Source organism: Bos grunniens, chromosome 19, assembly GCF_055505025.1.
Source record: "Bos grunniens cultivar Pamir isolate PY7600 chromosome 19, Bosgru_T2T1.0, whole genome shotgun sequence".
NCBI lineage: Eukaryota > Metazoa > Chordata > Mammalia > Artiodactyla > Bovidae > Bos > Bos grunniens.
In genome coordinates this window covers 11,760,946-12,036,505 of record NC_141183.1, presented here as the reverse complement: position 1 = coordinate 12,036,505, position 275,560 = coordinate 11,760,946, and the positions used below count along the sequence as shown (strand labels likewise).

The 275,560-nt window shown below is 57.4% G+C and overlaps 6 protein-coding genes and 3 long non-coding RNA genes across 36 annotated transcripts; 6 read left to right on the top strand and 3 right to left on the bottom strand.

Moving 5' to 3' along the window:
* Positions 1–30,543: 30,543 nt before the first annotated feature.
* On the bottom strand, positions 30,544–36,590 carry LOC147351227 (uncharacterized). The gene is made up of 2 exons (XR_015146858.1): positions 36,339–36,590; positions 30,544–30,791 (listed from the first exon to the last, which is right to left on the bottom strand). It is a non-coding gene; the product is annotated as an uncharacterized LOC147351227 (long non-coding RNA).
* Positions 36,591–49,634: 13,044 nt separating this feature from the next.
* On the top strand, positions 49,635–90,698 carry SLC38A10 (solute carrier family 38 member 10). 11 transcript variants are annotated; one of them, XM_086355316.1, is made up of 16 exons: positions 49,635–50,055; positions 52,796–52,913; positions 57,700–57,745; positions 58,548–58,641; positions 58,859–59,002; positions 59,871–59,995; positions 62,575–62,677; positions 63,496–63,678; positions 65,924–66,035; positions 66,885–66,991; positions 78,072–78,228; positions 83,443–83,610; positions 83,792–84,244; positions 84,778–84,897; positions 87,765–87,923; positions 88,569–90,698. In XM_086355316.1, the coding sequence occupies exons 1-16, from the start codon at positions 49,957–49,959 to the stop codon at positions 89,609–89,611; spliced, it is 3,231 nt and encodes a 1,076-aa protein (XP_086211442.1). In that variant the 5' UTR covers positions 49,635–49,956; the 3' UTR covers positions 89,612–90,698. The 11 variants fall into 11 exon arrangements, with proteins under 11 accessions (XP_086211442.1, XP_086211440.1, XP_086211441.1 ...); XM_086355314.1 differs by having other exon boundaries at positions 87,765–87,932; XM_086355315.1 differs by having other exon boundaries at positions 87,762–87,923.
* Positions 90,699–92,861: 2,163 nt separating this feature from the next.
* NDUFAF8 (NADH:ubiquinone oxidoreductase complex assembly factor 8) lies at positions 92,862–94,767 on the bottom strand. The gene is made up of 3 exons (XM_086355323.1): positions 94,640–94,767; positions 94,366–94,476; positions 92,862–93,111 (listed from the first exon to the last, which is right to left on the bottom strand). The coding sequence occupies exons 1-3, from the start codon at positions 94,721–94,723 to the stop codon at positions 93,082–93,084; spliced, it is 225 nt and encodes a 74-aa protein (XP_086211449.1). The 5' UTR covers positions 94,724–94,767; the 3' UTR covers positions 92,862–93,081.
* Positions 94,768–95,055: 288 nt separating this feature from the next.
* Positions 95,056–106,154, top strand: TEPSIN (TEPSIN adaptor related protein complex 4 accessory protein). 3 transcript variants are annotated; one of them, XM_086355321.1, is made up of 13 exons: positions 95,056–95,131; positions 96,820–96,892; positions 97,219–97,310; positions 97,482–97,575; positions 99,944–100,011; positions 100,164–100,242; positions 100,365–100,436; positions 101,250–101,453; positions 102,410–102,584; positions 102,710–102,823; positions 102,949–103,027; positions 103,216–103,350; positions 104,303–106,154. In XM_086355321.1, the coding sequence occupies exons 1-13, from the start codon at positions 95,084–95,086 to the stop codon at positions 104,861–104,863; spliced, it is 1,794 nt and encodes a 597-aa protein (XP_086211447.1). In that variant the 5' UTR covers positions 95,056–95,083; the 3' UTR covers positions 104,864–106,154. The 3 variants fall into 3 exon arrangements, with proteins under 3 accessions (XP_086211447.1, XP_086211446.1, XP_086211448.1); XM_086355320.1 differs by having other exon boundaries at positions 102,407–102,584; XM_086355322.1 differs by lacking the exon at positions 97,482–97,575 and having other exon boundaries at positions 97,221–97,310; positions 102,407–102,584.
* Positions 106,155–112,620: 6,466 nt separating this feature from the next.
* On the top strand, positions 112,621–128,873 carry CEP131 (centrosomal protein 131). Of its 4 annotated transcripts, none has more exons than XM_086355305.1 (26): positions 112,621–112,849; positions 115,289–115,477; positions 116,230–116,339; positions 116,790–116,904; positions 117,203–117,330; positions 117,551–117,667; positions 118,142–118,297; positions 119,545–119,662; positions 120,017–120,133; positions 120,334–120,484; positions 121,004–121,098; positions 121,546–121,728; positions 122,095–122,271; positions 122,350–122,475; positions 122,585–122,710; positions 123,766–123,882; positions 124,310–124,412; positions 125,113–125,314; positions 125,658–125,765; positions 125,852–125,969; positions 126,270–126,344; positions 127,198–127,340; positions 127,420–127,597; positions 127,685–127,881; positions 128,582–128,642; positions 128,721–128,873. In XM_086355305.1, the coding sequence occupies exons 2-26, from the start codon at positions 115,304–115,306 to the stop codon at positions 128,793–128,795; spliced, it is 3,270 nt and encodes a 1,089-aa protein (XP_086211431.1). In that variant the 5' UTR covers positions 112,621–112,849; positions 115,289–115,303; the 3' UTR covers positions 128,796–128,873. The 4 variants fall into 4 exon arrangements, with proteins under 4 accessions (XP_086211431.1, XP_086211430.1, XP_086211434.1 ...); XM_086355304.1 differs by having other exon boundaries at positions 112,621–112,979; XM_086355308.1 differs by lacking the exon at positions 120,017–120,133.
* A 21,229-nt stretch (positions 128,874–150,102) lies between these two features.
* On the top strand, positions 150,103–189,684 carry LMTK1 (lemur tail kinase 1). Of its 8 annotated transcripts, none has more exons than XM_086355294.1 (15): positions 155,858–155,967; positions 172,001–172,092; positions 173,237–173,370; positions 176,352–176,499; positions 178,760–178,839; positions 179,478–179,596; positions 179,792–179,879; positions 180,814–180,947; positions 182,223–182,307; positions 182,380–182,501; positions 183,876–184,025; positions 184,486–187,147; positions 187,239–187,386; positions 187,572–187,757; positions 188,595–189,684. In XM_086355294.1, the coding sequence occupies exons 2-15, from the start codon at positions 172,086–172,088 to the stop codon at positions 188,633–188,635; spliced, it is 4,104 nt and encodes a 1,367-aa protein (XP_086211420.1). In that variant the 5' UTR covers positions 155,858–155,967; positions 172,001–172,085; the 3' UTR covers positions 188,636–189,684. The 8 variants fall into 8 exon arrangements, with proteins under 8 accessions (XP_086211418.1, XP_086211421.1, XP_086211420.1 ...); XM_086355293.1 differs by lacking the exon at positions 155,858–155,967 and adding an exon at positions 164,816–164,950; XM_086355292.1 differs by lacking the exons at positions 155,858–155,967; positions 172,001–172,092 and adding an exon at positions 150,103–150,297.
* Positions 189,685–190,369: 685 nt separating this feature from the next.
* BAIAP2 (BAR/IMD domain containing adaptor protein 2) lies at positions 190,370–253,958 on the bottom strand. Of its 6 annotated transcripts, none has more exons than XR_015146853.1 (16): positions 253,799–253,958; positions 239,291–239,366; positions 237,683–237,769; positions 216,172–216,233; positions 215,609–215,680; positions 214,889–215,026; positions 206,223–206,375; positions 203,330–203,554; positions 202,981–203,182; positions 202,125–202,326; positions 201,202–201,270; positions 200,767–200,929; positions 198,940–198,974; positions 196,410–196,457; positions 191,963–194,766; positions 190,370–191,145 (listed from the first exon to the last, which is right to left on the bottom strand). XR_015146853.1 is itself a non-coding variant. In XM_086355302.1 (15 exons), exons 1-14 carry the CDS (start codon positions 253,850–253,852, stop codon positions 196,430–196,432), a joined length of 1,566 nt encoding a protein of 521 aa, XP_086211428.1. In that variant the 5' UTR covers positions 253,853–253,958; the 3' UTR covers positions 190,370–191,145; positions 196,410–196,429. The 6 variants fall into 6 exon arrangements, 4 of the variants coding, with proteins under 4 accessions (XP_086211428.1, XP_086211429.1, XP_086211426.1 ...); XR_015146854.1 differs by having other exon boundaries at positions 191,512–194,766; positions 196,414–196,457; XM_086355302.1 differs by lacking the exon at positions 191,963–194,766.
* A 204-nt stretch (positions 253,959–254,162) lies between these two features.
* Positions 254,163–255,594, top strand: LOC147351220 (uncharacterized). The gene is made up of 2 exons (XR_015146851.1): positions 254,163–254,609; positions 255,328–255,594. It is a non-coding gene; the product is annotated as an uncharacterized LOC147351220 (long non-coding RNA).
* Positions 255,595–259,537: 3,943 nt separating this feature from the next.
* Positions 259,538–264,939, top strand: LOC147351219 (uncharacterized). Its single transcript, XR_015146852.1, has 2 exons — positions 259,538–259,751; positions 263,195–264,939. It is a non-coding gene; the product is annotated as an uncharacterized LOC147351219 (long non-coding RNA).
* Positions 264,940–275,560: the final 10,621 nt, after the last annotated feature.

The following is a 275,560-nucleotide window of genomic DNA, read 5'->3' as shown; positions in this document are numbered from 1 at the left end:
TTAATATAGGCATGCTGTAATTTTTTTGCTCTTTATGTTCTGAGGGTATATGTTGGTTGGTCCATAGCAGTTCACAAGTGGTGTGACAGACTACAGAAAGATGTTCACCACCTACTCCAAGCCTTTCTCTTTTGTCTGCTTCTCCTCTATCGAGAGGAAATGTTCAAGTGGTCCAGGGGTTAAGAATCGGCCTGCCAATGCAGGAGACATGGGTCGATAACCAATCCAGGAGGATTCCACATGCCATGGAGCAAATAAGCCTGTGTGCCACAACCACCGAGCCTGTGCGCCAGAGCCCGGGAGCCGCAGCTCTTGCAGCCTGCGTGCTGCAGCTACTGAAACCCAAGAGCCTAGAGCCTGTGCTTCACAAGAGAAGCCACCGTACTGTGAAGTCTGCGCACCACAACTAGAGTGTACCCCTCCCCGCAACTTGAGAAAAGCCCATGCACAGCAAAAGGACCCAGGGCACCCAAAACTAAAAATAATTTTTTTTAAAAGAAAGGAAATGCCCAGATCCCTGGTCTCCCTGGAAGACACAGGGTGACCTTATGACCTAGTCCTGGCCAAGGAGATGCAGACTGAAATCTCTGAGGGCTTTTCTTCCTAAAAATGAAGGAGAAGATTTGTGGAGATAAGGTTTAGGCTTTATCCCTTGGCCCTTCCCCCTTCTTCATTTTTTGGAAACAGTACATAACCAGAGATACAGCAGCCATCTTGCAACCATGAGGACAAATCCAGATGCCACCAAAAACCAGTCGAGGTCTCTCTGATGAGTTCCTCCAACAACTGTGTTTTAATTGTGGACTCCACCTTCTGCACTTCTTCCACCAACAAACTTTGCTTGTGCTGCTCATTATATGTTGTCTGGTCTCTACAAGTGAAACTACAGAAACAGCTACTGCAGACGGACACAAATCTCTGCGATGGGGCTAAAAATGAGAAACAGTGGCGTGTTTTGGGGGGAGTTGCCTCTTTAAATATTTTTTGCTTTGTTGTTCTTTTTGTCTCTTGTTAGCATTTGTCTGATATAGCATGCTTTTTGTAATCTTACAAATTTTGTTTGCTTTTTTGGTTTTTTTTTTTTTAACAACTTCTACCTGAATTCTATATGAGTTCCATATGGATTCCTTTATATAAAAGAAGAATATATATTTTCCTTCCATATACATGCATACAATTCCTTATATATGTGTGTGTGTGTGTTAGTCGCTCAGTTATGTCCGACTGTTTGCGACCCTATGGACTGTAGCCCGCCAGGCTTCTCTGTCTATGGGATTCTCCAGGCAAGAATATTGGAGTGGATTGCGGTTCTCTTTGCCAGAGGATCTTTCCAATCCAGGGATTGAGCCCTGGTCTCCTGCACTGCAGACTATTCTTTACCGTTTGAGCCCCGGGTAAGCCCTATATATATGTACATTTTATTGGCTGTACCAGGTCTTAGTTGCAGCAAGTAGGATCTTCAGTTGTGGCATGCAGGATCTAGTTCTCTGACCAAGGATCAAACCTAGACCCACTGTACTGGGAGAGTGGAGTCTTAGCCACTGGACCACCACGGAAGTCCCTTTTATTTGCTTTTTGTTGTGGTAAAATAAATGTATGAAATTTATCATTGTAATCATTTTAAAGTATACAATGCAATGACATTCAGAACTGTCACACTGCTGCACTGATTGTGTTGAAGTACAACATACACATAAGTAAAAATGCACCCACGTTAAACGTGTAGCCCTTTGGAGTCTGGAATAATGAACACACTGGTGCAATCAACACCCAGGCAAAGAAACAGAAGGTTCCCCTGGTATCACCTTTCCCCCTTTCTCGGTGGTGTTTTCTTTCACATCGGTGTGCAGGTAGCAGAAACTCTGACTCAAACTGGAATCGACGATAATGGAGTTGAATGTTTCTGCAGGACAGAGGTGGGCAAGTGTGACTCAGAATCCAACACTGTCTCTCAGAACCAGGGCCTTGCCCCAGCTCAGGAAGGTTGGGAGGCATCGGTTCTGCTCTGAGCCTGGGTGAGGTGCCTGGAGTTGCAGGCTTCCTGCCCTGACAGACAGCATCCAGGAAAGCCCCAGGGCATCTCTTCCTGCAGTGTGTGCGAAAACCAGGAGCTTGTCCTAGAGTCCCAGCGAACGTCCCCTTGTATGCATTGTGCCCCCTGCCCACCCAACTTGGCTCTGGGTCAGCAGCCTGGGCCCCTTTTGGCACCTATTGAAGTCTGTGGATCCCTACTTAGAATAAGGGCTTTTTTTAATATTTATTTTTTTTGGTCTGAGCTGGGTCTTTGTTGCTGTGCATGGGCTTTCTCTAATTTTGGAGAACAGTGGTTACTCTCTAGTTGCAGTGCGTGGGCTTCTCATTGTGGTGAATTCGCCTGTGGCAGTGCACAGGCTCTAGGGGCTCAGGCTTCAGTAGGTGCTGCACGTGGGCTCAGTTCAGTTTAGTCGCTCAGTCGTCTCTGACTCTTTGCCACCCCATGGACTGCAGCATGCCAGGCTTCCCTGTCCAGCACCAGCTCTTGGAGCTTACTCAAACTCATGTCCATTGAGTCGGTGAAATCATCTAACCATCTCATCCTCTGTCGTCCCCTTTCTCCTTCTGCCTTCAATCTTTCCCAGCATCATGGTCTTTTCCAATGAATCAGTCCTTCGCATCAGGTGGCCAAAGTATTGGAGTTTCAGCTTCAGTATCAGTCCTTCCAATGAATATTCAGGACTGATTTCCTTTAAAATGGACTGGTTAGATCTCCTTACAGTCCAAGGGACTCTCAAGGGTCTTCTCCCAAAACCACAGTTCAAAAATATCAATTCTTTTGCATTCAGCTTTCTTTATGGTCCAACAATCACATTCATATATGACTACTGGAAAAAACATAGCTTTGACTAGACAGACCTTTGTTGGCAAAGTAATGTCTCTGCTTTTTAATATGCTGTCTAGATTGGTCATAGCTTTTCTTTCAAGGAGCAAGTGTCTTTTAATTTCATGGCTGCAGTAATCATCTGCAGTGATTTTGAAGCCCCCCAAAATAAAGTCTGTCTGTTTCCATTGTTTCACCATCTATTTGCAATGAAGTGATGGGACCAGATGCCATGATCTTGGTTTTCTGAATGTTGAGTTTTAAGCCAACTTTTTCACTCTCCTCTTTCACTTTCATCAAGAGGCTTTTTAGTTCCTCTTCACTTTCTGCCATAAGGGTGTCATCTGCATATCTGAGGTTATTGATACTTCTTCTGGCAATCTTGATTCCAGCTTGTGCTTCTTCCAGCCCAGCGTTTCTCATGATGTACTCTGCATAGAAGTTAAACAAGCAGGGTGACAATATACAGCCTTGACATACTCCTTTCCTGATGTGGAACCAGTCTGTTGTTCCATGTCCAGTTCTAACTGTTGCTTCCTGACCTGCATACAGATTTCTCAGGAGGTAGGTGAGGTGGTCTGGTATTCCCATCTCTTGAAGAATTTTCCACAGTTTATTGTGATCCACACAGTCAAAGGCTTCGGTGTAGTCAATAAAGCAGAAGTAGATGTTCTTCTGGAACTCTCTTGCTTTTTCGATGATCCATCGGATGTTGGCAATTTGATCTCTGGTTCCTCTGCCTTTTCTAAATCCAGCTTGAACATTTGGAAATTCATGGTTCACATACAGTTGAAGCCTGGCTTGGAGAATTTTGAGCATTACTTTGCTAGCATGTGAGATGAGTGCAAATGTGCGGTGGTTTGAGCATTCTTTGGCATTGTCTTTCTTTGGGATTGGAATGAAAACTGACCTTTTCCAGTCCTGCAGCCACTACTGAGTTTTCCAAATTTGCTGGCATATTGAGTGCAGTACTTTAACAGCATCATCTTTTAGGATTTGAAGTAGCTCAACTGGAATTCCATCACCTCCACTAGCTCTGTTCATAGTGATGCTTCCTAAGGCCCACTTGACTTCACATTCCAGGATGTCTGGCTCTAGGTGACTGATCACACCATCATGATTATCTGGGTCATGAAGAGCTTTTTTGTGTAGTTCTTCTGTATATTGTTGCCACCTCTTCTTAATATCTTCTGCTTCTGTTAGGTCCATACTATTTCTATCCTTTATTGTGCTGAACTTCACATGAAATGTTCCCTTGGTATCTCTAATTTTCTTGAAGAAATCTCTAGTCTTTCCCATTCTATTGTTTTCCTCTATTTCTTTGCCTTGATCACCGAGGAAGGCTTTCTTATCTCTCCTTGCTATTCTTTGGAACTCTGCATTCAGATGGGTGTATCTTTCCTTTTCTCCTTTGCCTTTAGCTTCTCTTCTTTTCTCAGCTATTTGTAACATACACAAGTAGTTGTAGTGCACGGGCTTTAGTGCCTCATGGCATGTAGGATCTTCCCGGAGCAGGGATCAACCCTGCACTGGAAGGTGGATTCTTAACCACTGGACCACCAGGGAAGCCCCCATAGAATAAGTTTTTTAAATACATAAAACGCATGGGGTTATAAAGGAAGCCATGTGATAAGACCGTAATCAAAGTTAATTTGACATGTCTTGTACACGTGTGCATGTGTGTGTGTTCAGTTGTGTCCGACTCTTTGCGACCCTGTGGACTGTATTCTGCCTGGCTCATCTGACCATGGGATTTTTCAGACAAGAATACTGGAGTAAGTTGCTATTTCCTCCTCCAGGGTATCTTCTGGAATCTCCTACATTGCAGGTGGATTCTATACCCACTGAGCCGTAGGTAAACCATGTGATAAAATAATCATCAAAGTCTTTATATGACTTGTGTATGTCTTGTGTATAATGTATTACTATATCACAAAAATTTGTGATATTTGTGCTTCCTCATAACAGATTAAATAACTACCCAAATTTTGATGTACTGATGATAGAAACAGTACTTCAAGATACCTGGAATCATTGCAGCATGATTTGAAAATAATTGTCATTTCGGTTGAGCCAGGATTCATGAAAGAAATGTCAAACTGTAGTTGGAGATCAAATAAAGGAAAGGTGTGATAATGTGGTTCCATCCAAGGCCGTGGACCCCAGGCCCCCTCATCTACCATCCATGAGTCAAGATGAGGCACCTCTGGCCCAGACCAGTCATTGTTGGGGGTCAGCTTCATTGATAGCACCCTCCAGATATCAAATTTTAATCTATCCCAAGTGTCTCTATCTTCATTTCTTTAACTTATTAGCACTTATTGTGATTATTGATATACTTAAACCTATTCCTGTGACCTGGTTTCAGGTTTTGCAAATTTCTCCCCATTTCCTACTCTTGTTAGGTAAGTCAAAATGTCTTCCTTCTAATTCTTTCTTCTTATGGTTTGGAAGTTTTATTTTATATTTCTATTTACCTAGTAGTTGAAAATTTTTAACATGCATATTTGAATTTAGCTCTCCCCACCCGTGTCTGTCCCCATGAACAAGATACACCACTTTTCAGTTTTATTTCACCCCATCCTCTCCCTTCCACTGCCCAGAATGAGATCATTTGGATTCTCCTCCCAGACTGCTGAGAGTATTTTCCAGGCTTCGTCCCCTGATAAAAATAGTTTCACTGGCTCCTGGAGCCCATGTCTTCCTCTCGGGTTCATTTTTCGTTTTGCTAGAGTATCTGAGCTAGTAATTATTTTGGATGGTATTTGTTGGAAATAAACTCTCCTAACACTTGGCACGACCCAAAAAAGTGTTTATTTTTCCTCCTAACTGAATGGCTGTTAGGCCTGGTCGAGAATTATAGGCTCAAATCACTTTCCCTCCAAAATGTGAAGGTACCCCTCCATTGTTTGGAACTCGCAGCTGTCTCATGTCAGGTTTATCCTTTTCTTTTTTTCCGGAGGTAATGTGTTTTTTTTTTTCCCCCACTGGGAGCTTTTCTTTGATCCCTCTCTCCTCTGTGTTCTAAAGTGTCCTCCTGTGTCCCCTTCAGCCCAAGGCTGCTCCCGCGTATTCTTTCCAGAAGCATTCCTTTCCTTCTTCTCTCTGTCCTTCGGAATTCCTTTACAATAACTGAATGCAGAGAACTGGGCTCATGTCCCATTTCTTAACGTTTCCTTCCTACATTATAACTTTTGGTCTCTGACTCTGTGTTCTGGAGAATTCCACAGTTTGACCTTCCAGCTCACTAGTTCATCACTTAGATATGTCCACTCTACTTCTCAGCCCACCTATCAAGTAGTTTTATTTTGGCATCCAAACTTTTTTATGTCCTAAGACATTGACTTGATTTTTGGAAATATCTTTAAAATACTTTTCCCCATTTACATTTCCCCTGGCTGTTTCCTATCACCTCCCCGGTTTTCCCAAATGTTTAGCCCTGTCATAACAAGGCAAGCACGTTATTATTTCCAGCTCACCATATTCATTTCCCTACCATCCACAAGCCAGCCACTCAGCTAACACCGCATATTTTAGAGTTTTGTCACACCAGCTCCCTGGGTGCCCATTTCTGCACTAGTTAGACTGGGCGTATTAGTCAGCTGTTGCCACAACAATGCTGCATAACAAACCACTCCAAAGCTTCTGTGTCTTAAACAACAGTCACTGATGCTCACACTCAGGGCTGTGAGAGTGGATGTGGGTGGGTTCAGGACTGCTCCAGGGCTCCCTCACCCTCCTTCGACCAGTGGTGTCCCATTAGCACATGGGAAGGAATTTGGGAGGAAGGGGGCCAGGGGTGGACAGCTGCAATCTCAGCCCCACCTCGTGGGAAGTCCTTCATTTGCGGCTTGCTCTTCGTTTCCTGTTTGTCCGTCAACAAGTGGCTACTGGCCTTGAAATTGTGTTTGTGGGTCTGACCAGCTTCTGGGGGCATCAGTGACTGTTCTGGGGACATGTGGTTACCTGCTCTTCTAGGCATTGTTCATTAATGTGATTTCCCCCGTCTACTGCCTGCTGCTTATCACAGCTGGGGTGGGGCTGGTCCCAGATACCCCTGTGCATCACCCTGACAGTACCTCAGGGCCATTCAGCTGCTGCCTGGAACCCACCCATCAACTGCCAGCAGTTTCTTCCCTGGAGGCAGAGCAACCACCCACCACCCCTAGGATTTCTTGGGATATTTGCGCTTCAAGGGAACCCTTCCTGTTCTCCTGGTTATAGTGAGTTTTTTCATTTTTCTGTCATTTCTAAGCATTGAGGGCAGAGTACAGACTGTTAGGAAGCATCTGGACCATCAACTTGATTTTTAATCTCTTTGAGGCATCTAAACCAGTCCAGTTCTCAAGCCTTGGATGCTTAGTCCCTGGGAGCAGAATTTCCAAGGATCTGCAATGGGTCTGCCGGTTACAGGACCTGGGTGTGGACCAGGGCAGACTGCTGGAAGGGGCTGCCTGCTTCCACCTGGCTGCTGCTGGCCTCCTGAGGCCTAGTTCAGGATCCCCATGACCCCTGGAGGGAGGAACCCCAAGGTGGTGCCTTAGGGGTCACTGGAAGAACCCCAAGGTGGTGCCTTGATGGTCACTGACTAATGGCTTTAGCAATAGGGAATTGGACCGTAACTTTGGTGGCAGCAGCCCAGTGATGTGGACACTGACAATTCTCAGGCCAAACCCAGCATGTCCCAGGACATCTGTGACAGGGCAGGTCCCTCTGTCATTGGCATCTTACCCACACACAAGGTTCAACTCACCCCTGGACCGACAAGATCCTGAAAAGAAGTCCCTTCCCCACCTCTATGTCCAGTGTTTTCAAGCAGAATCACTCCCAGCTCTTTTGCTCCAGTTTCTACTCTTATTTGTCATCAAAATTTGAACAGAGGTTTGGAATCCAAGGGCTTCTCTTGTAGCTCAGTTGGTAAACAATCTGCCTGCAGTGCAGGAGACCCGTGTTTGATCCCTGGGTTGGGAAGATGCCATGGAGAAGGAAATGGCAACCCACTCCAATATCCTTGCTTGGAAAATCTCATGGAGAGAGGAGCCTGGTGGGCTGCAGTCCATGGGATCGCAGAGTCACGCACGACTGAGCGACTAACACTTACTTACTTACTTTGAGACCAAGAAAAGTTTAGAAAGCACCCTTCCTGAGGCCTGGGACCACAGGTTGGGTTTCCTTCTCCTGTCTTTCTGGTGCTTTCAAAGAAGGTGCAGGACTGCACTGGGCTCAACTTCTCTAAAAGCAAGCCAACCTGCTTTTTACGAAAAGACGGGAACTAGTAATTTGGGATTACCTTCCTCCTTTCTGGGGCGGCAACAGGGAAGTAATTAAAGGGTCAGAACTATGCTCATCCCCATAGGGCTCAGGTGAGGACACAGGCAGAGGCCCTGGCTGTGACCCCCTCCTCCACCCGTAAGCTGGGAAGAACCCCACCTCTGAGCAGAGTGCAAAGAGCAGCAGATCTGCAGCCCCAGCCGTGGAGGGTCCATATCTCAGAGTCCCTGGGCGGCGTCTTTCCTCCCTTCAGTATGACCCAGCCCGGGAAGACAGGGGCCACCCCTCATTTCCGGTGACCCTGAGACAGACGCCAGGCAAAAATTGAGGCCAGGACTGGCTCCTGGGCCCCAACCCTATCCTAGTGGACAGTTCCGGGTGGCGAAGCCCCTGAGTAGCGCCCCACTCCTGGGCCCCGGGACCTCTCAGGGCATCCTCTCTTTCCCTTCCGGAGTGCTGCATTTCAAGTCCCCGGAGAGATATGCGGGCGGACCCCGGGGCAGAAAGCCATGGGCGGGTCTTAAGCAAATCCCCTTGGGACCCCTCGCTCCGGAGCCGCCAAGCGGTGTCACCCTCACCCCCTCCGCACTCCAGGACATTTTTCCGGAGAGCGGATTCGGAGGTAGAAAGCGCGGGGTCTTGGGCGGCGAGTCAGCCCTTTTCGAAGCTCCGCTTGGGCCCCGGCGCAGGCCTGCCCGACGCGGTCCTGCACCGCAGGACTCGGGGTCTGCGGCGCCTTCCTCCTCGACCCGCCCGGCCAGCCCATTGGCTCAGACGCGCGCCGCCCGCGTCTCCGCAAGATCCCATTGGCCGGCGGTCGCGGCTTAGACAAAGGGAGCGGCGGCGGCGGGCGGCGATTGGGCGGGGAACAGGATGGGGAAGGCGTGGAGGGGGCCAGAGGAGAGGAGAGAAAGAGAGCTGGGGCCGGAACCCGGGGAACACCCGCACAGGCGGGGGCGGAGGCGGGGGCGGGGGCGCGGACTGAGCAGGGGAGGGCGGGGCGGGAGGACAGCGAGTGGGGGAGGGGTGGAAGAACGAGGATGTGGGGGAAGCAGCGAGGGGCGGGGGCGCGGAGCCGAGCTGGGAGGGGAGGACAGGGGGGCTCGAGGTCGGGGGCGGGGGATAGAGGCGAGGGGTTTAAGGCGAGGAGAGGGAAAGCGGGGGTGTTCGAGGGGGAGGACTCCAAAGCCGGGTGGAGGCGGGGGCGGGGCCGAGCGCTCCTGGAGGGCGGCGGCCGCAGGGCGCGGGGCGGCGGGAACCCGCCCGCCCCTCCGCGCAGCACCCCTCCCGCCCCGGGGCTCCTGCGCGGACCGCGGCCGCCGCTGCCTCCTCGTCTTCCCCGAGGGTTCCGCGACCGTCTCCGGTAGCTCGGCCGCGAACGTGGGAAAGCGGGAACCTGGGTCGAGAAGGACGCGCCCGGACCCAGGTCTGGACGTGCAACCGGAGCCGCAGCCTAGCGGCGGGACGCGCCGCCCCTTGGCCTCGGAGCCCCTCTCCAGGACTGCCGGGCCGCGGGGTTCCTCTGCTCGTCCGCTCGCAGGGAGGAGATGCGGGGCCTGGCGCTGGAAGACGTGTCCGGCGCGCGGACCGGAAGCTTGTCGCGCTTCCTGGAGAGTTGGCTCGGCGGGGTGCGTCGCCTGGGAGGGAGGGATGGGCCGTGGGGCGACCGGCCGGGCGGGGAGTGGCTTCTGGGGGCCCCCTCGCCAGCGGCGGGCCCGCGAGGCCGCCCTCGGAGCGCCGCCAGGTACGTGCGTTTTCCTTTTTTCCCGCGCGCCCAGAGCGCACTCCGGGTAGGGAACGAATAAAAACCCGGCTGGTGTGTAAGAGCCTTTCGCTGCACACGTGTCTTTCTGCAGGGCTCGGGGAGGGCCGCTGAACTCGGGGTACACACTGGCCTAGTCTGTGCCTGTGGCCTCGGTCAGAGGACTGTCCTCTACTCCACCTCGGGGCTCGGAGTAAATGTCTTCTTTGCAAAAGCCTGTCCCTTTCCTCTAGGTTGCGTTTAATTTGCCGAGGAGACCATGCGCCCTACCTCGGCCCCGGGGCTGGGGCTATGGGGCTTTGTGCAGTCTCTCCCACCCCTACCCCCTGGAACCCCAGGAATTTTCAAGCAGGGCCGCTCAGTTCTGAGAGACGATCGCTGGAAACTGTGGATGTGGAAACCCGACCTTGGTCCCGCGCTGGGCGGACAGGTCCCCTTGTCCAGTAGTTAGCCACACGAGTCCCAGACTTGCCTGTTAGGGGAGGCCTTTGGGCTTTGCTTTTTGGTAGTTTGGGGAGGCCCTTTAGCTGGCCTGGGGCGGACTCGCTCCCCTCCCCCATGCCCACTTCAAACAAAAGAAGTCTTAGGAGAATCGTTTCCTGGGGAGAACTCTTCCGAATGTGAATCTTTAGTTTCCCCCGCCCCAGTTCTTAGGATGGGACAGCCTTTACAACAAAGGGGAAGGTTGGAGACAGTTGAAGGAAAGGGCGCGCTTTTATTTAGGGAGACTTTGAGAGAATGCACATTTCACTTTCTTCCCATTTTCTTACCTGATTAATGGAGTTTTAGGTGATGTTTGGATATGGGATATTTTTGTTTGGAGACTGTTTCAGGAAAAGAAGAGGGCTAGATCGATGAGAAATTGGCAATTTGGTCTCCACCCGGTGGGGAAAAATATCCCATGGAGTGAAACGTATTGCTTGCCCTTTAGGGGAACACTGAAAATTAGGGATTTGATGGTTAAAAGGGAGGGGTTTATTTTGTGTCATTTTCTACGGTGCCCCCCCACCCCCACCCCCGCCATAAGTCGGAACAAAGGGGCCAGGTGAAAGGGTTCAAATCGGGCCCGCTGTAAAAACCTCTCAGTTCCCGCGCACCAGCGAATATTCCCATCGGAGCTTGGGTTGGAAAGAAAAGGAATCAACGCCCCAGAGTCCGCATGTGTACCAATACCCAGCTCGCGAGCCTCCACCGGTCTGGGGAAGCCTGGTTACCGGGCTCGGGAGCGAGGGACCCGGTGGGCGGGAAAGGCCTCTCCTGGGGATAAAACGCAGTTTCAGTTTCCACCTTCCCCGGAAGAACCGAGAGGTTCGCGGTGTCCCGGCGGCGCCTGTCCCCGCTCGCCCGGCGTGGCGCTCCCGACATAGACCCGCATCCACCAAAGCCCGGGACCTAACTTCTCTCGAAATACTTAAAACTCAACAAGCCATAAAAGGCTCCCGATTCCAGTGGAAAAGGCATCGAAGATTTATGGTCCCCTGGATTCCCCACACTCTAATTATGCCTGTTTTTAGTTGACTTATGGGTGGTGACCACTAAAATCATTTTCCATTTGGATTTTTTTCTCTTAACATGAAAAATGCGAGCTTCAATTTTTCTTACCGGCTTGGGCAGGCATTTTTCCGTTCGGGAAGAAAAATCCGGCCTCCTGCCTTCTCTGTGGCCTCTGGCTGGGTGTACTGGCCCTGTGGAACCCCTCCATAGCACCCTTAATTGCAATTTAGGGGAAAGTATTTTTTTCTTCCTGCGATCGTTAACAGGTATTCTTCCCTTGAAGCACTTCCCTATAGTTTCCCTGCGGATTGCTTGGGGTTCAGAACCCTACTCCCACTAACTCTGGCCCAGCGACTAGGGGTGACCCTAGCCAGAAAGCAAGTCCCCCCATGGTCCCAACTCCAGTAGTCACCCTCATCTGCCCTCCTGGGAGCCTGGGGCATTGAGGGGTTCCCCCCACCCACGGTCCTGAGGGATCCGGAACCGACCCCACGCCACTGTCTGGCGGCCCCATCCCCCATCTTCTTCCCTTTGTTCACCACTCCGGACTCTGAGTTGAAAGTGGCAGGAAAAAAATAATTAGATGGAAATCAAAGATTAGACGGGGCACGCTGGCTGGCGGCCTCAGTGAGGCCTGGCCGACACTCTGATGGAGCCTCATAAATCTTCACAGGCCTGACAAAAGCTGTGTCCTCTGGTTCCCTGGGAATTTGGGAACTTACCGATCTCCTTCTCAGAGAGCCCTCAGGGGCCTTAATTTCTGCCTGGCTCAGAGTTCTCAGAAATGGATGAAGGTGTGGAAGGGGAAAGGGGTGGTCTGGCCAGCGAGTGACCAGGGCCCAAGACCCCCATCCGAGGAAGGGCAGCAAATAACCCTCACCCATTTTGCTAACAAATATTACAAGGGTGCTGTATTCCCCTACCTGAACTGCCTTAGGAGGGGTGTGATGGGGAGGACAAAATATGGCATGTGTTGGGGGGCCGTTAACCCCTCACTAGCGACTCCTTTGTCTGGCCGGTCCACTGCTGAGACAAGTGGCATCCTGGCCTGTGCACTAGGCACCGAAGTCGGGAGAGCAAGCCTGGCTTCTGAGGACCCCCTCCCTGGCTCAGGTGTGCCTGCTGTGAGTGGGGACCGCTGATGCGGGTTCAGCTGAGTCTGGAGGTCTCTGCACCCTTCTCCAGAGGTTCCAGCATCCGAGGTCTTGGGGCCCATGTGCGATCCACCCGGGAGCTGTGCCCCCAACCAGCCTGGGTGGGAGAGAATGTGAAAGAAGCCCGTTTAGATCGTTTTAAAAACTCGAATTAACTGGGAAAATAGTAACCGAGCTTTCCAATGCGGGGAAGAGGTTGGGGGCGGGTCTTTTTTTTTTTTTTAACTATACCCCCTTGTGCCAGTTTTTGACCTTTTCATAGTGTTATAAGAAATGTTGCAACGTTTAATTTCTATTGCCATGAGATATGGAGAGGGTAGCCCAACATTCTGAAGTAATTTGATAAGGCTTCGAGTAGCAAATCCGAAAGGAGGGCTGGCGGCCCAGGTATAGTTTCTTTATAACCTGAATTTACAATGAAAGCATTCTCCTTTATGGATATAATAGATTAGATTTCACAACTTAATTCACCAGAATGGCTCCGTTTAAGGGAGCTCCGGCTGATTTTATTACGCCAAGCCAAATTGGATGTTTGTGGTCTTAAGGAAAAGCGATTGTGACATAAAATATATAATTTTTAAAGTAAAAAAACAACGGGTTCGACCCTGTCCCCTTCGTTCTCCATCCTTCTTCATCACCCTCGGTTCCCCAGTTTGGGAAATCCCGAGAATTATTTGTTTGTTGATTTCTGCGGGTGAGACAGGAACTCACACTCGGGAGGGGGCGGTCAGGGGGAAGCCACTCGCGACCCGGCCGGGGGCTCCGCGAAGCAGCTGGCTTCATCGCCCCCGTGCTGGCCATCCAGCCGGCCGGCCTCGCTGGTGGCGCGCACGCGGTGCCATTTACCCGGAAAGGATTGGGGCCCCGCTCCTCGAAGTCCTTGGAAAAGTCGAAATGCCGGCCCAGGCACCACAGTCTTGGGGCCCTCGGAGCTCCCGCGGAGGGCCGAAGCCTCCGCTTGCCCCCGGCACCGGACAGCCTCCTCCGACAGCGCTGGTGAGATGGAGAAAGCGCCCCTTGGAAAGCCAGGTGCGCGTTCCCCTGGCAGAGCCCGCGGCGGGACACCGGGAATGGAACAGTCTCACGCTACTTTGTGCAAAACAACTGCACTCCCGCTGGGCCCGCTCCGCGCCCGCCTGGACCACAAGGGCTGGCCTAGGGCGACCGCAGGGGCTGGCTCCGGGACCCGCCTTGTCCCGTGGGGAGTGGGCATCACGCGCAGGACTGTCCAGGGCCCGCCAAACCCCCGCCTCCGTGCAGATCCCGGAGGCCGCCCCCTGCGCGCCCAGCAGTTGACAGTCGCTCCCTGCGGCGGAGACCGGCGCGGCCCGCCCGGCTGGCGGAGGACCGTGGGGGGATGGGGGACTCGGTGGCCCTGCCCGGGCCTGGCCCGCCAGCGCCCGCGGCCCATTCTGCTGTCACTTCTCATTACGATCGGGCTCTATTCTCCCGACCGCACCGTCCCCTTCTCCTCCTCTCTCTCCCCCCCTCCCCCATTTACTGGGTGGTTTTAGCCCAGATTTAGCCCCCACCCCTCCCCGAGGATCGGGGCGTAAGGCAACCCTGAGTGCGGTCCACCCTTTACCAGGTCGATCTCTGACCCGAGACCCAGCCTCAGACGGGGGAGCCAGGCGCGAGTCCGTGTTCCCGGGGCCTGAAGGGCCCCCGGGCGCTCCACGTGGCGTCCTCGCGGCCGGGAACCCCGCACCCTGCGTTCCGGTGCGTGGCTGGCGGGCTGTGGGTGCGCGCCTTAAATTAAATCTCCGCAGCGTCTGACCTTGTTTTTTCCTCGGCCTGATAGCGGCAGCAGCTGTTTTTTTTTTTTTTTTTAATTCCAGAATTCCTGCTGCTGGGGGAGGGGCGTTATTATTATTATTTTTGGTTGTCGCAACCTCCTGGAAAAATTCCCTGGTCTCAGAAAGCGTAACAATAGACTGGCGGATTTCTGGAGGAAGTGCCCCCTCCCCTGTTTTCTCCTGGGACGCTTCTGCCCTCAGGATGCTAAGGAGACTTCTGTGGGGAGTGGGAACCAATTCCCCTACTCTGGCCCCAGCCCCCTCCTCGGTCTTCAGAACCTCTCAAGTCTACCTCGAGTCTGACTCTCAAATCTACCTTGGGGTCCTGCCCTTGCCCCCATCACTCCTGGGAGAGGTCACAGCTCCTTGAACTGGGGAGTAGTCTCCAGCATCCGTGGGGGTAGAGACAAGAAGTAGAGCTTTCCAGCACCTCCCCCTTCAGTGGGGGCGGGGAGGAGGGGTGTCCTGTCCCCTGGAATCCTATCCCTGTTTGCTTTGGGGGTCAGCTTTAGACCAGAGGCAGTTAAAGATTAATGGGCCTGGGCCCTGGGGGATGGGATGAGGGGGCTGGGGAGGGAGTCTGGCCCCTCCCTGGGCCATCAGTCCCCTGCTGGCCTCTGCACTCTCTGTGCTGGGCATGAAGTCCTGTTCCCTGATGCTGCTCCCCCACCCTTAGGGGGCCCACCTGTCTGACCCGGGAGGAGGTGCGGGGGGCAACGTAACTCTGGCTGCTAACTATACACATGACCCCAATTCCAGCTTCATTCCTAGGGACTCCCTCTACCTGGATTGGAAAGCAGAGGGGAACTCTGACCCTCCTGGCCCCCTCCCCTGCTGGGGCAAGAAGCCCAGAAAAATGGCCGAGGTCGGGGCCGGGGAAAGCCAGGCTGGCCAGCAGGTGTTGCAGTGTGTGTGGCTGGTCTGGGTCTCCCTGTACCAGCCTCACCGGGCTTCTCTGGCACTGGAGGTGTGGGGGTAAAGGTAGAAGGGGCTGCTGGGGGCTCTTACACAGCCCAGCCTGGGCCTGCATCCGCCCCCACCCCCCCCCCACCCCCCCCCCCCGTCCTTGGATAGAAAGGGGAGGGGGTCCAGGGGAAGAGGCCTCTTCATGGCCAGTGGTCCCCAGGAACACCTGACCCCTCACTCAGGAGGGGCAGCACTGCAGAGCTCCCAGGACCTTTCTTGAAGCCCCTCATCCTGCCCGTAAATGTATTTACCCTTGTGTGACACCAGGTGCGTGGCTTCTGTGACGCAGGGTCCCCAGCCTGCACGAAGACAGGAATTGAACTTTAGTCTCCAGGCAATTAAGGTGGCAGGGACTATAGTTCATTAATGGTTGTTATGCAATAAAAACGATAAAATGGCCCTGATTTTGCAATTTAAAAATGCAATTTATTTTAATTTATGTTTCTAAGTATTTATGGGGTATCATGGTGGGGGCAGCTCGGGTATCACTGAGGGGGTTGGGGCCGAAGCCCATCCATTTGGAGGGACAGGGAGTGACTGAGATGAAATGGGACCTGGAGCAGCAGAAAATACAGAGGAGACTGAAGGAGCGGGCCCTGGCTTTAGGATGGCGAGAACTAGACATTCTGGGCTGACTTTTACGAAGCGGTGGAAACTGACTCCAAGGCCTCGCCCTTCTGTCCCTGGCTGCTGCAGAGTGGGCCGGGGAAGCACTCCTGAGCCAAACATCCAGAAGCGTGCTGGGCAGGACTGTCTCTGGGGACCCTGGGATCTTGGACACAGAGGCTTCCCCACCCCGGCCCACTTGCGGCTGGGCAGGTTCCTCAGGTCCTGAAGTAGCCTGCCTGTTGCCTTTGGAGGCTCCTTGTGTCAGGAGTGTAGCTATGGCTCTGTCCCCCTTTCCCTAGCCTTATAAGTGGGTCAGATGTCCATTTCCACAGCCTCTGGAGGGTCCGGCTGTCCTGTCCCAGCGCTGTGTGCCTAACCCAGACACCATATGCACTGCCAAGGCCTGAGGGCCCAGACACTCTCTGTAGGTGTGTCTCCCTGGTTTCCTTCTGCACCCCTTCACCCCCCACCCACAGACAGACCTCAGGCACTTAGAGAACCCAGGATTATGACAGCAACATTCCGAGCCCAGCCACAAACCGCAGCGGACACTTGAGAGGTGAGGACACCTGCGGGAGAGTTTGGAAGTCGGCCTCGAAGGTGGAGGGCCCTGGCTTCAGACGGAAAAAACAGGAAAGAAAGTATGGGAAGGACCATGACTGGGGACTGTTGTGCAGAACATCGGAAAGCCTGAAACCCACTCCATCCCTGGTGGTCATGGAATCCTGGGCCATGGGCCTCTGCCTTTCAGACCCAGTGTTAGACGAGTGACTTTGTCGCGAACATTGTCAAAGCCAGGGTTCCCAGCCCAGCTTGTCAACCTCCCCACCCCCAATATGCATGTGTGCGCACGCACGCACACACACACACCCCGATTTTAGCACACAGCCAGGAAGACCAGGAGAGAGGCAGCCTTGGCCCCTTTTGCTGCTCACTCCCACGGGTGGGTGCCCAGGGGCTGGGGAGCAGCCTCCTAATTCCTCCTCACCCTCCAGACTCCTAAGGCTCGTGGACTCCACCCCGCCCGGCAAGGATTGTCCCAGGCCTCTGCCTCCCTCTCCCTTTTATTCTGGGCACCTTGGCCTGCCGAGTTAATTGGCAAACTTTCCCAGAAGTAAACTTGATGGATGGAAATTAATAATTTTCCCAATGATACAGTCATTGCTAATCATGCCAGCTGGGAGGAGGGGGCCTGGGTGAAGGCTGGTGGAGTGCGGGGGGCACGGGCTGAAAACCACTAGCATGAATGATATCTGCTGGGGCTGGGGGGTCCCTTACGCAATTTAAGAGTTTTGAAGCCCCAGTGCTGGGTGCAGTGCTGGCAGCGGGGAGGGTGCTTGGGGAGGGTTTGAGCCTCCTCTACACTCCCACCCGAGTCTCTTGCCATGTAACCTGGGCCCCACGGGGGTGCTTCCAGCTGGGTTCTCTTACACAGCAGAGGTATGAGAAGGGGAATCCTGACTATACTTGGAGACCTGTGGGGGGAAGGGGCCCTGAAAGGAGAGAGAGGACAGAATGGCCATGGGGGCTGCAAGCAGCACCACAGCCGCCTCCCCCACTTTAGAGCTCTTCTTTTGAAGATGACCGAGGTCTTGCTGGTCCACCCAGGGCAGAGGGTGCCTCGTGCTTGGGAACCTTGCTCCCAGGACTCCTGTCCTGTAAAGAAGCACAGTCCCCATCGCTCTCATTGTAGAGCTCTGGGCTTCATCCTATTGGGGCTGGGTGGAGAATCAGTGCTTGGACAAAACAGCCCTCTGCTCAGGACTTTGCATCCCTGGGAGCAGCGAGGAAACAGTGCCCGACGGCTGGGTCCTCAACACCACTTCACCACAGTGAGGGCTTCTCGGGGCCCTCAGCGAAAGCCTGTGCTGGACAGTGGCCTGAGAAGTGTGGGCATGACCAGCATGTACCCCAGATGATTCTGGCTCAGGCAGCCCAGCTACTGCCCAGGAAGCCTGGACAGGCTGCAGTCAGTGATATGAGGCAGGCAGGACAGGGGGCTCTTCACACGAGAAATGTTTTGTTGGATGAATGAATGATGGATGGATGGATGGATGATAATGTTTCACCAGGCACAAAGATGATTTCCTTGGCCTTTTCAGCATCCACAGCCTGTTGGTGGCAGAGCTGACTTCACTGGCTCCACCCAGAAATTTGCTTTGGAGAATCAGAAAGAGCAAACCCCTAGGGAGAAAGATGAGGTGGGGAAGGTTGAGAGGGCCACTTGGCGTCTTCCCTGCAGTGACCAAGCTCACAAGGGACAAAAGAAAGACCCTCTCCTTGACAAGGGCAGGGGCACATAGAGGGGCCTGGGATGCAGTCTACCCCCATTTACGACCACACCACCCTAGCATCTCCAGGCTGGTGAAATGGGACCAAAATGAAGCTGGAGGAACTGGGATATGATTAAGGAGAGGATAGTGTAGATAAAGGGAGCGATGAGAGGAGGAGAAGGGGTAAGTCCCACTTGTCCAGGCTGACTGCCACAGCTGGTCAGGGCCTTTCTACCCATCTGGCAGGTGTAGACCTCTCCTTGGGGTTGGTGGGCTTGGGCTGGCCCCACACTGCCTGCCACAGGCACCCTATGGGGACTGCCAAATAACTTTGTCCCAAGGCAGCAGGGACATGGGGGAGGAAGAAGAGGAGAAGGAAGAGAAAGAAGCTGGCTCCGTTGTCACTGGACAGCCGTAGCACATTAAAGATGAAGAGGCCCAGAGAGGCTCACTATGTGCCTAAGGGCACACAGCAGGATTTGAACCAGGCCTGTCTGCCTGGGAAGCCTGCCTTTGTCCAAGACAGGACATATTGCAGGGTAATTAAAGTCGTCAGCCCAGCAGGGCACCTAATGGTGCCCCCCACCCACCCCCACCTGAGCCCGTGCCTGTGGCCCAGAGCCAGACAGCTGACCCAGCTTCCCAGGCTAAGCAGCTTCTGAGGGCAAGGCGCTCATGCCTCACCACACAGCTCTGGGGCCTGGAGCCAGCCGGGGCCATGGGGGAGGGGAAAGGGGGGACGGGGTGGGGAGGGGGAGGCTCCACTTTGAGGACATCCCTAGAAAAGGGGGTACCTCCCCTCTGGGACCTTATCTCCCGCTTCACACTGACCAGCTCTCCCTGTTCACACTGACCAGCCCCCATCCAGCGGAGCCTCGCTGGGTGCCTGGGTGACATCAGCATCGGACTCACTAGTCTGATGCTTCTTTGCACCCTTATGGGAATGCAGCCCTTTGAAGCACAGATACTCTCCAGCTCTGGCATTCCAGCTCTGGTGAAGTCACGTCAGACCTGTTGTTTGCTCTCTAAGTTTTGCAGAGACCCTTTGGTCATTCCCTGGTGGCTCAGATGGTGAATCTGTCTGCGGTGCAGGAGACCTGGGTTCGATCCCTGGGCTGGGAAGATCCCCTGGAATACTGGCTACCTACTCCAGTATTCTTCCCTGGAGAATTCCATGGACAGAGGAGCCTGGCGGGCTACAGTCCATGGGGCACAAAAGAGTCAGACGTGACTGAGCGACTGACAGCCCTTTGGCCATTCGGCTCTGATATGAGTGCCCTCCTCTCCTCTCCTCCCCACTGCCAGCATGACTGGAGGCTTCAGTGCATCTGGCCTGGTCCCTGCAGGTAATGGTGTCCTGGCCTCAAGAAAGCTGAGGAGAAGTTTCCACGGACTTAAGGATATGTTGCTGATGCAGCTGTCCTGGCGTGGTCCCTGGTCCTGAGAACATCACCAGGGTGCTGAGCAAAAGCATGAAAGTGGAGGGGTGCTGGCTGTCTCAAGTTGTGGTGGCCCAGACACTTGGACCACCTTAGAGACAGTGCCGGAGAAGGCAATGGCACCCCACTCCAGTACTCTTGCCTGGAAAATCCCATGGATGGAGGAGCCTGGTAGGCTGCAGTCCATGGGGTCGCTAAGAGTCAGACATGACTGAGCGACTTCACTTTCACTTTTCACTTTCATGCATTGGAGAAGGAAATGGCAACCCACTCCAGTATTCTTGCCTGGAGAATCCCAGGGACCGGGGAACCTGTTGGGCTGCCATCTATGGGGTTGCACAGAGTCGGACACGACTGAAGGGGCTTAGCAGCAGCAGTAGCAGCAGAGACAGTGCTGTGAAGGCGCCACAGAGGCCTCAGACCCCCTAGGCCAAGCTGACAGGGCTCCCTCCTCTTTTCAGCCACACAGGTCACCTTTGGGATTATGCCCTCATTAGAGAAGACCTTGGAAAACTGGTGAAACAATCCCTGCCCTCACCCCCTTTCTGGACACTGGGGGCTACAGGGGAGGAACACAGGCTGGTCCCAGCTAGGTGGCAGGCCCACCCTATATCCCAGGGGCCTCATCCTGGGCCCTTTGCATCCTTCTTGAGTCTCTTCTTAGGAAAAAGATGTGCTGATTCTAGTCTGGACTTTTCCTGGCTCTGCTCTGCCCACAGTCCTCCAAGATCTGGCTTGAGCCCCACACACGTCTTGGTCTGAGATTCAGGCACCCTGGGGACACTCTCGACAAGCTCCTTGGGGACCCTACCCCTTGCTGCCAGCCATCCTGCATCCTCTCTGCTCCCTGCTGGCTCCTGGCCAACTCAGAGGTGAAGCAAAAGGTAGGTGCCACCTCAAGGAGCCCCCAGTCCTCAAAAGAGAGAGATCCTTGAGCAGACGGCTGCTGCTGCAAGGGGAAGCCTTGCCATCTAGACCTGCAGGTGGCGGACAGCACCCACTGGAGCCCCCGCAGCAGCAGGTGAGCGGCCAGGCCTGGTAGTGATGATCCTGCCACTCCATCTCTGAGCCTCAGTTTCCTCCAGGTGGTTCACGGTGTCACCTATGAGATGCTTTTGTCCAGGATGCTTAACCTGAGTTGACTCACAAGGGAAGAATAAAGGAAACCCAAATTGGAAGACATTTAGCAGAACAACTGCTCTGGATGCTTCAAAATGGTCCATGTTAAAAAAAAAAAAAAAAAAAAGCCTGGTATAGGATTCACCTCTGAAGTGTTTCAGACAGAAGCGGGGAATTTTGCACACAGGCCGCATAGGATCTGAGAGATTGTGCTGGCTACGTTTCCAGGGCATGATGAAGTTAGAAAGCCCTTCTTGGAGTTGAGATGCTGAAGTATTTAGGGATGGAGTGTCACAGTGTCTGCAACTGGCTCCCAAATAGTTCAGCAGTTTTGTATAAAGGGAGAGAGAGTGAGCAAATGCAACAGTATTGCTTTAAATAGAGCTGTTAAAAAAAAAAAGAGTCAATATACACAAATATATTTTATTTATATACACTTAAAAAAAGATATCTTCTGAGGTTTGGAGAGGCCAGACCCCTGGTGCTTCCCTGAGACCCCACCCCACTGTTGCCTTGCCCTGGGGACCTTGGGAGGTGCCCAGAGAGGACAGGCGAGAGCTGAGCCCAGCCCAGCGCTGTGCTGGTGTTTACACTGTTTGTGTCCAGGCAGGGAGGGGATGGGGTCTGTTTGCTCAGACGCTCCTGGAAGGAGCTCTTGAATCTCCCTGGGCTCCTGTCCTTGCACCCTGAGACACAGAGACTCCTGGGGCTCACAGGAAGGTGTTGGAAGAAGAAACTGTCGCAAAGTCCCATCTCAAACACTGACATACTGGGGCCCAGTGGCCACTGGGAGTTTGCTGTTTTTAACCCGTTTTTAAATAAAGAACTGAGGCTAAGGGAGAGTAAAACTCGGGGGAAGGGACACAGCGGCTGCCACTGGTTTAACCTTCACTATGTACAGACCTCTAGAACGTGGCCTCGTCTCACCCTCACAATAATGCTGTGAGAAAGGTGTTGAAAATGATCCCATTTCTCAGATGAGAAAGTTGAGGTATAAGGCATAAACACCGAGACCAAAGCCCCAGCCAGGGAAAAGGGAGCTGGGTGTGGCCAGTCCAAGTCCCTGCTGCACACAGACTTGGGGACATTCCCACAGTGGAGACCTGCAGACCCATGCAGGCACACACACGCCTCCAGGAGGAGATGGAGGGAGCCCTGCCCAGAGGGCCTTGCTCTGGGTCCTGCGCTGGGCCATGTGTGTTACTGACTTGTGCGTGTGGCATCTCAAGATGGCAAAGTGCAAACCCCAGAAGAGGAAACAGGCTTGTTAAGCTGACTTGGATCCCCCAGAACCGCGGATGTCCCCTGTGCTCCGCAGCTCCAGGCCTGGGCCACTGGGGACAAGGGTTCGTCCCTGAGAGGCAGGTGCAGTGAGCCAGCTGTGGCTCGGGCAGCCTGGGCCTTCTGCACTGTCCTCAGGCCTACTGTGTGGCAGAGTCTCCTCGTCACCTTTGCTCGTTAGATCCTGGCCTTCCCTTCTCCTGCTCCTCGGGATTGTGATCAGCCTGCAGAATTCTGCTCAGCCTCCCCAGGGCTACGTGGAGGCCAGGGGCCTGCTTTTGACTTGCTTTCCTATGTGTGAATGAGATCTCTGCCCCCAGCAGGTAGCTGAGGGTCCTTGTGGAGAGGACCAGGGGGAGGACGAGGATGTGGACGAGGCTGGGGCTCTGAGTCCAGCTCACTCACCCTCTGCAGTCCCTGCTCAGCCTGAGGGTAAGCCGCTCAGAAAGCCTTCCCAGGGCAGGTGAGGGGGTGGGCCTTGGCCCCAGAGTTCACATTGCAGCCTCTGCCCAGCTCCAGGCTGGTGGCTGCCCCAGGCCCTGATTCTGCTGGGCCCACCTGTAGATGTGGCCGTGACTGCCCACACACGCCTCCCCCTCCTCGGCCTTCTTCCTGGTCGGGACCAACGTCCTCCCATCCCTCACTTGACATCCATTCCTGGGCACCCCAGTTCCTCAGCCCTGCCACCAGAGCAGGTGTTCCCCCCCCCCAGGACAGCGCTCCTGAGCTGAGCTTGCCCGGAAAACGGCCTGGATCTTGGGTTCCAGGCCTGGGGAGTGGCAGCTGCTGTGTCAGTGCGGGGACATTGCCAAACCAGGCTCAGACGCCCTGGCCCAAGGCCTGTGTGGGTGTGGGAGGGAGCCCAACGCCCAGCCACACCTGTCCCGCCGCGGGCCCTGGGGTGGGGTTTCCCATCTGTGCTGGAACCTGGTCAGGTTTCTCACTTCACCCTGAGGCAGGGTGCAGGGCACATGGGCCCCGGCCAGCCACGAGTCCCCGCCCAGACTGCGGCCTGCCTGCCAGGGCTCCTGCCAGACGGGAAAAACCTGCAGGAAGGGGCCGGGCTGGGAGCATTCTCACTGGGCCTGCGGCAGTGGTGGGCTGGGGGGGCGGGGGCCCCCTCCCACCCAGCCTAGCATCTCCCTCCCTTCTCTAGCTGGGCCAGGAGCCGAGGGCTGCCCAGGGCTCTGCGTGGTGGGAAGGGTGGACCTCCCAAACCTGAGTCAGTCTGGGCCTGACCATCCCCAGACCCCATCCCATTGCTTATTTAACCGAGTTCTGAAATTTCACGGCTCCTTTTTCACCTGATCTTGTCCCAGGCATCATTAAGATCTGTGAAATCGCAGGCTTGATCTGTTGATTTTGTTTCTTCTGACAGACGCTAAAAGACATCATGCGTTTCCAAAAGTTTCTTGGGACCATCTGTGGATCAAGTCAGGCACAACTGGCCTGGGGGAAGGCCGACCCTTCCTTTGGAAGCTGCAGAGCCAGAAGGGGTCCGGCTGCAGCTGAGATGATCTGGGAAGGGGGTCTCCCCAGGGCAGCCCCAGAGCATGGAGACTGTGGCTTTGAGTCCAGTCCAGAGCCCCCTCAACCCTGTCTTCAACGGGCCTGGACCCTAGAAGCAGCCTCTGCAGGCAGCCTAGAGTCCCCTCTCCATTGGAAACAGTGTGAAAGGCCAGGGACACCCCAAGGGAGACCCAGTCGGTCTCACACCTGACCATACCTCCCTTGGGCTCGTCTCTTTGGGCTGCATCTCCAAGCCCCTCCATTCCAGGGGCCTCCCCCCGGGCAGGCCTCAGCCCTTGAGAACCCTGCAGCTACGAGAGCCCCATGTGGCCAGGCCCCCCAGGGCCTGCCCCAGGCCACCACCAGCTGTCCATCACTGGACCAGGAAAGGGTCACTGCAACCCCTCAGGAAAAGCAAGGGAGAGGCAGAAATGCAGAGGACACCCCCTACTGGAGAGAACCTACATGGCATGCAGCTCCCCCAACCCCTGACCCCAGCCCTGATGCCAGGCAGGTAGCGGAGGACAGAGGAGGCCCCGTCTCCTCTGCTCATGACATTGCCCCTAAGGTCTCTCCTCCAGGCAGCTGGTAGGTCTTCCTTCCAGGGGGCTGTGAGCTCAGTCCCTGCCCTGGGGCCCTTGGGAACAGTTTGGAGGGAGGAGATGAGCTGATAGGGTCCTTGAGATATGGGCCAGGTGCAGGGTGGGCTAGGACAGCCCACCTTGGCCTATCTCCCCCAGAGTAAGGCTGTGGGCATTGAGGGCTGATATTCCTGAGTGCTTCCGACACACTAATGCTGGCCTGCACACTGTACCTGCCTCCTTGCTCAGAGCCTCTTAAGAGGTAGGTGTCGTTCTATCCATCTTTGACAGACAAGGAAAGCAAGGCACCGAGCGATGGAACCACCCACTCAGGCCCTGCAGCAGCCCCAGAGCTTCAGAGCTGAGACTCAGAGCTGCGACCTTCAGGGCCCAGGCTGCCGGGGTCCGTCTGTTGGTTTGGGTCCTGGCCATACAGCTTTCTAGGCCCCCTCACCCACTGCAGCATTTCTCACCCTCACACATTCCCCTCTGGCTCTGGGGAGGGAATGGAGACAAAACCTTTTCCTGTGAAAGATTAAAATCTGAGTTGAAAAAGGAAGGGGTATCTGTCAGTTCTCCAAACATAGAATCACCTGGTGGTCCAGTGGTTAGGGATCCGTGTGTTCACTGCAGGGGGCACAGCTTCGATCCTGGGTTGGGGAACTAAGATCCTGCAAGCTGTGCAGTGTGGTTGAAAGGAAAAGAATCACCACATGACGCAGTAGTGCCATTTGCACACTGGCTTTCAGAGCAGCTGAAAGGTGGAAGCAATCCAAGTGTCTACTGACTGATGAAGGGTAAACAAAATGTGCTCTGTCCATGCAGAGGAATAAAAAGGAAAGGAGTTCTGATACATGCTGCTGCTGCTGCTGCTGCTAAGTCGCTTCAGTCGTGTCCGACTCTGTGCAACCCCAGAGACGGCGGCCCACCAGGCTCCCCCGTCCCTGGGATTCTCCAGGCAAGAACACTGGAGTGGGTTGCCATTTCCTTCTCCAATGCATGAAAGTGAAAAGTGAAAGTGAAGTCGCTCAGTTGTGTCTGACTCTTCGCGACCCCATGGACTGCAGCCCACCAGTCTCCTCCATCCATGGGATTTTCCAGGCAAGAGTACTGGAGTGGGGTGCCATACATGCTACAACATGGGTAATTGAAGACATTATGCTAAGTATTCAGACAAAAAAGACAAATATTGTTTGACCCCACTTATATGGGTTCTTGGGCTTCCCAGGTGGCGTTAGTGGTATAGAACCCGCCAGCCAAAGCAGGAGACATGAGACGCAGTTTCGATCCCTGGGTCAGGAAGATCCCCTGGAGGAGAGCGTGGCAGCCCACTCCAGTATTCTTGCCTGGAGAATCCCCATAGACAGAGGAGCCTGGCGGGCCATAGTCCATAGGGTCGCAAAGAGTCGGACACAACTGAAGAGGCTTAGCATGCATGCACGCATATGAGGTTCTTAGAATGGGCGAGAAAGAATGGGCTACTTTCCTACAGAAAGTAGATTAGAGGTTACCAAGGGCTGCGGGAGGGAGGAAAGGGGAGTTATTGCTTAATGAGTAGATTTTCTGTTTGGGATGATGAAAGTTTTAGAATTTGATAGTGGCGATGGCTGCACAGCATGGTGAATGTAGCTAAAGGCACTGAATTGCGCACTTTAAAAGAATACTTAAAATAGCTACTTTTATGTTATAGGTATTTTTCCACAATAAAAATATTTTGTTAGGGGAGGGGCCCAGAGAGAGACATGTAGGGGGCCCCCTGGGGCCTCCCCGTCCCTCTGAGGGTCAGAGTCCACCTCCTTGGCTGCTCCCCTGGCAGATAGGCCCAGCTTCAGTTCAGTTCAGTCACTCAGTCGTGTCCAACTCTTTGCGACCCCATGAATTGCAGCATGCCAGGCCTCCCTGTCCATCACCAACTCCCAGAGTTTACCCAGACTCACGTCCATCGAGTCAGTGATGCCATCCAGCCATCTCATCCTCTGTCGTTCCCTTCTCCTCCTGCCCCCAATCCCTCCCAGCATCAGAGTCTTTTCCAATGAGTCAACTCTTCGTATGAGGTGGCCAAAGTACTGGAGTTTCAGCTTTAGCATCATTCCTTCCAAAGAAATCCCAGGGCTGATCTCCTTCAGAATGGACTGGTTGGATCTCCTTGCAGTCCAAGGGACTCTCAAGAGCCTTCTCCAACACCACAGTTCAAAAGCATCAATTCTTTGGTGCTCAGCCTTCTTCACAGTCCAACTCTCACATCCATACATGACCACAGGAAAAACCATAGCCTTGACTAGACGCCCAGCTTAACAGGAGATAAACAGCAATTCTGTCTACTTTGCTTCTTATCCAAAGATGGGTGGGGGAGAAGTTGATACCATCAGCACATATGTGGTGTGGGGATCTGTGGGGATCTTGTGTGGGGTTCTCACGTCCTGCACCCATTGCAGGAGGAGCTACCAGGAGCCGGGGTTGATGCTGCCATCCTCTATGCCTGGTTTCGAGGGGCAGTATCCTCTCTACCAGTGCTCCCCTCCCTGCCCCCTGCTGCCGGGAAAACCTGTCCTGGGCGGGGGGGGGGGGGGGTGGTCCCCTGCCTCCCTGCTGCTAGGCTCAGTGTGCACCTGAGTTAAGACTACTTCTGCAGCTGCCGGCTGTGTGGCATTGGGAATACCTGTGGCCTCTGTGGGCTGCTGATTCTACATGGAGTCACCCACGAGACGTGCAAGGAACAGTCAGTCATCTCCCCACATGAGCAGGAGCCGCCAGCTCATGGTGGTGTGTGGTAGTCCTCCCGGTGGTGGTGCTCCCTGTGGTGGTGCTCTGGTTGGTGCTCCTCCTTGAGGGGCATTTCGGTGAGTGTTTGGCTGTCACGAGGCCTTATTGCCATTTTTCAGGCTTTATTCTATAAGAGAGCACAGTGTCCTGTAGGAAGAGCCCAGGTGTTGTTAGAATGGGCTCCACTGTTTCCAAGCTGTGCCACTTCTGGGAGGCTGCTTAACATCTCTGAGCCTCATTTTTCTTACCTATAAAGTAGGATAATAACATCCGCATCCCAGAAATGTTGTGAAAATGAATGTGGGCAAATCCTTATTTACATGGTAACTAGTACAGACTGTGCTCTCAAGGGTAGATAGGGGTGAGGCTCTCACCGTGTCAGGGGTCAGATGGTAACAACCCCCGCCTCTGAGAAAAAAAGATACGCCTACCTGAAACCCATGACTGTGACCTTATTTGGAAAGAAAGTCTTTGCCAGCCTCCCCTGCAATACCCCACTGAGGGTGGATTCCTGGAGCTCACTCTTGCGCCATCTTTCCTGCCCTTGGACACACTGTTTGCCCTCAAGGCTGGGCTCAAGGGCTGCCCTGGGGGCCTTCCAGGCTCCGGAAGGGGTCAGAGCCGCCTGCTACTCCAGCACTCAGATTGTGCTCTGTCCCGTCCCGGGGTGCTCAGGGCCCAGGCCCATCCCAGAGGGCTTGTGTCCAGTCCAACTGGCTGGCGGTGTGCAAAGTGTCAGCTGGGAGCGAGGATCTCAGGAAGAACAAAGCGAGGGTGCCGGTGCCCCAGCCCTCCGGCTGTGGGCCCTGGCACATCAGGGGTCCTCTGTGAGCTTGGGTTTCCTGGCCAGCTAAATGGAGAGTGTCCTTCGCTCTCATGGGTACTGCAGAAATCTCTCAATCATATTTACCAAAAGGCCTCAGTGCCTTAGGAGGCAGTTGTGTCATTATCGCGATGGGCCTGACAGTATTTCCCAGAGGAGTGAAGTCCCCAAGGCCCCGGTCTCGAGATGGGATGGTCAGGGCGGAGAGAGGGAGTTGGGGACTTGCTGGGCCCTCCGACCCTGGTAAGACCTTGACTGACCTGGCTTTAGCCCCAGCTCCTTGTTGACATTCTGAGACCTGAACCGGCGTGATGGGAGGGCCTGGGCCTTCCAGCTTCGCCCTCCAGAGTGCCGTGGGGGTCACAGATAGAGGAGGAGGCCCTTGATGGTTCTCACCCGCCACAGGAAGCAGGTCCTGGCGGCGGTGGCCTTGGCCTGGGTGCCTGGGTTCACGCGCTGGGCTGCCTGGCCCCACGGGTGTGGAACCGATTTATTCGGTAGCTTTGCCGCTGATTAGTTGCAGGTGAGTGGATGGCACGTGGTTTGTGTTGTAACAATATTTTGGGACAATTAGATTGAAACCACATTGTCTTGGCCCTGCTGGCGGCTCGCCCCAGCGCTGCACTCTCCATGCCCTTTGCGGCTCCCGGGCTGGCCGGGCCACCCCAGCCTTCCTGGGGCCCTGGGGCGCAAGGCAAGGGGGAGGGGGCCCTCCTACAGGGGGCAGGGCCTCCCATTCTCAGCCCTACCAGGGCTCTCCCCACTGGCCTCCTGCTGACCGCAGCCTCTAGTTGTTCCAGAAAACAGTTGCTGGGAGATTCCCCGGGTCTGGTGGGGGCGGTGCCTGGGGGACCCGGAGTGGGACTTCTAGGCTGCAAGGCCACCCCCTTCCCCTCAACATTATCTCAGTGCATCCCTTTCCTACCCCGCAAAGAAGTGCTCTGAGCACCCCCATGCCCCCACAAACAGTTAGCACCCTCCAGACTGCATGATCCAGGAACAGAACCCAAGGCCAGGTCTGCCCAGCTGCTGGGTGGGGGAATCTCTTGTCCTGACCACCCCTCTTGCCCCACACCATGGGCAGAGGCCTGGATGCCAGGTTATATCTCTCATGTTGAGGGGAACATGTTCCTTACCCACCCTCCTGGGAAATGCTGAGGGCTCAGGGCCCATCATTTGAGGGGTGAGGGGCTTCAAGGGGGCCCCTGGGGCCAGGCTCAGGCTCAGGAAGTGGGTGGTTGACAAGGCCCAAGCACATGGGAGCAGAGTGGGACCCAAGAACCTGCCCACCTCCCAAACAGCCAGCAGCACCCCAGAGCAGGGGGCTTCCCCAGTGGCTCAGCATTAAAGAATCTGCCCACAATGCAGGAGCCACAGGAGACACAGGTTCTATCCCTGGGTTGGGAAGATCCCCTGGAGGAGGGCAGGGCAACCCACTCCAGTATTCTTGCCTGGAGAATCCCATGGACAGAAGAGCCTGGCGGGCTATACAGTCCCTGGGGTCACAAAGAGTTGGACACGACTGCAGTAACTTAGCAAGCGCGCATGCACCCCTGGACAGGGCCATATAGCAGGGCTGGTGTCTGCAGATGTTTCAACTCAGATGTTACCCCAAACCCTTGTGAGTCTGGGGACTTGTGCAGAGTGGGGGGTGGGGGGTGGAGTGGAGGTGTGATGTCTCCCCCTCTTCTGGGGAAGCTCAGGCCACACTTCAGGCAATAGTCCTGGCCCAAAGCATTCTGGGACAGCCTCTGGGGTGGGGGTGGAGCCAGGCTGGTGGCAGGGCCGCCCCAGGTGGATGGGCAAATGTCTCTGGGGCTCCACTTCTCAGTCTCCCCAGCCCTCAGACAGCCTGCTGGAGGTCTGACCACTTCCCCTTCCTGCCTGCATCTTTGTCTGGGACCTGTGTTGAGATGGGGGTGCGGTAGCCCCCACACCAGAGAACTGAATTAAGGGGAGGACTTGCTTTCTGCAATAGGATCACAGGGTCTGTGGGGTTTCCAGTTTAATTTGAATAAAGATCGTTAGCAGTTGCAATGAATCTAATGCTTTCTGAACACTTGAGGGAAATGTTTCCGAATGGGATTTTCCTGGAGTTCGGCTCACTTTCCCACTTCAGCCCGTGCTGTTCCTTCCCTGGACCTGAGGCTGCCTGCACGGCCTCTGCTCCAGCCTGGGGTGGCTTCATGCTTCCCAGTGACTCTTAACTTATGACACAAAACAGATGGGAATACAGGTCCAGGGGCTGAAACGTCAGGTGTGTCTGGCGTCTGTGAGGTGAACTGGCCAGCCCGGGAGCTGGTGAGTGGGCCCCAACCAGGGCACAGGGCGTGGAAAGCCAGGTTTCTCCTTCCCCGCATACCTGCTCCTTCACACGCACACACACATACCCACCACTGCAGCCTCCTCAATCCATCCTGGGAGGCCTGGCACAGGGACACTGGCCCTCTGCTCTCCCAGCCTCCGGTCCCATGCGGACCAGAGCCCTCCCTGGGACAGGATTGCGGAGGGGGCATGAGGGCTAGGGAGTGGCCTCTGACCCTGTCCTACTCAGCCCTTGTTCGCACCAGGCAGGGGCTTCTCAGAGTCTTCCTGCCTGAGGGTCTCTGCTCAGTACAGTAAGGACGACGGCCGTTGGTCGTGTGCCTGTGTCCCTGGTCAAACCCTGTTGTTCTAGATGAGGACCCAAGGCAGGCTTGGTTTTGGGGAGATGGGGAGTTTGTGAACCTGGGTATAGGTTCCATTGCTTTGGAAACCCCTAAAAATAAGGAGGGTCACCCTGAGGGAACCATTTCTGGGGGCTGAAGCCATCACGCTTGGGGTATAAAAGGAAACTGTGACAAAACTCCAAAACCACAAACAGAAAGAGAAATGTATTACACAAAATGTTTGAAATTTCTCCACAATAAAAAACATCGTTATTAACAAATGCCAAACACAGCAGAACTGACCCGGGAAATAGCAAGTTACAGCCACAAAGAGATGCCACTGCACACCTCCCCGTGGGACTGAACGCAACAGGCAGTCGTGTCGGACGCTGGAGAGGATGCGGAAGGCCTCTTGCTCTGCCTGGGGGAATGGAAAGCAGGGCAGCCTGGGGATAGGGGTCAGGAAATAGGAGACAGGTCAGCAAAGGTCTTGTCCACTTGCCCTGTGACCAAGTTCTGCACTCAGGTGTTTGCCCAGGAGTTGAAACACGTTCACACACTTGTACTTGAGTGTTCACAGCAGCCTGGCTCATTAATACACTAAACCGGACCGGCCCAAGTGTCTAGGCCACAGGTGAATGGTCCAGACGCGGCCCCCAGGCAGTGGGCCCTAGCTGGCAGCGCACAGGACACATGTGACAACGGTCTGGAGGAATCTCAAAGTGGTTTGCTGAGCAAAACGACAGGTGCGTTTCACATGGTTCCATTTATGCGAAATCCTAGAAAAGGCAAAACTATTCTACAGGGACAGAAAGAGCGGGTCATGGTGGCCCGAGGCTGGGCGGGAGATGAGGATTGATCAGGGGCCTGAAGGAACTTTCCCAGGGCTGCTAGGGATGTTCTGCATCTTGACTTTGGGGGTGGTTACACAACTGTACCGATTTGTCAAAGCTCATCAAACTGGACGCTTAGAATTAGCGCTTTTATTGTTATCTAAGTCTTATAGCCGATTTCTAAAAAAATCCTACCAGACACTATTTGTCACCTATCAAATGACAGAGGCCTAAACAATTGATTGTCTCCAGCTTTATCAAGGACAGAGGGAAGCATGAGCTTTCCCACTTACTGCAAGTGTGTCTATTGGCACACACTTGCCCAGTGGTTTGGCAATAGCAATCAAAATTTGAAATATGCATGCTTTTCACCTAGCAGTTTCTCTTCGAGGAATTTTATCTTCTAGACACATGTGCATAAGGGCACAAAGATATGTGAACAGAAATGTCCTTTGTCAGGTTGAGAAACTAGCAGCGACTGAAATATCTATCCAACAGTAGCCGCTGGCCGGATACATGGAAGCTGGCCCATCCTAACTGTCTCAGTTTCCCTGGGACCGTTCTGGCGTTAGCACTGACATTGCTGCATCCTGGGATCCCATGCCCCCTCAGACTGGGAAACACCACAGTATAGACAGGCAAGGGAGTACTAGGAAGTCAGGAAAAACGACCGGCGGGTTTACTAGGGCCAACAGGCAAGATGCCCAAGACATTGAGTGAGATCAAATAATTAAGTTGCAGGAGGCATAGGGCGGTCCACAGACGTTGCCTCTGGAGATTGAGGCTCTGGAAGATGCTACTTTCTCTTTGTGACCCTTTGCGCTTGGAACCCATTGGCCTCCTTTATTCTGTGTGTGTATGGGTTTTGTGCTGGAGAAGGCAATCCGCTCCAGTATTCTTGCCTGGAAAAGTCCATGGACAGGGGAACCTGACAGGCTGTAGTCTGTGGGGTTGCAAAGAGTCGGACACAACTGAGTGACTAACACTCGTGGGTTTTGTAATTTAAAAAACATATTCCAGAGGATATCCCTGGTGGTCCAGTGGTTAAGACTTGGCCTTCCAATGCAGGGGGTACAAGTTTGACCCCTGATCTGGGAGCTAAGATCCCACATGCCTTGCAGCCAAAAAACCAAAACATAAAACAATATTGTAACAAATTCAATAAAGACTTTAAATATATATATGTATATATACATATATATATGAATATATATATATGTATATATATTCTAAAGGACAGGTGACCTTGGTCTGTGTGTGTGACCTTGATCCAAAGTCAAAGGCAGGTAGGTGGGGCCTCTGAATTACAGTCACAAGAAGGCAGGTGCAGGTCAAGGGAGGGGACCAAGGCCCTGGGCAGCCAGGGAAGAAAACCAGAAGGGGAGAGGCGAAAGGGGCACCCTTAGATCAGGGCTTAGGAGATCCCTTCAGTCCTCCAGGCCCCTCACCCAAGACCCACCTTCCGGAAACTGACTCAGCCCCTCTTGCTGCCTTTGAATCCCTTGCTATTAGCAAGCAGCCCCTGGGCCCCAACCGAAACATGGCAGCTCAGGATTGTTACGCAAATTGACTGGTGGGGCCCTGAGCCTGGCTAATTCCTGTGTCTTAATGAGTGGGAAGATGAGGTTTTTATTCATCACTGGGGCTTTAAAAATTGCAGTAAAGTGGCCCACTTTATAAAGAAAAAAATCAATAGCTAAAAGAAAACAGGAGTATGTAAATGGACAGAGTGACAAAAAGCAGGCCAATTACCCCCCCAAAATGAGACACAGTTATGGCTCCATTAACTCAATTATATTTTCAAAAGGATTTCTTACGAGGCCCCCACCCCACCCCACCCTCACACGCCTGTAATTTTTACATCAACTTCAAGCCATTAAGTTGCATTAAATTATTTTGTGGGAGAGAGAGGTGTGTTCGGGAGAGGGGAGCCGCGGTCCTTCCTGGCTAGCCTGGGGGCCTGGGCTCAGGTGTGAACAGGCAGGGGGCCCCGGGTGGTCAAGTCGAGTCTCTCAGGGAGGGAGCCCTGAAAGATAATGAAGAGGAACCACAGAGCTCGACACATGCAGCGGGGCCAGCTGGGCTCCCCAGCCCCAAGGTCCCCAGTGCACGTCCCCCTCTTGAATTTTTATTCCCAAATGATTCACGGCTCTGTAAGCCCCACTCCGGACGGTGGGTGGCCCAGCGCATGCCAATCCAGATGTGAGCACCTAACCTCTCCTTGGCTTCGTGAATTTTCTCTTTATCTCATTAGAGTTAAGAAACTTAATTTTTTTCTTTTTTAAGAAACAATTTTTCGAAGACATGGAAAAATTAAGTATATTAAAAGGAACCATGCCAGCAAAATGGGGGCCTAAATGGGAATATATTTGATGCCTGCTCTTTCTGCAGCCCTTTGCAGGCCCAGAGCCCCCACATGCGAGGATCCTAAATGACATTGGCAATCGTTTACTTAGCCACCGCCTTCCAGCTGCCCCCGAGATGCAGGGGAGGCCCTGGAGGCCTGACAGTGCCCACTCGCGTTTCCTGATGCTTCTTAAGAACGTGCGGGCCCTGAGGCTCGCTGGCTGTAACCTGCTTTTCTGAATCTGTCACCCCCGGGGAGCCGGAGCCTGTCCTACATAAGCCTGTGTGTCTGGGCCGCCCGGGACCCAGCACTTAATATGGAGGATTTCAGGCGGGACGAGGAAGAGGAGGAGGAAGGGGTGGGACCCCAGGGGCAGTCAGACAGGCTGCTGCTGGGCAGGATGTCCAGAGTCACTGGGCCAGGTTACTGGCCAGAAAATATAAAACCAGTCAGTGGTGGACAGATAATAGGGTAGAGACTCAGGCTGAGCAAGGGATGGGGGGTGGGGAGGGCAACCCTAAGGCACAGCCAGGGCCCCCCACTTCCAGGGCTGGCACAGTGAAGAGTGAAACCACAATACAGATTAAAAAACAAACAAACAAAGAGAATTAACCCCTCTCTGCCCTGTGGCAGACCAACCTGGGTCCTAGCGGACCCAGAACAAGCTGAAGAGAGGGCCAACCTGGGCAGGCTGTACAGAGGGGTCCTCAGAGGTTCCCAAGGACTGTGGGAGGAACAGAGATGAGTCAGGGAGTTCCCCCCAGCCTGGAGAGGGGCCATCGCAGGGTGACCTAAGGGGAAGATGGCACCTTGGGGTGTGTGCACGAACTTTACCCTCTCATAACCTTCATTACCCCACCAGCACCCCAACCTTGCTGTGCCTGTTGCAGCTGGGAGACAAGCCCTCACTCCCTGGGACTATCATCCCCTTCAAGAGCCTGGAGCCAGAGACTGACAGGGTGGGTGGGAAAGGGCCACGTGCGTGGATACCAGTGTGTGCACACTGGTGTGAGTATGTGCGTGCACGTACTATCCACGGACAGGATCCATGCCAACTCCCACTGTCTGCCACCATGTCCTTGGGAGCCTGAGGCACGTGCTCCCAGACCCTGGAGTGTGTGTGTAAGTGATGGGTAAGGCTGCTTGGAAATGGATCACCACCTCCATTCAGGATATGATCTTTTGTGTTCAGTCTCTCAGTCGTGTCCGACTCTTTGCGACCCCATGCACTGCTGCCAGCCAGGCTTCTCTGTCCATAGGATTCTCCAGGCAAGAATACTGGAGTGGGTTGCCATTTCCTCCTCCAGATCTTCCTGACCTGGGGATCGAACCCTCATCTCCTGCGTCTCCTGCATTGGCAGGCAGATTCTTTACCACCGAGCCACCTGGGAAGCCCCAAGGGTGTGATCTTGGGTCTTCAGCAATAGCAGGAAGGAATCCCAGGGTGGGAGAGTAGGTGCAATGGCTGGGGCCACAGCAAGCCTGGAAGATCCCAGGAGAGGGACACACAAGGCTGGGAAGGTAGCTGAAAGTGCAGAGGCCAGCAAGAGGAGAGCTGGGCAGTGGCTGGGAGCCAGAGCCTCAGCCTGGGGAAGTGAGGAGAGGGCTGGCGGGCGATGGGCCGCCTGGGTGCCGGGGAGGGTCTTGCAAAGAGGGCACACCCCCTCCCACAGCTCTGCCCTGCACCAGTGCTCCCCAGCTTTTGCCTTTTTACCACTACACCAGGCCCCTCAGGCTCACCAACCCTCCTGACCTTCAGGGAGTCCCTTCCAGTCCCCCAAATCTTGAGAATGGAGTGCAGCTTAGAGGGAGCAGCTGAGTCCCGCCCCCCTTAGCTGCCTTCCAACCTCCAGGTGTCTGCCATCCCAGGGATCTAGGGGACCAGGGGACCCCACCTTCCTTGGGACTAGCCGGTATCTTCTTATTCTCTCTCCTGCCTTATCAGTCATCCGCCTGCTCACCGACAGGCCACAGGGCCAGCCCCCGGGACCCCAGCCAGGCCTGCCTCTGCCAGCCAGTGGCCTCTTGCCCACGCGCTAAAAGAGTCATTGTTCCAGAGGGGATGAAGGAGAAGGGCACGGGGACACAGGAGCCTTTGGCCAGTCGGTCAGGGTCAGACTTGGGTGCCTGGGCTGGGCCACACTCAGGATACTCCCCAGGGCCACCTGTGCCTGGGGGGCCAGCGGGGACCCTGGGGCAGTGCTTAGAGTGAGGCCTGAATTCAGGGGCCCCCTCCCCTGTTCTCTGCTGGAGGGAGAGTTGGCTGCTACAAGTCTCAAGTTGAGAGCCCAAGCCCCCTGGAGCCTCTGGCCCAGCTGAGACCCTGGAAAATGACATCAGATTATTGACTTCCCTGGCAGCCTGGGACCAGGATGGGGCTGGGATGGTTTCTGCCTTGCTCTGCTCAGCACACAGCCGTTCGCCTCTGCCCTCTGCCCTGGCTGGCCTTCGTCCTCCTGGTCTCTCCTTCCTGTCTGTCTGTCTCTGGGTATCTCTCCATCCTTGTACCCCCTTTCCACCCTGCCCCCAAAAGCACATCCCCCAGGGCAGTCAGTCTGCTGGAGGGACTGAAGGAACGCACTGTGTAGAGGTCTGTGCCCTAGGCGACAGTCTCCCACAGGAGGCCTGGCCCCTGATCCTCGGCCTGTGTTGCCACCTTGCTCAGGCATGCCCATCCCTGGCACCCTAACCTGCTTCCTGGCCTTCAGGTCTCTGTGCCCATCCCACCTCCCAACACCCCAGCGCCTTCCGGAGATCCTTGAAGGCTGGTGCTCACCTGGACCCTTAGCCCCAGAGGATGGGGATGTTTGTACCTTTTTCTGCACCTTGTTGCAGAAGGACGTGTGTGGTTCTCCCGCTGTCTTCTGCCCAGTCCTGTGGGCCAGAGGAGTGGCTCAGGACCAGCGAGAATGGGAGGCCCCAGGAGCCGTACAAGGACTGCCTGAGACCAGTGGCTACAGGCTGGTGTGTGGAGGAGGCCAGAGTGCCCCCCGCGTGAGCAGACGGCAGACGGGCTCCTGCCCTTCCCCTTGAGCTGGCAGCCGCAGGGGCCCACGTCCTGCATCAGCCCAGGGCTGCTGGAGTTGCAGGTGGCGGGGTGACCTTGGAGCCCAGCTTGCTCCCCCCACCCCCACCTGCTGGCTGGCCGGCGTGCTCTTGGCAGCACAGAAAGCTCCTCAAGGTGAAGAGGGCGTCCTTGAGGGCTCCAGCGGCCCCACACAAAGGTCCAGGCTCCAAGGTCACTGCCAGTCCGCAGGAAGGGAGAGGGGTGACCGGGAGGTTACGGGTATGGAGGGAGGAGGGGGCCGGGGGAAGGGAAATAAAAAGAGATTACATTTTTTAAAAGGTACTCTAGCTGTCTGCTGACACCATCTCTGGTCTCCATCCGTTTTATAGCCTGCCGGTTCAGGCAGCTGGGCTTAGCTGTCAGGCCGTGTGGGGGGTGTGTGTGTGTGTGTGTGTGTATGTTGGGGGTGGTGAGGAGCCCCCCAGGGGAGCCTTATAGACACACCTCCTCCCCCCTCCCTCCCCAGCTGACTTCTGCTCCAGGGCTGCTCAGGCCATGGACACCCAACCCTTGGCAGGGCTGGGTTGCGGGGGTTCGAGGGGGAACCCGGCGCAGGTGGGATCCTGAGGGTGGAGGGGGATCTGGCCCCCGGCTGGCGGCCACTATCACTGCCCATCTATCCCCCTGACAGGTCAATTTTCTCCCGTGTTTTACAGGACCTTTCAGAGCAGGAAATGTGATCCGGTGGCTGATTTATGTCCTTACCTGGTCTTTGCTCACAAGCCGGCTCAGTCCCGTGCTCTGCAGGGCTGAGCCTGTCCAAGTGTCCAGGCCCCCCGTGCTCCTCCCTGGGGGACCCCACAGTCGGCTCCTCCTGGGTACCGGGACTGACCCAGCCTGAGTTCACCTCTGACTCTGGCCAGAGGGTCCCAACCGGCGTTTCCTGAGAGGGGGATGGTCTCAGGGCACTTCAAATTGCCTGGCAGAGGGGCTGCCTCCCCATCAGCCTCCTACCACCTGCAGTGTGGGGAGTGGCGTCCTGGGGAGAAGGATGGGGACCCGCATCTGGACTTGGACAGGAGGGCTGTATCCCCTAGCAGCACTTCCAGGTTTGGAAGGGAGGGACGGTTTGGGTAACTGTGCTCTTTACATGTTAAGTTGACTTCTGTTTCTCAAACTGAGCTCTTCCCTGGTGTCTCAGCATGCATGGAGACAAGGGGAGATGGGGGCCTCTCCCCTGGTCTCCTGTGGGGGAGGCAGCAGTTGGAGGATTTTTTAGCAGCCAACTTCTGAAATAACAAAAATCTTTTGTGTACCATTGACGAGTTCTCAGTCTTTTATAAAATGACACGGGCTGTTTAGAAGAATGTTAATGGACATTCAGAGTGCAAACAGCTCTTGGCTCCTGCCTCGCCCCCTCCTCTGCCAGGTGCCACCCCCCCATCCCTCCCCAGGAGGAGTCTGGGAACCTGGATTGAGGCATCTTCCTCCATATGGCCCTCGGGTTCTATGTGATTTTGTCACGTGCTCCAGGTGCTAACCGAGGTGACCATGGCTAACATACAGGCTGGACGCTGCCCTCCTGTTCCCACTGATGCCCGGGGCTCACCCCCAACACACTGCCAGCTTGCCCCCAGGGGCCCACGACCACTTGACTGTGATCAAACAAGTAAGTGGGTCAAGAACCTTAAGCCCAGGTCTGTGTGGGCATCTTGAAGAAGAGAGGGGGTCCTGCCTTGCCCACCAGGGGTCCCCAAAGTGGGGAGATGCAAAGACGGCATACTGGGAGGCCAGCATGAGCAGACGGCCTCCCAGTGGACCCCGCTCCTGAGCAGTGGGCTCTCCCTGGAGACTAGCAGGGGCCACGCGTGATTCTTGCTGAGGAAGGACCCCCAGCCCGTGTGGTCTCTGCCCCCACAGGAAGCCCAGACACTGGGCACCCTTTCTCTGGTAGCCAGGACCTGTGTGTGACCCAGATCTTAACTAGCAGACTCTCCCTGGCTCTGGAGCTTGACCCCTGAACAAGTCACCTGCCCGCCCAAAGGTGGGTAACATTCTTCCCGCTTCTTGCCTCCCCAGGAGGCCCAGTTTCCCGGCTCCACTTTCCAGCCACCTGTTTCGGCTGTGGGATCCCATTATCCTTCCAACCTTATCCTGTTTAATGGTGAGACCAGTGCTGGTTTTTGTCTCCAAAAACTGACTGAAAGCATTTGGCTGATTTAAGACCCACCACGGTGAAACTAATAGGGTTGGGACTTGAGGCTCCTCCCGGAGAGGACTGTAGTCCAGACCGTGCCCACCAACCCATCCTTTTATCCACCCCTCACACGTACATTTACTCATTCATCTGTCACTCACTCACCAATTGACCAACTCCCCCGATTCATCCACCCATCTACCCATCATCCACTTATTCGTTTACTTGTTCAGCAACCCACCCATCCAAGTGTCCATTCATCCGCGCATCCATCCTTTATCTAACTATTCCCCCTCCAGCAAGCCACTTTCTTGTGAGGAGCACTCACAGTATTCCAGGCCTGGTACCAGGTACCAGGGCCACAGCAGTACATGAGAGCTTGCGTTAGTTCCCATCTGGTAGAAGAGACGGCATGTAAATCCAGGGGGGTCTGGGGACATGAGCCCACTTAGGGGAAGGAGAGGGCCTGGCAGGCTTCCAGGAGGAGGAGTCTATGGAGTTTCACAATGGGTAGTGAGGAAGGGCCTGCTGGGCAGAGGCCAGGAAAGGTGGGTGGCTCTAGGAGGCTGGAGACCAGGGTAGGGGGCTGGGAGCCAGGCAGGAAGTGAGCCACAGCTGCAGAGCTGAGGTGAAGGGCCTCATTCCCAGGCCATTTGGGAAGGGGGGAGGCGTGACCACCGACCAAGGAACCCGTCACGTCTTTTCTTCCTGGTGCTCCCTCCAGTATCAGCCCAAAGTCCCGCTGGAAATGATGATATGGAAGGAAGCGGGGGACAAGGCCCCTCTTCCCGCCCTTCCCCCATCAGGCACAGCAGGAAGTGAAATAAAAACAGTGGAGTTAGTTTTGTGGTCTGTCTGTACTGTGTTTGTGACAATAGAAAACGAGAGCAGGTACCAGCTATAAAATATGAGTTGCGTGATTTCAGGGATTCTGCCTATGTTTGTGTTTCAAACGGGCATCACCTGTTATAAAGATGAATGTAAAATGCGTGCTAACGATTTAAATTTTTCTTTACTGAGAGTGACATTAAATAACAAATAAAAAGAAACACCAGGACAAGTGGAGAGACCATGGAAGAAAGGGAAAAGGTTTATACTTTCCTACCGTTCGTGGAATTTCCCCTGACTTTTGAGCAGGCCCCACACTCTCTTTTAACCAGGCCTCACAGGTTATGTAGCAGGACCTGCAGATCATAGAGGGGGCTCACTCTTCCCTGGGCGTTGGGGGTACAGTGTTAGAAAGGTCTGGCCCTCTGGGGTAACTCCTCCCACCATAGCCTCGAACATGGGTGACTTCAGTTCCTGTCAGCTGGGAATTGAGGTGATCTTATGGCCCAGGCCCCAGAGAGGGGCTCACCACACAAAGGGGTCCTTTCAAGATCCCTGCTGGGGGCTAGGGGCCCTCAGGAAGGGTGGGGGAAGCATGCTGTGGGTCTGTCCTGTGACTGCCTTCCCAGGGGACTGGAGGATGGAATGGGGCCAGGGGCTTCTTGCCTGCTTGGACCTCACCCCTACTTGCCCCCTCCACTCTCCCCAGCTTGGCTGCCTCCACCACCAGAGATGTGGAGCACAAGAGGGTCGTCTGTGTGGAGCCTGGACGGGCTGGGAGCTGGGGCGACGTGTGACGGAAGGCTGTGCGCTCTGAACCCTCCAGGAGCTGTACTCGGCCAGTCTGACTGCCTGCCCTGCACTGAGGGAAGAGGTCACACCCCTCGGTAGTGTAGGGACAGCTGGAGGAGCCCGGCTGGAATCTGAGCCTGGTGGCCCTTGTCATCAGTGCCAGTCTCTGATGGGCCCTGGACTTGCAACAGGTGCCAAGCTTGGGGCTCAGCACCCTCTAGCCTGGGATTTCATTAGCTCCTCTTTTACCTGAAAACCCTGCCTGTGTTTGGGCACCTAAGCAGCAGTACCAACACCAGCTGGCGGTGACGGTGCCCACGTCCCACACGCACCTGCTGCTTCCCACACGCAGGACCCGCTCCTCCTCCATGGCACCTGACGCAGCAGGTGTGCTGACCGCCCTCCTGTCCCTGGGGCCGAGGTCCTGTGAGCTGCCAAGTGCCCACAAGCAGAGGCTGGCCTTTTTCCTGCAGAGACGGCAGCAGGGCCCGCCGTGGCTGCTTCCAGAGGAACGGACGGGCAGGGCTGGGGGAAGGGGACTGGAGCTCCTGTTGTGGACCAGGCCCTATGCGGACCTCCGTGATTTAACTGGGGCTTCCCTGGTGGCTCAGAGAGTAAAGAATCTGCCTGCAGTGCAGGGGATCTAGGTTTGATCCCTGGGTCAGGAAGATCCCCTGTAGAAGGGAATGGCAACCCACTCCAGTATTCTTGCCTGGAAAATCCAATGGACAGAGGAGACTTGTGGGCTACAGTCCGTGGGGTCGCAAAGAGTAAGATACGACTGAGCTGCTAATACATAATTAACTTACATGGCCGTGGAGAGGTGTGTGTGTGTGTTTGTGTGTGTAACAGTATATTTCAGGTGAGGAAACCGAGGCTGGGTGAAGATGCCCAGCCCACTGGCTGGAAGATGGGGAAGGGATTTGAACGTTGCCTGGTGCCTACAGCCCTTCCAGCAGCCGCAGCTCCTCTGAAGGAGAGTTGAAGACTGAGTCTACTCTGGCCGAGGGCCAGGTCGGGGTCCCCCAGCTCCTGTGGGAGCAGAAACTGCTCCTTATCACACGGGGGGTGCTGAGGATTAGACAAAGCCTGGGCTTGGATCCGGAGGGCCCAGACAGATCCACTGCTCTCTGCCCTTCCCGCCACTGCCCGGGACCCCTGTGTCCATAAAGGCTGCGCTCTGCACCCACCCCCAGCTCTGGCCCTCTGCCTGAGTGGAGGGGCCTGGCTTCCCAGCAGGGCCTATCCTAGAACCTCCACCTGCCTTGTCTTTATCAGCCCTCGGCTGTCACTGGCTCTGATTACCCAGGCTCCATCTGCCGGGCCTCTGCACAGCTGGGGAAGCTCTCAGAAGCCTAGCCCCATGCCTGGGCATGTCACATTCCTGCATCCCACCCCACAGCCCACTGTCCTGTTGACTGCAGGGCAGCCACGGGCGCAGGGAGCCTGGGGGGCTGCAGCTGTTCGATGAGGGAGCTGGATACAGCCCAACTGTGCCCCAGGACTCCCAGCTGTGTCTCTCTCACCTCCTACCATTCCAGTTCTGTCCCCCAACCCAGCAAAGAGAAGTCAGAAACGTATCCCTCCAGGTCCGCTGGGGCCACCTGGAGGAGCTCAGTGTTCTAATGACGAGGGCAAGGGACTTCCCCCACTTGAAGGGGGCCACTTGACTTTCCCTTGTCACCTCCCACCCCGTGGGTCACAGCCTTCCCTGGAGCCTGAGTGGGGACCCCAGGCTCTGTGGTGCCTGGGCAAGCCCTGTTTGGGGCACACCTTTTAGGGGAGAGAAGTGACATTTTTGATCCTAGGGCTGCTGTCCTGGAAGGGGTTTGATCCCTGGGAGATCTCCCTGCTTTTATGGCCTGGGAGGCCAGATGCAGAAGGGGCTGAAGACGAAGGCCGGCAGGTCTCCCAGGCCCTTCCCTGCCCCTGAAGGGTGCATTTGCCAGGCTTCGGCCACCACTACTGGCCTTCCCTTTTCTGGAGCATGAAATGGCAGTTTCCTACTGGCTCACAAAGCCTCTGAGGCCTCTCACCCTGGCAAGCCTGGGGCTCGTACATCTGCAACCAGAACATCCTACCCTTTGTCCCCACTCCTGAGATGCAGCCTGGGGAGCAGGGGTGAGGCCTCATGTGCCTCACTGGCCTGCCGCACAGAGGATCCATGGCGCAAGGAGGAGGGTGGGCTGAGTGCATGCTGGGGTCTCAGCCTGATTTTGTCCCCAGCCTGCCAGACTGAGGCTGAGCGAACAGTGGCCATGGGACAGCTTGGCATCCCCGCTTAGGGAGGATGGAGGCCCAGGGCAGGCAGGGGAGCACATGGTTTGCTGGTTAAGGCTCCAGAGCTACTGGAGTCAAGTGCCAGCTCTTAACCTGCTTGGTGCTTCAGGAGAATGAACTTAGACACGCCCTTGCCTTTCCTGCACCCCCAGATCTGCCTCCAACCCCAACAGAAGAGAAATCGCTTGCAAAGTTCCCAGGGACCAAGGTGGGGAACCCACTTGCCCTGAAGGGGCTGCGGGGAGGGGGCCTGGGGCCTGTGCACGCGGCTCCCTGTGTCTGGACGTGTGATGCTGCACCTGTGGGCCCAGGCAGCTCTCGCCTCGTGTCTGGAATTTTTAGAAAAGGGTAAAAAAAAAAAAAAAGTAGATGAAAGCAGGTTTTCCATCTTGTCAAATTCTCAACCACCCCCTCTAATTACAAGATGATAATGAGATTCAGGGGGAGTTTTCTCCTGGTGGCCAAGATGATAATCTGCAGCTTTTGTCTGAGACCAGGGACATCACAAAGGTCATACTGTCCTTCCAGCTCACCCTGGCTGCACAGAAGGCTTTCCCTATGGAGACACACTTCCCGTTCCTGGTTGCTGGATAGGACCCGGTCAAGGGCTCCCCCGTCAGACCAGGAACAGGGGAGGCCTTGGTGGGAAACAGGTCTGCAGAGGCCACATGAGGCCCTAAAGCTGGTGTGCAGGTGAGCTTGGGGGTGGGTCTGGAGTGGTGCAATTGTGTTCCTTGTGTCCTTTCTCCCCTAATGTGGCCAAAAGCGTCCCCAGGAGCCAGCCCCACAGCACGGTGCTGGATTTGACCACCAGCTAGAAGATGTGCCTCCCGCAGCTTGGCTCAGCGGGCAGAGGCCAGTGGCCCTGAGTACAAGGAGTTATGGACCCACTATGACCTGGGTCCAGGCCATGTAACTTAGGAGTTACATGGTCTTGAGCAAATCACCTCACCTCTCTGAGCCTCAGTTCTCCCTTCTGTAAAATGGGGAGGGCAATAGTTAGGGATTGCCATTGACTGCCTCTAGCAAGAAGTCCAGAATTTGCCCTGTGAGAAGGGTTGGAACAGATACAATCTGATGACCTGGGCCAAGGAGGATGTTCCATGGACCCTCTCTACCTGCAGGAATTAGGCAGGAATTTCACCTGGGCACACACTTTAATGGCTCCAAATCCTGTGGTTCTCTAGGGTGAGTGCTGCAAATTAGGTGGTGTGGTGAACTTGGCCCTAGAGGAGGTCATAGTCGGCTCATGCATCGAGGGGTGTCCAGATGCAAGAAGAGACAGGGCCAATGCTTGGGAGAAGCAGTGGCAAAGGGCACCAGGGGACCAGTGGCCAAGGAGGGGAAAGATGAGCATGTCAGATGGAGCAGGCGAGGCTGTGGCAGGGGCTGTGGTGTGTGGACACTGAGGGTCCTGAAACCTGAGAGTGTCTGGAAAGCGCAGTATGGTGACATTCATGTCCTGGAGCTGATGGAATAAAGTTCTTATAGATTTAACAGAAATGTATTCTCTCCCAATTCTGGGGCCAGAAGCCTGATATCAGGGTGTCAGCGTGGTCGGTTCTTTCTCAGAGAGAATCTGCTTCATGTCCCTCTCACAGCTCCTGGTGCTGACAGTGGCTCCCGGCATTCCTTGGCTTGTAGATGAGTCATACCAATCTCTGCCAGTGTTCACAGGTGTTCACTCCATGTGGGTGCTTGTGCCCAAATTTCCCGTTTTTATAAGGACACCAGTCATAATGGATCAGGGCCCCCCACATGCTGGGGGACAGGAGTTAGGAATGCACATGTGAATACTGGGGTGGCCTCACATTCACCTTAAACCTGCAAGGAGAGAAGGTGAGGGTGGTCTTGGCAGCAGTGGCCCTGAGCTTGGGCAGTGGCAGGCCCTCACTGGTGGGGCATTGAGAGGCAACTCTGTTGATGGCTGTTTCTCAGTTCCTTGTAGAAAACACCTCTTGGCCCTCTCCCTCCCCACCAGGCATCCTGGGATGGGTTGGCCCAGTGGGGTCCCCTGGGGAGGATGAAGGGAGGGCACCTGGGCCAGGCTGCCGGCTGGGAGAAAATGTAGGTGCCTCTTCCAGCACCCCATTCTGGCTTCCTACCTTCCAGGAAAGGCTGGAGGGTAGGCCTCCCTGGGAAGCCCCCACCTGGGTCCCAGAGCCACCTGGGGTGGGGGAGGCCTGGTCCACTCTTGGCCCAGCTGGCTTCTGGTCTCCCTCAGGGCTGGGTCAGCTGGTCTGGTCTCTGCTTGCCAGGCTTCTAGCTTTCCTAGTCTCTGGGAATTTGGGGCCTGGGTCAGGGGGCGGCCCTGGAGGATTGGATAGTTAGTCTGTGGTTTTTCCAACAGAGGGTCTTAGAGCTGTCCCTGCTCAAGAGAGAGGCCCCTGAAGCAGAGGGAAGTGGTGTTAAAACTCCTGAAAGACCCTGCTGGGCCCCCTAGGATCTTCCAGGCCCACCCAGCCTAGGTGCCCAATAGCAGCTACTCTCCTGCCTTCTTCTCCTGGGCACCTGGCCCCCAGCCCTCCTCCCAGAACCTGAGCCAACAGCCTAGGGGTCACCAGTGGCTTGAGCTGCTGGAAAAACCCTTGGTCCCTGGCTTTAGGGGCTGAGGCCAAGAACGGACTCTCAGAGCTGGGCCCATTCAGTGGGGGACTAAGGGTGGCCCAGCCAGCTCCCCCTTGTCAGCCCCAGGAAAGCTCCCTTGCACCTGGGCAGCTCCCCAGGCATCTCCAACTTGGGGGGGCCCTGACAGAGGACGAGGGGACATAATCTTCCTCCAGACCACAGTGGGGCTAGTCCCACCTCCCCCTCCTCATGTTCTCCCCTCCCCCACCACAAAGGGGAGTATAATGTGGATGGAGTAAGCGCACTTTGGAAAACACCAGGGCTGACCCTCTCTCCCCTCACATTTCATTAAGGCCTGACTGCCCGTACCCAGAAAACCAAGGTCAGGGCCGTGTGTGTGTGTGTGTGTGTGTGTGTGTGTGTAGGGGGTGGGTGCAGCCCTGAATCTCCCTGTGAAGCTGGTCCTTCTGCGTAGTTTTTGCATGACCCCTTCCTCTGAGGAGGCAGCCTGGCAGTGGGGGGCTGGTGGTGGGGTTTGGTGGATTCCTCCGTAGCACGTGATCCGATGGCACCCCGCCCAGCAGATGCTAAGTAAGATCCAGTCCTGTCTGCTGGAACTGTTGTCAGTTTTATGGCTCTGGGGTTATATAAACAGCGCGGGGAGCGTGCAGGGACTCAGGGCCACCAGGCCTGGGTTCCCTCTTCCTTCCCTTGGCCACCTCCCTGGGCTCAGGACAGCCCCCAGGCTCTGCTCCTACTCAAGACAGCCTGAAAGAGTGAGGATCCAACCAGAGAAGGGTATGGAAATGGCCTTCTGGACAGTTCAGCCACTGGGCTAGCGTCAACATTTAAGTTCTGCTTGCTGGGGTGATGAAGTCTCAGACTCCATACCAGGCAGGGTCCCTGATGCCCATCTCGTCCCAACTGCCCAGAGCCCCCCAGTGTTCATTTCTGAGGGACCATCCTGGCCCCCATCATGCCTCCAGTTTGGAAACTGGAGACTGATGGAAAAGCTGTGTGTATGCTCAGTCGCTTCAGTCCTGTCTGACTCTTTGGACCCCATGGACTGTAGCCTGCCAGACTCCTCTGTCTGTGGGAATATCCCAGCAAGAATACTGGAGTGGGTTGCCATTTCCTTCTCCAGGGGATCTTCCTGGCCCAGGGGTTGAACCCAGGTCTTCTGCATTGGCAGGCAGGTTCTTTACCACTAGCCACGCCTAGAAAGCCCCTTGGAAGAGGACATGGCAACCCACTCCAGTATTCTTGCCTGGAGAATCCCATGGACAGAAGAGCCTGGTGGGCCACAGTCCACAGGGTCACAAGGAGTTGGACACAACTGAGGTGACTTGGCACGCACGCACGCACCTGGGAAGCCCTGAAAAAGCAGAAGATCGCTAAAAAAAACAATGATGCTCTCCGGGAGAGAAGGGATTGCACCTGTGACCTCACAGAGACTCGCAGAGCAGGGTCATCAGCCCCATTTAACAACTGAAAACACTGAGGATTGACCCAGTGTTCTGGTAGCCAGGTCCCAGACAGTGCCACAGCTCTGGCTCTGCCCACAGCTGCCTCCCGGGCCCAGGCCACCTTCTCCAGGAGCCCTTCTCTAAAGCAGCCACAACTGCCAGGTAGATTTAACCCAGGCTGGGTCCCTGAATGTCTTTGGTGAGGGTTGAGGTGGGGGAGAGGGAGGGAAGGGGAAGGGGTGGTAGAGGGGTTCCCTCTTGGTAAAGCAGGCACCTATGTGGGAGAAGCAGGATCTGTCACCTTAATACAGGTGTGCCAGGTGGGGTCAACATCTCCCTCTGTCTGAAGTCTTGAGTTGCCAGCATCCAGAGGTGGGACCCTAGTCCAGCCCCATCTGCCTCCTTCCCCAGATGGTGCCTATGGCTGTCACCTCCAGCAACCAAATGGAAAGTTGCTGCCTCTTCAGTGATGGATGCCCCAATAATGGGTGCTCAGAGAGGTTCTTTAACATGCCCAGGGTCACACAGCCTTTGTGCTTCAGAAGGCTCCCATGGAACAGCGGTGTCACATTAGCTCTGCTGATTGAACTCACATGTGGGTAGCGAGAATGGAAGGGGTGCAGGTTCCGAAATGGCCATGCCCCTGACTCTCTCTGCTTTACACATCAGTCCTAAAACCTTTAGGTGGTGCAAGGTGAGGTGAGTGTCTGTACCAGTGGGAATTGCCGGTGGGGGAACACTCAGAACCAGAGTTGGGTGGAGAGGGAGTCTGGGATGGGGGTGGGGCAGCCCAGGGGAGGGTATGGGAGCCTAAGTGAGGTGGAGAGCATCAACTCAGGCATTACAAGTATCGAAGGGGAGAATATCAGGATGAAGACTGTGGCCCTGGACCGCCGGCAGTGTTTGGAGATACTGCTGTGAACATGTGACTTTCAATATGTACATGGACCTAGGAAGACATCTAGATGTGAGTGTGGTACACACACGTGTCTTCTAGTTCTGCCCATTGAGGAACAGTGGCCAGGATCAGTGCCCAGATCTGGGTCTCTATGACTAGTCTCCACTGAAAGGACTCCTTGGAGTTCTTGGAGAAAGGATTGATTCTTGAAAAGTACACGATGAGCTTGGAACACCTTATCATGCAAGAAAGCAAGGAAGTGCTCAGAGAATGACAGGGACCCAGCACAGGACAAAGGGGCCAGCTGAAGGGGCTCTCACTGTCCAAGTCTAGGAAATCGGCACATCAAAATAGCTTGTGATAATAATGGATGATAACCCTCTGAATACAACTGGAGTCCACAGTGCTGTCGATATAGTCATAGGTTGCAAGTTTGACAAGGACCAGGACATTTAGTTTCAAAGTACCTCCCCACAAACCACTCATTATTTACTAAGGAGAAAGACGTAACTATCTAATCAAGCAATCAGAGAGAATATAGCCAGTAATGGGACAAATCAAAATCGTAGGGCATCTGATAGGATTCAATGGAAACACAGGAGCACATCCACGATATTTGTGCCAAAGAAATGTAACTTGAATTTCACCATGAGTGTGGGTAGGCAGACTACTGGCTCCCCACAAAGACGTGCACCCCTTAATCCAGGGAACCTGTGAATATGTTACCTTACATGCCAAAAGGGATTTTGCAGCTGTGATTAAGGTTACAGACCTTGAGATGGGGAGATTATCCTGGATTATCCGGATGGACTCAATCTAATCACATGAATACTTAAAATTGGAAAACTTTTCCTGGCTGCGTCAGATATGTGAAGTGAGAGGGAGTTGACCCCTTCTCCGCTGTTGCTGACTTTGAAGTTGGAGGAAGGGGGCCATGAGCCAGGGAACATGGCCTCTAGAAACTGAGAAGAGGCCTCAGTTTTCAGTTTGCAAGACAATGGGGGCCTTGGCTCTACCACCCGAACGACTTGAATTCTGCCAGCTACCCAATGAGTGGGAAATGGAATCTCCCCGAGAACTTCCATAAAGGGGGTGACCTGCTCACATCTTGATTTCAGTCCAGTGAGATGCATTCTGGACTTCTGACCCACAGAACCATAAGAACAGGTTTCTGTTGGTTAAGCTGCTAAATTTGTGGTGATTTGTTACTCTAGCTATGAAAAACTAATACAACGAGGAGGCATCAGAAAAACCCAAATTGAGGGACACAGGGTTAGTTATCAAGCACATTGAAAGAATGCAAAATTTGTGAGATCAAATAGCTAATTAGAAAAATGGGCAAAAATGAATAAGCATTTTGAGAAGAAATATGAATGGACAATAAAAATAGGAGTAGATAATTTACCTCATTTGTAACTGGGGGAACAAATTAAAAACCACAGTGAGGAACTTCCCTGGTGGTCCAGAGGCTAAGACTCTTCACTCCCAATGCAGGGGACTTGGGCTCCATCCCTGGCCAGGGAGCTAGATCCCACACGCCAAAACTAAGAGTTGCTGCTGCCGCTGCTGCTGCTAAGTCGCTTCAGTCGTGTCCGACTCTGTGCGACCCCATAGACGGAGCCAGTCCATGGGATTTTCCAGGCAAGAGTACTGGAGTGGGGTGCCATTGCCTTCTCCGAAACTAAGAGTTAGCATGCCACAACCGAAGATTCTGCATCTAAGATCCCATGCAGCCAAATAAATAAATATTAAAGATAAAAAATAAAAACCACAATGTGATTCCATTGTATTCACCAGATTAGCCCAACTGATGATACCGTATGTATGTGACAATGTAGAGCTGTGGCGAGTTCCTTGTGCTCCAGGTCCTGAAAGAAAGGGCTCAGGATACCAGGTTCTCAGGAGGATTATTAGCTGGGTGCTGGAACAGGTGCTCTGACACCGGGCCCCGCCCACAGGTCCCGCCCCACACACCCAGCCCACCTCTCATTGGTTTGCTTCCCACCAAGCCCCGCCCCACTAGGTCCGCCTCTCTCCGTAAGAGCCCTGCCTGAGCACCGCCTATTCTCCGTCACTTCCGGGCAGAGGAGCCCGCGGAAGGAGGAAGTGTGTGTCAGGGTGGCTGCGAAGCCGGGCTGAGGTGTTCCTGGCTGGCACCCCGCAATTCTTCCGGGTCTATGCGTGGGGACACGGAGGTGGCCGGCGAGAACCAGCGGGGGAGGAAGACATGAGGCGGCCGTGGGGTCTGGCGGGGTCTGGAGGTTGACTGCCCCTACCGCCTTCCCAAGAGGCCGCCTCCTCCAGGCAGCCAGCCACCCGTCTCCCTCAGGGTCTCACGCCCCACCGTCGTCCCGGCGCCTTGAACTGGGGCTCCCGGGCCTCTAGACCCCGCGCTATGACTGCGGCCGCCGCCTCCAACTGGGGGCTGATCACGAACATAGTGAACAGCATAGTAGGGGTCAGTGTCCTCACCATGCCCTTCTGCTTCAAACAGGTGAGTCCAGCAGGCAGTGGTCACCCCCCTCGCCGCCCCGGGCTCACCCCCTCACGGGAACTAGGACTTGGGGAGGCGGCCCTGCAGCTCGCCCGCCCCGTGGCTGCAAGAGAAATTGAGGGAATAACCTCGACGAAAAGCTTCAGTCGCTCAGTCCTGTCCGACTCTTTGCGACCCCATGGACTGCAGCACACCAACTCCCGGAGCTTGCTCAAACTCATGTTCATCGAGTAGGTGATGCCATCCAACCATCTTATCCTCTTTTCTCAAGGAAAAGCTTAAGAACAATTAATAATTTCAGATCGAAGTGCACATATAGCAAAGTAATATGATCTTTCAAAAATGTAAAGTGACCAATAGATTTCAGTGTTATTTTTCTTTATTATTTCTGAAAACTCTGACCTGACTGCACTTGTATTCAGAAGCACATCAGTCAAACCCCCAGGCCTTGTAACTAGTTTGGGGTGTTGGTTACAAGGTGATTACTCCAGATTGTGTGCTTAAAATTTGTGCATTTCACCATATGCAAATGTTACCTTGATTGAAAAAATCCAAAATATTAAAAAATTGGTGTCATCCCAGCATTAAATACCTCATGAAAGAAACTCACCATTTTTGAGGTGTGGGTTCATTTGGCTTCTGTTTAATTCACAAATAAACAGGCATTTGGTATGGTAGAGAAGGGAGGTGATAGAATTATCAAATTGGGTAACTTCTTTCCTAAAAATGAACTTCTTAGCTTACTGTGTGCCATGCTGGAGATACTGTTACCTCTGCCTCTTGGGGCAGGAGCTGTCTACTAGCTAGGTTGCTTGAGGATGGAGGAGGAGAGGGACACCAGAGAAGGACAGGTGGCCAACAAGGCCTCGAAGACCAGTCTTACATGATGAAACCAAATAGGTGGAAAAATGAAAATAAGATGGATATTTTGGAACTGAAAATCGGCATCAGCATTTAATTTTAGAGTAACACTGCACTTTTCACATTTAGCATCTTTTGGATAAAAATAGCAAAAAGAAAATGCATTTAGTGTTCCCGTGTGAGTGGTTGTTCTGACTTGGTTGATGAGCATGTTGGTGGGAGGATGGAGACTGCAGGGCTATGTAGAAGGCCACGCTGGTGGCTTCAAGAAGCAACATCTGTGTCTTGGCTTGTGAATCCCAGCGTGGGCCAGCCACCTCTGGGTATTGGAAAGACTACGTGTCCCAGCGTGCATTGTGACTTGCCTGGCACAGAACTGCATCCTGGGATGTGTAGTTAGCTGATTCTGAGTCTGTAAATGCAGTGCTGCCTTCCTTGACTCCTCTCTGCCAAGTGCCACTGTGGCAGGGCTCTGGTGATTCAGATTTGAGTGTCTTACTATGTGCTGGGCATGAGTCCCCTGCCAGAGCATTTAAAAATGGGCCAGGCTGAGTTGTCTGAGGGGAGAGCTGATCGATGGGTGCCCTCTTGCAAGCAAAGACCTGGAAGTGGTTTGCCCTGCCCCGAGGGCCTGGCCAAGTTAGGACATGCTGTCACTCATCACTCAGACTCAGTGTTTCTCTGAGAAGCCCGTTGGCAAGAACACCATGTGAGGCCAAGAGGCAATTTGGAGATGTGTGTATTTATTGGTAGCCAGGTCACTTAAAAGTTTTTGTTTGCATTTTTTGTTTGTTTGGTTTTAATAATTTGGGGTACTTTTCCGAAAAAATTAGCAATTTATTAAAGTGTAACATGCATACAGAAAAGTGAACACATTTTAGGTGTACTCTTGATGGATTTTCATAATATTAACAAAGACATGTAGCCAGCTCCCAGACTGAGGAACACAGCATTGCCAGCACCCCCACCCCTGCCTCCTTACTGAGGGTCGCCCTCCCACCCCCAGACCCCACTGGTCAGTGTTGCCAGGTTTTACCTGTATGTGAATGCATCATGTCGTAGGTGTCTGGCTACCATTGCTCAATTTATCTGTTTTTTAACCTTTGCTAGGCAGGCGTGGCGTTTCCTGTTTGGAGCAGTTAGGAACACATGCATGGGGTTTGACCACATGGACCTGTCCTGTGGGGTGGTGACCCGCACGCAGGAGAGCTGGCTGGTGGGCTGTGTGTGTATTCCACTCTGCTAGATGCTAGTAGGACAGTTGGTGGTTTTTTCAGTTTTTGGATTACAGATAAACCTGCTGTAAACATTGGCATGCAGGTCTGTGCATGAACACATGTTTTCATTTCTTTTGGGTAAATACCTGCGAGTGCAATTGCTGGTCAGATGGTGAGTGTCTGTTTAACTTATAAGAAAGGCGTAGATGTCACTTTTAATCTCTTCCTTCCAGAATGTGTTTATCACTCGTAGCTGTTGATCCAAGTGGCTGGAAGGTGGCTTGCTGTAGGGTGTCTGCAGGGAACTGGGGAGACTGGCAACCCCTCACCATTCCTTGAGACCCTGGGAAGGAAATGGGGTCCCTGGTGCTCTTTTGGGGACATGTATACGCTTTATGTCCCTGGACAGAACGTGTTGACCACTCCATCCAGGAACTGTTACCCATTGGCGTGGGGACAAAGTAGAGCTGGGGCCTCAAGTCTAGGGAGCGGGGGCCGAGGGGAGGGCTTTTGGTCATTGCTTGTGCTATTCACCTGTGTTCAGCGTGTGAGATAACGATGCTGGGTAGTTTTATTTTGTTCAGTTTAGTCGCTCAGTTGTGTCCGACTCTTTGCGACCCCATTTGTTTTGTTAACATCTTTCTTTTCTCCCAACACTCCAGTGTGGCATTGTCCTGGGGGCCTTGCTCTTGGCCTTCTGTTCTTGGATGACGCACCAGTCCTGCATGTTCCTGGTGAAAGCTGCCAGCCTGAGCAAGCGGAGGACTTACGCTGGCCTGGGTGAGTGCATTGCCTCCCTGAGAGGGGCGGGACCTTTCTCAGCACCTTCTTAAAAAGCGCAGCGTCTGGATCTGGGGGTGTGGGCCTTAGTCTTTTAAGTACTTTTCTTTCACTTTATTCTTTTTTTTTGGTCATGCCGCACAGCATGAGGGATATTATTTCCCTGACCAGGGATCGAACCCACACCCTGTGCACTGGAAGCATAGACTCTTAACCACTGGACCACCAGTGCTTTATTCTTTATTCTACTTTATTCTTAAAGAGTCCTTTGAGCAGCAATTTCTTTTCTTATTTTAAAATTTAATGCAGTTAAAAAAAATAAAGCTGTTAACATCAACACGTTTTAAAATTGAGTTAATGCTTGTCCTCCTGCCTTCTCTTTATGCACATCCACACAGAGAGGCCCCTCCCGGTTCAGGCAGCCTTGGCAGCTTCTGCTCCTATGCCTGCGGCCCCAGAACCTTCCTTCCGAGCTGCCTGACCCAGATATTGCTGCACGTCTCCACTTTGAATGCCATGGGCAGCCTGTCCTTGGGCTCAGGCTTGTAGCGGCAGCAAGTCATCAGCTCCTCCGCTGCACCCTCTATGTCCGGTTGCTGTTGGTTGCAGTTTTGTTTCCTCTAGTTCTTTCTTCCTTTGATTTCAGCTGAGGCAAAGAAGGCTGTGCTTTCCACCTCGTTTCAGTTTGATCTATTTCCTGGGCAGCCTGTCTCTGAGGGCAGGGCCCCCACTCTCCCGCCCGCCTCAGGCTGGTGTGTGAAGGCTGCATTCTGTCTGCCACCTCGGACCTTTCGACTCCACGTTGCATTCTGGGGATATGTGGTGTGGGTGTTGAAATTCCAGTACACGTGGTCTCAGAGGCTGCCCTATGCACGTCTGGGGAAGACTCCCATCCTCTGGCTGGGACCCCCTGACCATCCAGCTGGTGTGTGGCCCGGATGCTGGGTCCGCTCGCAGAGGCCCCAGTGGGCCCTCGGCTCCCAGCTCTTACAGCAGGGAGGAGGTGCCGAGAGGAAACGGTATGCAGGGTTCCCAGGGCCAAAGAAAATAAAAACACCTGTGAGCCCCACGCGTGGGCTTTTGGCAGCGTGACCTCTGGTTTCCTTCCAGTCTGCCTACTTTGCATTGGCACTGAGATACTCACATTTGTTCTGACCTCAAAACTGAAGGACTGCTTCCTTCTCTCTCCGTTCTGATAAGAGTGGTGCTGTCAGACTCTTTCATTGCTGTTGGAGTCACGTGGGGAAGTGAAATATAGTGGCTAAATTTGACTCGCTCCCATGAGACCAAGTTCTACTTGGGATGATATGTGCACCAGGGCAGGTCCCTTCCTCCCTCTGCGAGGCTGTGGCTTTTGGGGTGACTCTTTCTCCCTGCTCAGGGTTCCCACCAAATGCTTGGCTGTGCCCTGAAAGAGGGTGAGTGACCCTGGACTGGGGAGGCTGTGGTTTTTGACAGCTGTCCATCTGAACATTCTTAGAAAGTTCTTGAGAAGGCAGACTGGTTTGACGAGGTGTGAAAGATGGAAGAAAACCACCCGTGGACACCCGCCCGCGTGGTTGGCTGGGGCTCCTACCTTTACCTGCTTGTGGTGGCTGCAGCCCAGTTCTGACTACCCAGAAGCAAAAAAGATCTGAAACCACCTGTGGTCTCTGATTACGCCTTTGGTACCAAACAAGATGGTGCATTTGTGTGACCTCCCACAGTCCCCCCAGGCCCAGCCTGCAGCATCAGCTGCCCTTTGTCCTGGCTCTGTCTTGGCACCATCTCTGACATGGAGAGACCCCCCCCCACTTGGAAAGGAGCCCTACACAGGACGAGATGGGAGTCTCTGGAACCCTGTGGACCAGCAATCTTCCCACACCTCCTGGGCCATTTCCACTGCTTGTAGGTCTTCTGTCCTCCTCTTCTCCTGGCCCAGAGCTTGTGCTGCTGCCAGAGAGGGTGGCCTGGGAGGAGAGAGCCCACTGCATGCCAGTCCTGCAGGCCCGGGACAGATGGCCTCTGTCCGCGGAGCCCCCAGCACCACATGTCTGCTGGGCCCGTGGGCATCAGACAGCTGGGGGTGGGGGGTGGGGGGTGGGAAATGGACAGGCCTGGAGACAGTGCATTGCAGGGTGTGGAAGCTGCTGAACGGCAGAGGCGTCCTCAAGAGATAACCTTTTTAAGCCCTCCGCGCTCCAAGAACGGATGAGTGGTTTTTTCAGGTTTGAGTCTGCGACATTTCTCAGTTTCGTTCATCCCTGGAAGTGACCACAGGGCTGCCCTCCCTGTCCTGGCCTGTGCGTAGGCATCACTGGAGAATGAACTTCGCCAGTCTGGGGAAATACAGCCCTGGTGTGTCTTGTGTTTTCTGTTGGTGTTTTGTGTGTGTGTTTTGTGCTGTTCTGTTCGCTGCTTGTAGACCCAGTTCTGTGAATTTTATCTACTTTTTATCTGCTATTCCTTTGCCTTGTGTGGCTGACTTTCAAGTAGACTTTTCAAACCCCATTTTCAGAAGATATACAGTTATACCAGATAGTCAGCTGTACCAAGAAGTCATGGCCCCACGAGGCCACTCTGACCCGGGCCCTGCCTGCAGAGGTGACCAGGCCTTGCTGCCGCCTAGTAGCACTCAGTCGTGTGCAGCAGCTGCTCTGGCACCGCGTCTGTGGTCCTGTCATCTGTCCGCCCAGGTTTCTGTGGCCCTGGTAAGCCTGCTGCCCGATCATGGCTGGGTGGGGCCTGCAGAGGGCCTGTCCCTCCCTGCCTGTCCCAAGTTGTGTGACCTGCACCTGTGGATACTTGGCTTGGGAAATGAGGGTCATAAAACCATCCTTTCTGACACCCAGGATTCTCTGCATTCCCCACCCCTTGTTTATCCAGCAAATGGTCATCATACCTCCCAGGCAGATGGCAGCGGGGGTCAGGTGGCTGGCTCTGGGGAGGGTTGGGTTGAGGTCACTACCCTCTGCGTGAATAGCACAGTTTGGTGTGTGCTTCCCCATCTCTGCCCAATAAGTGGAGGCTGTGGACTGTGGGCAGAGAGTGTGGGGTAGGGCTGGGGTCCCGAGTTCCACAAGGTGGCCTGAGAGTCACTTCTGCATGCCCAGCGGCCACAGAGCCGTGGGCCCGGCTGTGGCCCCAGGAGAAAGCCCTGAGCCAGCCTCTCTGGGGAGACTGGGGAGCCCCTCCTGACAGCGCTCCCGGCTGCACACCTGGCAGGAGTGCCAGCTCCAGGTCCCCACGGGGCCCAGCCCATGAGCTGCAGCGAGCCTGCTGCAGGTGGAGAGGGGAGGGCCGACCCAGGAGCGTGGGGAAGGGACCTGCCTTCTTGGAAACCATCCAGCAGATGCCGCCCAGCCTCGTGGGGCAGATCTGGTGCTGTGGTTCCGGCCCAGAGGGGCGGGAGGGCAGTCTCTGGCTTGCCAGGCAAGAGGCTGAGGGCTGGACACTTGGAACAGTGTGTGGTGTGTGTGTAGGTCTGTCCAGGCTGAGAACTGGGCGGGAACCACAGGCCTTCTCAGTACAGGCAGCGCCTCGGGGGCAGCCGCACTAGAATCGTACCTCTGGGAACCGGTTGAGTCTTTCTGGGTGAAAAGGTGCCGCCTCATGACTTTTCTCTGGCTTCCTAGAGCAACTTTAGTTGCCTTTGTCCAGAATGCGGGTGTGTTCTGGAACTCTCTCTGGCAGGGTACTCTGAGCACTTAGAATATGCTGTAGATGCTCAGCTTCCTTTTGGAGAAGGAAAGGAATGGGATGGCTGGGCCCCAGCCACCTTCACGTTAGGGGCACCAGACTGTGTGTCTTAGAGGACCCTGAGGTGCTCGTGTCCGTGTGGTAGTTGGACAAGCCCGGAGGCCGGAATGACCCCCCGTTTGCTTCCCAAGGCCACCTGCCCGTGGCCGTGTAGCCCAGGGGTTCCATGTTCACTGGCTTTTGGCAGTGCTGTGCTTTTTCCTGAGTAGTTTGAAAGTAAAGTATTGTTTTTTTGGACTCGTTCACATCAGGCGGCCTGCGTGTTCCCTGCTCTCTGGTCTCCTGCTCTGCCCGTGTGAGGGAGAGGGCTGTGCTGTCACGCGCCCCCTCCTGCTTGCTCCTGGGGGATCAGAGCTTCTCTCAGCCCTCGTCTGGCTCACCACGGGGCTGGGTTGCAGGGGTTCCCGGCCTCTGTGAGGTCCAGGGAGGGGCCTGCTGAGTCAGCTCTTAATCTCTCCTCTGCTGGAAACAGCTCCACTGTCAGGAAGGACAGGCAGAGGGGCTCCTCCAGGCTTGCGTGCACTTGTCCCCTCGTGTCCCAAAGTACCTTGCTCGAGATTTTCTGCTAAAACCACAGAGTGAACATGAAGGCCCTTAGCCAGGTCCCTTTGTTATGACTGGGAAAACCTGTGCTGGGGCTGGGCTGACTGCCCTCCCTGGGCACCCCCCACCCTGTCCCGGGCAGCCCCTGACCCAGGCAGGTCTCCCTCAGCCTCCTTATTGGCAGCCTAGCTTGCCCAGAGGGAAACTGCTGCTTCCCTGGGACCGTTTTTCTTTTCTTTTTTCTTTCGTTTTCTTTGTGGATGTGTGAGTGTGAAAAGTGACCCACCCTAGTTTTGTTCTTATTTTCAGTGATTCTTATTTGTTGAAGGTAGATCTGAAAAAAGCACGGGACCAAAATTTCAAGTATCCCCTTATACCCATAGAACTCCAGACCCACAGGTTTTTGTCAGATTGCCTTTCACAACTTTTACTGGTAATATTTTTACTGATGTGCTTCTCTCACTTTAGACTGAGCATTCATTCTCTTTTTCCCTCCCTGCACTAGCATTGCACGCCTACGGGAAAGCAGGGAAGATGCTGGTGGAGACCAGGTAGGTGGCGCCGTTCTATTGGGGGTAATTCTCTCTGTCCTTCACTTGTGACGAAAGAGAAACAGGAGGGTTGTTACACAGGGAGCCGGATGTTTCAGACGTGGATTGGTCCATAGCTTAAAATATTTCTCTGAAGTGTTACTTACTAAATAGTTGAAAGTTTAATTTATTGTACCCTTAAAATGATTAGTGTCAAGCCTAAAAGCCTTATTTAAGTCTTACTAAGAAAAATATAAAAATGGAAAACCCGAGCATAGCGAGGGGGGTGCTCCCTCGGTTGTACTTCATCTCTGGGTTCTGTTCCTGAAATCAGATGCCTGCCCCCATCCCGCCCCTTGCCCCGAACACAGTTGCATAAAGGTGGCATTAAACTGGAAATGTCATATTCTCCCTTTGGAGTAAAATTTTATGAGATGAAAAAAAATGGCTGAGAAATTGCACTTTTAGGCTTCTAAATTAGGGAATTGCAAACTGAAAAGAATAACCCTTTTCTGAAGCAGTTGATTGTTCTTTTAACTTGTCTGAACATCACAGTGCATTTTTGTACCACCTGAAAGAACTTTTAGAACCTCCTGCTGAGAGAAAAAAGTAATACCACATAAAGAAAAGTTTAGTGTTGCTCAATATTCATTCTGAGTAAAATAGCAAACTCCACAGCCAAACCCTGGAAACTGTTGAATGTCGACACCATGTCTCCCGTTTGACCCCTCCCTTGGGTTGTTGCGTGTCAGCGGCCAGGGGAATGCGGGTGCGACTGGGACCCCCAGTGCTCAGCTCTCAAGCTTGCCCGCCTTCCTTGCAGCATGATTGGGCTGATGCTGGGAACATGCATTGCCTTCTACGTTGTGATTGGCGACCTGGGGTCCAACTTCTTTGCTCGGCTGTTCGGGTTTCAGGTAAGGACATCTGCAGGTGTGTGGTACGTCGGAAACCTCACGGCTGCTTGCGTGGCAGCCCGGGGACTGTTTCAGTCCACATCTTGGATGGGGAGCGGTGGGAGGGGCTCTGAGACCAGCACGCCAAGAGGCGAAGCGCGCTGGGCCTCAGTCAGTCCCGGGGCTCGGGGTGGGAAGCTCGGGCCGTCCGTGGGCCAACGCCTGGCACTCCGCCCAGGTCACGGGCACCTTCCGTATGCTGCTGCTCTTCGCGGTGTCCCTGTGCATCGTGCTCCCGCTCAGCCTGCAGAGGAACATGATGGCCTCCATCCAGTCCTTCAGCGCCATGGCCCTCATCTTCTACACCGTGTTCATGTTCGTGGTGAGTGTCGGGCCGCCAGCTGCCACTGAGGTTGACGGGAACGTGACGTAGAATCTGCCACAGGAGCCTGGTGGCCAGATGGGGCCGCAGGGGAGGGGAGCGCTCTGAGGCAGGGAGTGAAAGCGTGATGCTCCCCAGTTCACGGAAGACCTTTTATGTGGGCTTTGTGGCCAAGAGTCAGGAGGCCAGCCTTTTGTCACAAGGGGTGAGAGCAGTTGTTGTCTAACGAGTGTTTATCACTGACTGTTGAGGGGGCAGGGGGGTGCAATCCGGAGTTGATACTCAGGGCGCCCCTTGGGAGCCCCTGGGCCTGAGCCCCTGACCACTCCGGTGGGAGCAGAATGGGAGAGTCTGTGCAGTGGGTTCTCCTTAGAAGACTGAGCCCCGGGTGGTGTCTCCAGTGCCCCTCGGCTCTGAGGGCCAGCCCAGTGACCCTTCCTCTGCTTCTCCAGGCAGCCCTGTCCTTGATGGGTCTGTCTTTTAAATTATGTCTGCGCAGGACTGGCAAGGACCTGCCAGCTTGGGGGACTGTCCTGACCTGGAGGCAACTGGGGTGGGCACAGCAGGTGGGCCTCATTGCTTACCATCTGCAGCCCTGGATGGGCAGCCGCCCCTGGTGCCAGGAAGCCCCACAGCTCCTCTGGGTAGCACCTGGCCAGCTGGTGGCACAGCAGAGAGCCGAAACCCCGGGGCCACGCACCACTCCCAGCCCTTCCGGCTCCCCCAGCCCCTCTGGCTGGTGGCACCAGGCTGCACTGTGCGGCGCCTGCACTGTGGTGACGGCCACCTTGGTGCCCTGCCCGGCCCTGGCCCGAGTCCCGCCTGTGTGTGCTGCCCTGTGCTGAGCTCCGCTTCCTTCTCCTCGCAGATCGTGCTCTCCTCCTTCAAGCATGGCCTTTTTGGTGGGCAGTGGCTGCAGCGGGTCAGCTACATCCGCTGGGAGGGCGTCTTCCGCTGCATCCCCATCTTTGGCATGTCCTTTGCCTGCCAGTCGTAAGTACCACCTGCTCCCGGGGCCCTGGGGGTGAGTGTTACAAGGGGAGGCTGCCATCCTGGGAGCAGGAAGCACCATTTCCTTCAGTGGGTGATCCAGGACACGAGGAGTAAGGTGTTCTTCACTGTGGCCTCTCCCTGCTCCGGGTTCAGGGCGGGAGTTCTGTGTTTACCAGAAGAGAAATTGACTTTGTTCCTGAGATGTGTTGCCGGCACTGTTGGCGACAACGCCCAGTTTGCCAAATCCCCCACGAGCAGAGTTGGCTGTGGGGAGCAGCTCAGCCCCGAACCATCTGACTCACAGAGTCCCGAGCGTTTTGCCAGAATTTAGCTATTCGTGTGAGAATATTTAAGAGGGGATTGCACAAACATTGACTTCAGACTGCTGCTGGGATGCTTTCAGAGGCGCGCGTGTGTGTGTGCCTGCGTGCGCGCACACGTGTGTGTGGTTGAACAGGCGTGCGCTCTGGCACTTGGGGCTCTGTAAATGCAGAGCAGTGATTTCCATAATTCCAGCAGCCTTACCTTCTCCACCAAATGACAGGAGCCTACGATCCATGCCAGGTTGGGTGGTAACCTTGCTCAAAAGAGGCGTAAGTCTGGCCGGGACAGGAAAGGACCATCGGTGGTGGGGGTCTGGCAGAGCAGCCCCCCGCAGCTCCACGGGCATGAACCGTGCCAGTTGTAAACTAACGTGACAGATGAGACTTGTGTTTACACCCACACGCGAGATCCAAATCGTCGTTTCCCACTTCTCATCTCGCTTGGCAGCTCGGTTTCCGCCAGAGCACACTCCACTCTTGCTGTTTAGCGTCCCTGTTAGAGCTGGTGACAGAAGCTACATGCTTTTGCCGTGTACCTAGTTACCGATTGTCCTTTTCTCCTGTGGCTTTGGTCTGGCTTTCCGGTGGGGGCTGCTCTGTCATCAAGTGGGTCTCTTGGGCTTGGTTCTCCGGTTGAGTTATGGGTTCCGGAGGGGGGCGGGTTGTGAGCTCACATTCTGTCTGCCCCTCATGGAAGGCACGGGGCCTGGGGATGTGCCCACATCCCCTGGGGAGTGGAGCCGAGAGGTCCAGAGCTGGGGCTCTTCCCCGCACATCTGGCCCTGAAGCGCATAGGCTGGGAGCCCTGCTGCCCTTGCCAGGTGGCCATGGGCCCCGCTGCGTGGCTGGTCTCCCCACCCTGGATGGACTGGGCCTCCGCTGGGCCATCAGTGTGCGGCCCTCCCTGGTCTGACTTCGAGGGAGAAAAGTACAGGGCGGCACAGGACCAGCAGGCCCCCAGCGCAGCTCAGAGAGAGCAGGGAGCGCGTGGAGGCCCAGGCTGTGCGGGGGCAGGTGGACACCTCTGACTCAGGTAAACTGAGTCACGGGCTGCTCGGTAAGATGAGCAGGTGCTCTGCAGGTGCCACAGGCAGGATTGAGGAAGGCGAGCACCACAGCCTTGCCACACCCATCCATCCCCACATGTGGGCACAGCCCCTCCCCTCAGTGGCTCCTGGCAGGGGCTTCTCCCCGTGTGTGCTGGGGATGCCCCTGTCCTGAGATCTGGTGCTGGGGCTCCCTGGTGTGGCCCTGGCCCTGACCCTAGGAGCTGGGCAGTCCCTCTGCAGGTCCTCTGCCGCCTCCCTAGTCTGCATGGGTGTATGTGCCCGTGGCCGCGGACTGCCCCCTCTGTAGCAAGGAGGTAGGGACAGCTGTCCACGGTGACTCTTGCCCACCAGCAGTGGCCAGTGGGGCAGTGTGCAGGGCCAGGGACGGTGCCCGCTTCTGCCAGCCAGGCCCCCCCCATCCTTGTCATTTGCTGTTAGTAACATTAGCGGGTCCTCTTTGTTCTCCTTTCACTTTTTTTTAAGTTGGTTTTGGGGTTTGGCTGCGCTGACTGTCGTGCTTTTCACTTAACATCCTGCTGCGCCCCCTCCCGGCCTCCCATGCGGCGTGACCGCCGGCCCCGGCTCCCTGGGTGCCACGCCTGAGCCCTCAGCACAGCGTCCCCCTGCTGTCTCTTCTCAGGGCTGCACAGGGCACCCGCCCCTCCCTGTCTGCCTCCGTGTGGCTCACCTCTCACAGGTGCCGGCTCCCTGCCTGCCGTTTTCAGAGAGCCCACGTGGACGCATCCATCCCTCACCCTGCAGTGCTGCCCTGCTGGCCCTGGGCTGTGGGGCTGCAGCCGCTCTTTCGTCCCAGAGCTGGGTCCATGCCGGCTCTGAGCCCCTCACTGAGGCGCTGAGATGGGCAGGCGGCCCGGCTTGTTTGTTTAACTTTCCATTCTTTTGACAGCGACGCTCTGAACCGCTTCCTGCTTCCCCTGTAAACACGGGCTGCTTAGCCCAGCCCGGAGCTCCCCGGAGCGGTCACGCTCCTGCTGCAGTGGAACAAACGGCCTTTCATCCTGTGGCACTTCTGAAATGTTTACAGAGAGTGCATGCGGGGAACGCGCCGAGTGCCGTCCGTAGTATTGTGTGAGCCCAGCCTCGGCGCTGGTGGCGGCTGGCGTCGTGGGAAGGCAGGTGCTGGAGACTCGGCTGGGGGCCTGGGAGAGGTGACTCGGCTCCGCGAAGTCGCTCGTTATTTTTACAGCCAGGTCCTGCCCACGTACGACAGCCTGGATGAGCCATCAGTGAAAACCATGAGCTCTATCTTTGCCTCCTCCCTCAATGTGGTCACCACCTTCTACGTCACGGTAAGAGCCCTTTCATGCCCCTTCCCCTCCCCCAGCCCCTCCAGTCCCCAGTACAGCCCTGTCCTTGCTTCTTCCCATCCCGGCAGCCGAAGGGCAGCTCTGCCCCTCCACTCAGCACTAGCATTGGCAGGGATCTGACTCTCCAGGTGGTGTTGGTGTCCCCATCCCTGGAGGAGCGTGGGCACCTCAACCCAGGGCCTGGAGCCTCCGCACGACCTCTGCTGACTCACTGTAGAAAGGTGGTGCAGCAGTGAGAAATTCGAGAAATAGCAGAGAAAGAAAATCACAAGTTCCAGCCCGTAGATGCAGATGCAGTTCATGTTTCAGTAGATGTTCCCCTCCAGTCTTCTTAATTCTCTTCATTGTTTTTTTACATGTCATATAGAGTTATAAATTCTTTGAGAGTCTGACTTGTTCTCCTGAACCCTGTGGTTCCGCCACTCTTGTCGGTTTTTCCGAATGGTCCATCAGATTGTTGTCCATTCAGCCTGTGGGGACAGCAGTTTACCCCTCGGTTCCCAAGTTTGGGTTTTGAGCCACATTAAATCCAGCCCCTCCGTGGGGCTCGTGGGGCATGCCTCTGCTCACTTTCCAAGCAGGCAGCTCCCTTCTCTTGGTGCCTCGCTGTCCAAGCAGGGAGAAGCCACGTGGGACTCTCACCTTCAGGGCTTCCGCCTCTGCTCATCAGAGAGGACTTGTATGAGTCAGGAGCTGGTGGGCCTTGGTCCTGCTTCAGCTGCTCGTGACAAGGTTCCAGGCCATTCCAGAGAGGGTGTGCCTCTCCCACCACACGTCCCCTGCTGTTGGTCCCCCTGCAGGTGGGCTTCTTCGGCTACGTGAGCTTCACCGAAGCCACCGAGGGCAATGTGCTCATGCATTTCCCCTCCAACCTGGTGACTGAGATGATCCGTGTGGGCTTCATGATGTCCGTGGCCGTGGGCTTCCCCATGATGATCCTGCCGTGCAGACAGGCCTTGAACACTCTGCTCTTCGAGCAGCAGGTAAGGTGCTCAGGGCCCTCGGATGGCGTTCTGCCCAGAATCCTCCCTGTCCTGGCCTCAGTTACATTGTCCTCCAGTGGCTTTTGCTAGTTCCTTATTTTTCTGGGCAGTAGCAGGCAGAGCTTTTTCTAGTAAAAAATCAGAAACTCCAGTTAAAATGAAATCTTTTAATAGGGATTTTTTTTTTTTAAACCAACCAACTTTGGAGAAAAGAGTGCCAGATCAGCCAGGTTGATTCCTGAAGGAGACGTGGAGTCAGGCTCAGCGTCCAAGCAGCTTAGGCCCATGTTCTGTGACTGCCCTGCTGTCCCTCGTTGGAGGAGTAGTGGGAAATCGGGGGCTTGCTGCAGCATGAACCCATGGGAGAGGAGCAGGTGGGAACTCAGGAGAGCCGGCTTGACTGACAGGCGTGTATAATGGCCGGCCAGGTGGGCCGATCGGTGCTGGGGTCAGGCTACCGTTCTCTTTAGGTTTGTGTACCAGAAGGTTTGAACAGTTTGACAGAAGACATCTGAGCCCTGAGAGAGGCTGTTTCGTCTGCTGTCGTATGTGTAGGCTGGCTCCACGTAGTCCTGCGCGAGCAGTTTTCAAATGTACAGTTGGAACCCAGACTCCCCCGCTAACTGCTGCCCAGCTGACAACAGGTGGTACAGGTGTGGTAGCTCATGCCCCAGGGCAAGGGCATGGGGTTGGCCCCGTCTCTCTGTGGTGGTTCTTGTGTTCCTGCCCAAGTCCTTGAGCCTGGTCTATGGTGTCAGCCAGGACTCCTGGTGGTCAGTTGAACTGCTTAGGCCACAGAGGCGGGGAGGGGAGAGTCCAGCAGGCAGGCAGGGAAGGTGGCTACTTAGGACAGCTGGAACCAGGCTTGTGGTCTAGAGGCTGGCACGTGGTCAAGTCAGCCTCCCTCGGATTCTGCCACCAAGGCCAGCACCTTGAGGCAGAGCCCCTGCCCTGAAAAGCTGGCTGCCTGACCCTTGCCCTTGTTGGGTGTCCAGGTGCCTGGACACCACGCGAGGCTCTGTCCCCTTGGGGGCACAGCAGGCTAGCTCATGGAGCCCTGGGGTCCTCGTTTGATGCACATGTGTGCTTCATATCTGAGAAGCATTTGTGTCTCTGTATGTAACCCATTTTTATCATTTTTAAAATTAGAAAATTAGTACCGGTGACAAAGGCAATGTTAACTCAAGTGGAAAGCTTACCTGCATGTCTCCATCCTCACGCGAATGACCTTCTGCTCCCCTCAGCGTCTGTGTGCATCTCTGCAGATTTCCTCTCGCTGCATTATCTCTTGTCTCCACTCCACATGTATCCATAGAAACCCCCAGTGTCACTGCGCCCTTGCTCTCACCTCCTAGTCGTTGCTTGACGTCTCCTGGTCACCCTTGACCTTTCACAGATAACTCCTGTGACCCCTTGATGCACGTAGCTGCTTGTTTCTTCTCCTCTTAGAGTGTTTCCTGGGGAAATTTCTGCAGGATGCTGAGCCAGAAGGTGTAGACCTAACACCCTCCCTCTCTAGTCTGTTCTGAGAAAGCCACCATTGCAAGTCAATTCTGGATGTTGGGTGCCTCCAAACTGTAGCTCGAGAAGGGTTGAAGCTTCACTTGAGTGGTGTTTTCCTAGCCCAGCAACAGTAATCACGGTTGGCCCCTCCTGTGTGCACAGCGCTGTTCTAGAAGCTTCTCTCCCGTTACCTCCCACCACAGCCTGATGAGATGCTTCTGGTGCCTCTGTGCCTTTGGGTGAGAGGCTGAGCCTGAGATGGTCTCTTGGGCTTGACTGTAGCATGTTGTGACTTCTCCCCTTGTCTTCTTCCTGGACGCACCTGCTGGAGGCAAGGATGGCAAAGCTGAGCATGTCTGTGCACATGGGGGCCCACCGCACCCTGAAACTGCTGCGTGTTACTGTGAGTGGGGCTGTGTTCTGCCTCCTGTGCTATGCGGCGCTTTTAAAAATCTCTGTCACAGCACTGCTCTAAAGGGAGGACGGAAGGATTTGTTCCAAGTTTCTCAGAACGAAGTTACCCCCATAGCTGCTGTGAGGAGCAGCCTGGGCCTTCTGAGGCTCCAAGCTTCTGGTTGCAGGGTCACATTCAGGCACAGCTGCCTGTGCTGGGAGCGCTCATCCACCACCTCACAGGCCGACCCACCTAGGGTGTTGGCAGAGCCCTTTAGGGACGTGCTTACAGGAGAGTAGAGAGGAAATCAGTCATTTCTAAATCTTGTTTTTATTTTCTTTCATATAGCAAAAAGACGGGACCTTCGCCGCTGGAGGCTACATGCCGCCCCTGCGGTTTAAAGCCCTCACCCTCTCAGTTGTGTTCGGAACCATGGTCGGTGGAATGATGATCCCAAACGGTAAGGCGGGGGGCTGCTCCAGTGACCGGCCTCCCACCGGCTTACCCCGCCCTGCCCGACCCATCCTGCTGTTGTGCGCCCCTGCCTCTTCGGTGTTCAACCAAGACACTCAGAGTCTTGCCACCGTCCTCTCTGGTCAAAAAAACAGGTCCAGAGACTCTTGGGTGGTCTTTTCTTTGACGCCCTGAGAAAGGCTAGGGAGAAAACGCTGCAGCTTGATGGGACCACAAACACATGGGTAGAGCTGCGGTGTGGGGTCCAGGCCTGAGGTGCGAGTTAGCGGTTACCAAGCAGTTCCTTCCTTACTTCCGACTCCTGATTTTGTTGACACGTCACTGAGGGAAAAGGGCAGGGCCCTGCTCCAGCACAGAGAAAGCTTATTGTCCTCAGACATCCAGTGGGCCCCACATGCCCTCCAGGAGCAACCCCGAGGCCCCCACACTCCTGGCTTCCCCACAAACCAGGACAGGCTCTGCTGGGTCACTTGCTGGGCACCAGGTGGGGTGATGTAAGATGAGCTGGCCCAGCGACCCCCGCTGGGTGCCCGGACACTACAAGGAGCCAGAGCAGCGATGTGGGCCCCGCCGCATGGGGCAGGCGGTGCTGTTAAGCTCACCTCGCTGGCGGGGAAGCCGAGGTTCAGAGAGGGAGGGCTCGCCTGAGGCCCCGGCCCCACGCAGCCCTTCATCATGATGTCAGGGTGGACAGCCCCGCTGTCTTTGTGAGCACAGCAGGCTGTGCCCTGCTCCTCGCTGCTGTCCAGCAGCACGTGCAGAAGGGTCCTTGTGGGAAGACAGCTCCTCACTCTGCTCTCTGGAAGCTCACCCCTGCCTGTTGCGCTCTCGCCAGTGGAGACGATCCTGGGCCTCACGGGTGCCACCATGGGAAGCCTCATCTGCTTCGTCTGCCCGACGCTGATCTACAAGAAGATCCACAAGAACTCACTTTCCTCCCAGGTGCGCGTGGCGCTCTCACCCCACTCCTGGCGGGCTGGGTTGGGCAGAGCGGGAGGGCATGTTCTCTGATGGCTACTGGAACTAGTTGTATTCCTTACACAAAAGGATCGTGGTCCCACAGGTCTGGGAGACGTGGGTCTACGCCATGGTGAGCAGCCTTACACCCCAGGTACACCCCAGGGCCGCCGAACTGAGCCAGGCTTATCTGAGTGTTAAGTACTGAACAGCTTTTCCCTGCCTGTCTGTCTGGTGACTGGATTATCCGTGTGTGCCTCTTGTGTTCCATGACCCTGACTCCATCCTCTGCTGAGGTCACCCGCAACTGTCTTGCTAGGGACTGTGGGTTTTTTTTTTAAATTTATTAGGCTGACCCGGGTCTTAGTTATCTGACATGTGGGATCTTTAGTTGCAGCGTGCACGATCTAGTTCCACGACCAGGGATCAAAGCCAGGCTCCCCTGCATTGGGAGTGTGGAGTCTTAACTGCTGGACCATCAGGAGAGTCCTTGGGGACTGTCTTGTTGGCGTCGCCTCTCCAGGCTTTCACTATTATGGACAAAGCCACAGTGAATATGTGTGTACACAAGCATTTCTATACATTTGAGAAAGTACTGTAGGAAGCTACCTGGGTCTGGGATCCCTGTATCAGAGAGCAGGAGCTTCCCCTCAAGGACCCATGTGCAGGTCGGCCCTGTAGCTCCGCGACTGAGCTCAGCCTCTCCTCTCCATTGGCCCGAGGGTGATGGCAAGTCTTGGCTTCCCTGGAGTGAAGGTGGGCATTTCTCTTTCCATGAACTGTCTGTGCTTTTTGCTCACCTTTTATGGAGTTGTTGAGCTTTTGGTAAATTCTTTGAGAACATAGTATACGTAAGGCAAAGCACATAAATCTCACATACAGCTTGATATATGTGGGCTAAGTGAAATGAAAAATGTGAGTGTTTGTTGCTCAGTCATGTCCGACTCTTCAGGACCCCATGGACTGTAGCCCGCCAGGCTCCTCTGTCCATGGAATTCTCCAGGCAAGAATACTGGAGTGGGTAGCTATTTCCTCTTCCAGGGGATCTTCCCAACCCAGGGGTCAAACCCAGGTCTCTCAGATTGCAGGCAGATTGTTTTCCATCTGAGGCACCAGAGGGTGTGGCTAAGTGAACACAGTCACAGAACCACCTCAAGGGCAGATACAAAATATTCCAGCACTCGAAGCTTCCCTGGGGTGCCCTAGTCTTTCCTCCACAGAGATTACTGCCTGTCTTCTTATGTTTTGGAATAATTTTGCCTGCCTTTCAAGTTAGTAAAAATGGAGCCTCACAGGAAGTATTGGTGAGTGTCTGGCCGCCTTCCTTAGCTTCACGCCTGAGTTCCCAAGTTACTGGCTGGGCGGCCAGGGGTGGTCTGCCCATCCTCCCTGCCATATGCTTCTCCACGTAGGAGTCTGGTCACCCAGAGCTGAGTGTCCCGGGTGGGCTGCTCCGCCCGTTTCTTCTGGTGCAGCCCGTGTGCACTTTGGTTGGCAGTTCTCTTAGGTGTGGAATTGTCGGGTCCCGGCGTTATGTCTGTCCAGTTTTGGTAGATGTTTCCAGACTTTACCCGGTTTTCCAAAGTGGTCCTCGGGCACCATATTGGAATTTTAGTTACATTGACATTTACAGTCCCTTTTTCAGTCTCTAGCCCTTCCTCTGGATATATAGCAGTACCTCATTTGGGTTTTAATTTGTGATTTTCAGGTGACTGATGACATTGAACACCTTTTCATGCTCTTGTTAGCTGTGTGGGTTTCTTCTTTTGTGCCTTTTAAGTCTTGCCCATTTTTTATCTATGAGTTGTCTTTTTCTTATTGATTTGTGGAGGTTTGTTAAAGATTTGAGATACAAGACTTTTTTCAGACATGTATATTACAAATGTTTTCTCTGACTCTTGGCCGCCTTCTCACTTTCTTCTGATCAGCAGATATTCTTAATTTTAGTGTAGTTCAGTTTTTTGAGTTTTTCTTTTGCTTTGTGCTTTAAAAAAATTTTTTTTTAAAAATTTGACTGTACCTGGTCTAGTTCCCTGACCAGGGATCAAACCTGGGCCTTCTGTAATAGCACAGGATCTTAGCCACTGGATCACCAGGGAAGTCCCTTGCTGTGTGCTTTTGATGTACTATTTAAGAAATTTTTGCTTATCCCCAGGTCCTGAGGACAGTGTACTCTGTCATATTGTAGAAGCTTTTTATTTTCTCTTTCACATTTAGATCCATGCCCATCTGGAGTGCCTGGTGTGTGGCAGGGGTCAGGGGTCATGTTCTGGGTGGCTGTCCAGTTGAGCGGCACCCTTTTGCTCCGGCACCATTGTGGTCAGTTACCTGTGTACGTGTGAGAGTGGGAACTCCCGTCACTGGTCTGTCCATCTCTCCCACACTAGAGCTGCCTGTGTTGATTGCTGAGGCTTGTAATGAGTCTTGATGCTGGCAGCTTTATTCTTCTTTAGGGTGGTTTTACCTATAATTAGTCCTTTGCATTTCCAACTCAATTTTTTTTTAATTAAAAAAAAAAAAATTTTGGCTGCACCGTGAAACACGTGGGATCTTAATTCCCCAACCAGGGATTGAACCCATGCTTCCTGCAGTGGAAGCCAGGAGTCTTTAACCACTGGGCTGCCAGGGAAGTCCCCCAACTCAGTTTTAGAAGTGGCTTCTCAGCTGTTGGTGTTTGACTGGGGTTGCATCAAACTGTCGATTGAAGATTGACATCATCATTCACTTTGCGACTTTTCCTGATTTCCATCCTTATTTCTCCTTTCACCAGTGGCTTATTTATTTAAACACTAAAATTTTAATTTTTCCTAGAACAGCATTAAGTAACAAACAAAAAACACTGTAATAAGTTGGGAGAGAAACCACAGAAAAAAGGGAAAACATCTTAGTACTTTTAATGGTACTGTTTACCTGATTTTTGGATCAAAGACCCCACGTCTTTATTTTTCACTGGTCCTCCATATTAGGTAACCAGCCTTGCTCTTGACTGCCCTGCGTCTTTTGAGGCAGGTCTCAGACCTTTCCTTATCGGAACCCCCTCCGTCTGCAGCCCTCTGGGGACTCCATCTGATTTCCACCAGTGGTTTCTATAGATTTCCAAACTTTGGGGGATTTCCTGGTACTCTTTTTGATTGATTTCACACAGTTCCAGTGTGGTTAGAGAACCGAGCTGAAGAACTTCAGTCCTCGGACGTTCGCTGGGCCCAGCAGGTGGTTGACTCCAGCAGATGTTCAGCTGTCTGGCCGTCTGCAGTTGTTGGTGCAGAGCGCATCCCATGTGTGGTTGGGTTGAGTTTGCTAACTGTGATTTTTTTAGATTTTCGTGTATTCTTACTGATGTTTTAATCTCCTTGTGTGTCAGTTATGAGAAAGGTGTGACGGTTTCCATTTGAATCACTTAAAGGTTCGTGTATCTTTTAGTTCTATCAAGTTTTGCTTTTTGTCCTGAAGCTATGTTACTAGGAGCTTACAGTTTTCAGATGGTTGTATCTTATTAACCTGACCCTTTTCTGGATGAAATGTCCCTTTTTGTCTTTGGAGATGCTTTTCTCCTTAAAGCAGCCTTGTCTGATACAGTGTAGCTAATCCGGGTTTGTTCTGGGTTTATAGTTGCACGATATCGTTTCTGTTATCCTTTCTCATTTGATGTCTCTGTACCTTTATATTTAAGGTTATGTCTTGGGTAAGAGCATATAGTTTGCTTTTGTTTTGTTTTGATCCAATCTGTTAATAGGAGTGTTTAAGACTGTTTACAGTTAATACCGATTTGGGGGGTGGGGATTAAAGCTTCCGTCGCACTCTGTTTTTTATTTGTCCCATCTGTTCTTTTTTCTGTTTCTTTCTTTCTTTCTCGCTGCCTTTTGGATAAATAGCATTTTAAAGTATTTGTTCTCTATTCTCTTAGCTGGTGTTGTACATTTCTGTTCTGCTAGTGGTTATACGAGGCAGTTTAATATGAATCCTTGGTTTATTAGAGTTGACCATACATTAGTTGTTTTTCTTTTACTAATTCCCAAATGAAGTAACCATCCAACAATATTTTAACTCCATTTATCTTTGTCTTCGGCCTTCAGTGCTATTGTTTTTATGTGTTTTAATTTTACGTGTATTTTAAACATTACAAGACATTATTTCTGTTTTTCGGATAGTTGATGTTTGTGTATTTTGGTCCTTTGCACCCTCTTGGTTTTCTGGGGCCTGGTCCCATCCCCTGGTGTGCTTGGTAGTTTATGGAGGTGGGTGTGAGAAATCGTCCCTGGATGATGATGTCTTGTGTCCAGCAGACAGAGGACAGGCAGAAGGCCTTGTGTCCACTTGTGAGCAATCTATGTCAGGTTTGCCTTGACTCCTAGGGTGTAGCCCTTCCTGAGTCTCAGCTCGATCACCCGCAGGTTGCTAAATTCTCTGCTTAGCTTTCATCCTCTTGGCAGCTGATCTCTGCACGACTCGGCGCAGCTGGTGGCTGGCACGTGCCTTGGGGAGAGCTGCTCACAGAACGTGGGTGCCTCCTGGAGGGTTCCTCTTCTACAGGATCCAGTTCTGGCTGTGGGGAGCCTGGGGCTTGCCCTGTGTGTTTGCCGGCTCCAGGTTCCTGCTCTTCTGTCCTGGTGCTCATCACTGCTGGCCAGGAAAAGCCTGCCCTGGTGGGTGGTGCTCGTCTCTGTTCTCTGGATTCTCACTCCTCAAGTCTCAGCCGCCGAAGCGGTTCACCCGTGCCTTCAATTGAAGATTTTAGTGACTTTTAGGAACTCCTTATAATATGAGGCAGTTAGTTCATTACCTGCCAAATGGCAAATGTTTTCCCCAGTTTGTGAAGTCCCAGTGTTTTAGTTTATCAGACTCTTTTTAGGAGAGAAAAAAGTCATTATTAAAATGACCCTTCTACGCCGGTGTTATTTTAAGAAATTTTTTTATCAGTTCCTGTAGTAATTCCAGAACTTCATTTTTCCATTTAAGTCTCTTACTTTTTTTTTTTTTCCTGTGCCACATGGCACGTGGGATCTTAGTTGCCAGACCGGGGATTGAACCTGTGCCCCCTGTAGTGGAAGGGTAGAGTGGTTACCCCTGGACCACCAGGGAAGCCCCCCATTTAATCTTTGCCTCATCTGTCTTCTCTTTTGGTGTAAGAAGCGAAGTAGGCAGCCTCAGTTTTTTCTAGATGACTGCCTAGTTGTCCGAACGCTGTGAATCCGTCACTGGTATGAAATGTTACCGCTTCTGTGTATTAAACTCCTGTGTGCATTTGGGCTTGTTTGGGACTTGTATTTTAATTTCCTGCCTGTTCTGTCCAGTGATGTAGCCATCCGTACTGTTGTAATTACCCAGCCTTGCAATGGTACTCCCTTGCCTTGTCGTGTGGCTCTGAAAATGTTTTAATTCTAATCTCTCTTCTTTCATTAATGATGTTTCTGGTTGTTCTTGATGACTTTCTGTTTTTTTGGCTGCGCCACACGGCTTGCGGGATCTCAGTTTCCTAACCAGAAATTGAACTCAGGTCATGGCAGTGAAAACCCAGCATCCTAACTACTAGGCCACCAGGGAACTCCCTGTTTACTTTCTATGTCAATGTTCCAATCAGCTGATCTGACTCCTAACAAAAATAAATCCACCTTTTTGGTTTTGGTCTACTTGGAATTCACTGCAGCTGTAGATAAATTTAGGAAGAATCATTCCCTTGATACTCCGGCTAATCTGCGGAGTGTATTTGTGAGCCTCCCAGTGTGATAATGGGGTGTGGCGTTCAGTTGTCACGGCTGCTCTCAGCCCACCTTCCCCGTCTCCATCTGCTGGACCAGCTTCTGTCTGCTACGTGTGCCGGGGGTACTGGGACCTCCCTTTCCTCTGGCTTTTCCAACTGTTTGTACATAGGGAGGCTGTAGATTCTCATTTATTGATGTTTTACCCACTGACCTTACGGCCTCTCTTGGTAATTTCACCTCCCCTTTCTGGTTGTTTCTCGTCTATGTCGTCTTTTGCCTCTCTCCGTGGCACTGGGGGGTGAGGGGCCAGCTCATTGTCTTCCCAGCTGAGCTGGGACAGCTTGTAGTGTTGAATCGTCACATGTAATGCTGGCTTCGGCTTCATGTACAGAAATGAACATGCGCATTCAAACGCCCCCGTGTTTCTGTAGACGTGAACACACTTAGAATCACGTTAAAGCGGCATCTCTCCGTGCCTGTTTTAATATGGATTGTTAAAACTGGAAAGCACATTGAATCATATTAACTGCTTTCTGACCATGTGCAGAGAAGATGGTAGGTTTCCCCACTGGACTTGGTGTTCTGGTGAGGTGCACTGTGGGTCAGTCCTGGGTGGACCATCTGACTGGGGCATACCGTTTGTATGTGTTGCTGTTTTACTTCTGAATGTGGAGTTTTCATGTTTTGAGAAAAATGAGCTTTGCAAGGGGCACACTCAGAAATGTAACTGGAGTCTGGTGCACAGACCTCGGGCCTGGAGGGCACCCGCTTGGGGTGTGTCCCTGCTTTCCCGGGAGCCTGGCTGCTGCTTTCCTGGATGGCACAGACCTGGTGTCAGCCTGAGTCCACTTGCCCCACTTGCCTGAGTGTTGCCGGCACTGAGGTGCTTGTTCCTGGCCTTGGCCCTCCAGAAGAGGCAGGGAAGGTGGGGGGGCGCAGGTTATGGACCCATTGTAGCTGTGCTGGAGAAAGGCACCAAAGGGTGTTCTGAGAAACATCCTCAGAAGCATAAGTAGTGGCCGTGGAAACACTACTGGTCCTCAGCTAGGTGAAAAGAAACCTTACCTGCCATCTCCAGTTCATCCTTTATGTTGAAAATTCAAGAACTTGGAGAAGCTCTTCAGTGGGGCTGAGTTAGAGGGGTGGGTTTGCCACGTGGAATTGACACTGTGGCTGGGAGCCAGCAGGGGGAGCAGGGCCGCCTGGAACTGGCGGCTGCTGGGAGGCAGTGGAGCCCTGAGCCAGAGCTGCACCAGCCTCCACGGGAGGGTCCGGAGGTGCCACTGTGCTCCTGAGACAGGGATGTAAGTGCCCACTGGGACCTCACCCAGAATGTGACGCCTCTGCCTCAAGGCTGGGGTGCCTGCCATGCCCTGATCACACTGCACTGAAGACCTGGAATGGGGTGCACGCGGCAGGTACCGGAGCCCCTGCCTCGAGGTGTGAGCTGTGTTTGAACGTGCACGTCTTCAGTCTCAGGTGTGAGCAGTGAAGGGGGACGCCTTCACTCTGGCTCGGTGCCTCTCTCGTGTTCTGAGTTGGGGGTCCCAGCAGTGAAGGGGGACGCCTTCACTCTGGCTCGGTGCCTCTCTCGTGTTCTGAGTTGGGGATCCCAGCAGTGAAGGGGGACGCCTTCACTCTGGCTCGGTGCCTCTCTCGTGTTCTGAGTTGGGGGTCCCAGCAGTGAAGGGGGACACCTTCACTCTGGCTCGGTGCCTCTCTCGTGTTCTGAGTTGGGGGTCCCAGCAGTGAAGGGGGACGCCTTCACTCTGGCTCGGTGCCTCTCTCGTGTTCTGAGTTGGGGGTCCCAGCAGTGAAGGGGGACGCCTTCACTCTGGCTCGGTGCCTCTCTCGTGTTCTGAGTTGGGGGTCCCAGCAGGCTGGGGGTCCTGGGGTGTCGCCCGTGGTCCCCGGGCCAAGTCCGTGGTTTTGTCATAAATACCGCGGCTGAGACGTCAGGATGTATTTGCATTTCTCCTCCTGGCGGCTCTGTAACTGGTTAAGAAGAACAGAAGTCAGGGTTGCGTGATTAGATGTCTAGTGCACTGGGTTCGCTCACCAGTCTTGTCCCATTTGGAAGCAGCTCTTGGACTTGCAGAAGTTATACCTGAAAGATGGGTTTTGCAGGCACGAGCCCCTCCTGTCCCTGTCCTGAGGCCGTGGCAGCCCGGTACCCCTGCTGGCTTCCACTGTGTCATTCCATCACGGCTGGTTGGCGTGGTGCAGACCTCGGCTGTGGACCCTTCTTCTGGGAGCAGCATCTCTTTCTTGCAGAACTTTTGGGAGATGGGTGGTCATCCCTGTTCACACACGTGTGGCCCTCAGCCTTCCACACTTCATGGCAGAGCGGCGACCCGCAAGTTCTGGCCTCTTGTGACCTTGGGGCCTCCCGGATGCCTCAGGCCTTTGGTGGGGCTGGGGGTGGGGCGGTCTGTAGTTAGCGCATACTTGTCATGGCTGCCCCAGGGACTTGGGCAACACCTATGCCCTTTGCAAAGTTGGGCCCAAAGGGCTTCACTGGTGGCTCAGAGGTAAAGAATCCCCCTGCAATGCAGGACACCCAGGTTTGATCCCTGAATGGGGAAGATCCCTGAAGGAGGAAATGGCAACCACTTCAGTATTCTTGCCTGGGAAATCCCATGGACAGAGGGGCCTGGCAGTCTACAGTACACAGGGTCACAAAAGAGGCAGATATGACTTAGCGACGAAACAAAGTCCGGCCCACCTGGAGCATCTGCCATGGGGGCGTGTTCCTGCCCTGGTGTGGACTATCACCTCCCACACGTGCCTGCTGGCGGACTGCGATCTGGTCACTGCAACAGCCCGTGGACCTAGATCCCCTCAGCATCGGGCATGGCCCTCCCACATCCTCACCGATGCCGGCCTGGCATTAATCCTCTGCTCTCTTCAAGCGGGGGTGGCTTTGGCTCCCCTGCCTGGGGGGGTTTTCATGGACCTGTGGCGTTTCTTTAAAAGAAAGGGTTAGAGTGGAGAGCTGGGATCTGTTATAACTGCTCTGGTGGGGCCAGTGGGCTGCTCACGCTTAAGACAGTGGTCGGCTGGCGAGTACCCTACAGAACCCTGGGCAGCTCAAATGCCAGGTGTGTCAGGGGATGAGGGGGTTCCCAGCAAAGGGTAGGGTGGAGACTGCTGCTGGGTGGGGGAGCACAGGTGGGTGTCTTATGGACAAGGTGGAGACAGGAAACACACTTTGCTGGTGGGGTCATGAGATGTCTGGGCTGGAGGCAGAGACAGGTGTGTGCGTGGCGCCATGCAGCGCTTCCTGGCTCCGTGCAAGCTCTTTGTAAGTTGAACTTAAGTTGACACTCTCTTGGCCTTTTTAAGCTTGCTGTCTCCCAGCATTGACGGAGTTAACGTTTTTTATCTTGTGTGCGATTTGTTTCTTTAACGCCAGAAAGCCTAGGGTTGAAATAAATCATTCAAAGCCATGGATGAAATGTTGCCTTTGGCTTGTTGGTCTCCTGTGGAATGTTCAGTGATGTCCCCGTAAAAATAACCCAACACAGAAACGACCAACCAGCTGTCTTCATCTCTGTGTCAAAACCATTTTAGGAGCCGCCCAGATCAGGGCCTGGAGGGGATGGGCTTCTGTTGGTGAAGCCCAGGCGCACCTGGCTCTGTCCTGGGGGCTGTGCCAGAGTACCCCTCCGCCTCTGGCCAGCTTGGCAGGCAGAGCCACTTCAGCCATTTGAGTGCTTCAGTCGGGCGCTCGCTCGGTCTTGCCCTCGTCCTGTCGATGCCATGGGGTCCAAGGCAGGACATGAAGTTCTTTTTGTTGTTTCTCAGCCGTCAGCTAGAGAAATACAAGATGCAAGGGATTTAAAGTTTCTTTTTTATTTTTAAAAAACTACTTTGGTGGTGTCTGCTGTTGCTTCTCGAACCTTCCCTTTGTGGTGAGCGGGTGTAACGTGCTACTCTTTGAACTCACAGCTGAAGCTGGCATCCACATGTTATCAAGAAAATTATCTGAAGTGGGGGACAGGAGTCAGGAGCCCTGACCCCATGCTATGCTCAGTGTTTCGGTGCTGCTCAGACACCAGGGGCTCAAACCCCACAACATCCCCATGCACACCTGACTGAGGCCGGCTGGTGGTCAGTACCGGAGGGGCCCTTTGAGTCCACGGCACTGACCGGGCCTCTCTGAAGCATCGTGGACCCTGGAGCGTGGCCAGCATTTTGCCTCTGTGAGCCCCAGACCAGCTCAGTGTTTCCAGAGCAACTGTGGAGAAAACAGACTTTCTCTCTGAGGTTCTCCACGTTGGTTGGCATCCACCTTCAGGAGCGCAGGGCCTTTCTTCCTGTCAGAAATCTTTCTTCTGCAGTTGTGTTGAGCCTGGGAAAGTCTCACCAGTTCTTTTGAACTGATATTTTTTAAGGAGTCAACGTGCCTTTCAGGAAAGATTTGAGTTCTGGCTCTGAGAGTGCGTGGAGGTAGGTGGCGGGGTCCCCCGGCTCTTCGGGCAGGCTGCCTCGTGGCTCTTCTCCGAGGAAGCAGGAGTTACTGCTTCCCAGGGAGTACCAGGTGGGCCAGGCCGGGAAGGGCAGAACGAGCTGCGCCCGCTGCCGTGACAGCGAAAGTCACACGGAGAGCGTCGGTGGGCCCCGCATGTGCCGGGGCTCCAGGGCAGACAGTGTCACAGCACGAGGGGTCCCTGTCCTGAGTCGCTGAGGGCAGCACTTACGATCAGCCTCGGGGCCATCACAGGAGGGACAGGGTGGGGACAGGGCCTCTCGGTGAGCAGCAGCGCATCCAACTCAGCTTGCTGGGTAGCACCGATGGGCACAGACCGCCAGAGGGGGCGAGGAGCCACCTCCTCACAGCCGTCCCATCTGTGCCCTGCAGCTGCAGGTGTGTCTAGCCTGCTGGGTGATGTTGGGACTAGTCATTGGTAGCCGGGCACCCAGTGGCCTGGGCCCTCTTCTGGGTGAGGGAGTGGGATAAGCAAGAGCCCACTTTAAGTTGGGTCGAGGCCTCGAGATTCTTGCTCTTCTGGTGAAAACCATCAAGGGGCCCAATCTCTGCAGCAGTAAGTGTGGGCCTACATGGCTGCCAGGCTCTCCAGGCTGCCTGGCTGGTGGGCCGGAGTCTCTCTGGCCAGCAGGCCCCTCCCTGTCACACTCGTGCCCCCTGCTGCTTTCAGGCTCCCTCACGCCCTGCCCCGCCCCCCAGCCCCATTGCTGGAGTGGCTCCTGCAGATGTGGCTCACGATTCTGTCACATTGATGAGTTAGTGACCAGTGGTCAGTGTGGTTGGGGCCTCTGCGGGCTGTACCCCACTCGCAAGAAGGGCAGGGGCCCTGGGACTGCGTGACTCCTTTAGCTCTCGGGGTATTTGTCTCATCCAGGTGGTGCTCTGGGTCGGCCTGGGCATCCTAGTGATCAGCACGCACACCACCCTGTCCGTGAGCCAGGAGACCCCCATGGACTTGGCAAAGGAGGCCGAGGGTGGCAGGCTTGAAGAGGCCAAGGGCGCAGTGAAGGTAGAGGCAGCCCAGCTCCCAGGTACGTGTCTCCCAGGTATGCACACAGGCCCGCAGCCTTCTCGGCATCACCGTGGGTCATGGGGATGTAGTCATCACTTTCCAGCTGTCTCACCTGCCCAGCTGCCTCCAGCCTATCCGGGCGATGGAGGGGGCGGGGGGAGCTCCTGGGGGCTGCTGTATGCAGCCACCTCCATGAGCTGCCTGCGTGCGGGGACATGCTGGACAGCAGGGCAGAGGTCTCAACGCCTCCCCCACCCCCATTCAGAGGACCAGCAGGTAAGTGAGCTTGCGGGTGTCACTCAACGTTTGCCTGTTGTAAGGATGTACATTTTAAGCCAGATTTTCCTGGACCGAGTCAGTGATGCGCCTCAGCTTTGTTCCCTGCTGTCTGCCCGGCCTGCCCCACAGGGGCAGCAGTGCTGGCTGCTGGTGGATTCCAGGTCCCTGTGGGTGGTGATGCCTAGTAAGCCCAGGTGGAAGTACTGGTCTCCCCGCCTACTGTGAGTGGCAGAAGGAAAGCTCCCGAGGGCTGTCCAGAGAGGCAGGTGTGTCCAGGGAGGTGCTTGCGGGGCTGGGCTGCCTGTGGTTGGAGGCTCGGGCCTCTCGGACGTGTTGCCGTCTCTGTTCCAGACTTACCTGTCTGTGCTCAGAGAGCCCCTGCAGTTACAGCACCCCACACCAACTTCCTGCAGCAGAACAGTCTCTCCTGGGGCTCTTTTGGGGGAGCCCTGAGCCCAGAGTAATGGGGCATGCTCTCTTCTGTCTTCCTTGGATGGTGAGGGCCAGCGAGAAGACGCCCCCTTTGGGAGTCCCCAGCAGAGAGGACCCCTGGGGATAATGGCACTCGGCAGAAATATTAATTGGAGTGGTCAGAAACAGCTTGGGCATCGCCACAGTGGTTGCACGGATTCAGTAACTTGGACGGAAAGAAGCTTCCTGGAGGAGGGAGGGAGATGGCGCCCCTCCACCCTTGTTAGCAGCCCCACTGGGTCCCTCACCCCCGGGGGTCCTGGCCCCAGTGCTTTGGGGACGCCCCCAGCAAAATGTGACTTGGACACTGGTTTTCCGTCTCAGCTGGCTGCCAGCCCGCCCGGTAGTGGGCTTCTCGGCATCAGCTAACGCAGCCGGCACTGGGCTGCCTGTCCCCACGGTGCTGGGCGGCCTCCAGCCCGCTGCCGGCGCGAGCAGCTGCATCCTGTCGTGGAGGCGGGCCCCGGGCTCACCTGGAGCCGCCGCGGCCACATCTGGTTTCCATTTCTTCCACGAGTCTGTAACAAACACACGGCCCCTCTTGGAACCACATGCCGTTTGTTTAACTCAAGTCTCCGTGTTTCGCGCCCCCGGCCTCCCCGTCATTGATGGGTTGCCTCGTTGAAGCGGAGCTGGGCCCGTGGGGCCTGGGCCGCGTGCCCCGCAGCCGTCCGCCCATCAGCGTGTGAGGCAGGTTTATTGGTCTCTTTGATGTTGAAGAGGCCAGAACAGTACCAACTTTCCCCAGAGCCCGAGGTGGGCTTTGGACTGGGGGAGTCCTGCCCTCCTGGGGACACATGGGCCTGGCCACCCCCAGCCTGGCACTCCCGGCAAGCACGGGGCCTGTGACATGCCTGGTGTGGACAGAAGAGGTGGGCAGGCCTTCCGGAAAGGCTAGGAGACCACTTACCGTGAGGCTGGTGGCTCCCTCGTGGGTCTGGTGAGTGGGTTTGGAGTCTGTCATGCTCCTCAGCTCCTCCTCTGAGCGTGGCCTCATCCCATTTCTTCCTCTCCCTCCCAGCCTGCGGCTTCTCTCAGTGTCAGGAGCCGCCTTGGCCACACACCTCGTACAGCTTGTCCGTCCTCCAGCAGAGACCTGGCCCTGCTTCCGCTGGGTGGGAAAGAATGGGAAGGGCTGGGACGGGGCCTGTGGGCAGCAGCACGTTGGTGCGGGGACACAGCTGGCAGAGGGTGGTCACAGGCCTGAGTGGGAGTTTGCCCGCCCCCATCTCCTTCCTAAATTTCTCTTCTGAGGATGCGTCCCTTGTGCTGCTGTGCCGGGCGCTGGTACACGTGGGCAGGAAAGCGTCTGACCACCTGCGACCGATGCCAGCGTGCCTGTGGGGAGGCCCGGCTGCAGGGCTGCCTCCCTCCTTGGTCCCCACCGCAGCTTTCCCTGTGCCCTGCTGAGAAGGAGCAGTTAACACCCTTGTGCCGCGTGACTTCTCAGTTTTTCTGCCTGTGTGTCAGATGTGGCTGTGAGCTCATCTCATCGGTGCTAAGATGACCATGCCAGCTGCAGCCGAATCTGGAAGGACTCCTCAGGGGAGGGAGGGGCGCTGCCTGCCGTGTCCAGCCCCGAGGGACTGGCCCACGGCCCCTCTACCTGCTGCATGTGGGCAGACGTACCCATCTGCAGGAGAGTGTGACGAGTGAGCCAGACGGGGCCCCCCAGCCACCCCGCTGGGGCTTTGGGTCCAGGGACCCATTGGGATTCCTGCACATCCAATAGAGCGTGCTAGACAGGGTTTCCCTTGCTGCCTAAGTCAAGAAGAGCAGGGGTTCCCAAGTAGACTTCCTCACGGCAGCAGTGAGGCAGGCACTTTGGAGGTTGTCAGGAAAGGCACTTAGAAGCAGCACCTGGCCTTTTTAAAGGGCTGGTGGCGGCTGCCCCTGCTGTCTGCACGGCCCTGGGGCCCTTTGCGTCTCCTGAATCTGGGCTTTACTTCCAGCCAACAGGGATTCCATTTGTGGGACTCTGTGTGATTTTAAGAGACGCTTTACCTTTGTGCTTGGCAGTCAGAGGACTGTTTCCATCTTCACTGATCACAGGGTACAGAGAGATGCCTCCAGACTCAGAATGGGGTCCTGCAGGGGAGAGTCAAGGAAGAGGGGCCCCTGGCCCTGACCCTGTCTTCCGAGGTGGAAGTAGTCTCGAAGGCAGATTCTCGTTGCCGTGGACAGGCCTGTTCTGGATGTCACACCCAAAAACGGCCGCACATTCCCAGGTTTCAGACCTGTGGTTGTCTGTCTGAGCACTGAAGAATTGATGCTTTTGAACTCTGGTGTTGGAGAAGACTCTTGAGAGTCTCTTGGACTGCAAAGAGATCCAACCAGTCCATCCTAAAGGAAATCAGTCCTGAATATTCATTGGGAGGACTGATGCTGAAGCTGAAACTCCAGTACTTTGGCCACCTGATGCAAAGAACCGACTCATTTGAAAAGACCCTGTTGCTGGGAAAGATTGAAGGCAGGAGGAGAAGGGATGACAGAGGATGAGATGGTTGGATGGTGTCACTGACTTGATGGTCACAAGTTTGAGGAAACTCTGGGAGTTGGTGATGGACAGGGAGGCCTACTGTCCAGCAGTCCATGGGCTCACAAAGAGTCGCGCATGACTGAGTGGCTGAACTGAACTTGGGTCCTGTGTCTCCCTGAGCCAGTCACAGAACCACCTGGTGTCCACACTAGACGAGTGACTGTTGGCTAACAGTCTTCCCAGGAGCTCCTGGTAGAGGCACCATCAGGAGGGTCTGAGTGTGGATGGGGCCAGGCAGGTTAGAAAGCTCCCCACCCAGCAGTACTGAGGCAGACATGGAGTTTCCCTGCGTGGTGCCCACTTTGGGGAGTGGAGGCCACAACGCTGAGGCTGAGAGGAGGCCCCTCCAGGCCAGGGCGCCCTCTGCTGGCCACTCCCTCTGATTCACTGCCGCGTCTGGAAGGTGAAACAGGCCAAGCCCCTGCCTGGCCTTCATCCTTCCCTGGGGTGACCACCCTGGGTGAATGCGGGCTGTTCTTCAGTTGCTAATTAGGAAGTTTGGTGTTAGTTTTACTGTGGCCCAGAGGCATTGCTGGCAAACTGTCCCCACGAGGAGCTCTGGTTCGTTTTAGAAAGCACTGTGTCCATTGCCGAGGACAGCTGCAAAGTGCCCCAGGCCCGGCTGCTGTGGGCAGGGTGGCCACGTTGTGGACTCATGCCCCTTGCTCACCCGAGCCCCCGGTCATTCCTTTGCCTGGTGATGGATAGATTTTGAGTTGGTCCTACAACATGATGGAGATATGCTTTGTTTTGTTGTGGTTTTCCTTCCCTTCCTGGCCCCCTGTCTTAACTTGGTCTTCCACTGGACAGCACCTCTTGATTTTGACCCCCAGGGGCTTCTGGCGGCTGGGGACAGGGGTGTTACCGTGGTGTGGAGCAGACACCACACACTCGGGCGAATCAGTCGCTTGATTGAACTGTGGAGCCCTGCGTCCCGCTCCTGCCCAGCGCCGACCCCCCTCTACTTTGCTTTGGGCACTAAGCCTCAGCTGCTGCAGGTGTCCCCGGCGAGCATGGCAGGTCAGCCCAGGTCCCTCCTTCTCCTCTGGGGGAGGGAGCAAGCCCACCTGAACAGGACTGTCGTGAATCCCCCCAGAGCCGCTTTGGGGTCCCACGACTGCGGGGCATTCCGCCTCCCTTCTTGCAGGCAGCTTGTGCCCTGAAGGCGGAAAGCGGTTGCTTGGGGCCTCTGGGATGAAATGACTTTTTAAATCTTCCCCCCCCCCCCCCGATAGTATTTTAGTTTCTGCCACTTTTGCCTAATAGGTAGAGAGTGGTTTTGTTCATGGACAGAGTTTCCTAAGGGGCTCCATTTGGGTCACCCTCGTGGCCCTCTCCCCGAGGGCCCGCCGTGACTGAACTGTTGGGCTTCTGGGAGGATGAGGAGGCCCATGGGATACAGGTGTGTGCAGGAGGCCAGCTTTGTGGGCTGTGCCTCTTTCTCACCTTCCTTTTGATAGGAATTTTTACTTCTGCAGCAAGAAGTTGACAGAATTGCAAATCAACCTCCCATAGGCATTTTCCTTAAGCATTTTTCTGCTCCCCTTTCCCCTTGGCCTGCAGCAAGGGGTTGGTTGGGCTTAGGGCGGGTGATGGTCCCCAGGAGGGATGACGTTGGGCACTTCCAGTTCCCAGGCCTCAAATGGCAGGTTCTTGCTGCCACCTGGTGGTGATGGCCAGCTTTATGCGGGGTATCGCTCTTCTGCACCCAGTTAGGTATAAATTGCATTTTGACATATTTTTGTTATGAATACACATGAAAAATGACAGTTTTCTGTGCTACTTAGCTGCTAATGATTGAACAGGAAAAAAAAATAACTGCTTAGGCTCTGCCATTCGCCTGGGAAATGTGATTACAATCCAGGGAAAACCGCCCAGTTGCCGTGCTGATTGGCGGTGTAGCCATGTGGAAACACCGCTCAATTATCTGTGCCGTGCTTACAGGCCAGAATCCAATTGTGGACGTGGCTGAGGACGGCCGAGATAAGCCGAAGCTGCCAAATGAGAAAGATGAGATGGAGCAGGCCCAGATTAAGGGCCCCGTGAATGTGCCCCCAAGGGAAGACGCCAAGGAGAAGCAGGAGGCGGCACAGCTGGATCGCCCCGGTCAAGGTGCTATGACTGCCTGGGTGGGGGTGTGGGGGTCGGTGTTCACGGGGGCGGGACCTCAGCTGGACATCAGTCACGTGGTTGGTTGGTTCACAGACCTGAAGAGGGAAAGCTGCCCTGGGAGGGAAGGCTGAGTCTCCCCCACCCCCACCCCGGCTCCCCAGCATCGTCTGTCTCCTTCCAGGAGTTGCAGTACCTCTGGGCGAGGCCCACCGTCACGAACCCCCTGTGCCTCACGACGAGGTGATAGTGGATGAAGGTCAAGACCAAGAAGGACTGGAGAAGGAGCGGCCGTCCAAACACATGGATGAAAGGGCCCTGGGGGGCAAGGGTCAAATGGTGCCACCCCTGCTGGATTCAGGACGAGAGAGACCCAGACAGGACCAGGCTTTGGAGGCAGCGGGCGGTCTTCCCAAAGATTCTCAGAAGGTTCCAGAAGAAAATGGTCAGCCAGCCATTGAGCCTGTGAAGGAGGACCTGGGGCAGGGCGACAGGGGCGTGCATCAAGGGCCCCAGGCAGTGCTCCCCGAGGGGCAGGACGTCCTGGTGGCAGGCGCAGGGGCCAGAGCAGACGGTGCCTTGCTGCCTGGCCATGCCGTGGGGGCCATGGGCAAGCCGGAGGAGAAGAAAGAGCCTGGTGGGTGTAGGCTCCATCCTGGTGGGGCCCGGGAGAGGCTGGGGACGGGGCGGGAGATGCTGACCATCCTTCCTTCTGTCGCGCTGCCTCTCTTTTCTCGCAAGATGAGCTTGTGTGTGTAGCAGCACTGATGCAGCTGTCGGGGCTTGGCAGCTCCTCTGACATTTGTCACACACTTGTTCACCAGACCCGTAAGTGCCAGGTGCTGGGCTGCTCCTGCGTGTCTGGGCGCACACGGGGCGCGGCGCGGGCCTGACGGGTAGCTCCTTGTTAAGTGCCATCTCAGAGCTACTGACAACGGTCCCCGCATGCTAATTGACGAATGTAGTTGACACTGGCTCCCTGCCACCAGACTGTGAGATGTTAAATATTTTTTTATTACCTCCCTGGTGCTCATCAGGTTGAATATACAGTACCAGGGAGGGAGGGCCAACGTGGAGGGTGATTTTAGGAAATATCGGCCTCCTCCTCTTGTCCCCCCTCCACCTTCTGAGTTTTCCTGCAAGCCTCCTGAGTCTCTGCCTTGTGTGCAGGTGGGAAGGCTCCCCTCCTGGAGGAGAAACCAGGCCCGGGGGCAGCGCCGCAGGCAGAGCCTCGAGAGCAGAGGACCGAGGAGGGACAGGGCGGGGAGCACGCCGGCAGCAAGCTGGAGGGTAAGGCCTTTGCTTTCTTCCTGCATCTTCCAAAGGCTTGGAGATACTGCCGCTTCCTTCTGGAAGCGGAATATGGCCCAGAAGGAGACACAGGCCCGTTGTCTTGCCAGTTTCCTGCTGAGCAAGGATCTTAAATAGCTCCCCTGCCAACTAACAGCATTCTCTTCTCCCTTTTCACTTCCTTAGATGTTTTTAGTTTCTTTTCTCCCCCTTTAAAAACAAACAAACCTGTCACTGTCACGTGACTTTGTATTCCCATTTGTATCTCATTTCAAAATAGACACGTTAATATTTCCAACAAGTTGGCCAGGTGTGGAGGGCATTAGCGAGGGTGGGAGAGCCGGTGGCTCACTGCTGTCTTAGCACTTCCCTGCCACCGTGGCAGCAGCTCCCACCCGGTCTTAGCTGGGGCTGGGTGGGGACCTTTGTACCCACCTGCAGTGAAGACCTAGCAACTGTCCCAAAGCGAAAGCTTGTTTAATCTTTTCTGTCCAGTGAACAAAACTTGCTCTGCATCCTCCTCCAGACCTTCATGCCCATTTTGGGGTGCTTCCCGCTCTCTGCTTTTGATGCCCCCCTCCTCACAGCCCCACCTGGTTGGGCACTGCCCTGCACTAAAGGAGGTGGTGGCAGCTCTCCCAGCAAAATGATCACTCTTCTGGTCTCTTTGGTCCCCATGCTGAACCCCCGTGGGGTCACCCTATTCGCTAGCGGTGTCCACAGAGTGGCCCCTGGGTGTTTCACTGTGTGCTCCGAGAGTCTGGGTCTGTATGTGGGCATCATGGTACAGCGCTCAGGTGGGTTCATGGGATGCTCATGCCCTGCTGCCCCACAAGCTGCTTCCCAGAAGGTCCTGCAGCCTCGGGATAGCCGGCCCAGAGCACCAGGCCCGGGAAGGCAGCCGAGCCTCTGCACGCAGAGGCCAGGAAGGCAGAGCTGAGGGTCCTGGGTTTCCTGTAGCTTGGATGCTGTGGAGTTCTGCATGTTGCTGTCTTTGGTTTCAGTCTGTTTACTGGTCCTGGTCCTCACAATCTGTTACCTAATCTTGTTTGATTCTTTGACTTTTTCTTTTCTGAAAGAACTTTGATGGTTTCCTATTCTGCCTTTCTCCAAACGCCTCTCAATGGGATGCACAGCTGAAATCAGAAAGATGGTGGCAGGTAGGAGTCGGGAGGAGCACCACAGTGAAGGTTTTTGTGGGGGTTTAAAGATGAGACAGCAGACAGTGTGAGCACTGAGTCCGGTAGCGCCTTGCATGTGGTCAGAGCCCGGGATCCACACATGGTCTGTCCCCCAACTGGGCTCAGCCACAGCCCCTCAGGTGGGGTCCCCCTTGATGCCCCAACCCGCTCACTTCTAGTCCACATGCCCTGGTGCCCCTTAGCCCCACTGGGGCTCCGCCGTGGGGCGCCACCACAGGACAGCCAGGTGCAGCCTGTAAGCATCTGGGCACTCCCAGAGATGGGGCGGGGCCTGCGTGTGACTTCCGCCATGTGCATGGCCTGGTATTAATGTGCTCTGCACGTGTGTTAATATCTGTGCAGCTCTCATGCCATCCATGAGTCTGATCCCTGTGGTCCTGGTGGGCCGCGCAGTTGTGCACGGAGCTCGGGCTGAGGGCTCAGTTTATCACCTCCACTCTGCTTCCCGTCTGTCCCATGTTGCTTCTGGCTGGACATGGCGCACTTCCCCCCCCACCCCAGCCGTGGGCTAGGGCTAGTCCTCCGAGGAGCCAGTGAGTCAGGGGGCCTGCTCTTTAGGAACCCTCCCTTGGGGACAAGTGGTGTTGGCAGCATGGTCATGGTCAAGGGAGCTGGTCTGGAACTCTGGGATGGCTCTGTGCACATCCCTTGTCTGAAGAGGGTGAGGGGAGCCCTGAGATGATCCACGGAATGTAGGCTTTCTCAGGCAGGCGTCTTGGTCACCTTAGGATGTCTGGATGTGTGTCTGGTGGAGAACAGGGGGCTGGATCACCCGGGCTGGCCAAGGGACCCATCTTCCACGTGCTTAGCCTCAGCATGTTCTTCATGGGCACTGGCCTCTTGGGGCGAGCCATGGCAGTTCCTGGGAGAAGGCCAACCCTGCCCTGTTCTGGGGGGTCACAGGTCACTGTTGGGGAGGACAGGCCAGCACACCTGCATGTGCCCAGCATGGGGGCCCCGCGCTGGGGTGTTAGCTCTCGCCACTCCCAAATGTTCTCCTTTCTTCGGATTTGAGCTTTTCCATCTGACAACCTGTAAAGTTACATCATCTTTCAAAGCTTCCTGTTTAAAGACACGTGTTATAAAAGTCCCTTAAACCTGGACTGCTGGCTCTACAGAGCTGACCCAGTGCTGACGTGTTTGCAGTGCGTTATGAGCTTTCCACACCCAAGGTGTTCAGCCTTGGGGCCTCTTCTCAGTCCACAGTCTGGGGGGGGCCCTTCCTACACACACCTGCTGCAGCTGGCCTGCTCCCAGCTCACCTGGCGCTCCTCCCCTGTCAGCTGCAGCCAGCTTCCCGGGGGAGGCGGGGCCGGCGGGAGCACTGGCGCAGCCTTCTCACTGAGGTCCCAGTTCTTGTTGCTGCTGAAGGGGAAGATGGTTCTGTTTGTCTTTAAAGTTCTCACCTTGGAGGAAACTCTCTTAAAAAGCCAGTATTCTTTTTTAGAATAGTTGATAGTTCGAGTCACCAGCCCAGATCGCTGTCATTTGTGGTCACAGTGCGTGGGTGCTGGCTCAGCCGGGTAGAGGGGAGTGCCCAGGAGGTGTCCAAGGGAGGGGCCCACAGGCCACCTTGGCCTCCCTGCATGTATCATACTGCCCTCAGCCCAGCCAGGTGCCTTTGTAGCCCCAGGCTCTGACCGCGTGTGTTTTCTGCACCAGAAGCTGGCCGGGCGGAGATGCTGGACCACGCTGTACTATTACAAGTGATCAAGGAGCAGCAGGTGCAGCAGAAGCGCCTCCTGGACCAGCAGGAGAAGCTGCTCGCGGTGATCGAAGAGCAGCATAAGGAGATCCACCAGCAGAGGCAGGACGGCCAGGAAGGCGAGGACGGCAAGTCCGGGGGAGGGAGGGGGAGAGGGGCCGGGCAGGCCGGGGGTGGTTGCTGCACCTGCTCAGGGAAGAGGGGTTGTCACTTTTAAAAAAGAATTGTGCTTGTTTATGTATGTATGTATTTTTGGCTGTGCTGGGCCTTTGCTGCTTGGGCTTTTCTCTAGCTGCAGAGAGCCGGGGCCACTCTCCCACTGTGGCATGCTGGCTTCTCTCGTTGCAGAGCACAGGCTCTAGGCAGTAGTTGCAGCACTTGGGCTCAGTCGTTGTGGTCCTGAGCTCAAGAGCACAGGCTCAGTACTTGTGGTGGATGGGCTTAGTTGTTCCACGTCACGTGGGATCTTCCTAGATCAGGGATCAAACCCATGTCTCCTGCATTAGCAGATTCTTTACCACTGAGCCACCAGGGAAGCACAGGGGTTGTCCCTTAATTCATGAAAGCCAGAGTCGCCTGCCCCACCACCTCCTCCCGCCCCCCATCCCCGTTGGATCTGTGGCTCTGTGGTCTAGAGTCCTGCTGGGCGAATTTAAGCAGGTGTTTGTATTCCTTGATTGCTGGTAAGCTGGCTTCATTTAGTCACTGCGTCGGTAGCTCCTGCTCATCTCTGTGGCTAAATGGGTACCTGACTTCATTTGCAGTGGACGTGCAGCCTGAGCTGGGGGTGGCCGCACCCAGAGGTAAGGAGCAGGAGGTCCATGACGCGGGGATGGCGGAGCGTCCCCCGCCGCAGCCTGTGGAAGTCCTGCCCGGCGCTCCTGGGCGTCCTGCCGCTCCCCAGGGGCACAGCCAGCGCTCCGTGGAGGAACCTGAGGGGGCAGTGGGCAGAGCCCCAGCTGCACCTCCTGGCGGCGCTGACCCGCAGCCCTGGGCAGCTCCGGCTGAGCCAAGGGAAGGCCGGCAGGGTGCTGTGCCTGAGGCTGAGGGCGCGGGCGTGCAAGAGCGGCTCCCTGTGCTGGAGCCTGCCAGGATGCCCGGGAGCCCAGAGCAGCATGGGGCTGGGGATGTCCCCGGGCAGAGTCGGGATGTTTTTGGTGGAGGCGCCCATGAGAAGAAGAAATCCGGGAAGGAGGCAGCAGCTGCTGGTGCGGACACTCAGGAGGCAGATGTGCTGGGGGTGGGGGCAGCGATTGGGGCCCCTCAGGTAAAGTCCCAGCAAGCGAGCCGAGACCGGGCACCTGGAGGCAGGTCGGGGGTAGCCGCCCCCCAGGCCCAGGTTGTGTTACATCAGCCGGAACACCGGGCTGACCCTGCTGGAGGACAGGGCGGGCAGCAGGGTGGTCATATGGAGATGAGGAAGGAGGCCCCCGGCAGGGAGCACGTGCCTGCTCCCTGGGAGAACACCGCTGGCCAGGAGCCCGAGCAGAGGCCAGACCCTGAGCTCGGGCCCAAACCCGCCATACCTGGAGATCAGAAGCCGGACAACGCCAAACCCAACCGGGACTTGAAAGTCCAGGCCGGCTCCGACCTTCGGAGGAGACGGCGGGACGTAGCTCCTCTGGCAGAGGCAGGGCTGGCCCCGAAGGACGGGGTCATCATTAGCTTCAACTCACTGCCCGAGGTGCAGGTCAACGACCTCCGCAGTGCCCTGGAGACCCAGCTGCACCAGGCCGCTGGGGGCGCCCTGCGGGTGGTCCCAGGCCGCCAGATCAAACAGCTGCCTGGGGCCCTGGAGGAGCCCTGAGCCCCACTAAGGCCAGGGTGCTCCGGTCAGCTGGTGAACCTGGACCACGGCGGGTGCCAAGCCCCAGAAGTCAGGCCCGGGGTGGAGTGACGGCTCTGCAACTGCGGCCACTTCCAGGCTGACTCTCTCATGATTCAGCTCCCTTCCTGCAGCCTTGAGGAAAACAGCCACTCCCTGAGACCAGGAAACACGACCTGCCACCTCTGTGGCTGTGGGAGCCACTGGGGTTCAGGTGGCGATATTGGGGCTCTGAGTGCTGACTGCAGCCCTGGCTCCCCGGCTGCCATGAGAGGCAGGTGTTACCCCGAACTTTAATTCCTTATTGATGTTGTCTGTGACTGTCAGTACAAAGCCTGAGTAAATGCTTCTGCCTTCACCCCGTCTCACAGCAAGTGCTGCGTCAAGACTGAGAGGCTGGACAGGCCTGTGGGTCCAGCTGCCTCCGCCCTGGTGCTCTGCTCTGCATACTTCGGTCTCCCAATTGAGTGGTTGTGAGATTTAAAAAGTAAAACAGACCACTGCTGTCTGGTTGGTGCCGAGGTGAATCACCCAAAAGCTCCCATGCCACAGACCGAAGCCGTGACCACGAAACCTGGGTTCGAGGCCCAGTGGGAAGGGGTGCATGGCCTCACTCCTCACTGCTTCTCACTTCCTCCAGGGCAGCATCTCCCCTGGGTTTGCACCCATGGGACTCATCTTTTGGGAGGGTTTTTGTGGTGTTTTTGTTGTACTTTGTTTTAAGGGGCAGAGAGGCCAGTGATCACCCCCGAGCCGGGCTGGTCAGCAGGTGACCTGACATGCTGGGATGTGCCCTCAAGAGCCTGGGGCCTTCACCTGCTTTGTGCTTTGGGCTGTGTGTGCCTCGTTCCCCTCTGGGGGCGGGGGCCGCTCCAGATCCTGCCCCAAGGGGTCCATGGCGGGGAGCCACTCACTGATCACTAGCCAGGGCTGCCCAGGCCACGTGACAGCTCCGGCCTTGGTCTTGGCTCACCTCTCCCCTGTGCCTTTTGAAATGGTTTTATCGTTTACTGTGATTTCTATGTCATCTTGAAGCCTCAAAATGAATAATAAAAGGAGTGGAATCCTCTGGAAGCCAAGCTGATTCCCCACGAACCCTGGGCACTGCTCACACGGAGGGGAGCTCAGTGAAAGGTGTCCGGGTCCCAGTGCTTCCCGCCCTCCATTCTTAACTAAAAACAATTCCAAGCAAACTGTACCAGCTGGAAATTTCCCCCAGGTTGGAACACCGTTTGTGGTTTTGGGGTGGGATTGCGCATCCAGCCCTGTTTACCTGAATCTCTCACCTTGACCCAGCGTTCTGTCTTCTCAGTTTCTGCAAAGATAACTTCCTCCTCAGAGCAGGGGCCGCAGCCTTCTGAGAGCAGCAGCGCAGCCTTTGCCATCGCCTGCCGTTCCCGCACCTCCGGGCGCTCAGGGTCTTCTGTCCCAGTCAGTGCTGTCCTCTCCTCAGGGTTCTCCGCTCCCCTCCCCTCCCGTCCTCTCCTTCGGGAAAGATCTGGGTAGACCTCGGTGGGATCACCATGACCAGTACTGCAGGGAGCCAGGAGGGGCTGGGAGACAGTGCCTTGCTTTCCGACCACAGACCACCCCTCCAGCTGGGTCCCCTGGCTGGTAGATGTGGCCAGTGCAGCACACTGGGCCACCAGGAGTGACCTTCTATGTTGGCAGATACACTTGGCAGACATGAGGCCTGGCTGGCCTAGGTGACTGGGACAGGACCCTATCTGTACTCCCGTTCTGGAATGGGGCCCCCAAGCGCAGCCTGGGGTGGGAAGAAGCTAAGGCTGAGGCTGGGTATGGCCTCTCGTGGTGTAGCTGAGCCCCGAGTCTGAGGCCAAGACAGGTGGAGCGGACAGAGCCACACGGGGTGACTGCCTTCTGGTGACACAGCTGAAGCAGCAGCAGGAACCATTTTTCCTGCATCCTGGCACAACTCCGTTGAATTCCCTCCCATAAACACAGTTTTGAAGACAGGTTGAATTTGGGGAGGGGAGACAGGGAGGTCCGTGAGCTGACTTCAGTGTGTGGTGAGCGGCCTGGCCCAGCCAGTGGATCACGTCCGCAGCCCTGGACCTGAGATGTGGCTGGTGGCCTCATCTGCCCCCATGAACTGGAATCTGAAAGGATGTTAGGAGCACTGGGTGGGACAGTTCTAGAAGCGACCAGAGCGCCTGTGCACAGCAGAGATGCCAGAAGCTCTAGCCAGCAGGCTGCCCAAGTGCAGAGAGCACAAAGGGTCAGAAAGAGGCCATCCTCAGGCAGGAGGCACCTGCTGGGTGTGCATGCTGCCTCAGCAGACAGGGAAGGGGCGGCATTCTCAGCAAGCCTGTTTCCCTGGCCCACTCCTCCCTCCTGCCCTCAGCCAACCTGAGGGGCCATCACCTCTGGCCGGGATGGGGATCATGTCAGCGATGTCTAGTCCTGAAATCCAGTGGTGACGGTGAAACATGACTGCCCAGCCAGCCAGTCTTTTAACAGTCCTAAAAAACCTTGAACGGCGTATGGCTCCCCTCCAAGGCTGCCCTGGGAACTGCATTTCACTGGGATGACAGCTGAGATAAGGGGTTTCAGCACTTTGTGGGGGAAGTGGAGGAGCCTTTACAAGAGGGAACAGCTCCAGGCCTCAGGGCACGGGTGCTCTGGGACAGCAGGGCCTGGGTGAAGCCAGAGGACAATGTGACCTCCACACCCTGGGGAAGGAGGTTCTGGGATGACATGCCCAGCAGGCAGCACTCAGGATGCTGAAATCCTCCTGGGTCCCGCTGGGTCTCCCTGGAGCTCCAGCACGTGTGCTGCTGCGGCCTTACCGAAGCTCAGGATGAGGGGTGGGACCAGAGTGGGCAGGAGCCTGGCCAGGATGGACCTGGGCTCAGACTCCAGAGGCTGTGGAAGGGAGGGTGGGGCAACCCCGTGGAGCAAGTCTCACAGGCACTGGGTTCCTAAAACTGGACCCTCCCTGGGTTCTTCACCCCTTTGTCTGGAAGAGCAACCCCCCACCTTTTTTTCTAAGTGAGGAAAAAACCCATCAGTATCAGGTTCCTACAGCTCGGACCTGTCCTTCACGGTGTCGCTGTTTTCTCTTTGGTCTGTGCTGTAACCTGGTAGTTACTTCTAGATGCTTCGCCAGACTCAGATGACATGCCTTTGGTGAGAATTCTTTAAAGAATGAGACTCGCAAGGCAGCTTGTTCACAGCCCATGCACTCATTCTGCAGATGACAAAACAAATCTTACAGTATCTGATCTGATCTTTACTGTGGGTTCACTGCATCTTATTCTCCCCAAATCCTTAGGTGTGCAAGGCTGGAAAACCCATTCCCTTCTGCTCATGCACGCCTAATGTGTTTCCAGTCCTTTTAGCCCCAAGAGCTTTCGAGGTTTTAGACGCTTGCTCCTTGAGGCCATCAGTGCCAGGCGCCCAGGGACGTGGATTGGAGCTTGTACTCCTTCCTAACGGCCTCCTGTCAGGGTGTTCTTAGCCTGGAAGACAAAGGGCTGTGTCTGAATGGGTTGCTTTCAAGTTAGACATGGTTTCAAAGTTAAGAAAACTACCACACAGAAGCCACCTCCTGGCAAATAAATGACAAAGAGCTTGGCCACGAGTGTGCAGCATGGGGCCAGGCTGGTTGGGGCGCTGGGGAGCCTGGGGCTGGGCTCAACGTGCTCTGTGGCCTCTCCCACCCCTGCCTGGCACTGTGCCACCAATGAGTCCCATTTAGTCCTCCCCCTTCTATAAAGGAATCTCTAGATCAGAGATGCTGAAACACTTGCCCAGAGACGGGCTCCTCTCCTGCCTCCTCGTGCACTCCCACAGAGCCTCAGGGTGCAGGCAGAGTAGACAAAATGGCTTGTGTCTTTAAATGAGAAACCCCCAGGTTCCCTGTCCTGAACTTCCAGTGCCTGCGGCCTGTGGTTAGGTTGCCCTCAATGGAAAACAGCAGGAGAGGCAGCGACGCGCTCCTGGGGGCAGGACAACATGACAGAGGCAAACAAGCGTAAGGAATCAGAGAGGACCAGATACCTGTGATCCTGACTAATAACCACAGGCAGTACGGAAAAGCCTGGTTTGGACAGGAGTGTGTGATCTTTACTTTACATGTGAATCCTTCCAACCACTGACCACAGGATGAAGGTTTGTACCTCCCTGAGGGAGTGCTCTGAGTAAAGCAGGGAAGCTGCCAAGAGCCAGGAAGCAAGTCCAAGCGACAGGTGCATCTTGGATGAAACATGTCAGATCAGAGATTGGTGACAAGGGCGGAAGCCGCATATCCCAGCCACAATGATTGCTAGGAAGGTGCAAGGGGTTCTTTGAGCCCTCCGGGAAATGAAATATGGCCCATGCATTCTCCATGCTGGAACATAGGGAAACTGCCTTGGATTCCCTAAATTCTGGTGAGCTGACCCAACTGCCCCCTCTCAGGTCCAGTACTCAGCACCAGCAGCTCTGGTGAACAGAACTGACTGGGCATCGTGGCCCACCCCAGACCCACCGAGTCGAGGGAACCCAGGACCTTGACATCTTGGGCACCAGCTCAAAACCTTGTGCTAGCCTCATTACAGGCAGCCTCCGTGGCGGCGGGGGTCGCGCCGGCTGGTGTGGGGCTGTGCCCCGTTGAAGCACCTGTTGGAGCCCAACATCGAACCCAGAAGAAAAGGAAGCCCGTTTCCCGAGCGGGTAACGTGGGTCCCCGCCCCCTAGGGTTCAACCCCCGGGCTAGGCTGGCGTTCACTTACCGCAGCAGCGAAGCAGCTCCGCAAAGCCTCGAACTCCTGCGCGCACAGATCCTTCTTCAAGCAGCCCCCCGGGGCAGTGGACGCCTGCACGCACCTGCCGTAGGCCGCAGCCTGGGGGCGGATGGAGACGGGCGAGGGTCGTCACAGTCCCCGCGCCCGCTGATTACCCGGGGCGGACCCCGCCGCCGCGGCTCCCGGGTCACCACTACCCGCCCCACGCCAGCCCGCACCCTGCTCCGCGCGGCCCTTCCTGCCCCGCCTGACGACTGCGCACCTCGGCTCCACAGGCAGCTAGACACTCGGGGAAGGCGCGGAGGCGGCTTCGCACGCGACCCCACACAGCTCCGTTCCCCGACATGAGCGGCTCTTCCCGGCACCTGTGGGCGCCGCCATCTTAGGTCCGGCCTCTTCCGGCGCCCAACAGCCTGACAGGCAGGCACTTCCGCCCACAACCTTTCTTGCGCTTTGTCACTTGGTCAGGCTTAGCCCTCGCCTCTGCCTCTCCGGAAGCGCTCTCAGTCTCCCAGAGCCCTGCAGTTGGCTCGTTGTCGGTCGCTGTCCTTGGGTTTTGTATTCGTTCACGCGCAAATTGTTCCCCGAAGTCGGTCTCAAGGCCCTCCTCACTCGAGTAATTGGCCCGCGGGGTCAGACTCACGCAGTGATTGGCGGGGGCCCGGGCCTGGCGGAGGCGGGGCGGGGCCGGAAGGTGTCCGGCACCATGGCGGCCATGCCGCCGCTGCGGGACCGGCTGAGCTTTCTGCACCGGGTGAGTGAGTGCTGGCGGCCCCGGTCCCACCACGCGCCGCCTCCTCGCCTCGCCCCCGGCCCAGGCCGACCGCCTCCCTGGCTGCGCACTGGCCCCGCGGGATCCCCGCGCCCTCCTGCTGCTGCCAGGCTTGGCGTCCCCTTCGTCCCCCTCTGTCCCCTCCCACCTCTCCTCTCGCCTCTTTCCCTGTCTTCCGGCCGCTTCAACATCCCAGAACACTCTTCATCTCAAATCCTACCCTTCGGCCCCTCTCGAGGCTGGGGGACCCCACAGCCTTGGGGGGCGGCAGGTCAGGCCACCCCTGTGTCGGGTCCACTGGGAAGAGTGAGACCCCCTTGCACAAAATCCAAGTTTTTCTGTTTTCTTACCCAGCTTAAAGTAGCTTTTCAAAAAAAGAAACTGATCCCCCGAACTCTGGCCGAGATAACCAGACGCTGATTCGAGGAGCGGCAGAAAACCTTTTATTAAGTGGTCCAGTGGGGGAAGCCCTGAATTCCAGTTCAAATTGTGCGGAGAGGACTGGGCGTTTTCAGGACAGGACAGAAGGGTGGAGTTCAAGTGAAAAATGGCAGGCGTTTGGGCGGTTTTGGGGGGATACGGCTGCTGTGCTGATAACTGGTGGTTACAGAAGCTAAGATCCCATTGTACAGTGGGAACTGGGGGACAGACCTTGTCCCTCCTGGTGGTTATATTTCAAGGAGTGGCCTTCAGGTCCTTGAGAAAGACTCTCCCAGGTTGTAGGAGGTCTGGGTTCCTAATTGTAGAAAATGCTCCTGAAGTGTGCCTGAACCAGCCCAAAGTCCAGGGTCAAGAAAGGGAGGTTGCGGTCTGTCACCTGAAATAGGCCAGAATGAACAGTGAATTCTGGCACTATGAGCTTCCTGAGGGGGGTGCTGGGTTCACCCTCATGCTGCTGAGAGACCTGTCAGTTCTCTTCAAGCAGAGGTTTTGGTATGTGCCGAACATGCTATGGTCCTGCAGACCTTTCCAGCTTCCCTCTGGGTCTTGGTGGACAGATAGCGTAAGCAGCCTCTTGGAACATTCAGGCCAACGGTGCCTGTGGCCAGCACCTCAGAGACTGCACCTGAGGTCTCCTGTCCTGTCTACACTGAGGCTCATAGCCCCGAGATGTGCCGTGACGTGAAATGGGTGTTTCTGGTTTTTATCCCTAGAAATTGTACATATTTGTGCTGAGTCAACTCAGTGTAAACACTTTTGTGCTGACAGATAAGTGTGAGACACACAGCTGAGTCGGTTCTTGTTTTGAGTTGTTTCTGTGGGATCCCTTCCTGGAAGTGGCGCTGTAGGTCTGTCAGGGTGAATGATTGTGTCGCAGGGGCTCACCTGAGGAGTCTTTTTTTTTTTTTGCCAGTCTGTAAGTTGCTATACTAAAGGGGCTTTTAAGTTGTGTGGCTGTAGGCGTAGGGGCCTGGGGGGCCATGCTGAATCGTGACCTTTAGGGCCTGTCACCATGGAGACCACCACCCATTTCCTCTTCCCAGGCGTTCATCCTAGCCTCCAGAAGGGAGGCTTCTGCAGGCTCTCTGTGGCCAGTGGGACCATTGCTCTCCTCTTTGGGTCCCCTGACCCTGTGGCACGCCAACTATAAGCTGTGTGGAAACTGGGATCCCCAAGAATGAGGGCTCCTGTGGCCACTCACTGTGGGCTGGGCTCTCGCTCCCTTTCAGCTCCCGATTCTCCTGAAGGGAACGTCGGATGATGATGTCCCATGTCCGGGCTACCTGTTTGAGGAAATTGCCAGTATCCTTCCTTGTGGATACATCTGGGGGCCCTGTAGCCTCTCCTATCTCATCTCCCAGGGTCCTGGGCTTCTCCTGCCCTGAGGGGGCCCTGGCTCCTTTCCCATAGCAGCTAAGTGTGTGGGCTCTGAAAGTCACCTTACTGATGACTTGAGGCTTAGACCCTAGAAGCCGGGTGTTCCTGAAACCAGGGTCTGGGGTAGGTGCCTGTGGTAGAGGGGGCCACACTGAGGAGTTTGATGGCAAGAAGGCCCAGCTTCTCTCCCTGGCCAGGGCATTGTGTGGCCCAGGGTTAGCTCACCCCTTCCCTAACTGAGCGCCTCCCAGAGATCTCCCACGAATCCCTGGGCAGCAGCCAGTGTCTCCTGGAGTACTTGCTGAACCGTCTGCACAGCGGATCTGGCCGCGTGAAGCTCAAGGTGAGTCCAAGTGGCTCCAGATGCCTGCCCGGGGGTTAGGTCAGGGCCCTGTCCTGCCCCTGGTGGTGAGGCTGGAGGGGAGGGATGAGCTGGGGGCATGGGGGGCTGTGTCGGGTGGGGCACCCTTCTGTGGACCCAGCTCTGCCCACCCCCCCATCCCTGCTGCCCCAGGTGCTGAAGATCCTGCTGCACCTGTGTGGTCACGGCTCCTCTTCCTTTCTGCTCATCCTGAAGCGCAACCCTGCCTTCATCCAGGAAGCTGCGGGTACTGGCCAGCACTGCCCACTGGAGGCGTGGGGAGGAACGTGGCCAGGGCAGGTCTTGGCCAGATCCCTTAACCCGAGCCCCTGCCTCCCTTCCCCATACCCATGCTCCCCACTCTGTGCTCCGTCCACACTGTTCTTCACTGCCAGCTCCTCCCTTCCCTCCCCTCTATGTCAGCTCCTCTCCTCCTCCCGGCCAGGCCAGGCCAGCGAATTGCGTGGAATGGCTGGTGTCTGTCCGTGAGCTCTGCTGGGCCTTCGCGGCCTGGACCTTTCCTGTCTGTCCCTGCCTTGGGTTCCCTCTTCTCCCCAGGGCTGCTCCTCCAGACCCTAGGAAGCCCTCCGTTCTCGAAAGGGCTGGGAGGGTGGGGGACGGGACTAGTGAGGCTGTAGTGAGAGGTGGGGCCCTGGCCTGTGGGGATCCAGGTGACAGTTGGGTCTGGGGTCCCTCACCTGCCGTCCTCACCTGCCCCCAGGCCAGAGGTGTTCATGTGTCTTGTTAACAAGAACTGGTGGGGGGACGTGGCCTGAGGTCTTCTTCTTGGGTGGGGAGAAATGAATAGGAAGGCCTTGGCCTTCAGGCCAGAACCCACCCCGCCAAGCTGTCCCCGAGAGGGCAGTGCCACGGAGGAGACTGAGTCCTCCAGCCACCGCTTGCTTGTTGGAGACTCTTTAGTCTGCCCCACCCACCAGGTGCTTGGACTCATCCCCCACCCCTGCCGCCGCACCTTAAATCCACTGTCTTCCCTTTACTGCAGGTGCACTGAGGCCAGGCTAGGGCTGGGCTGCCTGTGGGCCCTGGGGTCCATGCAGGCGCCTTGGAGGGGGCGCAGACCCTTACTTGGCAGATGCCTAGAGGCGCCCAGGGTGCTGGGGGCGCACTTGTCACAACCCAGCTCCCTGGAGTTTGTGCACTGAAGCAGCATGGCTGGTTCATTCTCACCAGCTGAAGGGTCAGAACGGGCCTGTCCCGCTGCACGGCTCACATGGTTGTGGCCAGTGCTGGGCCTCACCTCTATTCTGGTCTCCGAAGAGGGCAGAGAAAGCAGAGGGGGACAGCCAACTGTGGTTCTGTATTAGCACCAACATCTCTCAAGCTCTGAGCACTGTCCCCAGAGGACGAGTGCCCAGATAGACGGGGCTGTGAGAGGAACTGATCCTGGAGGCGGGAGTGGGGGACACACAGAGGTTGGCCCAACTTTGGGGGCCTGGCGGGGGTCCCTATGACTCCCACAGGGAGGGTGGGAGCTGTGGCAGGACGGCGGGGAGGTACCCTGCCCTGGCTGGTCTCAGCACCCTAAGGCAGGAGGAGCCAGCAAGGTTTAATGAGACATAAGCTTCCCAGGTTGGAGAAGGAAATGGCAACCCACCCAGTATTCTTGCCTGGAGAATCCCATGAACAGAGGAGCCTGGCAGGCCATGGTCCATAGTGTTGCAGAGAGTCAGACATGACTGAAGCGACTAAGCACGCGTGCAGGCACGCAAGCTTCCCAGGTGGTGCTGGTGGTAAAGAACCCGCCTGCCAGTGCAGGAGACGCTGGAGACACGGGTTTGATCCCTGGGTTGGGAAGATCTCCTGGAGGAGGGCGTGGCAACCCACTCCAGTATTCTTGCCTGAAAAATTCCACGGACAGAGAAGCCTACTCAGACACGACTGAAGGGACTTAGTGCACACAAGCTTATCTGATGGGCCACAGCTGGAGCTTTATGAGCAGGAGTCCTTTCCGGCTGTGATAAGGAACCTGAGTTATGGTCAGGCCCTTGGAAGCTCTTCAGCTGGACTAGAGCCTCCTCGGGCTTCCCTGATAGCTCAATTGGTAAAGAATCCACCTGCAATGAAGGAGACCCTGGTTCGATTCCTGGGTCGGGAATATCCACTGGAGAAGGGATAGGCTACCCATTCCAGTATTCTTGGGCTTCCCTGGTGGCTCAGCTGGTAAAGAATCTGCCCGCACTGCGGGAGACCTGGGTTCGATCCCTGCATTGAGAGCCTCCTCTGGTCGCCTCTGGGTGGAGATGGTGTTGAGGGGAGGCAGTGAGGCTGCTATTGCAGAGGCTCAGGTGAGGGGCAGCCTTGGGCCGGGGAGTGGCCCTGGTGTTCTGGAGGTTGAGTTGCAGCCTCACGGCTGGGGGTTTGGGGGGTGTGGGCCAAGGGGTGCCGAGGGGCTGTGAGGGCACAGCCACCCGAGGCCTGGGGACGGCAGTGCATCTGTGCTTTAGGAAGCCCCGAGGCACTTGGTTGAGGGGGCTGAACTGGGGGCTTCAAGGGGGGCCAGAAAAGGCCAAGGCTCACCGCCTGCATCAGGTGTGGGCTTTGAGGCTGAGTGGTCGGCATTGCACAGCTCAACTCTGCTCCCATCTGTCGCGCAGTTTTCGCGGGGCCCCCGGATCCTCTCCACGGGAACAGCTTGTACCAGAAGGTGCGGGCGGCCGCCCAGGTGAGCCCAGGACCCAGGTCACTCCCTGCTCTCCCCACCCAGCGCCCTGGCCCCACTCTCTGTGGGACAGAGCCCCTGAGTGGCCCTCAGGGGAGAAGGAAGGGTGGGGGGACCGTGGGCGTGCTGCACTGAGTGCCCTCTGCCTCGTCTAGGACTTGGGGGCTGCCTTGTACTCCGACGCCTTGTCACCTCCGCCTCCCTCCCAGCCTCCCAGGACCCTGCCTCCGGCAGGTACGCGAGTACACCCAGCCCTGTCACCGGGTGACTCTGGGCGGGCCCGAAGCCTCTCCTCCCGCAAATGTCCGGGATTGAGGGTCAGGTCCCCGCTGCTGCTGATGTGGGCCTCCCCACAGGCATGGGCTCCCAGTCCAGGCCCCAAAGCGCCCTGCAGGGCTTCGGCTACAGCAAGGAGCGGGCTCACACAGGTGAGTGCTGCGGGACTGGGGCCCCGGCTGAGGGTGAGGGGATAGGTGGGGCCTGTGTGCCCCCCACTGACTTCTGTCCGACCCCAGGGCAGCTGGGGAGGTGCAGTCGGCTCTCTTTACCTGGCTGGTGAGAAGCCAGGCTGACGGTCAGCCCCGCACTTGGGCCATCAGCCCTCGGCTCCTTTAGAGAGCAGAGCGCAGAGAGCAGTGGTCCTGTCTGTGACAGAGGTGACTTGGAGCTGGCGCGGTGCCAGCCCTGCTTGCCGGGAGAGCGTGAAGTTCCCCAGGGCCATGCGAGCCTCTTGTGGGCTCTGGGCCGGGTCCAGCTGATATGCTGAGCACTCCAGCCATGGCTCCTAGTTCCCCAGCACTTGTGATTCCTAAAGTGGGTCAGCCTTAGAGCCCACCTGTTCCTAACCTGGGGGTGACCGCCAGTTCACTCTCCATGGGGCACTCTGTGGGAAAGCCCCCAGCACTGGATGTGAGCACTCCTTAAGTGGCCAGGGATATTGTGGTCTCAGGACAACCACCTTAGGTGGCCCCTACTCTGAGGTGGGGACCCAGGAGGGCAAGTGGTACAGCTTTGCTGTGAGCTGCCGCTCATCCAAGATCCACGGGGCCCAGATGCATTGAAGTGAATTCACCGCAGAAGCTTCTGGGAGAGTCCTGTTCCTCCATAGGGCCTCTGCTCTGTGACTGCATCTTGTGTCCCAGCCTCTTGGGTCCTGGGTGAGGAGCAGCCGTGGGCACCTCATCCTGGGAACACAGGGTGGGACTGAAGGGGCTGTGCCGTCTCCCCTCTCTCTGCTGCAGGCTCTGCGGGCGAAGCCTTCCTGTCCACCATCCAGAAAGCCGCAGAGGTGGTGGCCAGCGCCGTGCGCCCTGGGCCTGAGAGCCCCAGCTGCCAGAGGTCCCTTCCGCGGGGTGACACCTACCAGCCGGCCGTGACACCTTCAACCAGCCTCGGCACCCAAGCCTCCGGGAGCTCTCTCCCTGCGGCCAGCCCAGGAGCCCGAGGTATCGAGCTGGACTCCTCCCTTGGGGTGCTGGCTTTCCCCTCCCTGGAGCCCTGGGCTTCCGGTCACCTGCTCGGGCTGGGCAGGAGCAGACGAGGGAGGAGGAAGAAAGCAGTGTGCTCGGTGGGGGCAGGGGGCAGGAGCCCCACCCTGCCGGTCCTGCGACACCTCCCAGAGCCAGCACGTGACAAGCTCGCAGAGCCAGCTGCCCACGAGACTCGACTCCCTGCGGCCTCTGCAGCGGTGTGCATAGGGCAACCCTGCCTCAACCCCCCACGTCCAGTGTTCTCTGTCAGTCTGCTCTGGGTGGGAGCTCAGGTATTACGGCCCCATGAGAGGTGGGGTCTGCCCAGGATCCCAGCTGCTCAGATATGGAAGCTTAGAGCTGGGACAGGAGCCATCCCCAGCTCTCGTGTGTTCACCCGGCGCCTTCGAGCAGCTTTGCAGCCCGTCAGGGCCCAGGGGCAACAGGGAAGCCCTCCGCAGGGGCCAGGCTCCATGCCGTGTGTGTTCTAGCGGTGCGCTGTGATACAGGAGGGAGCGACAGCTGCCCGCGCCCTCCGCCTCTACCTCTGCCTCTCCCAGAAGCGCCGTCCCCTTTGCCTGGTTCGAAACAAGTATGTCAGCGCTCGGCGGGACTTGAGAGCTGCTGTGCTGGATACTGTCCCCACTGCCCTGGCGTCTGGTGCCTGACGCTGCTTCCTCTGCTTTCTGGGCAGGCGTGTCCCATGCGGACCCCCCACCCTGGCCCTGAGTGAGGGCATGCCCTGTTCTGCCCCATTTCCTCTCAGGTGGTGTTTCCCGGAGCTGGAACCCAGGCAGCTATGTGTCCACATCCGAGGACCCAACCCATAGGCTCTTCCCTGGTCTCCCCATCCAGGGCTCCTGGGGAGACAGACATGGGGACAATCTGAGGCCCCCAAGGGTTTTACCTTCAGTCGGTGTTTCTTCCAGCAGCGAGACACCAGCCTGGGCAGGCCGGAGGCGGCTGGGATGAGCTGGACAGCAGTCCCAGCTCTCAGGATTCTTCCCAGGAGAACGATGATCTGGGCAAGGCCTCGGACTCGGGTAGTCGGTCGGGCAGCGACAGCCCCTCAGGGGCCAGCCGGGCACCTAGTGACCTGGCAGAAAGGTGATCCAACACCCCAGGGTGCCCCTCCCTGCCTGCCCTGATGGGCGAGAGGTGACCTGGAGGGGGCTCACCCCTCCTGGCGTGAGGGAGCCCACCCTTTGTCCCAACCCGTGTGCACCCGGCAGGGTGGAGGCTGTGACCCTGAGTGACTGCCAGCAGGAGCTGAGCCTGGTCCGGACTGTGACCCAGGGGCAGCACACCTTCCTGAGCCGAGAGGAGGTGCAGCACTTCGTCAAAGAGTGAGCCCCGACCCGTTCCAGGCCCCCTCAGCCCCGCACCCCACCCCAATCCCTCGCCCTGGCTCTGCACACACACCCCTCGCCCCACGGCCCCAGCCCTGTTGCGCGGTACCCCCTTCCTGCAGGTGTGGCCTCCTCAACTGTGAGGCTGTGCTGGAGCTGCTCCTCCGCCACCTGGCTGCCACCAGTGAGCGTGTTCAGATGGTGAGGAGGGGAGTGGGCGGGTCTGGGGTGTGCTGGGGCACGGGGAGTGGGGAGAGTGAGCACAGGACACCCAGTCGATTGTCTGGTCGATTGTCTGCTGAGGGCTGAGAGGAGGGAGGGAGGGAGCCGGCCACACAGACCTCCCTTGGAGGGGGAACCAGCTGACATCAAGCCCACCCACCCTGCAGAGAGCCCTGGGTGCCATCGCCTCCCTCGGGTGCACCGACCTGCTGTCCCAGGAGCGAGTCCTGCTCCTCACCCGGCCTCGGCTGCAGGAGCTCAGTGCGGGCAGCCCCGGACCCGTGACCAACAAGGCCACCAAGGTGGGCAGCCTCCAAGGCCCAGAGGAGGGGGTGCAGGACACCCCAGCAGTCCACGCCCTCCCCCCGCCCCCGCTGCCTTCCCTAGACACACGCCCTCCCGCTCCCGCGGCTGGCACGTCATGCCCTTAGAACTGCAGGTGGTGGCCTGGCCTCTTCCCATACACAGGACCCCCAGGTTTCCCCAACCTTCCCCGGGTTTCCCCGACCTTCCCAGCAGATCTGCCTTTTGGGCAGTGCCTTCTCCGTTGAGGCTGTCTCCTCCAGGAAGCCGTCCTCCTGCGGGAAGCCCTCCTTGACTGCTTGGATGGCTGTCTTCCTGTACTCTGTGTCGTGGGTCTAAGCTCTGTTCCCATATGCCCCCCTCTGGGAAAGCAGGAATAGTTGTCTGAGTCCTCTTCCCACTGATGAATGTGGGGAGACCACCTGCAGTCTTCTCTGGGGGCCCTCTGTTGGCCTCCCTCAGCTTCCAGTTTTCTGAGTGGCAGCTGAAAATTGAGATCCTTAGTCACCTGTCTCTAAAGCGCCCTTCGTCAAAGCGCTTGTGAACCTGCCACACACAAAACACGCCGGGGGCACATCACGGAGTTTCTAAAATCTGAGAAGGACCCAGGAGGCCAGCTATCAGGGATGACACCTGGGTGGGAGTTGGTGCTTCAGCCACATCTGTTCCCCCGCGTGTCAGGCGCTTGTGTGGCACTTGACCGGGAGGGGGCGCTCTTCCACTCCGGCAGGCCACAGCAGCTTGCTGTGGGGGAAAGCATCTGTTTGTATGACAGCTGGTGGAGAGCAGCAGCGCTGCTGCCCGGGGATGACAGAATTGTTGTGAGCAGCCAGTGGTCCTGCCCTGTGCTCTGGCCAGCGACATTGAGGAGGGGACCCGGGAGCACCGTGTCCTCTGTGATTCCTGGAGGAGCGTAAGAGCCCTCACCAGTTCGCCTCTTCCCTCGTTCAGATTCTGAGACACTTTGAAGCCTCCTGCCGACAGTGGCCCCCTGCCCGGAGGTCCCCAGCCGAGCCTGGCCCTGCAGCCGCCCACGTGGGCCCGTCAGACCTGTTGACCGACACCCTGCCTTTCACTGGGGGCCCGGCCTTCCTGCAGCCTCTGAGTTCAGCTCTGTTTTTTCCCAAGGGCAGCGCACCCCCATCAGGGCTGCAGCCCAGCCCTGTGCCCCCAACGTCCCCAGACAGCTGCCCCCTTCCAGTCCCTGGGGCTGGCAGGGAGGCCGAGACCGGGCTGGCAGGTTCCACAGACCAGGGGGCTGCATCTGAGCAGGGCCCACTCTGCATGGACACCCCAAAGGGAGGGCCAGAGATCGGCCTGGGCCTCAGCCACAGCTGCAGCTCCTTATTTGCTGGCATGGAACTGGTGGCCTGTCCCCGCCTAGTGGGGGCCAGGACTGCTGCAGAGGAGCCCCTCCCAGCCCACCAGGCTCCCTGGACGTTGTCACAGAGGCTGGCAGCAAAAGAGCCTTCCGGCTCTGAGCCGTCAGCTTTCACATTCTTAAACTCATGATCTTGTCTGCCTGGGCCACATGCAGTCTGTGTGCTCCCTGGCCCGTGACTCCCAGGACCCTGTGACTTTGTGCTGTCCCCTATGCCCACAGCCCCCAATGCCCCTTTCTGTGGTCGGCCTCGCCCTCCCCTGGCCTCTTCCCCTCACCCACTGAGGCCTTGGGTGTGGGCAGCCACCCAGCCAGGCAAGCTTAGAGTGGACGGCCCACCCAGAGTTGAGAATGGCCACCAGTAAAACCCAGGTGATATTTTAGAAGTCCATGCACCAGTCAGAGCCAGACCACCACTGTGGTAATGAGGTGCCCGTGGGAGCTGCTCCCCAACTTTACCCCTAAGGTGGCTTCCCTGTTTTTCTGCTGGGAGGCGGACCCCCCACTTACAGCCTGCCCCCTAGGTTTGATGGCCCAGGAGCAGCGCCCCCGAGCACCCTGCAGGACTTGCAGGGAGGGCAAGGCAGGCCCAGAAAGAGGAGCTGAGCATGAGCTAAGCCTGGCAGCCTGCGGGCCCTGGGGTGCCGGATCTCCCACCTCATGGCCATCTGCTTTGGCGGGATGCTTCTCCCATCTGCCAGAAGGACGAAGGGAGAGCAGTGGGGCAGACGGCATGATGTGGCCTGCCCAGAGGGCACTGGAGGGGAGCTCACGGGAGAGGAGACCTAGTGACTGAGCTTGGAGACCACACACCCCTTGAAACTGGCCTGAGTCCCCAGGGTCCTTATGGGCACACAGAGAAGGGCACCAGGGGAAGACGGAGAGGACCCATCTGCAGGCTGAGCCCAGGCCCAGCTTCCAGCCAAGCTTCTGCTGTTTCCAGGTGACAATCCTGTGAGGAGGATCCCAGGGCCACCTCAGTCATTCCTCTGCCCCCACCCTGCTGTCTCCTTGGCCAGAGACTGGCCATTTGGACTTGAATTCCTGTAGCAGCAGGCAAGTAGGCACGGAGCCTTGCAAGCACTGACCTCGGGGTCCTCTGGGGAAACCCCTGCCTTCCTGGCCCTCAGAAACAAGGTCGATTTGGAACCACTGCTTGGGTGTTTTTTTTGAGCTCAGATCCCTCTCTCTGGGGGAGGGGGGAGTCCTAAGCAGCCTCCCGCCTTCTCGTCCATCAGGATTGGGGTCTGGGTAGGGTTAGGGCAGCATCAGGTCCCTGTGTGGCCCATGTCAGCTCCCCCTGCCGTGACCTCTGCCTGCAGACTGCACAGCCACTTCAGAGCTTGGGCTGTGGTCGCTCTGGGGAGAACTGGGGATGGCCTGGGGTCACGCTTCCCACATAAACCCTGCTGTTCATCGGAAGCTGCACTGATCGCCTTTTCATTTTCTATCTGCGTGTGTGAGTGAGAGAGGAGAGAAAATGGCACAGGGGTGAGCCCCTAAGGGGCACAGGTAGAGCCTTCTGAAAGCAGGGACAGGTATCAATTCTTCCTTAAATGTTTGGAAGGACTCCCCACCGGAACTATCTTGTCCTGTAATTTTCTTAATTGCAAAGTTTCTAACTACAAAATTCAATTTCTTAAGTAGATTTAAGGACTATTTGGGTTATCTCTTTCCTCGTGAGTTTCAGTAGTTTGTGTCTTTCAAGGACTTGGTCTGTTGTGAATATGGCTATAGTTTTTTCAGCCTACTTTCTTTGTTCTTCCAATTTCTGTAGTGTCCCACCTTTCATTTCTGATATTAATGTTTTTTTTTTTCCCTTTCTTGGTTAGCCTGATTAGAAGTTTCGATATTATTGACCTTTTCAAAGAACTAACTTTTTGGTTTTATATTTCTTACTGATTTTATGTTTCCTATTTTATTGACTTCTGCTCTTTACTATTTCATTCTTCCTGCTGTGGATTTTTTTCTTTTTCTAGCTTTTTAAAGGTGAAAGCTTAGATTATTGATTTAAGACCTTTTTTCTTTTTTAATATAAGCATTTAAAATTTTGTATTTTATTTTTGGTTGCAGCAGGTCTTCCTTGCTGCATGCAGGCCTTCTCTAGTGGCGGAGAGTGGGAGCTGCTCTCCATCGCAGTTCACGGGCCTCTCATTGGGGTGGCCTCTTCTATGGTGGAGCACAGGCTCTTGGCACACTGGTGTCGGTGGCTGCAGCTTGTGGGCGCAGGAGTGGCGGTTTGGGGGCACTAGAGTACAGGCTAGTAGTTGTGGTTCATGGGCTTAGTTGCTGCATGGCATGTGGAATCTTCCCAGATCAGGGATCACACCCATGTCCCCGGCATTGGCAGGCAGATTCTTATCCACTGTACCACCAGGGAAGTCCTAATGGAAACATTTTTAATGCTGTACATTTTCCTCTAACACTTTGAGCTACATCCCATGAACTTTGATAACATTTTAGTACTTATTCAGTTCAAAATATTTTCTAAATTCCCGTAAGACTTGGGTTTTGTCTGACTTCTTTGGGGGGCACAGCACCAGGCAGAATGTGAAACCTCCTGGACTAGGGATCAAACCCAAGCCCCCTGTAGTGGAAATGCGGAGTCTTAACCCCCGGACCACCAGGGAAGTCCTGATGGACTATTTTAAAATGTGTTTTTTATTAATACTTTAATTTTTATATTGTAAGAGAACATATAAGACTTTCATTATAAAGATTTCAGGCTTTTGCTTAAGTTTGTTTAGTGGCCCAGGATATAGTCTATCCTGGTGAATGTTTCATCTGCACTTGATTTGGAGAACTACAGACCAATCTCTTTCATGAACATAGATTAAAAAAAAGTCCTCAACAGACTATTAGCAAAACAGATCCAGCAGTATACAAGAAGTAATAATACATCACAATAAGTGGAGTTTTTCCTGGGGATGGAAAGCTGGTCCAACATCTGAAAATCACTGCAATTCACTATATTAACACACTAAAGAAGAACAAATCACATTATCATTTTACACAGAAAAAAGCAAGAGATAAATTTCAACATTCATGATTTAAAAAAAAAACCAAACTAGAAATATAAGAATTTCTCTCACCCAGTAAAGGGGATGGACTGGGTGCTTGTGTGTGTACACAGTTGGTTCAGTCGTGTCCAACTCTTTGCAACACCATACTTAATGTCAAAAGGCTGAATGATTTCCCTCCAGGATTGGGAAGAAGACGGGAATGTCCACGCTCACCACTTTTGTTTAGCATTGTCCTGGAAGCACCAGCTGCTTCAATGAAACAATGAGGGAAAGGACAAATACAAAGGAAGGGAAGAAATAAAACTGTTAACCACAGAAAGCGTGATTATTTATGTTGAGAATCATAGATTCCACAAAAAAAATCCTATGCCTAATAGTTTGGCAAGAACACAGGCTGTTGAGTAAAGCTGAATTGTATTTTCATATACGAGTGATACATGATTGGACATTTACATTTTAAAATCTGCTATTGGGACATCCCTGGTAGGGGAGGATTCTACATGCCATGGAGCAACTAAGCCCCTGTGCCACAACTACTGAGCCGTGCTCTAGGGCCCGCATGCCACAGCCACTAAAGCCCATGCATCTAGAGCCTGCACTCCACAACAAGCGGAGCCACCACCATGAGAACGCAAGGAAGACTACCCACTGCCCGCCACAACTAGAGAGAGCCCGCACGTAGCAGCGAAGACCCAGTGTGGCCAAAAATAGACTTTATGATAGCATCCAAAAACTGAAATGATTAGCTATAAATCTAAGTGTGTGTGTGTGTGTGTGTGTGTGTGTGTGTGTGTGTGTGTATATATATATGATCTGTATGCTGAAAAACACAAAAGACTGATGAAAGAAATCAATGAAGACCTACGTAAATGGAGAGATACAGTATAGATTGGAAGATTTTACTGTTAAGATGTCAATTTTTCCCAAATTGATCTACAGATTTAACATAATTCCCATCTTGATTTTATTTTATTTTATTTTATTTTATTTTGGTAAATAGAAACAAACTGATCCTAAAAGCTACAACCAAAGTCAAAGCAATTAGAATAGCTAAGGAGGTTTTGAAAAAGCACATAGAGGGCTCACAGCACCGACTTTGAAAACGCTGTCCAGAAGCAGTAGTCAGCACTGGGGTGCGTGGAAGTTTAGATATAGATCAGTGGGCCAGTATAGACAATTCAGAAACAGAGCCACACGGCTATCGGCAGGTGGTTTTCCACAGGTGTCAAGGTAATTCAGTGGAGAAAGGATAGACTTCCAACACATAGTATTGAAACAACTGGAAGAAAATAATGAACCTTGGCCCCTTCTCATATCTTACACAGTATTTAAAGTGAGCCATAACCCTATCTAGAAGTTAAACTTCCAGAAGAAAACCTAGCAGAAAACGTTCTGTCCTTGGATTAGGCTTCTATGAGAGAGAAAAAGCACAAACTATAATAGAAACAACTAGGCATCATCAAAGTTGAAGAACTTTACTTTGAATGACATGAGAACAAAAAGACAAGCCGCAGAGTGGAGAAGATGTTTGCAAATCACAACTCTTGGGAAGGATTTATATCAAGAACATATAAGGAACACTCCAAACTCAATGATAAAACAACCCCCAGTGTACAAAGTGGGTGAAAGATGTGGACGGACACTTTGCCAAAGGAGGTATATGGATATCGGACAGAGAAGCACACAGATAGTTTCTCAACATTGTTAGGGAAATGCCGTTGAAGACCATGCGGAATACCACTACACACCTATTTTAGTATTTTTTAAGAATATTTTAGTTGCAGCATTCGGTCTCTTCATTGTGTCAAGATCTTTTGATGCAGTGTGTGGATTTAGTTGGCTCCAAGGCCTGTGGGATCTTCCTTGACTAGGGATCAAACCTGTGTCCCCTTCATTGCAAAGAGGATTCTTAACCATTGGACCACCAGGGAAGTCCTGACACCCATTAATATTTGTATTAAAAATAATTTAAAAATCCAGTAATACCAAGTGTGAGGCCAAGGGGGATCAAATGGAATTCACAGGCTGCTGGTGAGAATGCAGCATTAATAAAAAGATGCATTGCCTTCGGGAAAAGTTTGGCAGTATCTTAGAAAGTTAAACACCTACCTACCTACCATACAATTCAGCAGTCCCTCCTAAGTATTTACCCAGGTGACATGAAAACTTAAGTTCATACAAATGTTTAAAAGTGAATGTTTACAACAGTTCCATTCATAATTGCCCGAAACCCGAAACAACCCTTAAGTCCTTGGGTTGCTGTGTAATAAAGGATGGTTCATCCACACCGTGGAATACTAGTTAGCAATGAAGAAAAGAGGAACAGGGAAGGCTCATGTAACTAAGTGAAGGAAACCAGACTCAAAATGGTACACACCACAGGACTGCATTTCCAAGACTCTGGAAAAGGCAAAACCATAGTGACAGACTGACAGACGACAGGTTGGAGGTGACTGGGACAAGGGGTGGGGAGGATTTGGCTACCAAAAGGCAGCCCGTGGTTTGGGGAGGGGAGAGAATGTTCTGTGCCTTGTTTGTGGTGGTAAAACAGCTCTGTGTGTGTGTGTGCTTAGTTGCTCAGTCAATTCCAACTCAGCGACCCCATGGACTGTAGACCAGGCTCCTCTGTCCGTGGGGATTCTCCAGGCAAGAATACAAGTTGCCATTTCCTCCTCCAGGGATCTTCCCTGGGATTGAACCCAGGTCTCCCGCATTGCAGGGGGATTCTTTACCATCTGAGCCACCAGGGAAACCTAAACAGCTCTCTGCGTCATCAACTCAGCTGTACACCCCAAAATATGATTTTTATTGATATAAATTAGAATTTTTTGAAGTATAAAGAGTATTTGATTTATAAAAATGGGACAAAAATGAGCAATGTGCTATTTGTTATTTTGAAGGGGAAAATGTTGGTGAGACCAGAAGCTTCGTGGAAGAGAGGGGGCTTTCCTGGTGAAGGGATCACAGAAGGGGGGCGTAGCGTAGCTACCGGGTAGCGCTGAGCTGGGTGTGCGAGGTCCACCTGTGCACTGGGAAGGACGCACAATGCAGGTAGGGAAACATGCAGGACGCCGAAGAGGAGGTCCTGCCAGCGGGACGACAGGCTGGCTCCAAATAGGAAAAGGAGTACGTCAAGGCTGTATATTGTCACCCTGCTTATTTAACTTATATGCAGAGTACATCATGAGAAACGCTGGACTGGAAGAAACACAAGCTGGAATCAAGATTGCCGGGAGAAATATCAATAACCTCAGATATGCAGATGACACCACCCTTATGGCAGAAAGTGAAGAGGAACTCAAAAGCCTCTTGATAAAAGTGAAAGTGGAGAGTAAAAAAGTTGGCTTAAAGCTCAACATTCAGAAAACGAAGATCATGGCATCTGGTCCCATCACTTCATGGGAAATAGATGGGGAAACAGTGGAAACAGTGTCAGACTTTATTTTGGGGGGCTCCAAAATCACTGCAGATGGTGACTGCAGCCATGAAATTAAAAGACGCTTACTCCTTGGAAGGAAAGTTATGAGCAACCTAGATAGCATATTCAAAAGCAGAGACATTACTTTGCCAACAAAGTCTGTCTAGTCAAGGCTATGGTTTTTCCAGTGGTCATGTATGGATGTGAGAGTTGGACTGTGAAGAAGGCTGAGTGCCAAAGAATTGATGCTTTTGAACTGTGGTGTTGGAGAAGGCTCTTGAGAGTCCCTTGGACTGCAAGGAGATCCAACCAGTCCATTCTGAAGGAGATCAGCCCTGGGATTTCTTTGGAAGGAATGATCCTAAAGCTGAAACTCCAGTACTTTGGCCACCTCATGCTAAGAGTTGACTCATTGGAAAAGACTCTGATGCTGGGAGGGATTGGGGGCAGGAGGAAAAGGGGACGACAGAGGATGAGATGGCTGGATGGCATCACTGACTCGATGGACGTGAGTCTGAGTGAACTCCAGCAGTTGGTGATGGACAGGGAGGCCTCGCGTGCTGCGATTCATGGGGTCGCAAAGAGTCGGACACGACTGAGCGACTGAACTAAACTGAACTGCCAGTGGGGACAGTGGTCTGGACGTGAGAAATGATAGGAAACAACCTCCAGGCGGTGGGAGGGCGGGCGGTGGGGAGTGGAGGTGGGGGATTAAAACTTCGGAGAAGGAGGCCAAAAAAAAAAAAAAAAAGGCGGTGGGGGGGAGGATGGCATTGTCAAGACAGGAAAAGAACAGAAAAAAAAAAAAAAAAAAGGACAACGCCGCCACCGCGCGGTCTTGGGTGTAAGGAGGGGACCCGGCATTAAGGGTGAGGGTAGGTGTCAGGGTCGCCCGAGGAAGGGCCCCTATTGACAGGCGGGCCTTCCTGGGACTCGCGGGTCCAGAACCCAAAACGGAGCTTTCAGAGGGTAACTGGACCCAGGTGTCCAGACGAGTCTGGGCAAGGAGGGAGCTCGGGTACCGCGCGAGAGCCCAGGGACCGCGTGGGATCCGCGGGACGGCATGGGAGCTAGGGGGACGACGCGGCCTGGGACTGAGTGGGAGCACGGAAGGCTGGCTGGGCCCACGGTAAGAAGAAGCGCGGAGCTACCCTGCGCGCTCCACGGCCCTCCCCACGCGCCGTCCCTTTCTCCTCGTCGCCCACCCCTTCTCAGAGGCTCCGCCTAGGGCCCGCCCCATCGCAGCCAAGGCCCCGCCTCCCGCGGCCATATCCAATCGGCAGCCCGCCGCCACCACAGGCACCACCCCAGGTCCCTGCGGCTCCTCCCACGGTTGAACTTCTCGAAGGACAGCCGAGCCACCCAATGAACTCCCGGAACGTCCGGAGTGGGCGGCCGGAGAGCCAATCCAGAAGGGGCGCGGGCAGGAAAGGCGGGCCTCCGTGACGGACGGGGAGGAGGTTCTAGGCTGTTTGGTTGCTAGCTGCCGCTGCTCGCCCGACCGCTTCATTGTCACCGGGCCTCGTAGTCAGCGCCGGGACCTGGGGGCGCGAGGGCGCGAGGTCCCGAGGTCGTCGGCCCGAAGCCTAGGCTCCCCGTGTCTCCACTTGGAGGGCCCCGCGCATCCCTCGCCGTTCGGTCCTACAGGCCCCGAGTTCCAGGCCCGACTCACGCAGGTGAGAGGGTCCCTGTGCAATTGGGGTGGCCCCCGCAGGTGAAGAATCTCCAGGACCGGCGCACAAGGGCTGGCCCACACAGATGAGGGGATCCTGGCCCGCGCAGGGAGGGGCATCCCGGGCTGTGCAGGTGAGGTGGAACGTGCCGGTGAGTGGGCCTCGTGCCAGTGAGAGGGGGCTCGTGCCAGTGAGGGCGTCCCCGCGCCGGTGAGGTGGTCCTGGGCCCGCCTAGGTGGGGAGGCCAGCGCAGGTGAGGGGGCCTGGCACTCACACAGGTGAAGAGGTCCATGCAGGTGAGGTGGGTTCTCGTGCAGTTTAGGGTACCCAGACGAAGGGGAAGATGCAAGTAAGAGCCCCTCAGCACCCCCACACAGGTGAGGAGGGGCTCATGCCCCAGGGCCCGTGAGCTCCTACCGCTTTCCTGGGAGGATGATCTCCCTGCCTTGAGCCAAACCCCAGGGACATGGGGAGCTGCCTGCAGGGAAACTTCCCGGGGTTCTGGGACAGCTCATCCTGAGAGGTCCAGGTGGAGGCTCTGGACACCACCTTCAGATCCTGGGAGGGACACCTCTGTATGCAAGATGAGGTCTAGTCTGGAGGGTTCCATGGAGAGGTTTTGTTTACCATCCCAGAGCCCCCCACACTCCTTGCTGCTCAAGGGTGCCAGCCCCTCGAGTGGGCCCAGTTAGGCTGGGTGTGGCTGGTGCCTGGAAGAGAGGAGGGTGTTAAATTTCACTCACACTACCGGAAACACATACCCAAAGACACTGGCCTAGTGAGTGGCAGGGACAGCCTCTGCCTTCACTCTGGAGAGTAGGGGCCAAAGCCTCTGCTGTGGGTGTTGGGGCTGAAGGAGGCTGCAGTGCTGAACCTGGGTGATGATGGTGTGTGCCCGCTGGCCCACCAGAGTCCTCTATGCCATGGAGGGCCATGCTCATTCCTTTCTGGTCCCTCCTGGTGCCAGCTCATCCCCTCTGGTTACCTGAGCACGTGCCACATGCCAGATTCTGGGGTTGCAGGGTCCCCACTCTCGTGGACCTTACATTCTTACGAGGGCATCCGGCAGTGCACAGACCAACCTGTGTGGGCAGGTGGCCAAGGGAGACAAGGGAAGCAGGATGTTGGAGTGAGGAGTGACAGGGACGGGCAGTCCTCTGAGTTGGGGGGGCAGGGGCGCCTCAGGATATCCCAGGGAAGGGTCTCAAGCAGATCGAAGGAGGGAAAGGGAGGCAGTGAGGAGGTCACAGAGAACAGGGTCAGGTCTTAGAGGCGTTGTTCTCAGTCCGGGTCTGGTGACTTTATTCCTCCTGCCTGAGTGTCCTCCCGCCCTGATCTGAGACCCGGTTCAGAAAGATCAGCTAAGGATGCCTTGTGGGGAGAGGCTAGGCTGGTCAGGCAGGGCCAGAGGAGGGGTTGCCGTAGTTTTTCAGTCTGAGGAGATGGGGGCTCAGGCGGGGTTGTGGAGGGAAGGGACTGACGGGAAAGGGGCACCGGCTAGGTGCCTGAGGGGGTGGGGGCGGAGGTGAGAGGCGGAAGAGGTCAGGATGACACTTGAATCTTTGGTCTGAGCCAGTTTCAGAAAACACCCACTGGGGAGGGGCAGCTGGAGGTGGCAGTCAGGAGTCTGTTTGGGTCTGAGGTACCATGTACTCCATGGTCAGCTAAGCTGGGAACTAGGGGATAAGGGGGTGGTGAGAGGTATGCCTGTGGGAACCGGCCATGCAGAGATGGTGTTTGACTCCAGGAGGCCAGAGGCTGTCCCCTAGGATAGAGGGAAGAGGCCCAGGGTTGAGCAGTCGGATGGGAAGGGCCAGCAATGTACAGTGAAAGTGCCACCCTAGGAGGGAAGGAGGGGAACCTCAACACGAGAGTAGATGCTGCCTCCCAGGAGCTCGTGGGTATTCTGGATGGTTCTAAGGAGACAGAGGGAGAGTTCCATGGCCTGATAAGTTTAGGGGCTTTAACAAATCCCAGTTTGAATATCGCCCGTGGGGTGCTCACCACAGGCCAGCCTCATGGCCACCTTGTCTGAACCTCATGATACCCTGTGAGGAGGCACTTTTGAAGGCCCATTTTATAGATGAGGAATACAGGGCCCAGGCAGGTAGAGTACCTGTCGTGGGATGAGGGCTCATACCTATGACTTTCAGCAGCCCAGGGTCACCCCCTGCAGTGCCCTTCCTGGGAGGGTCATCTTGACCCCAGGAAACCTCCTTTTGCTGTTAACGCTCAGTGTCCTGCTCTGCCACTTGCTTCTGCTCCTGATAAGGAGACAGCCACCGAGCAACAAGGGTCCTGGGCACGGCAGGCCTCTGGGGAGCTGAGCGGCACGCAGACTCGGACCCTCAGCCCTAGGCCCTTGCGGCCGAGCTGGAGAGGGCGTGCACACCACCTGGTCCCTCGGAGGACGCCTGCTCACCGCCCTTATTCTCTTCTCAGGGCCACCTGTCCACCATGAAAGGCTCCAGGGCCCTCAGTGGCCCCGAGGGCAGCCTGGAAGGTGTGGACTTGAGTCTGACAGGCCTCCCTCCACCCATGAACCGGCGCCCCAATAGTGCTTCCGCCACCAAGCCCATCACCCGCTCCATCTCCGTGGTCACGGGCAATGAGCCAAGGAGGAAGCTGTTGGTAAGTATTAGAGCTGGGTATCAGGTCTGGAGGCTATTCAGGGCCCCCTGTCTTGGGGTGGCGTCTGACTCCTGGGTAAGCTGCACACCTCAGCAGGCACCTTCATGTCCATTATCCCATTATCCCTGGGGCTATCCGGGGGCAGGAAGGACTCTGGCTCATAGACTAGGGAGCTGACTCACCAAGAGGTCGCTGCTAGGGTCACCTGGCCCCACATAGAGCCTAGATCCTGCCAGCACCAAGTCCTCCATCCCTCCTGTTCCAGTGTGTGATTCCTCTGTGAGGTTGATGTGTGGGAAAGGAGGAGCTCCTGGTGGCCTTGGACATACCGTGCAGGGCAGGCAGTCGGTGGCAGGTGGTAGCCGGACGGCAGCAGGAACTCTGGGACGAGAGCTGCCATGGGGAGTGGACGGCCAGGCTCATTGGTGAGAAGGTGATGAGGAGGAGGGCAGCCTTTGCTGCGGTGCCTGGGCAGGCGTCACATGCCTCCCCTTGGACCTTCCACCTGCCAGGGGTGAGGCGCTCCCATTTCACATGAGAGGCCGGGGACCTGCCCCGCCTCAGCTGGACAAACCCAGGGCCCCCACGGTGTTCCCCCTCCCACCTGTCACCTGTTCCCCCTGCTCACCTGTCTACATGTGACCCAGGAGAGCCTCTCACTCAATCTGGGTCCAAGCCTGGCCTGGCCCTGAGTGGACTCACAAGGTCTGAAACCTCAGCCACACGGTCAGTTGCTTCCCTCCTTTTTGCAGGAGAACCCAGGGCCCGGAGGCTCCCGGGCCATTAACAACCTTCGCAGATCTAACAGTGCCACGCAGGTCAACCAGCCACAAGCCAACCAGGCATGGCCCAGCCCCCTCAGGTAACCTCTGACCCCCCAGGTACTCCCGTCCTGCTCTCCTGCCTCAGTTGGTCCTTCTCCCAGCCTCACCGGCATGAGCGCTGGCTGGACAGGGGCCCAGCACTGGGCAAGGCAGGCAGGATGAGTCTTGGCCTGTCATTTCCCGCGCAGAGATGTGAATCTCAAGGCTGCCCCCCCCACCACCCACCTGCTCCTCTCCCTTGTCTTTGTTGCGCTTTCCCTGGGGCTGTCATGGTGGCCACAGGACAGGGTGCGAGCGTCTCTTCCAGGAGTGGTTGTCAGAGCGGGGCTGAGAAGTGATATTTCATGCCACAAGCTTGGGAGTAGGAGATCCCATCAGTGACCTGGCCCCTCCTGTCCCCTTGTAAGATGAGTTCCCATCTGGATTCCTGGAGCCGGGCTTCCCAGGCCCTGTGACTGACCTTGCTTGCCATCCTCTCTGTGACTCAGGCCGGCAGAGCCCCCAGACTTCCTGACTCTCTTCGAGGGCAGCCCCAGTGGGAGAAAAAGGCCAGCCAGTCTGAGCAAAGCCTCCAGTGAGAAGGGAGCCACGTGGAATGTGCTGGTGAGGCTGCAGCTGAGCTGAGTCGACAGGCCGTCAGGCTGTTTCATTGGGGCTGACGCCTGGTTCTGACTTTGTTCTCACTGCCCTGCAGGACGGGCTGGTGGGGGGCAGGGGGCATCAGTGTTAGTTAGCCAGCTTTGACCACAGTGGTCAGTGTGAGGAGGAGCAAAGACCGTCCCAGCCTCTGGGTCATCTCACAACTCCCCATGTGTGGGTGAGGCGGTGGGGGCAGGGCAGGGGCCCCGCGTCAGAGGGGCGTGCAGCGGGGTGATGGACTGTTGCCTGTGTGCACCGACAGGATGACCGGCCCAGGGCCTTTACCTTGCCATCCGATGCCCAGAGTCCTGGAGCCCTTGACGTGCCAGTGGGCCCGAGGAGAAGAGAGTGCACGGTGCCCTTGGCCCCCAACTTCACCGCCAACAACAGGTACATTGGCTGCACCCTCACACCCTGGGTTCCACTTGGCCGAACAGCCTGATGGAGCTTCCCTGGGTCCTGCGAAGTGCCCCACCTTTGGGCATGGTGGCCGTGGAGGGGGCCCGGCAGGGACACTGGGACAGTGCCACAGTGAGCCCTGGCACCACCTGCGTGAATCGGGGGTCCTTTCCGAGCCTGAAGCCACCCCCACCCCCATCTCTCCCGGCAGGAGCAACAAGGGTGCCGTGGGCAACTGCGTCACCACCATGGTGCACAACCACTACACCCCCTCAGAAAGGGCGCCGCCGCCCCCCAAGAGCTCCAACCGCACGGCTCCCTCCCTCAAGTAAGGCCCTGGCTGCACAGGCAAGCCCAGGCTCATCTTGATCTGGGGTTCCACTGAGCAAACCACAGCTGCCCCCCACGTCCCCTGTCCCCATCTGAGACCAAAGCCAAGGGGGACCTTGAGCAGGCTGAGCAGAGCAGCCCCACCGCCGGTCCCTCACCCTCATGTCCAGTGCATAGCATGCTCAGGTCAGGGACGGCCTATGGGTGTCGAGTCACCATCCGGCTCTGGGATCCTGCTGTTTTAAGTGTGGAGCCCTTTAACCCTGGGTGCCACCAGATGGGCCCTGGTGGGGGAGTAGTGACCCTGAGGATGACCAGCATGTCAGAACAGGACCTCACCTGCTCCTGGGGTCCTCAGGCCCTGGGACAAGGCTAAGGCGGCTCCCCGAGCCACAGACAGAGCTGTCCCCTGGGAGCCGGGAGAGGGGGCCGTGTTAGGCGGCCGTGAATCTTTCTCCCTCCTCCCGGTCAGCAACATCGTCAAGGCAGCCACGGATGAGGGCGAGGGCAGCAGCCTCGGGAAGCCGCAGAAGAATGTGGCCCGCAGCAACCACGTGGTCCAGAATAACTCGGGGGGTACCACCGGCCTGCTCAGACGGAAGGAGGTGACCGAGGAGGAGGCTGAGAGGTGACCACCCCTGGGGCTGGGAGGAGGCCTGAGGTGCCAGGGAGAGAAATGTCCACTCAAGAATTGTTTTAAGATGATGCAGGCTGAAAAGACCACACGTTGTACAGTTCTCTTTATACAAAGCATCAACAAAAGCAGATCTGCAGAATCAAAAAGTAGAGCACTGGCTGGCTGGGGCCAGAGGAGCGCAGAGGGGGTCTTTTAGGATCAGTGGAAACATTCTAGAACTGGATCATGCCAGTGGTCATAGAGCTCTCTAAATTTACTAAAAATCATTGAATGGTATATTCCAAATGGGTAAGTTTTATAAGTATGTAATCACTTCAGTAAACTGCCAAGTAAAAAAACATTAAACAGAAGGAAGATAAAAAACTGCAAAGGTCAGAACACTGATGGGGCTGCTCCTGAAATCTGGCCCCTGGAGAGGGCGGGATGTGGGCGCAGTGGGATCTTCTGCTGTGGCTGCAGGTCTGTGACATGCTTGGTCAGAGCCTGGGCTCTGAGAGCCTCACCTGGCTGAGCAGTCATCACGGCTGTCCCAACAGAGCTCAGAACCAGGCCCTGGAAATGGGTGAGCGGGAGGAGCTGGGCAAGGCCCGGGTGTCCCCACTGGGACACCCCTCTGGGTGCATGTCCCATGGCCGGTGACCGCTCACATCCTGTAGGGTCCATTAGCGCCTCTGCCAAGTGAATCGACAAGGGGTCCCGAGAGCCCAGATGAAGGTTTTGGGTTTAACCTGCTTTACTGAGTAAAATGTACACGCAACAGGGTGCCCCTCTTAGGGCGCAAGTTTATGAACTCAACGCGTGTGTAGTCGGAACAACATCACCCCCTACCCCAGGATCCCCTCACGCACCCTCCCCCAGCCCCTCCTGGCCAAGACCCTGGCCACACCAGCCTGTCCCCTCTAGTTTGCTTTCCCCGGTGGGCCATGCCTGGAGCCCCAGCCTGTGACCCCCGTGCTCAGCCTGCAGGGCCTCTGACTTGTTACTCTTTGTCTCTGAGCAGTGTCATCATCAGGAGCACACAGCGTTCGCCCACAGGTGGTGGTGGGCCTCTGGGTTCCTTTCGGTTTCTATTGATCATGAATAGTCTGTGGGGATGAGCTTTTCCATTTCCCCGGGGAACGCTGGCACTTGAAGAAGGGCCGTGTGCACCGCCGCTTCTCTGCCCGCTGGGCCTCCTGGAGACCCAGGGAGGGAGGCTGTGACTCAGCTGCCTCCATCGTGACCCCGCTCTCTGGCAGGTTCATCCACCAGGTGAACCAGGCCGCTGTCACCATCCAGCGTTGGTACCGACACCAGGTGCAGCGGCGCCGAGCCGGAGCTGCCCGCCTGGAGCGCCTGCTGGCGTCCAAGCGAGAGGTCAGTGTGGGTGTGTGAGCCACACCCTGAGGGGTGGGCGTGAATCCCAGGGGTCCTGCTGTGTACGGCAGGGTTTCTGACCAGTGGGCTTGAACCTGGAATTGCCCCATGAGTCCACTTCATCTAGGGGGTCAGCTTCCTCCCTCCCGAATTGCTCGGTCACAGGACCTGGGTGCCGGGTCACCCCTGCTGAAACGTGGGGTGGGTTTCTAGCTGGGAGGCAAAGCCATTTCCCATCTGCAGGAGCCGCTGACCACCTGAGAGAGGGGGGCTTGTCCTCTGTGGGGCAGGGAAATGGCAGGATGGGGCCACCCCATCTCTCCAGTCAAACCCACTGTGGCTTGGCTTCTGCAGGGGCAGCGGCAGCGGCTGGGAGAGGGGTCCCTCCTGGACCAACACCAACAGAAAGAGGCAGCTAGGAGGAAGGCCAGGGAGGAGAAGGCGCGCCAGGCCCGGAGGGCAGCCATCCAAGTGAGGGGGTGGCCTGAGCCACGTGGGGAGCCTGGCACTGAGGGAGGACCCTCTGTGCCAAGACCACTTGTGCTCCTGGGGACCCTGCTGCCCCTTTCCCCCAGACGCTGGGCACGGGGCCTTGGGCAGTGTGATTCGAGGAGGATGAGGGCCGGCCCTCTCCCCTGGCCCCAGCTGCTCACAAGGGCTCCCCACGACAGGAACTGCAGCAGAAGCGAGCCCAGAAATCAGGCAATGCTGACCTTGGGCCACTGAAGGGGATGGGGGAGACAGAGAAGCCCCAGCCTACCCAGGAGCCAGCCATGAGGCCGGGGAGCACCACTCAGCAGACCCACAAGGCCAATAACACTGGTGAGCAGGGCTGAGAGCCCAGAGGCTGCCCTGCCACCCACCCACCACTGCCTCCGGCTCTGTGTGTGGTCACCCCGATATGGTGACTTCCCCTGGAGTTATCCCTAAAAGCAGATGCCTCCTGCCCAGACCTCCCCATCCTTCCCCATCCCTCTCCCTCAGGGAGGCTCCTGGCTAAGAAGGTACAGCCTTTGCCAATGTCTCCTGGTGCCCTATGCCACTGCCCCATTGGCAGCTTCCACTTATGAATGAGTCTGCTCTCAGCAGACACCAGGCCCTGCTTCTCCACTCCTGTCCCAGTTACTCTGGACTTGGACACAGGGTCCTTTCAGAGCAGCTGCACCAACTCTGTGACCTCTCACTCCAGAAGGTCAGGGCTCCCCAGTGTCCCCACTGCTCCATGAGGTCCACCGTGGCGTGTGCAGTCCCAGGCCTGCCTCCCCTGTGCCTGGCTTCTTCCCAAGGGCTCCTCCATGTCTGCAGCCCCCTGGTGGGCTGACACTGTGTTCTGTTGTGCAGGGGCCAGCTTCCACACCGCAGGCTTGGAGGATGCCGGCCAGCCTGCCCTCGGCTCGTCCCCAGAGCCCCGGCAGCTCTCAGAGGACAAGCCTCAGGTCTCAGCACAGCCTTTCCAACCCTGCCTGCCTGCCTTCGGCTCTGGGGTGCATCGGTGCCGGGGTGGTTGGCACCTACCCCTTCGCTGCCCCTCCCTGGCTGTGGGGTCACTCACACCAGGAAAGGCAACCCAGGATGGGTCTTGTCAATCCAGCAGAAGGCTGGGGTCTCAATGGTTGCTCTGGAATCTCTCTGGGTATTCATGGATGCTGGGGTGGCACCACTACAGGCCAATAGAAAAGAGCTGGAAGCTCAGGTTAGGCATTCGCCAAAGCCTCCAGCCTCTGGAGACCCCTCCCACCAAGCCACCCTTTTTGTTTTCCTGGAGGTGGGGCGGGGCGGGTCGAGTTTAGTCCACGTGGCTGGGCAGGCACGTGCTCATGTGGAGAAAGCTTCACCCTTCTGTTCTCTGGTGGTCTCTGCCTCTAATGGCCCATCTACTGCAGGATGCCAGCCTCCAGGACGTGCCTGGTGAGGGCCTGGAGGGCATGGGCAGAGCTGGGAGCAGGGCTAAGTCAAAGGCAACCCTGGACGAGCTGCTGGACACGCTGAAGCTGCTGGAGCAGGAACCTGAACCGCTGCCCTGCCCCCGGGCCTACCACAAGGACAAATATGCCTGGACCGACGAGGTGACCACGGGCCCTGGCACTGCCCATTCAGGTCCCAGGGGTGCTTTGGGGGCCAGGGCAGTCCGCCAGGCTCCTCTCTGCTCTAGTAAGGACCCTAACGAGGGCCAGATGGGACCTGATTGAATCTCCCCAGTTATCCCACGGCTCACTAAGGGTTAGGACCCTCAGAAGAACCCAGGAGTGGAGGTGGGGTGGGTACTGCCTCTCTGCCAGTGATACCCCCTGCCAGGGTCTGGGGAGCTTGAGAGGCCCTCCCTCCAGACCAGGCCTTCCTCTACCCCAGGGGACCCTGAGCAGCTTCTGGAAGGCCAACCCAGAGTCCTCAACTGTCCAAACGGCCCCTAACCCTGCACCCCTCCTACGCAGGAGGACGATGCCAGCTCCCTGACAGCGGACAACCTGGAGAAATTTGGGAAGCTGAGTGCAGCCGCTGGCCCCCCTGAGGATGGGACCCTGCTTTCAGAGGCCAAGCTGCAGAGCATCATGAACTTCCTGGACGAGATGGAGAAGTCTGGGCAGGGCCGGCCGGCCTCAGCCCCTCAGGTGTGGAAGGGGTCTCCAGGGGGGACAGCAGGTCATTAGCGGGTGACCATGGCCTGCCTGACACAGCCACGTTCGCAGGGGCCCATACCGGAGGAGGGGCTGGGGCGCCTGGAGCCTGCGTCCGAGGTCAGCACATCAGTGATGCGACTGCAGCTGGAGGTGGAGGAGAAGAAGCAGGCGATGGTGCTGCTGCAGAGGGCGCTGGTAACGTCCCCATCAGCACTGCATCTGTCCCCAGGGCCCCAGCTGGAGCAAGCCCCTGGCCTGACCCTTGAGAGCCTCGCTTCCGTCTCTTCTCCCACACCCGCTACAGGCACAGCAGCGAGACCTCACCTTCCGGCGGGTCAAAGAGACGGAGAGGGAGCTGGGCCGGCAGCTGCGGCAGCAGAAGGAGCACTACGAGGCCACCATACGGCGGCACCTGTCCTTCATCGACCAGGTGGCGCTGCCTGGACGCGGGGCTCGGCACGGGTCAGGAGGACGGGACTGGGTTCCAGACCAGCTTGGGCTTGGTGGAAATTTCTGGACCCATAGGCCTCCCCTGTGGGCCTCCTTCTCTCTCTGTAGAAACAGACAGCAGCTCCCTCTGTGGAGACCAGGGCTGGTCCAACACACACCAGCCCCACGGTGCTGCCCCCCCGCCCCGCCCGCCATGATGCTCCCCACGGCCATAACCCTCCCCCGACCCATGGCCATGCTCCTCGACCCAGCATGGTGGGCAGGCAGCAGGAGCAGGTGGGCAGAGAACGTCCAAGGTGGGGTCCAGCCCTGCGGGGTCAGTCAGGACCAGTTGGTCCTCTGGGGGCCTGGGGACACACCCAGCAGGACAGACTCTGAACTTTCCTGTGCACGTGGACTCTCCTGGGGAGCCCACCCCTGGTCTGCGGGGGCTGGCGGGGCAGCCAGAGCTCCCCTGACAGGGTGGTGGAAGCTTCACGCCCACTCTGTGCTCAGCTGAGCTCCCGTTGGGTCCTTTTCTGAGGAAAACTCTGTGTGAGGGGTCTGTGGAGAGAAGACAGAGCCCAGAGGAACCAAGTGGCCTCCGGTGACCATTAGCTACACTCTGCTTGGCGGCCATAGGTGTCTGCAAATGAGGGGTCTGCCTGGAGTCCTCCACGAGGCTGGGTGCTGTCCTGGGGGCTTCGTGGAGACACCTTGGCAGGCAGTGGGCAGGCCCTTCTCCACAGGCCAGGTGATGGGGTTGACAGAATGACCCCTGTTCCAGGAAGCTCCTGGTGTGGCCACAGTCGGGGCCTTGTAGCCAAGGCCACTGGCACTATCCGAGCGCTGCTGACACCAGCCAGGTCCCAGAGGGATCGAGGCTTGGGCAGCTGTCGCCCTTGTCCACGTGTGTGCTCCCCAGGACTCAGGGTCCTCCCTCAGACCAGGGGGCAAAGCAAGGCTCAGGATTTGGTGTGCGGGCCTCCTGGGTGAGGGGAGGCTGGGCCTCCCGGCCTCACAGGGCAGCAGCCTCACCTCCACCCCTCGTTGCAGCTGATCGAAGACAAGAAGGCTCTGGGCGAGAAGTGCGAGGCCCTGGTGGCTGAGCTGAAGCTGGGGGACCAGAGGCGCAAGGACAGGGAGGCCCAGCTGCAGGAGCAGCATGAGCTGGTGAGCCCTTTGCCCTCCCACCACCTGGCCCAGGCCTGGAGGCACTGTGGGAGGGACCCCAGGACAGGCGGCCCCCGGCACCTCATTCCTTGGCCTCCGAGCTGCTTTCCCAAAGCTTGGCAAGTGGCTGACCCTGGGGTGGGGGCCGAGGGACTTTGGAGACTGCTCCTGTGTCACAGGTAAGGAGGTGTAGTTCAGAGGAGGTGACCGGGGACCTACCACAGCACTGGTCTTTGGTCAGAGGGACCCCGCTAACTCCTCCCAGCTTTCATCAGACAAGGACTGCGGTCCCTGGTGCGTCCTGCTTTGTCCAGGGTCACTGTTGAAAGGCTGCCTCCTGAAACCCACGGGCAGCCAGGAACAGGGTGTCTTTGCATCCTCCCGCTTCCTACAGCTCCTCTGTTGACTCCTGTTTCCTTGTTGATAGGAGATTAAGAAACTCAAAGAACTCATGAGCGCCACGGAGAAAGTCCGCAGAGAGAAGTGGATCAATGAGAAAACCCGGAAGATCAAGGAGATCACGGTCAAAGGTAGGGGCCGTCGTGCTGGGAGCCACCACGTGGGCAGGACAGTCATGGGGGTCTCGAGTAAGGACAGTAGTTCCAGTCGCACGTGTGGCACAGAACTTCCTAGGAAGCAGTGAGACCCAGGGATGGGCCTCACTGGTTCGAGGCTGGGAGGAGCAGGGGAGGCTGGTGGCACACGAGCTTGGCCACAGACCAGCGTCCTGACACAGGGCCCCGTCCAGGTTGGGGGCCTGGGCTTCCTTTGATGGGTCTTCTTGCCTCCTCCAGCTTCCAGGGGAGTGAGTGGGGTGGGGTGGGGTGGGGGGAGTGGTCTTGGTTGGGGGAGGATGGCTGCTCGTCTCCCACTCATAGAACCCTCTAAGGACTGGTGGGACAGCCCCAACTGTGCCTGCCCACCCCTGGCCCTCCTGCCCAGGACGCCCTCCTCTGCAGTGACCCCTTCTTCCAGGGAGACTCTGCAGGCCAGAGCACCAAGGGGGGAGCCTCAGTGCGGTGGGCGGGGAGTGGCGCTATGGGCACTGGTGGGCTCAGCTATGCTTCAGGCTGGAGCCCCTGGAGGGGGTCTCCTGGCTGGTCCGCAGCCCTGGTGTCCCAGTGGGCAGAGGTCAGTGGTCCCACACAGTTCAGGTGGGCGTGGGGCAGGGCCCCTGCAGTGCAGTGGTGGACAGAGGTCCCGCAGCATAGTACTCCCCCCAACCCGCAGGCCTGGAGCCTGAGATCCAGAAGCTGATCGCAAAGCACAAGCAGGAGGTAAAGAAGCTCAAGGGTCTGCATGCGACAGAGCTGCTGCAGGCAGAGGAGCGCGCGGCGCAGCACTACGGCCGGCAGGCGGAGGAGCTCCGCGAGCACCTGGAGCGGGAGAAGGAGGCGCTGGGCCGGCAGGAGTGGGAGCGAGCCCAGCAGCGGTGGGGGTCCCGGGGACACTGATGGGGGAACGAGGCCTGGTGTGTGCACAGACTCCCAGAGTGAACAGTACCTGCTCCCTGGCAGCCTCCCTTCAGGGTCAGAGAAATCTGGGGCGGGGGGCGGGGCGGTTAGTGCAGGACACCGAGGGGCAGGACAGCTGTAACTGTACTGGGCAGTTCAGTTCCTAGGATGCGCTCTGGGGGGCGGCTGGGATAGACGGCGCGGGGACCACTGCTGGGTTCTGAGCTTGTCCTGGCTGCGCCTGCCCTGGGCCCCTATGGTGTGAGGTGCTCCTGTGTCCGCCCCACCCCCCACCCCTGCCAATGAGTCCTGTGTCCACAGCTTCGAGCAGCACCTGGAGCAGGAGCAGCGGGCCCTGCAGCAGCAGCGGCGGCGGCTCTACAACGAGGTTGCGGAGGAGAAGGAGCGGCTGGGCCAGCAGGCCGCCAGGTACTGGGGGCGGGGCCTAGCCCTGCCCATCCCTGCCCTGCCCAGCCTCATCTAGCCTCCCAGGACTGACCCCTGCTCACCTGCAGGCAGCGGGCAGAGCTGGATGAGCTGAGGCGGCAGCTAGAGGAGAGCAGCTCGGCGGGGGGCCGGGCCCTGAGGGCCGAGTTTGAGAAGGGGAAAGAGGAGCAGGAGCGCAGGCACCAGGTCAGCCCCGCCCCCGGCCCAGGCCCCGCCCCCAGCCCCTCCGCTTCCCTCTGGGCCTGCCTAGCAGGAAAGCACCCACCAGGGGTGGAGGAGGGCAACCGCCGGGACCAGCGTCCCACCTGCCACAGGGTAGCAGCTGCTTGAAGCACTGTGCCGAACCTGGTTTCACACTAGGAATCTCCCCAGCCAGCTCCCCACAAACCCTCAGCTTGACCTCAGGCCCATCCAGGCCCTGACAGACCCAGCTCTGGGTGGGGAGCGGCCAGGCAAGGCTGCTGTCACACTGTCGCCTGCCCCCAGATGGAACTGAAGGCCCTGAAGGACCAGCTGGAGGTGGAGAGACAGATGTGGGAAGCCAACTCCGCCAAGAAAGAGGTGGGGGCGGGTGAGGCCGGGACGGGCGGGGGCTTTCTTCCTCTCCCCTCCTGCCCAGACTCAAAGCAGGCCTGTAGGCCCTACATCGGTGGCCTCCCCTTGGGCGGGTATGGGTTCTGGCTGCCTGGGGTTGGCGGTGTGATTCTGGCCATAGTTGAGTGAACTTCTAGCTGGGCATGGGAGAGACTGGGGGGCTGGAGTGGACCCCAGAGGATGGTGGTGACTGTTCTGAAAGTTGACAGGCTGACCCACAACCAGTGTGAGGGGCCCACTTGAGAGCAGGTCTCCCGTTATTCTCTCATGCCAATGTCCAGATAGGCTGTGGCACCACGCTCTCCTGTCCTGAAAGGAGGTGGTGGTGGAGAGGAACACAGGGGCCACACGAGCCATCAGCTAGGGGACAAAGCCTGAGTGTGGCCCAGTGGCCACCCTGTCCCCTTCCCACAGCCACGCATGGAGGGGTCCTCATATCTGTGGGATACGTTCCCAGACTTGGCTGAGTCAGAGGGCGTGGTGTGTTCAGCTAGATGGGATTTCCAGGTTGCCTTCCAAGAGGCTGCCCCGTTGATGCTCTCATTCCCGGGTGGGGGCCCCTGGCCGTGTGGGTGCCCCACCCTGCCCTCAGCAGCCAGATGAGGTCCCTTCTTTTATCAGGATCAGTTTGGCAGAAGACACGGTCTCTGAATGGGAGAAGAACTAGGCTGTGCTGACAGTTCCCACTCAGGCCCCTGCTGGGTCCCGTGCTGGGTCCTGATGACAGGGCATGGCCCTCACCCCTGAGGACAGGTGAGGTCCTCAGCATCCTCCACCACCCTCAGCCAGCTCCCCCAGCCCCCATGTGCCTCCCCTGCAGGAAGCATGGTTGCTGAACCGAGAACGGGAGCTAAAGGAGGAGATCCGGAAAGGCCGGGACAAGGAGATTGAGCTGGTTATCCACCGGCTGGAGGCTGACATGACACAGGCCAGGGAGGAGAGTGAGCGGGCCGCGGAGAACCGGTGAGGCCCCAAGAAGCCCAGAGCAAGGCCCAGAGATGGGCCACAGGGCTGCCCCTGACCCAGCTTCTCCTGCCACCAGGGTCAAGCGCCTCCGGGATAAGTACGAGGCGGAGCTCTCGGAGCTGGAGCAGTCAGAGCGGAAGCTCCAGGAGCGGTGTGCGGAACTGAAGGGGCGCCTTGGGGAGGCCGAAGGGGAGAATGTGCGTCTGCAGGGCCTGGTGCGACAGAAGGAAAAGGAGCTGGCGGACGTGAAGGCGGTGAGCAGGTGGATCAGGCACCTGAGCCCTGGCCCCCAGCCCCCGCCATCCACTCACACTGTCCCTGTCGTCCCCCATGTCCCTCAGGTGAATGAGCAGCTGACTGGCGAGCGCAGCAGCCTCGCCCAGGTCCTTCGCCAGGAGTTCGCCGACCGGCTGGCGACATCCGAGGAGGAGAACCGGCAGACCAAGGCCGAGCTGGCTGAGCTGCGGGCCCGCCAGCGGCTGGAGCTGGAGCAGCTCACACGGGAGAAGCAAGCAGAGCTGGAGGAGGTTCATGGGAGGTGGGCTCCTGGGTTGACAGCGGTCCTGGGGAGCACAGGGCTGGGGAAGGCAGACAGGACCCTGTGGCTCCAAAGAGGATGCTGGGCCAAGGACAGTGAACGGCTGCGCTCCCTCCTTCCCACTGATGCGGAATGCGTCCATCAGCCGCAGCCAGGGGCTCCCTGCTTGAGGCTCGGTTGTCCTCTCTGTGTGATGCTGGCCCCAGGGCCTGGGAGGAAGCCAGCCATCCCAAACCAGGGCAGGTGTCCAGAGAGGAGCTCCCTGGCCCTTGGCCCCTTGGGACCGGGTGGAGTGGGTGCTGTGCAAATAGGCTGACCCCTCCTCCCCTCCCCACCAGCTATCCCTTAGTCCTTCCCAGGTCTCTGGCCTCTCACCCCTGCTCCGTGGGTGCTCTTTGAGGCAGGCATGTGGTGGAGGCTTCCTGGCCTCCTCTCAGCAGGGAGCCCTTCCCAAAGGGCGTGGCTTCACATGGGGTCAGCTGTGGGGTCACAGATCCTGTTGTCAGCTCCTCCAGGCCGCGCAGTGCCCAGTCAGCAGGACTGGGATGGGCTGGGCCGGACAATAGCTCCTCCTGCTCTTTGGTGGGAGTGGGGCGGGGGTGGAGATCTCCCACCACCCACCCTGGCGCGCTCAGCTACAGGCTGGCCTGGGGGTCTGGCTCGGCCACTGCACTGAAGCACCCCGTGCACTCCCCCGCAGGGTGAAGATGGCCCTGGCAAAGAAGGAGGAGGCTGTGAGCAGCCTCCGGAAGCAGCACCAGGTGGGTGCCCACTGCTGGCCTGCCTGAGGGGTGGGGTGGGGTGGCCCTGGCCTGACCAGGGTGCACCGGGTGTTGTAGGCTGCGATGAAGCGGGCTGACCACCTGGAGGAGCTGCTGGAGCACTGCAGGCGGCCATTTCCGAGCGCCAAGTGACCACCGGCTGCCACAGGCTGCGGCTACCCTGCGGGACACTGAGGCTGTGTGGTAACAGTAAAGAGGTGTCTTTTAATACTTTGCGTGACCCTGACTCGTCTCTCCTGGTCTGGGGCCTGGGGTGGTGGGGATGGAGGCTTCTCGAGGCCAGGTGTGGGGTACCCAGCCCAGCTTTGCTCTCAATCTGTGCCCCCACCCCGACGTTTCCTGCCTAGCCCTGCAGTTCCCCAGCTTGGGCCCTAGACCCCAAGCAGAGGGAATGGCCCTCTGTTCCGGCCTGGGCCTGGACGAGCCCTGTGACACTTGTGCCCCCTTGCTGCACCCCCCCCACCCACAGGGAAGGCACTCTGAGCCTCCTCCCCAACCCTTGCACAGGCTGCTGTTCTTGCTTTCATGGCTAGAAAACCAGCCAGCCTCCCTGAGGCCCTGTCCTTCCTTCCCCCAGTCAGGACACTCCCTGGAGGTGTGACAGCCTGGAGCCCTGAACCAGCCTTGCCCTGAGAAGGGTAGAGACCTATCCTGGAAGGGCTGGGCAAGGGAGCTAGAGGGCAGCAAAGGGGAGGCTCCTCCTCTGGGGACTCACCTCCCCCTCCCCCCTGCCAGGCACTCTGTCACTGCAACTGCCCTGGCCGAGGGTGCTAGACCAGGCCACTGGGGAGAGCTGGCACTTGTGGGGTTGCAGGGGCTGGCCCTGGTGGAGGTGGTGCCCCTCCTGCACTCTCAGAAGGTCCTGGGGGTTGGGCTCTCACTGGCATGGGTCCCGGCAGCAGTCACTCTCAGTCTTGACAGCCACAAGGGCAGAGCCAGACTCCCCACGGGCCTGAAGGAGCTCACAGGAGCGCTGACCCGAGGGCCCTCCTGGCACCCCTGTCCCTGCCTTGGGGTGTCGGGGCCCCAGTTTCCTCATCCGCACAGGACGGCTGCTTCCTTCCTTCGTGCCAGAGCTGATTGCTCGCAGAACCTGGGGCTGGAGCCAGATGCAGCAGTGGAACAGCAGGGCCGCCCTGGGCCCGGCCCTTCCTGGCTTCAGGTGCTGGGCCTGCCCCTCCCCAACAAGCGGCCACACAGGCAGACGGAGCTGGCTGCTTGCTGGTCTCCAGGCCGCGGGCCCTGGGGACTGGGCAGGGACCAGCTCTGGGAGAAGCAGCCTGTTCTGACATACTTTTGGGTCCTCTAATCCTCCCCCAAAATGTAGTTTTAGCTGAAGCTGTTATTGGGAGTTGCTAGGGGGAGACAGCTGTAAATTACTAAACTATAGTATTTTTGCAAGTGAGGTTTTCAGCACAAGGGAAGACAGACACTTGGGGGTGGCTTTCAGAGAGAGTTGGTGGGACAGGGGGATGGCCTTCTTGACAGCCAGAGAAGCAGCCAGGAAATGGACAGTGGTGGCTTTCCTATGAGGAAGATGGTGCCTGACTCCCCACATTCTGATTTACAGCTTTTCATTCATCTGTTCATTTGTTTGTTCATCCATCCATTCATTTTTCTGTTCAGAGAACAGGCTGGGTGCCCTTCTGTACCAATTTCTGCATCTTACACTCTCTCACCTCTTCAGTTCAGTTCAGTCGCTCAGTCGTGTCCGACTCTTTGCAACCTCATGAATCGCAGCACGCCAGGCCTCCCTGTCCATCACCAACTCTCGGAATTCACTCAAACTCATGTCCATCGAGTCGGTGATGCTATCCAGCCATCTCACCCTCTGTCGTTCCCTTCTCCGCCTGCCCCCAATCCCTCCCAGCATCAGGGTCTTTTCCAACGAGTCAACTCTTCGCATGAGGTGGCCAAAGTATTGGAGTTTCAGCTTTAGCATCAGTCCTTCCAATGAACACCCAGGACTAATCTCCTTTAGGATAGACTGGTTGGATCTCCTTGCAGTCCAAGGGACTCTCAAGAGTCTTCTCCAACACCACAGTTCAAAAGCATCAATTCTTTGGAGCTCAGCTCCAAATTCTTCACAGTCCAACTCTCACATCCATACATGACCACTGGAAAAACCATAGCCTTGACTAGATGGACCTTTGTTGGCAAAGTAATATCTCTGCTTTTCAATATACTGTCTAGGTTGGTCATAACTTTCCTTCCAAGGAGCAAGCGTCTTCCAACTTCATGGCTGCAATCACCATCTGCAGTGATTTTGGAGCCCCGCAAAAAATAAAGTCTGACACTGTTTCCCCATCTATTTCCCATGAAGTGATGGGACCAGATGCCATGATCTTCGTTTTCTGAATGTTGAGCTTTAAGCCAACTTTTTCACTCTCCTCTTTCACTTTCATCAAGAGGCTTTTTAGTTCCTCTTCACTTTGTGCCATAAGGGTGTCATCTGCATATCTGAGGTTATTGATACTTCTTCTGGCAATCTTGATTCCAGCTTGTGCTTCTTCCAGCCCAGTGTTTCTCATGATGTACTCTGCGTATAAGTTAAATAAGCATGGTGACAATATACAGCCTTGACATACTCCTTTTCCTATTTGGAACCAGTCTATTGTTCCATGTCCAGTTCTAACTGTTGCTTCCTGATCTGCATATAGGTTTCTCAAGAGGCAGGTCAGGTGGTCTAGTATTCCCATCTCTTTCAGAATTTTCCACAGTTTATTGTGATCCATACAGTCAAAGGCTTTGGCATAGTCAAAGCAGAAATAGATGTTTTTCTGGAACTCTTGCTTTTTCGATGATCCAGCGGATGTTGGCAATTTGATCTCTGGTTCCTCTGCCTTTTCTAAAACCAGCTTGAACATCTGGAAGTTCACGGTTCACGTATTGCTGAAGCCTGGCTTGGAGAATCTTGAGCATTACTTTACTAGTGTGTGAGATGAGTGCAATTGTGCGGTAGTTTGAGCATTCTTTGGCATTGTCTTTCTTTGGGATTGGAATGAAAACTGACCTTTTCCAGTCCTATGGCCACTGCTGTTTTCCAAACTTGCTGGCATATTGAGTGCAGCACTTTCAGCATCATTTTTCAGGATTTGAAATAGCTCAACTGGAATTCCATCACCTCCACTAGCTTTGTTCGTAGTGATGCTTTCTAAGGCCCACTTGACTTCACATTCCAGGGTGTCTGGCTCTAGGTGAGTGATCACACCATCGTGATTATCTGGGTCGTGAAGCTCTTTTATGTACAGTTCTTCTGTGTATTCTTGCCACCTCTTCTTAATATCTTCTGCTTCTGTTAGGTCCATACCATTTCTGTCCTTTATCGAGCCCATCTTTGCATGAAATGTTCCCTTAGTATCTCTAATTTTCTTGACGAGATCTCTAGTCTTTCCCATTCTGTTGTTTTCCTCTATTTCTTTGCATTGATCGCTGAGGAAGCCTTTCTTATCTCTCCTTGCTATTCTTTGGAACTCTGCATTCAGATGTTTATATCGTTCCTTTTCTCCTTTGCTTTTCGCTTCTCTTCTTTTCACAGCTATTTGTAAGGCCTCCTCAGACAGCCATTTTGTTTTTTTGCATTTCTTTTCCATGGGGATGGTCTTAATCCCTGTCTCCTGTACAATGTCACGAACCTGAACCTCCATCCATAGTTCATCAGGCACTCTATCAGATCTAGTCCCTTAAATCTATTTCTCACTTCCACTGTATAATCACAAGGGATTTGATTTAGGTCATACCTGAATGGTCTAGTGGTTTTCCCCACTTTCTTCAATTTAAGTCTGAATTTGGCAATAAGGAGTTCATGATCTGAGCCACAGTCAGCTCCTGGTCTTGTTTTTGCTGACTGTATAGAGGTTCTCCATCTTTGGCTGCAAAGAATATATAATCAATCTGATTATATTCTTCTAATAGGTTGGTGCAAAAGTAATTGAGGTTTTACATTGTTGAACATTGCTGTTTGATATTGGAATATATTCTTAAATAAATGTAGTTATGTTATATATCATTTTAATGCACATTTCTCACTTTTTTTTTTTTTTTGCTAGTGACATTACTTGCTATTTATTTTATATTTATTTTAGACTAGGGAAATGGTATTAGAGAGCAAATTTGAGCAATTTTCTTATTTGAGTTCAAAATGGTAAAGCAGCAGAGACTACTTGCAACATCAACAATGCATTTGGCCCAGGAACTCCTAACAAACGTACAGTGCAGTAGTGGTTCAAGACGTTTCGCAAAAGAGATGAGAGCCTTGAAGCTGAGGCGTGCAGGGGCTGGCCCTCAGAAGTTGACAATGACCAACTGAGAGGTTATAGAAGCTGATCCTTTTACAACTACATGAGAAGTTGCCGAAGAACTCAATGTCAACCATTCTCTGGTCATTCAGCATTTGAAGCCAATTGGAAAGGTGAAAGCTGGATAAGCGGGTGCCTCATGAGCTGACCACAAACCAGAAAAATCGTTGTTTGGAAATGTCATCTTCTCTTACTCTACCCAACAACAATGAACCATTTCATGATCAGGTTGTGACGTGCGACAAAAAATGGATTTGATATGACAACCGGTGATGACCAGCTCAGTGGTTGGACTGAGAAGAAGCTCTAAAGCACTTCCAAAAACGGTCACGGTCAATGTTCAGTGGCTTGTGGCCCATCTTATCCACTCCAGCTTTTTGAATCTTGGTGAAACCATCACATCTGAGAAGTATGCTCAGCAAATTGATGAGATGCCTGAAAACTGCAGTGCCTGCAGCTGGCATTGCTCAGCAGAAAGGGCCCCGTGCTGCACAACAACACTCGACTGCACGTCACAAAACCAGCACTTCAAAAGTTGAACGAACTGGGCTGCAAAGTTTTGCCTCATCCACCATATTCACCTGATCTCTCACCAACCAGCTACCAGTTCTTCAAGGGTCTTGACAGCTTTTTGCAGGGAGAATGCTTTCACAACCAACAGAAGGCAGAAAATGCTTTGTAAGAGTTCATCGAATCTGAAGCACCGATTTTTATGCCATGGGAATAAACAAACTTGTTTCTCGTTGGCAGAAATGTGTTGATTGTAATGGTTCCTATTTTGATTAATAAAGATGTGTTTGAGCCTAGTTATAAGTTAAAATTCACGGTCTGAAACCACAATTACATTGCACCAACCTAATATTATTCGAGCTCTTCACTTTACTTTTATTCAAGTTTTTGTTGTCGCCCATAATAATTTGCTCCTGACATAACTGGTCTAGGCTTTTGTGTCATCCAGGGTTTCTGTCCTGCCCATAACCTGCCCGTTGGCCTTGTGGTGGCATCCCACACGTCCCAGCTGGTGAAAACGTGTCCCTGAGAGGCTACAATGGTGCGGGTGGGGTGGGGGGCCTGCCTTGCTGGGACTGTTCCTCCTGCTCAGGTGTGCCTCAAAGGAGGGGGACTGAGATGCCATTCCTGTTCCCTGGGTAGGGATAGTGGGCTGGGTGGCACTATACCCTGGGTGGAGGGTCATCTCTTAGGCCTCAGCCTCCAAAGAAAAATCTCTTTGGCTTTCTAGCTCCTCTGGTTAATTCATTGTGCTTTATCCTTACTGATTTCTTTCCTACTTGCTCTATCAGTTCCTAAGAGAGGAATGCTAAACTTTCCAACAGTGATTTTGCATCACCTCTTTTTCATATTAGTTGGTCCATTTTTGCTTTATGTGTTTGGAGGCTATGTTAGTAGGTGCATACAAATTTAGAGCAGTGTGTCTTCCTGGTGGGGTGTTGACCCTTTATCTTTACAAACCGTCCCTCTTTGCCTAGCAGTGCATCTTGCCTTAAAGTATCCTTCGTCTGATGGTAGCAGCCACACCAGCTTTCTCTACATGGCATTTGCATGTTGTATCTTTGCGATTTTTTTTTTAAGCCTTTCTGTGACCTTCTAGTTAAGCATAGCATGAAACCAGCCACAGACAACATGCAGATGAATGAGTGTGGTCAGGTGTGGTCTGCGTTGAGCTGAATTTGGACCTCAGTTCAGGGGAATTACTTTTGCTCTAGTAGCAGTTAGGATAGGGACTGGGCTGGCTGAGGCTGGGCTCATCTCTGTGAGGACTGACCTGGTACTCCTGTCCTCACCCCTCACTCCTAGCCCCATAGGACCCACAAGCAAAGACCCTCCTCTCTAGTAGATATTGAAGACCCAGGAGACTACTGGACGCCCTCCTCAGCCGCTCAGCCTCTCCCTCACTGTTGTTCAGTCGCCCAGTCGTGTCCGACTCTACAACTGCATGAACAGCAGCATGCCAGGCTTCCCTATCCTTCACCATCCCCGGAGTTTGCTCAGACTCATTTCCATGGAATCAGTGATGCCATCATCTCATCCTCTGTTGTCCCCTTCTCCTCCTACCCTCAATGTTTCCCAGAATCAGGGTCTTTTCCAATGAGTCAGCTCTTCACATCAGGTAGCCAAAGTACTGGAGCCTCAGCTTTAGCGTCAGTCCTTCCAATGAATATTCAGGGTTGATTTCCTTTGGGATTGACTGGTTTGATCTCCTTGTTGTCCAAGGGACTCTCAAGAGTCTTCTGCAGCACCACAGTTTGAAAGTGTCAATTCTTTGGTGCTCAGCCTTCTTTATGGTCTGACTCTCACATCGATACATGACTACTGGGAAAATCATAGCTTTGACTACACAGGCCTTTGTTGGCAAAGTGATGGCTCTGCTTTTTAATACGTTGTGTAGGTTTGTCATAGCTTTTCTTCCAAGAAGCAAGCGTCTTAAATCAGCTTCAAACCTTGGCAGGGACCCTGTGCCAGTGTCAGGCTCACTTCTTGGATTTTCCTTTCTGGAATCTCAGAACCCATGATGCTTTGCTTGCTCATAATAAACAATATATAAGCAAGTGATGTGTTATATTAGGGGCTTCCCAGCTGTCGCTAGTGGTAGAGAACCTGCCTGCCAATGCAGGAGAAACAGGTTTGATCCCTGGGTTGGGAAGATCCCCTGGAGAAGGGCATGGCAATCCACAGCAGTATTCACGCCTGGAGAATCCCATGGACAGAGGGGCCTGCTGGGTTATGGGCCGCAGGGTGGCAAAGAGTCAGACAGGACGGAAGCAACTGACACGTGTGCATGTGGTATATTAGGAGACGGGAGCGCTATGGAGAGAACAGAGCAAGAAGAATGTGGGATGCTGGGCAAGAGAGTGGAATGTGGGACAGGGTAGGGTTGGCCTCTTTGAGATGTAACATTTGAGGAAAACATAGGAGATGAGGGAGTTAGTCATGCAGATGCCTAGGGAAGCATGGTACAGCCACGCAAAGGCTCTCGGGCAGCCTGGTTCCTGTCTGGGGAGCAGTGGGGAGGCCAGTGTGTCTGCAGTGAGGGTGGGAGGGTCTGAAGTCAGGGAGCATGCGGGCATCCCAAGGATTTGGTTCAACTGCATGAGAGGGGAACCTCTGGAAAGTTCCAAGAGAGTGACAGGTCTGACTTATATTTTAAAAGAACCTCTCTGGCTGCTATGTTGAGAGCCCATTGTTGGAGGGTGGAGGTGGGGAGGGCAGTTGGGAGCCCAAGGTGGTCATCTAGGCAAGAGCTGGTGGTGGCCTGGATGGTGTGGAAGTGGGGCTCTGGATGCGTGTGGAGGGCAGAGGCAGCGGGGTTGCCTTACAGGCGGGTGTTAAAGGGGAGGAGCTAGGATGACAGCTGTTTGGCTCACGGGCTGCCACGCCTGCAATAGCCCACCTCAGGGGCTCCTGAGGGCAGTGCCTTCGCCCTGCGGTGACCCAGCCACCTGTGGCCCCTCCACCCTAGGGGGCCTGGAGTCCCATGGCAGCTGTGAGGAGAGAACCCACCACACCCCCGTGGACGCAGAGGGCTGAGATGGGGGCCCAGCGCTGTCCCAGCCACCAGCCCCAGGATGAAGTGGGGAGCACACCCACACCCTCTCTGCACGGTGACCACAGGGCTCCCGGCCTGAAAGCCAAGGAACGACATGGTTCTAACAGATGAGAAGACCAAGGGTGGGGCTTTGGGAGGAGGCTGGGAGCTCAGCCTTGGGCAGGTGCAGTCTGAGACGCCTCCATCCCACGAGACAGGGCATCATGTAGCCAGAATGGATGCAGGGGTCTGGAGTACCGGAGAGAGATGCTGAAACTGCAAGATGGGAGCCCACCAGGTGGGCAGGTGTGGGTGGAGCAGTGGTTGGGGCAGGCCAGGTAGGGTGGGGGGACTCCTCCAGGAGGGAGGGCTTGAGGAGAAGGGAGGGGGTCTCATGGGGAGGAGGAGGAAGCAGAGATCTGAGCCCTGGACTTGTCCAGAGGGCAGGGCTGATGCTGTCCCCTCACTGTGGACTCCAGGTGGCCTTGGACCCAGCCTGGTGAGCAACCTGTGCAGAGCCCAGGGGAGCCTGGGGCCGGGGGTATGCGGGGGTGGGTGGCACGGGTCTGGGCCCAGAAAGCACTGAGCTGGGAGGGCTGATCCATCTGGAAGGGGTCGGGGCTGGAGGAGGGGCCACCGTCCAAGGGTGTAGGAACAAGAAGGGGCAGAGGCTGGACGCACCATCCCTCAGCCTCCCATTTTCACTCCTGTACCCCCCATGCCGCTCTGCTCCCTACCTGCCACCCAGAGACTCACGACCCCACCCCAGCTGATGCTGCACACCCCTGACAAATATATGAACTTCAGTTCATTCCATGCTGTTTTTCTTCCATTTTCCTGGCCCAAGCTGTGTCCACCGTCATGGCCTTCTCCACAGGGCCTCTCGAATCCCATGATGCTGCTTGGGGGACACTCGGCTGACCGGAGCTGAGCATGGCGCTACTTCTTCTTTGGAATTTTCTCCTTTTTGATCAATTCAGGAAATTCTAGAGCAGGAGACAGATTTTCTAGTAAAAACCCCCCTGGCTGTACCTCTCCAAGGCCTGCAGGCCTCACGGAAGCGTCCTTTATGATGGGAGACCCCACAGTGCAGGAGACCCCTGCATCCTGTATTCCCGAGTCCTGGGTGTGGAGCAGGAAGGACTTGGCTGCCTGAGTGCCCCTCACTGCTGCCACGCGCCCTGTGTCCAGCCTGCTTGGTGGTAATGTGTTTGCCCACCCTGGGTCTTACGATGGACCCTCCCCTCACAGCCTCAGAACAGGTGCTCCTATGACCGTCCCACCTTCAGTGGGGAAACTGAGGCCTCGAGAGGCTGGGAGGCTTGTCCTAAATGGACCCCTTGGCCAGACTGCCCCTCGATTAAGTCTCATGACCACCTACAGGTCAAGTTTTGCTGGCATTTGAGGGCAGAAAGTGGAGGCTGGGGGTGGTGGGGACAGGCACCACCCCCAGCCTGTCTGGGGCTCTGGCCCGTGCTTGCCTGTTCCCAGGGTCATCCTCCAGGCTTGGGGTCAACATCTGGGGAGGGTGGGTGGGCAGCAAGATGATGCAGATCCCCAGAGCAGCCATGGGGAGCTCCAAAGAAGGCCTGCAAGCCCCACGAATGCCATTCCTCCTGGGCAACCTCCTTTCTTCTGCACCCACCTCTGCAGCTTCTCAGGTCCTGGTCCCTGCTTCAAACCTCCTCTGCACATCTCAGGAACCACACCCCCCCCCCCATCTTCTGTGTCCCCTTGACCTTCCCCAAAGCCAGCTTGGGCCATCCTTCCTCTGCTCAGAAACTTGCAGCAGCTTCCCTGGACCCAGTGAAATGCCTCAGCCTACTCAGCATCCCCCAGACTCAGCTTCCCCATCTGTGAATTGGGGATGATGGTGACCACCACAGGTGGCTGCAGCTTCGGGGGGTGGGGTCCATGCCTGGCAGTGGGGAGCCTGGTCAGCTCTGTGCCAAGATGGGCACTGGACGTGGAGCTAACTGCCTGAGTGTGAGTGATGGAGGGGTTGGGGGGCAGGAAGGTACTGAGAGGTTCTCCTGCCCCTATCATCTCTGCTGCCCCACCTTCAAAGTCAATCCTCCCATCCCCATCTGTGTCAGCCCCCTGGATCACGGCCTCAGCCTCCTCATCCATCAGTGGTGGGTCCCCTGCTGGGGATGGTGGACAGGGTGTACCTAGGGTCAGGGGTGGGCTCAGGTCAGAACTGAGGGGGCTTCTGGCTGTTGCCCGATGGCTTATGAGGTGCTCCCCACTTTACAGTGGGGATACTGAGGCCCAGCTTCAGAGGGGTCTCTGGGCCTGGGCCCAGTGCTGTTTCTGGCCTGGCCCCATCTCCCACAAGGCCTGCTGGAGCCCCAGGGGGTACCAGGTCTTCTGGAGTGAGCATGGTAGCCATAGGCTGGGAAGGGCCCCAGGGTTCAGGACCCCCTGTCGCTGGCTCTGGCTGTTACTTTATCTCATTTCACTCGATGAAGCTGCTCTGGTCCTTGTCCAGGGTCTGGAAGGCCTTGCGGATGACGCTGTCCAGCTGCCCTGAGGCCTGGAACTTCTGCATGTACTGGAAGAACTGAAGTATCTGAAGGAGCCTGGGAATGGATGGGTGTGTCGGCCAGCAGGGCCTGGGCTCAGAGGGAGACTCCTGCCCTGGGACGCGGCGCGCGGTTCCTGTGCCCTCCCCCAGCCCAGGGGCTCCTGCGTCCACAGGGGGCAGGGTAGTCCGAGACAGGTAGTACCTTGGTGCCTCAGGTCCAAGGGCAGCAGAAAGACAGGCGTGGTCAGACTGACAGACACCTGACAGAAAGCCAGGCGGGGTCAGCTGTCCTAGGACCTGGGGTCCCAGCCTTGCAGAGGCCCCCGTGCCCAGGCCTTGAGAAAGACGTGTCTGAGCCCTGCCTCTTGGTAGCTAGCCACCTTGAGGTGTTACACCTCTACACAGAAGAGACTGAGGCTCCAAGACATTTAGTGATGCATGTGAGGTCCTTTGCTCTGCTCCCAAGAGGTGGGGGTGGCGCTGTCTGACCCCTAGGCGCTGCTGGGTAACTTCCTCCATCCTTCAAGGCTCATCTCAAAGCTGCCCGCTCTGGGAAGCCTTCCTGGTTACCTGAAGCACCAGCTCCTCCTGCAGGACTCAGGGCCCAGGGCCAGTCTCTCTCTCTCTCCAGGCCCCAGACCAGTGGGCCCTGGTCATCCTGGCTGGACAGGAACTGCCAGCTGGGAGGCGTGCTGTGTGCAGGACGGTCTCAAGCTGGTTCTGGACTGAGTGAGACCCAGAAGGGCTCCAGGAGGATGGCCCCGCCCCGCTCTCAGGTCCTCAGGAGGGCGGTGCATCTGCCCTGAGGGTGTGTGTGCAGGGCATGGTTCCCCACTTCCGGGAGAGTCAGGCAGGAGCCACTGGGTTAGGCTAGGACTCCGGCTGGGCATGTGGGTCTGGACACAGGCCGAGGGTTGGCAGGCAGGGACCAGGCCGTCCTGTGCCTCAACAGTTGCAGCTCGTGACCCGCAGTACTCTTGGGTTGCTGTCCCCAGGGTGGGTTGGTTCTGGGGCTTGTAGCAGAGCAGCTATTTCAGAGGCTCCTTGGCCCTCTCCGAAGTTGGTGGAGCCTTCTGGAATCTGCTTCTGCCGCCAGGAGAGGCAACTCCTTGACCTTTAGGGTGAAAGCCAGTCGGGCAGTGGCTGGAAGAGACTTTCTCCCAGTAGAGAAGCCCCGGGTCAAAGGTTGCAAAGTTGCTGCGGCAGGGGGCAGGGAGGGCTGAATGCAGCCCAGGGCTGTGTCCTACTTCCTGACCCTGGGCATGGCCCTCCCCCAGCTGCTTTGGGCCTCAAGCTCCTCATCTGTGACATGGGGAGACCCCTGCCCACCTCCGCCCCTTTGCAGGGTCCTGCAAGGAGCCAGGAGGGAAGGAGATGGTAGGGAAAGGGTGTCGGACCCTGTGGGGAGCCTGGAGCTAGGTCCTCCACGTGTCACTCATAATGGTCAGTTCTTACAGCCAGTCTGGGAGGTGGGGCAGGGGCGGTCAGTTGGGATCAGGGGCAGGCCGGGGCCTTAGAGACAGGACAGACACTGCCAGCCTGCATCCTGAGCTGTGGCCCTGATTCTCCCCTCTACCCTGGAATCTTGGGGTCCATCCTGGAGGGAAGGGATGCCCTGCCTGGGCCAGTGTCACCCTCTTCTGGAGGTGGAACTGGGCCTAATTCCACGCCAGGTCTGGCCAAGCCTGGGCTTAACATCCTGACTGCAGAGTGCTGTGGGAGCCCTGGGTGGGGCTGTTTACCACCATCTTCCCACCCCATTGCCATCTGGGCATCTCCACACCCTGCCCTGAAGGCAGGGGAGCCTGGGATCAGAGCTGGGGACGGCAGGGGCCACGGGGCTGCAGTTAGTGTATTTATAGTGCCTGGTCCACGGCCTGGGATGGATCTCACTTGGCACGCCTAGTCAGGGTGGGGAGTGGACTGGGGAGGGGGCTACAAGGTACCACACAGAGCCAGCCCTGCAACCCCTACCCAGCCTCCTGGGGTGCTCCCAGTGCCTGCAAGAACCCTGCCCTCCTCCTCCTTCCCCCTGAAAAGGCCTTCCACCCTCTCCTCCCACCTCACTGCCCTCCACAGCCAAAGCTGGCTGTAGCTGGAAGGCCTAGCCAAGTGCCCCCAGACCCCTACATATCCCCAATATTGCTGCATTCTGGATGCCCCCTCCAAGGCGGGCAGTGCCCTCCCCTGACCCCAGACCACCCTGGACCGCCCAGGGGCCTGGCCTTCTTGGGGCTGAGGTCTGCATCTAGCACCTGAGAGTGATCACAAATTCAGATGTTGAGTGATAAAGGCCTCATGGGTGAGGGGGAGGTGAGCAGGGGTGGTGGAGGCAGTGGGGCCCACTGGGATGGGCATGGGGCCCAGAACTGGCTTGGTGGGCCTGCCAGAGTCGGCGGGTCCGGGGGTTTTGGAGTCTCTGTTCTGCCAGGCCCTTCCTCCACTCAGCACCAGGAGCCCTGTGAGGTGGTCTCAGTCTCCCACTGCTGACCCCACCTCACAGCCATGCTCTCAGAGACCCACATAGGCACGTGCGTGCACACATGTGCCCACCTCTGTAGATCCAGTTGCCTCGGGGCCACCCCTCTCTTTTCTCCTCCTTTTCCTGCCCACCCCCGAGACCTCCTGGGGTCCTCTAGCACCCATGACCTCCCTTCATCCTGCAGAAGACAAGGCCTCAAGCTCCCAGAGCGCAGCTTGGGCAGCTCCAGCCCAGCCGGGCGCCCACACCTCCCCTCCCCAGGCAGGGGTCACCTCCACCTGGCTTCCCTTGAGGGCTCTGGGGAGGCGGGTCGGGCTGGGGGTGCTGAGGGGCTGTGGGGGGCTCCAGCTTTTATACCTGCAGCCACTTGGCCTGTTTACTGCTTGGGGCTGCAGCTGTCCCCTATCCCTCCCAGGCACTCCAGCCTGGCACTGACTACCCCCAGGGGCTTGCTGGCACTTGGTACGCCCTTACCGGGCTGGGCAGACTGACCATCAGAGGCTGACCATCAGCAGTGCGTGGCCTCCCTGAGCCCAGGGTGAGCAAGTGGACTTCCTGTCTGTCCCAAGAGGTCCCACCCTGCCTGCTGGCCTCGTAGGGGTGGGAGGGGGTGGTGGTCCAGGAGATGACCCAGGCTGGCCAACGTGTCCAAGGCGGCAGCAGAAGGCTGGACCATTGACCTCCTCCGGTGAGAAGCCAGGCCGGGCAGCTGTCCTTTGTCTCTGGGTCACTGTAGGGGGCCGGGAAGCCATGCCAGGGTTTGCCTTCAAGGCAAGGGGAGGAGAGGGAGGTCTCTGTCAGGGAAGATGGCTCCGGCAGGCACAGGGAACAGGGCTGTGTGACCCCAGGCAGGGCTGGCCTCTCTCCCTGGGTAGGGACCTCATAGGGCGGTCTCCAGGGTGAGGACAGGGTGAGAGAAGGAGGCATTGCCGAGAGCCCCTCTGGCCATGCCTGCTTTCTCGGCCGCAGGGTTTCACAGAGCGGTGCCCCTAGTGGCACAGACGTCTGTGCAGACTCTGCAACCCCTCATCACCAGCTGTCCTCTGCGGGGGTCTCTACCCCCGTCATTTTATGTGGCGCTCATATAGCTCAGTGATCTGCTTTCCCTGCACAAGAGCTCATCATGTATCACCGGACTCTGCTGTGATGTAAGGCCAGCAAGCTGCGGGTGCTCTAGAACTTCCTTGACTGACCACCTGCTGCTGCTGAATCTGGAACAGGTCCTAGTGCTTCTCTTCCTCTCTTTTTTGGCCACACTGCGGGGCATGTGGGCTCTAGTTCCCCAACCAGGGATGGAACCCCTGCCCCCTGCAACGGAAGCGCAGAACCTTAAACCACTGGGCCGTCAAGGAAGTTGCAGGTCCCAGTACTTCTGTCATCGGAGACACCATGGGAGACCAGAGTGGGAGGACCAGGATGAACGATGGAAGTTTCCACGGTCCTGCCACGTTCTTCTCCGAAAGGGTTGCCCTAAAGCTTCCCAGCCTAGCCTGGATGCCCGACATGCTCTGGTCCTGCAGGAGGCGTCATGGACATTGCTCGATGTGTCTGTCCATCAAGTGGAATGTTATTTGCATGAAAGCAATGAGGCACCGGCACACTACCATACAGACGAGCCTCGACAGCCTCACGCCGAATGGAAAGGGCCGGTTGCAAAAGGTCACGTTGTCTGTGATGCCGATTGTACACGATGTCCAGAAGAGGTAAACCCACAGAGACAGAGGGCAGTCTGATGGTTGTGGCGGGGTGGGGGCCTTGCTGGGAAATGGGGACTCACCGTGTAATGGGTACGGGGTTTATTTTGGAATCGTGAAATGTTCTGGAACTAGAGAGCGGTGGTGGCAGTATCATGAATGCGCTAAACACCACGGAATTGTTCACGTTAAAATGGCTTCTCTTATACTGTCTGAGCACTTCCTCTGCGGCATCTTCCGGAAGGCCCTGTCCGTGCCCACCCCTGCCCAGGCCACAAGATGAGGGGTGGGGAGCGGGTGGGCGGGCTCCTGGAAAGCACCAGCCGGAGCTGACAGATGGCCAGTCGCCCAGGCAGCCCCTCCCGTTTCATTTCTGTCGGGCCGCCCCCCTACCCTCCGCCCCCTCCTGAAGCCCTGGCCGCAGCTTACTGGCCTCACTCTGGGCTGAGCTGGATCTGAAGGGGCCACAGGGTCCAGCTCTGGGGACACGGCTGTCCCCTGTGCTCAGGCTCTGCAGGCACTGCCCCCTTGGGAGGCTCTGGGCACTCAGGCCTTTGTGGGGTTGACACTGCCTACCCGCCATCACCAGGCCTGCCTGGAACAACTTGGCAGGAGGGGGATGGCCTGCTCTGGGCCCCTCCTGCTGAACCTGGAAACCCCTGCAGAAACCTGCAGTGCGGTCCTGCCCCGTGATGTGTTAGACCCAGAAGAATTAGCTCTTCTCTTCCAGGGAGCCGTTTTTATGTAAGCACAAAGCTCTTTCAAGGCACAGCCTCCTCAGGGCCTGGTGTCTCCCCCCGGCTGGCTGGGAATACCAGGCAACATCTCCCACTTCCGGGGGGCGCGGCAGGGTACCCTTGGCAGCTGCACTTGCCTTCTGAGGGCTCTTTGGCAAATGCTGGAACCCCGCTTACCCCCACTTCGCAGAGCACAGCTGCGGTAGGCGGGCTTGTGGGAGATAGGTTCTCCCGAGGCTGGGGCCTATCCCTGGTCAAGTGTGGGTGGGGGCCGGCCTTTCCCCTTGGCAGCCGCACCCCTCCTGGGTACACAGAGGTGGAGGTGGGGACCTGTGATTACCACAAAGGACATCTGCTTCCCGCCCCCACCCCAGGCAGGAGTCACATCCCTGTGCCTCAGGAAGGGGGTGGGCCAAGGGAGCCTCCGAGCAGGGTGAGGTCCTGGCAGGTAGGGGTGCCCCTGGGGCCCTGTCCTTCAGTGCCCAGCATGTGGTTTTGAGAGCTGAATCTAAGGTGGCCTTTCATGCAGAGATGCTGGTGCGAGTTATTGTTATAGGAAGGACTCAAGAGGTGCTGGCTGTCCCCATGGCCCTGCCCCTGTGTCCTTTACCACGAAATGTATGTCTGTGTCCTAATCCCAGGACTTTGAATGGGGACTTGTTTGGAAACAGGGTCTTTGCCAACATGACCCTTAAGACGAGGTCACACTAGGTGAGGAGGGGCCCTGATCCAGCAACTGGGTCCTTATAAGAGTGATACGGGAGCGGGGAGGGCCACGTGGCGATGGAGGGATAGAGGCAGAGGTTGCAATGATGTGGCCATGGGTAAGGAGAGCCGGAAGCCACCAGGAGCTGGGAGAGGCAGGAAGGGCCTGTCCCTGGACCTTTGGAGGGAGACTAGTCCTGCTCACACCTCGGTTTTAGACTTCTGCCTTCCAGACTGAGAGAGCATCCATTTCAGTTGTTTGAAGCCCCGCCCCAGCAGCCCCTTCTTTCCCAGGGACCCTCTCATGGGACCCTGCTTCTGACCTGTCTCCACCTGCTGTTGGCCCCCACCCCAGCCCCTCTCCAATCTGATCCCGTCCCCAAGCCTCAGGTAAGGACCTGAGTAGGATGCAGGCCTGGAGCCCAGAGGGACACAAAGGCAGCTGCGTCCCCTAAGCTGGCCAGGTGCCCAACAGGGCTGTGGTTTTTTTTTTTTTCTTTTTTATGGCTGTGTTGGGTCTTTGTTGCTACACGGGCTTTTCTCTAGTTGTGGCGAGTGGGGGCTACTCTCTAGCTGCAGTGCACAGGCTTCTCACGGCAGTGGCTTCTCTGGTTGCAGAGCGTGGGCTCTAGGTGCACGGGCTGCAGTAGCTACGGCTCCCGGGCTCTGGAGGACAGGCTCAGTAGTTTTGTGGTGTGCACAGGCTTGGTTGCTCTGCAGCATGTGGGATCTTCCTGGATCAGGGGTCAAGCCCGTGTCTCCTGCAGTGGCAGGCAGAGTCTACCACTGAGCCACCAGGGAAGCCTGGATTTTATTTTTTTAAGATCTGTTTATTTTATTCTTCGGCTGTGGTGGGTCTTTGTTGCTGCAGGCTGGTTTTTGCTAGTTGCCGTGAGTGGGGGCTGCTCTTCATTGCATCACGCAGGCCTCTCATTGTGGCCGCTTCTCTCGTTGCAGAGCAATGGGCTCTAGGTGCTTGGGCTTCAGTAGTTGCAGCCCATGGACTCTAGGGCGCAGGCTCAGTAATCGTGGCATGTACAGGCTTAGTTGCTTGGCAGCATGTGGGACCCTCCCAGACCAGGGAGCAAAATGGTGTCCCCTGCATTGCAGGGCAGATTCTTAACCACTGGGCTGCCAGGGAAGCCCCCGGGCTGTGGATTTAAGGGGTGTCAGGCTGACAGGTGAGCAGTCCTGAGCTTCCCTGGCCTCAGGCTCCAGATGGCTCAGTAGTTTCTACTCCTGCCTTGATTCAAATGTGGGATATGTAGCTCATCATGGATTTTTCTCAATAATTTTGATTCTCTAAGATATTGCATAATATGCAGTATGTGGGATCTTCCTGGACCACGGATGGAACCCATGTCTCCTGTCTCTAAGATATTGCAAAAATAACAGTTACCTCGATGGCCAAGTTTGTTTTTTAACAGCTTTGCTGCTGCTGCTGCTGCTGCTGCTAAATCGCTTCAGTCGTGTCCGACTCTGTGCAACCCCATGGACGGCAGCCCACCAGGCTCCCCCATCCCTGGGATTCTCCAGGCAAGAACACTGGAGTGGGTTGCCATTTCCTTCTCCAATGCATGAAAGTGAAAAGTGAAAGTGAAGTCGCTCAGTCGTGTCCAACTCTTAGCGACCCCATGGACTGCAGCTTACCAAGCTCCTCCGTCCATGGGATTTTCCAGGCAAGAGTACTGGAGTGGGGTGCCATTGCCTTCTCCGTTTTAACAGCTTTACTGAGATATAATTCACATGCTGTGAAGCTGACCATTTTAGAGCCTACATATCAGTGTTTTCTAGTCCCAGGTTGTGCAACCATCACCTCTATAAAATCCCAGAACATTTTCAACACCCCCAAAGAGGCTCTATACTCCCATTTTCTCGTCCTCTGGACCTCTGACAAGTGTCAGTCCTCTTTCTGTCTCCATAGGTTTGAGCAGGCTAGGTCTTTCCTATACGTGGACTCCTGTGGGTTTTGCCCTTTTGCTGTTTTCACTGAGCACTGTTTCTGAGGTTTATCCATGCGGTAGTGATGTCAGCGCTCCATCCCTTTAAGTTTTTCTTTATTTATGTTTGGCTGTGCTGTGTCTTTGTTGCTGTGCGGGCTTTTTCTCCAGTTGCAGTGAGCGGGGCTGCCCTCTGGCTAAAGTGTGCAGGCTTCCCATTGCAGCGGCTTCTTGGTGCAGAACACAGGCTCCAGGTGCATGGGCTTCAGCAGCTGCAGCTCCTGGGCTCTAGAGCGCAGGCTCAGTAGCTGTGGCGCGTGGGCGTAGCTGCACCACGGTATGTGGGATCTCTCCGGACCAGGGATGGAACCCATGTCTTCTGCTTTATCAGGTGGATTTTTTTTTTTTTTGGCCACTGAGCTACCAGGGAAGCCCCCGCTTCACTCCTTTTCACTGATTCCAACACTACCCTGTATGGACCCACCACGCTTTGTGTATCTATCTGGTGATGGATGTTGTTAAAAGTTTTCGGTGTCCTGTGGTGCCTCCCTCACTCCCCTGATGCCCTAGTCTGGTGCCTGTGCCGTTCCTGACATGGGAGGCCTCTCCCCTCTGTCCCAGGGCCTCTTGGACATTCTCTGGGCCCAGACCCCCTGGGGGGCAGCTCTTTCTAGGGAAGGTGCCCTCCCCCTACTATACCCGGCTTGTTCTTGACCCCATATTGTCTTCCCTGAGGCTCCTGCCCAAGGCCTCTGTCTCCACGGGCCCAGGTGCCCCAGGTCCATGAGAGAGAAGCAGCAGCCCCACCAGCCTGGCCTTGAGGGTGGAGGTGCCCGAGGCAGTGGTCTCTTGGTGTGGGGTGCCCGTTGGGCCTGGCCCCTGCCTGGGTGGCGGAGGGCTCCGGGGCGCCTCGCTTCCCTAGGCGGGCGGCCACATCTTCAGGGACCTCTCTCAAGGGAGTCCTGAGGCAGGCTGGCCACTGGGCACCCTGTGAGCCGTCACGCCTGCGCTCCCTGGCCCCAGCAGTGGACAAGCCAGCCTCTCAGTGCGGGGGCTTTGCCCCTGGGGCTCGAGTTTCTACCCTCTCTGTCTTTTCTCAGAGACGTGTGTGTGTGCACGCATGCGCCTGTACTGGGGACAGGCCCTCAGGTCCTGAGGCTGAGGAGAGAGCCCCATGCACTGAGCTGCTCACCTCTGCCCTGCCCAGGGCCCAGCACCCCATCCTGTCCATTAGACCTTGTCATGCCAACGGAGGGTCAGGCTCATGGCTGGCCTGGAGGCCTTGGACTCAGGGGACCCTGCAAGCACAGTAGTTCTGTCCCAACCACGGGAAGAGCACAGATAAGCCCTCCCCACTAAGTTCCAGCCCCAGTCTTCCAGCACCCTCGCTGGTTGTCAGTGAGTGCTGGTGGCCAGCCACACACCGGAATCACTGGTCAGAGGACTGGACTAATGGTAGGGGGTTCAGGGCACCCCTGGTTCGATAGTCACCACGTCGTGGAAACAGCAGGGCTCCTGGTTCGGGCAGGGGAAGGTGTCCCTCGGGTCTGATGCAGTGACAGTGCTGGGCCTGCAGCCCTGGTGGCCTTGTCCTGCCCTACCTGGACCCCGGAGGACATCTGCAACCCTAATGCCCCTGGGGTCTGGCCTTCTGTGTGCCCGTGTGTGCACACACGTGTGTGTTCACACGTGTGTGTTCACACGTCAGCCTGTCACAGAGGTTTGCACAGAGGGTCTTCTGACCCTGGTCACTGAGGCTGGCTGTGAGAACATGAATAGGGTCAACTTAGGGCCACTGGGCATTTCCCCTGCTTGTCCCCAGAGAGTCCCCCGGCTGCATCGGGGTCCAGGTGTCTGGGGCGCCTTCCTGGTGGGCAGAGACAAGGCCCGTGGTATGCGAGTGGGCAGTGTTGGGCTTTCCTCCTGGGTGGGGAGGGGAGACCTCCACCGGGGATCTAGCCCCCTCAACACTGCACGCTCCTAGATCACAGCCCTCAGCCGTCCTTGCCCCCCAACCTGCCTGGGTCCCTGCCTCTCCCACTGGCCACCTCGGAGAGGAGCTCCTTCCACCTCAATTGTGGCCTGTAGGGCAAAGCTGCTTAGAGTAGTGGCCACACCATCAGGGCCAGTAAGATGCCTCATGCTCCTCCACAGGCCTGAGGGGCCTGGGACCGCCCATGGCAGCGGACCCGACAAGTCTGAGAGGAAAGGAGGTCCCGTCCTTTGCCCAGGGGGGAACTGTCTACACAACAAGCCCCCTTAAGGTAAAGAAGAATGTGTCCTGGCACCCTCTCCTGAGGGCTGATCCTCACCATCCTTTCTTTCCCTGCCCACCCCTGTGCCATTGATCCTTGCTCTCCCCAAAGCCTTCCGGGCCCCCACACCTGCTGTCCTCCAGCTGCGCATCAACCAAGCGGCTTTGCTCATCTGGCCAGAGAATGAATGGATGGATGTAGAGTGAGTGACCCAAGTTACATAAAACTCAAATCCCAGCTACACTGTAACTCTCTCCGCTCCCAGGGCGTGGGGAGGGGCCGGTCCCCAACCCCCTGGGCTCTCAGCCCGCCGGCCCTCCCGCAGCCGCCGCAGCCGCGCAAGATGGCGCGGCAGGGCGCGCGGCCGGCGGGGAGGGGACTGTTCCTCGGTGCCCGGCGCCGCCGCGCCCGCCCTAAACGCCCGGCGCTGTTCCCTCCCGGGCGGGGGCGGCGGCTCCTTCTCCACGGTTGTCGCAGAGTGGCACAGGCGCGGGCGGTTTGTGCAAAAATAGCACCCCCACCTCCCACCGTGCCGGCGCGGGCGCCGCCCAGAGGGCGCGGGGCAGGACCGGAGCTGCCTCGGAAACCGGCGTGTGCAGGCCGCATGCCAGCCCCCGACCCACGCGTGCCGGGGCCCGCGCCTCCCGGCCACCCCGCGCGCGCTTTCGTATTGCTCCTGCGTGCCACCGTGCCCACCCCCGCGCGCGCAGCCGTGCCCCCGCCTTCCCGCTCCTCCTCCCCACGCCTCTTTGCCCACCCCCGCGCTTCCAGGTGGCCCCCTCCCGAGTCTCCGTCCCGCCCCCACTCCCCCCGCACCTTTCGCCTCCACGGACCCCTTCCCCATTATCCGTGCCCCCGAGCCTTTGGGTCTCCCATCCCGCGTCACTGAGCCCCACTCAGGCTTCAGTATACCCCTCCCCGCGTTTCTATGCACCTTCCGCCTCCCAGCGCCCCCCAGCCTCCGTGCCCCACCATCCTCCGTGCCACCCCTGCGTCTCCGGATTTCCCATTCTGCATCTGTGTCCCCCCCGTGCCTTTGTCCCCCCCGCATTTCCATGCCCCCTCAGCCTTCGGGTCCCCCCTGCGCGCGTCTCCGTGCCCCCCCCAGCCCGATAGGGAACCCCCCCCCGCCGCCCCGACCCCGCGCGCGCGCTCCCGCCGGTGTTTTCGGACTGCACCGGCCGGGGGAGGCGCCTCGTCTGTCGCCGCCGCCCGCACCCGCACCCGCACCCCGCCGGCCCCGCGGCTGCGGCTGTGGGTGCTGAGCGGGCGCCGCGGCCAAGGCGCGCTCGCACCTGCGGCGGCCGCTCGGGTGATGGCGCGGTGCGGGCCTCGGGCGTCCTGAGCTGAACGCAGCGCCAGTCGGGGGATGCCAAGCCGCGCTGCTGGCTCTGGCCATGTCGTCGTCCTTCTTCAACCCCAGCTTCGCCTTCAGCTCGCACTTCGATCCTGGTGAGTCCCCTGGCCGCGCCCCTTGCCAGCCCTCTGCCCGCTGCGGCTGCCCCTAACCTGCCTAACTGCGGACATCGATGCTTCCTGAGCCGCTGGTTTTCTATTTTGCATGAAAATTAACCCTTTCCTCTCTCTGAGAGGAGCTGCAGACAGAACTGCTTTCCCTCAGGAACCCCTGGAGGCCCGGAGGTGGGCAGGCCTAGGGGTTGGCACCTGCTTGTGGCCTCCAGCAGCCGGGGTGGGCAGTGGGGGCACTGCCTGTCCCTGTGGAAGCTTCGATCTCGTGTATCTGGGGCAGGAGGGCCCGTGTTGGGCCAGGTGTCCAGGGGAGGAGGTAGCCAGGACTAAGGGCTCCAGGGAGGGGTGAGAGTGTTGCTGCCCCAGGCCCATGGACCCCCTTGCTGGGACTAGCGTGGCAGGCTCCTCCCTAGGCTGGGAGTGCCCTGCCAGGCCACCCAGCTGCCTGCATGGGGAGCTGGGAGCCGTAGTCGACCCACGGAGCACAGTCTCAGAAGAGATGGGCCTCAGTGGATGCCCAGGCCCTCAGGACAGGGATGAGGCCGAGGTGGCGCTGTCAAAGCTGGCTGCAGGGGACATGGGGCCAGGGCTCTTCCCCCCCTTCCCCCAGGCTGGCGGCCCTGGCAGCCTGTTTACCCATGGCTGCCTGACCTCCTGGCAGCAGTGGGCCGCCATGGTGGGCAGTGGGGCCGGGGGCAGCTGAAGGCCTGCCTCTGTCGCCAGAAGGTGGTAGACTTTCTTCCCTCGGCCTTCATAGGCCCCACCACCTGCCCCTCCTTGGCCCTAGTGGGAGATAAGCCCCTGCCCTGGAACTGTGGCCTAAGGGCCCAGAGTCCCACCCACTTGTCACTGGGGCTCTGGCACAGGCTAATCCAGCCAAAACAAAGCCGGATGAGCACATGACGGGCTCTCCTGGGTCTCCCTCCCTGGAGTAGGGCCCAGTTCGTGCAGTGATACACAGGGTCCCCTGGGTCCGGCCCCATCTGAAGGCATTTGCTCTTGGGGGAGGGGAACAGACGGCAGGTTTCTCTACTGGATTGAGGATGTGGGTGTCCCTGGCTCAGAAATAACTTCCCAAGGCGACTCCCAGAGCTTGAAGAACATGGAGTCCCGGTGGATGGCCCTGAACCTGGCAGTGGCAGCCCTGCTGGGCTCTGAGGGCGGGGGTTGGAGGTGGGGGTGGAGGTGGCCCTCCTGAGCAGTCAGTCCCAGGCCCAGACAGCCTTTTGGGACAGGTATCCAGGTGGCTCCGGGCCAGTGTTCCAGGCAGCGTGGGTCCAGCCTTGGAACCATAGGCAGGGTGGGGGTGTGTGTGCCAGGACTGACCCAGGGATGGGGGACACCCTCCCCCACGCCCTGCCTCTTGCACTCTTTGTAGGGCCCAGACCTGCCCTGCGTGGGTTCAGTACCCTCTCCCCCACCAAACACACACTCGGGTGTGTCCCAGCACGAGACCCCTCCCCCATGTTAGAGAAACAACTAGGCTTGTTCCTTTTGCAAATGTTTCTGTTAACAGCTGTGATCAGTGTAATTATAATGTGTCAGTTTAAGGACTTAGCAGGGGAAAAAGTTGTCAGGAGGAAAGGGGAGGTCTGCTCTTTTCAGGTGGAGCGGAGGGGAGAGCCCTGCCCCACTGTGGGAGGGGCCCCCTGGATGGTAGAGGTGCGTGCCTGCCGGGGTGCAAAACTCCAGGGCTCCATGCTGGCCCCCATGTGGGCATTGGGAAGGAGGAGAGGTGGGGTCCTCTGCCCTCCCGCTAAATGCCTAGCATTCAGAGCCCAGCTCCCACCCCTTGGAGTCCCCCTGCTTACCCTTGCCTTCTCGAGTCTCAGTTTTCTCATCTGTAAAAGGGGATAGCAGAGCCTACACCAGGCTCGGTTAGGGGTTAAGCACCCGATGAAAACCTGACCCTCCATGAACACTGGCTGCTCTTTTGCAGGGGGTGGTGTATGGAGACAAGGCCACAGTGGCATGTGGCTTTCCTCTGTCCCCAAAGTGGGGAGAGATGGTTTTTTTTGAGGTTGACTCCTGTCTAAATGGGGACCCTGCTTGGGATCCACCAAACTCAGAGGGCAGGGGACAGTCATGTTTGTGGCTATCTCAGATATCTCTCTTTGTTTCTGTGGTCCATCTGGGGTGGACAGAGGGACCCGGCCTGGGCTGAGGGTCCTCAGAGTGTCTCCAGGCCAGGTTTGTTGCCTACTGACAGCTCTGTGTCCGTCATGGATGCTCTGGTAGTTCTCCATGGAGGTGGTGACAACGGTGGCAGTTATGTAGAGAGTGAAGGGGGCTGAGTTTGAGGCTCTGGCTCTCGGCACGTACTTGATTGCAGTATGGGTGCTGGGGGACCTTATTTAAACTCAGCTCCTGCCTGGGCCACCATCACCTGTAAGAGATGGTCAGGGCAGGCCACTGGAGGGGGCCAGGCCCGAGCATGTTCTTCTGGGACCACAGGCTGGCACAGGCGGGCATCTGGAAGGGCTGCCTCTTCTGGGGTTCAGCTCTTCCCATGATGTGGATGACTTTGGGGGATTTCTGGGCAGTCACAGACCTCTGATCTAGTGCTGTGTGGCCTTGGGCCAGTCACTCAACCTCTCTGAGACTCAGCTCCACATAGGTGAAACCTCACTCTGAGGAGACTGGGTGTGGGATATGGAAGCCAAGAACTGAGGGGTGAGGAGGGTGTCATGTGGGAGCCAGGAGCACCTGGGCGGAGCTGGTGGGGGAGGTGTGGCCTTGAGGGGGCGGGGCTTGCCTCTCACTGGCGCTCTCTGAGGCAGAGGGCCACCCTTTTTTCTCACCTTCTCAAGCCCTGGGGGAACCGGGTGTAGCCCAGGCCCTCAGCAGGTGCCTGGCAGGCTCAGGCCTCAGTCAGAGCTCTGCAGCCCAGGGCTGGAGCTGTCTGAAGACCCCTGGGGCAAGTAGTGGACCAACCCCTCCCTGATCCTATGGCCCTCTCTGTGCCTCTGGTTCTTAATCTGGAACATTAATCTGGTTCATTAATCTGGAGGTGGGCATTACTGTGGTGCCTACCCCAGAGGGTGACTGGAGTGCTGGGTGCAGGCCAGTCCCCAGGCAGCGCCCTTCAAGGCTTACCTTGGGCCAGGGGTCACTGTGGACCATTTGGGGGGACTTGGAGTTTGAGGAAACTCATGGAAGCCAGGGCATCCCCCAGCCTCTTGGTCACGTCCTGCTGCCTGCCCACATTCTTGCCCTGAGCCTGGCTCTGCCGGGAGCACTCTCCACTGGCATTAATGCGTGTGCTGCGCTGGCTCAGGGCTGGGCAGGCTCGGGCTTTGGGGTGAAGGCATTGCTGGGGGACAGGGCGCAGGGAGGGCGTTCTGGCCAGGCATGGTTTGACCTGCATGGGGACGGGTACACTCGGGGACTTGAGTGTTGAGAAGGACCCCAGGAATGAGTTCTTGCGGCCCTGGGGGTCCCGCTCCATGGTTGATGGCCATGCACTCATGGTAATTCTTGAAATTGGTGGCCCACTGTTCACTGCCTGCTGCCAGTGGGCTTGGCTGAAGGTAGATGCTCCCAGACGGGCTTGGCCCAGTGCGGGGAGGGCATTAAGAGCCAACACTTTGACGTGTATCACGGCCCCTCCCCATGCCCGAGAAAGGCTGGCCCCAGGGTGGAAGCTGCAGCTATTGGGCTGAGTCTGGGGGCGTAGGCCAGCTCAGGGCAGGAGGAAGGTTGCAGTATCCCCAGGGCAATTTCTTTGTATTCTGGAACATTCTCTAGGAAGCCAGACTATGCCTTTCTCTCAGAGGGGCTGTTTCTCCCCCACGCATTCCTGTGCAGCTTTATACACGCAGGTGCTCAGGCTCACACATGTGAACACACACGAATGCTCGCAGATGCCTTCATGTGTGTGTATGATGCACAGAGCCTAGGCCAGGCTGTGGTCTCTTGGGGGCAGGCAGTCAAGGGCTTGGCTTGGCGGGGGAACCCGATCCACCCTTACCTTTGGCCCTCAGCCTCATCTCTGCTCTAACGTCAGTTGATGGACTGAGCCACCGGGTCCTGGTGGCCTGAGGCTTGGGGAGCCTGGAGCCATCCCTCCCGGTGGCTGGACCTAAAGGACTCTCTGCTGTCACCCGGCCACCTCTTTCCAGGGTGGGCTGAGCCTTGACCCCTCCACCTGCCGTCACTGTCCTTGAGCATGTCTTCTGGTTCTCCATCCTCCTAATGCCCTACCTCCCCTAGGTGGGGGCGCCTGGGTGGAATGCGTGTCGCTTCAGTTGTGTTCAACTCTGCAACCCTATAGCCTGTCAGGCTCCTCTGTCCGTGGGATTCTTTCTCCAGACAAGAATACTGGACTGCGTTGCCATGCCCTCTTCCAGGAGATCTTTGTGACCCAGGGATCGAACCCACGTCTCTTATGTCTCCTACACTGGCAGGCAGGGTTTTTACTGCTAGTGGCCACCTGGGAAGTCCCTGGGTGGAATAGTATTCCCTTAGATTCATGCCCACCTGGAGTCTCAGGATGGGACCTTGTTTATAAATAGGGCATTTGGAGCTGTCGTAAGTTAAGATGAAGCCACCCTGGCTTCATCGCTTAGTCGTGTCCAACTCTTTGCGACCATGGACTGTAGCCCACCAGGCTCCTCTGTCCATGGGATTCTCCAGGCAAGAATACTCAAGGGGGTTGCCATGCCCTCCTCCAGGGGATCTTGCCAACCCAGGTCTCCTGCATTGCAGGTGGATTCTTTACCATCTGAGCCACCAGGGAAGCCCCTTATCCCGGGTCTCCAGCACTGCAGGCAGACGCTTTACCGTCTGAGCCACCAGGGAAGCCCCTCATCCTGGCTTAGGGAAGCCTAAATCTATGGCTGGGGTCCTTCCAAAAGAGCTGGGGGAGACTCGGGAGAGACGAGGATGTCCTGTGCCCTGTGATGATGGAGGCAAAGTGGGCTGATGCATCCACAAGTCAAGGAAGGCCTGAAGCTGGGAGAGGTGGGAAGGGTCGTGCCCTGGAGCCTCTGGAGGGAGCGTGGCCCTCACGTGGGATGTCTGGCCTCCGAGCATCAGACGGTCCTGTGCACTGAGACCCCAGTCTATGGCACATTTTGACAGCAGCCCCAGGGCACTCCTGCAGGGCGGCTCTGAGCCCCACGGGGCCTGCGCCGGGGCCGAGCCTGCCTCTGCCTTCATGCCAGCCTCCGTCTCCTCTGTGTAAACTGGGCCAGCCCTGCCCACCTGGAGGCGTCTTTGGAGGCAAGCGAGGGAACACGTGTGTAAGCGCCTCTGAACACGCGCGTTCACTGGACCGCGGTGATGGGAGGCAGCCTCGGCCTGGACCAGCGCGCCCTCCTCTGGGCACCTTGGGCCTCGCTCTCCAGCCTCTGGTTGCCTCTCGCAGAGGAACCAGCACCAGCAGGACAGGCGGCCGTGGCCTCCCCGCCCCCGGCAGAGGAAGCCGGCAGAGGAAATGAGGGCAGCGGACGCCGGGCCGGAGCCAGCTCCCAAGCGGCCTGTCTGGCGTGTTGCGGTAGGCAGTGTCCACGCCGGGTCCCTGCCTTCCTCCAGCAGGGTCAAGCTGGGGGGCCGGGGCCAGGTGCCCCAGGCTCGGGGAAGGTCTACGAAGGGTGACTCTGGGGTTAGTCCAGCAGTCGGAGCCACGCGGGAGCAGCCGCCCAGAGCTGGGTATGTGGGGGTTCCTGAAGGCCTGTGGGCTCCCCCACAGCCAGCCCGGGACTTGGGGGGCAGTGAGCAGATGGGGGCTTGTACTCGAGAGGCCCCCCAGTCCCTGCTCCGGCTCTGTCAGGGGAAGCGGTGGGACAGGAATGAACGTGGCCAGGGCAGGGGGCAGTGCTGGGCGGCCCGGGGGGCACTTGTTGTGGGGTGTTTAAGGAGAGGTGGCAGGGTGCTGGCCAGCATCTGAAGGCTGGGGCAGAGTCGCCTCTCATGGTGGGATGTGGCCGGGCCTGGCCTTGCTCACTCCTGGTGAAGTGCACTGGTGCCTTCTCGTCCTGCTGGGAGGGGGAGTGGGCATGTGGGCCAGCTGGCCATGGGTGGCCAGGGATACAGCCTGCCTGTTCTGGGAGCCAGGGCAGGGGTAGGGGACCTGAGCCCCAGACCCGGGCTCTGCGGAGGTCACCGCATGCTGAGGCTGGCGTGGGAGATAGGCAGCAGTATGATGTTTCAGATGCCGTCAGGCACCATGGAGGGTCTTTGTATGGATGGGGCTCATGTTCTGCTCCTGCTGTTGTAAAATTCTGAATGGTTTCACCGTGGGCCTTCAGGTTCTGATGGGTTTGATTTCCCAGGTGGCGGCGCTAGTGGTAAAGAACTCACCTGCCAATGCAGCAGACATAAAGATATGGGTTCAATCCCTGGGTCGGGAAGATCCCCTGGAGGAGGGCATGGGAACCCATTCCAGTATTCTTACCTGGGGAATCCCATGGACAGAGGAGCCTGGCGGACTACAGTCCATGGGGTCAAGAGAGTCGGACATGACTGATCGACTTAGCATGCATGCATGCTGCAGATTGTGCAGCTGGTCCTCCTACTTGGGGACACCTGTCCAGTCTTAGGGTTCAGTTGGGAGGGCCCTGGGCAGGTGATCACTAGTAGGGGGCCCTGGTGCCTGTGTCATAAGCTGGTTCCCGTCGGTGGGAAGCTGCTGTGATCCCAGGCCGTTGGTTTGGCTCCGCTAGCTGTGAGGCCCACCCAGATGTCCCGGGACCACCCTGGGAAGAAGGAATCCCACTGTGAGGGGATGCCACACACACAGGATGTACATACGAATGCATTTCACTGGTCCTGCTGGTCCTCACCCCCGAGGTCGCTCCCTGCTGATGGTGAAATGCCAGGCTCTCGGCCCAGCCATCGACGGACACAGCCTTCTAGGATGCCCAGCTCTGGGCATCCTAGCACCGTCTCTTCCTGTCTGTCCAGGCTTTATTGAGATATGATTCCTGTACCGTATGATTCACCCACTTCCAGTGTGCTTTTCACTGTACACACAGGCACGTGCGGCCATGACCATGGTTCAGAACACTTCTGACCCCTTCGTGAAAGTCCCACACCCACTAGCTGCCCCTTGTCTGCTCCCCATCTCTGGAGGTCACCCATCTGGACATTTCCTACCTGCGGGCGTGCAGCTCAGGGTCGTCTGTGTCTCTCTCCAAGTGCTGTCTGGTTCTATGGTGGAAATGAGGGGAGTGGGCCTGGATCTGGGGGTGGCTTTCATGGAAGCTGAAGGTGGGGCCACCCCACGCAGACCCCTGCCCAGCACTCAGCCTCTCGGCCCTGTCCCCTGAGCCTTCTAGGAGCGCCACTGGGCAGCCTGACTCACCTTTTCCCCCAGCCTGACTCACACTCAAGGAGACGCCTCGAGTGCCCTTCTGGGGGCTTGTTGGCCATTTGGAGTCATCGTCTGGGATTGCCCATGGGAGCCAGGCCTGCCCGACTGTGGGTGGCATTTATATGCTCTGGAGCCAAGCCCTTGGTCAGAGATGGGCGTTGGGATGGCATCTCCATGTCTTCACCATCTCGCTGGTCTGGGGCCCTAGTAGCTGCAGGGTGTGTAGGCGCTGCTGGCGTGAGTCTCTCCCGACCCCATGCTCAGTGGCATCAGATTGGTGGCTTGAGAGGGGCTGTGGTGGGAGAATTTGCACCCCAGGAGCCTGCAAAGTCTCCATGTTGGAAATCCCCTTCTGTATCTTTTTTCCAGAAAGCTGGTTGTTAAGCATTACGAGAAAATCAGGGGTGTAGGCCAGTTTTTTTTTTTTTTTTAATATTTATTTATTTGGCCGGGTCTTAGTTGCAGCATGTGGGATCTTTCATTGTGGCAATGCTAACTCTGAGTTGTGGCATGTGGGATCTGACGGCAGATCGAACCTGGGACCCCTGCACTGGGAGCACAGAGTCTTAGCCACTGGACCAGCAGGGAAGCCCCTAGGCTAGCTTGTTAACCCCAGGAAGCCGCCTAGAATCGTTTTGACAGGAGGCAGGCATCCCCAAGAGGCAGTTTCTGGCCCCTGGGGATGAATGACTTAGAGGGATGGTCCTGCTTCCTCTTGGGGCCACTCAGCCTGTAGGGAGCCCCTGGGTAGGGCCTGCTTGGGTGCGCAGGGCCAGGGCCTGAATAGTCCTGCTCACGGCTGAGGCCACACCTAGCCTGGGTTCTGCCCTGCCGTCCTGCTTCCCCAGCTCACCTCACACTACTTTCTGCCCCGCAGTGGGGTCCAGGCAGAAACTTGGAAGCCAGGATGGCAGGAAGTTCTGGGCTTGGGCTGCCTACCCCTCCCTGAGCTGCTGGTGGTGGAGCAGGAGCCAGCACATCAGATTCTGGTTTATTTTTCCTTCTCATGACGGGTGGTCCCGCAAGTCCTCTCTGAGACTCACTGTGGCTGTGGTGTGTTCCTGTGATGTCTCCTGGGTCTGGGGATGTGCCAGATCTGAGCCTCGCTGCCTCCAGCTTCTGCCCAGCTGCTCCCTGGACGCTCCCCTGCCCAGGCTTGTGAGAGGGACTCCTTTGTCTGACTCTGGACCCTCAGGGTAACCCCATGCCCCGCAGGTGTCAGGGTAGGGTCCCCAAGTGAGCAGGATGGGCAGGTCTCACCCTCCCAGGGGGTTGTCCTCAGGCCTCTGCAGGGTTGTGGAGGGACCAGTGGGGAAGTAGTTGGTGGCAGTGGCCCTGGGAACAGAGAGACAGGGACGTAGGGGGCAGTATGTAGGTGGGAGTGGGTGAGCACGTGTGTAAACGTGTGAGTGTATGTGCACATACGTGTGCGTGAGTGTGAGGACGTGGGGGCGTGTGTGTGTGTGTCCTCTCTCTGGGGGGAGGCCCAGGCCCTGGCTCTCCTCTGCCCCTGGGGGGTGAGACCCCTTGGGCTCCCTCTTAGGCTCTGGGTGATGCTGTAGCTTCTGACCCCACTGGTTGGCAGGAGCAAGGCTGACACCTGCCGTGCCGACCATCCAGCCACCTAAGCTAAGGGTCTGAGGTTCAGGGCTGAGCAAGGAGCCCTCCTGTGTGGGCAGCTGCCGTGACCCATGTGACCCGTGGCTGCCGCGGGGTGCTGCCTCCCAGCCGCTTTTTCTCGTGTCCGCGGACTTTGCTGGGTCTGGATCCCTCAGTTCAGGTTGATTCTTAAGCCGGCAGAGCAGCTGCGTCCACTTAGCTGCCGGACACCTGAGTTCCCTTCCCTGGAGGAAGCAGTGCCCCCTGCCTTCCGGCCCTCCTCTCAGTCCTTGGGGTGTGAGACCATCTGGATTACCTGCCCCTCCCCTCTGTCCTTGCAGCAGGGGCATCCACACCTGTCTCTGTACGTTAGGCCATCCAGACTGGGTGGTGAGGGGGTCTGGAAGGTTCTGGGGTAGGGGCAGGGGGGCACAGCTTCCCCACCCAGGTGCCCCTTGGGCCCCTCTCACCTGCTGGGGATGGAGTTGGGGCAGCTGTGGAGGTGGGGGAGCTGCACCCCTGCTCAGAGCCATATCCTGAGATGGGGTGGGTGAGCCTGGGGGCTGTCCATGACTGTCCCCAACGCAATGCCAGCTCTTGGGGTGTGGGCCTCCTGCAGATGCACCTTCATCCAGGGAGGCCCCCAAGGAGGCGGGGATGCTGGGGCCCAGTGACCAGCGCATCTGAGCTGTCAGGGCTCTGAGTTCAGTCACCAGCGTCCTTTCGTTTCTCCACCTGCCCCCAGACATCTGGGGGAAAGAGGAGCAAGGACACAGATGGGTTGGGCCTGGGAGCTGCCTCGGAGGCTCCACACAAGCGCAGTGACCTGCTTCCCTTCCTCTTCTGGGCAGAGGGCCGCCGCGTCCCCATCTGAGGATTCTGTTCCTCTTGGGAGGAACTTCCATGTCTGGGCCCTTGGCCAAACCTTTGCCAAGAAACTGCCCCATGGGGCCGCTGGTGCTGGATCCGCCTTCCGGATGGCTTGTAGGGTATGGACACCCCTCCTGCTGGCCCCTGTCCTGGAAGCCCTAGACTCTTGCTACTTGCCTAAGCTGAGGTCGGGAGGTGGGGGTACCAGGGACAGTTGATGGGCTCCTGGCGGTCTGGGCAGGCCGAGCTCCTCCCCTCCCGCTGTCTGATTGCCGCAGCCTCATAACTCAGAGACGCCTGCCTGGTTGCACAGCTCCTTCCTGTACAAGATCCTGTTTGCATCACCGGGCTTAGGGGGCAGGGGCATTGGGTCAGCATGTCACCCAGGTTACGCTGGGGACGCCTGCTGGTGATGCTGAGGTGAGCCCCCATCGGCTGCACCTGCACCAGGCAGGGAGGCTGGGGCACTGGAAATAGTGGGATGCGTGGATGTCTTGCTGAAGCCAGGCTTACCGTCTGGGCTCGGTGGAAAGGAGCTCTGGGGGGAGCAGTGACTCATCTAGGGGCACATTGGGGGTACCCACCCTTGGGGGCCATCAGGGTTGGCACACCCCTGGCTTGGTCTCTACAGGTGTCAGACTAATTAACTTTTTTAATTGAGGTGAAATTCATGTGACATTCATATGCACACGTGCTAAGTGGCTTTGTTCATGTCCGACTCTTTGTGATCCTACGGACTGTAACCCACCAGGCTCCCCTTTCCATGGGATTCTCCAGGCAAAAATACTGGAGTGGGTTGCCATTTCCTTCTCCAGGGAGTCTTCCTGACCCAAGGATCGAACCCGTGTCTCTTAAGTCTCCTACATTGGCAGGTGGGTTTGTAACTAGCGCCACCTGGGAAGCCCTAAATTCATATGACATGAAATGAACCACTTTGTAGGGTATGGTTCAGTGTTAGTACATTCACGGGGCTGTGCAGCTTCCATCTCTATTTCCAGAGCCTTCCACCACCCCAAAAAGAAGCCCTGTGCCACTCCAGTGCCCCCAGCCCCTGCCTACTGGACTTGCTTGTCCTGAACACATGGTGCCATGGAGGAGCTGTAGAAATCACCCACGGCTCCTGCATCAGCCGTGCCGGGGCCCCTCTTTTCTCACATCCTCACCAACACTGGTTATTTTCTGCTTTAAATATCATGGCCGTCCTAGTGGCTCAGATGGCTCACTTATTTTTCAGAGTGGTGGCCTGGCCCCTCCCAGCAGACGAAGACCGAGGTACTGGGCTAACTGGAAATGCTTCCTGAGTGCGTGTGTCTTAGGCTCCCAGGGATGTTGAGATCGAGCCAGGCCGAGGTACAGCGAGGGTGAAGGAGCAGCGGGGGGATGGCCACCAAAGGGCAGGCGGGCAGGTAGAGGGCTCGGTGAGGACTTGGGTGGTGCTTTTGGAAGATGGCTTCAGTCCTGGATGAAGAATAGCCTGGAAGCCACAGAGCCCCAAGGAGTTTGGGCCGGGTCGGGCTGTGGGTTGGAACTCAGTGGCCTCAGCGGGGCTGGACTTGGGCAGTGGACAAGAGGGATCCAGAGGCAGCTGGGGTATCCCACTTGGGGAAGGGATGGGAGGGACCCAGGGAGTGGGTTTGCCTTGAGGTGGACGTGGATTCTATGCTGTGTTTGGTTTGAGATGCTCCAGGACACCCAAGGGAAGGGCCAGGGCCAGGTGGTCATTGGGGTCTGGGACCCCAGAGGAAACCAGGGACCAGGGTAGGAGGTGGGGGAGTTGGGGAGTTGGCCCTGATGGGGTCAGGGAAGGGGTGTAGGCCCAGCCTGGGCCTACTTGGGGAGGAGGAGGAGCGGGTCCAGCCAAAAACAGTGAAGGGAGTGGCTGAGAAGGTAGAGGGTGTGGGGGCTATCCCAGGTCCCAGAACACAGCCCAACCTGCTGTCCTTCCTGCACTCTGGCCTCGAGATGCGGCCACAAACAGAGACCCTTCGAGTGGGTCCACTGACCTCAGGATGGCTGGAATCTCTGATCCTTCTCTTGGCTGATCAAGGCCACCTCCACCTTCCACGTCTGTGTCCCTGGGAAAACCTTGCTTACCTCCCGACAGGGAGGCTCCTCTGGGTGGAGGTTGAGTGTGGAAGTGGGGGGCAGAAAGGGACCTGTGGAGACCCAGGACCCTGGGACATCAGAACAAGGTCTAGGCTCTAGTCTGTGTATGCTGAGGCCATGGGGGTCTTTAAAGATGGGAGTGATGGGGATAGGCGTGGGTGATAATTAAATAAAATTATACACATCTGATTCTAGACGTAGTACATGCTTATTGTAGAAAATCTGAAAACTGCAGACGAGACGGTATTAACCACCCAGAATTCTACCACCCAAGACAACAGCCACTGTTCACATTTTGAATTATTTTCTTCTAGGTTTTTTTTTTTTTTACATGGTTGTGATCAGGATTTATAAACAATTCTATGTCCTGCCTCTTGTTTTCAGCTTTACTGAGGTATAATAGAAACAGATTACACTGCACATGTTTAAAGTATGGGATTTGATGGATTTTGGTGTACAGATATGTCAAAACTCATGAAATATATTTATTTGGGAGACCCCATGAACCCTTGCTGCTGCTACTGCTGCTATGTTGCTTCAGTTGTGTCCGACTCTGTGTGACCCCATAGACGGCAGCCCACCAGGCTCCCCCGTCCCTGGGATTCTCCAGGCAAGAACACTGGAGTGGGTCATGAACCCTTGACCCTATAGTCAAATAACAAGCATTTGCTTTGAGGCCAACTGTTTCCTTGTGTATCCTCCCCTTTTAAAAAAAATATTTATTTACTTATTTAGGCTGCGTTGGGTCTTGTTACGTCATGTGAGATCCTCTATTGCAGCTCCCTGGGCGTGTGGGATCTTTCTTCCCTGATGAGGGATCAAACCCACCTCCCCTGCATTGCAAGGCAGATTCTTAACCCTGGATCACCAGGGAAATTCCCTTACTTTTTAAAAATTAGCACGAAGTTGTTATTTCCTTGTTTATTTAAAACATTGCCTTAAATTTACTCTCTATGGCTTCTTTTGCAGATGTACCATTGTTTTTATTGAATCCTTCTTTTATTGTGGCTATTTAGGCTGTCTTTTACTCTTATAAACACCACTGCAAGGAACATCTCTGTGAGATGTGATTCCTGCCTGCGTCATTAACATGCTCCTTCCTTTGTTTTTATTCTGGATTTGTGTGCCATCCGGGCTGCTCTCTTGTTTGAATTCCCAGCCTGGGAATTACTTGGCCTGGGAGTTGGCAGGTCTCCCAAGGCCTTCTCGCACGTCTCCAAGTTGCTTTCTAAAGGCTGCTCTGACTTACATCCACCAGGGCGTCTGGGTAGCTAGCTGGTCCTGGTGTGCGGGCTTTGGCCAGACACCAACTTCTAAGAACTCCTGTGGTCGGGAAGCCGATATCCGGTGTGATTTCATTTCTTTGATTATGGATGAGGCTGCACGTTTTCTTGTGGACTGGACAAACTGTATTTCCTTGTTTGTGGCCGACTGTGTATAGTTTGCTTGTGTATGTTTTGAGATCTTAAGGTATTTTTATATTTTGTTGATTGTGTTCCCCCCAAAAGTAGCAACATCAGTCTTTGACAAATTTTCCGTCAATCATTCTTCCCGGTTTGTTGTTTGCCTTTAATTTGGAGCCCTATGGGGCTTCCCTGATAGGAAAGAATCCGCCTACAATTCAGGAGACCCTGGTTCGATTCCTGGGTCTGGAAGATCTGCTAAAGAAGGGATAGGCTACCCACCTCAGTATTCTCGGGCTTCCCTTGCGGTTCAGCTGATAAAGAATCCGCCCGCAATGTGGGAGACATGTGTTCAATCCCTGGGTTGGGGAAGATCCCCTGCAGAAGGGAAAGGCCACCCATTCCAGTATTCTGGCCTGGAGAATTCCATGGGCTGTATAGTCCATGGGGTCGCAAGGAGTCAGACACGACTGAGCCACTTTCGCTTATGGAACATACATTTTTATGTGGCCAAACCAGTTGATCTTTCATGATGCCTTCCATTGCTTTCAGCTTAAAAATCCCTCTCCATGAAGAAGGCTGATATTTACCTACTTTTTCTCAGATGCTATAATTTGACTCACTGATGTCGTATCTGAAGTTATTCTGGAGTGTGGTCTGAGACGAGACAGCTGATCTCCCTGGCCCGCTCCTCAAGCCACGGGGCCAGGTGTTCTGTGCAGGTGGGGCTGGGCCTGGCTCTGGGCTGTGATTCTGTTCCTCACCTGTTGGCCCATCTCCGCCGCAGAACCATGTGGTTTCAATGATTGTAGCTTTTAGGCATGTTAAGACCTAGAAAGGCAAGATGCCTCTCTCGGCACATTTTCTAGCTTCTCTCTCCTGTTCAGAGCTTCGTCTGTTACAAGGCTGTGGATCTCGTTGATGGGCGCCTGGGAGGGGATGAGGGAAGTGGGGTGACCCAGGTCATGTGGCAGAGTCCTCTCGTGGACTCCGCTCATCTGACTTTACCCCTACTCATGGGCAGTGCAAGTCACTTTTTTTTTTTTTTTTTAAACTATTTTTTAAAAAAAAATTATTTTTTAAAATTTTGACCGTGCCTGCAGCTTTGGGATCTTTGTTCCCTGGCCAAGGATTGGAACCCAAGTCCCCACCCCTGGACTGCCAGGGAATTCCCACAAGTTACTTCTTTTACCAGAAGCCTGGCCTGGCCCCTGGTTCTGGAGCGGCACCATACCCGACAAATGCTCTGTTCCCATCTTCCTGCCAGCCCCCCAGAGCCCTCCCTGGAGACAGACTAAGGCCAGGACCAGAGAACGCCTGCACTCAGGGCTGTTCACCAGAGGTGTGCTGATGGCCATCTGCTCAGGGGAGCACCCCTCCTGTACCGCTTGCAGGGCCAGGCCCCCCAAAACAGAAGCCCCTTGATGAAGGGCCCTGAGACCTCCAGTGTGGGCCGTGGGAGGATCTGCTTTCTGCTAGGTGTCCTCCCAAGGGACTCCCAGGTCCTGGCCCTGCAGCCCCACCCCAGAGTAAACCAGGCTCCCTCCTTCCTCCCCTTCCACGTGCATCCACTGAGGGCCAAGGGTGGGTGTGACTCGCACCCAGTCCTGGACCCCAGACCCCACTCCTGCCCCTTACTTACCTGCCCTCCCAGCAGGATTGGACTGGTCCTGGAGAGGGCCTGTCACATGGCAGGTGTTACTGTCATGTACCTGGGGGACAGGGCAGGGGCAGTGTCCCAGAGGCAACACCAGGCAGGTTTTATGGGGGGCTGTGGGATGTCCAGGAGGCAAAGAGGGCCTGGGGACACAGGACCCTAGTCCTGGGGGGTCTCCAGGCCCACCTGTCTCCCTTGGGTTCCCTACCCCAGTTGCAGGCCCTTGAGCTGATCTGGGGGGCAGCAGAGAAGATGCAGGAGGGGGGAATCCTCAAAGAAATGTGTTGAAATTAAAAACAGAGCAGGAACAGCAGAAAGGGGGACTGGGGAGGGAAAGGAGGGGTGGAGGCCCGTTGGTGGACCCAGGGTCCCTGCTCTGGGAGATGTGCCTGGCTGCAGCTGCATGGGGGGCTGTCACCCTGAAACAGGCTGTAGTCAGACTCCTACGTGTGCCTGGCTGAGTGGTGGTGGGGCAGGGCCAGAAAAGGGTAGTTCTGGGGGGGAAGCTGGGTGGTGGGAGTGAGATCGGACTCAGGAGGCCTTGGGGGGGTCCTCTCTGAGACCCCGTTTGCTCATCATAAACTGGGAAGTGGCCCTTCCTAGCAGGGAAGACATCCCTGGGAGACTGTCGGGACACCCCGTAAGCGTGAGTCACTATTCCTAAACGTGGCCGTGCAGTTTTGCAGAATATGGTGCTTCCTTGGAAATGGCTGGGCGGCGCCTGGCAGTGCTCAGGCCTCCAGCTGGCGATGAGGGCAGGGTCCCGTCTGAGTTGCAGAGGCTGATGGAAGCCATGGGCCTGCTGGGTCTACAGGGAGTTTGCTGTCTGTGGTGCTTCTGCAGTGGATGGAATTATTATTTTTAAAAGGGATAATGAAACAGGGTTCACGGCTATCAGTCCTCTACCCCGGAGGGCAAGGCTGAGGCAGGATCTCAGCCCAAGGGGTGGCCAGGGACATGGGGCAGTTCAGGTCCGCTTGCTGCTCTGGCTCGGACGCTGGGTGTGTTTGTGGGTGTTGTAGGGGGCTGGTGGGTGTCAGAGGTGAGCTGGTGAGCATTTGCCATCCCTCCAGGGTGTGAATGCTCCCTCCCTACTACCCTAGGCAGGAAGATGGGATAGGCACCTCGTGGCTCCACATGCACCAGCTTTGTTGTGATTGTTAACGGGTGTTTGTATTGCAGGATGGGGCTTTCACAACCTGTGTTTCACATGAGGGAGCAGGACTCTCAGTCCCTTCCCACGTGAATTTATCTGATTAAGTAGAGCCTTAATCACAACAGAAAGGAGCTGCTCTTACTCCCAGAAACATGGTGGGGAGGTGGACTGGCAGCTGCGCTCAGGGGAGCCCTTGCCCCAGAGACCCCCGGCCCCTGTGAGGTTTCCTTCCAGAATCCCCGCCCAGCACCTGCCTCTTCCAGCCCTACAGGCTGCCGTGGCCCCTCCAGGGGTTTGGGCCCAGGGTTTGCCCTGTGCTCTCAGCCACCCACAAGCGCTGCTTCTCCCTGTGATGTCACCACCCTGTTCCCAGTGCCCTGGCTCCTGCTCCAAGTTCCGCCCGCAGAGCGGACAGGGGTCCCGGCTGGCGGCCCCAGGTTCCTGTCTGTAGCTTCCTCACCCTGGCTTCTTTGTTTGGGTGAAGGCAGGCAGGCTGTGTGTCTGTCTGGTGACCTTAGATGCAAGTGCCCCGGAGGGGAAAGGGACTGCTTCATGCGAGTGAGCCCTACAACGGTGGAGGGGTGTGTGCAGACACCCACGGCCGCTTGGCAGGAACCTAGCCCGTGGGGTTGACTCGCCACCCAGCCTCCTCCTGGTGAAGGGCTTCTCTGGCCACCTGTCCCTGCTTAAAGCAGCTCAGATTGAGGCCTCCTGCCCTGCCCAGAGTGGCTCTGATGGGGACCACCTGCCCCTGCTTAAAGCGGCTCAGATTGAGGCCACCTGCCCCTGCCCAGGGTGGCTCAGATGAAGGAAGCTTGCAGAGCAGCTCCGGTGTCCACGGGCCGCTGGAGATTGGGGAGGAGGCTCCAGGGACTGAGTGGGGCACATGGCGAGTGAGCGGACCCGGGAGACCCTGGAAGGCAGGGTTCAGGAGGCAGGCATGAGCCGAAGCAGTGAGAGCCTCACCCCACTCCATGGGGGCCACACCCCATGAGTGTCCTGGCCCTGCCTTGGTGGCGCTGAGGCTTGGACACAGCCAGGAGGAGGTCTGCATAGCCCCAGGGTAGACCTGGACAGTGAAATGGACCCTAAGAGAGAACTTTCCAGCACTCAGCCATCCTGCTGTCCTGCCAGCCTTGCCCTGTGTGTGCTGAGCGAGCCCTCCCCCATCCCAGCTGAACGGAGATTGGGGAAGTGGGGCCTGAACGGGCTCTGGGATCCGGGTGCCCATGGGGGCTACGTTTCCTGCCTGGAGGTGGGCAGGTGCAGGGGTGGGGGGCTCACTGAATGGGGTACAACCAAGGTCTCAGGCTGCAGGGCCACCCCTGACCACTCCCAGCTGATCTCGGTGGTCTGAACTTCACCTGGGTCTGCGGGTTTTTTTTTTTTTTAATTTAATTTAAAAAATTTTTGGCCGCGCCGGGTCTTCGTTGCTGTTTGTGGGGTTTCTCTAGTCGCGATGAGTGGAGGCTACGCTTCGTTGAGGTGCCCGGGCTTCTCACTGCGCTGGCTTCTCTTGTTTCAGAGCACGGGCTCTAGACACGCGGGCTTCAGTAGCTGCGACACGTGGACTCGAGTGTGGGTGCGGGGGCTCGGCTGCTCTGTGGCTGAGGGATCGAATCCATGTCCCTGGCACTGGCAGGCCGATTCTCAACCACTGGGCTCCCAGGAAGGTCCTGTCTGCAGGTTATTTTTATAATCTTGGCGGGCCCTCTGGGCAGGAGTGTGCCCTCTGCTCAGCCAGCATTGTGCTTTTCAGCCTACCCTTCAACCCCTTGCCTGGAGCTGGACTGATGTGGAGGAGGGCAGGGGGCACTCTACTGCACGCTCGGGGTCGGGTGGCTCCATCTCCAGACGAGGAAGCTGAGGCTCCGGGCCCCACAGCTGGTGAGGGGCAGGGCTTCCAGCCCAGGGAAGCCCTGCTGCGCCGACCGCTGTCCTGCCTGTCCCAGCCCAGCCTGGGGAGGGTGAGCAAGTGGCCTCTTCCCACCACAACCCGGAGCCCCCTCATACTGGTACAAGGTCATGAGGGTATACAGGCATGCCAGGTGCCCCTCTCTGGTGGGGAGGACCACAGCGCTGGGCCCCACAGGGCTGAGTGCCCCAGAAGACAGGCTTCTCAGGGAGCTGGTCTTCCTCTGCCTAGCAGGTCCCCTGTCACCTCTGGCCCTGACCGCCCCTTCCTGGAGCTGCACTGGGTACCCCAGCCTGCGGGCCCTGACCATGAGCTGCCCTGGGAGCCAGCGCCCTCTGAGGCAGCGCCTGTCCACGCACGGCCACTGCGTCTGTGGGGCTGGGCTGCAGCTGTGGGTGCCAGGAGGGTCTGGCCTTGACTTCTGCTTTGGGGGTAGGGTCTTGGGTCAGGGATGGGACCGCTGGTGATGGTGCTGCAGAGATGGGTCCTGTGATGGTGAACAGGACCCGTGGAGGCCTGGGGAAGCCCCGAGTGGGGCCCAGGCACAGCCAGCCAGCGGGGCAGCACCTTAGGGAACTCCTGTAACACGGGATGTTAGCTGCGGCTGTGTGCCAGGATGCTGGTGGGTGCCAAATACAGCATGCCCAAGCTTGGACCCCTGAGCGGCATGCATCCCGCTATGTCAGTCCCCCCCAACCAAGCAGAGCATTTGTTTCCCACATCCAGGGGCCTACCCTGGCCACCCGGAGGGAGCCTGGCACCTGACACCCAGCCTTGCAGCCCCCAGCCCCACTCCTGGAGCCCCTCATGGTCACAGAAGGGGGTGGGCGTGGTGATGTGTGTGCTGGGCTTCACACCCACATCCAGGGCCTGGCATTCCAATCCTTGCTCACCTGCCCAGTGTCTTCAGGAAGGCTCTCCCTGCTGAACCCTTGGACATAAAACAGCCAGAGAGTGCCACCTGGTGGGCAGCAAGGACCCCACCAGCTGATGCCTCACTGCCAAGGGTCCCCTGTGCCACCGTGGTCAAAGCTCAGGTGAGGGAACCAGGACCCAGCTGGCCTGCCCTCCTGCTGGCTGTGTAGTCGTCCCCCAGGCCAAGGTAGGGCGGCAGGCGTCTGGGCTTGGGGTCTGGTTGGAAGTGGGCCTTCTGTGCTGGGCTCGAGTGGGGTTAATATCACACTAGGGTGAGTGGCCACAGTAGGGCAAAGGGCTCAGAGTCCGGGAGCAAAGCTGTGGCTGGACACTCGCTGCTGCAGAGCTGGATGACTTGAGGTTTGTTCAAATGGGTTTTTCCTTCTTGAAACAAACAACAAAGCCGTTTGCTGCCTTTGTCTTCCTGGGCCCCCGCGGTGTCGTGCTGGTGATGACATGATCTTTCTGCTGTGTGAGCGGCCTGGCACTGGGGGGATGGATGCGGGGTCATGCTGGAAGTCTCCCTCAGTGGACGGAGCAAGGAAGGACGTGTGTGCAGGTGCACAAGCACAGACATACGTCCGTACCTACCCGTGCACCCTAGGTGTGCCGGATGTCCGTGACCCCGGACTCCACCACCCGCGGCGGGCACCTCGGGCTCTTCCTGCTCCCCATCCTGTCTGGCTTATCTGCTTATCTGCTCCGTGGAACGAGTCCCCGCCTGCAGCTGCTCTGCCCCCTCCTCGGCCCCCACTGCCCCAGCATCAGCCTGACGGGCTGCGGTGCCCTTTATGGCCCTGGCCCCCTTCCCTTCCCGCTGTCCATCAGCACAGGCTTTTGGTATTTCCAGTCCTGGGTGTCTGCCTGGCCCTTGACACAGAGAGCGTTCCTGGCAGTCACCCCTCTCGCTGAGGTTGTCACAAGAATGAAATGAGGTGCTGACCCCTCTTGCCCTCTGGGAAGAGGTGGGTCATGAACAAGACCCCACACGGGTCTCGCTGGCTGTTAGTGGGTGTCCATCCTGAGGGTACATGTGAGGCCTTCCCTATAGGCATCTTTAGTGGGTGGTGGAGGGACAGTGAGCTGGAGTCAGGAATGGGCCCACTCAGGCCCTCAAGGACCATTCCTATCAGCATTTGGATGTGTCCACAGTTTCTCCAAGTCTGTTTTCTTACCTCTAAAGTGGCCTGATGATATCTCCTGAGAAGACTTACTGAGGGCCCTGGAAGAAAGTGTGTGTGTGTGTGTGCATGTAGTACCTGTAGTGTGTTCTTGCTGTGTTGACACAACAGACCTTGGTCTGTTTCACAGGTTCATGGCCAGCAGGGCCTGGGCTGTAGGCGCCTGCCTGTGGGCATGGAGAAAGGCTCTGGAAGTTGAGCGGGAGGTGCTGAGGGCGCTGGCGGCTCCCTCCTGGGGGTGGCCGGGGCGCAGGACTTGAGTGAGTGAAGCCTACGTGTGGGAAGGGGTTGAGTGGCCCCTCTGTGTGGCCTTGGGGTCTCGGGGGTGACCCTGGAGGGGACAGGTCTGCCTGCTGCCCAGGGGCTGTTGGAACCCTCCTTCTCCCCCCAGGATCATCCCCTCATGCTGGAGGGCAGGACACGAGCTGCCTGGGGACCAAGAGCAGTCTCCTAGCTTCCACAGGCCTCATGACCTTATGTGCAAAGTGGCTCTGAGGGTACCACTCCCGTCACCTTCTGCAGTCTCGGGGGCAGGGTTTTGACTGTTCCAGCATTGGCAGGGATCCAGAAACTGGCTTGTTTTATAGATTTGAAAGTTCAAGTCCGCAGCCTCTCAGAGCCACTCCTGGCTCTGCCCATCTGTTTGGTCTCCCCATCCCTGCAGGTCCACTTTCAGGGGCGTGGGCATTGGGTGGTGGGGGAGGCCCACCTCCCACCCTCCTTCTGCTGCTGAGTCTGGAATATCATGCTGAATATCCCCTACCCTCAGCCTAGTTTTGTGACCAGGGCCTGCAGAGGGATTGTGGGGACCCACAGGAAGGCTGCACCCCGGTACTAGCACCATCAAGGAGACTGAGGGTGGAGGCTAAGGCTGGCCACCTGAGGTTGCCTGGTGCCTGCTGCCTCCTTCCAGGCCCTGGGACCAGCCAGGCTAGGGAGGTGCAGGGGTGCGAGAGCTGGCGGAGGTGGCGGGAGGGGAGCCTGCTGAGTGCCCATGGGTCACCATGGCAACGGCACATCCTTGGGGGCTTTTGTGGCTTCCTGCGGCAGCCAGTGCTGCTTGGCACCCTGCAAGTACAGGTTATTTGGGTGGGAAAGCCCAGTCCGGGGGCGGGGGGGCCTTACACAATGGGTGGGGGTTGTGTTTGCATATGTGCCCATGCACGTACGCACACCTGAAACCTGGCCTGTGGAGGCCCCTGTGAAGGTATCTGCTCATAGCCCCACAGGACTGGGGGACACAGCCCACATTTTGAGGTCTTTTGTGGGGGCAGGCTGAGCTGGTTTCCCTTGCCATGGTGACCCTTCCTACCTGGTCCCCCCAGCCCTGCCTCTCTTCCCTGTATGTGGATATCCAGAATGAGCTTGGAGGCTTGAGCAGGAGTCCAGGCCACACTTGCCATTGTTCCAGCCTCTTGGGCTCACACTGCCTCCAGGAAGCCCTCCCAGATACCCCATCAGCTGGCAGCGCAGAAGGCCCGGGAGCAGAGGCACAGCAGTCAGAGGTCAGCTGTGATGCCTCAGGCAGTCTCCTCACCCTCACTGAGCCTCCATTTCTTCCTGTTCAGTGGAGACAGGCATGGCAGCCACCTCGGTGCCCGTGAGGACCCGGTGAGGTGCTGCTGAGACCTGCTGTGACCTGAGTGACCAGTGATGGCAGGTGGGGTGACATGGCTCTGAGGGATCAGCTATTGGGAACCGAGGGGTTGGGGTGCTTAGTGGGCAGAGGAGCTGGGGCAGGCAGGAAACCTCAGGGGCTGAAAGTCCTCAGACAGAGAAAGTCCCTGGGGAAGGGGCATGCAGTGGAGCTGGAGTGGAGGGACTGGGGGGCAGCCCAGGGGTGGGGCTGCCAGCCCAGAGTTTAGGGGACATCTGGCTGGCCCCACCACCACGTCCTGACCACAACGTCCTGTGGGCACCAGATGATCTGAACTTCCCGAGAGCTCTAGCTCAGCAGGGGCATGAGGGCAGCTTGGAACCTTATCTTGGGGGCCATGCTTGTGTGTTTGGGGGTCACGTTCTGCTGTCTTGGGCACTATAGTTTCCCTGTCTGGTGAGGGTGAGCCATGAGGGATTCACATGGACCAGGCATTGCAGAAGACAGGATCCCACTGTGCTCAGAACAGAAACAGCACTGGGGGGCCCTCAGTGGGAGTCGGTAAGAGGGTGACTTGGAAATGCCAGGCTGCATGGAGGAGCACTACTGTCTGTCCTTCTTAGGTAAAGTGACATCCCTGTCCTCAGAGATCGGACAGGTCTTGTGTCTCCTGGCCCAGAGCCTGGCATGTGGCCAGCAGCCAGGCCCTCAATCTCTCCCACTTAGTGGGGCCTGGGTCCCCCTCCTACACCCCCGGGGTCTCATGACCTCTACCAGTGTCACCCCAGAGCTAGGGCAATGTGACAGCCCCAGGGGCCCGCTCCAGAAGGGCCAGTGTAGGAGGGGGTTCCTGCAGCCCTGAGAGCCTGAGCTCCCTGGGGGCTGTCCATGAACCCCCAGAAATGGGAGCTCTGCCAGCCCTGTGTCCCCTGGCGAGGCCAGTGCGGTGCCCAGGGGCCGGCCGCAGATGGCAGGCTTGGGCTGCTGTGGCCGCCCCCAGGGTCCACCTGCCCTGGGCCTAGCGGCTGTGCCTCCGAGCACCGGGTCTTGGAGCAAAAGGGTGGAGGTGCTAAGGCTCAGACCGCAGCAAGTCGGGGAGGCACAGAGCCAGGGATAGGGTCCAGCTGGCCCCTGAGTGCCCCTGGGGGCCAGGTGCAGGTGGGGACGGGGATGCAGAGCTGCTCATCACCGCTCTCTCCCTCGGCAGACGGCGCCCCACTCAGCGAGTTCTCCTGGTCGTCCTCCCTGTCCGTGGTGGCCGTGTCCTTCTCCGGGCTCTTCACCGTCATTGCCCTCATGCTGGCCTGCCTGTGCTGTAAGAAGGGAGGCATCGGGTTCAAGGTGAGGGCTGGGGGTGGGGGGCTAAGGACGGGGTCCCCAGGGCCAGCCCTCTGCCATCCACTCGGCACTGGCCTGCCTTCCCTCCTGGGGCTGCCTGGGGATCATGGAAACCCAGGCCTGGGACCCCATAAGCCCCTCTTCTGGAGGCAGCTGACAGAGGCGTAGGGGTTGTCAGGGACCCCTCCCACTGCTTCCCCCGGTTTGAGTCTCCCCCATGGGGACAGGGGCTCATTACCATCACCTCCCAGCTCAGGGCCAGGCCTCCGTGGGCTGTGCCTCCAGGGACAGTGAGGAGGGGCCTCAGGGTGGTGGGCGGAGGCTCTGTGCTCAGCAATTCTTTGAATCTCTGTTCATTCGAATCAGCAAAGGAAGACCAAAGTTGCCCAGACACACTTGCCATCCTGCCAAGCAGCTCTCTGGCTGGGGTCACCTTACCCAGGGGTTTTTCTGCCCGTGAGGAAAGGATTGTGTGCTGTGTAGGAATCATGGAGCAGGGATAGCAGGAGTCATCATTGCTGTTTCTGAAGCATCGGCTGGACACTGGGCCACCTTTCCTCAGGCTGCCGCCCTGGCGGGGCTAAGCTCCCGGGTCATCCTGGGCTGGATCCCAGGGCCGAGGTGCCTCCTAAGGAGGGTAGCCGAGGGGCATCCCCTGGGGTGCTGTTCCCCAATCCTACAAGTGCCCTCGGCTGCCCCCATGTTCAGCTTCTGGTCCTCTGAGCGTGGAGGACCAGGAGAAAAAGCTGGGAACTGTGGAGCCCATCTGGGGCCCCCGCCCCCAGCCCCGTGGGCCGAGTTCTGCGGACTTAGCACATGGTGCTGCCTGTGGTCATTCTCCCGCCCCCTCAGCTGCCCGCCCTGGGCTGGAGGTCAGATTCCTGGGCCGGCAAGGTCGGGGGGAGGGCTGTCCTGTGGCCCAGCGTAGCGCCACTCCCCACCACTGTTCCCGTTCCGAGTGACCCACACTGCAGCCGTGCCACCCTCATTTTAGAAGATAGTGCCCTCCCCACTTGGGGGCCAGGAGAGCTGAATCCGCCTGGTGCTTGCCTTTTACCAAGGTATCTCTGCCACACTCATGGCCGGGTCATCCTCCCAGAGCCCTCTGAGGGGTGGGCCGGGGAAGCTCAGGGCCTGGGCAGCAGGGCCATGGCCCCAGGAGCCTCGGGTCCACATCCAAGCCCCTGTGGTGTCTCCATGGTCTGCAGGCACAGTGGGCTGGGCCAGAGTGATGCTGGCATTTTCCTGGAGGATCCTGGCGCCAGGCGAGGTGGAGGAGGGGAGGGCTGGGTTGGGGGCAGGGGCTCGGGTCGGGTTGTATAAGTCAGCCCCTCCTCAGAGTGCTGTGAGAACAAGGCCCCAAACAAGGGCCAGCGTGGCCCCCTCCTACCCGTGCCCTCCTCACCTCCTGGGAACATGGTGCCCGGAACATTCCAGCACCAGCGTGCTTCCGTGGGAGGGCCAGCCTGTGCAGCAGGCTCCTGCCCGGGCTCCCCCACCTGGAGCTGCACTGGGGGAAGGGGCTGGGCCACGATGCTCACACTGTCCTACCTGATCGCCCGCTGTGCTGGCTCCATCCGGTGGGCTTCCAGGTGGCAGCGTCAGGTAACCAGCTGGGGCTGGGGCTGGGGTCAGGCCCCTGGGGGTGGGGGTGGGCATCTGTGCCCTCTTCAGAGTCCCACCTGGGATTACAGGGCGAGGAGAGTGGTTCTGATGGCCCCAGGGTGGTTGCCTGGGGAGGGGGAATCCCTTGTAGACCTCGTCCCCAGCGGCTCCATTGTCTCAGGATGCAGTCCAGGACAGGTCTGCAGGGACACCCCAGAGGGCTCCCAGCCTCCTCCTTGCAGCCGAGGAAATCGAGGCCCAGAGAAAGCAGGGTCCTTGGGTCTCAGCACTGGGGGAGGAACCCAGGCCTCCTGGCTCCCAGGCCAGCTGCCTGTCCACGGGGGTGGCCCCACTGCAGCTCTGGGGAAGTCCTGCGACCCTTGGCTTCTGTTTTCCGCCTGGCAGTGGTCAGTCCAGGTCAGACAGGCCTGTGGCGCTGGAACTGGGGTTCTGCTTCTGGCCCAGGGCTCCTGGGGGACTTGGCCATGGCTCAGGAATGTGAGGGGGCTTCCTCAGACAGAGGCGGGTGGGAAGTCGTGAAGTTCAACATAGCAGCCAGGCCCAGGAGGGACCCAGCCTGGTGCCCAGGGCCAGGCTCTTAAGGAGTCTGGGGAGAGGATGGATGCTGGCCCACCTGGGTCAAGGTCCCGGGGCCCTGCAGGCAGACAGCCGTAGCAGATGGCAGCGCCTGTCTGGGGTGAAACTGGTTGGGGAGATGGGCTGTCAGGAATGCTGCTTGTCCGGAGGCTGGGCACTTAGTTGCTTGTTCGCTGGGGCAGAGTTGGGGGGATGATGGAGCCCCCATCCTGGATCTCCAGCCGTGACCCTGAAGCGACTGACTGTGAGTGCCCCACCGAGGGCGAAGGCTGCAGGGAAGTGGGGGGGCTGAGACGAGTCCGGGGCCGACTCTGGATGGGCCAGGGCAGCTGACCTCCAGCCGCGCCCCACCCTACTCCCTGCCACCAAGGGGCTGGTGCTGCCTGCCTCCACCTGAGCCTGGTAGGCCTGGTGTGGACGGGCTGAGGCCGGCAGAGGCGCGGCTGCCCTGGGGCTCATAGCCCCCACCCTTGAGGCTCTGCTTGTGGGGGACAAACCCCAACCTCCCCCTCAACCAACACAAAACAAACCCTGCCCTCCTGGGGCAGCTGGTGTCCCTGGGAGGGGGGAGCGGGGCAGGGAGTGGGGTCTGTTCTCTGCCCCGAGGAGAAGAGGTGGGTGGAGGAGGCAGCTGGCAGGGGTGCTGTGGGAGCTGGGCCCTGGGAAGAAAGGGGCCTTTGAGAGCTGGCCTGCACCCCTTGTTCCCTCCCCGCCCTGCCCCCCGACCCTCCCCGTTCTGGGGAGCCCTGGAGCTCACCGCGTGTGTCGCCTGCTTGGCCCAGGAGTTTGAGAATGCCGAGGGGGAAGAGTACGCGGCCGACTTCTCGGCACAGGGCTCCCCAGCCACAGCAGCTCAGAACGGGCCCGACGTGTACGTCTTGCCACTCACCGAGGTCTCCCTGCCCATGGCCAAGCAGCCCGGGCGCTCAGGTGAGTGACACCCCCCTGCCCTGTGGGCCCAGGTGGGAGGCTCAGGGGAGGCACAGGGTTGGTTGTATCCCCTTCTGCTGGGACCTGGGGCGCTGTGAGCAGGCTTGGGCCAGCTGGGGCTGCTGGGTGAAGGGGCAGGGGTTGCTCTGTCTGGTCCTGGGATGGGCACTGGTGTGCTGGGAGGAGGGGCTTCTCCGTGGTCCCTAGGACGTGGGCTCCAGGAGCAGGGCCCACCCATTGCAGGGAGGGGCTCTTTGGGGTGGAGCCTTTCGCTCAGGACCCTGGGTGGGGGCAGGTGCAGGCGGAAGCCTCGGCTTCCTTGCCTTTTCTTCCGCCAGCCCCATCCCGTGGTCCCCCACCAGGCTGGCCACCTCCAGGGCAGATGCAGGGCCCAAACCATAGAGGTTAAAGGTCCGTGGCCAAGCTGGGCTTTGCACCTGCCTTTACCTGATCCAGTGCTCTGAGAACTCCCAGTTGTGTCTGGAGGCTGTCTCCAGCCCCGGGAACCCTTCCCGACAGCTTCACGGCCAGGCCTGGGCCTGCCCCCAGCTCCTCTAGGTGCACTGGGTGGGGTGTCAGGCGCTGGGGGGGCTCTGTTGGCACCAGGGCCTGTGATATTGGCCTGTCCCAGCGGCTTGTGTTCTGGGCCCTACTGGGTCCTGCTCACGATGCTGCCCACCCTGAATCCCAGCCTTCATCCTGGTCTGGGGTTTCCAAGATTCAGGGCTGGGCCCTGCCCCCAGGCCCCATGACCATCGCTCCCCACCCCCACCAGTGTCTCCTGGAGGAGAACTCACCAGTTAGGCAGGAATTTCAGGGCCCACAGGAGCACCCTATGAAGTCTTGAAGGAAGGGTGGTGCTATAGGAGGCCCTCCGACCTTCCGGGGTGACTGTGGACATCTCCCCTGTGCTGACACTGGGAGCCGGTGTGGACCGAGGGGTCCCCTCAGGGGACACTGCACCTCTGGCCTGGGCCTGACAACTGCCCCTGGCAGTATGTGGGACCCTGAGGAATCTTTGAGACCCAGCTTCTCCCATCCCTTAGGGGACTGTCCCTGGGGATGAGGGGGACAGAGACCCAGGGGAGGGCAGTGATCACATTTTCCATTTTACAGCTCTGCTCTGCTCTTTGTTGGGTACTCTGCTTCCGGGGAGGGGTAGACATTTCGGTGAAGCTGGGAGAGCAACCCACCTGGAGGTTAAGGATTAAAAACCCGGGTAGCAAGGGCCACCCCTTTACACTGTGGGGGAAGATGGCCCAGCCAGGCCCAGTCTTCAGGCTCCCCAGCCTGGCTCCATGGGCTCTGCCCCTTGGGTGCAGACCCCAAGACCCCTGGCCCAGCCCACCTTGCCCCGTGCAGCTGCCAGGAGAGAGAGCTTTTCCACTGACTGGCAGTCGGCATGCTCTCCTCCATCACTGCCCCAGGGTCCACTGTCAGGGATGCTGAGCCTGCCTGGGGAGACGCCAGGCTGAGGTGGAGGGGGCAGCAGGCTGGGGCCCAGGGGGAGGAGCCCCGGGACTCAGGGCCCAATGGGACCCCTTACCCCCAATTCTGCTCAGCTTCGAGGTCAGCACTGCCTGGGGTCTGCAGTCCCCAGGAACAGCCCCTCACCCTCGGACTCCACTGGCTGGCTGGCTCAGCCTGCCTCCTGGGCCCTCTGGGCAGCTGGCGTGGGAGCAGAATTCGGGGAATCCCTTGGGGCACAGGCAGTGTGTGGGTGGGCTCAGCAGCTCTGGCCCTTCCTCTGGGGCTCTCACTGACCCTTCCTCCCTGCTGACCTCACCCCGCCCAGCCCGCAGGAGAATGGGCCCAGTGTGTTCCGTACAGGGCTGTGCCAAGCAGCCCCCAACAAAGGAGCCTTTGGGGTGCCTGGCGCTGGAATGCCAGCCTGTGGCAGGGGTGAGGGGACGGGCCACTCCACTGTCCTCCTCCCCAAGGCCTCCGCCCCAGCCACACTGCCTGCCTGGCCTTGCCTGTGAGCTGGTCCCGGCTCCAGGCCCCGCTGTCTCCAGCCTGGCTTGTCCCTGTAGGTGGGGGCACAGCCTTCCCAGATCCACTCAGAAACATGCCCGGGTGTGGCTTGCAGGGCAGCAGGCACCCTGCTCCCGATGGCAGCCCCCATCAGGAGGGAGCAGAGGGATCCAGGCGGCTCCCCAGAACAGGCCAGGCAGGCAGGCAGCCTCTTTAGGGGACAGGTGAGAGATGGGGTGATGATGGAGGCTGAGCTGGCATCCCTGAGCCCCCTGCCCTGTTATAGTGCAGCTGCTCAAGTCCACAGACCTGGGCCGGCACAGCCTTCTGTACCTGGAGGAGATTGGACACGGCTGGTTCGGGAAGGTGAGTTGCTGTCCCAGGGGGTCAGTGGTGGCAGAGGCTGGCAGCATGGTCCCTTTTGCCTGGCAGGTGGAGTGGGCGGGCTGGAGACATATTTCCTCTAGAAACCTCCCCAGTCCTGGGGTCCCCTCTTAAGGTACACCCACTGAGCCCTCCCTGGGGGCCTCCGGATCTGGCACCTCTTCTTCACAGATCCTGGTATCATTATGGGAGGTACCTCTGACTGGGCAGGGACAGGGAGCAGCATCTTGGTGGCTTCGCCCTGAGCACCAGGCAGGGGGCATGGTGGGTCCATCTTCCTCACGGCAGACCCAGAGCTCTGAGAACAGCTAGGGACCTCGGGGGAGGCAGATACCAAAGAGAGAGTATTACAGCCAGGAGGGTTTGCCTAGGAGGGATCCGGAACCCATTTTGCAGATGAGTAAATTGAGGCCTAGAGGAGTCCATGGACAGAGGAGTCCATGGACAGAGGAGCCTGGAGGGCTACAGTCCATAGGGTTGCAAAGAGTCGGACACAACTGAGGCGACTTAGCACGCTCCCAACTTGCACAGAACGAGCCAAGCTTTGGCCGGAGGAGCAAGGCTGGGGGCGGAGCCTGGGGAGGGTGGTGTCTGCCCACCTGGCGATGCCTGCCCCGCAGGTATTCCTGGGGGAGGTGAACTCGGGCATCAGCAGCACCCAGGTGGTGGTAAAGGAGCTGAAGGCGAGCGCCAGTGTGCAAGAGCAGATGCAGTTCCTGGAGGAGGCGCAGCCCTACAGGTGGGTGGCCCTGGGGACTGGCTCTGCTGGAGGCGCTGGGGTGGGGCACTGCCCAGGAGGTAGGGGCATGGGCCCTGCAGACAAAGGCAAGCTCTGTGCCCTGCAGAGCCAGCCCCCTTGCCCCCTTGCCCCCTCGCCCCCTCACCCCCTCCCTGCCCTGAGTGCAAGTCAAGGGTGGCTTGTTGGCTCCCGCAGGGCCCTGCAGCACAGCAACCTGCTCCAGTGCCTGGCCCAGTGCGCTGAGGTGACGCCCTACCTGCTGGTGATGGAGTTCTGCCCAATGGTGAGTAGCCCGCTCCCCCCAGTCCCTGCTCTGCGCTTCTGGAAAATGGGACTGGCATCCTGCAGAAGGGCCTTGGCGGAGCCGGGGACCCCTCAGCCCCACCCTGTGGGCCTCACATCCCCCGCAAAGTGGGGTCCAGGTGGCCCTGTACCACTGCTTTCCAGAAGTGGCCTGGGGGAGGAGGGAGGTGACCCCACTGCCATAGAGATGGCGGCTGTCAGGGCTGGGCCTCCGTGGTGCCTGGGGTTGGGGTGGGGGCAGCTGCGTCCCTGATCTGCCTGTGCTGCTCGGAGTCACGGCGGTTTTCCCGAGGGGCACCCCGGCCCGCTTGGGGGGCTCAAAGCCCTCACGTCTGGTCCACAGCCTCGCTCATACTTTAGTCTCCGGCCGTGACTGAGCCTGCTAATGGCCTCGCAGGGCCCCTTACAGACAGACAGACAAACAGACAGATGCACACACATGCACACACGCACAGCTGAGCCGCCTGCCCACAGGGAGGTGCCCTTCCTCAGACATGCGTCCCGCCGCTGTCTAGTTTCTGGACTCCCAGGGCTTCCCCAGGATGGTCGGGCCCCCTGGAGCTGGGTGGTGTCAGCAGGTCAGGGAGTTGCCCGTGGACCCTCTGGTCACCGGCTCTGGGTTCTGTCCAGGCTTGGTGTCACAGCTCATGTGGCCAGAGGCGGGATGTGGCCCCGCTGGCCCTCAGGGCTGCCTGGGGCCAGGGGTCAGCTTGGGGAAAGTGTCCCCTGCCCGTAGGATCATCCTGCTGATGGCTGGTATCTGGGGAGCGGACACAGGGGCTTCACTGGGCAGTGGCAGCCCCGCAGAGTTAGCAGGACGCCTGGTCTCCCATGGGCCCTGCTGGGGAGGAAGGGCCCGGGGGGGCGGGCAGCCGCTCCCTGCCGGCAGGTGACGGTGCTGCCCTTCTCGACAGGGGGACCTCAAGGGCTACCTGCGGAGCTGTCGGGTGGCCGAGGCCATGGCGCCCGACCCCCTGACCCTGCAGCGCATGGCCTGCGAGGTGGCCTGTGGCGTCCTGCATCTGCATCGCAACAACTTCGTGCACAGGTGAGGGCGGGGGTGGCCCGCGGGCGCTCGGCCGGCCTCCACCCCACTCCGGGCGCTGGGCGGGGCCTCAGTGAACTGGCCAGTCTTTGTTCGGTCTCTCGGGACCACCGTGCAAAGGGATTTTATCAAATAAAAAGCACCAGGCAGAGGGGAGCTGGACACCTGCTTCTGCAGGAGGCTTAATCAAGGGGACGCCCTCTGTCCACCTAGCCTGGGCAGGTACCCGTCCTTGGCCCCCATGATGGTCAGCGCTGCCCAGTGGCCCTATGCTGGCCCTGCCCTCCTCTGTCTCCCTCAGGCCCGGGGGGAGGGGTGGCTCTGTCCTGTTTCCCGCCCTGGCCCCCAAAGTTGGAAAGATGGGCCAGGGTCTGGCCTGGGGGGGGCGTGCCTGAAGAAGTGGCGATGGATGTGGCCCCGCCAGCCCTGGACAGCGCACGGGCCGTCCTCCCCAACAATATCCTGGTGCTGAGTGATGACACACGCAACTCCAGCATCAGTGATTTTGTTGAAGAGGGCAGCTGCCAGCCTCCCGACTGCCCGCCGAGCCCACCCCACCCCACGCCACCCCACCCACCCCAAGCGCCTATCTGTGGCTCCTGGCACAGCAGCACTTTGGCCGATGGGTGCTGAGCCCACGTTTGCCCAGTGCCCTGGGCCCCAGACTCCCATGGGGCCACCAGGCAGGCAAGGGAGAAGCCAGTAGCCAAGGCTGGCCTTGGGTGGGAGATAAAGGTGGGGGTGAGCATTCCCGCTGGGTGGGCACTCCACAGCACCCCCTGCCTGGGGCCCTGTGTGGACAGGGCTGGGGCAGGACCCTCTGGCTCTCCATTTCTCCACTGACGCCTGCCTCCAGGGAGTGGAGGGTGGCAGTGTAGTGGGCTGGAGCAGACTGCTGTGTCCCCGGGCTGGCTTGCCCCCAAGGGACAGGTCAGCAGACTGGTGTCTGAGGAGAAGCAGGGGAGTGGATCGGCTTCCAGTGAGGGAGGCCCCGTCCAAGGAGGGCCCTCGGGTACCTTGCAGCCGGCCCTGGGCCTTGTGTCCCTTGTCTGCATTCCAAAGTGTGTTGCCCGTCCACTCAGACCCTCGAAGTGTCCAGGCTGGGGCTCTGGAAAGGGGAGGGCAGCCTCTCGGATGCCCCTTTATACTCACCCATCGAACTGAGCCCAGGACACCCTTGGTGACAAGCGGCCCAGCCCCCTCGGTGTCCTGGATGCGCCCCCACCCCGCACCCCTCCCCCCGGCACTGCCGGCTGACCCCACCCTCCCGCCCCCCAGTGACCTGGCTTTGAGAAACTGTCTGCTCACGGCTGACCTGACGGTCAAGATCGGCGACTACGGCCTGTCTCACGGCAAATACAGGGTGAGTGGGGGGGCCGGGCCAGGGCAGGGCCAGCCGTGCGGCCTGGGGTGACCCTGTCCCACCTGCCAACAGGAGGACTACTTCGTGACGGCTGACCAGCTCTGGGTGCCGCTGCGCTGGATCGCGCCTGAGCTGGTGGACGAGGTGCATTGCAATCTGCTGGTGGTGGACCAGACCAAGGCCAGCAACGTGTGGTAAGTGTGAGCCCGCGGCCCCTGTGAGGACACCGACAACGCCCTGCCTGTCTGCGCCCGCAGCCCTCACGGCTGCCCTACCCGAGCTGAATGAACGTGCCGTGAGGACCGGGGGCATGGAGGGGCTGAGTCCCACCTGCCCACCCGCAGGCTCCCTGCTGTTGGGGGGAGGCACACTGGCCACTCAGGGCAAGGCCACGTGTGTGAGGCTGTGCTTGTCTGTCCAGCCCTGTTGCTCCGTAGGAGGTGGCCAAACGCGGCCCCAGGTGAGGTCGTGGGGGTTCTGGAGCCACCTGTTGCTGCTGGTGCCAAGGCTCACGGCAGCGGGGCGGGCAGAGCTGCAGGGCCTGTGGAGGAAGCCCTGCCCTCCTCTCCCCTTCCAGGATCTACTGGGCAGACGCCCGGAGACGGAAGGGTCAGAGTAGCAAGTTGATGAGACGTGGGGTGTCGTGGTAGCACCTGTTCCCATGAGAGGGGTGGGTAGGGGCTGGGCGTCTCCTGTGACCACAGCCTGGAGGTGCTCGGCTGGGCAGGTGTTTAGACCCAGTACTGCAGCCTCTGGAGGCTTGGCCATGGTGGGCCCCTGTTCCTGGTCTTGACCCATCTCTGCTTCCCCCTCCTGCTCCCTTCCAGCCTGAGGCCTGTCTGGCTTCCCTCTGCTCCTGATGAACCCTCAGGGCCTAGATCCAGGGTTCAGCCCTCCTTCCTCCAGGGGTCTCTCCTGAGCCATTAATTGTGCCCCCGACACGGACACTCCATTTCCCCGCTTGACTCTCCATGTGGCTGACTCTCCCCTGCCTGCTCGCTCACCCACACTGACTGGTGTCCCCAGATGGCTTTGGCCAAGGCCACTCTGACTTCTCTGTTGCCAAACCTTCTCTGTCCCTCATGCCCCCAGCCTCCCAGGATGGCCTGGGGTACCCAGGAGCTGGCGGAAGCCACCATCCACTGGAAGGATCCCAGTTGCCTTCTCCCAGCCTCCCAGTGTGCTGACTGCCTGGCCAGTTCCCCTGGCCCACTTACGCTGGTTGGGGTGTCCCTAGGCACCCCCATTCCCTCCCTCCAGCTTCCGCAGGAGCCTGGCGGGACCGGGAGCTTCTCCAGGGCAGCTCCTGCCCCTGGCAGTGTCTGGGTTTCAGCCCAGCATGGTAATGAACGAATGAACAAATGGAATTGGTTGGTGGGAGGCCAGTCTGGCTTTTATTTGTCCAGGCACCCCGGGCATGGGCTCAGACCTGCTCAGGTGGCACATCCTGCCCGTTTACTGAAGGAAGGCGCCATCTTCTGGTCACGGGTGTGATGATGGGAGCTGCCCTTGGCATCCAAGGCTTTGAGAACATTTGGACAGCCCTCTGATAGCAGTCATCCTCACAGGTCCCTGGGCGTGACCATCTGGGAACTCTTCGAACTGGGAGCGCAGCCCTACCCCCACCACTCGGACCGGCAGGTGCTGGCCTATGCTGTCCGAGAACAGCAGCTTAAGCTGCCCAAGCCTCAGCTGCAGCTGACTCTCTCCGACCGCTGGTGAGGCCCCCGGTGCCAGGCAGGGGTAGGGTGTCCCCGGTGGGAAGGCCAAGGCTGAGAGGGGTGCTCTGGGTCCCCAGAGCCTAAGTGGCTCTTCCTGACCACCTGGGTTTCTAGCTCGCCCTGGCTGCCCCCTGGCTAACAGTGACCTCTGGGCCACTTCCCGTGCCCTCAGTGGAATGGCTTCTTTACCCCAAACAGATTTGCCTGCAGGCCTGGCAGGGATGAATGAGCTCTGGGAACTGTGCCCTGATCCATGCCATCACCCACATCACTGAGCCCATTTTAGGAGATTCCCTTAACTACCTCCAGGGGCTCCTGAGTGTGAGCAGGAGGGGAACCAAGACTGGCTGGGGGCAGACTGGCTCACTCCTTAGGGGCTTGGGGTCCTGGCTGGGCAGTACCACCTGTGTGTGTGGGGGAGGGCAGGGGCTGAGCCCCAGGGCATCCCTTCCCGCAGGTACGAGGTGATGCAATTCTGCTGGCTGCAGCCTGAGCAGCGGCCAACGGCCGAGGAGGTGCACTTGCTGCTGTCCTATCTGTGCGCCAAGGGCGCCACCGAGGCAGAGGAGGAATTCGAGCGGCGCTGGCGCTCACTGCGGCCCGGTGGGGGCAGCGCGGGTGCCGGGCTAGGGGTGGCAGGCCTGGCCCTGGGGGGCACGGGTGAGCTGCTCGCCACCTCCTCCTTCCCGCTGCTGGAGCAGTTCGCTGGCGACGGCTTCCACGCGGAGGGCGACGACGTGCTGACAGTGACTGAGACCAGCCATGGCCTCAACTTTGAGTACAAGTGGGAAGCGGGCCGCGGCGCCGAGGCCTTTCCGCCACCAGAGGGCGCCCTGAGCCCGGGCCGAGACGCGCGCCTGCAGGAGCTCTGTGTCCCGGATGGCGCGCCCCCGGGCGTGGTGCCTGTGCTCAGCGCTCACAGCCCCTCGGTGGGCAGTGAGTACTTCATCCGCCTGGAAGACCCTGCGCCTGCCGCGGACCATGACCCCGACTGCACTGGCTGTGCCCCCAGCACGCTTGCCGCCGCGCTGCGCCCCGATGGTAGTGACCACGATGATGACTCTGACGGGAGCACGGCCGCGTCGCTGGTCATGGAGCCGCTGCTCGGCCACGCGCCGCCCGCGGATGGCCCCTGGGGCCACTGCGACTACTACCCATGCAAGAGCCGCGCCCGTGACCTGTCCTGCGCCTCCCGCTCACCCTCACCGGAGACACCGATGCTGGCGGAACCTGGAGCCGAGGATATCGACTGGGGTGTGGGGGCCTTCTGCCCCCCGTTCTTTGAGGACCCACTGGGCACATCCCCCTCGCGGAGCTCTGGGGACCGACTATCTCCAGGTGGGGAGGAGCTGGGGGAGGCTGAGGCGTCCAGAGCCGCCCAGTATAGACACTGGAGCTCCAATGTTTCTGCCAACAACAACAGCGGCAGTCGAGCACCGGAATCCTGGGTCCCAGGCCTCTCAGGCTACACGGACTGCTGCCCTGGTATGAAGCAGACTTTGTGGGCCGTCCCTGAGCTGGGCCATCCTCTGACCCCAGAGGATCCCAGAGAGTCTCTCCTTGGGCCAAAGGGGGCCTCCTTGGGTCAGGAGCTGGGCCACTGCCTTGGCCTCTCCCATCTGTATCCTGCTGAGGGCCTGACACCTGCCCCCTGCCTGGTTGCCTCTCCCTGGACAGAGGCAGCCATAAGTGGGGGTGACAGCCCCCAGGCAGAGCCCAGGCTTGCAGAGGAGGCTGAGGGCTCTGCTGGACTCCAACTGCCCCTTCCCTCCATCCCATCCCCATCCCAAGAGGGAGCCCCACTTCCTGCTGAGGAGGCCAGCACCCCGCCCACCCTGCCTGCTTCACCCACGCCCACTGGAAGCCAGGCACCTGCCACCGAGCCAGCCCAGACCCGTGACAGCGGCAGCAGCTCCCCTGAGCTGGAGGCTCCAAGGAGTGAAGATGAGGACACGACCGAGGCCACTTCTGGTGTCTTCACTGACTTGTCCAGCGACGGCCCACAGGCTGAGAAACTAGACGTGACACCAGCTTTCCGCTCCCTGCAGAAGCAGGTGGGGACCCCCGACTCCTTGGACTCCCTGGACATCCCGTCCTCGGCCAGTGATGGTGGCTGTGAGGTCTTCAGCCCATCAGCTGTCAGCACCCCTGGCGGGCAGCTCCGAGCCCTGGACAGCGGCTATGACACGGAGAACTACGAGTCCCCTGAGTTCATACTCAAGGAGGCACATGAGCCCTGTGAGCCCGAGGCCTTTGGGGAGCTGGCCTCAGAGGGTGAGAGCCCGGGGCCCGAGACTCGGCTCTCTGCCTCCCTAGGTGGCCTCAGCGAGAAGAATCCCTACCGTGACTCCGCCTACTTCTCAGACCTGGACACGGAGCCAGAGCCCCCCGTGGGCCCCAAGGAGAAGCATGGAGGTGTCCCGGTCCCCAGGCCAGAGCCTGATCTGGACAGCCCGAAGAGCCCCAGGCTGCAGTCTGCACAGCCCTCCCCTGAGCTGGGGGTGCCCGGGGAGGCACAGGGCACTGGACCCAGGGAGGTGCCACCACTGCCGCTGTCACTGTCACTGCCTGAGGACTCTTCCCCAGAGCCAAGCGCCTGCCCCACAGGCCCTGGGCGGGAGCCTCCCTGGCCCCAAGACCCAGCCCAGGTGCCGCCCATGCCCAGCCCCGTGAGTTCTAAGATTTTCTTGCTGACTCCAGTCCGGCCAAGCTCAGAAAGCCACCGCCCGGAGCTCCAGGAGACCCTGGGTCTGCTGTCAGGGTCAAACCTGCAGGAACGGACCGGGGGCCCAGGTGCCTCCAGAACCCCGCTCTGCCTGGCCCTGCCTGGACTCCCTGTGGCCCCAGAGGGGCGGCCTGAGGAGGAAGAGGAGGACAGCGAGGACAGTGACGAGTCGGATGAAGAGCTCCGCTGCTACAGCATCCAGGAGCCGAGTGAGGAGAGCGAGGAGGAGGTGCCGCCCGTGCCAGTGGTGGTGGCGGAGAGCCAGAGCGCGCGCAACTTGCGCAGCCTGCTTAAGATGCCGAGCCTGCTGTCCGAGGCCTTCTGCGAGGACCTGGAGCGCAAGAAGAAAGCTGTGTCCTTCTTCGACGACGTCACTGTCTACCTCTTTGACCAGGTGGGCAGCCGCCCTGGGCTTGGTGTGGGGAGAGGGGGTCTGTGGTGGGACTGGAAGCCTTGGGCGACAAGTGTTGCTTTGATTCCCCCAGGAAAGCCCCACCCGAGAGCTCGGGGAGCCCTTCCCTGGTGCCAAGGAGTTACCCCCCACGTTCCCAGTGGGCAGCCCAGGCTCCCCCAGTGCCTCCTGCCGGCCACGGCGGGCTGACCCCTCCCCCGAAGGCCCTGCGACTGAACAGGGTGAGCTAGGGGCGGGGCGAAGCGGGGGCGGGGGAGGGCGGGGGGCCGGGGGGCGGGGGCCCTGGTGGAGGCGGGGCGACGTGGCCTGTGGCTCATTTGGTGGGCGTGGTCAGGGCGTGACATTACGCTCTGGGCGGGGTCTCCCCATCCCATCCTATCCACAACTGACTACAGATTTCTCGCAGACGGAGAGTTCGAGTGGAATGATGGCCTCATGCTGTCGTCGGCCCAAGAGCCGGCCTCGCGCATCCCCGCCGAGACTCCCAAGTCCGTCGCGCCCAGCCCCTTCTCGCGCTTCACCGTCTCACCAGCGCCTGCGTCCCGCTTTTCCATCACGCACGTCTCCGACTCGGACTCCGGGTCCGTGGGAGGTAAGGCACTTGTTGGGCGCCGAGGCCCTGTGCTCATTATTTCTTGTTTTCTGGACAAGCTCAGTTTTCAGATGGGGGAACTGAGGCTCGGAGAGGTCAAATCACGTCAGGCCTGTTTACTGTGGCCACCTCAGTGTGTGTCCTCTCCTCCCTGGGGAGATGTAGTGCTCCAGACAGAGCTGACTGGGCCCTCCCAGGACTAGGCTAGATGCCCGCTCCCTCCCAGCACGTCTCAGATCTGATGGTGCTTGTCCAGGGGAGATGGTGATGGTGGTGGTGGTTCAGGTTCCCAGGTGGGGCCCTACTTAGGGGCCTTAGCTCGCTCGTCCCTCCCTCCAAGCTCCACCCCTGTTAGCCTCAGACCAAGTGGGCTCATCCCTGCCCAGTTGCCCTCACCTCCCACCCCCATTCTGCTAGGCTTCCCTGAAAGCTCAGCTCCACTAGGATGCCCCTAGTCGTCTTGTGCCCCAGGCAGACCCAGCCCTTCCCCCTGCTGCCCTTGACCTGTGGCTGCAGCTGCTAGGGAAGGACCTGCCGCCTGTCACACAGTGGCATGTCGGAACAAGCACAGCTCACCAGGAGGTGGGCATGTGACCCTGGGCAGCCCAGTCCTATTTGGGTCTGTTAGGAGAGTTTCAGAGGGCAGATGCTGAGTTTTGTTGGGCCAGGTCCTTGGTGATGCGGTAGGAAGGATAAATTATCTAGCTCCCACCTAGACAAGCAGGCTGGCAGGCCTGTTGCAGCCTTAGCTGTTCAGTGGCCCCCAAGCCAGGGATCGAGGCCAGGTGGGAGTCCCTGAATCCCCAGTGTTTCCTCAAACACTCATGTGTTTGCCAGGTCCTACAGCAGGTGCTGGGGGCAGCTGTAAAGAGGCTTGAGCCCCAGGCGGCCCCTGCCCCCCTCGGAGCCTCTGCTGGTCCTGTCCCTGGCGGCAGCGAGGATGGACTGAGTGGTGGGGACTTTGATCCTGGCCGTGGTCAGCAGCAGCAGCTTCCAGCGCTTTGGTGTCCCCTTGCCACGCGCCCTGCAGGAGCAGGGCGGGATGAGGCCCCTCTCTGGCCCTGGATGGTGGAGCATCTGTGCACAGCAGCCCCGTGCTGCCCTGGGGGCAAGATCTGTCCTGGACACTTGGGTTTGCTGCTAGCCCCTAGGGATGCCCTACAGCCCTCCCCCTGCCCCCGCAGTTGCCCCCTCCGCCCTGGCCCCTGCTGTCAGACTGCTTGGTCCTGCCCATGGTTCCTATGGTGCACTGCAGGCTGCTGTGTGCCCGCTGCAGGTGAGAGGGCAGGCACAGGCCCGCTGGGACGGCCTCTCTCTGCCTGCTTCACCCCTTCTGCCGGTTCAGGGTTTGCTCAGTGCAAGAAGAGGTCACCTGGATCAGGTGACCCTGCTCCAAGTCGGTGGCTGTTTCCCCTTCACCAAGTCGGCTAGACTGTAAGCTCTCCCTTCCTACAGGGTCTGGGCTGGCTCCTGTCTGGGTCCCACTGGAGCCCTGCGAAGGGGCCGAGGTGGGCAGCCTGAAAGATGGGGGGCTTTCAGGTCGCAGTCTTGCTGCTGCAGCCCCATCTGGAGGTGCCCATGGCTCCCCTCTGCAAGGTAGTCCCCAGCCCTGCCCAGCTGCCAAAGCAATGTGGGTGCACCCCATGGTCAGTGCCAGGGGGTTCCTGCTGCAGGAGTGGGGGCAGTGGGAAGGGGTGGGGCAGCACAGGGAGTATTTTTGTAACTGCTGTTGTCAGAGCCAACGGATATGGGACGCTTTTAAGTTATTGTTGCCAAAGAGACGTAAAGTTTATTGTTGCTTTCAGGGTGTGGGCGGGGACTTGTTTTGGGTTTTTTGTTTATTAGTTTGAGGCTTAGGATGCTGGTACAATGATCTTGTTCCTTTTTTGTCTGTTTTTTAAGAGAAATCAAAGCTAAGGAAAAAGCCTTCATGCTAAGCGTGTGTGTTCTTTTGGAGTCTGCAGATGAAGCCCTGGGCAGGACAGGGCCTGGGGTGGGGTGGGGTCCCTGTAGTCCCTTGTGACCACTGGGTGAGTGCAGGAGGGAGGCCACCCTCTTTACCCCACTGTCCCTGGCACACCTTGGTGAGGGAGACAGTGACCTTGGGCCCCCAGTGTGCCCGGGTGGGGGTGTCTTCCCAGAGCAGGGCGGGGGGACTGACGCCTGCAGCCCTCGCTTCCTGCCTGGTAAGCTGGCCCTGCCTAGGAAAGGCTGAGTGGGGGGACCCGTCTGGGAAGCTCTTGCCCCCGCCTTTCCCTCAGCACGGGGCAGCAGGGGGAGGGGGTGGTGAGCCGGGAGCAAGGTGGGGCACCTGTGCACCCCCACCTTGACCATCTGTCTTAGGACCTTGCCTCGCTCCACCTGGCCCGCCTCCAGCTTCCCCCAGGTGAGAGACCTCCCGAGAGCCCCCCCGCCCCCCACCACCCATCCTGGCTTTGTGTTCTGGGGTGTGGGCAGGCTGAAGGTGGGGCAGGGCTCCTAAGCACCTCCTTGGAGGGTCTGGGAGGTGAGCGAGCGCTGCCTGGGACATCTCCTAAGATACGGACTGCTGTCACCAACGTGGTTAGCTTGGCTGTATTTCAGCTTCAAACGTCAAATACCACAGACCCAGGAAAGTTTCTAAAATCTTGTATTTCAGCTGAAATAGGGAAGCAGCCAGGGCATCAATGGGGGAGGCTCACCCAGGCGTCCTGGCCCAGGACCGCCTCAATGGCACACAGCTTGGGGACCCAGGCCACAGCATTGATCCCCCTCCTCGGGGCCAGGGAGGAGAGGTGGGCCCCTGCAGCCATTTCTGGGTGGGAGTTTGGGCAGGGAGAAGCCCCCCAAACTGCCAGTGGGCACAGGGAGACCCAGCAGAGGCCCAGGCAAGAGTCTGCCGGAGGTACGTGTTCTTAATAAATCCGTCTTCTGAGACAAAGGGGTAGGCCCTCCGCTCCCCGCGCCCTTGTGTCCTGCCTGCAGGCACGCACAGGTGAGTGGCCTCATGACTGACCGGACAGGGGCTCCCCTGCAGCTACAAGCCGATGGGATGGCCTTCTGTGCACCCTGGAGGCTCCCAGGCCCACACAACAGACATGCCTGATCCGAAAGGTTGGCCCCAGGGCCAGCCCCCCTTATTCTCCTCAACCATGGCCCAGGTGCCACCTCCTGACCCTGTGGGAAGGGCCAGGGTCCAGCCCAGGCCAGACTGAGGTCGGGGCAGAAGGGTTTGGAAGGAGGGAATTCTCTAACAGGGAACAAGCCGATTGTAACAAAACAGGGGGCAGGGCAGGGCGGGGGAGAGGGGCCCACAGGCAGTGGGTGCAGACGCGGTGGTCAGCTGAGGAGTGGGGCAGACCTGTCATTGGTCACTGTCGGCTTTAGCTGGACGCTGGCGAAGGGGTTCCTGGGGAGAGGAGAGAAGAGCCATTTCAGTGGTTTTCAGGAGAGGCGCTGCGTGCTGCCCTGCGGCTGTGGACAGCACCAACCCCCACCCCCGCCCCCAGTCAGCCTCCCAGCTCAGAGCTGGGGGTGGTGGAGGCCCCGCCTGCAAGGCCAGCTGAGCCTCAGTGCACCACCCTCTGCTCCCAAACCTGTCCCGCTTCAAACCGCAGGCCCTCCCAGAGCGAGTCGGCTTGGGAGGGCCCTCTGCTCCTTCCACATGCGCCCCAGTCCTCTCTCTGCGGCCTGAGGCAGCCCCCCATGAGCTGCATCTGAGCTTAGCGTGCAGAACCCCCCCAAGGCCCAGTGTTTCCCCTCACCCCCCACCTGCCTGAGCAGCAGCTGAGCCCGTCTGCAAGGACACAGCCATCGACACAGAGACAGCTCAGCAGAGCGCACAAGCCCGGCCCATGCGTCCCAGACCCACACGACAGACAAGGCGCAGGCACAGTCGTGGCGAAGGCGCTGGCAGGCGTGGATGCCCACAGCCCCTGCGGAGGGGCTGACCGTCTCCTCAGAGAGGAGCCGTTCCACTCCTGGGTGCCGAGACGGCGGCTGACGGACAGACAGATGCATCAGACAAGGGGCTGAGACAGAATGAGAGGAGCGCAGGGTGGGGCCGGTGTCCGGCCTCGAGCTCACGGAGGCCTCTCCTCCTTGGTTCCCAGTGGGCTCGGAGGACCCCGCCCGGGCGGGGATGACATAGGACAGCAGGCAGTCCCGGGGCGACAGCACAGATGGCACGGAGGACATGGAGGGCTCAGCACGAGCAGAGCCGTTACCTGGGGCGGGGTGGCCTCCGGCGCGGCCGGGTGTCCGTGGGAGCTGGGCAGGCACTCCATCCAGGTGCCCAGGAAGAGCACGAGGAGGGGCACCCTTGTGTGTGCCTGAGGACCCGGCGCTTTCTGAAACACTGAGGCACACTGGACTCAGCTGTTTAAAGGTCAACTAGGGAAAAGAGACTGACGCCGCAAAGCGTGGCTTCCGCGTCTCCAAGACACCGCCCGACAGCTGACAGCACCCACGTCGGCCTCATTTCCACCCCTGCCTTGGCACATCTGCACCCAGCTGGTGGGGCCGTGGGCTCCCTCCCTCAGGGCCTCTCTCTGGTCTCCTTGGTTCTGGTCTGTGCAGATACGCTTCGGGCAGGGACTGCCTGGCGGTTCTGCTGTGACCAGGGTCATGGACCCTGGGACAGGGTGCAAGGCAGCCATGGGGGCTGCTGCCCTGATGGGACTCTGGTCCTGGAGGAGGGCTCTATGCCCTTGGCTGTCCCCAGCCAGGGTCAGGGCAGGTGGTCCCAGGGGGCCTAGAAGTGGGGCAGGTTTGTCCATCCAGAGCTGGGGACCCAGCAGGAGTGGGGACCCAGAGAAGGGAGGATGGCACGTGTGCTGATCAGAGTCAGGGGCAGAAGGGGGCGCTGGCCAAGTGTGTCCCGACACACCTACAGTCTCATCAAAAAGGGTCGGTGACCAGCCTTGTGTAAATTAACGAAGTTAGAATGCACCCTCACACCCTACACACAAACAAAACTCAAAATGGTTTAAAGACTTAAATGTAAGACATGACACCATAAAACTCCTAGGAGAAAACACAGGCAAAATATTCTCAGACATAAATCATACTAATGTTTTCTTAGTCTCCAAGGCAACAGAAACAATAGCAAAAGCAAACCAATGGGACCTAATCAAACTTACCAACTTTTGCACAGAGGAAGCCATAAACAGACAACCGATGGACTGGGAGGAAATGCCTGCAAATGATGTGACTGACAAGGGCTTAATTTCCAAAATATATGAGCAGCTCATATACCTCAACAACGAAAAAGCAACCCAACCAATAAGTGGACATAAGACCTAAGCAGACGTCTGTCCAAAGAAGACACACAGATGGCCAAGAGACACGAGCAAAGATGCTCAACATCACTAATTGTTAAAGAAATACAAATCAAAGCTACACCGAGGTACCAACCTCACACTGATCAGAACGACCATCGTTAAAAAGTCAAAAATAAATGGTAGAGTGGGTGTGGAGAAAAGGGACCTCTCCTACACTGTTGGTGGGAAATTGGTGCAGACGCTATGGGAAACAGTATGGAGAGTTGCCATGTGATCAGCAATCCCACTCCTGGGCATAGATCCTGAGGAAACGAATTCAAAAAGATAAATGCACCCCTATGTTCAGAGCAGTACTATTCACAGTAGCCAAGACACAGAAAAACCTAAATGTCTATTGACAGATGAATGAAGTAAAAATGATTATGTATACAATGGAATATTACTCAGCCATAAAAAAGAACGGAATAATGCTATTTTGCAGCAACACGAATGGACCTAGAAATTATACTAAGTAAATCAGAAAGACATCATATGATACCACTTACATGTAGAATCTAAAAAATGATACAAATGAACTTACCTACCAAAGAGAAACAGACTCACAGAGAACAGAGGTGTGGTTGCTAAGGGGGAGGAGGGATGGGTCTGGAGTTTGGGATTAACAGATGCAAATTATTATTTATAGAATGGATAAACAAGGTCCTACAGTAGTGCGGGCAATTATATTAAGTATCCTATGATAAACAGAAAATAATATAAAAAAGAATGTATGTATGTATAAATGAATCACTTTGCTGGAGGACAGAAATTAACACAGCACTACAAATCAGCTACACTTCAGTTTAAAAAAAGGAAGGACTGGTGGCACACCCACAGCGTCACCTGCACCAGGGAGACCTTCCCCGGGGCTGCCCGGCTCAGCCGCATGGTCTTCATTTCCTCCCCCAAACTGCGTGACCATGGAAGCGTGTGCTGTGTACGCCCTGCAGGGTCAGAGGAAGCAGGTGGTGGCTGCAATTGCTCCAGGCCTCTGGAGTAACTCTCTCCTGCAAGCCCTGGCCAGAGACTCTGGGGTGGGACACCCTTACCCTTTAGCACCAGAGGAAAGGGCGAGGCCCCCATGGGTGCCCACTACCTTCTGGAACATTCTGTGAAAGGACAAGCTTATAAGCCACTCTGACGGGGACACTTTAGTGGCCCAGGGTGGGTGCTGGGGTCAACGCTAGGATGACAAAACAGGACAAGATTTGGACTGAAGCCACTGTCGATCCTCCTGTCCTGCAAACGTCTGTCACCGCCGGGGCGGATGCTGGGGCCAGTCAACAGCGGACCACCCAGACATGGAACAAGCACTTCTTAACCCAAACGGGAGATGTCGGAGTGTGCAAGGGTCAGAGCTGTCAGGATGCCGGGGCTCCTCCCCCAGGGAGGGCCACGAGGCACTCTGGCAGAGGACCAGGGGCTGAGCTCTGTCTCCCTCCTGAGCAGGGACATGGGGACAGCGGCAGCTTTTACATGGAATCCATTTGCCGTCCTGGATGGGGGCAGGCCTGAAGTCCTGGGTGTGGTGAAGGCAGGAGTGAGCCAGGCCCCCTGCCCTTTGTCCCCACTGCCCAGTCCTCTGCAGACTCCCTGGCCTGATAGGGTGGGACCCTTGCAGCCGAGCAGCGTTCGGGTCCAGTCTCCCGAAGACATCCGTCACTGAGGATTTGGGGGAGTCACCTTCGGTTATCTTCTGGATCCACTTCCTGAATGAGAAAGGGGGTGGTTCTGAGAACACCTGGGCAGCACGAAGTGCGGCTTGTATCCTGGAGCGACTCCAGAGCAGAGAAGGCACGGAGGGCAGTTACAGCACATATTCCAACTTGCGCTTAGACGTTTTCCTCTTACAACATGTCAACAACTGCAGAAGTCGGCCCTTCTGGACTTGACTTGGTCTCTTCCCCAGAGCTGTGAGCTTGGGCAAAGCCGAGCAAGGTCCCGCAACCAACCAGAGGCGCCTTGTGACACCCCTGCCCCGGGAGAACCATCCAAGGACAGGCCGTGGCCGCTGTGCTGTGTGCTCCCCAGCCCACCGTGCCCCTGGGGCTCTGTTCCAGGCAGAGGCCAGGCCAGCCTCCCTGGGCCTTCACCCCCTTCCAGTACCTCCAGGGGACGAGATCCACTGGGCCCTGATAACTCAGAGGGACCACAAGGGCAGTAGAGGTGGGGGTTGCTCAGGGGGCGGGAGATGCAGGTGTCTCAGAGCATCTCGTAAAGGGAGGGACAGAGGGAGGGGAGAAGGATGGCCCAGGCCATTCACGCTAAGCCAGCGTCAAAGCCATTTCCCCCGACACCGCCATCTGAGGAGCACTTGTCTCCAGAGTTATCCAGGAATCACACTGAAGCTCAAAAGAGAAGGGCAACGACATAAACAAACACTGAACAGCTTACAACCCTGGTGGTTCAGGAGTTAGGACTTTGCACTTCCACTGCCAGGGGCCTGGGTTTGAGCTCTGGTTGGGGAACCAAGATCTCACAAGCCACACAGTGTGGCCAAAACCAAACCCAAAACAAAACTCAACAAAGGTAGCAAAGAGGGAGGGTCCAGGTCCTGCTGGAGTGGCCCGGCTGCCCATAGGGAGGTCAGCATCACGGTGACGACCAGGGGGTGAAGGGACCGCTATCTTTGTAAAGGGCCATGTGCCAGCTTCACGTGGCAGTCTTCCCAGGGAGCGGGGCTAGGGTGGGACGGGGAGCAGCGCTGCCCTGACCCAGGCACAGGCGCCCAGAGCGGTGGGCTCTCCCCACCCGGCTGCCAGTGCTTGCTTTCCAGAGGCGCCAGGGAAGAGACCGTCACCAGGTGGGAGTTGGAGGCGGCCACTGGGGCTGAAGCTGGAAAGCCTGACGTAGCCCCTCAGCCACTTTGGGGCAGAGGGGAGGTGAGCGTGGCACACTGCCGGGCAGAGGCGTGTGCCTGCTCCCCCTGCGTGCCTGTGGCTCTCTCCACAGCCATGGCAGTCTCCAGACCCGTCCTGGTCTCCCTAGCCCTTGAGGGGCTTTGATACTCACCAGCCCAGGAGCCAGCCAGGCCAGGTTCAAATCCACGCCCAGAGACTGGTCTGAAGGGCATTCAGCCCAAGTAGCCCAAAGCCAGCCTGGCAGCTGATCACCAGGCTCCACCCCGATTGTGGCCAAAGCACCCAGCAGAGGCACAGGGAACCCAGACAGACGACCAGGCCAGACCCGCCAGCTTCCAGAGAGAGGAAACCCGAGAGCCCAAGGACAGGTCCAAGGGAAGCGAAGGCCAGAGCTGAGAGCAGAGGCAGGCTCAGCAGAGGCCCAGGTCAGAGGGTCTCCGGAGCTGCTGGGAACACAGGCTGACCAGCACAAGAAAACCAGGGCAACTTACTAACTCTAGCCAGGGGCCGCTCAAAATCTGGCCACTTCCACATCGGCACTGCAAGGAAACACAAGGCTTGGTTGGTGCAGGTAGAGGGGGTGGGAGTGAGGGCTGAGGACCCCGAAGAGACGCAAGCTGGACGGAGGATGGGGGCTCCTGGCAGTTAGGCACGCTGCCTGGAGCCAGAACCACCGAACGTAGGGCGGAGCTGGTTGTCCAGCCCCAGGAGGGTGACCCGGGGTCAGGCCCACGCAGCTCTCACAGGGGCGGGGGCCTCCCCAGCTGCGCCCAGGGAGAGCCATATAGGCCAACAGTATCTGCACCTTGGCTGTTCTGTCGGCAAGGTGGCCGGGCTTGCACAAGGCCCAGGAGCACGCAGCGGGGCTGGAAGGAGGTGCCACATTCAACCGGATGCAATAAATAAAACTTTTATTCAAACAACTGCAGTACAGGGCACAATTCAGATTAAAAAAAAAAAAAGGGAAAGGAAACAGGAAAAATATTTTCAGCACTTTACATCTTCATACAAGTTTTGCGGTTTTGTGTCTACATTCATCCATTGAGCATGGAATCCCCTGGATTTGAGATCTTTTAGCAAAATTAGAACACCAACATAGAAGGTTCTTTTTTTTTTTTTTTTTTTCCACAAAGGTCCGTGTTCTGGCTTTGTTTTCTCCTTAAATTATAAAACAGGGTCTGTCTGCGTCTTGAGCTGCTTCTCTCACACACGCTACCAGGCATGTCCTAGCCCACGGGAGGGGGCAGGAAGGTTTGGCTAAATCACATCAGAAAAAGGAGGGTCCACAGCTTCACGGGGGCTCCCGCGGTGGGAAGGGCAGAGCAGCTGCGCCCTCGCTCACTTCCCAGATTCAAGGCGTGAAGAGGCAAAACCAGTAGCCACTCAGTCCAGCGTGTCTGCTTCTGAAGCCACCGAGACACACAAAGAGACGAGAGCGTTTAGGGAGGATGCGGCGGGGTGCCTGGAGCCGCCCTCGCTCCGTCACAGGCTGGTTAGAGAAACGATTTCCAGAACACGTGGGGGCGGGGGTGGTCTCTGGAGGTCTTTGGAATGTCCGAGTGCGGCCGGGCCCCCTTCCTGCCAGCGCCCTGTGCAGTTGCGGCCATGGTGCCCGAGGCTGGCACCGCGCTCTGGTCTGCACATCGTTCAGTGGCATCCGGGACCCGGGAGCCGTCAGGGGCCCGGCCTGGCGGGCAGGGCCGGGGCCTCCCTCACAGGAGCGGCCAGCTTCCTCAGGAGGCCCCCCGGCTCAGCCCCAGCCCCTCTCTGGGTGCAGCCCAGAGCCTCTCGGGGCCCCCAGCACCCCCTCTCCCGACACAGGTGCCAGTGTGCGCTGGGGGTCGGACGCGAGATAACAGTGCGCACACCGGAGTCCATGCAGGTCTGTTTTGTTTTTCAGGAAAAAAAGAAAAAGTCCTTTTCCTGTTTTTCATCTTTTTGTTGTTTTTTTGTTTTGTTTTTTTTTGAATTTTTCTTTTTCTTCCAACTTTAGACCTGGCTCATGGTGAGCCTTCAAAGAGGGACAGCGCGGCATGAGTACGGCGGTGGAAGGGGGGCTGTGGCGAGGATGCCCTGCCGGCGCCAGCTGGCCACCTGGCGGGACGCACGGGGGCGCAGGGGCGGGTGTGTAAACACAGGGAGCGGAGATGGGGCAGCACCATGGACCCTGGGGGATCACAGAGTCTGGGGTCACCAACCGAAAGGCGGGGAGGGGGCAAGTGGGAAAGAAAAACGACCCAGGAAGACACCAATGAGAGCGGAGGAGACGGATGGAGGCCAGACAGACCGGGGGGCGGGGGGTGGCGGGAGCTCTTCTGAGCAGCTGCCCGGTCAGCGTCCTCACACTGTGGACACCAGCGTGCCGCTGCCGCTGTGAACAAAGCACAGGACAGCTGCCGGGCCACACGCCTCCCCGCGGCCGGCCGCCTGGCCCTCAGGGAGCGGGGACAGGAGACCCCCAGGGCCAGGGCGGAGCCCAGGTCAGGGGCACAGGGGGCAGATGAGCCCCGCTCCTGGCCGAGAAGAGACACCTGGACTCCAGGAAAGAGCCGGGCCGCAAAGCAACCAGGCCAAGGGGTCACGCGGCGGCGGTGGGCCGCCTGGAGGCCTCCCCAGGAGAGAATGGGAGACCCGAGAGTGGCTGCAGTGGATCCCTGGCTCCAGCCTGGGCACAGGGCCAGTCCTGACCTCCACCCACCCACAAGGGGAGCATGAAGGCAGCTCCGGGAGGGGCCGCTTTCCCCAATGGGCAATATCTGGGGACCCCCAGCTGCTGCCAGGGGTCAGGGCATCCTGCACGGAGGGCCCTGCCCTACAGAGCGGACTGGGGAGGGCACAGCGGGGTGAGGGTCAGAGACCAGGTGCCCCAGGCCCCGCTCACTGTCTTGGAGTGGAGACACTGTGGTCTCCAGACAGGCCCCAACCGAGCAGGCCTGGGAAAGGGACCACCCGGCTCCAGCTTCCGGTGGGACGGCTCCCCACCGCCCACAGCTCCCGAAGACGAGTCTGAAAATCTCTTACCTGCTCACGGCCCGCGCCCCATAATCATCCAGACCCTGGTGAGGAAAAGGCAGAAACAGGTCAGGCTGGGGAGCCAGGGGCTGAGGCGGGGTCTGCAGGACAGGGATCCCTCCTGACCCCAGGGTGTGTGATGCTGCCTGCAGCTGAGGACACGAAGCGGCCCTCCCACCCCCAGCAGGGCCCTCCCCGATTCGCAGGGATGCCTCCTTATCTGGCCAGTGGCCAACGGAGAGCTCACACAAGACAGGTCACCTAGTGACCCCCTTCCGCACATGTTCCCTGCGGCCCTTAGCTGTGAGGGTCATGTGGTAAAAAACCCGGCATGTGAGGGCTTCCTGGGTACCCCAGAGTCTGAAACCGTGGAGGGTCGAGGGTAGGGTCTGGGAGGGGAAGCTGGGCTGGCAGAGCCTGATGCAGGGAGCGCAGCCTGCCTCACGCAAGCCTGTGCTGGACCCTGGGTGAAGCGTCCCCGAGCCCCAACACTCCCACTGTAGCTGCCTGGCCCCAAAGAAGCTGCTGCCCCAAAGCCACCAAGGGGTACTGGGGACACCCTCCTCAGCTCTCTCAGCCTTAAAACCAAGTCCAAAGACTGGAATGCAAGAGCAGCAAGCAGTGGTCAGACCCCTCCAGGCCTGGCCAGCTGTGCCATGGGGCCTGGGTAGGGCTGGAGAGGGACCGGGGTGTCTCACAGCTCAGCAAGTGGGCCCCGTGACCCCTGAGGTGCCATGGCTCCCCCAAGGCTGGATCCGCCTCGCCCTCCCTGCTGTTCGCCCTGACCCAGCCTCACTATCTCCAAAATGTTCCATCCAAAGGCCCAGCCACACCACCCACCTCGCCCCACTCACCACCTAAGTTGTCTCAAATCACGTGCTCACTGTGCCTAAATCATCAGTTCCCTGAAGACACCCTGGACACCTCATACAGCACACACCAGCTGAGCCCTCCTCGTGGCAGGGAGGGGTGGGTGAGGCCGCTCACGACAGCCACCAGACACAGACATCTGGACAGGGCGAGTCGGCCACCACGTACCCAGAGCCCTTCCTTGCCTTGCCCACTTCTGACGTCACACTGTCAACATGGGAGCCCCCTGGGAGCGCCCCCACCCCCCGCTGTTGGGTCAACTCTCTGGCTGCCCAAATTCTAGAGAAATAGGAGTTCTCTTTGATTCCTCTCCTGCCACCTGGGTCCCCTGGCCCCCAGGCAGAGTGAGGCTCTGACCTGGAGACCAGCATGGAACAAAGTTGCTGGCCCCTGCCCACCGTGCCACCACAGCAAACGTCCTGGAAGTCTGGGCCCTCTCCAACCCACGAGCTTCCCAGCAGAGCTGTGGGGACCATCCACACTCACATCACGGGCCCACCTTGACCTGAAGACCACCCTGCACTGGAGGACCGCCGGGTACCCAAGCCTTGATCTTCTCCCTCTGGCTCCCTGGTTCCAGGTAGATGGACCACACATGGCTGGCCCTGCCTCCTAAGAGCCCAGACATGCTAACTAGAAGGTTCTGGTCACGTCTCAGGCAGAGACAGGGTAGCCATCCATCTGCACTCAAACCCACGACTGCAGGAGCCTCCTGGGTCTCAGGGAAGGAGCTCCTCCTCCCAAGAGGTGGCATCCAGAGTGATCCCCAGGCTGAGGGAAGGGCAGACAGAGGGGTAACCGCGCTTCTCTGGAGCCCTGAGACTATAGAGGATGCTGAGCTGTGACCCCTGAGCAGATCACTGCAGGGGTGTTAAGGCCGAATCCAAAGCTTCCGAGTACTAGGCCTTTTGGGGGAGGCACCCTGAACCCGCCCGCCTACAGCCCCCGCTGCGGCCCCGCACTCACCTGCGAGAACGCGGGCACGGCCACGCTGTAGGGCCTCTGCTTGAAGGCGCCAGCCGTCTGGGTGGGGAATGCCCGGGAGGACGTCCCATAGTCAGGGGGCGGGAGGGCCAGGTCCTCCTTGTCCAGGAGGTTGCCCGTGCTGCTGCTCTTGCCCTGCTGCAGGCTGTGGGGGTGGGCAGGGTGGTCAGCCGGGCCCAGCTGGGCCCCCCCCAGCCCCCACCCCGCCCCCTCTTAAGAGCAGAGTGTAAGGCATGCCAGGGTGGTAAGGGGAGCCCAGTTCACCCTTGCTGCCATCTCGGGTGAGCCCCCGCCCCGCCTCACCCAGCTCTCAGACACCTCCACCCCTCACAGCACCTCCACACCCCTGGACCCAAGGGTCTCAAGTGTGCAGCCCCTGCCCCGAGCTACAGGCCATCTGCCCGCCAGCACGCTCACCTCATGTGCAACCTGTCCCCACCGTCGTTGTCCAGGACTCGGGTGTAGGAGAAGGGAAACCAGCCCCGCCTGGAACAGGAGGCCCCGTCAGAGCGCGTCAGCTGGCCCCAGGTCCCACCCGTTCCCCTGCCCAGCTGCATGCATCTGAGAAGGGGGTGCGTGCACACACTCCAGGGAGACCAGGAGACCCCACTGGGGCATCCATCCAGCTCTGGGCCACCTTGCCCTGGACAGGAGTGGGGCTGTGGGTGAGCGAAGGTGCCAGGACCAAGCAGGGCTCCAACTTCTTCAGCAAGCAGGATGGGATTCCTGGCTCAGCTCCACATGGCTGCAAAGCCACAGACCCAACAGGAGAGGCCGCCCAGAGCCCCCCACGGGGAGGGTGCCCCTTGGCACTCAGAGCTCCCCACCCAGGATGGCGCTTGCCAGGAAGCCAGAGCCAAGCTCAGCCCAGCCTCTCCCTCCCTGGTGGAGGCAGGCTGACCCCTGGGCAGGGGTCTCTCAGCCCACCTAAAGACCCACGCACGATGGTGGTGGTGGTGGTGGGAGCAGTTGGAAGGGACAGCCCCTGACCTGGGCAGCTTCTGGCTGAGCGAGAGCCAGGCATTGGCACAGCCTCTTGGCAACAAGTGTCAAACTAAGCTGTGAAGGTGTGGCCCGTGACTCAAAGCCACTTCTGGAACCCTCACAAGGGTGGCTCACATGCACAGAAAGGCTCTGGGGTAGAAGGCTGGCTTCTCCTGACTGGGAGGCCATATGCACAGGTGGGGTGCTGGGCTGAGTCAAGGGACATAAAAGTGAGGGCTGGTGGGGGTCTGTCTCTCCTAACAGACCCGTGGGACCTGGATAATTGGTCTGAAGGAGGACCCAGGGACAGGATGCAGGGACCTGGGTCAGGAGGCTGACGCCCCCGCCGGACTCACATCTTGGTCTTCTCGCTCTCGCCGTAGTGCCAGCCGTCTCGGGCCTCGGGCACCAGCAGGGTGATGAGGTCACCCTCCTTGAAGCTCAGCAGAGTGCTGTTGTCCCCGGCCGCGTGGGAGAAAATGGCCTTCACCCGCATGCGGCCGTTGCGCTCCAGGCCGGCGGCCATGGAGCTCGAGCGAGGCAGGGTCTTGTTCTCAGCTGCCGGGAACATCAGGGCAGGTGTGAGGGGGAGCTCCACCCCACGCGGGGAAGGGCGCAGTCACCCTCCTGTCAGTTCGGCTGTCTGACCATGGGACGCTCGGAGCCCCCAGGTGGGCCTGGAGGTGGACGCTCCACACTTATGGATGGCTGCCAGGCCTCCAGGGCTGTCTGGCTCAGACTCCGGAAGGAGCTGGGAGCTGGGGTGTGTGTGGATGCGGCCTCTGACCTGCCGCTCATTAGCTGGGGCAGTTCTCTGGGTCTTAGGCTCAGCTTTCCCATCTGCTAATGGGGAGACCCTCACAAGCCAAGGCCCACTGGGGGGGCTGCAGGAGGGGGGGGTGCCGTCCATAGCAGACGTGCTGGAGGCAGGGCAAGGAATGGTCCCACGGTCAGCAAAGTGCTCTCCAGCGACACTCACCCGCTCTTGTCACTGGCTGAGCTGCTGGCATCCCTGCACTGCCCTGCCCTGCCACACTCACTTCACGGGGGAGCCCGGTCAAGCTCAAGGATCTGGGATGGAAATCTCAAAGCGGTCCCCAGGGTGCTGCACACACGCGTGCCCGTGAGCCTCCAGGCTCCCCCCAGCCTCCCCTCGGGGATGCCATGACTGCTGTGGGCCAGGTGGGCCTGGGGCCCCAGTGGAGCGCTTACTGGTGGCGTAGCTGTTCTTGGGCGCCACACTTTTGCGCACAGGAAGCGTGTTGGAGTAGGAGTCGCTCAGCTTGCTCTGAGACTGCGGGGGTGACGTGGACTTGGGCTGGGTGGCCTTGCGGTCAGCCCATGGGTTGTAGTCCTCGCTGTCTGGGCCCGAGACGCCATTCATGACGGGTGCGTTCTCCTGGGCAGACAGCCGCTGTCGACAAGAGGTGACATGGGTGTGGTGTGGCAGGAGGGCCTGAGCCCGGCAAGGTCTCCCTGTTAGGGCACCCCAGGATGCCAACCACTGGCACCAAGGGGAACCACCCCCACACCCACAGAACTTTCTGAAGCAAGGACTTACCCCCACAAATGGGGCCAGTTCAGGGGGCACCGGGAGGGGCTTCGCCCCTGGAATGGGGTCTGAGATGACCAGGTTGGACTTGGAGGCCGAAAGGCCGCTGGGGAGGATGGAGCCGTTACTGTTGCCCATCTGCTGCATCAGCTGCACGGCGCGGTCGGGGATCTTGTTGGGGTCGGCACAGGCCTGCTGCCATAGCGGCAGCTTTTGCGCCAGCAGCTCCTTGCCCTAGAGTGGAGGAAGCCGAACAGGGCGGGCGTGAGGGCCAGCTCAGGCTTCCGCAGCTGGGGGGGCTTCCCCGCAGGGCCAGGAGAGCCCAGGGCTTGTGGTCCACCTCACAGACACAGCCCCTCGGCTCCCAGCTGGCACCAGGTGGCTCCTGAAGAGACACACCCAACCCCAGGTAGGCACACCTGGCTGGGGCTGCTCTTCGCCAGGTGGGGTGCCTCAACCAGGTGAGCCACCTCTAAGTCCCTGACTCCTGACCTGGGAAAGGGGCCGGATATGGTACAGCATGCCCCTCAGCTGAGAGACCTCTCAGAATGAGGTCAAACCAAGGCCTGACCTGAGAGGGGCCTCCCCAGGGGCCTGAGAGAGTTGAAAGAACAGGAGCTCACGTGGTCAGCCAGGGAACAGGATAGGCTCTTCGTGGGCCAACCATGAGGTACTAGAAGAGTGCCGTTCAGGTAGATTGAGGGCACTGTTGGGGAGGGACACAGCTGCCCAGGGCCTCCCACCCCAACCCAGGGGCCCTCGAGCCCAGCTGTCCCTCCAGTGTGCTCCAGGGTCTGCCCAGGACACAGGGGGCCAGAGGGCACAAGGGCCTGACAAAGCACGAGGAAGCCACAGGCCTGACCAGGGTCCCAGCGTGAGGGGGTGGCCAAAAGCAAGACACTAGCCTGAGATCCCCTGCAGCCCATTCAGGGGTCTTGGACCCATGGCATGGACACACTTAGGGCCCTGGAGACGGCTCTGCCTCCCCTGTCCTAGCCCTCTGGCCGACGTGGGCTACCCTACCTGCAGCACATGATACAACTGTGTTTCCATGCAGACCCCAGACCCACCCTGGGTGGAGCTTAGGGCAGTCAAGGTCTCCAGGACCTTGGATGGGTCTGTCCAGCCCTGTCTCTCCTCACTTATCTTCCCACTTCTTTTGACCTGTGTCTGGGGCTGGGAGGTGGCGCCCACATGGGAAAACTGGGGGATGCTGGACAAACAGCCCTTTGGAGCAGGCCAGGGCCCCTCCCCCAACTTCCGGTTTAGACCAGGGGCCATGAGGGCTGGCTGCTCATCTGCGTAGAACGTTTAACTGGAAAACAGCCAGGGCAGTTGGCTTACATGTCAGTGGCCACATTCCCTGTGCAATGGCCCAAACTGAAGACAGTTACAATCCAGCCTCTGGCTGAAAGGAACAGTTGATGGGTCTGGGCTGGTGGTGAAAAACTGGGTCAGCAGGAACCCTCACCAACAGGGACCACTCAGGGCTCCCCCTCAGTTGATGGCCCTGTCATTGTCAGGCCTGAACCCAGACAACAGGGAAATGTTAGCTGCCTGCTGCTAGGAATAGCAGTGGGGCTCTGCTTTCATGCCCTGGTGCCCCAGACCCGGGGCTTGTGCCTTTCTCAAACCTCCTGGGGGGCTGGGGTCGTTTCTTGGGAAGTCATCTCGCATACACACGATCTGCCCTCCCGCAGGAAACAGAGATGGTGGCATCCTAGAAAAGAATGGCTTTCCTGCCTTCCTTCCATCATGGATGGGTCTTCGCTCTCCTGAGCAGCCACAGGGCCCAGCGGCCGCCAGAGGGCGCACACGCCTGCCGCACGGCTGCTGGAGCCGCGTGGGCGCTGCGACGGCCCTGCCGGAGCACTGCAGCTCTAGCCAGCACCGCCCCGCTGCCAGCCAGTCCTCCAGGCACAGGACCTGAATGCAGTCTCACGTGGCGGGGTGGCCCCACCCCGACCCTGCAGAGGACACAAGGCCCATCACTGTCCTTGCGCTGCACCTGTGGCAGCAGCAGGCCCTCGGGCAGGCCCAGGCAGGCAGGAGCCTCTCCGTGGAGGCTGAGGGCATCTGCCAGCCTGGGGACCAGAAGCTGAGTCAGATCAAACACGTGTGAGGTGCTGCCCCCAGAACACCTTTACGGAAAAAGGACACAAATGAGGGTCTCCCTGGTTGGCTAGGGCTGCCTAACTACACCTAAGCTCTCAGAACATTCTGGAATGTTCCAGCTGACAGCTCTGACCCCACTCCAGTTCCTACCTGTGGACTATGGGGAACAGAAGCCCCACCGAAGCTATCCGTTTTTTCAGGGGAGAGGTGTACTCCGGGTCGTGCTGGCCTTGGGGGGCTAAGCTGGCCTCTATAGGGGCTGGTACTGCAGCACCTCCCAAGGAGCTTGCTCCCTGGAGAAGACCCTCTCAGTGGGCTACTGATGTGAAAAGTGAAACTTGAAGTGTTGTTCAGTCATGTTGCACTCTTTGCGATCCCATGGACTGTAGCTAGCCAGGTTCCTCTGTCCATGAAATTCTCTAGGCAAGAATACTGGAGTGGGTTGCCATTCCCTTCTCCAAGGGATTTTCTTGACCCAGGGACTGAACCCTGGTCTCCTGCATTGCAAGCAGATTCTTTACTGTCAGAGCCACCAGGAAAGCTTGAGTTACTGGTGTAATTGCTCTCAAAAAAAGCACCTGGCAATTTCTACTGGGATTGTAAAACATCTGCAACCTTGACCTGGTAACTGTCCTTCCAGAACTCTCCTCCTGAGGAGATCGAAAATGCACGGGACATTCAGCACAGTGTTCCCTCATCACAGCTCAAGGTGGGGCACGCCCCCGTGTTCCCCAGGGAGGCAGTCTCTGCCAATGAGGGCCCAGTCCCGTGCGGAGCAAGCACCCACCTTGGAGTGGTAGGCGGCGGAGTTCTTGGCCACGGCACACTGCTTCTCCACCAGGAAGCAGAACCTCCGCCTCTCCTCGGTGAGGGCGGTCTTGTAGCCGTCGGACACGTAGCTCTCCAGCTCACCCTGCTTGTTGCCGATGGCATCGATGTACTGGGGGTGGGAGAGGCAGATGAGCCCGCAACGGGACAACACCCCGTCAACCTCCCGTTCTGAGGAGCCCCACAGAGGCGGAGCACACCTCCCGGCCAGCCCACCAGGGTGGGTGCTCGGCCGTGTGGCCACTCACTTTGGCCAAGAGACTATCCCGCTGAGCCACTGCCCCCTGGTGCCCTGGCAGCTGCATGTGTGGGGACCATGTGGCAGACTGCCTGGTGAGGCTGGTGTGGCAGCTCCCTCAGACCCAGACACCAACCATAAAAGCCATCCTGATAGTCGGAAGATCAGGACAGCTCAGCTGGCACTATGCGTTGGAAAATGACTAGTTCACGCACGAATCCCATGGGAGTGGGCAGAGCGCACAGTTCGATGCTACAGCACACCAGAATGCTCTGGTTCTGCAGGATGGAAAGTTCCAGTAACAGTCCCAGCAAGACTCGGGGCAGCTGTCCCAGGGAGGCCTGCAGGCCCCCCGCGTCTATGTGCGGCCCTGCCTCTGGGATGCAGGAGAGCCTTCCAGCCCCCTCCCTGTCTCCCCTCTCTCCCCAAAGCCCACTCCACACTCCACAAGGGGCACAGACTCCTCTGTCCTGAACTGGGATCCCCCTCTACCGTGCCGGCCGGCCGAGGGGACCAGCCTTCACAGAATCAAGCCCCATCCTCTGGCAGGGGCAGACCCGGGCCACGAGGGGGTGGCCTCCCCCGCCTGACTCACCGCCTCCCCCACAGCTCTGACTCAGCATGGGTGGGTGGTGCAGAGCCGGGTGGGTGCAGTGCAGGCTGTTCCTGGCCCCTCCCTGGTCCCCCCTTCGCAGCGGCGTGCAGCTGTAGGGCAAACGCCTGCTGGGTGTGGGCCGTCCCCAGCGCTGTCCCCAGCTCAAGGCTCTGCCAGTGTGAGCCTGCCTGTCCAGCACTCTCACCAGGACAGGGACCCTGCTCCCCGCTGCATGTGCAGACCACCCTCCCTTCAACACTGAACCCCACTCTCCTCACCCTGAGAGCTTAAACGGGCCTCCATGTGGCCAGCCCACTCCCCGACCCCGGAGGAATCCGCCCTGGCCCTCCTGAGCAGCTGCAGGGCCAGCCAGGCCACGAGGTGTGCCTGACAAAGTTCGAGCAGGAGGGGAGAGGCCCTCAGGGCAGCCCTGCTGGCTGCCTCCACCAGCCCGCCTCCCTGCTCCGGAGCCCCACGTGGTGAAACCCGTGCACACCCAGACCTTCAGCCTCTGCCCCTCAGCCTGCAGAGTGGCTCCTCTAGGAAGCGGGGGAGTCTGCAGATGTGGGGTGCCACAGCAGGCAAGGCTGTGCTGTGTGAAAGGACCCCTCAGATGCTGCCCACCAAGGGGCTGGCTCACACCCCAAAGCCCCCATGTGGACAAGAGGCCTGAAGGTGGGAACACCCGCTGGACACAAGGGCCTGGATGGGGCAGGGCTCGCTCAGAGACGGGGACACTGATGCAGGCCCCTGCTGCCCGCGTCCCATCACCTAAATAGCACCCGGCATTAGACCGAAACCTCCCAGGGCCTCCGCCCACTCTCCTCCGTGGCTGTCCTACCCACTCCGGGGGACAGTGGAACATCGGTGTGGCCCTGCAGGCTTCAACCAGCCCTGAACCAAGATGCCTCCCTTGGCCTGCTCTCAAGTACATGGCTGCACCTGGTCTCAGCTGTGATCCTGAGAACCCCCTAAGGGGCTTCCAGAGTCTCTGCAAAGCTCTAGAAGGAGAACTTTGGGGTTTAACTCTAGTAAAAGCCGCAGCCAGCCGGTCCCTGGGGTCACCACCTCCCACCCTCCGGGGTGCCGCTCCAGTGCCAGGCAGGCCTGGGAGGCAGGGTGGGCGTGGGGTGACTGGGTAAGAGAGGCTGAGGCCCTGAGAAGTCAGCACAGAGCCTCGAGAAGGCAAGCCCAAGGGAGGCACCCACGGTCACCTAAGCAGAGACTTTGGGGGCGGAGGAAGACACCTCCGTGAGCGGTCACCCCAGGACAGCGGTGTAAACCGGGACGTGGGCCCCCCGGGTCCACCCGCCCCGAGCCCGCTGCTGAGGACGGCTCCTCCTCTCACCGCCCGGCGTCCCATCCGTCCTGCAGCCGGTTTCTGGGTTTTCAGGCTGCGGTAACGTCTTTCACCTCAATGTTCCCACTCCCTGGAGGGGAGAGAAACTGGCTCCGGGCGAGCTGGCGCGGGGTGCTGGCCTCATTAGCTGCCTGGCAGCCTCCCGTGCCGGGGGAGGAAGCGGCGGTTTATTTTTAAGATTTCCATTTATTCAAACAAGCCCCAAGATTGGCCAGAAGCAGCTCAGGTCTCAGGCAGGGACCCGGGGGCTCCCGGAGCCACGCAGTGTCTTTCCAGGACCACACCTGCCCGGGACGGGGCAGGAGAGACGTCGCCCTGGCTGGGGTGCCCGGCCCAGGAGAGCTGACCCTTCCTCCTCACCCAGCATCCGGCCAGGACCCAGGCTGCCACTTCTGTCAAGGAATAACTGCCAGCCCTCCTGACCTTCCCCAAAGCTGCCTCCTTGCGGAGAGAGGCCATCACTTTGAAGGGCAGACCCTAGAAATCTAGGCCAAGTGAGGAGCTTCGTATCCAAAGGGGCGGGAGAGGAGGACACCCCAGGCCACACTGGCCGCTGTGGGCAGGGGACATTCCCAAACACGCAGGAATGCCCGCACTCTCTGGGACGGGCAGAGGACAGAACGTGCCTCACCTGACAGCCCTGAGGGGTTCCAAACAGGCCACAGAAAATAGCCTGAGCCTGTCCCCGCCACAGGGGGGCACCGTGGCCAGGCTCCCAGCGTCCTGACTCCCCACCCCCCACCCCTGCTCCTGGCTTAGCGGGTGCTATGGCGACGGCACTATAGAAACACCCAGCTGAAAGCATTTAAGACCCACGGAACGCTCCCACTTAGTCACCCTGGGCTGAACAGCCCTGTAATCCGAGAAGACAAAAGTGATTGGGACACACGTCTCCTCTGCAAGCAGCCTGGTGACTCAGAGCGGGGGAGGGGCGCTCTAGCAAACACCCGGGGCTCTGGTCTCCCTCACCCAATAGGCCACCCAGCTTTCCCACATTTCTCCAAATTTCTCCCATGCGGTCCCTAACCGCTGCAGCTGGGGAATGACAGAGGGACCCTTGGCCCTCAGCTGTCACTGCCCATGACCATCACTCCAAGGAGACAAGGAGGGAACCCCGGCAGCTGTGATGGACAGAAAGGAACAGCCGGAATGGGATGCCCCCAGCTGCATCCGGTCACTGGGTACGTTCTGGGGGCAGCCGGTGGCTTTCCTGGACCCTTGGACCCTGTGCCCAGGCCAAGAACAGGATGGCCAGCCTTCGGTTCAGCGGACTGTTAAGAATCTCTCTTAAGCACAAGAGCTCCAAGCAGGGCTGGGGACCAGGGCTGAGCAGAGGGCAAGTGCGCCCTCCTTCCCATAGGCCAGCAGGCGGAAAAGCCAGCAGTCAGCAGTATGGGGCACGTGCTGTGGGCACATTCTCAGGCAGAGAGCGCAGTGCCCCTCGCGGGTGACACAGACCCAGGGGCCCAGGCTGCCCATTTTCCTGAGAAGGGGCCCACAACCATCACTAGATCGGCAAAGGGTTCCGTGACCAAATAGAGAATGTGAGGCCACTTTGGTCCACACCAGTGGGTTGGACACGCTGACAAAGGCCTTGAGGCCCAAGGGGATGGGTCTTAGTAATCTGCGAGCACCCTGAGCCAAGGGCTTCGGTGGCTGCTGGGGAGCCCGGTGGCTTCTGGGATCCATGCCACCTGGGTCTGCTTTGCCGCCCTGGGACCTGGAGGAGGGCAGAACCTGGGCTCCCGTGCCCACCTGCTGGGTGGCCAAGTCTCTGGACCCTTTGGGTCTCAGGTTCCTCAGGGGCTGAGACACAACGTCACCACCCAACTAGGCAGCCCCTCCTCACGTGACCCCAGAGGTTTCGCAGGTACGGAACTCACACCCAATTTCAAAGACTCAGCAGGAAAGAGACAAACACAACACACCTCACTAGTATCTGGCGCAATGATTACGTGTCTAAATAACACTCTAGATGTGTTCTGCCCAGTAAAACGCTTTTCCTGTATCACACTTATTATGTGCCCACCTCTCAGTGCAAAAAGACAGGGGCCATGTGCCTGGCGCTGCCCCCAAAAGTCCTCCCAGCTCTGAAAGCAGAAGTCGCTCCAGATTTCTCACAGTGTTATCTAGCTAGGCAGCCCACTGGGGGGGCTTAATCTGGGGAACTGGGGGTAGGTACGGGGCGGGGGGGCAGAGTCCCCCGGAGGACTGAGCAGATGATGCCATCTCGGGACACAGAAGCCCTAAGAGGATACTCTGGCTTTTCAGTTGCTTTACCCAGAGGACCTCTGCTTATCTCCAAGTAAAAAAGACATCCCACTGCTGGGATGTCTTGTCCATAGATGTCTTTCGCACTGAAGAGCTCTTTATAACAAGAACAGCAGACACATAAGGGGCTTAAACCACTGCCGTCAAACACCATGTGTTATCGGGACCAGCCTCTGCCATTATCTTTTTTGAAGATCTAAATTATGGTTATTTTGTTTTTGCTTTGTTAATTACACATCCCTTTAAATAGAACAAATCTCTCCCCTTTCTCAGACCGCAGTCTGAGCCCAGGGAGGGGGAGCCGACTGCCGGAACTGCCTGCTGCAGTCAACACAGGCCCTGGCAACAGCCCACACCCCACAAAACAGAACACCCGAGGCCCTGCTCTCAGCATCTCAGAGAGGGAGAGCGGAGGATGGCTCAGGACGCAAGGGGGGCTCTCAGCAGTTCTGGGTCCCCCGGCAACCCCCACCCCACTGGGTGGGTGGGCTGGGGTGGCTGGGCCATCTGCCCTCCTGACAGCAGGAGCCTGCCAGGGTCAGCAGCTCCAAGGACCAGGCTGCTAAGGACCTGGTGCTGGGCTGGCAGGGATGGTCAAGGGCCCTGGCCCGCTGCACTCAGGAAGCCGGTTTGGCCCACACTGGGGGTGACCCTGCCCCACATCTATGCCCACCCATCTGCCTCCAGCCTTCTCTTCCTGGGCTCTCACCTTTCCACTGCGGTCTCAGTGGCCCCTCCCTCAGAGCCTGCACAAGGGCGGGAAGGACGCGCTCTGTCCCCATGACCCCTGCTGGTCACACGTCACACACCAATGTGAATCCCAAAGGCACGTTGACTGCTGGGTTTTCTAACAGTCACGGTGCCCCTCAGAGGCCGAGGACTCCTACCTAATCAGAGCTGGGCTGGGGGTGGGGCCGAGGGAAACAGAAACGGAAGAAATCCTTGGCCAGGTCCTGCAGGATCTGTGAGGGGGACGTGCACCCAGAGCCTGGCCAGCTCCACCTTCCCAAAGGGCTTCACCGGGGACGGCTCATGGCACAGCCACACCCCAGCCCAGACCCTTCTGTCAGAAGCCCCGGAGACCGCCGACCAGCCGGGGGCCAGCTGCCCATCAGAATCACCTCGAAGCTTGGAGAACCTGACACTCAGGCTACAATACAGCTATGCACCCACGCCTGGGGAGGAGGACCCCAGGCCAGAGACAGCGCCAGACGAGGCCTGTGGCCACACACTGTCAGACACGCGGTGCGTCCTCCACGACCACCCCGTGGCACTTCAGCGCCTGTGAGCCGGCGGTGACAGAGGTGTGGAGCGTGACCTCGCCGTGTGGTCAGCGCTTGGGGCGCTCCCTACTTCTAGAAAGAAGCCCGCGTCCTAATTTGCGCCCCAAATGCCTCTAAGTGCCTAATTCCTGACCTAAAATCAGTTCTCTTCATGGAAATCCCAAAACACAGTCTCAATTACCAGCAGTTCCTGAAGATGGCCGGCTCTGACCCAGTCCCCGTCACGGGGAACCCGTCACAGGCTGACTGGCGGTCAGTCTCCCCTGGCACCACCCGTGGAGCGTGACCCGCGGGTACAGCCCCACCTCAGTGCTCAGTGCAGACGGGCCGCTCGGCAGCAGAGGCGCCTTGGGGAGGCATGTGGCTGCTCCAAGGGCTGACCTGTGCCTGGCAGGTGCCCAGAAGCCTCTCTACCCTCCCTGGTGAGTGTCCTGTCCACACTGAGCTCTAGTCAGAAGCGGAACAAGTGGGCCAGGGGCTCCAGAAGGCTCACAGGTGACCCCAGGGATTGCCCCGGGCAAGCCCACCTGTCTCAGGAGCACTGAGCCACCTGCCTGTGGGAGCCCTGGGCGCACACCCACAGATGGACACCAGAGCCACAAGACTCCATCAGTCTGGGTGTCCCATCTCCTCTGCCAAGGGGTGTCACAGCTCAGGTCAGCCCAGGCTGTGGCTCGGAGATGCCCAGGTGGGGGCCCTGTGCCAGCCATGGGGCTCGGGATCACCCCTACCTGCACATACTGCCCACTGGGCCACACATGGCCCAGACCCTGGTGAAGGTCCCCAGGGTGCCAGAGACTCTGGGACTCACAGAGGCTCCGAGGGAGCAGGGGGTCGCCAGTGCCTGGGGTCCTTCCCCACCTCCAGGGGTCCACAGTCCGGAACCCACCCCCACTCGGTGACAGTGCACAAGTACACCCGCTTGCAGCAGGCACGTCTAGCGGCCGGGTCACTGCGGTCCAGGTGAGGCCGGGCTCTCCAGGGCCGGGCCATGAACTACAGTCTGGATGGATGGAGCTGCCCCCACGGCTGATCTGCTACTGGGTGGCCTGTGTGGGAGCACTGCAGGTGGAGGGGCGTTCTAAAAAACAGAGACGGGGAGAGCAGAGTCCTGCCCTCCCTCAGTAAGAGTCTTTAATGAGCCGCTTTCTGTGACTCGCAGGACCTTGGCCAAGGCGAAGGGCTGGGCCAACTCAGCACGCCTGCCCTGCCAGCCGGGCACTCCTCCCGGGGAAATGGTGGGGAGGGAAGGGCTATCACACCAGAAGGTCCCAGGGCCCTCCCAGCCCCTCAAAGCAGACATCAGAGCCTGGCTCCTGGGCCAGGTCCGCAAGGGTTCCAAGGATCAGAAAGAACAGCCCCAGGTGCTGAGGGGCCCTCAGATGCCCGAGTGGGTTGGGCATCCCCACAGGCCACCAGGTAGACCAGAACTGTCCACGAGACGGGCAGCTGGTGTACCTTCCACCGGCTCAGAGCACACCAAGCGCCTGCCCCCTGCCGCACAGACATGGGGTGAGGGACTCTGACGACCCCCAGCCTGGCCTCTCAGGTTCAGCGTCACCAGGGAACAAGAAACACTCCTCGGACTGCCGCTCTGCTTCCCGCCCTTAGAAGATAACTGGAACAAGGTCACGTACTGCCTGTCACCACGTGAGCAGCCTGTGCTGGACGCTGGGAGGGACAGGGTGGAACACAGCCCTACCCCGCCCCTGAGTGGAATAACCCAGGCTATTAACACTGCAATAGCACCCTCAGGAGACTAAGGGGCAGGTGGAGAAGAGGGGTGGGGATGGGTTTGGGAAAGTGAAAGATGCTACAGAAAGGCTGGAGCTGGGTTATTACTGCAACTCCGTGAGAAACTCATGAGGAAGGGGCTGCAGAAGCCCACTCCCCTGCAGGCGTGGCTGCTTCCCACATGGTGGGTTGCGGTACTTAGCTGTCGTCCCCTGCCCATCCTCTCCACCAGGAGCCCCAGGCGCAGAAGGCACAGAGGCCGGGCCGCTCCGGGGGAGCAGGGGGCCTGCTTGTCCACGCCTTACTCAAGTGGCCAGGAGCAGCCTCGTGGCCCCGGAGGGCTCCAGAGGTGCTTGAGGGCAGTGGTGTCGGCACCAGGGGGCATGCCATGCAGGGAGGCCCCGATGGTGTATGTGGTGCCACCAGACTTGCTGCCCTGATGGCCGGCAGGAAGAGCAGGGCTTTAGGAGCGGAGGGGTCCACCCCAGCGGTCACCCCATGCTTGTGCCCAGGAAGCGCTTCCACTGCTGACCGGGTTGGGGGGGGTGGCTGTCCTGTTTCTCCTCCTCGGACGCACGACCTTGGAGAACAGCGTCTGGGCCCGATGTATGTCAACTGGCGGCGGGGTTCTGGTGAGTCAGGTGTATCGGGGCCATGCCTGTCACAGGCCACACTGTCCTAATTCCTTGCCCCCACCCCAGCACACAATGTCTGCAACCAGGGCTGCCCCTCCTGTGTCCTGTAGCACCATCTGCCTCACACCGCAGGGCCCCTGAGATGCTGAACGGGCCAGTGTCTGCCTGATGGAGGCTCTGAGCCCACGCTGGGCGTGGGCATTTGTGAGTCAATCGGAGTAGCGGTCTGAGGTCTCTCTCTGAGGCAGGAAGGTTCCCTGTGGGTTCTGCTCCTTTGGCAGAGAGCCATGGCACCCACCGAGGCTGCAGGACAGGGCTGCCAGCTCTGGGACGTGGGGCACCCCCACCGGAAATCCCCTAGGAGAGTGGAGCCTGGGTCTGATCCATCAGGAGGGCCTGTCCTTCACTGCTCTCTGAAAGGACCGAGAGTCCTGACACCATAACAGGGGCCCGAGCCCTCCGGCGTGTCCCTGCAGGCAGAGCGCCCGGCACGTGCAGCCGGGTCCTACCTGCAGCTCCTTGTCCGAGTACTTCTGGGGGTTTTTGCTCCCTTGGCTCTTTTTGCGGAGTTTCTTCAGCTCAGCTTGGCACTTGTCCAGCGCGTCACCTTTGCTCCTCTGCTCCGTCTGGTATTTCTTCAGGGCAGCCTGAGAAACGAGTGCCAAGACAATGTGGGCAGTGAGCCAGCGTGCCCCTCCCGCTCTCCACAGGGCCACGGAGGCCCAAGCTCGTGGATGGCAGGACTTGCGCGGCTGCAAACCTGAGGCCTCAGCTCTGCGCACCCTGGAGATAAAGATCAGGGCTAGGACCGCCAGCTGGGCCTCCCTCTTCCACCCCGGGGCGGGAAGGGTGTGAATTCGTGTAATGAGCACCGGGAGTCCAGGCCCCTCACCCTTCCGGTCAACCTGGGGGAGGGGACGGGACAAGGAAACTCGTGACAGCAGGTCAGAGGAGCTCGTGCAGGTTCCACACGATGGCCACTGCACATCATCGTTTTTACTAAAGCAGCTGAGAGGCAGGGGCAGAGGACCAGGGAGTGTGGGGCATCTGATGCAGGAGTCCACCAAGGGGTCACGTTTGGTCTCAAAGGGGCACGAAATGTCAGAGGAGCTGTGGGAAACTACAGGATGCAGAGCTCACAGGAAGCTGGAAACCCCTTGGACTGAAGAAGTGTGCACACAAAGCCCAAGCAGGGCAGGTGGACCAGCAGGAACGGGTGGGCTACTTACACTCAGGTACCTGGAGTCCAGCTCCACCTTCTGCTCCAGCTGTGTGAGCAGCTCATTGTGAAAAGACTTCAGCTGGTACCGAGAGAAAACAGAGGTCAGCTCTGATGTACGCCCCGAGGGAGGGAGCCACCTAGGAGAGGGGGCCGGTCACCACGACAAGGGTGCCCAGGACGCTGGGTACCCCCATGGGAGAGAGGAGCCTGTCTGACCTGTGAGCCAATGACCCTGGTGGCCCCATGGAAACAGGCGGCCCCGGGAGAGACTGCTGAACTGGAGCCTGGCCTTCGTGGCCAGCTGAGTGTAAGACCCCATCTGGCCTGTGCCCTGCTCTCCCAGGTCCTTCTGTATACCCCTAGGCCCCACGATGGTCACCTCCTTCATATGTGACTTCTGTCTTGGGCCCTGGGTATGCCCCAGACCCGAGTGTGACCCAGAGCAGCACACGCCTCCCTAGGGGACGCACGGCGAGGCACATGCTCACCTCCTCCACTTTCCTCCGACAGCGCCAGCCCACCTGCAGCTGCCCCTCCCTCCCCGGGCCTCCCTGGGAGGCTACGACTCACCATTTCTTCCAGCTGATTCTGAATCTGCCTGTGGACTTCGGCCATCTGGAAGAGAACGTCCCCTGGAAGGCAGATGGCAGGAGAGAAAAGCAGAAGGGAAGCGAGAGTCTCAGGATCACTGCCCCATTACCCCTCCACAGTCGGGGAGCACGCACCGGTGGGCTGGGCTCTGGGGTTGCTGTGGTCTAGGGACCGGAAGGCGGGCAGGGGTACGCTGGGGGCAGGCGGAGGGGTGCCTCTCCAGGTGATGCCACCCAGAGAGATGGGAAATTCTAGAACAAGGACGCACAGTTGCTTGGTGTCTCTGGGGGCTTGCGGGTGTCTGCATCGGAGCCGAGGTTCACGGTAGAGGTCAGATGAGAGGCCCTACTTTTGCAGGTTTCAACCCTGCCTGCTATCCCACGAGCACCGGCATCTACTCTCACTCGTAGGCGCCAACTACCACTGCCCCAACCACCTCAGGCCCAGGCAGAGGCGGCAGCCTTGACGAGCAGCCCGTGTGTCCTGGGACATAGTGTGGAAGGTGGGGCGACTGTGGAGGGAAGGACCCCATGGCCCAAGACATGCTATGGTCAGCAGAGCTCCAACATCCAGCACCCCAAATCAACGCCGTGGTATAGAAGCTCCGAGCTGGGGCACACACAACAACTGCCTCCAGTGACCCTCAGGGCCACCGCCCACACCCACCAAGTCAGCACAAAGGACCTCCGTGGACAAATGGCTCACTTCCTCCCCTGCAGAGAGTGGGTCTGGAACGGGCAGTGTGGGCTGCATTCATTCCACTGGCAAGTATTTGCTAAACAGGCGCTGACCACGCACTGTGGCCATATGGAGGAAGGCCTGTCCCTGCCCTCGGGATCTGCTGACTAACTGTCCCGGAGGTGCTGCCTACACCAGGATGTCCCTCCCCTCGTGGCCAGGCCACTCAGGGCTCACATGATCCAGAGAATTCTTTGGTGGGGGGCAGCCATGAGGAGCACCCCTGGTCTCCAAGAGGCTTGCTAGAAAGCAGAACAGTTCCTGTGCCTCCTGCCCTAAAGGGACAACGCTGTCTGCCCTCCAAGGTCACATGGATGGCATGCAGGTGATCCCTCCCAGAAACAAAGTGGGGTTTGGGGGAGGCCAGCTCCTCCTGGTCATCAGGCCATTCCGCCAGCTGCTCTCAGCCCTGATGACCACAGGGCATGGTGACCACTGACCACATGTGGTCAGACTCCACCAATCCTTGGGGCAGGCTGCCCAAGGTCAGTGGGCTGTTAGATGGCTGCGGTGCCCACTTCCACCCTGCAGGCTCTGGAGCCCTGCCTCCTGTCTGAATTCTGAGTTCTCACTCTCAGTGTGCTGCTGGACTGAGTTCCCAAAAGACTGGCTTCGCCTTGGACATATGGATGTCTATTGAGGGAGGAGGAAAAGACGAGAGCTCCTCTGAAGGTCATCTGGCGGCTGGGAGGAGCTGTCGTGTGCTAGGGAACAGGCCCCGCAAAGCCAACCACACGTCCCCATCAGGCGACATGGTTGGGGGGTGATTTTCCTGGTGGTCTAGTGGTTAGGACATGGCGATTTTACTGTTGAGGGCACAGGTTCAATCCCTGGTCTGGGAACTAAGATCCTGCAAGCCGTGAGGTGCAGCCAAAAGAGGAGATACAAGCATGTTGGCAGGTCCCCTCGGTCATGGGTTCGGATCACACGTGGCTGGGGTTCACCAGGCCCTGGGCTGAACATCCAGCCTGCCGCCTGTGCCAGTGGAGAGGAGACCCCCTCCCAGGCGATACGTGAGGAAACACAGACCCCAGGCTGGCACCAAAGGCAGCAGGCCGTGCACGGCTGCTGTGGAGAGAGGAAGACGCCCAGACCCAGCCTGAGGCCGTGAAGGGTGCTCGCGGGCAGGGCCCATACCACAGCATGTGAGCGTGAGTGAGCACGTGGGTGTGAACGCAGTGTCTGTGTGGGTGTGAGTGGGGAAAGGCGTGTGCATGTGGGTACACAGGGTGTGTATGGGAGTGAGTGCCTGCATGAATGCAGAGAGAGTGGGTGTGAGCGTGTGTGGCCATGTTGCACGTGGGTGTGGAATGGGCACACTTGTGGCTGTGTGCGTGAGCCTCCGGCTCCCTTCTCTCTCCCAGCAGCACCCCAGGGCTATGTTCCCGTAGACACGCGGCTCCAGGAAGCTAAGTGACCAGAGGGACCAGGGCTTGGCCACACAGGGTCTGCCTCCAGGACCACGCTCACCCACGAGCGGGCGATGAGAGGACGGGGCGGGGAGACGCCACAACAGGGGCAGACTCCGGAGCTCCCGGGACATGACCCCCAACCCAAGATGATAAACGTTACTGAGCCACCAGGATGCCAGCTCTGGGACCAGGGTACGGGGGACACCCATTTGGGACCAAGAGTCCCTGGAAGTCACTTCCCTCAGGGTCCAAAGAGCAGCCTGACCTTGTGCCTGACGGTGCTGTCTGGCGCAGGGAAACAGGGAGGGGCGGCGCCTGGGGACGAGGAGGCCCCGCCTCCACCGTGGCCACTCGTGGTCAGCATGGTTGATGGTCAACCACGCGCCCAGGGCTGAGCTGAGGTCGACCTGCCCCAGCAGGATACTGTTCAAGTCTTACTCACCCTCTCCTAGCCCTGATCCACTTCTCCACCCCGATCCCAGGGGCCTGGCCAAGGACAACAGGGGACAGAAGGTTCCTGGTCCCTGTCCTTGGCTGAAAAGGAACCACTGAGACAAACAGAAGCAGGCAGCCCAGGGGACAATGCCAGGCTGCCGCCACCCTGACCCGCCTGGCACAGACCTGCAGCTCCCGAGCGGGGTGACGATCCCCCAGATCTGTGGGGACACTGTCCTGTGTCAAGAATGGTGCGCACCTAAGTCTGAACCCACAGGTCACCCTCGGGCCCCAAGGGCTCTCTCAAGTGCCACGAAGTGCATGAATAACACAGTAAGTGGCGTTGTGGGCCGTACTCGTGGCCCCAGAATCGTAAGTTAACATCCAGGTCAAACTGAAAACACGTTATTTCCTTAAAAGGCCGTACACAACTAATTCAAGATCATTTGAAAAATGGCAAAAACAACAACAAACAGCAAATCCTTTAAAAAAGGAATTTTTGTTGCCTAGAAGAGTATGCGTAGATTCTCGAGGATTCTGGCCCCTGCACCCCAGGCTCCATCAATGTACTGGGACGCACCCCATCGCCTCTGCTGGCCAGAGACCCCACCAGTCCCCGGGGGTGCATGCAGGGAACAGGCACAGGGCTCTGAGCTAAAAGCCAGTGGTTACACAAGCCGGTCCACACGGGGAACTTACACAGTGTGTTTTACAAGCCACTGCAGTAAGTCCCGTGACACGTCTGCAAGGTGGTGGTGTGAGCATGTGCGAGCCACTGGGCGGTGGACCCGAAGCACCATGGGGGCACTGGGCCAGCTGCAGGAAGGAGATGGTCACCCCGCCCCGAGATGAGGCTCTGCCCCGAACTCAGCTCCCCAGGAAAGCTGGGAGCCTCAGGCGTCGGCGTGAACAATCACTGGTCCTTTTTAACCCAAGGTCCTTCCGGGTCCTGGGAGGTGGGCTAGTGAAGGTCCTTGGTGCCAGGGGGCCAGCCAGAGCCTCATCCCGTCCCTGGGTTCCGTGTGCCTCCCCGCTTCTCCGAGCTCAAAGGACAGCACGAGGGGGCACACCTTCGCAGGCCCACCCCGCCCAGGGAAGAGGGGGCCGTGGGCTTTGAACAAGGCCTGTTTGGGAATCCAGGTCCGGGTCTACAGTGCAGGTGGGTCCTAAACTCAAAAAACCAGGTTTAAGGTAGCAGCTCAGACCTGGCCTCACCAGAGCAAACAGTGGGCGAGCAGGGTAACCAGCTCAAGTGCCACCAGCTGGTGGGCCTGCCAGGGTCCCAAGACGTGTGAACACAGGGGGCAGTGGGCAGGTGGCCAGGCCCCCGGGTGCTGCAGAGGGGGCGGTGGGCAGACCACCCTGGCACTGAGGAGGGTTCGAGAGTGGCCCTTTGGGAGCAGAGACAGGAGAAGGGCACACACAGGTGCCACGGGGCTTCACCCGGGACAGAACCACATGAGAAACACACACAGGCACCTGAGAATTGGGCGACGCCCTCCTCGGCCCTGCCACCCTGTGTTTACCCTGCGAGGAGGCCACCAGGTCAGCGGTGAGTCACCTCCGGCTGCACGCCCTTCAGCTCTCAGTTTAAAAATTCCTGGTACTCCCGGTAACCTCATCAAACACCCGCCTCCCGGCTTTGGTTAAGCGTGGAATCCGGTACACACGGCAGCTCCCTGCCCCCAGGGGAAGGCGGGGGCTGGGGCAGTGCTTCCGCACAGACACAGGCGATGTGCCGATGTGCCGGTCACCACCTTTCCCTCCATCACAGTCTGGCGGGTGGTGCAACTAGGCCAGGACAATGTCAGGACAGTCGCCATCCACTTTGCTCTGGACACCTGGGGCTGGGGAGCCCAAGCATCCTGCAGATGGTGTGTGGGCCCCTGAAAAGAGGCAGGGCGGTGGCCTTGGGAGCCAGGCAGGGCCCTTGTCCCCCAGGGTGGTGGCCTTGTCCTGGGTGACGACGCACAAAGAACTGGTCTAGCCTCTTAGTAGGGACATGGCCCCCAACAGGGACACAACCCTGGAGCCAGGGTGGCTGGACAGGGAGGGCTGGAGAGCCCGGCCTCTGGGGCCCCCAACAGGCCACTCTGTCCTCAAGGGCAGTCACAAGGTTGAGCAACCGCCGCTCCTAATTCCAGAAGGTTCTCGTCACTCCAGAAACCTGTCCCCATCAGAGGTCACTCCCCTTTCCCTCCAGGCTTGGGCAACCACTCATCTAGTGTCTATACGGATCTCCCTGCTCAGGGTGTCTCCTATCAACGGGATCCCATGATGCAGACCTTTGTGTCTAGCTCCCTCGCCGAGCGTGTTTTTGGTTTTTGAGGCTCACCGGCGGCAGTGTGTCAGGGCTTCATTCCCTCCCTAGTCGGATGACATTCCAGGGAAGGGGTCACACTTTACCTAGTCATCCACTGATGTCCGCCGGTGGACATTTGGGTGTTTCCACTTTCAGGCTGTTACAAACACTGCTGCTGTGACAATCAGCTCTCTCTTTAGGAAGCAGTTTTATAACAACTCTAAATTCTGTTTGTAAACAATCTTCACAACACGATTTTTGAGGTTTTTCCCATCTTCTTAGAGAAAGAAAGTCCACCAGCCAGCAGATCCTGGGGGGATGCTGGGGAGCTGAGTAAACAGGGGGCCTCTGGCCAGCACCGTGACCACGTCAGGGGCTGGAGCCTCAGCGCTGCCAGGCCCTCCGAGGTTCCTCCACAGCCAGCGCCCCTCCCAGGCACCCACTGCCACCTCTGCAGGGCCTGCTCCCTGCTCCAGGCTCGTCCAAATCTCCTGGGAAGACGAGGCTGCAGATACTAATAGGAATTGATTCCACAACGAGGAGCTTGCCTCTCCAGCAAGTCGGGGTGATTCAGCATCCCTGTTGCTTCAGAGCTCAGCCAGGAGGGTGGGGGGCTGCCCCAGGGGAGACTTTGCCCCCACTGGCCCCCTAGTAGGAGCTGGCTTCTACCAAACCCAGGGATCGTGAGCCAGGGAAAGCACCAGGGCTGTCGCTCTGCTTCTATTTTACCACTGATACAAAAAAATTCCCAACAGATTCTTAAGAATGGTGCACAGCCCCTGGCAAGAACCTCAGGATAAGGACAAGGTGGAAGGGCCCGGCATCGGCCAGGGTGAGTGTTGGCCAGTGCCTGGGGCCCAAAGGCACCCACCAAGGGGAGGAGAAGGCAGAACCTAGAGACCCCGCCAGCACAGAGGCAGTGTGGGCATGTGCGGGAAGGTGAGGGCACGGCTGAGGAAAAGGGGGCCCCGGTGTGGGAAGGCCCCACACCCGGGAGGACGGCAGCGGGGCAGACCCTGAGCAGAGCGGCGTGAGCAGGACCAAGGCCCACAGGAGGCCAGGGGCTGGAGCCGCTCGCTTGGAGCTCCAGGCCAGGTCTAGCCGCCCAAAGGGCAGGGCCCCACTGTGATACAGGAGGAGCGGCGAGAGTCAGGAGTGAGATGTCTTCACTCACTTTACATGTGTTCAGGGATGTACGATCCACCACTGATATCTCAGATCTCAGAAACATTCAAGTGTTTCCCCAAATTGGGATCTTTGGGAAAAGATAAAAGAGTCCAGGAGACTAGAGAAAGTTACATGTACCAGAGTTTTAAAAGGCACAGACTCTAGAAACTGCAGGCTGGTGTCTTGATGTGGGAGTTGCTACTGTGACGAAGGTGACCTGCTCGCAGCCTGGGGCACTTGCTCACCTTCATCTTACTTACCCCTCTGACAGTTGTTTTGTGAGCACATGCTCCATGCAGGTGCCGCTGCAGGTGAGAGTTAACCAGAGGCCCTGCCTCCGTGGTGGCCATGCTCCTTCTCAGGAGAGGAGGACAAACCGTGGGCCGGTGAGGAATGGGGTGGAGTTAAGGGCAAGTGGGCCAGGCAGGTCAGGAAGGAGAGCCGCCTGCGGGCCAGGAGAACAAAGGAGGCCTGTGGCCCTGGACGACCCAGAGATGGCGGGGTGGAGCTTGGCAGGGAGGCTCATCTCACTGATTCTTAAGCCTGAGGTCAGCCCGGGTGCAGCCCTGCCTCCCACCCGATCTCCACGAGACATCAGGCAGTCCCTCAGGGCACTGAATGCTGACCCTTTGGGGACTTGAACGGAGGCCAGTTCTGTAGCCACACCCACAGGTTCTACCCACAGCCCTGTGATCAGTGTGACCGTCAATCTGTCCTCATCAGCGCTGAGAAGACAGAACACACTTCTCCCAGCCCCACCCTCCAAACCTCCCCAAAGCCGCAAAAATAGTGAAGCAGGTACCCACTCACCCTCCACCAGGCTCCCCAGCTCTCTTCCCAACACACGCATGTTATGTACCGTGCACACATTTTTTGGCTGAACCATCCAAGACAGTAGTGAGCATCGTGGTGTGGCCAGCACGTCAGCTTCTACAGCTGGAGATCATGACTCGTGTGCACTGGCCCGCGGCCATCCTGACCCAGGGAGGGCGGCCACTGACACAGACCCTCTTCCGTCAGCGCCTGCATTGCGGGGCCTGGAGCCCCGATGTGCAGGGGCCCTGATGGCGCCCCGCCTGAGAGCTACTCCCCAACCCGGGACCACACACCCAGCTCCTCAGGTCTTTCTCTCAATAAATCAGCGTTCTGTTTATCTAATGCTGCTCTGTGAGCATCTGGAACAAGTCAGTCATAAACAGGCTAAATCAGGGGTTACGAGGAATTAACCTCCAGCGGCACCAGAATTCTTATCTCTCCTCCGGGAGTCAGAGTCTTCAGCCTCTTAAATCCAGAAGAGTCCTCTCCACTTGCATCTCTGACAACGCTGACATTTTTAAAGACTCAAGCTGCTTTTCTTTTTTCCAAAAAAAAAAATACATGTTCTTATAATCTGCAAACGACAAGAAGCTGAGGGGGAGTGTGGATCTGGAAGACTGGGAACAAGCCAGGATGGTGGGAGGGTGGCCCTGTCCCCAGGGTCTGGCAGTTCACAGGCCGGCATCTAGCAGACCTTGGCAGCTCCACTCCCCCTCTGTGTGCCGAGGGGGCAGACTCCACTTGAGGGCCCCTCCCAGGCCACAACACTAGGCTCCTTATCCCAAAGGAGTGAAGACAGGATTTCAGGAAGGATTTGAGTTCTCACCCACTTAGGCTTAAAAAAGAACACTTTTTTTTGCCAAAGCAACACAGGCCTGAGGAAACCAGCTTCGCGCTGGCTCCCATGGAGACGGCCAGTGGCCTGAGCTGACCCCCAGCAAAGGTTAGCGACAGCATGGGATGAAGAGGGTAAAGACCTGGATGCCAGACCCCAAGGCTGGGCACAATGCATGGAGGGCCAGTCCCCTCTCCATAACACTGTGACCGTCACAGGAGAGCAACGCCTCCAATGTCAGTGTCCAGGGGGCAACCCAGTGAACTTCTAAAACCTGATTTACGTGAGGAGGAGGAGAAGGCTGGGCCCCGGGGTGGGGAGGCCACAGAGGGCAGTTCCCATCTCTGGAAGACACAGGTGGGCTGAGCCCTGGCTGGGGGGTGGGGCGGGAGTCCAATAACCACCTATGGAGGGGCCTCCCCAAGGACCCACTGCCACACAGCGGGACCACCCCCCAGAGCACAGACCAGACTCCACCCTGGTGTGTGTCCACCAGCTGGGAGATGTCCATCATGGGGGCGACAGGTTCCAACAGTCCGGGCATCCCAGGAAAAGGGCTCCAGGCCCGGGCTGACCTGTCTCATCAGTTATGTGTACACGTTTGTACCCCATCCCAGGATTGAATCAGTGAGACCACAGGTCTCTTGATTGGGGGACTGGACTGGCAAAGCTCACAGCAGTCCCTGCCCCAGAGAAGGGGCCGGGCAAGTACCTGCCCCCGTCAGCAATAGTGACCTCGACAGCCAAGCATCTGGGTGCCATCCATCTAGACGTCAGAGGTCCCACCACACCCTCCTTCTTTAAGCGGGAGGATGGCAGGTGCAGTGCTTCAGGAACTGGGCACCAAGACAGGACGTCCTTCTGTGGAGCCCAGCCCCAGCAGGCAGGAGGGAACCACCCACCTGTGGTGCCCTTTTCTCTCCAGCCTATGCCCTTCTTCCCTGGTGACCATGTCTGGCTGGGGCAGGGGTCCCAACTGTATTCTCTCTTCCTCACCACCCTACCCCATACCCGTGTCCTTCTCACTGAAAGAGGGCTGTGCCCATCTCTGACCTGGTCATGAGACAAGCCTTGCATAAAGCCCTGTGGACAAGAGCACAGGGTGGGGGGCTCCTGGGAAGGCACAGTGTTGGAGTTCAGGGGAGCTGATGTGACAAGAAAGTGGGTATCTTCAGTAGCGTTACAAATATGACAGACGCTGATGAGAACCCGGATCCCCAGCTGCCTGGACCTGGGCAATGTCCAGTGACCCCAGACCAGACCGGGCACTCCCAGCACATGAGGCTTCTAGGACGGATCTGAACACGTGGGAAAGACGGGAATGTCCAGCGCAGAGTCCCTGCCCTCGTGGGTCCCTAAGGGCTCCCTGAGCCACCGGAGCCCAGAAGGCCAGTCCTGTAACCTGCTCTCTGCCCCAGTAGACGTCAAGCTGTGCCACCCCAGGACACGAGCACCCCAGCCAGAGGCGAGACCGAGACTGCACGGCCGTGACTGCAACCACGAACCTAACTTGTGTGTGCGCTCCGGTGGGATGGGCAGGGTTGTTGGTGTTCCCTACCTCTTCCCAGGCAGAGCCCCATGCCGGAGTTGTCCTCAGCAGCCCCAGATGGTGCTCGAGGCTCAGAGAAGGCCTCCAACCCTCCTTGGGGACCAGACCTCCAGCCCTGTCCTCCCAAAGCCGGACTTCAACCCGGCGAGCAGGATGCACCATCACTGCCGAGTGATCACGGTGTTCCTTCGGGCCACTGGCAGCCACTGAGGGGCCAAAACACTCGTTTCTTGAAGATCTGTCATTCCAGGAGGAGCTGGAGCTCGAGGCCCCTGCTGGTGGCCAAGGGGCTCTGAGCCAAGGGGTCAGCTGCTCAAACTTGGCTGGGAGCACCCACCGCCTCCTGAAGCTTTCTAAAGCAAATTTCCATAATGCTCAATTATTCTGGTGGCTTCCAGAGCGGAAAGGCGCCTCTGAGAGCTAATTAGCATACGCCTGAACAAGGCACGAATATAGAGCTCTCGTTCCAGGAAGACAGACAGCCAAGGGGCTGCGGGGATGTCGCGCCAACTGTGGGAGCCACCAGGATGGGACGCGGAGCTTAGACAGCACTGGGGTACCCCTCTGGTATCAGCCACCAACCTCCCATCCTCCCTGCTGGCCTTAAAGCCTCCAGCTCCTCCCTGGGAGAAGCAGTGTTCTTCTCCTGCCTACAAAATGGCAAAAAATGGCAGGTGGCCAGAGGGGTAACCAGGACAAAAATCGATGGCTGTTACCATGGTGATGATAGCGGACAGTGACCCTCCCTGACTGCCGCTCTGAAGCGGAGCAAGACCAGATGGCTCCTTGAGGTCAGTGCTGTGTTCACAGCTGGACACCCTGGCACCTGGGTGTTGTGGAACGAGGTGCCAACCACACATGGCCCAACTGTCCGGGCTGGCCTCCACCCTACCTGCACTGGGTCAGGTCCTGGACTGGCATTGGCCACTCTGGTAGTCGGCTTGGATCTCAGAAGCTCAGGCCCCACCCAACTCCTCCCGGAACCAGATATACATTTGGATGCATCCCTGGCCGATTCACATGCTCTCAGGCATCCACGATCACACTGGGGGTTCTCAGGGTGGCCACTCAGGCCAGCTGGGGGTATTGCTTCAAGGAACTGGATGATAGGGGGCTGTGGAGCACATGGGTTGAGCCTGGGCGACAGGGAGGCAGGGACTTCAGGTGAACCTGGTGTCCTCTCCCCTCAGTCCAGGCAGACCCTGCTTGTACCAGGTCAACAAAGGATCAACAAAGGGCCACTTCCTCCTCACTCTCACCTGCAGGGGTGGGGGTGGGGCACTGCAGACACTGAGTGCACACTGCGGGAGGTACCTCAATTCAGCAGGAGACATGGTGGGGTCGCAGGACTGGGGGCCCCCAGCACCCTCCAGACACGCTGGTCCTCGAGTCAGACTGGCCAGGCCGGGAGAGCCTTCGTGGGCATGCTGCCGCACCTCAGTAAGCCTTCGGCTGCAGACCCGAGAGGCCACACGTCCCCCCTCGGCAGGAACTAGGCTCAGGCCCGGTCTTCACAGACCCCATCAGCCCCTCCCTCATCACCACCAGCATGAACACGGCTGAGGGCCCCCTTCCCCTCCTCCCCAGCAGGACCCCCAGGAACCAGGTCAGAGGGCCTGGGGTCCCCTGCCCGCCCTCAGGAGAAGACCCAGCCACGCACTGCTGTTCCCTGTGGATGTCCCCACCCCAGAGGGGGCCCTCGGACACCAAGGAAGCTTGAAAACATGCTGAGCCATCTCTCCTGCTACAGCCAAAGCCACCGAGAACAGGCAGATCCAATTAAGATGTTGTTAATCCCTCCCGACACAGGCTTGAGCCAGCCCCATAAGGCTCTCACCAGGGCGGGCAAAGTGGATACACTGGAGCCCCCAGCCCTTGACACCAGGTATGCAAGTCCAGGGGGCCCTGAGGGGGACCCCTCAGACTGCAGCTCCCCATCCCTGCTCAGCCCCTCTGATCTGTCTAGCATCCACACAAAGCCAAACTCGGAGACAGAGAGGCCGCCAAAGTCCTGCCTGGTGTCAAGAGGCCTGAAGGAGGCTAAGAGAGCAGAGACCCTGGTCCTGGGGCTCCAGTGATTGTCTGTGTGCCAGCCACTCCTCCTGGGAGCTAAGGGACAGCTCCTCCATGTGCTGTGGCGTTTCAGCTGTGAAGGGGAGGTGAAGGCAGGATGCAGGTGAGAAGTCCACTCCAGGATGGCCTGGGGACGCCGTCCTGCACAGAGGCCTGTGGCCAGCATGGGACCATAGTGTGGGGTGACACGGTCCCGAGTGGGGACCCTCAGGGATGTGAAATGAACACAGCTCCCACTGCGGGGTCTAATAAGTCCTCCGAGCGGCGTCTTGTCAGGAGGGTCCAGCAGGCACAGTCAGGTCCTGCTGTTAGGGTCTGACAGCAGGTAGACGTGACAGACTGTCAGCCATCTGCAGGGGAGGCTGGGACACATTCGGGCTCCCCGGCCAGGTGTGGCCGGCTCTGCCTGACGTGGAAGGGACCATGACGTAGCCTGACAGCCTCCCGGAGGGCACAGGAGCCAACCTGGCGGGCAGCTCCCAGCCTGTGGATGGCCTGTGGTGCCATCTGAGAACCATCTCTGTGAACGGAATCACCCGGCAACAGTTGAGAAGGTCCTTGGGGCCATGTGGCCCCTGCACTGCAATGACCCACGCGCAGGGACTGGCCACCTCACGCTGCTAAGCATGAGGCAGTTGTGGGCAAGTCGGCGGCATCGGCAGGAACCAGAAGAGGTAGCTGGGTCCCACAGGGCAAGTCTCCAAAGGTGGCATGGGATGGCCTCCCTCTGTTCTTCACTCGGGCAGCCAGGCATGGACAGCAGCCAAACACTCAGAGGAGTGCTCAGACCACACCTTAATCCAGTGACTCACTACCAAACCTGGCCCAGTTTCAGGGGCAGGGGAGCCGCCTCCCGCCCTGAGGCCCCGCCCAGCAGGGAGCTCCTGCCCTCTCCTGGGCATCAGGACAGATCTGGGTACTCAGGGCGCCTGCAAGCATGAACATGCCTGGGTTCACAAACAAGCGGGCTCTTCAAAGGCAGAGAACACAACAGAGGCCTCAGGAGATGGTGAGGGCCAAACAAAACAGCTGCTCAGTCGCTGGCCTTCAGCTGCACAGACGGACAAGATGGCCAGGCTGAGGCTCTGAGCACAGGCCCAGACAGTGGCTCTGGACGGATGGGTCTGCTGTGAAACTCAGCCACACGCTGAGGAAACAGGGCTCCGGGCAGGCTGGGCCCTTTGCTGCAAATGACGGCCTCATGTCAGCACTGACAGCCAGGAAAGCCTAGAGTGCTTGTGGGGGGTGTCACTTTAGCCTCCTGCACAGCCAGAGGAGCTAGCTGAGCCCGTCTCACATGAACGATTCCAGCACAGAGCAGCTGAGCCACCTGCCCACGTGTGCACCCTGTGCCCAGAGCCCGGGCGCACGGGGACCCTGGCCTCCACGTCCCACTCCCGCCCATGCTGGGCTCGGCCCCACTCTGCACAGTTGCTTTGGGGAGCAGAGCCAGGGGCCTGGCTGCAGACGGCTGCCCAGTGGGCAGGACGTGCTCAGGTGTGCCAGCTCCCTGGGGGCTACTGTACATGGTGGCATGGCTGTCAGGGGGATGGGACGGCGGCCTCGCCTGCACAAAGAACCAGATCACGATCCGCAGTGGCACCCCCAGGAGCCAACACTGGGGAAGAAACCAGCAAGCAGGACAGACGCTGATTCTGCACAAGTGGACGTGAGGGTGGAACAGAGGGCCCGGAGGCCAGCCTGCCCACTGCCTGGACTGGGGGACCTGCGCTTGCAGCAGGGCTTAGGGACAGCTCGCACGGAGGCTGGGTGGAGAAGTGAGGAGGGGCCACTGTGCTCACCCCAGGGCAGTAGTCACAGGGCACGGGTGAGACGCCATACCTGGTCTCTGCCAGCAGGGGACAGGCACTGGGGGGTCCCCACCTGCTCTCTCTGCTTTGACATGATTGAGGTGCCCTGTTACTTAAAGGCAGTGGGAGAGCCTGGAGGGGAAACGGCACTGCCGACAGTACCTAGGGTGGGATGGCTCCTGCACTGGCCACCTCCAGGGCTAAAGGAGTTGACCCGGAGACCTGACCTCCCCGAGCCCACACCGGAGCACAGACCCGCGCTCTGCCTCAGTCTCCCCACCACGCTGGCATCTCAGGCCGCCCGTGTTGGAGGGGTGGGACCAGCAAGGGGATGCCTGCCCCCTCTACCCTGCAGCCTCCAGGCAGATGGAGAAGCAGGAGAAATGAATGTTTTTACTCTTAGATCTCAGCAACGCCGCAAATTCGTGGTCTATGAACTTGGAGCGTGAGCCTCCACGGAGTGCCATGATTGGGGTCACCCTCTTGGCTCCCTGGCCTGGGGAAGGCACAGGTTTGCACACACCGGGGACTGGTTTAGAGCCTTGAACCCAGACAGCATACGCCTTCCGCCCTGAGCTGCCGAAAGCCATGAGGAGAGGGAGCAGATGGGGTCTTGGACCCAAGTACACAGATCAAAGACGTCATCCCCCGCCGCGGGAGGTCCTGGGCATGCCCGGACAGAGCAGGGAGGGTGGCAGTCCAGGGACATGCCAACTGAAAGTGTGGGTGGCTGCCAGCGGGGGACAAGAGGGAGGTGAGGCGATGGGAAAGGTGGCTGTCCTGGCACCCTGGCTAAGCCGCCTGCCTATCAAAGCCGATCCAGAGCCGAGCGGAGCGAGGATGAGAGGCCGTCTCCGTTGTGAGGTCTGCGGTTGCAGCCTCAGACCACCTTCCCGGCCGTTGGACCAAAGGTGGAGCAGCCACTCGCTCTCCACAGGGAAGGGGAACAAAGGGACAGCTGCCCGCTGCTCGGCTGCAGCACAGGGACTGGGCTCTGACCTCTGACCTCCACGGGCCTCAGCCTTGCTTACAGCAGGAGATTGCACAGCGGAAGCCTCTGCCCCGGCAATGAGAGGTCCAGCTCCAGGGAGTACACTGCGATGGAAGTGTTGGGGGCACTGGGCTGCTCAAGATCCTTACTCTACTCAGGAAGGACAGGGCACAGGGCTTGCAGGAAGATGAGGGGGTTCGGTCCACTCAGGGTCGGCATGGCTGAATCCCACACCATCTTAGCAGGCTGCCAGCCCCGGGAGCAGAGCCTGAGCCCTACGTGGGAAAGAAAAGGGCTCCTGCCCTTCGTGGGAAAGAAAAGGCAGGAAGAACCGGAAGAACGGGGCAGGGATTGAGAAGGAGGGTGACCGGGGAGTGGCCAGGGTGTCTGCCACTGCTTGGTTGGCAATCCCTGACCCCACAGCCGCCAGGGGCCACACCCAGAGGAACCCCGGCGGGAAGCGGGCCATGAGAAGGCAGACAAAGCCCCGTCAAGATGATGTTTCTGGTCAGGAACCCAGCGCCCAGCCCGGGATGCCGCCAGTGTGAACAGAGCTCCCTCCAGGCCGCCACCACAGCTCGGCTGGAGCGCCGCTTCCCCGGAGGCACTCGCCCCTTGTGGGCTCTGGTTCGTCCCTGGGAAAGCAGAGGTTCCACACCTCTTCCCTCCCACCCAGGGGAGGAAGGTCTGTTGAGAAGAACGTGGTCAGAAACTGAGCTTTTCCCCAGGGTTGCAGACAGGAAGGGCGGAGGAAAATGAACTCGGCATGAAACAAAACAGACTGAAAACAGGACTGGTGGGGACAGGGGTCCCCTCACAAAGTTCAGCTCATCAGGAAAACGCGACTGCGTGCAACTCGCAATTTACGCGCTGAGTAACACAAAAACCACACAGAGAAACCAAGGAGCCCACCATCCCAGGGAGTAAGAGGGACACCTCTTTTACTTACTAATTAGGAAGTGGAATTACTGAAGATCTGAACAGTTAGGAACCTTGCACCCAGAATCAGAGAATAGTCAGGGAATATAAGTTCTCTTTAAATGTTATAGACATCTATAAACATGGGCCACGTGCCAGACCAAACAGCCTGTCGATGAACGTCCAAGATTCAGGATCATTCGGCCATCAGCAGAGGTCCCCCTCCCTGGGGTCCTGATCAGCACTGGGGGAGGGGGAGCTCATGCAGATGCCCAGGGCCATAGGCAGAGCCAATGGGACCAAGGAGCTGCCAAGAGAATGTTTCCTAAGCGACAGTTTCACTGTCGGACAGTGGCCAAAATGCACTAGCGTACCCCATCCCTGCCACATTACAGCCACGAGCAAAGGTCCCAAATTTGAAAATCTCTACCATTTCTACCAGAGTCTTCAAGCAAGGAGCAGAAGCAAGCAGCGCAGAAGGACCTGGAGTCCTTGGCTTTCTCAGTAGGTCACTGCAGGGCAGCCCCAGTGTAGGCACCCCCTGGGCTGGATCGCCCACCCCTGGTACATGGTGCCCAGCACACCCCGAGCTGTAACCAGGTGCGAACTGTCCTTCTGCTGTGTCCAAGAGGCTGGCCCTGGGTTGGTCTTCCTCTCCCGTTCAGGAGCCAGGTGGACCAGAGCTGCTGCCTTGGCACCTGGGAGTGGGGTGGCCTTCAGGGCAGGACTCGCCCACCCAGAGGAGGGCACAGGGGCACAGGAGGAGAAGGCAGCGGTGCCCAGCCTCACTCAGATGGGAGCACTGTGCATCATCACATGGGTCATGTGGGAGGACGGCAAGGCCAGGAAGGAGAGACCCAGGACGTGGCTGTTGTGGAACTGTGTAGAGGTCACCTGTGGTGGGCTTGGTTGGCATGACGGTCCCAAGGACTGGCTCGTTCAGAGCGGCAACCCCTCCACCCGCCATTCCAGGGAATAAGCTGGGCGCTGAACGAAAGGACCAAGAAACACACGGTGTTCGTCACACGTTCATGGAATGTTCCTCAGCCGTGAAAGTGCAGCGCCTGCTGCTGCCAACAGGTGGATCCCAGCGCAGAGACAAGCAGGCTGCACAAACCCGGAGTCCCAAGGGCGAAGCCCCACGCCACCCTCAGCCTTGCTCCCCTCCTTGGCTCCAGGCTTTCCCGCTTCTCCCAGGATGCCTCCTGCTCGTCCACCCTGCACTGGTGGACGTACCCTTGCTCCTGCCTCCACCCGTCCCGGTGCCCTCGCTGTCCTCAGGTCGGGGCTGCAGCTTAACTCCGGCCCGTTATCCCTCCCGTGGCCCCAGGAGGCCGCATGCCTCCTCCACCCTTGGGATGCTTCGTTCTCCAGGCCCCCTGGGGCCCTCCCTCAACATACACACTGGAGCCGATGTCTGGAAATTTCACAGCACCTACCCAAGGATAAGGACCTCAAAAGCTTCCAGGAGAGGAAAAACAGAAAACTCACGTGAAAAAAAAAAAAAAAAGCCACCAAGGCACTGAGGACAGCAACACCGGGAGTCAGAAGAAAGGAAGCGATGCCTTCCAACTCTGAGGGGTGTGAACTTCCACCTGGAATTCTAAGCCATCAGCGTGAGACAGAAACATCTATAGACAGACATGCGTTCAGAAATATGTTTCCCCTTTTCCTGCTGAGGAACCACTAAAAAGAAGGATGGTCGCCCTAATTGAGGGAGTAAGACAGGACCCAGGATGCAGAAAATACAGTCCCAGGTGGGAGAAGGGTGTCCCATGCATGCACAGCCCAGCCACTGGCCCGGGGGGGTGCGGGGCTTCAGGAGGCAGGTTCTAAGATGGGGAGAAGCAGCCAGGTTAACGGGACCACCGCCAGCTGGGAGGAACCCCAGAGTGCAGTCTCGGGTTTGGGACTGAGTTCATGATAGCAAACTGACAACTATGCAAATCAAGGCAGGCAATTATTACCTCTAGGAAAAACAAAGCTGTCAAAATAGTAATGAAAACCTATGGACCACAGTTCAGGGAAAAAAAAAATATCACTCAACTGGACTTCATTAAAACTAAACATTTCTGTTCTAAAACCACTGTGACAAAAATGAAAGGCCAATGAGTCTGGGAGACAATATTTGCAAAGTGTGTATCTGACAGAGCACTTCTACCTAGAATACAGAGAGAACTTTCACAACTCAATCAGAAGACAAAAACCCAACCAAAAAAAGGGGACAAAGACCTGAAGAGACACTTCACCAAAGATAAACAGCATACAGCACATGAAAAGATGCCCGACATCATTAGTTCATTAGAGAAATGCGGATGCGGAAATGCCCCAAACTGGAAACAAGCCAAATGTCCATCAGCAGAAGAACATATAAACAATAGGGCATGTCCACACAGCGGAAACTACTCGTCGTGAAGGCAGGATGGTCTGGAGGTATGTGTCACACTGGGATGACTTTCAAAACAATCATGAGATAAAAGAGGCCAAACAGAGAGCACAGCACACCCTTCGCGAGTCAATTTAGAGAGACTCCAGCAAATGCGCGCCAAGTCTCAGGGCAGAACGCACGGCAGTGGTTGTCTGGAATGGGGTGGGCTTGGAGTGAGAGAGGCAGGAGGTGTTCTCCGGGGCTGATCGCTACCTGGGCAGGTGTGCGCTACCTGGGCACATGTGCGCTCACGTCTGTCTCATCACGCTTCCATTTCAGACCTGCTGTCCGCTGTGCTGTGAGCTGACTGTTCTGAGCTGAGGATTCCCGCCAGCACCGTACAAAGGCTATATTGGGCACTGATTAAAGCAAAAGTCGTCATTGTTCTCTTGGGTGGGGAGAGAGAAGCAACATAAAAATGCTAAATCCAAATCCTCTAGAAAGATTCATTTAAAAATGTCCAAAATTAAACAGAAGAAACAGCACAAACTTGCCTGTTTACACGTATGGAAGCAAACACAGGCAGAGAACACGCACGGCTGGGAAGTGGGCCTCAGGCGTGTGGGGGGCGGGGGACTTGTTTTTAAACCCGGGTGTGTGCTGCTTTAATAAAAATTCAACCCCAACCGTGTGACTCAGCAGTTCCCCTTCCAGGGATACATGAAGTGTCCACACAGACGTTTGTGTCGACTGCTGACACCAACAGCATTGAAACTGGTCAAAATGTGGAAACAGCCCTGATGTGCATCAGCTGGGGAATGGAATGACATTCCCTTGTGTGGACAAGGGAATCTTATTCAGCCATAAAGAGTAGAGCTGACACACGCTACAACACGGATGCACTTTGAAGACACGTTCGTCAACTGAAAGAAGCTGGAAACAAAAGGGTCGCCACGGGTCAGTGCCCGCTTTCTTCTGTATGAAGCGTCCAGGTAAAGCCACGGACACAGACAGCAGGTCAGCGGCTTCCAGGGGCTGGGAGAGCGGAGTGACGCTAACGAAGACGGCCTGCATTTCTGGGATGAAGAAAAGTTTGGGGATGAGACAGTTGTGATGGGTGCACACCTCCCTGAATATACTAAAAAGCACAGAGTTGAACACTTTCAATGGTAACTGTATGGCACGTGAATTATGTCCTGATAAAGCTGTTACCTAAAGAAAAAATTGAGCGATGATGTGAGAAGAAAGGCACGCTGGTCTCTGCCTCCCCCCGCCCCCAACAACTTCCTGATATAGAGCTCCTAATCCTGTTATCTCCTGGTGAGAGCAACGTCCTTTGTTCCAGAGGCAACTCTGCCTGGGCTCCTGGATGGGGGCTCGTCACCAGAAAGACCCAGCCAGAGTCAGAAGTAGAGGCCCCACCCCATCCTCTGGGACAGGGGCTACAGGCTGAGCTAACAACTGCTCATGCCTGGAAACTCCTTAAACACGGGGTTTGGAGAGCTTCCAGGGTGGTGGACACACCTATGTACTGGGAGGGTAGGGTACCCCAACTCCACAGGGACAAAGCTCCTGCGCTTGGCACCCTCCCAGACCTCGCCCTGGGCATCTGCTCCTCTGGCCGCTCACCTGGGTCCTTCATGATACCCTTAAGACAGTAAGCCTGCCCCTGAGTTCTGTGAGCTGTTCCAGCACAGAGCCAGACCTGAGGAGGGAGTGGTGGGAAGCCCATTCGTAGCCAAATTGGACAGAAGTGTGGGGAGCCGGGGACCCTCCACTCGTGCTGGCCTCTGGGGGAATGGGGGGGAGCAGTCTTTTGGGACAAGGGTCTGCACCGACACTGGGGAGACGGTGTCGGAAGTGAGCTGAGCTGTGCGACCCCCAGCGGGGTCCTCAGACACTGGAAGGCTCGCTGGTGCTGGAAAACCCACATCTGGTGTTAGAACTGTCACGAGTGGAGGAAACAGGGCCTCTCCTTGGCTGGTGCCTCCCTGCACGCACACAGCGGGAACTCCCATTTGGTGATGGGCCCCACGCACCACAAGCCCCTGGAGAGATTTCAAAAACCCACAAGTAAACCAGAAGTTCCAGGATTCAGGCTGGAGCCCAAAAAGCAAATTGAGTGGTGGGAGGAGGGACGCCCCTCCCGCAGTGCCCAGTGTGGCTCCGCCCCCTCCACGAGCAGACTTCACGGCAGGAGCCTGCCATCCGCTCCCCGGGCCTGCTGTACAACCCCCAAGGACTTCGACTTCGGGAAATTCGAGAATCGCATATAGATTCGCACATGTTCACCCTCACTATGCGGCCACGTGGGACTTGATCTCCCCATGGCAGATCCTCTCCTTCCGCACATGTGTGTGACCACAGGGAGAAGACACATGTCTCCCCCCGCCTGCCACAATCAACCATGATAAGAAAAGTGCCCCTCTCACAGACAGGAGTCGTGTACAAACACACAGGCTCACACACAACACCCGAACTTCCTCTGAGGAGCCACAGCTGGGAGGCCCAGGAGCTCAGAGGCCACCTGTGGGCCCTGCCTGGTGCTCCTGGGCCTCCCAGGAGTTCAGGCCCCCATCCACCCAAACACCCAACACATCACCAGCCAGGCCCAGCCTGCAGGCCTGCCCACCAGTGGTGCCCTGGCCTGACGTCCAGGGCAGGTTGGTTCAGTGTCCTCAAGAGGCCACGAGAGTCCCTCTAGAGCTACAGAGGTCTTCCCTGTTGGCTTAGTTGGTAAAGAATACGCCTGCAATGCAGGAGACCCCACTTTGATCCCTGGGTCAGGAGGATCTCCTGGAGAAGAAAATAGCAACCCACTTCAGTACTCTTGCCTGGAGAGTCCCAGGGACAGAAGAGCCTGGCAGGCTATATAGTTCATGGGGTCTCAAGAGTCGAACACGACTTATCAACTGAACCGCCACCACCTAGAGCCACAGAGCTGGATACCAGCCAGCTCTCTGGACACTGAAGAAAGTCCCACAGCCATGTGAGCAGAGCCCGGCCTCTGTGAGGAGTCTGGCCCCGGTCACTCATGCTGCCTGCCCTCGTCTCCACAGTCACCAGCCCCTGCTCCCAGCCCAGGAAGGTCCTGTAGTTGCTTTGGTTTTTACACTGGCCTCAGGGAAACCCAGATGCTGCTGTTGCTCTGCCAGGGTGGCAGTCAACACACCAGCACACCTGGCAGGCCTGCCAGGGACGGTGCTGGCTCAGGGCTGGGACAGTGGGGTCAGCCGGGCCACCGTGTCCTCAGACAAGGGAGTGGCGGAGGGCACCACAAAGCCCTGTGGTGGACCGGCCCAGCTTTCAAGGCAGGATGGTGTGAGAAGTTTGAAGGTGGGCTGCTGGCGAGAGTGGGCGGGTTCTGCTAAAGACCACGCAGTGGGCAGGACACAGGCACCTCTGGGAGCCAGAATGAATAGGCACACAGAGAGACCAGATGCCCTCCCACCTGCCAAGAACCTGGGGTTGCGCCAAGGAGCCCACGGCTCTTTACATTCCACACTGTGTGCCTCGATTATAAAAGAAATGTGAGCTGCTGTCGGAAATGTGTCAAACACAGAAAAAGTGGAAGAAAAGAACCCCACCCAGAAACTCCACCTGTTAAGCTTCTGTGGTCTCCATCATGAAATAAGCGTGCTCCCAGGGTATTTTTACAAAATCTGGTCATACTATGCCACGGGTTTGTATCTTTTCTTGCTCATTTTTATACCAGAAATGTTTCCCCACACCATCAAAGGCCATCATCTGAATCCACCTTTTCACATGGCTCCCCTATGCCAGCCAATTCAAGTTTTGCCACAAACACCTATAAACGTGGATCTGCCTGTCCCCTCGTCCCCACACCACGCTTCTAAGGGGACCTGGAGCCGCCTGGTGCACCCTATGCACCCCACAGCCCTCACTAGCTCCGAGGACAACAGTCTGTCTATCAGTTTAGGAAGTCTTTTCTTACTGGACAGGGAAGACACGATCCCAATTGAAAGAAGGGCCAGACACAGGGCAGGTCCCCGATCTGCCTGGGGACATCCAACTTCAGGACCTCCGGGGTCTCTGCCACGGTTCAGAGTCTTACCGAGTTCTTTGGAGCCCTGGCTCTCGCTCGCCAGCTCGCCCATCTTCACCAGGGCGTCAAAATAGCCTTTGGCAGCATACGTCACACCTGAGAGAGGAGAGGAGGGGGTGGTTACTTCCCTCGCGAGGAAATTACCACCTGCGGCACCTACTCAACCGCCCTGCCCGCCTGCCACGCAGCCGGCTCTCCTGCGCCCAGCAGGCTCCAGCCGGGGCAGGACCTCCGCCCGTCTCTTGTTGATGTCCTCTTGTCCCAATGCTGAGAGCACCTTCTCTAAGGACACAGTGTACCACTCAGGTCCAGGGCTAATCCAGTCAAATTACAGGGTGCGCCCTGACCACGAGGCCTGGTGTCCCTGACGAGACGAGCACCGACCTCCGGCTGGAGACCTGCGAAGTTGGTTCAACAGGAAGACCCCCCCACAGCCAGCCTGGGCTGAGGAGGACTCTGACAATGTCCTCTGTCTCAGAGTTGAGCCGTGCAAGTGGGAGTGAGTCACACACTCAAATCAGGCTAAAGGCAGCACGGCTGGGGGTGGGGGGTGGGGCCTCACACACCACTTCCCACGGCAACTTCTGCTCAAACCAGAGGCGGACCTGACTTTGCGGGGGATTTGGACGGCAAGCTCCAGGCCAGCTGACTTCCTGGGACCAAGCCCGGGGGCCGCTGCCTGGGGCAGAGCTTCCTTCAGGAACTCAGAGACTCTTCAAAACCTTGGGTGTGCCCACAAACCCCTTCATCGGACGAGCACCCCCACACCACCCTTCAGGCTGCAAGGAGGACGAGGGCACCTCCAGAGTGGGGCCATGGGGAGCATCCACCATACCTACAGTTTCTAATCCGCTTTCTCCAGAACCCAGTTAGGGGCTTATAACTGGGCTCTTGATCAAATTTTATTTTGGTAGTTTTCAATTAAGTACACGCAGTCTGCTCTGCAGCCCGGGAGCTCGTGTGGGCCCCATGCCCCAGGGGCTGAAGTGCCCGCTGCTGAGCAGAGTGGGCTCCCTGGAAGAAACAACAGGAAAGCCTAGTGGGTCCTGGCTTAGCCTTGGAGGGGCCGAGGTCTGTTGAGGGGCTCCATACTTTGGGGAGGTCCAGGAAAATGGAGGGGAGGACACCTTCAGACCTCCTCCCGCCCCAGTCCACGCAGAACTCATGGGGGGTCCCCTGGTGAGGATGGGAGGAGCGGCCCAGAAGGAGGCATGTGCCTCACATCCAAGCAGCCAGGGCGTGTGAGCAGGAGCCCCCAGGCGGGCCGTGATAGGTTCCCTGAAGGCCGTTGACCTGTGTGGCTGAGAGTGAAGTGACGTCGCTCCGAGAGAATGCCCACAGGGGTGAGACATGTCCTTGGTTGTTCCTTTCAGAAAATGAACTGCCATCAGCCTGAAATGCGCTGGCTGACCTGCCCACTTGCAGAGTTGGCCCCACGCCCACGGTGTGCACAGAGCATCACAGGCCTCCGTGGTGCGGCACCTACGGCCCACACCCGCGCTCAGCCACATTGGGCTTCTGGAAACACCTTCGTCCCTCCCTCATCAGGGCCCGTGAAGCAGTCTACCTGCTCGGGCATCCTCACTCCCACCCGCAGGCCAGGGACCCCAGCCTCACCTGCCAGTGCCTTCTCGTAGTTCTTGCCCATGGCGATGAAGTTCCGCAGGCTGGGGTTGAACTGCTCCATGATGGTCTGGAAGAGAGCAGAGAACAGCATTAGGGGCAAGGCACCTGGCTGCTTGGAGGCCTGAATGGTGAGGGAAAAGTCATGCAGGCATCACACATGGGTCAAGCCCATGAAGCCACAGCCGGGCTTCGGGTCCAAACCACAGCTCGGTCCCTGGTGAATGTCCTCTGGCAAGTGATGTTCCAGAGCCTCAGTACCAACACATGTACAGTGGGGGAAAGGCCAGAACCTGCTCTGTCGGGGCCTGGCAGATCAAACAAGTGAGCATGCACAGGACGCGTGGGGCCGCGCCTGGCATATAGCGGCGCTCAGACACGCTGCGCTGAGGAGCCATTACCCCGTCTGGCAGGGCTGAGTCAGTGAGGAAGGCCCCCCAGCAGGCCACACACAAAAGGCTCATCGCCGCCTGGAGCCCCCTCCCACCACGATCTTCACTCAACACATCAATTACCAAACATCAGCTCTGATTAGAGCAATGCTCAGCCTGATTGCAAACACGGCACGATGAATAAGCCAGCAGCTCTGGATCCGCGCACCCGATGGACTCAAGTCTTGGTGCCAATAGCACCAGTTCTTAGATTGAAGAAATCAGATTTTCACTGAGAAGGCCAAATAAATGTTTTAATTACAAGGCATAAAAACAGGCGCATACAAACAACAGCCAAATGTGAGCTCCACTGGGTAATGTGCCCTGACGGTCGGGTGCCAGCCCCCGCCGGTAAGAACACCACAAGGGAAAACCCCGTCTCAGCCACATCCCACATCTCCGGGTCAGTTATCATGATGTGCGTCTGATCTTTGCTGAGGGTAAGAGACAAACGCCGCCAGGGAAGGGAAGTCGCCTGGCCCTGTGGGCAGACCATGGAGGCCCAGGTGCTTCTGCATGAACATGGGCAGTGCTAGCCCCTGCTCACCTGGCACACGGGCAGTCCCAGCCCTGCTCTCCTCCGTGCTCCTGGCCCTTAGTGGGACGAACACAGATTCCAAGAAGAGCTGTGGGGTCACACCCGATGTGTGCCCCAATTCACAGGGCAGGTGCACCTTCCTTTCTGGACATGGCAAAGGGGTGGGCACCTGCCATGTGCTGCACCAGGGCTGAGGCACACAGGGGACGTGGCAGTGACCCCAGAGGACAAAGTCCTGGGAGGGGAGACAGGCCCACGTCACATATGGGCAGGATCCCATGCCCAGAGAACAGGAGAGGACTCAGCTCAGCCGGAGGGGACACAGGGGAGAGAAGCATGTTGTTGAGAGAGGAGGGCTTCAGGCAGGAGCATGCAAAGGCCCCGAGGCTAGGGCCTGCTGGGGTGAGGCACAGGATGGCAGGAGCCGGGGAAAGGGTGGTGGGAGGGAAGAACAGGCAGAAGTGGTGCAGTAATGGCCAACCCCCCGCCTCACAACCCGTGGTGGGGACGCCGCTTTCCCCAAGCAGGATGGGAAGCCAAGGGTCTATCCAATACATTTCAAAAGGAAATGTACCCCCTGGCTGCTCCAAGGAGACCAGATCATAGCCAAGACTGCTCAGACGCAGGCGACCCCTCAGAGCTGCTCAGAAACCTAAGAGGTGAAGGTTCAGTGGAAAGCGGGCCCCATCACAACGAGCCACGGAGCTCAGTGGTCTGGAGACCACTCTGGGGGAGAACCTGAGTCTAGATTCATCCAACCCGAGGAGGGCCTGGGAGTCAGGGCAGGGTGTCAGGTAACAGGCAGTGGATGACGGACTGGCGTCCAGGAAGGCTGCAGAGGGGCCCCAGGTTAGACTGTCTGCCGAGGGTGCACACACAGGCTGGCTGAGCCCTCTGCCTCGCTGCTCAACACCACCCAAACCTGTGTTGGGGCAGAGAAGTGCTGGCGGGTGCATGTGTTTGCCTGTTCAAAAGAAACGGACCTGAAGCAGAGTATAGACCCGGTGAGGGTAGCTTCTGACCCCGATTCTGTGCTCCAGACATGCACACGTGTATGTGTGCAGTTTCAGTGTAAGATGTGTGTCTCACTGCAGTGATAGGCACGGGGCTGAGACAGGGACCCCGGGTGGGGGCCTGTGAGAGCCAACCTGGGGCGCAGAGCTCTAGGACCACCCCCAGGGCAGAAGAGGAGGCTCCGCAGCTCCCACCCGGAGCCCCACACACCCTGCGTGATGGCAGCAAACAGCCTGCGGCTGCCCAGGCCAAAAGAGGGGCCACCGCAGCAGCCGCCCACACCCGCCAGTGACACGCGGGCACAGCGGCCAGGTTTCGCTTCCTCAGTGCAGCAGCTGAGCTCATGCACGGGGAATGTGGGTGTGAGGGGGCAGGGCAGGAGGGGCGCTGCAGTGCCGGCCAGGCCACCTGGGCAGGGCACTGCCTGGTCACATGGGTGCCGCTGACTCGCCTGCCTGAGGCAGGGGCAGAGACGTGAACGCTATGGGGCTGGGGAAGCAGGAGGCCCTCCCGCCCTGGCCGGAGAACTGTCCTTCCTTCCAGCTCCTCACAGACACCGCCCTGGTGGGAGAGTGGGCTCCCGCTGCCTCCAGGTCACTGAGTGCTCAGAACTGCGACCACCAGACACAGGTCAGGTCCAAGACCGCCTTGTCTGGAAGGACCCTGGAGGCCTGAGAAGGGCCTGGCCCCTCTGGTGGGGCTCCTCCCCGTGGGGCCCTTCCTGTGAGAGGGGGCTCTCTCAGAGCCTGAGCCCAAGGCTGTCCCAGGGCTCGGGCAGACGCACTTGGACCCAGGAGGCCATGCTGTCCCCAGGCCCGTGACAGGCCCAAACCCACCCTCAGAGACCTGCAGTGGGGCCCTGGCACCCCAACTGCAAGTGAGCGCTCCCCTAACTAGGGGTCTGGGCAGCCCCTCCACACATCGCAGGGCCCCGGAGGGGCAAGTCAGAGGCCGACAGAGGCCCGGTGAGCAGGCCAGGGAGGCCCAGGGGCTCCGCTACCTGTTACTTTCTCGGAAGTGAGGGAACTATGGCGTCGTTCTGGGGGACTTCACTGGAAGGACGGAGGGAGTTGAGTCAAACCCACAGCACGTGGCCGGGCCTGGAGAAGGGAGCTCGCTTCCTTACTGACGCCAAAGGGCGTGTGCAACAGAAGCCCAGCCCAGGAGGGCGGCCTCCTCGCACGCACCTCTCTGTACCACGAGGCCAACCTCACGCCTGTTGTGGAACTCGGGGGAGCTCAGGAGACGCCCTGCACCGAGACCACTTCCCTGCAGCCAGGACAGAGACCCAGCGACATGAGCAATGACCAGCGCCTTCTGCAAACTCACGCCTGTGCTGTGCAAGTGAAACCAAACCCCTTCAAGTGTGGCGCTGTGGCACACAGTGACTGGGCCTGCCCCCTCCCAGGGGTCCTGGGCTGAGCGCCATGCTCAGAACCAGCATCTTCTTTCACTTACCTCCCTGGCTGGCTCAGGATCTATGAGGGGCCAGCGGGGAACGGGGATTGCCACCCCACTGCACACATGCTCCCGAAGGGTCAGGGAGAGGAGGGGGTCCCTGCCAGAGACACTTGCGAGCTTGGCGCAGTTCCTGGTGGCCCTCTTACCAAGATGTCACACAGTCCATGTACCTGCCACCCCGCGGTCCCAGGAATCCAGGCCTTAACGCAAATCTCCAAAGCGGGGTCAGCCCCGCCCCGCCCTGGGGACCCCAGCCCTGCATTTCTACGGGCATCAGTGGGAGGGGCCAGGCCCGGCTGCATGGGCAGCGTTGGCAGGTCCCCAGCGGCCTTCCTACCCGGCTGGCTCCTGGGCATCCCAGTGCCTGTGCAGTGACACCCGTTTTGGCTGACTTGGGTCACAGGTCTGCCCGGCCAGTGAGGACACAGGGCAGCTGCACAGCCCCGTCTCCACCTTGGGGTCACGAGGAGTGAGGGAGCTCTGCCAAGGGACTGTGCTCTGGCTCTGCCCGTGCCCAGGGTCCCCTGCTCGCCATCCTGGCAATCCCGTTTATCCCTCAGCTCTGGCTCCTGGCGACAAACCCCTCCGGAACTTTCCTGGCAGGACCGCCACAAACAAAGAGCAAAGCTCCTCTGCTGAAACAGGGAAGTGACGTGCCTCCTGTTTCCCCTCCAGTTCTCATGCAGTCTAGGAAGATGGGTCCGGGGGTCTGCCTGTGCCCAGCGCACGTGTGCACGTGTGTGCACGCGTGGGTGTCTGCTTGTGTGCCACGGCCAAGCCAGGCTGCACCCTCCCTACACGCTCAACCTTTGGAAGGACAAACTCAGAGGACGAGACCACAATGGACTCCACCTATGGCCTGGGGAGAGGTGGCCTTACACCCTCATCACCCTGAGTCCTCAATGGACTGGTGATAGGCGTTGCAGTCCACTTTACGGATGACAGAAGAAGGTTGAGGGAGGCTAAGAGCCAGTCTTCTGGGTCCTGGTAGAGCCAGTCCTGGCTTCAATGCAGGCTGGCCACACAACCCGGCTGTCCCACTCTCCATACAGGCCTTGGTGTTCTCCGGACGGGTCGCCAAGGTAGGCAGGATAGAACCAGGTGCCACCTGGCAACTCAGCCTGCGCTGGGCTCCCTCAGGAGCCACATTCTAGCAACGTAAGGGCAGAGGCTGATGCCAGGACACCTGGTGCCTCATCCACTCTCCCCGAGGGGCCTTGCTGCCTCACTACTGCCGACCACTGGACCCTCACATCCCACCTCTGTCACAGGTACAACAGGCACTAGCTTTGGAGCCAACAGCTCACACCCAGTGGGGTGCCACCATCCATGCTCTGCTGGGGGAAGCTGGCGGCACTCCTCAAAGGAGGCTGTCCTCGCCTGAGGCCGCTGCCCCCCTCAAGGAGCACTGACTGCGTGAGGCTCTGGGCAGAGGGCCCGGCTCACGTGGAAGGAGGGGTGGGGTGAGAGGGGCACGAAGGATCACCCTCCTGAGACAGAGAGTCTGGCATCTCGGGGCAGCGCTGCGTGACTCCCGCCTGTACCCCCCTACGATAACTGGGACCTCTGTCCTGGGGACCTTCCTCAAAGGAAGGAAGCCAACTGGGGAAGTTCCGAGAGTGCTGGGAGGGTTTCCTGGAGGAGGCGGGTCTTGAGCTGGAGCTTTCTTGGCTCCAGCCACAGAGAAGACGACAACAGGTCTGCACTTGAGAAACAGCGGACGTGGCTGCTTCCACTTCCACGTGAAACGGCCTGAGCGGTGAGGACGGGAGAGTCAAAGCTGCCGGTGGCTGCAGCAAAGGCCGCAGAGGAACAAGAAGTGTGCTCCACAGCGGCTGGTTTCACTGTAACGGCCCCAGGCTCCCCGCCCCCATGTCCAAGAGATGCCCCACAGACAAGAGCACCCATCCGACATGCGCATTCTCAGCCCAACAACCTCCAGTGGGGACACGGGCCAAGGTCCCCCAGGGCAGGGAGTGGCCAAGCTCGCCACAGCCTCCCCAGGAGGGCGCACACGAGAGGACCTGGCCTTAGGGACCAAGGCACCTGGGCTGCCCAGTAGCAAAACGGAGGTTCTCAGCCTTCGCCAGCTTCCGGGGAAGTCACCAGCATTAGAAAAAAGTGACAAGTGTGTCTTGGGCACGGAGCCCAGAGTGACACCAGGGAACAGAGTGGCCTCCCATGAGGAGGGACCAAGGGGCAGGTATCCCTTCCCGTTGCCCCTGTGGGCCCTGCGCCTCGGGCTAGGTGACACCAGGAGAAAGACAAACAGGCCAATTCTCCTGGTCCGAGTCCGAGGGTGGGGGAACGGCATGGGCCACGCAAGGTGAGGAAGGAGCCGCCTAACTCCCAGGGCCCCCCAAGTCCCCGGCTCCCTGCAGGGACCAGGCGCCATCACTGATTCCTGGGGCTGAGGATGCCCAGCTTTCACCCCAGCTCTCTCTTGGGACCTGGATCCTCAGATGCCTCCAGCCTGAGCCCTCCTGGAACAGGTTCTGGGGGCAAGAAGCCGTAAGTGGGCTCAGGGTGGGGAAGGGGTCCAGTGAGCACTGGCTGGGGACTGTCCCACTGGGAGGGCCACCGCCACAGGAACTGGACAAATCCATTAGACCAGGAGTCGCAGAGCAGGGTCCAAACACAGGCCCCTCCAGCCCAGCCACCTCCTTCCTATCCAGAGGCACCTCTGGCCAGTCCTGACTTCAGTGGGGCAGGGCCCTGTAGGCCCCAGACATCTTCCAGCATCCAGGCCCAGCCATACCTGCCCCACCTGCTTGGCCTGGCCCCAGGGCACATGCCTTCCACTCTTTCTGTCCCAGGGCAGTGCTAAGCTGGAGCCCAGGCTCCCCTAGTAACTTTCATGGCAAAGCTGGCGTGCTCCTGAGAGAGTCCTCACGGTGTCAAGAACTGAAAGCTGCCATCTGACTAACACGGAAAACCTTCAGGGGCTGGAAACACACAGCTCCCTGTGATTCAGACAGTAGCACCCAGGTGGACTCCTAGGTACCAGCCTGCTGCACCTTGGGGTGGCGGCCCCATGACTGCCTGGTGTCAGGGACTGAATTCCAGCCCCCCCCCCCAATAAAGATTCATGTGTTAGGCCTAACCCCACCATCTCATTGTAAAGATGCCCTCCAAAGACAATCACCAGAGACAATGCAGGTAAAAACGAGGTCATGGGGATGGACCCCAACTGCACAGAACTGGGCCTTCTAAGGAAAGATCAGGACACAGACAAACAGCGGGACGAGCACGTGAGGACACAGGCAGGAGTCCGCCTCCAGGGCCCAGGAGAGGGCCCGCGGGAGGAACTGCCCTGCCCACACCTGGATCCCGGCCTCCAGGCTTCAGGTGAGCCGCACCTGTCTGTTGTTTAAGCACACGTGGTGCTTTGTTTGGCAGCCCGAGCAGACCCGACGGCTGGACCAATCCCTGCTCGCCCTGTGAAGACTCAGCCGTCAGTTCTCTTATCGTCTGGTTACTGCTTGACTGGTTAGAACATTCCAGGGCTGCTGACCTGTCCTTGTCCCCGGGAAGGCTCTAATCCGAGTTTCACAAGGCTGGGCTCCTTGCTGGACGAGGAACCTCGATGAGCAAGCAACGACACAGCCCCAGACACTCTGGAGCTGTTCTCCTCTTGCTTCCTGCCTCCCTCCGCTGGGTGGAATGAGCCAGCCCAGAAGGCTGTCGTGCTGGCGGGAACACAGGCCCCTCGGCACTCGGGAACTCAGAAGGCAACAACAGAGGCCTCGCCTGGGCCTCCCTGCCCTCAACACGGACTACTTGCTCCTCCAAGAACTTTCCATCCTGAAAGCCTAATGCTCCCTGTGGCCAGGAAGGGTTCTCTGCTCCAGCTAATTGTGAAAGAAAAAACGGTGGCACAGAAGCTGAAGATCCTCACCTGAAGCCCAAAGGACTCCCAAGTGGGAAAACAAAACAGGTTTGAAGCCACAGGGCAGGCCTGGCTCCAGCTCGGGCTCAGCTGAGCACCCGGGCTGGGCTGGGACACGCCGCTTCACATCTCTGAGGCTCCTCCACCCGCTGGGATGGCCAGGGCCCCTCGTGAAGCAGTGTAGAGATAAACAAGGTCACACACACCACTCCCAGCATGGTACCTGGACAGAGTGACCCACTGAAGGCTCTTCACACGATCATTCAGAATTACCAGCCAACTGCAAAACCCCAGGTGGCCACAGCACCTCCCCTAGCACACCCAGAATGAGAGGAGCGTGTGAGACTGTCTGGGCCCCAGCAGCCAACCTCACAGTCTCCTGCCTGGTGGGATCTGTGCAAGAAGCCTGCAACCAGGCCTCCTGCCTGGACTGGACTGCGGCCCTTGGCTGCCTCCCGGCTGTGACCAGCAAGGTCCGGGATCCCCAAGGGCAGGGCTAGCCATGGCCTGAGCGCCATCAGTCCCCTGGAGTGCAAACGACATGACTTCCGTGGGAGGGGCAGGAAGGAAGAAATGGAGGTGTGGACAACAGATCACTTGTACCAGGCTGTCCTCCAGGTCAGAGGGGGCTCCACTGGCCCCAGAGTGGGCTCAGAGGAGCAGTGGGTGTACAGAGACCCCTGGTTCCCTCCACCTGGGCCACATCAGCGACACTTCGGCCTTCACTACACCCTGTTCTTTGAACAGCCTCTCTGGAAACAACAAAGGCCACTCTGGCTTAGCAGGTAAGCTCTGCCCACGCTTGGCTCCTAGAGACACAAACGCCCTGCTGGACGAAAGTCTAGCTCCCAGGGGTGGGGGCACGCCCTCTCTCCTAACAAGCTCCCACCCCCATTCTGCAAGATGTCGACTTCTTTCACAGCACAGACACCTGTGAGATCCTAGCAAGTTTCACAGCCTGTTACGTGTGTGTCGTCACTCACACAGGCCCACCTGAGGCTGTCCCCAGCTTGGCTGAGCAGGGACATTACATCCACACACCACTCAGCGATTAAGAAGGAACGGAGATCCTGGCTATCATGGGGGAAACTTCTCCAATCAAGGAACAAGATGTCAGCAACGAAAGCGGCAGAACAAGAGTCTGAGAGCTTGGAAGGAACCCCCCACCCCGCCATGACCAACACCTGGAGGGCCAGAGATGGGGCCCGGCGGATGCTCTGACCCCAACGACTGTGAGCTGAACCAAAGCTCCTTAGAGTCAGACTCTGAATCCGAAGAGGTTTTAGGAAAATCTTGCCAATTTATTTCATGTACATTTGACATAGAACTTTTAAAACATCTGTCCAAATAATTCTAAAAGAACTGTTTTCACAACTAGAAAACCAATTTCCCAAGCAAGAAAAAGGCACTCTGTTCCAACTGGCGGCCCCGACTCCTCGTGTCCAACCTCTCCCAGCGCCTCACAACTCAGGGTACTCGTCATAGAGGACACGTGGCCTTCTCACACACACCCCGAGGGTTTGCAGGAGGCCCTTTGGCTGCTCACCTCACAGCCCAGGGTGTCAGGGCGTCAGGACAGGCTCTACCAGGCCCCGCTCAGCCCCTGGAGCCGCAAGGGAAGCCTGGAGGGATCCAGGCCCATCCTGGTCACTGTGCACGCCCCACCAGCGAGGCTGTGCACGGCCAGAGACAGGGGGAAAAAGGCAGGAGCGCCCGAATGTCCCGCAGGCGTGAAAGACCAGACAAGACTTCCAAGGAGACTTCCAAGGCTCCTGCGATGAAACTTGGGAGGAGAGGCCAGGGGCAGCTGGAGGTGCCAATCTGAGACTCCGCTGCCCTGGGTAGACAGAAAGGGGTCCTGCTGACACCCACTGGACACTGAGTCGCAGGTACAGATCCCCTGCCTGCCCCCAAGGTGCGCAAGGTCACCTCTGAGAGACAGGATGCCCTGGCTCTCAGCATGGCCTGGCTGCACACCACCAGCTGTCCCTTGGGCCCCCAGGACACGGCAGCACCAGGTGCTTCTAACACCCTGGCCTACCTTCAGGCCCTGAGAAGGGACACGAGCTTGCCACCGCCTCTAGAACCTCCAGGGGTCCTGGGCTACTGCCTATGGAGCAAACAGCTGAGAGACCAGACCCACGACTGAGATGGTCACAGCGATGCACACACGGGGGCCCCAGAACCAGAAATGAGGCTCAGCCACTGCCAAGCACTGACACACACATGCCAGCCATACTTCCAGGTGGGGGGCCCCACAGTCAGGAGCTACATGGCTCCTAAGTCACCACACCTGGCTGCTTGATAGCATGTCAGGTGGGGACAGAAGGATTTTCCCCAGTAAGAGAGGCCTGGGCACCAACCTCCGCCCAGGCCCGCCTGCTGCTGGAGCCCCTGGGTACAGACCCTCGGGTGCCCCACCCCTCTGGTTGGGGCCCCTTGTGTTATTTCACAGCTGTGCAGTGCCATCAGTACCAGGATGAATCAGAGTGGGGGCAGGGGGAGGACAGGGGAGGCAGGTGCGGGCACGGTCCACGCCTGCCTGTAATTACCAGGGCCGCAGGCTGCAGACAGTAGCAGAGCGCTGACAGCCCCACTGGACACCTGGCGCAGGGTGTCCAGTGGGCATAGGCCTGCACGGTAATGAGGACAGCCTCCCCACCCTGAGGCATCAAGAGAAACCACCTGGGCACAGTGGCCACACAGGATGGGCCCTGGTGCGGTGCACGTAAGGGCTGAGAAAAGAGAATGGCAGGCAGGCAGGCAGCCAGCCAGCGGCCCAGGGCACCCCCACCAGATCGCGGCTCAGGTGTAGCTGTCCTTGGAGAGCAACACCAGTCCCAGAAGCCATGCAAGAACGAGGGGGGACCACCGAGTGACAAGGGCAGCCCTGTCTGCCAACCCTCCGTCCTACGCAGGGCTCCCCTGAGCAGGACCTACTCCTGCAAACTGGGGGTGGGGAGTGCCAGGTGGGCCTTGGGCTCCCTGCCAGCCTGCCTTCCTGCTCAGGAGGGGACAGGGTCCTCGGCTCAGTGGCCAGTCCTCCCATGAAAGGCCCCCGAATCTGGGCAGCCCAGCCAGCACCACCTGTGCTGGGGAAGGATGGAGGGAGGCAGAAGGACCTCTAGGCCCTCAGTGAGCTTCAGGAACCTAAAATCAGGTGGCAACAACAAGCACACACGCAGCTCCCATGGCAGCCCCCACTGACGCCCCGAGAGCCCTGGGCAGCACCTGGAGCCTCAGGTGCACGTGGTCTGTCCCATGAGCCAAGGAGCCTCCCCAACAAAAGACACACTCTCCAGGCGAGACCAGTGGGGATGGCAGTGCGGGCAAAGCACTCCTGGCCTGTGAGGAACTCTGCAGTGCCACCACGCCCCAGGCCCCCTCCTTTATGGCCATTAGCAAACACCGGCAAGGTCCAGCCTCAAGGGTCCTGTGCTGAGGGGCCCACCACCTCAGGACCGTGACCTGGGCACAAACAGCTGCTGAAGCCGGTGGCCCAGAATCAGTGCAACAGAGAAACCATCCTTCGCTGCCTGGGCTACTCCACGGGAATCGGAGATGCACTGCTGCTGCTGCCACACAGGTGGTGGGGAGTGGGCTGCACGCTCCATGAAGGACGGCTCAGTCTATGCGGACAGCAAGCCCCACGTCTTATTGGAAGATACTACCTCAACAGGGTACCCTGAGGTGCCTCTATAGCAAAATGAAGTCCCACGTGCATGCACACACATGTGCACACAAACTCACTTGGACACAGAATACTTGTGAATACACAAACACGTACATGCATGGGCTTGAACTCACACCTGTCTGCACGGACAACATATGCACGCATGTTCCTGCACACATAAGCACACGCAGAGCCTCAGGTCTGCTGCCAGCAGGCGTTTCTGTTGCTAAGGAAGCGCCTGTCAGAGCATCCACTTCACCACGCTCAACTGCGAGCCCGTGGAGCCCTGTTCATGCTGCGTGCCAGGCTCCTGACGGCGGCCAAGAGTTCCGTGTGACTGCTGAGCAGTGGAAGGGGTTCTGGGGTAGGCAGCAGAGAACTTGGGGCCTCCTGCTTTCCCCTGCTCCTCTAAACACCGGGAGGAGGGTGACGGGCAAGGCCTGGCCAGCAGTGGGCTCTCACCTACACAGGTGGGCTCCCTTCTGCCAGCGCTGACGCCCACCACCTTGCACTAGCAATATGAAACTTGACGGGACTCCAGTTGCAGGAATCTACTGGCCACAGCTGTCTTCACAGGACAGATGCAATAAGCTTCCCCACAAGGGCCGGAGAGTGAGGACCACCAGTCAGCCTCTGGTGACACAAGCCTAAGGCCCACAACACCCTGAACAGCCATGCCTGAGGCCTTCCTAGGGACTTTCTTCGCCAGTCTGTGCCCATCTTCCCACGTCCTCAGGATAGGATGGAGGCCTGTGGGGCTCTTGCTCCACAAGGTGCCAGAGCCAGCATTCTCCATGGTCACAAGGTTGCCTGGAGCCAGGGCTTCTCATGAGACATAGGACTATGAAAAAACCACCAACCTGAGAGTCACTCCCTGGAGCTGAAGACTAAGATCAATTGCTAAAGAAAGCCCTCTTGCTGCAGCACGTGGGGACATTTGGAGGCCTCCCCCAAGAGAAATGTAATTTGGGCTTAATTCTCAGAGGCAGATCCCCACCCTGCAATTCTGTCTCTCGTCCCAGGCAATCACCTAGGGCTGCCTGTAGTCCCATCACCAGGGGCCCAGCCCAGGCTCTATCCCAGGAAGCCCCCAGAGAGCTTCAGTCCCTGTCCCTCAGCCCAGGGTCCAAGGGTAAACTCTCAGTGAATGTCATTTCCTGCCCCTTCATCTTCCATGAAATTCCCCGAGGACACAGCTCCCACGAGGAAGTGGGCCACAAGAAGAGAGATTAAATCCTGAGATTCGGATTCTTCCAGGGAGGAGAAGCAAAAGTGGACATTTTATTCTCGCGTCTGTAATCAGCAAGGCCAAGGCCGGCTGTCCCCGCTGTTCCCTTCTCTGCCAAGGCAAACACCACTTAGAACTGCAGCTGATATGACAGGGGCCAAAGCAAACAGCTGAGCTGTAGCTCAGGGTGACGCCGAGCAGGGCCACATCCTTGCCACTCTCCCACAAGTCACCAAACTAGGCACAGAGTTAGGGTGGAGGACCAGCCAGACTGGCCGGGGTCTCCACACAGCAGCTTTGGCTGTGTCCTGAGCATGCCTCGAATTGGCTGGATTCTGCCCAGCCAGTGTGCCAAACTTACCCAACCTGTCCTGGCTCTGCTGTGGAACCCGAGCTCCCCAGTGACGAGCCACAAATCATAAGAGAGCCGCACCACAGCCGCAGAGTGGCAGGGGAGCACCACCGACAAGCCCACCTGTCCACTGGCCCCACAGCCTGAACCGGCCAAGAGTGTAAGACGCCCAGCACTGTGGACGTCCACTTCCCGAGGTGTCTAACCTGAAAGTCCCTGGTCTTGGCCACACCTTCCCATGGGAGCTCAGTCATCAGCTGACCGGTGAGCACAGAACGCAGACTAGCTTGCTGAACGTGTGCCCCAAACCCCCAAACACTCAGATCCTAATAGTTTTCTGCCGACAGATTTCACTCCAGACCTGCAAACACATCTTTGCTTCCTCCAGAAGCTGCTCCGTTGGAACAGCGTGCCTGACTGCTCCGTTCTAAGAGTTTTATTAAGACCGACCATGGGGTTCCCCAGAGCAAAGCCACGCCACGCACTCCCTCTTAATTCTGGCCATTAAAGTTTCTGTCTCATGGTTTCGGAGAAGAAGCAGGGAAAAGAGGGGAAAAAAGACCAAGACTGGCACTTCTCTCCCACCCCCTGCAATAATGAGCAAGTGGAAATGAAACTAATGACTAATAATTTAATAAATCTCCCTCCCTGACAACCATTTACGGAGCAACACGACCAAAAAGCGTATGCCACTGACTCTCGTGATACAAACATAAAAACCCCAGAGGCTGTTCCTTTTACGTGCTGCTTCCTCGCCAGTCTCCACTCCTGTTTACCAGCAGCTCCAACATGGCTTCAGAACTGACTTAGTCCACCCTGACCCGGCCTCCAGATTCTTCCAGGTGACCTAGCTGCAACTTTAAAAACCTTTATTAGCAGCTGGGATTGACTGCGGCCGCGCTGGACTCCAGCTGAAAGCTCAGGGTCCATCAGAGGCCTCCCTCCGCGCGCAAAGAGGGCTTGGCAGGCCGCTGGCTAAGGAGGCACAGCGTAGTTGTTTAACACAATTAGAAACTGTTGCTCTGCCAGCGCGCTGCAATCCCACTCCGCCGCCATGAACCTGCCGCCGCCGCCTAAATTTCAACTCCGAAACCCCTCGGCCCCCCGCGTAACCCCCAGACACAGTTTTGAAATAGAGCCCGGCTTTGTACGAGGCCCGCGTGGACCGCCCAGGGCACGACTCTCCCGTGAGGAAATGCTGCCGGGAACAGCCCTGAGCCTCCGGAGCCTGGCTCTGTGCTGGTGGGGGTGGGGGTCCAAACCGAGAAAATGGATGCTAAGAAAAGGAAACTCGGGTGTCTGCCAACGTGCACACCGGCGCAAAACCGGCCCCGGGCGGGGGCGGCAAGGGTCCGGCGGGCTGCCGGCGCTCCGACACACGCCCGCGTTCCGCACCGGGGGCTGAGAGCCGACTCCTCACACATCAGAAGCAGAGGCGGGCGCGCCAGCCTCCCACACAATTAGTCTTCTCCCTCCGCGGTTACATAAGATGACGGATTATCTGTCTACCCATCGAACCTGCCCGCCCGCGACCTCCCACCCGGCCACATCCACCGAGAAGGAGTTGTGGAAAGGGAAAGCCTGTTGAGAAAAAAGTGCCCTAGGCTTGCGTAACCGTGCCCGGTGGGGCCACCACGGGGCGCAGGGCGACGGGCAGCCGTGGCCCCGGACCCCCGCAGACCTCGGACTCCGCAGTCCGCACCCCTACTCAACTCGGGTCCGAAGGCTCCGGCCCCCGCGCACGCGGAAGGCGCACGGAAGGGCGCGCGGGGGCAGCAAGAGGCTGTCGGGGCAAGCGGACCCAAGCCAACCTCTGCCGGTCCGGCGCTGGGTCTCCGCGGCAGCGCCGGTAAGACCCCCGAGGGCCCAGGGACCGCCCCGGGAGGGCGCGAGGGCGCGTGTGGCTCGTAGCTCACCTTGTAGACATTTTCCGTGAGCCGATGCATCTCCTCCGAGCGAGACAGTGACATGGTGCTGGTCCGGCTGCACCACTGACCAAACCAGGGGCGCAAGTAGCGGCGACTGCGGAAGCGACGAGGAGACCTGACAAACAGCGCACGGAGCCGGACCAGAAGCGCGGCGGCCAGCCGGCGGCCTCCTTTATAGTCGACCAGGCCCCGCCCCCCAGAGGCCCCGCCTCCCGCGCGCCCGCCCCCGCCGCACCCGGATCACCACCCCCGGCCTCCCGCCCCCGCCCAGCCGCTGCTGCTAGGCAACCGACAGGCCCCGCCCCCGTGCCGTCTTTCCCATTGGTGAATTCCGTATACTGGGGAAGGGGGCGGGGACAAGGGCGGGGTTTGTGGGCCGGCAGCAAGGAGCGATTGGCCCGTGGCGCCGTCGATCGCGGGGGAGGAGGCGGAGGCGCGGCGCGGGCTGGGGCCCTGGGAACAGCCTGGGGGGCCGGGGCGACAGCAGTGCTGGGGGCGGGGAGGCGGAGGCGGGGTGGCGCAGGAAGAAGGGAGCAGAAACCGGGTGGGGGCGGGACGCCGGCCGCGAGCGCGCGTGGGGGAGGCACTCCGCAAAGTGGCGAGTCAGGGTGGCCGGGTCTTGGGCGCCGCTCCCCCGAAAGCGGTCGAGATCAGGCGTCCGCACTGGGCAACAGAGGTCCCTGAACGCTCGGACACTTCCTGGGGAAGGGGGCGGGGGCAAGGGTAAGGACTTGGTGAAGGAGGGTGAGAGGCTGGCGTGCTGTCCCAAGGGTCCAGCCTCTACCGGGCACTTTCGGAGGTAAGTCCGGTGGGTGGCTGCGAGCCCTGGGCCGGCTCTTCCGGGGAGGGATGACCCTGAAACGGGTCTCAGGGGAGGGAGGACCCTGGGGAAGACCCTAGAGAGGGGTGGACCCTGGGGAAAGACCCTGGGAGGGGTGCATCGTGAGGGAGGGCCCTTGGGGCTGGGATTCTAGGGAGGGCAGAGCCCTGGGTTTCAGAGAAGGACTCTGCAGAGAGGGGTTTTGGGGGTGCGGATTCTGGAAGGGGTGGGGGAGGGATGGGGAAAGGATCCTGTGGTGAGGATTGAGGGGCGCTCGGAGAAAGAGGACCCTTGTGATGGTGGAAGAAGATCTTCCTTGAGGGGTAGTTTCCTTGGGGAGAGGAAACTCAGGGAAGGGGAGGGGCAGGGAAGAGGGAGGTGGAGGGGGTGGGAGGTGTGGGGGTGAGGGGGTGAGGGGGTGGGAGGTGGGGGGTCGGGGGTGGGGAGGGGGAAAACCTGGGGGAGGGTGAACCTCCCTGGATGGAAGAGATGGGATCAGAGATGTCTGATTTTTAAAAGCAATTCCTGGGAGGTTCTGCTGAGGAAGTTGACCAAGTTGGCACAGAGGGTTCCTGGTACAATTCCTTTGGAGAAATATTTACATAAATTAGACTAACATAGAGAAATTATTTGCTTTACCTTGTAAAACACCAGATCTAAGTGTTTCTCTTTAATTAAACCTGACACTCTCCACCAGCACACCCGCAATCTATCCTTGGACAGTCATCCCTTCAAGAGCAGGTGCCCAGGAGACAGAACCCCCAAGATGGCTGGAGGACTCCAGAAGACAGCAGGGGCTGAGACAGGTTTTTTCAATGGGGTCATTAACCCGAATGAACTACGCTCTGCTTCACATGGATTCAAAGAAAATGGAAGGGATATTCAGGAAGCATTTGCCTTTGCTCCTAACCTCAGAGCCTTTGTTCACAGAAATTCTCCTTGGTTTAATTTCCTTTCAACACCAGCTCCAGTTTCTTCCTTTTTATTGCTTGCAGTGTTTAAGGTAGATTTCAGTATAGTATGTAATTTCTGGGATTCTTTTGGTTGCAAGTAACAGAAAGCTGGCTCAAACTGGCTCCAACAATGCGGGCGTTGTTGACTCACGTGTCAGAAGTCAGGCCTGTCTTCCTCCCCCAGCTCCCTCTCCTCCAGGCCAGCTAGAGGCAGCTTCCATCCTTCCCACCCCAAGACTGATGTCCATTGACCTGTATGAGGTCACAGGCCAGTGAGGAGCCAGGTGGGTATAGAGCAAGAGCTGTTGCTCATCCAAAGGGAGCAGAGTGAGCAGGACGAGGAGAATGGTGGGTGGAGGCTGGCCAGTGAAAACAGGGTCTCATTGCTCTGGGAGGGGAATTAGCCTGGGGAGAATCCTCCAGGGCCATCTGCTCCCATCAGTCATGAGACAGTAGAGGAAGGAGAGGGGCTTTCCAGAAAAGCTTCCGTGGCCCCGAGCCCCACCCAACCCCACCCCCTTGAAGATCCTAGTCTTGATTGCCCTCCTGCCCAACTGGACGCTCACGTTTGGTAGCAGCTGAGGCAGGAGGACTAATCGCCTCACTTCGGGCCTGCACCCTCCAGCTGACATCTGGGCAGGAGGTGAACAGCTGGGAGGGAAGCCATCATTCAGAAGAGCGTTCACTGAGCACCTGGGGCAAGTGAAAATAAGCACATCCAGCCAAATGGCACTGAGAACGTGGGGCCGATGGCAGATGCAGGGCAGGACTGGAAAGGGGCTTACACCTGGGCCTGGAGAATTGCAGTGAGAAAGTCTGCCCCCTGCTGGGCAGCTTCCCTTCCCCCGCCCATCTTCCAACCACCAGTCTACTGGGGTGCCCGGCCCTGCATGCTGACCCCTTCAGCAGCAAGGAGGTCTGAGCCACAGGCCAGGAGCCCACCAGTGATCCCCGAGGCCTTTCTTAGGTGGGAGCCCTTTAGATGGCAGCAGTGTCTGAGCGGGGCTGAGCAGTGCCCAGGGCTAGGGGTGGGCTGGGTGCTGAGGTGGTCCCAGTGCCACTCCTAGGAGTCAGAGGGGCCCGCTTAGGGTCAGGGCCACCTCTCTTCAAGACCAGCAAGTCACTGCCACAATGGAGAGGCTCTGCTTGTCCCACCGGCCCTGCAAGGACTAGTGGGTGCTGGATGGCCCACTGCCCTCGCGCAGACCAGGGTGTTGTTCTCCCTGCAGTATTTGAGGGGGTGGGCAGTGGCTTTCTATAGATGAGCGGCTCATCATGAGTCCCTGAGAAAGCAGATGGGCTGGAATCTGCCCACTGCCGGTTTCCCTGTCACTTCTGACTGCCCGTCCTCACCTCTATGGGCCAAACGACCAGAGACGTGTGTAGCCATGGTGACCCGCAGCACCCCACCTCTGAACCTGAGGTCCCCCCATCCCCGGCACCAGTGATGGGGCCTTGCGCACATAGGGTGCCGAGCCAGGGTCAGCGGCAAGAATCTGACCACGTGGTGCTGCCGACACTGACCCCGGGTCAGCTGACCCCAGCACGGGTGGCCCAGGAGAAAAAGGCTGGAAGCAGGGAGAATCAAAGTGCATCTCTTCATCAGCTTATTTTTAGTTGCGTTATGTAAGTGGCTTCATCTCAACGTCACGTAGGGAGGGGGGGTCTCAGATTTAATTACAGGATGACAGCCTCTGCTTTTCAAGCAAGCTGTTCTCCTGGCAAGGCAGGCACAAGGATCTGTGATTTTTTGCTAAACAGAAGGAGCCCTTTCTGAGGTGACCGCAAAACTTTCAGGGTTTTCACCACCATCTCTCTCTCTCTGACCAGCCCAACCGGGTTTCTGCGGAGCTTGGCCTAAGGGGGTGGCAGTGTGTCTCAGATCACAGGGAAATTTCATGCCTGTCAAGGGAGCTGTTTCTCCACCACCCTCTCCTGGCAGCCTCCCCGTCTCTCTAAGAGAAGGATCCACCCAATCAGAACTCCTCTTCCTTTCCTCCTTCCTGGATTAGAGCACTTGTAATCAGCAACCAGAAAGTTCCAGAGCAGGAGAGAGAGGAGGCGTGGACACTGTCACGTCTTCCCCATCCTCTTTGGCCATCTCTGCCTCCTCCTTCTATGCCAGTGCTCTGGGTGACTGACCGGGGCAGGGCTACCAGGCCGAACTGTCCAAATTATGTCCAGAGGACTGTTTTCTTGGTCCTCAGCCCACATTCTTCACACTGTCAGCGTTGTCAGCAAGAAGGCGTGGGGGTGCCTGGAGCCGGAAGCTCCGGGGGGTGTGGTGGGGGAGGCCTGTGTCCTGCCAGCGGGAAGTTCACCTCAGCGGCCTCCAGCACACTGTGGCCTTGTACGGCTGAGGCAGGGCCACGTCACCTGCCACGGGGTGAAGCTTAGCATCTACCTGGGACTGCCGCTAAGGGCGTGGGCACAGACTTGGGAAGCCAGTACCCGGGGCTGGGCCAGCAGCTGCATGATGGCCTTGGGAGCCTGGGCAGCAGGTTCTGGATGGGCAGGCTACCTGGGCAGGGTGTCAGAAGGGCTGAGGTATAGATGGCAGAAGAAGCCTGGCACCAAGAACCATGCCTGGCCTGTGGCAAGTGGTCAGTGTGTCTTAGATATCGTCATCATCAGTGGTCAGATGGGACCTTCCAGAGAGCACCCAAGTGCCCATGGGTGCTGCCCCCTCTAGTGGGTGCTCCAGCCTCGGTGTGGGCTGCAAGGCAACTTCCAGGAAACACGGGTGCCAGGAGACACTGACGAGCACGCCACAGCCAGGCGAGCCAGGCCACGTCTTCAGAGTGAGCCCATGGGACTGTACACGGCCTTGACGTGCTGAGAAAGGCGGCACTGCTCCCCAGACCCGTCATCCCAGGCTTATCATGAGAAACGTCACCAATCTCAGTAGAGGGACAGTCTGCAGACCCCTGTCCAGCATGTTGCCCAAACCAGGGAAGTCTGAGACCTTCGGGGCTAAGAGGAGCCCAAGAAGACGTGATGACCAAATGTCACCTGGGATCCAGGCTGGGTGCTGGACACCAGGTGAAAGCTAAGAAAACCTTAATAAAGTCCAGAGTAGTGAACAACAGTGAGTCCACGCTGGTCTGTTAATTGTAGCAAATGCATCACAGCGACGAGAGGTGTTAACAGGGCAGGACGGGGGGGATCTCTTAGGTGTGGGCTATCTTTGCAGTAACTGTAAATCTAAACAGTCCTAACATGTAAAGTTTACTCACGGGGGCACCTATGGCCTTGGCACAAGCCTCCATTTGGCCTGTGGGTCTGAAGGAGGGGCCTGCACCTCAGCCCGGAGTCCGGTGTCTGTGGGTTCAGTGGGCAGAGCAGTGGCCCTGTCCCCACAGAGTGCCCCAGGTCCACTCTGCCACCTGCTGCATGGCGCCCATGCAGGAGGCTGGCCTGGGGTGGGGCGGGGGGCGGGCTGCGTGGGCCGGGCTGATGGCCAATCTCCTGCCTCCTCCCTCCTCCCCAGACTTTTACTGAGATTTGCTCTTCCCTCAAAACCCGCTCCCCCTTGACCTGAACGTGGCTCAGAGGCTTTCGTCTCTCTGACCAAAACGTTGGCTGCAGACAGCACAGGCTTCACTGCCTCCGGGGATGGGTGACATTGCCCTTTCTGCCCTCGGGGGGGCCTCTGAGCCGGGCCTTGCCTGGGAGGAGGAGACACCTGGCGCACAAGGGCCCTCTCCCCTCCGAGGAGGTGGTGGAGTGTTTCAGGAGCAGGTGGCCTCCCATGTCCTTCCTGGTTCAGCTTTAACCCTCCTATCGAGGCAGCGTAAAAAGTTCCCAGAGCTTCCTTACTGGCCAGGCAGGGAGGGGCCGCGGGGGCTTCCACTGAGGGGACCTGGGGAGGTGCCGCCCTGTCACTGAGCTGGGTGGGGAGAGGTTCCCCAGCAACGGGCCCTCTTACATAATCCAGCGCATCGGCGTGACTCCAGGTGCCCGTGGGAGGCAGCGTGGGGGTGAGCGCAGGGGCGAGGACGAGTCTCAGAGTTTCACTCGGTGTTTCTCCCCCTCTTATTACATTTCAGCGTCATCCTGCGTCTGCCAGCTTGGTCACCCACTTGCTCGTTAGAATATATTAACTGACAACGCGGATTTAAATAACTCGGGCAGAGCCCCCAGACCCGGGTCTCCCGCACCGGCCCAGGTGAGGCAGGAGGGCCGGGGCAGAGGCAGGACGCCGGGGCGAGCGGCCTGCTTGGGCCTCGTGTCCAGAGCTGGATGGGGCGGACTGGGAAGGGCAGCCCAAGCTCAGGGGCTGGGTCGGGTGGGCAGGGTGGAGCTAAAGGCAGGCAGCGGGGGACCCCCCCACCAATCTCAGGCACACACACCATCTTCTGTGCAAACCCAGCTTGTGACAGAATTCTCTGAGCAGGGGGACCGGAAGCTAAGGAAGCCAACGATGGCCTTCACGCAAGCCCCCTTGGTCAAAAGAACACAGTGTATTAGGAGAGGAGGCCAGAGGTGAGTGACCTGAAGGGCTGAGCGCCCAGCTGGGCCGCCCCAGGCACACTGGCTCTTGGTGGCCACTCAACTTCATGGGAAAGATGAGGCAAGAGGCTGGCTTCACCCTCAATATCATTATTTCATTTCCCTCTGAAACGCAGTCTTTGTTTTCTTATCATTCCACCTCTTAAATGACTTAAACTGCCTTGAAAGTGATCTCAAAGCTAAGTTCGGAGTGGAGAGGAGAAAGTCTGTTGTCTGGAACGTGAACTTAGAGGATGCTCCGAAAACAAGGCTGGATGTGTCCTCACGGGTTCTTCCCGGAGGGAGGGCGGCCCCGGGCCTGCGGTGCCGGCTCCCGGCGCTGCCAGCGAAGCCCAGACGCCGCCTCGCGTGCGCAGATGGCTTCCCTGCCCAGGCGGCTGCTTCTAATTTCAGCTGTTGGAGGCTCCGCGCGCTCTCTCTCTCTTTTTTTAAATCCCATGTTTATTTAAAGCCAGATTTTAAAATGTTGTCTTCAGCCCTGAAACCTGACTTTTTCTTCTTGCTGCAGATCCTAAAACCCCACTTAGGGTCCCAAAGCTTCCAAAGGGGGAGCTTTGCGGCTGACTTGGGTGGCTCTGTGGGTCAGCCGGTCAGTAGGACAGAACCCCCTCCCCGCTGTCTAGCACTGTGGCATTTGGACAGCTGGCAGATGTTTTCCTATCAGGGCAGTCTCGTGTGGTGTCAACACAACCAGAACATGGGGTGCCCCTCCACCCCCTGGACGTCCTGGGTTCCCAAATGTGTGAGAAGTGGTGTGCAATCTCGGGAGAGGAGCACGACCCCCATGATGCCAGGTGTTCCCAGGAGATGGGAGTCTGGAACCACCCACCTTGTCTCCCCATCTAGGCCCTGTGGCAGCGGGACCTGTCTGGTCTAGGTGTGTGCCCTGGAGGTGGGAAGGGACCAGATGGGCGGTTCCTGCCTGGGGAGGGGTGTGGTGGGCAGCAGCTGCCAGTCGGTAGTTTGTGGGCTCCTTTCCCATCTCAGTCGGAGAAGGCGATGGCACCCCATTCCAGTACTCTTGCCTGGAAAATCCCATGGATGGAGGAGCCTGGTAGGCTGCAGTCCATGGGGTCGCTAAGAGTTGGACACGACTGAGCGACTTCCCTTTCACTTTTCACTTTCATGCATTGGAGAAGGAAATGGCAACCCACTCCAGTGTTCTTGCCTGGAGAATCCCAGGGACGGGGGAGCCTCGTGGGCTGCTGTCTATGGGGTAACACAGAGTCGGACACGACTGAAGCGACTTAGCAGCAGCAGCTCCCATCTCTGCTATCCCTGGCACCCAGGTCTCCCCATTTCTCTTGTACCTGGGAACCAAGGACATCGAGGGTGGCACTCCCTGTTCTGACTGTGTAAACACCACACCAGACGGCTCAGATAGGGAAGCATCAGTTCACTGTCTGCAGGCCGGTTTGCACAGTGTGGGATAGCTGATGCTGAACAATGGGAGGCTCTGTCCCATGGGCAAGGTCCCCCACCAACCCACCCGAATGCTCGTGGGCACTCGGGAAATGGGAGCTCCCATCCCTTTTAGTGTAACCACTTCATCTGCTTCTGTGGCTCACTCCAGAATGTCCTAGAGGAACTGTAATGAAACTGGATAGTGAGAGGCCAAAATCAGTCAGGGGGCCAGGCTGGGCTCTGGGGGCCTGTGGGGTGGCGGGGCAGGTGCTGGCTGGATACTTGTGAGGACTGAGTTTACTGGTCTGATCATAAGCTCCTACAGCAAGAGGTAGAAAGGCTGAGAGCAGAGAGGCTGGGGTTTTTGGAGAACTGTGATGGCCTGAGCCCAGTCTGCAGTGAAAGCCACAGGACTGCCCAGGTGGCTGGGAGGCTGGGGTGGTCCAGCGAAGACTGGTCTGAGTTGATGCTGGCTGCAGGGCCACGGTGGAGCACCCGTTCCTGTCCGGAACCAGGGAGTTGTCTGGATGGGAATCAAAGCTGCCGCCCGGGCTGTCACAGCCTCAGGAAGCGTGGAGTATTTTGGAATTTCTTCATTGATAGGTCTGGTCAGAAAGTAATAGGATTTTGAGAAAAATTATTTTAGTGTCAAGCTAGAGAATATCATTTGCCCTGTCAGGCTCTTTTTCTTTTTTTCTCAAAAATCAGAAGAAACATATCTTCGTAGAGGTTCATGGAAAACTTCAGCTGTTGCCTAGCTGTCCAAACAAAAAGATGATTCCATCCACGGGGGAAAATCAATTTCAACGAATCCAGGGGACCTTTAACCCACAGTCCAATCAGACACCATGTGACCTCTGCAGTGTCGCTCTGTTGCTGGCAGAAACAGGGCCCCTGCAGAGATCTGGCAGCTCAGCCCCTGGAACCTGCTGCTAATTCTCACCCAGATTTTGAGGTTTTCTCTGCAGCTTCAGGAGCCGAGTCCTTTGTGCAGCCTCAGGCCTTGGTTTTCAGAGCCCCTGGGCTTGGAGATGTTAGATTCGGTTGTAATTTCCCCTCATTCCTTGGCTTATAGATTTCCCACTGGGAAAACCCCAGAGACCTTGATTCCACCTCAGGTGAAGTCAAAGCCGAGGCTCCCCACCGGGCACAGGCTCCTGGTGGAAAGCTGTGGGCTTGTGGTGCAGTGGAAAGCTGAGGTGATGCTTTGCAAGCTGTTTCAGGCAGATTGGGTCTCATGCGATGTCAGCTGCAGGAGCACAGCCCTGTGGTGCTTTGCAGGACAGACTCTGGCTTTCAGTCTCCCGGCCTGGCGTCTGGAGCTCAGCCTCCCCTGAGTTAGGCAGAGAGGACCGAGGACGCGGCCACACTCGTGGGTGACGTGACCCCAGCATCTTGGCTCCTGGTCCGCAGAGGACATGGGGTGCTGGCGGGGCTGCTGGGCAGGGACACCACATTGGGGAGCCTCCGCTGCCACCTGGTGGACAGACACATGGTGGGCGATGAGCCGCATGGCAGGCACAGAGTGGTGGCCCAGCCAGTGGTGGCTGCAGGGGGTGGCGGGGTGGTGCCAAGGGTGGGGCCGCCCAGGCTGGGGCGGCGGTCTCGTGCTTGCCCCTGAGTCCGGGTAGTCAGTGGGCAGCCCTCAGGGCACCGGCTCTGTGGGACCTGAACTCTCCTGATATGCATTCTCAGGCGGAGAGGAGTACCATCCTGCCAGGACCCAGTAGCAAAGAAAAGACGGTGCCTGGGAGAGGCTGCCTGGAACCTGCAGAGGGAACGCGGGGACTGCAGACTGCTGGCCATTTTCACTCTGTGAGAAAACTGCTCGCTGTGATGCTGATTTTCAAAGGGCCCTATGACATGCTTTTCGAGAAAATGGAGATAAAACTCAGCATAAAATCACCCATTTTAAAGTCAACAATCCTGTCCACTTTAGTGGCGTTTAGTGCTCTCACACTGTTGTGCAACCACTGCTCTAACTGGTCCTGAAACCGCTTGATCACCCCGAGGGGTCCCACGGCTCCCTCCCCCAGCCCCGGCCGTCTCTGTGGTCATCTCACATCAGTGGAATCACGTGACGTGTGACCTCTGGCGCCTGGCATCCTTCACTCAGTGTCTGAGGAGCATCCGTGCTGTCACGTGGCCCGTGCTTCACTCCTCATGGCTCAGGAACATTCCTACGTGGGGAGGACTTTTTGTGCATCCAGTCATTGGTGGTCGATAGATGGTTGTTACCGCCTTTGGGTGGCCGTGGGGAGTGTGGCTATGAAGAGGCACGGACAAGTTTGGAACACCGGTTTCCAGTCCACTTTAGGAGCGGAGTTGCTGGTCACAAGGTCGTTTTATGTTCAGTTTTCTGAGGAACCACCAAGCTGTTCTCCTAGCGGCTGCATCATTTTATGCTCTCATCAGCAGTGCACAAGGATTCCACTTCCTCCACATCCTCATCAACCACTGTTATTTTCTGTTTGTTATTATTATTTTTTTAAATTCTAGCCCCGTCTTATTGGGTGCAACGTAGTGCTCATTGTGGTTTTGACTTGAATTTCCCCAATCCCTAATTGAATGTCTTTTCATGTGGATAACATTCTGTTTATTTTGTACTTATTTATTTTTACTTTTAAATAAGTACAAAATAAACAGAAAAGTGAAGAGGAACTAAAAAGCCTCTTGATGAAAGTGAAAGAGGAGAGTGAAAAAGTTGGCTTAAAGCTCAACATTCAGAAAACGAAGATCATGGCATCTGGTCCCATCACTTCATGGGAAATAGATGGGGAAACAGTGGAAACAGTGTCAGACTTAATTTTGGGGGGCTCCAAAATCACTGCAGATGATGACTTCACCCATGAAATTAAAAGACTCTTACTACTTGGAAGGAAAGTTACGACCAACCTAGATAGCATATTCAAAAGCAGAGATATTACTTTGCCAACAAAGGTCTGTCTAGTCAAGGCTATGGTTTAGCCAGTGGTCATGTATGGATGTGAGAGTTGGACTGTGAAGAAAGCTGAGTGCTGAAGAATTGATGCTTTTGAACTGTGGTATTGGAGAAGACTCTTGAGAGTGCCTTGGACTGCAAGGAGATCCAACCAGTCCATTCTGAAGGAGATCAGCCCTGGGATTTCTTTGGAAGGAATGATGCTAAAGCTGAAACTCCAGTACTTTGGCCACCTCATGCGAAGAGTTGACTCATTGGAAAAGACCCTGATGCTGGGAGGGATTGGGGGCAGGAGGAAAAGGGGACGACAGAGGGTGAGATGGCTGGATGGCATCACTGACTCAATGGATGTGAATCTGAGTGAACTCCAGGAGTTGGTGATGGACAGGGAGGCCTGGCGTGCTGTGATTCATGGGGTTGCAAAGAGTCAGACACGACTGAGCGACTGAATGATTTTTACTTTTTATGTTCTTAAAACAATTTTTTTTGGAGTTAGTGGCCTTACAACATTGTGTTACTTTGTTATGGTTTTGTCACTCAGTTACAGCCTACTCTTCCGCAGCCTCCAGGGACTGACGCCTGATAGGCTCCTCTGTCCATGGGATTTCCCCAGATAAGAATCCTGGAGTGGGCTGCCATTTCCTTGACCAGAGGATCTTTCCGACCCAGGGATGGGACCCATGTCTCCTGCCTTGCAGGCGGATTCTTTACCACTGAGCCACCTGGAAAGCTTCTGTACAGCAAAGTGAATTAGTTGTATGCACACATATACCCACTGTTTTTAGATTTCCTTCCCACTGAGGTCACCACAGATCGCTGAATAGAGTTCCCTGTGATAAACAGGAGGTTCTCATAAGTTATCTAGATTATATAAAGTAGTATATATATTGGCATCATTTTTAAAAGGAACCAGGCTTTTGAAGAATTTCAGCAGCTTTACCTCAGAACTCCGTCAGGGGTAAGCCTGGGAGGGGCTCCCCCCAGTCAGCTGTGTCTTCCAACCGGGCCGAGTTCCAGAAGCTGCAAGCCCCACAAAAACTACTTCTATGAGTTGAGCAATTCCTGCATGCCTTTAAGATGAAACCCGCGGTGTGATGAGGGTAGAGCGTGGATTGAGGGCTCCTGAGCAGACCCGTATCAGAGAGGTCTGTAAGAAGGCCCTATAGCCCCTACCCTTGGCCATGTGGAGTGAGTGGAAGTCCTGACAGGCTGCCTGCAGATGCCTTGGGTGGGAGCCCAGACCGTCCACGATCCTGGCAGGACTGTGATGCCAGGTGGTGGCCTAGAGCCAGGGAGTCAGGCCCAGCAACCTGCCAAGGCCTCTGACCACCAGCCCCCAGGACAGGAGGGGCGAGACTGGGCATTCATCAGCCTCATCGCGCTGGGGCATGGGCTGGGAGGGGCTTTCCCAAGGCCACAAAGCTGGGCAGGAGGACTCAGAGCTGCCCAACCTGGGGCACAGGCAGCTACACCTGCCGGTCCTGGTGGGCAAGAGCCTCAGCGACTTCAGCAGAAATGGGCTTTGTTGAAAGGAGATCAGGTAGATTACTGGTTGAAACCCTGGAGAGCCACCTGAGCCAGGCCTGGCCTGAGGACCACCTACCTATCAAACAGGCTTCGCTGGCCCAGCAAACCTGACCCTGGGCTGCTGCTGTCCCTGCCCCCTCTGCTCACCGCACCCCCACGCCAGGCACCACAGCTCTCCCTGTCTCTCTAGGCCCCTCCCATCCTCTGGTGGCCCCAAACCCCCATACTGAGGGGCCCCCAAACCGGGAAGGGGATCTGACACCTGCTGTGCCAACAACTGACTCCTGAAACCCTCCCTCCTCTGTCCTCTAGCCCTGCACCCTACAGAGCTCCCAAGATCACACTTGAGGACACGCACATCAGACTCAGGCAAATCTTTTTAACTCTGGAGACCCCTAGAGGCCCTGACCTCCCTCAATAAGCCCCAGTCTTCCTTGAGCTGCTCATCAAAGGGAGCCTGAGCCTGAAGGTTTCCCGTGAAGGGCTGGCAGTATCGACAGGCCTAAGAATCAAATTAATTTCTCAAGGGACTTCCCTGGTGGTCCAGTGGTTAAGAATCCATCTTGCAATGCCGGGGACTCAGGTTCGATCCCTGGCTGGGGAACTAAGATCCCACGTGCTGAGGAGCGACGAAGCCCGAGGCACAACTATTGAGCGTGCCACAACTAGTGCGTCGGCATGCTGCGATGAAGATCCTGAGTGGCGCAACTGGGATCCAACGCAGCCACAGACATAAATATTAAAAAATCAATTTAGCAAAAAGAGCACAAGGAACAGTCGCAGACTGAGGCACCCCTAGGGTCCCAGAGCGGCAGGAACCGACCATGACTGCTATTCGCTCCACATGCTGCTCTAGGCACCTCTCCATAGCTCACAAGGTCGATTCCATTCAGACCCTCACTTGCTGGTGAGGGAACTGTGGCCCCGGGAAGGAATTTCCCTGGAGAGGGGGCTGACTGAGCCACCAGGCGGGGAGTCAAGAGGTTGCCTCCTGCTCCCCTGGGGCCCCAGAGGGAGCATGGCACAGGGCCCCTGTCTGCAGGCCCGCCCCTCGATCATCCCACCTCCTGGTGCAACTCAGGTTTTCCCCTTAAACCCAGACGGCTTCCCAGTTCGTATCTCGTGCCCAGACCTCTCTCCTGGGCTCCAGCTCTGACCACCTGCCCAGCATCCCCCCTCCAGGCCTCCTTTGTGGACCCGGTCCAGGTCCCGTGCCATGATTCTCTTGCTTTACTGTCCCCCACCCATCCCCAAGACCCTCAGCTTTGTGCTCCTAATTCTCCAATCCAGTTCTCCACACCCACCACCCACTCCTCCACCCTAGACCCTGGCACTGGTTCCTCCCGATCCCCACATCCCTCTGATCTGTACGAACTGGTCCCTATACTGCAGCCCCAAGAGGCTGACCCCGTCCCCGTGGTATTGTGGTGCCAGCCCATAGCATTCTCCTCCCTGGGGAAGAGAATGAGACCCTCAAGCAGCCCCTGAACTCCCACCTCATGGCCCCCTCCCCCAGGGCCACAAGGATGACTTGGGACGCCTGTGTGGTCCTCAGCCCTTGGCCTCCTCACACTAGGCTGCTCACTGGCTCCCCCAGAAAGCAGGCACACAGGGGAGGGGGCAGAGAAGGGGGCCTATGACCTGGGTAGGAAGGTTCAATCCCCATGGGCACCCTTCGCAGGTAGTTACCATTAACTAACTTGGTATACTAACTTGGTACACTTCTGGTGCCAAACGCAGCTTCACTTATTAGCTGAAACATTGAAATGCAGCCTAAATTGCCCAGGATGCAGTGTGAACTGCTCACATCTGCCTGGACAGGGAAGTGTGGAGTTTGCAGACTCTTAAACGTTGGTTTACATAGACTCCGTTTCTCCATCTTTTAATCTACTTTCTCCATCATTTCCTCTATTTAGAAAAATGTCCTGTTTCCAGATCTATCAGAGTTCTTGTCTGCTAAACCAGTGCTCAGATAACCTGTGGATTTGCTGCCACTGACAGGTTTTTTCCTCTTGGCTTTCGGTCACCTGGTCCTCTGAATTAGTGCTGGTGTCATGTGCTAAAGAAGATGGGTGGGGCTTCCCTGGTGGTCTGGTGGTTAAGAATCTGTCTTGCAATGCAGGGGACATGGGTTTGATCCCTGGTTGCAGAACTAAGATCCCACATGCCTCGGAGCAACTAAGCCCATGCACCGGCACGCCACTACTGAGCGTGAGCACCACAACTAGAGTCAGTGCCTCCCACTGGAAGGTCCGGCACGATGCAGCGAGGACCCCGAGTGCTGCCACTAAGACCCAATGTGGCCAGATATTAGTAAATAAATATTTAAAGACAGTGGGAGCAACAGAGTGGGGGTCAGCCGACTACAGCCCAGTGGCCAGATACCTGTTTCTGTGAAGTTTTATTGCCATGTCCACAGCCATGTCCATTTGTTTACACAGCGTCGACATGGAGACAGCAGAGTTCAGTAAGTCAGAAATCATACCTCCTGATACATTTACTATCTGGCTCTTTAAGGAAAAGTCTGGCAACCCCTCCTCTAGACAATGTTGTGCTCCAGCACAACAAAGGACAGGAGACAACCTCCCAGAGGTTCCCACACTAGCTCTTTAATTAGCATCCTCACACATTCCTGAATCTGTCAGTCTTAAAGGGAAGATCAGCCCTCAAGTCTCCATTCTTTTTATGATTAGACAGCCTTTAAATCTTAAATTCTGTCCGTAAACCCAGCACGAGCCAACGCTTGGCAAGCAGTGTGCGCAGATGGTCAGCTATCGTTCTGCGGTCCTGCCCCTCTGTGGAATCTTAAACCCGCTTGTTTCCATTGCTTCTGCAGTTCTCTGACACATTTAAAGAGATGATGTATATATTTTGTCTGGCTTCTCTAGTTCTTAGTGGGAGCACTGACCTACCACACACTACTTCTTCCCGCTTGGGAAGTTTGTTTCCCGTGTTTAAACGTCAGTTTCCAGTTGTTTGTTGCTAGTAAATGGAAATACGTATTGAATTTTGCACAGTGACCTGGTATTCTGTGGCCCTGCTAAATGTAATGATTAGTTCTAGTGGATTTCTTACAGATTCTTTGGGATTCTGCATTTTATCTCTTTTCTTTGCTTATTACATGGACTAGGACTTCCAATGTGATGTTGAATAGAAGTGGTTAGAGTAGTCCTCTTTGCCTCATTCTCAGTCTTGCGGGGGAAAGCATGCCGTCTTTTACCATGAAGTGTGACGTTAGCCACAGAGTTCTTGTAAATGACTTTTATAAAGTTTAAGAAGTTCCCTTTAATTCGTAGTTTGCTAAGAGTTTTTAAAATTCTTTTCCTGCATTTACTGAGAAATCATAAGCTTTTTCTTCTCTAGTCTATTAATATGCTGAAATATACTGGTTAATATTTAAAGGTTGAGCTAAACTTTTATTTCCAAGATAAACCCCATGTGATTTATCCTGTAAAAAAACAGGCTATTCTAAGACAAAGGCCCCACTTTACATACTGCTGGGTTTCATTTGCTAATATTTTATTGAGGGTTTTGTATGTATGTTCATAAGGGATGGAGGATTCCCTGGAGGAAGGCATGGCAACCCACTCTGGTATTTGTGTCTGGAGAATCCCCATGGACAGAGAAGTCTGGGGTTGCAAAGAGTCGGTCGGACACGACTGGCCAGCTAAGCACAGTTTAGTTTCTTTAAAAAGACATACGACTATTCATTTTATCTATGTATTCTTGCATAAGCTTTAGTAATTTGTGTCTTTCAACAAATTTTCCCATTTCATCTAAACTGCTGAATTTATGGGCATGAAATTGTAGTAATTCCTTAATATATATATATATTTTTTTTGACCATGCTATGTGGCTTGTGGGATCTTAGCTCCTCAACCAGGGATTGAATCCAGGCCCTCAGCAGGAAAAGTGTGGAGTTCCGACCACTGAACCAAAGGAAAATTCTTGCCTTAAAAATATTCTTTTGTTTTAAAGGATTTGTAGTGATGTTCCCTGTTTTATTCCTGATGTCATAATTTGTATCTTCTTTTTCCTCATCAGTCTAGCTCAAGGTTTGTCAAATTTACTGATCTTTTCAAATAATCAGTTTTTGCTTTTTTCTTTAGTGTTTCTGTGTTGTCATTTTCTTTGATTTCTGCTATTATTCCATTTGTTCTGACTACTTTAGATTTAATTTGGTATTTTTCTAACTAATTAAAGTGAAAGTTTAGATGATTGGAGACTTTAAAAAAATAGATAAGCACAGTCCATAAATGCTGATTTGCTGTGTTTTCTTGTTGTGTAGTTCAAAGTATTTTCTAATTTCCCTTGTGATTTCCTTTTTTATTCATGATTTAATATTTGTGGATTTTCCAGATCTCTTTGTTACTGATTTCTAGAGTAATCCCACTATAGTCAAGAACATACTTTGTCTGATTTCAATTGTTTGAGATTTGTTAAAGTCCCAGAACATGGTATTTTGGCAAATGTTCCATATGTGCTTAAACAGAATATGTGCTCTGTTGTTGGGGGCAACATTCTATAAACATGAGTTAAGCTGGCTGATAAAATTACTCAGGTTGACTGTACCCTTAATGATTTTCTGCTCTCACTTACTGAAGGAGGGGTGTCTAACCTTTAAGAGGCCATTTGTCCTTTAGTTCTGTCAGTTTTTGCTTTCTGTATGTTGAAGTTCTATTGTTAGGCAAATATACAGTTAGGATTATCATGCCTTCTTTCATTTTTATGTAATTACCTCTAGTGATACTAACGTAACCACTCTAGATTTTCTTTGAATAGTGTTTCCATAGTATGCTTTCCCCATTTCTCTACATTTAACTTATCTGTCTCCATATTTAAAGTGCGTTTCTTGCAGATAGCAAATTGTATTATTTTCTTTAAATTTCCAATTTGACCATCCTGTCTTTAGTTGGTGTGTTGGAGAAGGCAATGGCACCCCACTCCAGTACTCTTGCCTGGAAAATCCCACGGACGGGGGAGCCTGGTAGGCTGCAATCCATGGGGTCGCTAAGAGTTGGACACGACTGAGCGACTTCCCTTTCACTTTCATGCATTGGAGAAGGAAATGGCAACCCACTCCAGTGTTCTTGCCTGGAGAATCCCAGGGACGGGGGAGCCTGATGGGCTGCCGTCTATGGGGTCGCACAGAGTCGGACACGACTGAAGCGACTTAGCAGCAGCAGCAGCAGCAGCAGATCGCTTACATTTAACGTAATTAAAGTAGCTGAATTTTGGTCTACCATTTTATTGCTTTCTGTTCATTTCCTTTGGTCCACGTTCCTGATGCTTTCTGGATTATTTGAGAATCTTTTTAGTATTTCACTGTATTTTACCTACTGACCTTTATTAAGGCCCTATCTCTATTTTTTAATGATCATACTAAGGATTTTTATATACCCGCCTATCCTTTGTTTATTTAGGTAGTGTTGTACCATTTCATTAAAATGTGGAGGCCTTACCCCCAAGTAATTTCCTCTATCTTCCCCCTTTGTGTTATAGTTGCTGCACCAATTACATTTACATATGTTGAAAATCCCACGAGGCAATGTTATAATTTTTGCTTTCAAGAGTCATACATATTTTTTAAACCTTAAAGGGAAAAATTACCTTGTTTATTTACCCACATCTTTATCATTTCTGTTGTTCTCTTTTCATTTTCCATCTGGTGTCATTTCCCTGCAGCCTGAATAATTCAGTATTATAACCTGCATAGTAAATTCTCTTAGTTTGCCTTCATCTAAGAATGTCTTTATTTTCCCTTCATTCCTGAAGCATATTTTTGCCAAATGTTGAGCTCCCATTGACATTTCTATTCTTCGATACTTTAAAGACATTGTTTCATCATTTTCAAGCCTCTGTGGTTTCTGATTAGAAATCTGTAGTCCTTCAACTTCTTGTTACTCTGCAGGTAATGTTACATTTTTATCTGGCAGCTTTCAAGATTTTTTCTTTCCCTTTGATTTTTAGCAGTTTAATTATAATGTGACTTGGCCTGTTTTTCTTTGAATTTATCCTTTTTGGGGATTATCACGTTTTTTGAATTTGTAAACTGATGTCCTTCATCAATGTGGGAAATTTTCCTCCATTATTTCTTCAAATGTTTTTTTTCCTGCGGTAATCTCTTTCTCTGCTCCTTCTGGGATTTTGAAAACACATGTTAGATGTTAGTCCTTTTGATATTGTCCCAAAAGTTCCTGAGGTTCCCCCCCCCAACACACCCCCACCCTAATCTTTTCTTTGTTCTCCAAATTGGATGATTTCTGTTGCTCTGTCTTCAAGATCATGGAGTCGTTCCTTAGTCATCTGCTTTCTGCTGTTGAGCCTGTTCATACTTTCTCAGATATCTGGCATTTTTTTCAGTTCTAAAGTTTTCAATTTGTTTATTGATATAGTTTCTGCTTTTCAGCTAAGACATTCTATCTTCCCATCTTCAGAGGTATGTCTGACCCTACCTTATATGATCAGTCATAATAACCACTTTAAGATTTCTGTCTGATAATTCTGCCACCTGGATCACCTTGGAGCTGACCTCTGTTGACTGTCTCTCTCCTCGCATAATTTGGGTTTGTAAACTGGATATTTTGACTGTTATGTTGTGCAGACTCTGGGTCTGTTACAATCCTCTGGAGAACTTTGCCCTGACTCAGGAGCCCATCAGCCTGGTGCATTCAGACCACAAGCTCTGCTCGCCTTCAGTGGCCAGTGGTTCCACTCTAAGTTCAGTTATCAAAAGCTTTCTGTGCCGCTCTGGGTCTTTCCCGTGCCCGTGTCACCTGGAGGTGAGCCCACGACCTGCACTGGTTTATCCAGAGCCAGGCCCCTTTCTCCAACTCTCTCCTCTCCAGGACCCCTGCACTTTCTAGAACTTGGCTCCTCTGTCAAGAGTTCCTCTTGCCAGAAAGACAGAGTTCTACCAGAGTTTTGGTCTGGTGTTGCTGTGTGGTCCTGCAACTGAGGCCACCCGAGGCAAAAAGGAAAGGGAAAATAAAATGGGAAGGCTCTCCCTACACGGGTTACAGCGGCAAGTCTGAACTTGCCTTCACAATGCACCTGCTTTGGTTCACTCTGCAGAGGCCTTAGGGAGCTGCCTTTTTTTTAAAACTTGAGTTTTCAGTTGTTATAGTGACAGACAAGGCTGAAGTGGGCTTATGCTACCGTAACAGAGCTGGCCCCTCCGTATATTACTTTACAACAGTAGAAAAATAATCTGGAGATGATGCAGTTAATCCAAAACAATTGATTTGTAAACATTTCCACTCTGCTTAAGGATTCAGCATTACCTATTATTCAGAGATTCACTATGTCCAAGCCCCCCTGCCGGTCGAGCGCCACATAGCCAGATTTAAAGTGTGTTCGTGGGCATAGCGGGAACACACCTCAACATAATAAAGGCCAAGGATGACAAACCCACAGCTAACATCATATCAACAGTGCAAAGCTGAAAGCATTTCCTCTAAGATCAGGAACAAGACAAGGACACCCACTCTCACTACATTTATTCAACATAGTATTGGAAGTCCTAGTCACAACAATCAGGGAAGAAAAAGAAATAAAAGGAATCAAAATTGGAAAGGAAGACGTAAAACTGTTGCTGTTTACAGATGACATGATACTGTATGCAGAAAACGCTAAAGACGCCACCAGGAAACTACTAGAGTTCATCAATGTATTAGAGAGTTGCAGGATACAAAGTTAATGTACAGAAATCTGTGCACTTATATATACCCAGCAAAATATCAGAAAGGGAAATTAAGGAAACAATCTCATTTGCCATCCCATCAAAAAGAATAAAATACCGAGAAATAAACCTACCTAAGGAGGCCAAGAGACCTGTACTGTGAAAACTCTAAGATGTTGATGAAAGAAATCGAAGACAACACCAACAGATGGAAACATATATCATGTTCTTAAATTGGAACAGGGCATAGCAGCACTATTTACAAAAACCAAGACATGGAAGCAACCCAAATGTTCACTGACAGATAAATGGATAAAGAAAATGTGGTGTGTGTGTGTGTGTGTGTGTGTGTGTATAATGGAATATTACTCAGCTATAAAAAAGAATAAAATACTGCCATTTGCAGCAACATGGACGGACCTAGAGACTGTCACACTCAGTGAAGTCAGACAAGGTCAGTCATGTGATATCACTTGTATCTGGAATCTAAAAAATAAAACAAATGAACTTATTTACCAAAGACAGACTTGTTGGTAGAAAACAAACTTATGGTTACTGAAGAGGAAAGTGGCAGGGTGAGATAAATTAGGAGCCTGAGATTAACATACACATACTACTATATATAAAACAAGAGAAGAAAACGACAATCCACTCCAGTATTCTTGCCTGGGAAATCCCATGGACAGAAGAACCTGGCGGGCTATAGTCCATGGGGTCACAAAAGAGTCAGACACAACCGAGCAACTAGACACCAACATATATAAAACAGATAAGAACAAGGTCCTCCTGTACAGCACAGGGAACTCTACTCAGTATCTTGTAACAATCTATAATGTGAAAGACTCTGAAAGAGAATACATACATACACATATATTGAAATGACTTTGCTGTACACCTGAAACCAAACCAACACAACATTGTAAGCCAACGACATTTCAATTAAAAAAAAGCGTGTTTGCTATCCCTCACTTCCCTTCACGCCAGTACGCTGAGGGCAGGCAAAGCAAGAGGTGCAGGATGAGCTCCAGGTCACCACGTCCCCAAGAGTCTGTCCAGTTGGTGGTACGTGCGTGTGCGACGCACCTCAGTGTGTCAGACGAACAGTCCATGGAGAATGGGGCTTTCCTCCAGGACACCACCCTTGGAATAAGGAAGCGGCCACTTGCTCTTGTACAGACCCATGTGTTCTCTACACAATCTACAGCTAAACGTGTGTTATATGTTACTGACTTGGAACTAATGGAGAGAAAATAAGATGAGTATATTTTTATATTATTTACTTAAAGAAATGTTTCCTAAGAAGTGAAGTAAGGGAAAACTACAGTACTAACATGACACTGTGCTTAGAAACATATTGTTTCACACGTGGCTTGGTGGCTCAGGTGGCAAAGAATCTGTGGGAGACCTGGGTTTGATCCCTGGGCAGGGAAGATCCCCTGGAGAAGGGAATGGCAACTCAGTCCACTACTCTTGCTTGGAGAATTCCATGGACAGAGGAGCCTGGCAGGCTACAGTTCGTAGAGTTGCAAAGAGTCAGACATGACTGAGTGACTAACACTTTAAACACATGAGGAGGACAATATATAAAGAAAGACGTACGGAGACCCTCCCCCAGCCTGCAGATGTCACCAGGAAAGACACATTCCTCATATAGCTCACATTCCTCATAGGATTCCTCATACAGGAATCCTGCAGATAGCCGCAATCTGCCTGTGGAATCAGTGAGCACTTGGGAAATGCTGATCACCACGACTCTAACCCAGTTATGGTGACGCCTGTTACATGACCAGGTCAGCACTCAGGAGGCTAGGACACCACAGCAAACGCGTCAGATCTGTCTCTGCCCTTCTCTGGGGCACTTTGCTTAAGCAGAACATTCAGAATCTAGCCTTTTCTTGCTGACTTGGGCAGC

What these genes read in the sequence shown, in the direction of transcription:
- SLC38A10 (XM_086355309.1), top strand. Translation starts at nt 49,957, where the DNA reads ATGACTGCGGCCGCCGCCTCCAACTGGGGGCTGATCACGAACATAGTG. An exon ending in GCTGGATCGCCCCGGTCAAG is followed by an intron (nt 83,611 to 83,791) that starts GTGCTATGACTG and finishes GTCTCCTTCCAG; the next exon opens with GAGTTGCAGTACCTCTGGGC. An exon ending in CGGCCAGGAAGGCGAGGACG is followed by an intron (nt 87,933 to 88,568) that starts GCAAGTCCGGGG and finishes CTTCATTTGCAG; the next exon opens with TGGACGTGCAGCCTGAGCTG.
- NDUFAF8 (XM_086355323.1), bottom strand. Translation starts at nt 94,723, where the DNA reads ATGTCGGGGAACGGAGCTGTGTGGGGTCGCGTGCGAAGCCGCCTCCGC. An exon ending in TAGCTGCCTGTGGAGCCGAG is followed by an intron (nt 94,477 to 94,639) that starts GTGCGCAGTCGT and finishes ATCCGCCCCCAG; the next exon opens with GCTGCGGCCTACGGCAGGTG. An exon ending in GGAGCTGCTTCGCTGCTGCG is followed by an intron (nt 93,112 to 94,365) that starts GTAAGTGAACGC and finishes TTTGTCTTCCAG; the next exon opens with GCTAAGAACACCCTGACAGG.
- TEPSIN (XM_086355320.1), top strand. Translation starts at nt 95,084, where the DNA reads ATGGCGGCCATGCCGCCGCTGCGGGACCGGCTGAGCTTTCTGCACCGG. An exon ending in GGCCAGCCCAGGAGCCCGAG is followed by an intron (nt 101,454 to 102,406) that starts GTATCGAGCTGG and finishes TGTTTCTTCCAG; the next exon opens with CAGCGAGACACCAGCCTGGG. An exon ending in CCTAGTGACCTGGCAGAAAG is followed by an intron (nt 102,585 to 102,709) that starts GTGATCCAACAC and finishes TGCACCCGGCAG; the next exon opens with GGTGGAGGCTGTGACCCTGA.
- CEP131 (XM_086355304.1), top strand. Translation starts at nt 112,932, where the DNA reads ATGAGGGGATCCTGGCCCGCGCAGGGAGGGGCATCCCGGGCTGTGCAG. An exon ending in GCATGGCCCAGCCCCCTCAG is followed by an intron (nt 116,340 to 116,789) that starts GTAACCTCTGAC and finishes TCTGTGACTCAG; the next exon opens with GCCGGCAGAGCCCCCAGACT. An exon ending in CGCACGGCTCCCTCCCTCAA is followed by an intron (nt 117,668 to 118,141) that starts GTAAGGCCCTGG and finishes CCTCCCGGTCAG; the next exon opens with CAACATCGTCAAGGCAGCCA.
- LMTK1 (XM_086355291.1), top strand. Translation starts at nt 167,503, where the DNA reads ATGGACCCTAAGAGAGAACTTTCCAGCACTCAGCCATCCTGCTGTCCT. An exon ending in TGATGGAGTTCTGCCCAATG is followed by an intron (nt 179,880 to 180,813) that starts GTGAGTAGCCCG and finishes CCTTCTCGACAG; the next exon opens with GGGGACCTCAAGGGCTACCT. An exon ending in CGCAACAACTTCGTGCACAG is followed by an intron (nt 180,948 to 182,222) that starts GTGAGGGCGGGG and finishes CCCGCCCCCCAG; the next exon opens with TGACCTGGCTTTGAGAAACT.
- BAIAP2 (XM_086355300.1), bottom strand. Translation starts at nt 253,852, where the DNA reads ATGTCACTGTCTCGCTCGGAGGAGATGCATCGGCTCACGGAAAATGTC. An exon ending in CCAGGGCTCCAAAGAACTCG is followed by an intron (nt 216,234 to 237,682) that starts GTAAGACTCTGA and finishes TCTGCCTTCCAG; the next exon opens with GGGACGTTCTCTTCCAGATG. An exon ending in GAGAGCGAGAAGACCAAGAT is followed by an intron (nt 201,271 to 202,124) that starts GTGAGTCCGGCG and finishes CTCCTGTTCCAG; the next exon opens with GCGGGGCTGGTTTCCCTTCT.